Below are 288,358 nucleotides of genomic sequence, written 5' to 3'. Positions count from 1 at the left end.
CAATACCTCAGGAGATAAACACAGACAATGAACTGCCCTTCTTGCTGGTTTGTATATTTGACCAGGAGCAGAGAAAGAGGGACAGGTCCCAGATAAGTGGTACAAAAACAGGGTGGATTTCACAGCCTAGTCCGGCCCTCAAGCAGTATCAAGAAAAACTTTGTGTAGGGAGACAAAGTCTATGGGACAGGACTGCACTTGTGCTGAGCTGAGAGTAACCCTCAGACCTGATGGCCAGCAGATCAAGAACTCACGTGCCATTTTGTACAGGATGGCAAAGGCTTTGAGACTGCAGGGACAACAGTGAGCTGTGCATGTGCTGAGATGAGACTGAACTCATCAAGCTTAGTACATTGCACTGGTCCCACAGGGAAAGTAATACCAACTTTGGCATTGTATAGGTCAAAATAGGTCCGTATGGCCCTCAGACGTAACAGCCAACAAGTTCCAGCAAGATCAACACCACCAACAACCTAGCTATATATGCCTCCTGGCGTCTCTCTAATGCCATGAACTGCTCCAACTGGAAGTGGGAGAAAGATTGTACAGACAATGGTGTAGCCTCAGCACGGTGTCACAGGAGGTGGAGACTGGTGAGCCAGGAGCTGTGGTTACAGAAACCATGGTGGAAATCTAACATAAGAACTCAGTCCTGGTACTCACTGGAGAGAGTGGCACAAGTGACTGTAAACAAAGAACCATGTACCAAATGTAATAAGTAAAATTGAATTGTAGACCTTTTGGGTGACACAGCTTAGAAACCTGCCCTACAGAGCTGGCAGGAGGAAAGTGGGATCCCCTGCTGGACAACCACTCCCTCTGGAAACCGTGAGTTGGGATGGGGGAAGACCAGACCAGGCAGGGCTGCAACACCTGTGGGCCTCAGGGCTGCAACACCTGTGGGCCTCAGGGCTGCAACACCTGTGGGCCTCAGGTTAGCTAGATCAGCAAAGGGCCAGATTAGACTGACTGTTCCAACTGGTACAAGCAAAAATTAGAGTGGGTGAGGGTTGGCGGGGTTTTGCCACATCATCAGCTGGCAGAGGCTGGCACTGTGAGCTTAATCTGTCAAATTCAACTCCAGGACCACCTGGAGAGTGCATAATCTGGATGTTGGAGTGGCCTAGTAGGGAGATAGTGGGCACTTCCCTCTTGGGTTACCACTCCCATTGAAGAGCATAAAAACCACGACAGGGACAGGGGTGGCTAGACTGAAAGGCACCTGCCAGTATGTGTGTGGGTTGGATAGTAGGGTTGATTGGGTTGAACTAGGCTTCAATGCCCATTGACATGTCCGAGAGCTAAATGGGATGTGTGAGAGACTGAAAAAGTCTGCAGTACATACTGGCATGGATGGTAACCAGCGCAGCGGGCAGACCTGGTGGGGGTCACCCGGACTCGGCTGCAGCTCCCGCTGGTTTGCGTAAAGGCCAAGTGTGAAGTGGACAGGATCCGGCTGAACTACAACACCCATCTGTTCAAGTGGAAGACAGGGCTGGAATCAGAACTGACTCAGCAATTGAAATGACCAGCATGTGCATAAACTGTTCCGGGCGATGGACTGTGCCAGACTCTGTACTGGCAAGCACACAGAAGAATCAGGTCTGGGATCACCTCAGAAGAAATTTCTTTGGAGATCCCTCCAAGTGAACTGAACTGCTGATGTCAGAACCCCAACCATGAAGGGACTATGTCAGCCAGCGGATTTTCAATAGATTTCATTGCGATTGGAATGGCGAGATTGACAGCAATTCAGAACTGTTGAACTATCAAAACTGCTTAAGCAGGACCCTCTGTGCGTGCCTCACATGGGGGAACTGGGGTGGGAGGGAGGCTTGGTAGGGTTTTTCCCTTTATTTCTCACTGATCCCAGATACAAGGTGAAAAAAAATGATGATATTAGTGTGAAAACAATGGTATTACCCACTTTCCTGTAGCCCTTGACCTTTTGTACCCTAAGTAACTATGTAAGATTATCAGAAAAATAAAATAAAATGAAAAAAAAAAGAAACTTGCCCCAAGGAGAAGAATCTGATAACCAGAATAGCACTAACCAAGAACAAAAGAAGAGACAGAAGCACAATGAATATTACTGAAGATTTCCCCCTGCAAAGGAGCAAAAGCCTTTGCCAACCTCAGAGTTATCTGCGGAATACATCAAGAAAGTGGAGGGATACAGAATTCAAAACACTTGTTATAAAATTTCTTACCAACAATGAGAGGCAAATAATACAAGAGTTCAAGAGATTTAAGGCATATGTCTCACAGGAAATGCATCAAATGAAAGCCAATATATTAGAAATGAAGAATACAGTGGAACAAACTGAAACTACAGTGGAAAGTGTACATTATAGAATGAAGGAGGCAGAAGAAACAATCTCAAAATTAGAAGATATTTCCTGTCACCAAGGGGAAACATACAAAAAGCTGGAAGCAGAGCTGGGTCAAGCTAAAAAAAGTATTCAAGAATTGAAAGACTATTAAAAGTCCAAATATTAGAGTCATGGGTGTCTTAGTGGTGCAGCAAGAGAAGCTGGGTTTAAAAATGTGTTCAATTGTGTTCCCTTCGATAGCGCAGCTGGTAGAGCGGAGGGCTAAAAATGTGTTCAATGAAATAATAAAGGAAAATTTCCCCTAATCTAGAGAAAGAACTGGGAAACTACATCCAGGAGGGGCAGAGAACTCCCAACATGATTGACCAAAAGTGATCTTCAGCATGACACATGATAACCAAGTTCTCTTCAATAGAACATAAGGGAAAGATCCTTAAATGTGCACGTGAAAAATCAGTTGAGGGTTCATTCTTGTGTCCTGGAGTCTAACGTAGGTAAGGAGAGGATTAGATTTTTGTTTTTTATGGGCAGTACCAATAACAGTGAGTAAAGGGACATTGACCTCTCAGGTGATTCTAAACAATCAGTCTGTTATGGATGGCTGATGAATGAACTACATCACAGGATGTTGTTACCGAAGATACAAGTAAGTATGAAGTGACATAGAGTAAGATTCACATACAATATCCCTAAATATCATCATGCATGATGGACTTGGGAAAAAATTCACAAAAGGCACATATTGTGAACCTGGAGGGAAGAAGGGAGGGGAGAGGAGGGAAGCGGGAGGAAGGGGAAGCAAGAGCCCAGTGCCAACTACATTGTATCAAAAAACAGTTAACTTTTTTAAAAAAGGAAGAAAGCTCTGTAAAAAAAAAAAAAAATCAATTAACAACATTTCGTTACAAACCCAAGCAAACTCCCTTGGCTATAAGACTGGGGACAATGGAGAAAGAGACAGCCTTCTCTCCCTTACTCATAATTGGTGGAAAATTATTAGAAGCCAGATTTTCTAATTCCACATCAATTACTCTATCCGCCCCTCATACCTCAAATTTCAACCCCTGTCCCATGCCATATAAAGACTCCATGAATTGACCTCTATTTTCTTGGCTTGATGACATTTTTAAAAGATTTATTTATTTTTATAGGAAAATCAGATATACAGAGAGGAGGAGGGACATAGAGGAAGACCTTCTGTTAGCTGATTCATTCCCCAAGTGGCAGCAACTGCCAGAGCTTAGCTGATCCGAAGATAGGAGCTTCTTTCAGGTCTCCCATGCAGATGCAGAATCCCAAGGCTTTGGGCCATACTCTTCTGCTTTCCCAGGTCACAAGCAGGGAGCTGGATGGGAAGTGGAGCAGCTGGGAACAAACTGTCACCCATATGGGATCCCAGCACATGCAAGGCGAGGACTTTAGCCACTAGGCTACTGTGCTGGGCCCATCTTGTTGACATTTTATCTGCATAATTTCAAGTTATACTTTTTGGCTCACAAGCCTTGTTGCATTATCTTCTTACCACCTATACAAATTTCTTTTCAGTGCATATATCACAGTCTTGAACAAGGTCATTTTTTAACTGTGGCTTTGCTTATTTATTTATTTCTTTATTTTTATTTCTTCTGTCCCTGTCCAACCTCCCTCCCCCCCCCAACAAATTCTCCTATATTATTACTACAGCATAGCCCTTCATAAACAGTCACATGTTCATCATTGCGGGCATGGACAATGGCAAAGAGTCCGGGTTAGGATGGGTCTTCCTCTTTCTGTAGTCCTCTAGAACTTTCTACTTCTCACAAATTCCTACTCTATTTTGCTTCGTGTCATAACTGAGTGACAGTAGATTGTAAGCTTCCTGTAAACTGTCTTTTCACCCTAGCAGCAAGCTTTCCACAGTTTGAGTCTCAGGAATGCACTGTAATAGCAGTCAGGACAGTAGACTATGCCAGTACCGGAATACAAAATAAACCCTAACACTTCCAGTGGTTTTACTGAACACGAGTTGGTTAGAATGCCACAGTTACAGCCAGTGCTTCCATTACTTCTCAGGAACAAGGAATCTGGAGGTTCTAAACAGGCACTTGTGTAATCTCCATGGCGGGGCTGTCAGTTGGGGAATGGGACACTGGCTCTGGCGACTTCACCATTTCTCACAGTTCCTTGGTCAAAGCAAGTCATGTGGCCACGCTTACCTTTAGGGGAGAATGGAGAAAGCGTGGACCTGCAATGAAGGAAAAGGAAAATCAGACCATCATGTTAATGACACCACCACACACACCGCACGGAGCCTCAACCTGGACTTGACCCATTGCTATGACTGCTGCCCAGGAGGCTCTGTTTACTGTGTCCCTCCACCTGAATACTTTTCTCAGAAGGAAGTTTTACCGAGATGTTTTCACTTAGAGTCCCTCTAAAGCCTATTTTGAACCTAAGCTGTAATCACCATCACCACCAATCTGGACAAAACATCCCCCCAGGATGCTCCAGTAATCCGCTAAGCCCAGAGAGTAGAGCCACAGTGTTGGCTCTTTACCAGTCCAGGGATTGGCAAACTTTTGCCTGAAAAACAGATACACCTTGCACTGGTTTTGTAATGTTTTATTGGAGCACAGTCATGCCTGCTCATTTGCATAATGCTTATGACTACTCTGATCCTATAGCAGAAAGCAGTTTCAATTAATTCATTGATTTGAAATGTGAGGGAAACACAGATATACATAGGGCATGTTCAGAGGTGAAGTGGTTTGGGAGGGGTAAGGTGAGAGAGAGGAACATGTTTCTGTATTTCCAAGAAGAGAAAGATCACGCTTTCTCACCTTCAAAACTTTAAAATATATATCTGTCCTTTTAAGAAAAACGTGTGTCATCCTCTGAGCTTGACCACGAACCCCTTGAGAGCAAGAGTTACATCCTCAGTACTTTCTGGGTCCCAGCACGTAGCAACATAATTGGATCACACTGGCTAGCTAATAAATATCTTGTATAAATGAAAAGAAGGTTCATGAGTGTTTGCTGAATTTAAACCATCTTCAGGAAAAATGGACAGAGAAACACCAGCATCAGAACTTCAGACTTGAGTAAGGTAAGTCTTCTCAAAGTCTCCTCTCCCACAATGTGTTCTGTCACTTTTTAAAAATGAGTAAACATCAAGAACCGACATTAATCATCTGAGCATCAAGGAAACTGGAATTGGCCACAGCCCAGGTAGAACAAATGAAGCCAGTGTAACACTCACCCAGTATCTTAAAATTACAAAACTATGCAATGCACATCCATTAGCTCTGTGAAATATTTTATTCTCTTTGATAAACACATGGTAACTGGGATGAGGTGCAGCCCCTCACACAATATTGTGTAGCTTCCAGAAGGACCCAAGCTAGTCATTTCCACACAGAGTGCCAGGAAGAGAAAATAGTAGGCCTTCTCAGAGTAAACAGGAACAAATTTGCAATATCTGGTTCCTGGCGATTTTACAGCATAAGGGAAAAGAAGAATCTGAAAATACCCCAAACCTGGGAAGTACAGCAGGCTGGCTTGTTGATTACAGCGATCACGGGGAGTGTAGATCCACAATTTATTTGCAAACAGATTAATTAATGTTTCAGCAGCTGTTGGCAAGCAGTCTGTGATCTCACTGGGTACACATGACACTTCTCTTCTCCTGTTCCATAGGGGCGATCTTAGCAATGTGTAGATTAGAGTTTTTTCTGTACCTTCCCACTGTAAGTGGAGACCTGAAGCAGCCTGGACGGCTTAACAGGATTCCATAGACCTCGTGAATCTCCCATGCCACCCTTCCTGGGCCGCCTCTTAATTCTACTCCCAAAATGCCAGTTTGCAAACAGAGCTGCAAGATGAAAGCCTGGCATTCTTTAAAAATTGTTCTCTCCTTCTACTTTTTGGTCCCTCAGGGTTGGTATTCAGCAATGTATGCCACTGGGTGCAATAAAAGCCAAATGCTTGATATTTTTCAGTCACCTGACAGAATAAACAAAAGGAAGAACAAATGCCGAAGAGCCCCACAAGTTACACAGGATGGAAGCAAGGTGGCTCGCTCCTGACACAGCAGTGTAGCTCTTTGGATTATATTTTTCTTCTTAAAGGAAAAAGAAGCAGGCAAGACAAGGCCAAATCCCCAAAGCCTCACTAGGCTAAATTTCCTTACTCTCCTTTGAACAGACTACACAGATTTTGTTGACTAATTGAGATCAATCCCAGTTGTAAATCGCCTAACTATCCTACAGCTTTAATTAAGCTACCAGAGGGAGCTGTTTATCAATTAACACTTGTTACAAATTATTAGTAATTATATGGACTTTGTGTATATACCGCAGCCTGCAAGACCAAAACTGCATTTCCCAGTTGTTAGGGAAGCAAATTGAACAGTTAATGGGCTATTTGGATGAAGGCACAGTCATCATTGTAATTGCGAAATTCTTTCTTTGGCAGAAAGACTGAAGGTGAGTTCCAGCAATATCAGCAGTCGTTGAATAAATCCAGCTTCCTGTGTTTCTTTTGCCAGAGCTTTGCCAGACCATGTTGACTAGTGGACTTGTTGCTCTGGACTCAGGTCTGTATTTACTCCTGAGGAACGACCAGAATGAAGATGGGGATATTAGGTGAAACTTGATAATGTATTCAGGCACTAAAGCTACCTATTGCGGTATGCACTGCGTTCTGTGATAATTTTAATTGGCTTAATTGAGATGCATAAACCTGATTAATGTTTAATTCCTTTATATTAAAAAAAAGAGTCAAGTAGTTCGACATTTCTTCAATTATGTTAGATCTTTCTAGACTTCAAAGGAATGTTACATTAGACAGCTAGATACGGGGCGAACTGATTAAAGAATAAAGACTGCTCATTATAATCTAAGAGTACAAAATTGGTTTGTGTAGCCTTTGAAAGTCAAAATTATGAGCTAAAACTTGAGCTACAGTAATTAACCCAATTTATAGTCATTCCTGCTTATCTATTTGCTTATGATTAGTAATTTAAAATGATCCATGGGATTGATTTGCAGATCTAAAGCCTATTCAGGGACCCAAAATGTTTTGTCCATAATTCTTAAAAACATTGACAGAATGTATTTAGTAGCATTAGTAAACATCCATCAGGGAAAAAACATCAGTATAAAAAAAGGTTTTTTAGCCAGCCTCATTATTTTAGAGACATAAATTAGGAAAATATTTGTACTTGCAAGAAAATTTTAAAATTTAACTTGCATTTTATGTAGCACTCTGGGGAAAAGATTGAAATAAATGTTCGAGTGTAGATTTCTTTAAGTGTTCAACTCTTAGTTAGTCTGACCCAATCATTTTAAAGTGATTTTAGTGTAACATGCAGTGCCACTCTGCGGCGTCTACTCCTTCGGGTTCTGTGAAGCGATGCCTCTCTCACGGTTTCCAAATGTTCTAAAATGACTTTGTGGGACAGACTGGCAAAGAATGGGGCAAGAACCTGCAGGAACCAGGAGCTTTCGGAGTGTGTCTATCAGAAATACTCAGTAATTCACATTTTACCAAGTGTTAGAATTCACTAATGTAGGAATATGAAAACCCAAAGCCTTCCATTTGGTGAGACACAAAAAGCTGGGGCAGAGACAACAGCATCCAGGAAACAATTTCAGCAGGACTTCAGCAAGGAAAATTCAGAGGCTCCGAGAAAATGAGGCTCTCTGGGGCCTTTGTAACCCTCAGACCCCCTGTTCCTCACTGTGTGAGAGTGCCTGAACCTCAGCATTTCTCAGAACTGTTTTATGCAACACAAATTCAACTAAATGCTCCACAGAGGGGAATCCCATAGACAACCAAATTAAAAGAAACCTTACACCATTTCCCCATTTTGAAGAGTCTTTTTGTATTTTACAGTTTTTTGACTTTTTATAGAGTCTTAATAACCATTTGCATTATAAATGCCATCCATCTTCTATCACACAGCAATTTCGTTATTGTACAACAACTGGTACTAGCCAACATTACCAGACAACAGTGAAATGGTAGCAATTGAAAATAAATACTGGCATTTCATTTTCCCCCCAGTTATGTTCATCCTGTATATCCAAATAAACAGAATTCCCATCTCGAGTTAGAGAAACAAATTCACATATCCTGGCATGGCCATGGTCCCACCCTCATAACCTTCTCTAGGTAAGCACTGGGGAGCAATAAGGTAGACTTTCACTCTTCTGTAATTTCAGGTCATTTGCATTGATCTATATTTGATATTTCTACAGCACATGTGCTATCATTTGCAACTTTAAACTAGATGGAAAGTGATAAAGAATTTGCTTTTAAACTTGATGAACACAAATCCTAGAAATCTTGAAAGGTGCTAATCAAGCACAGAGTCATATTTCCTCTTTCATTGCCCTGTTGGATGAGTGACAAAAGCTAGAGCCTCATATGTGGGTATACAAAGCGTACACAGATGTGAATTTATGCACCTAATGAAGGAGCCTGGGAGCAGGAACACCTCAGTACTGATCAACACATCCAAATGCCATGCCTCAGCAAAAGGAACTGGGACTCATGATGGGTTCCAGGTAGGGTATATGCAAAATGAGCCAAAAACATCTTGCCAAACCAGAGTGGGGTGGGGGGTTGTTGTGGTTAAGATGCTGCCTGCCTCACCAGTGTCAAATATGTGAGCTCCACTTTGTATCCTGGCTGTCCCATTTTCAGTCCCACTCCCTGTCAGCGTGCCTGAGAAAGCAGTGGAACATAAAGCTTCTTCTTGGTCACCCATGTCTGTGCAGGGGTCCAAGGCCTTGGGCCATCCTCTGTTGCTTTCCTGGACCATTAGCAAGGAACAGTTTCAAAAAAGGAGCAGCCAAGACTCAAACTGGTACACATATGGGATGCTTCTATCACAGCCAGCAGTTTTATCTGCTATACCATGACACTGACACCTAAAATATGTTTTTAATATTTATTTATTTGATGCTGTAGTCGGATCTAAAGCAAGTCTGGGCTGGCAGCTCAGGAGCTTTTCTCTCTTGGCTGCAAGACTACAGCTGGGGAAACTCTGATCTGGTGGCCCAGGCACCAATGGTGCCAGGTGAAGCCCTCAGGCCACCTGGCAGTGTGCTCTGGGAACTTGGGGTGAGGGGGCTAAAGCCGCTCCTGGAATTAGGAGGGGCTGTTGCAAAATGGCAACTGGCCCAGGGCCACGAGGCGGGACTGGTCTCGTCAGCAGGTAAACAGGAAGTCACAGGGATAGGCTAATGCCCTCGCTGTGATTATGTCATTGCTACCGGCCTGTCACATAGCACCAAGTGGACGGAGAAAGATGGGACGAGGAGAAAGGTGGGAAGAAGGGTGGCGGAGAGAGGGCTGGAGAACCAGGGAGGAAAGCTAAGGCCAATAGGGAAAGGGGCAGTGGAGAGAAGGGTTTAAACGCAGCCACTTTTGGCAGTGAGGGGTCCAGTTGCAGTTCCGGCTTTTCCCAGACCCTCAGAGTATGCCTTGTCATTTTAGTGTTGCTGCTGGGAGGCGACATGTGGAGTTACAGGGAGTCTGAGGGATGGCACAGGTGGGGGCAAGCAGGTATTTGAGGGTTTCTGTCCAGGTGAGCAATGACTTCTGAGGGACTTTCATGGACAACTACCCCAGCCAAAAGATAACAGCAAGTATCTGGGCAAATGGAGACTCTAAGGTCGACTGTGTCAACTAATGGACATTGGAAAAGATTCCTCATCCGTAACTCGGCAAGATTGACAGCATTTCAGAACTATCACATCCACGTGGACAGAACCCTTGGAACGTAGGCCACATTGGGACCCTGGGTTGATATCGGATGACCATCCTCGGGTACTGGGATGGTTAGGAGGAGCGGTATGGCCTCTATCCTTATCTCTCCCCTTTCCCCCAAGATGAGAAGAAGAAATAGAAGCTTTGGAAACAATCCTACCCACTTCTCCCTAACTCTAGATCCTTCCCACCCTGATCAACTATGTATACACCATCTAAATCTTTAAATAAGACTTCATAAATAAATAAAATCAGAAGGTGGCTGGGAGACCTAGGCTAACCTGAATAAACCACCTTTATGCGTTAAAAAAAAAATCAAAACATGCAAAAAATACTTATTTGTTTGTTTGTTTTTTATTGGAAAGACAGATTTAGAGAAAGAATTGGAGACAGAAAGAAAGATCTTTTGTCCATTGTTTCACTCCTTCATGTGGCTGCAATGGCTGGAACTGAGACAATACGAACCGGCAACCATATGGGATCCTGGCTCATGCAAGGCAAAGACTTCAGCCGCTAGACTACCACACCGAACCATACATTCTGTTAAGATTTATTTAGTTTTATTGAAAAGGCAGATTTACACAAAGAAAGAGAGGCAGAAATAAAGATCTTCCATGAGGGCCCAGCACAGTAGCCTAGTAGCTAAAGTCTACACCTTGCATGTACCAGGATCCCATATGGGTGCCAGTTTTTTTTTTTTTTTACTAATTTTTTTCTTTATTATTGACAATCTTTACATAGTTTACTAGGGCACAAAAGTTCAAGGACTACAGGAAAGTGGGTAAGATTATTATTTCCGTGTTTTGTTCCTATATCTGGGGTAAAGAGGGAGGTAACGGGAGAAGCCCCACCCAGTCTCCCACCCACCCCAGGTCCCCGATGTAGGGCATGTTCTGAGGGTCTTGCTCAAGTGGTTTTGATAGTTCAACAGTTATGAATTACTGCCAATTTCGCCATTCCAAGCACGATGAGGTTGCTGGAAAATCCACTGATCTGAGTCTCCATTTGCCCTGTTTTTCACTGCCAACATATGAGGTGCCACTTTTAATCCCAGGGACCCTGCCTCCCATCCAGCTCCCTGCTTGTGGCCTGGGAAAGCAGTTGAGGACGGCCCAAAGCCTTGGAACCCTGCACCCATGTGGGAGACCCAGAAGGACTCCAGGCTCCTGGCTTCGGGACGGTGTAGCTCCAACCGTTGCAGCCACTTGGGGAGTGAATCAGTGAACTGAAGATCTTTCTCTCTGTCTCTCCTTCTCTGTCTAAAGCTGCTTTTCCAATGAAAATAAATCTTTAAAAAAAAAAAAAGTCAAGATAATGACAAAGAAAACACAGGACCTGTTCCATAATAAAAAGATCAAAAGGACAAAACAACTAAAAAATGTAATCCTGAATTCTATTTTGAACTATAATGCTTCAAATTATTATTATTATGCTGAAAGACATGGATAATGAACAAAATCTAAGTTAAGTTTGTATATTGGCTAATGGTTAATACTGTCTCCCTGTTAATTTCATGCTCTGAATAATTATGGTATGTTCATATAAGGAAGTGTCATTGTTTTTACAGTGAAACACATAGGAGTAAAGTTGGATGCCTATGACAGACTCTTAAACTATGCAAAAATTTGCACATATGTAATATATTATTGGGATCTTTAAAAAGTTCATTAAAAAGTACATGTGATGAAATTTTATGGGCCAGCATTGTGGAATAGCGCATTAAACTAGCACTTACAATGCCTGCGTGTGCCGGTGACAATCCTAGATGCACCACTTTCCTACTAATGCAACTTGGAAAGCAACAGAGAAAGCCCAAGTACTTAGCCCCGACAACCCAGGCAGCAGCCCAGACCCAACCCTGGCTGCTGTAGTCATTCACGGGGTGAAACTGCTGATGAAAGATCATTCTCTCTCTCATTCTCTGTCTTTTGAAAGAATGAATGAATAAACTCTTTTATCAAGAAAAAAAAATTTATGGATTTCAAACATGTTTGTCCCAAAATAAACTTATCTTTTAATTCCATTTTCCATAAACATTTAAATACCCTCCTATTGCTATATACTGTTTTGGATAATTTTTTGGTAAATTTGAGCATTTCTAAAATAAAGGGGAAATAAAGCCAGATCTGGTCCTGGGAAGGGTTTACCCCGGAGAAGCCTGAGCACAACATGCTTAGCCTTTTCTGTTAGTGTTTTCCACCTACATGAAGGTAGTCCCAACTGCTGTGTTCTGCTCTCTGCCCTCCACGCATGTCCCTGCAAAGTCCAGGTCCAGATGACTCCCCCATGGAACCTGAACCCTAATAATAATTGCATCCTTTTCAAAGGGTACTCACTCTCTGAGTATTCTGGTCTTTGAGACCGAAAACTACTCTCTCCCTCCCCAAAGCTCCACTCTAACAAAAAATGGATTGTGAAGGGGAAAGAAATTGCCACAAGAAAGCAAGATGGCAGATTTATGGAGTAACTAAGAAAATGGGAACCAGGGCTGGTGCTGTGGCAGCATCTGAAATGGCCTCCAGGTTGAGTCCTGGGTGTTCCCCTTCCAGTGCAGCTCCCACTGATGTGGCCTAGAAAAGCAGCAGAGGATGGCTTCAGTGCCTGGCCCTCTGCAACTGCATAGAACTCCTGGAGGAGGCTCCTGGGCTCTCACTGCTGGCTGCAGGTTTTAGCCTGGTCTAGCTAAAAAAATTACAATCAAGTTGGCAAAGCTTTGTGTTATAAAATGTCTAGAAGAAAACAGCTCCTAAAACATGATTTCTTGCTGTGTTTTGCCACTAAGCCCTTGACCAAATCCCCCATGCATAGTGGACTTCAATTTACCTGGCTGTTGAGTGGACAACTGTGTATTGTACAGAAGAGCCAGGAGAGGGGGATGTACTGCAGAAGCAATCCAGCAGTATATTGGGCCGAGAGGATGACCACATCGGTGGAGAAAACCTAAAGTTTGCCAGAATCCTCAGTTTCCCTAGCTGCAAGTTTTATTGGTGTGTCCAACAATAAGAAAGCTACATTTTGGTGATAGCAGCATTTAGCATGCTTCACACTTCGTCTCTAAAGAGAGCAGGCTCTTAAAGCCTCTTAGCAAATCACTAAATTATGGCTTTGACAGCAAGCATTTCATCAAGTGCTTTGCTAGACTTGTCTATACTTACCCAAACCATTAGTAAAAATATACAAAATCAGAAAGAAAATTGCTCTGCCAGCATTCCCAGCCTGAGTCCATGCACAAAAGCAAACACAACCCAGAAAACGTCTGCTAAACATAACGTTTTTCTAAGTCACCAGAAATACGGTTGGCAGTGGCTGGTGACGACTTATTTCATTACATTCTAATGATGTAAATGGCTCCCACAGGATGATTTAACTTGCTGCAGACAAACTGCTTATTGCTTTTTACTCATGTAGAGCACCAGTGATTGCAGAGATACATACTTAGGATTGTAAGCTAACCTACCACACCAGCAGCATTCTATAGAGGATAAAGGTGGTTTTACAGGAATGCACTTCATAACCCAAATTACTGCCATGTTGCTTTCTATCTGTGCAGTCTATTAGTCTGGGCTTATTGGGAACTTGAGAAACCAAAGGAATGTGCTGGCATCGTTCCAACACTTTCTCAGCTAGCACTGTGTAATCAATAGATCCTTTAGCTAGAACTGCCATGGCTAAGTTGTGGGAGCTAATGCCTGTCTACAGACCAAATGCAAGGGTTCTTCACAAAGTTCTTGGGAGGTGGAATTTAAAGATGAGTTTAATCTGAAACACACAGAAAAGCATTGTTTCTCATAACAGCTGCTTTTATTGGACTTTTTATGACCCATTATACAATCTCCAACTAGCAAGGGACTTGAAATTAGTGGTTTCTAAATATTAGCCAAGGAAACAGGTATTTCAAAATGTTCTGGGGTGATTATTAAATGCATGGAATTGGGCACTGATATTTGACTTAGTAGTTAAGACACATACCTACTTCTGCCAGAATTCAATACCCAGCCCTGGCTCCTGACTCCAGCTTCCTGCTATTACAGATCCTGGGGAAAAGCAAGTAATGACTTCATTGGATTCTTACCGGCTACCTGGGAGATCTGAACTGAGTTTCTGGCTCCCAGCTTTAGCTCCTAGGTTGTTGTCAGCCTATAGGGTGGGGCCAAGGGGTAGGAACTCTCTGTCTCAGTCTCTTAGCCTTCAAAATAAATTGATAAATAAGCATGGATGTGGTGGACCTGAGATCTGCTAACTACCTCTGGGAGTGGAACCAGGGGATCTGCACATTTGGCCAGATCCTATGGCAGTATAGTGTGCAACCAGGTGTGGCAGCTTCTTTACAGATCACCTAAGTGGAAACAGGCACTTGGGGCTGGCTGGTGAAACACAGAAACCAGGCAGCCTGCTCGGGACTGCTTACCACGGTGCCGTGCTCAAACACTGCTGGTCCCCTGACACTAATGGGCTCTTCTTTTGGTTGCATATGTGACAGTTTTATTTGACTTTTCTGAACCTCAGTATCCTCATAAAGTAGGGATACAATCACACTTGACTAGAATGTTACAAAAATTAATTAGATTAACAGAACAGATGTGGTGGTGTAACAGGCTAATTCTGCATCTATGTTCCTGACATCCCATATCGGTGCCAATTCTTGTCCCAGATGCTCCACTTCTGATCCAGCTCCCTGCTTACGGACTAGGAAGGCAGCAGAGGATGAATTAAACCCTTGAACTCCTGGACTCATGTGGGAAACTCAGAAGAAAATTCCAGTTGGCTTCAGATCTGCTCAGCTCCAGCTGTTATAGCAATTTGGGAAATGAACCAGTGAATGGAAGATTCTCTCTCTCTCTTTCTTTCTTCTTCTTCTCTGTATAAAATCTGCCTTTCAAAAAAATAAATAAATATTTTAAAACAGCATTTAATAATTTAATGTACAATAGTACATGACACATACTAAAAAGCCAATAACAATTCACTCCACATTTTTTTCTGGCTTCCTTCTGATCTCACTTCTCTTACTACTGGCCAGCCCTGCTTTGCTTTCCCCCTCTTCATTGCTTCCCCAAATTTCCACCTCCAAGTTCTGAGCTGGAGTTTCCTCAGAGGCTCCAATACTGTCCAGGCAGGCCTCCTGAAAACTACATGAATACTTTCCAATGTCTGCCAGAATGGGTCTTCCTCTAAGTGCCATAATGCACAAGGGAGCGTGGGAGACGAGGCATGCAAAACCAGTCTGCACTGGCTCCTGGCAGTAGCAACTGCTCAGGTCATACTCTTTACTTGTCCCTAGAAATGGGAATGCTGAGTCTGTCATGTTGCCCTCACAGCAGTGACAGCACAGAGGGATGATGATAATAATAATTACCACTGTAGATGATCAAAGCTGGACTGAACTCTGTATAAGGTATTCTTCTGAAATCACCCAAAAAGGATAGGCATTATGGTACAACAGGTTAAGCCATTGCTTTGGGTGTCCATATCCCATATTCAAGTATCCATATCCCACATCAGAATCCCATATTCTGTTCCAGCTTTTTGTTAATGCAGTCTGTAAGGCAATGGGTGGTGACTCAGGTGCTTGAGCCTCTGTAACATAGGTGGAAAAACCAAATGGAGTGCTGAGCTGCTTGTTTCAGCCATCTTGGCTCTGGCCATTGCAGGCATTTAGGGAGTCACACTGCATGGGAGAGCTCTCTCTCTCGCTCGCTCGCTCGCTCGCTCTCTCCTTTTCTGTATGTGTGTATGCCTCAGCCTTTCAATGAAAAATAAACATTTGAAAGCAGATTCTTTGGTTCCCATTTACCATTGAGAAAAATAAGGCCAATTAGGAGAAAAGTTGTGAAACATTAAAACTCATAAGAGGTAGCATCCAGGGTTTCAATCTGAGAATATGCAGCCTGGTTCTAGCACTATTGTTTTGTTAGCCATCATAGTAGAGAACTTGGAATCATATAGGATAATATAATCACAATCAGAAATTATCTTGCATCCCACATGGACACTTCGCAACCTCAAGTCAGTGTTAGTCCAAATCAGGTTTCTTTACCTTGACTGGATGTTCAGTCTAGAGGCTAGGACATTTGCATCTCACCCCAGAGTGCATGAGTTGGATTCCAGGACCTTGCTCCTGTTTGCAAACATCCCATTAACATGAACCAAAGGAGGCAGCAGGGATCTCTGCAACCACATGGCAGAACTGAATTGAGTTCCTGACTTCCAGCCTAAGTCCTAGCTCAAAGCCGGCCATTGCAGGCATGTTGTGAGTGGGTCATCAGAAGGGAGTTTTCTCTCTACTGCAACCCTTCCCTTTCTCCCTCTCTATTCCTCAGATAAATAAAAACTATAAAAATCTCTTTGCCTTTGAGAGACAAGATGTGAAATAAGTACCGAAATATGAGTCCCACTCTGCCACACACAAGTGAATGATTTTATAAATGTACAAAACGTTCTGAGCCCATTTTTTTCTGAGTTAACTAGAGAAAGTAAACCCTATTCCTCAATGTCGCATTTGAAAATTAAATCATATAGTACATAGAAAATACGTATAAAATAATGCACATGTATTAACCTCTACTCATTACACTCCACTAGTATTTATTTAATGCTAAAGATACATCCTAGCAACTGGAATATAACTAAGAGGTAGACACAGTCCCTGCATATCAACTTAGAGTTTAGTATCTAGAAAAAAAGAAAGCAAATATATGTATTTATATATATACACCCATGTTAGAATGCACACAATGCAATAAGCACACACAAAATGCCTATCCCCAAATGTGGAGGTCATAGAATACTCTCTGGAGAAGAGGAAAATTAAATAATGACCTGTAGTTATCACCAAGGAAGGAGAGTGGAGAAGCCAGGAAAGTAGAGGATATTCTTTTAGAGATGTCTACCAGATTTCTGGTTGAACAGCCACATCTTTCGCTTGTATAAGAAACATCAAAAGGCAGTCTATTCAGAAGAAATCATAATAAATTCTGTTCTGAATGTAATGTGCCTAAGATGGCTGTGGATAGCCAGGGAAGGCTGTCCAGTAGGCAGCTGGATAAAAGGCTCTGGGGCTCAGGAGCTTGGTTTTGCATAAAGCAATAGATTTGGAAGTCATTACCATGTAGATAATATTTGAGGGCATGAAAGAATTGCAGACAGTAAAAAGAGAGAGTCTACCACATGTGGAAAAGAGGAAGGCTACAAAAGGCTTTGGATTTCATTCTTTCCTGCTTTTAAATCGGCCTTATTCCTTCAAATATGTTACCATTTTCATTTGTTTCTTTAACCTCTATCTTTCCACTTCTTCTACTCCATGAGCATTTAAATATGCTGAATTTCTATCATCAAAAAGATAAACAGTTGTTTCCTACCCTGTAAAACTCTAATCCCTCTCCTTAGCTGAACTTCTTCAGATTGAAGCCTATTCAGTCTCCATTCCCTCACTTGACATTCACCTCTCATTCCACTCCAGTCTGGCTCCTATCCCTGTCTCTCCATTGAAGCACTTTTCTAAATCTCCTGAATAACCTGTTTGCGGACAAATCTAGATGACACATCATGGGTTTTATCTTACCTGACTTCCTGAGGTTTTGAAGATTGAAAATTACAATTCTCTCTGTTCGTCTCTTCCCTGCATTGCACTCCTCCTTTGGTCTGTAACTACATGCACTCCTTTTTCATGCCTTCCTGCCATGGCTGCTCCTTCTCTGAACCCTTGTAGTGTCTTTTTATCTGCCTTGCTCTCTTTAAAGTATTTTTTTCAAGATTCTTCCTTGCTCTTTTCTTCTACTACAAACATATTCTCTTTCTTTCTTTCAACCCAACATTTTAATCCATACCCAATTTATTAACTTAGGATAATCAGAAGTCCAATAATTCATTTTAACAGAAGAAAAGGAAAAACCTTGAATGTACACATTAGTAATTGTGGGGGCATCATTTTAGGAAGTTAAAGAAACACCAATTTGACAGTTTGTATTTTCCTGAGGGGTAGGAGAGCTCATTTGCCAAACATGTGCTAGAAAGTAACATGGTTCATCAGATTCAAGATGGTGCAAAAGGCTTAGGACACATTCAGACAGACCTCCGGAGAATCATTTACCAGGGTGAAGCCAAGAGGATGCATTCCAGGAAATAGAAGAGGACAGAATGACAGCAGAGGGGCACCTGGAGACTGATAGACACAGCAAAGCAGCAGAGACAACGGTGGGGTGCTGCAGTGACCACACCACAGCAACATTCAACCAGAAGCTAGACTCCACCAGCAACAAGATGGGAAGAGGTGTTCACTGGAAGCCCAGGAGGTGAATCTAGACAAACACCTGCTCATCCTCCTGGCTTGTTTGATTTGACCAGGACCAGAGACAGAGCAGCAGGTCCCAAACAGGCGGTGTGGGAACAGGGTGTATTTCACAGTCCACTCCACCCTCTAGAGCCAAGCAGGGCACCATTTTGTTTAGGGAGACAAAACCTATGGGACAGAACTGCATTTGCACGGAGCTGGGAATGAACTTATTTCTGGCTCAGTACATTTCAGTAATGTGGCATCCTACAGGTAGCACCCAAAATAGGCCCAGGTAGTCCTCAGACCTGATGGCCAGCAGATAAAGAACTCCACCAGTGGCACATCATGTGCCATTTTGTACAGTGTGGCAAAGAATTTGAGACTACAGGGACAACAGTGAGCTGTGCATGCACTGAGCTGGGAGCAAACTCATTCAGCTCAGTGCATCGCACTGGTCCAACGTAGAAAATAATACAAGAATTGGCATTGTATGGGTCAAAATAGGTCCATGTGGCCCTCAGACATAACAGCCAACAAGTTCCAGCAAGATCAACACCACCAACAACCTAGCTATATATGACTCCTGGTGTCTCTCTAATCCTGGGAATTGCTCCAACTGGAAGTGGCAGAAAGGTTGTACAGACAACAGTGCAGACTCAGCACTGTGTCACAGGAGGCGGAGTGTGTTGAGCCAGGAGCTGTGGCTACAGAGACCATCATGGAAAGCTAACATAAGAGCCCAGATCTGAAACTCGCCAGAGAGAGTGGCACAACTGACTGCAAACAATGAGCCATGTACCAACTGCAATAAATGAAATCAAATTGTAGACCTGTCAGTAACAGAGCTTAGAAACCTGCCCCAAGGATGGGCTTTTAATTGATCGGGATGATACTCTGATGGCTCTACCTTCAGACTAGAGGTGGTCTCCCCAACAAGCTGTTGAACTTGTCTGGACAAGAAGATGCTGGACCCTAAGCTTGGTATATGCTTGCAATGAAAGAATCTTGAACTGTGGTAATGCAGCAAAGTGGAGGAATCCACCATGTGGGGGGAGGGTTTGAAGTAGGGGTGGGGGGAATCCCAGTACCTATAAAACTGTGTCACATAATGCAATGTAATTAATTTTTTAAAAAGCACTGTGATATTCATCTTTATAGTGAAGAGTTTTACTTACTTAAGATTTTAGCTGGAGAAAAATGGTGGGCGTTTATATTCCTTTATGTCCACTAGATTCTGTAGTAGTGGTAACTGCTAGGATTGGAACAACATCATCAAGAACTGCGTCCTTTGGGAAACCCAGTAGGGTGACGAACTTGTCCCGGCTTATTGGACATTTTTCCAAGTTTCCACACTGAGATCACCATGTCCCCAAAAAAACACCAGTATGAATTCAATAAATAAAATGAATCCAGCATTTTAAAAAAGAAAGAAAGAAAGAAAGAAACCTGCCCCAAGGAGAAGAATCTGATAAGCAGAATAGCAACACCAAGAACAAAAGAAGAATCAGAAGCACAATGAATATTACTAAAGAGTCGCCTGCAAAGAAGCAATGCCTTTGCCAACCTCAGATTTAACTGAGGAAGATATCAGGAAAAATGGGGATACAGCATTCAAAACACTTGTTATAAAACTTCTTATCAATGATGAGAAGCATGTAAAGCAGGCATTCTAGGAATTTAAACACTATGTCTCACAGGAAATGAATCAAATGAAAGCTGATATCTCAGAAATAAAGAATACAGTGGGGACCCGGTGCGATGGCGCAGTGGTTAAAGGTCCTTGCCTTGCACACCCGGGATCCCATATGGGCGCCGGTTCTAATCCCTGCAGCTTCACTTCCCATCCAGTCCCCTGCCTGTGGCCCCAGGAAAGCAGTCGAGGACGGCCCAAAGCTTTGGGACCCTGCACCCGCGTGGGAGACCCAGAAGAGGCTCCTGGCTTCGGGTCTGCATAGCAGAGGCCATTGCGCTCACTTGGGGAGTGAATCATCAGAAGGAAGATCTTCCTCTCTGTCTCTCCTCTCCGCCTTTCCAATAAAAATAAAATAAATCTATAAAAAAAATTAAAAATAAAACCATATATTTGAATTTCATTAAAAAATAAAGAATACAGTGGAGCATATTTAAAGTGCAGTGGAGAGTCTTCAAATTCGAATGAAGGAGGCAGAAGAAAGAATCTCAGAATTGGAAGTATTTTCCTGTCACCAGGGGGAAACAATCAAAAAGCTGGAAGCAAAGTTGAATCAGACCAAAAAAAGTATTCAAGAATTAATGATACTATTAAAAGGCCAAATATAAGAGTTATGGGAATCCCAGAAGGTGCAGAAAGAGAAGCTGGGTTTGCAAATGTATTTAATGAAATAATGAGGGAAAATTTCCCTAATCTAGAGAAAAAATTGGGAAACAACATCCAGAAGGGGCACACAACTCCCAACATGACTGACCAAAAGGGATCATCAGCATGACATGTAATAAGCAAGCTCTCTTCAATTGAAAATAAGAAAAAAATCCTTAAATGTGCATGTAAAAAAAATCAATTGACATATAAAAGATTGCCAATTAAACTCACAGCTGACCTCTAATAGGAAACTACAAACCAGAAGAGAATGGAGTGACATATTCCAGATTCTAAAAGCAAAAAAATTGTTGGCCCAGGATAATATCCAACAAAGCTTTTCTTTGTCTTTAACAATCAAATAAACATAATATACGCAATATATGAAAAACCCAACGCCAGCATCATACTGAATGGAGAAAAACTGGATCCCATTCCACTGAGATCTGGAACAAGACAAGGATGTACGCTATCACCACTGCTGTTCAACATAGTCCTAAAGGTGCTCGCAGAGGCCATAAGACAAGAAAAAGAAATTAAAGGAATTCAAATTGGAAATGAAGAAGTCAAGCTTTCACTATTCACAGATGACATGATCCTTTACATAGAAGAACCAAGAGACTCAATACAGAGATTGCTAAAACTTATACAAGAGTTTGGTACAGTGGCAGGATACAAAATAAATGAACAAAAATCAACAGCCATAGTGTATGCAAACAACCCCAAGATGGAAAAAGATCTAATGAGCAAGTTACCATTCAAGATAACAGAATAAAGTATGAAGTATCTAGGAATAAATCTAACCAAAAATGTAGGAGACCTTTTTGAAGAAAACTACAAAATACTTAAAAAAAAAAATTGAACAAGAACCCAAAAGATGGAGCAACATCCCATGTTCCTGGATAGGCAAAATCAATATCATTAAAATGTCTATACTACCAAAAGCAATATACACATTCAACGCAACCCCAATCAAAATACCCAAAACATTCTTCATGAAACTGGAAACAATGATACAAAGGTTCATCTGGAAACACAAAAAAAAAACACAAATAGCTAGAACCATCCTGAAGAATAGGAAGTTAACAGGGGGAATCACAGTCCCGGACCTCTGGACATACTATAGGGCAGTGGTTATTAAAACAGCCTGGAACTGGCACAAAGATAGAGAGGAGGATCAATGGAGCAGAATAGAAACAACAGAAGGGAACCCACACAGATACAGCCAAATAATCTTTGACAAAAAGATGACAATCCAAGCAAATGGGAAAGTCTATTCAACAAATGCTGTTGGGACAACTGGTTGACAGCCTGCAGAAACAAGAAGACATATCCACATCTCTCACCATACACTAAGATCAAATCTGCATGGAAAAAAGACCTAAATCTACACCCAGAAACCTTCAAACTTTTAGAAGAAAATGTTGGAAACATCCTGCAAGACTTAGGTGTAGGACCTGAATTCCTAAAAAGAACACCAAAAGCACTAGCAATAAAGACCAAAATAAACAAATGGGACTTCACCAAACTAAGAAGCTTCTGTACAGCAAGGGAAACAATCAACAAAGTAAAAAAGCAACCCACAGGATGGCAGAAGATCTTTGCACACTACATAGGTGATAGGGGGCTAATCTCCAGGATATACAAAGATTTCCAGAACAACCAAAAACACCAAAATAAACAAACCACTGAAAAAGTGGGCATGGGAAATGGGCATACATTTCACAAAAGAACAAACCCAATGGCAAACAAACATATGAAAAAATGCTCAAGTTCCCTGGAAATAAGGGAAATCCACATTAAGACAACAATGAGGTACTACCTAACACCAGTAAGGATGGCACACATACAAAAAACCTCCAACAACACTTGCTGGCCAGGAATTGGGGAAAAGGGAACCCTACTCCACTGCTGGTGAGGCTGCAGGTTGGTACAGCCTCTATGGAAATCAGTATGGAGAACACTCAAACAGCTAAAAATCTGCATACCATATGACCCAGCAATAGCACTCCTAGGAATATATCCAAAACACCTGATACATGAGAAACCAGCATGCACCCCTATGTTCATAGCAGCACAATCAATAATTGCAAAAACTTGGAAGCAACCGAAATGCCCATCAACAGAAGACTGGATAAGAAAACTATGGTTCATTTACTTCATGGAATACTACTCAGCTATTAAAAAAAAAAAAAGTGAAATACAGTTTTTTGTGGCCAAATGGGCCCAACTGGAAACCATTATGCTAAGGGAAATTGCCAATCCCAAAAGGTTAATACCACATGTTTGCCTTAATTTATGATGAAATTATGTCAATCCAGAAAATAGTACCTGAATATTGTAATATTATTTCAACCTCAAACAGCCTGTATCCAATGCAATAAGATAATGTGATGTAATCTATAAATCAACAATCAATGTGAGTCAGACTGCTTATGATCTTCATCAAAGAATTGTAAAACCTAATATACTTTTAATACCCAATGCTATTTTGTAATGGAGTGGGAGAGCAGAGAAATCTTTTATCTCCCTAGAATGTGTGAGGAAGACGTGAAATACAAACTACCAGTATCATAATTGGTAACTCATAGACAACAGACTCGAATCAGCATTAGACAATAGGCATATGGAGGGAATCAGGAGCAATACTGAAAACCTCTTAACGGGAGGTCATGTGCGTGGAGCGGTGGAGCGGGGGGAGACCCCAGAGTGGGGCAGGTGGACAGGAGGAGGCTTGTATCCCAACCCTGGAGACTCCCAGACCCTCACCAAGGGCTATCAACGAGCACCAAGGACTACATCCCAACTGCCAAGGAGACCATTGGGAATTGGAGTGCCTTCAGAGGCCAAGAACTCTGAGGTCACCCACCCTCATTTGGATCTACCACATGGGATGGAGAAGGCCAAACCCTGCCTTGCAGGATCCAAGGTCATTAGAACGACAACCAGGAGCCCTGAGCGGTCAGCAGAAACAGAAGAACAGTAAACTTCCTTTGGGACTAGGGAGAGTAGCTTTCTCTGGTCTTTGCCTGGTTCTGGCTTTGGGTCCCCACCCTCTCTCGCAATCACCATCAGGATCTCTCCAGAAACCCCTCAAAACAAACAAACAAACAAACAAAAAGTATAGAACAGATAGAGAACAACAAGGAAAGCTTGAAATCAGACAGGAAACAGTCAGTGTGGAAGCACTTACACCTCACTGGGTGGGACACAAAGATTAGTTACTCCTCACTAGGGTATTGAAGATTTCTCTACACATCCCGCCTAAAACTGTTCACCTAAACTGTTGACGAATGTCTTGTTAGAGTTACAGAGTTAGACTACCTGAAAAACAGCCAGGTTCAGCAAAATCATGCTTCAACGCTATAAAATGCTAAGTACTAAAATTAAAATAGACACAAGACAGCTGAATAGTAATCTATAGCCATTTTAAGGTATATAAAACACAGTTGTATATAAACTAATAATTGAAATGTCAACGAAGAAGTCACAGGATGTGGTTCAGAACTTGCATTCTTTTTTCTCTCTCTCTCTTTTAACACATTGGTTACTCAATACCATGTCAATTAATTCCGTAACGTTATAAATTGTTAGTGATGTTATGTCTGGGATTTTAATTGATCGGGATGATACTCTGCCGACTCTACCTTCAGACCAGAGATGGTCTCCCCAAGAAACCGTTGAACTTATCTGGACAATAAGATGCTGGACTTTATGCTTGGTAAATGCTTGCAATGAAAGAATCTTAACTGAATTTGAACTGTAGCAATGCAACAGGGTGGAGGAATCCAGCATGGGGAGAGGGTTTGTGTTAGTGTTGGTGGGAATTCCAGTACCTATAAAACTGTGTCATATAATGCAATGTAATCAACAAAAAAATCAAATAAACTGATTCCACAGTAAAGTTTAAAGAATGCACCTGGAGACCAAGTAAGTCTGAGCAGCAGAGCAGATGTGGCTAGAGAACCCATACAGCTCCAGGCAGACAGCTGGAGAACCTAGCCCCTATCTACCACTGCCAGGTAAGGGATGGCTCCTAGGCTTGTGGGCAGCCAGAACACCAAGTGGTACTGGGTTTTGCCCACTGAACACCCAGCGGGGAGCTCTGGGGTCTTGGGGCTATCTCTTACTGCCTAGGGACATCCATGGATGGGATCACTGTACATGTAAGCAAGGAACGAATTCTGAGGGACATAAAGCCACTGTACCTGCAGGTAGGTGAGGGGACTGAGACCTGGTAACCACCAGGGGAGGAGAGGGCAGAGATCGGAAGATTTGTATAGGTCAGACTGATTCACCCACATGGGAGTCCTGAGATCGGCTGTTAGCACAGAGTATTGCTGACCGCCACACACGACCCCACACAAAAGCTGTGGCTGAGGGCCTGTCTAGCAAAATTAGAGCTCAGAACTTGGCTGAATGTCAGACCAGGGGTCAGGTCACATTAGGCAGGGCCATGACACTAACCAGCACATAAGAGAACCAGGTTCAGGGATAGATTCCATGGGGGATAAGTGAGCCCAACCCTGTGGAAATACAAGTCCCACTGGTTAGCTCAAGAGTTGGCATGGTGATGGAATGAGCTAGGTGTGAACATGGAACCTGCCAACACTCATGGGTACTGGGGCCGAGAATACGCTGGGATGGTCCAATCTGCAGCACCTGCACGTGCATCTTTACAGAGGGTGTAGGGCGGGTCGGCCTGCAACATTCTCCAGCTCATACAAAGGCCAAGATTAAGGGGCAGGATATGCCCGGCAAGGGCCTAGCACCTGCTGGTGCATGTGAGGTCTGGGTCTGGGAGTGGGCCAAGTGGGGGAACATGAGAAACTCCCCTACTGGGCCATAGCTCCCACTGGTGAGCACATGGTCCAGACCTAGGGGTCGTGCAAACTAGGCAAAGTAGCCCCACCAGTTGGCAAGTGTGTGGGTTCATTTTGGAAGTGGGTGGAGGGGCCCGGCCGCATGGCCTAACGGCTAAAGTCCTCGCCTTGAATGCGCCAGGATCCCATATGGGTGCTGGTTCTAATTCCGGCAGCTCCACTTCCCATCCAGCTCCCTGCTTGTGGCCCGGGAAAGCAGTTGTGGAAATGGGTAGACTGGGAAGAGCCAAGCAAACCTTAGCCCACTGGCCAGTGCAGAAAGCAGGCTGGAGTGTAGATCTTGCCGGGTTACGGTATCACACCTACTGGTTCACATAAGCCAGGAATGGGAGCAGATTAAGTAGGGCCAGGTTCCAGCACCCACCAGCAAGAATTGGGACTGGGAGCTGGCTAGGCCAGGCCAGGCTGCAGCATCCAAAAGCAAAGGCTAAGACAGATGTGGGGCTATTCCAGGCCAGGTCAAAATAACCACTGGCACACGCAAGATCTGTGGATGGGAGCAGGTCTATTTGGGGAGCAAATCATATCCTGCATGGGGTGTGATTCTCATTGGTCAGCGCGAAAGCCAGGGTGGAGGGCTGCAGTCTAGTCTGGATATGGCTGCAGGATCCCTCGGTATGGGCTGGATCTGCCCACTGGTGCTTGTGAGAGCCAGGGTGGGTGTAGGATGGGCTGGGCTGGGCTAGGCCTTCCCCCTGCTGAACCACTTGTGAGCTGTGTCTGGGTGGGACCAGACTTGGCTGGGTTGGACTGGATGAGGGCTGGTCAGGAAAGGCCTCTGTTCCTGTGAGATAGGAGGTGGACTAAGTAGGGCTGACCCATGGATGCACCAGTGTGCACGATCTGGCATTGGGAGAGATCCTGATGGAAAAACTTGAGTAACTCCTCTGTTGGGACACACTTCCTGCAGGTGAGTGCAAGAACCAAGACAGGGAGCAGCCCAGACCAAGTCAAAATATGATACCCATTGTCATACATTTGGCACAGGTTGGGGGCAGGCCAGGCTGGGTCAATTCATACCACCTGCTGGTGAATCCGAGTGCCAGAATGGAGTGTCAGGATGCAATACCAGTCAGTCCACATGAGGGCCAGGACTGGGGGCTGGCAGGGCTGGGCTAGGATGTACCCCCAACGAGTGTGAGCTAGAATTGGGGGTGGACCTGACCTGGCCAGGCTACAGCACACACTGGCAAATGCCAAGGTAAGGAAGGCTATGCCAGACTTGGCCACAGCACCCAAACAGCACATGTGATACCCAGAAAGTGGCGGGGATGGACCCAATTGGAGGTTTGGAAGCCCCACTACTGGACCACTACATCCACTGGTGAGCATTAGATCTAGGATAGGGGCAGAACAGGCTGGGCAGAGCCACAACATCTGATATCCTGCATGTGATCTGGATCAGGGAAAAACCAGGCTAGGCTGACTTACCTTCTTGTACATGCCTAAACCAGAGTGGATGTGCGTAAGCTGGCAGATGCTGGCACAGAGGGCCAAATTCGGTCAGGTGCAGGCACGGCACCAGCTGGCACCAGTGTGGATTGAATAGTGGAGCTGAATGGAATGAACTGGGTTTCAATGCCCATTGACATGTATAAGAGCCAAATGGGATATGGTACAGACAGAACCAGTCAGCTGTATATACTGACAAGTACAGGAGCCAGCGTAGGGGGCAGGCCTGGTGCTGGATATTGCGGGTCACTATAACTCAGTTGCAGCTCCCACTGGTTTGCATAAAGGCCGAGTATGTGGTGGGCAGGATTGGGCTGGACTCCAATACCCATTGATTTACATAAAACATGGGGCTGGACCCAAAACTGACCCAGCAATTGCAACTACCAGTGTGTGCATAGAGTGATTTGGGTGACTGACTGTGCCAGACCCTGTGTAGGCAAACACACACAAGAGTCAGATCTGGGGTAGCCTCAGATAAGGGTTTTTTTTTTTTTTTTTTTATGATTCCCTACCAACTGAACACTGAACTCCGAACCCCAACCATGAAAAGAATTATAGGTTCCATGATCTGACTGTGGAATGCATGTGTCAAAGCTGGGCTACCTCAGCGGCACAGATGGAGCAGTGGATAGCATATTCAAATGCACATGAAGGTGCATTCTGAAGATATTTCATGACGATTGGAGTAGTGGAATTGACAGCAGTTCAGGACTGTTGAACTCTCAAAATCTCTTGAGAACTTCATGGTGTTGTAAACTTCTGTTTTTCTTCCTGTTGCTGATTTTTTTTGTGTGTGTGTGGCTTTTCATTTAAGAGGATGTACAGTAGCTGTATAATGGAGGCTATCATGTCCAGATGTGAGGATAAAATGCTGTATGCATTTCTACTTCCAGATCAAAGATGGACTCCCAATGAAACTGTTAACTATATTTTGACAATTGGATGTTGGGCTCTCTGCCATTGTCCATGCCCGCAAGAATAGACATATAACTGTTTATGAAGAGCTATACTATAGTAATAATATAGGGGAACTCAATGGGTGAAGCAACTTGAGGAGAGTGTAAGGCAAATCCCAGGGTTTATGAAACTGTATCATAAAATGATTTAAAAAAAAGAAAGTAAGTAACATGTGTAACTCTCCAATAAATAAAACAAATCTTTTAAAACAGAAGAAAATGATAAGGTTCAAGAACATTAGGAAAGAGGAGAAGTTTCAAAACAGTCATAGAGGGTTGGAAAGAACATGCAACATGGTTGACAAAGTTGCAAAAAAATGTTAGGTCTTGCTTAAAGTGAGAGAACTGGTTTTTAAATGTGTCTAATCTGTCTGTGATTTTCTAAATACAAGTAAGGAGAGTCCCACAGGTGATATTACCTAAGGTGAAATTTTTCCCCAAGCCCATCAAGGAAAATAAAGGATTAAAGGGATTAAGACTAATGCAGAAGAATGGCCAAAACTGTTGGTTCATGCAGGTGCGTGGTAGACAAGAGAAAAAAAATTAAATAGGTGGTGTCAAAGAGCAAAAGTCTAGATAAGATCAGAAAAACAGCTTTGGTTGGCCATATCTGAACAAGAATACTGGGAAAAGTTGTGCATTTGGTCAGCAAGTGAAATTATGGATTTTATTGTATTCACTTGGTATAGTTTAGATGACCAAGGTTCAGACTCCAGTCAGGCTAATGGCTGAAGATGCATACAAGTGTTGGTCATTGCAAATAAAAGGTGAGTTTATGCCAGTGCAGGGTCCAGTTAAAGTCACATGTGTGAATTCATCATGCCCCAACTCAGAAGTAATATAACCTTCTTCTATATTACTTTCCCAAGAGCACTTCTATTGTTGTTATCTTCCTGTATTCCTACTAGCCTGGTCTCTGTTTATCTTGACTTAACTATAATCTCTTCAGGGAAAGATGTTAGACCCTCTTCTTCCCACCCCCCACAGCGCATGCAGGTCACTCAGCATGCAATGATGAATATGTGGATGAACCCCCAGTAATAAATGCTTAAATGTGACTTCATATCACAGGCTTCTTTCCCCAGTTCCTGGAATATTTCTCTGTTGTTATTGATCCATAAATAAAGGCAAATAAACATGTCATTTCTTGTCCATATCTAATTTTCTTTGCATGATAAGACATTTCCTTTTTAAAAAAGAGATTATTTCCTAAAGCTTTAGATATAAAACCAAGATCATTATTTTTCCCCTCAAATAATATTCCTTTATCACTTTTCCTCACATAAGAACCAGACCAAGTTTTGCCTGCTGTGGAAATTAAATCTTCAGATAGATCCTTCCTTGATATAGAATCATTATTTCATCCCATGAATGATTTATTAGTCGCCTTCCATGTGTCAGGCATCCCCGTAACAAGGCTCTGGGGATAGAATGATGAACAAGAAAATCGGCTCCCTCGGTTACAATTTGGGATAGGTAAGGAAGTAAGAAAATGACCCAGCAATAACTGTATCAGTCAAGATATGTTGCAGTAACCAACAGCCCCGAATCTCTGGCTAACAGGTGACGAAAGCCTATATCACACACACGCATAGTGACTCTCCACGGCAGCTGCTCCAGGTGCAATGGTTCATCACTTCACCTTTCCATCAACACAGCTGACAAGGAAAAGGGGATAGGGTGGAGCAGAAAAAGAACGTCCACCAGTTCCGCTCACAAATCATCAGCCAAAGTAAACTGTTTTACCACACCTAGATTCAAGGCAGTAAGAAGACTCAATCTTCTTGTATGCTCAGAAGTAAAGAAATACAAGCAAGAGGACAAAAGAAAACAGCCCAAGAACAATGCAGGAGAGATCCTGTGGTAGGGTGCTGCAGTAACAAGCAGACGGGGACAGAAATGTGGTGCTGTGGTTGACTGTGGCTGCTGGGGATGCTCATATCTCATCTCTGGTGCCTGTATTGGAGTCCCTGCTCTTCTTCCAACTGCAGCTTCTTGCTAAATGTGCACCTAGGGAGGCAGCAAGTGATGTCTCAGCTGGTTGAGCTCTCAGCTTCTCCATTCAGCCTGGCCCAGTCCCAGCTATGGCAAGCAGTTAGGGAATGAACCACCAAATGGAAGAAATCTCATACACATACATTCTCTATCAAAAAAGTTTTAAAAAACAGCTGGGAGAATTCTTGGTTCTTGGAGAGTTGAGGAAGGTTTCCTGGAGGACATATTTCATCTGACACTCAGAAGATGAACAGATCTCATAAACTGAGTAGTTGGCTGAAGGTGAGACTCCTAGAAGAATGAACAGTTTATATAAATGAAGCATGAGAAGTGTTTTAAAGAGAAATGGAGAGATCGCCCATCTGCTAGTTCACTCCCCAAGCCAGGCTGCAGCTTCCTCTGAGGCTCCTACATGGAGGCAGGAACCCAGGGATCCAGGCCATCTTCCACTGATTGTCCAGGTACATTTCCAGGGAGCTGAAGCAAAAGCATCCAGGACTTAAGCTAGTGCCCTTACAGGATGCCAGAGTAACAGTGGTGGTTTAGCTCACTATGCCACAACACCAGACTCCAGCATGGGAAATTTATCCCCTCACCTAATCCTGGTAGTACATGGCTGTAAACATTGAAGTAAATACCCCATAAATACATGCAATTATTATGTGTTGAACAAAAATAAAGCAAAAAATTTTTCTTTTTTTTTTAAAGATTTATTTATTTATTGGAAAGTCAGATATACAGAGAGGAGGAGAGACAGAGGAAGATCTTCCATCCGATGATTCACTCCCCAAGTGAGCGCAACGGCCGATACTATGCCGATCCAAAGCCAGGAGCCAGGAACTTCTTCCGAGTCTCCAACGTGGGTGCAGGGTCCCAAAGCTTTGGGCCGTCCTCGACTGCTTTCCCAGGCCACAAGCAGGGAGCTGGATGGGAAGTGGAGCTGCCGGAATTAGAACCGGCACCCATATGGGAGTTCAAGGCAAGGACTTTAGCTGCTAGGCCACGCCGCCGGGCCCAAAAACTTTTTTTCAATAAATGGCAAGGTAAAGCATCAAAGTTGGAGGTCACTATAAGCCCATCCACATACACAAACACATCATTATATGCATAGTTATGTATGTACATATACATGGTACTCAAAAAGTTCATGGAAGAAGCATATTATGAGTAAACTGTGGATGGATTTTTTTTTAAGTTTCTCACAAATAACTGTAACATTTTTATTCAGTTTTCCCAAAATGTTTTGAAGTACATTTGTATGTAATTATACATTAAAAATGAAAAGGTAGAGGATGGGTGTTTGTGACACTGTCATCTGATATCAGTGCGCCTGGGTTTGAGTCCTCGATCTGTTTCTGATTCTGGTTTCCTGCTAATGTCCATTGCAGAAGGCCACAGGGGAGAGCTCAAATACTCAGGTCCCCTTCACCCACTTGGGAGAGCTGGAGTGAGGGCCTGCCTGCTCTCATCAGTTGGTCCCAACCTTGACCATTGCCCACATTTGGAAAGTGAAAGTGGGTAAAAGTTTTATTTCTGTCTGTATTTTTGCCTCTGTGTGTGTATGTGTGTGTGTGTGTGTCTTTCTCTGTCTTCAAAATTAATAAAATACATTTCAACCCAATTATAAATTTTAAAATGATGTGGTGGTAGGTATTACTGCAAATTCATTTGTTTTATTTGAAAAGTAGAGACGGAGAAAAGCTTCCACTCCCCGATTCATTCCCCAAGTGCCTGCAATAGGTAAGCAGGGCCTGGCTGAAACCAGGAGCCAGGAACTCAATCTGAGTGTCCAACATAGATAGTGGGAACCCAAGAAATCAAGTCATCACCTGCTGTCTCATAGGGTGTGATTAGCAAGAAGCAAAGCTGGGACTGGAACCCAGGCACTCAGAGATGGGTGGAAGATCTCCCAAGCAGTGTCCTAACCACTATGCCAAATGCCCAGTCCAAACACCCTTCTTAAGCTACCTATTTCCAAACATGCATAGATGAGACAACCATAAATGATGGTATACAGTAATGTATCTACAAGGATATGCAACTAGTGCTGGTGGAAGCAGAGATTTAAAATTGTGACCATCTTAGCTGAACTTAAACTATATTTAACTAAATTACTACCAACAGAAGTGGAACTGCCAAGTTCACTTAGAATGAGGATGATACTATATTCAATTGAAATTTTCTTCATATAGGTACATCCATATTAAGTAAATCCAAACCATGAGCCGGGAGAAAGCCTAATGAACATGATCTGCAATGATGGTGACCCTCTGGCACATTCATCAAAGAGCCACAGCTAAAGGCTTCCAGTTTGATTTTCAAGTTCCTTTCTCATCCTTGCATGACCCTTCCAAATTTTCTTAGTTGGCTGGAAGCAACTCAACTCTCAGGATCGTCTATCTCTTTCACTCATCTTGAACACACTTGTTAGTGCAGATTAGAACTTGTTAAAGATTAATTCTTAAAGCATCCTCAAGCTTTCTTTTCCAACAAAGGAAGCATCAATTACAGGCTCACACATAAACTTTGCCCCTTTCTTGAATGCTTTCTGCCCTTTATAAATCTTAGATTTCTTCCCCTTGAGTATTCGTTCAAAGGAGAGATTTTATTGCCTCCAGGGGTTGTTAAACTGATTGCAATACTGCCTATTTAGAGCAGTTCAGTGGGAATTAAGTTGGTTCAATGCTGTCAGACCTAGAATATAGCTGTCAAATAGCATTACAAGTAAAACACCCTTGATAAGAAGTAATGACCAAATGTCAATCTGGTTTTCACTATCTTTACTACAGACTTCCCTTGCCACACAAAAAGGCAGTATTTTACACTTTACAGTAATGGAACATTGCTGATATTCCTGTTAAAATTCTATCAGTGTTTTCAATGACAAAAATATAGATCTAGATTCAATCTGGGCTGGAGATTGGTAGAAGCATTTCTTTCCTTTTAAGGAGGTATTTGTAAATATGTTTTAAAGCTAACATTTTATTAATGCAAGCAAGCACAGTGTTGTCTTAAATCCATTTTAACTTGTATCATTTATTCATTCATTCATTCATTCAAATGACATTTTCTGGACCTTGGATATTTTGGTATTTTGCTGGACATTGGAGTACCAACTTATAGTTCTTTGTGAGTTATTGAAGGAATTTAGTTTAATCCTACAGGTAACCAGAAGTAAATGAAATCTTTTGGCTGGATCAGATTAATCTTCGGAGGAATTAATTTTACAATAGGTAGTCTTCAGCTCTCTGCTACTCCCTCCCCTTTCTCTCTCTCTTTCTGTCTCTCTATTTCTCTTCTTCATAGCATAGATTAAAAGTCATACATATGTACATATATTTACACTACTCATATAAACTTGTGTAGTTTCTACTTTGTTCCTTGTTATATACCCAGAACCCAATACAGTGCCTGGTATAAAATCCATTTGGTAATTAGCTGAATGACTAAATCAATAAGCAAATACATATTGAAGAGGGTTTAGATTACATTTCAAAATATTAAAATGCAGTTACAGTTTATTTCTGCTGACCTAACATAAAGTAGTAATATTGCGGCAAAATAGGACTTGATTATATATTTAATGTGTGGAAAACCAAGTTGTTCAGAATAGTTCACAAGTTCCTAATCTAATCAAGTGATTGTTGATACCATCAAATAGAAAAGTTAGTATTTAAAGTTAAAGGCCAATCAGTTAATCACTGCTGAAATATGACTTACAACACTTAGGAATTAGAAAAGACACCCCAGATATAAATAAGATATAACCTGTAACACATTAAATGATAATTTACATTATTTTTTAAAATTGTATGTATTTATCTTATTGGTTTGAAAGCAAAGACAGAGGCAAACAGATCTCCCATCCACTGGTTCACTTCCAGTGACCTCCAACAGCCAGGGCTGGGCCGGGCTAATGCCAGAAGCCACAGACTCAATCCAGGTCTCTTTCATGACTGCAGTGACCCAACTACTTGGACCATCATCTGCTGTCTCCCGACATGTTGATTAGCAAGAAGTCAAATCAGGAATCAAGTAGACTCAAACACAGGCACTTCCAATATGGGGAGTGGACATCCCAAGCATGCATTAATTGATCAGTTTAATCAATTAATGTCTCAGTTCCACACTGATTACCAACAATTAACTTTCCCACTTTTCATTCTCCTTTCCATCATATCCATCAAGGGAAATTATTTTTTTTAGCTAAAAGACTAGAATATCAAAGTAAGAGAATCAAGATGGTGGAATAGGGCAAGAACACGTTTAAACAGACAAACATAAGCAAGTGTGAAGCAGAGAGGGTGCATTCCAGGAAATAGAAGAGGACAGAATGACAGCAGAGGGGCACCTGGAGACTGATGGACACAGGAAAGCAGTGGACACAATGCTGTGGTGTTGCAGTGACCAGATTCCCCAGCGGCATTCAGGGAGCAACGATCTGAGCTGTACTGGCAGCCAGAACTCCACCAGCAACAAGATGGGAAGAGGTGTTCACTGGAAGCCCAGGAGGTGAATCTAGACAAACACCTGCTCGTCCTCCTGGCTTGTTTGATTTGACCAGGACCAGAGACAGAGCAGCAGGTCCCAAACAGGCGGTGTGGGAACAGGGTAGATTTCAGAGTCCACTCCACCCTCTAGAGCCAAACAGGGCACCATTTTGTGTAGGGAGACAAAACCTATGGGACAGAACTGCATTTGCACTGAGCCGGGAATGAACTTATTTCTGGCTCAATACATTTCAGTAATGTGGCATTCTACAGGTAGCACCCAAAATAGGCCCAGGTAGTCCTCAGACCTGATGGCCAGCAGATAAAGAACTCCACCAGTGGCACATCGTGTGCCATTTTGTACAGGATGGCAAACGCTTTGAGTCTGTGGGGACAACAGTGAGCTGTGCATGCACTGAGCTGGGAGCAAACTCACATAGAAAATAATACAACTTTGGCATTGTATGGGTCAAAATAGGTCCATGTGGCCCTCAGACCTACCAGTCAATAGGTTCCAGCTAGATCAGCACCACCAACAACATAGCTATTTAGGACACCTAGTATCTCCCTATCTCTGGGAACTGCTCACACCAGAAGTGGAGAAAGGGTGTATAGACTATGCTTGGCCTGGGATAACAGGTGGGGAGTGGTGAGCCAAGAGCTGGGATTATGAAGACTGTGGTGGAAGTCTAACATAAGAGCCCAGATCTAAAACTCACTGGAGAGTGGCACAGTGACTGTCACTAAAGGAAGAATTTGGAAAAAACATCCAAGAGAGGCATAAAACCCCCAACTACGTTAATCAAAAGAGATCTTTACCATGACACATGATAATCAAACTCTCTTCAACTGAACACAAGAAAAATATCCTGAGGCCCTGCGGCATGGCCTAGCAGCTAAAGTCCTCACCTCGCACACACAGGGATCCTGTATGGCTGTCAGCTCTAATCCTGGCAGCCTTGCTTCCCATCCGGTACCCTGCTTATGGCCTGGGAAAGCAGTTGAGGACAGCCCAAAGCCTTGGGACCCTGCACCTGCATGGGACACCTGGAAGCAGGTCCTGGCTCCTAACTTGGGATCAGCTCAACTCCAGCTGTTGGGGCCGCTTGGGAAGTGAATCATCAGATGGAGGATCTTCCTCTCTGTCTCTTTTTCTATCTCTGTATGTCTGACTTACCAATAAAAATACATAAATCTTTAAAAAAAAAAAAAGCCCACGGAATATAATCTTTTATTCAATGGCTTTAACTTTGTGACCCAGAACTCCGTCATTTGTATCGTACCTCTTCTAATTTGTCTCCCACATAATGTTTTTCCTCAGGAGGAGAAAAATTAATCTCATTGTACTGTGATCATGCTTCTGGTCTTTCACCAAAAATTTCTTGGTTGATGCTTCACCAAACCTATTTATGAAAAAACTTTTGTTTTTTATAAAACATCAAAGCCATGCTTCATAAAGGAAGTTTTTTCTGCTACTGAAACCATTATGAACCACATAATGTACAAGAGGATCTAGAGGAATACAGAAAGGTGTTCTGAAAAAAGTGTAAGATCGACATCACTAGTGTCTACTTTTTAAAAAAGATTTATTGATTTATTTATTTTTATTACAAGGTCAGATATGCAGAGAAGAGGAGAAACAGAGAGGAAGATCCTCCATCCAATGATTCATTCCCCAAGTGAGCGCAACAGCCAGTGCTGTGCTGATCCAGAGCCAGGAGCCAGGAACTTCCTCCAGGTCTCCCACACAGGTACAGGGTCTCAGGGCTTTGGGCCATCCTCAACTGCTTTCCCAGGCCACAAGCAGGGAGCTAAGTGGGAAGTGGAGCTGCCGGGATTAGAATCGGTGCCCACCTGGGATCCTGGGGCATTCAAGGCGAGGACTTTAGCTGCCGAGCCCCATTAGCATCTACTTTTGCAAGGCATCTATTTTGAAGGGACTCGCACTCAAATGAAGGAAACATGCTCTAATGGGTGCCAGAACACTGATTCATCCCTTTAGAGTCTCCAATTGAATCATGAAAGCTTTCACCTTCCTTTTAAGTTTAAGCTTAATTTGGAGCACTTTTTTTCTTTTGAATTATTTATTATATTATTTTATGTAGGTGCTCTTCAAATATTAAAAACAAAAACAATAAGGGGCTAATGTGGTGGATTATCAAGCTAATCTTCAGCCTTCAGCGCTAACATCCCATATGTGTGCTGGTTCAAATCCGGGCTTCTCCACTTCCCCATCCAGCTCCATGCTTGTGGCCTGGGAGAACAGTGGAGTGTGGCTCTGGTAGGAAACCCGAAAGCAGCTCCAGGCTCCTGACTTTGGATCAGCTCAGCTCCTGGAGTGAACCGGCAGATGAAAGATCTCTCTCTGTCTTTCTCTGGTTTTGTAACTGTGACTTTCCGGTAAAATAAATAAGTTTTTGAAACAAAATAAAGATAAGGAATATCCTTATGTTTTTCTGAATTTTAAAAGTTCATTTTCATTAAGTTTTATGTTTGTTGGGGATTGTTGAAATATGGTCTTTATTGTGTTTTATCCTTTCTGTTGCTAATTTTCTGGATTTTGTAAAGGATATATATGTCAAACTATATCAAAACTTTCCACAGAGATTCAAATCATATTTTTTTCTCTTTAGTCTTTTAATATGATAATTAGTCTGATACACTTTTAGGCACTACATCTTTGCATTCTATAGATAATGTCTACTGAATTCTAATATTTCATTTTATAGTGTAAGATTTTTGTTAACTTGTATTTCATTTACCATTTCTTCATAGCTTTAAAATGTGCTCATAAATAAAATGGTTTTATAATTTCTATCATTTCCTATAATGTTTTATCTAATTTTAAAATAAATGCTAATCTTAACTTTAAAACAAATTGGATAGTTTGATCCCAGTACAGTAGCCTAGTGGCTAAAGTCCTCATCTTGCATGCACCCTGTCTCACTGGGCTCTGTTTTCCAACTTTCTGCATTAAACATAGATTTACTAATTACTTTATTCAATTTTACCAACGTGAAACAGTATGTTGTCTTTTTTTTGTTAATGAATTTCTATTTTTATTGACTTTTGAAAGGCCCAGAGACAGAGATCTTCTACTGGTTCACTCCCACCAACACCTGCAAGAGGAAGGACTGAATGACTCTGAAGCTAGGAGCGTAGAACTCAGTCTGGAGTCTTTACAGGGATAACGGGGCTGCCCATCTTGAGCGTCATCTGCGGCCTCGCAGGGTGCAGCGTTGTCAGGTGGCTGGAATCAAAGCAGACCCGGGCACCGGAGATGGGGCATCCCAGGCTGCGTCTTAACCACCTTGCCAAACACCTGCCCTAAGATGGAGTCTTTCTATTTCCTTTCACTCCTATGTATTGCCTAATTTTACTTGTAGTCACCCTTTTTTCTATTATATTTTTATGCAAGAAATGGTTTCTTATGTCGTCTTACTATTATCAGAGAATATCATCTCAATAGCATTATCTTAATTTGAGACTTTTTTGTGTTTAGAATATAGTAAAATTTTTTAGTATTTCATCTTCATTGGAAAATAGCTTATATTCTCTGTTGAGAGGAAGATTATATTGTTTATATATGTAAGTGAATATATCGCTTAGGTCTAATCATTGTATTATTTCTGCCAGATAGGAATTAGGGTATTTTGTTTTACTTTTTTCTGCTTAGCCAGTTTTCAACAGGAATATACATCAATATCTCCATTGATAATTTTTAATTTATCCATTTTCTCTTTTTTTCATCATTTGTCTTTTTATTCTTTCCTTGAGTTACTCTTCCTTTTACTAACATACAATATTTCTCTTTCACCAGAGTGAAAGTTGGGTGTACCCCTGTGGGTTTGTGAGTTTTCCTGGAGGTTCTATTTTCAAATGCAGGTGTAGTGTGCACTCTAGTGTGAAGTAAGACAAATGCCAATGAGACAATTAGCATGCCTCTGTCATCAGGCAAGAACAACCATGCAGGAACCATATACAATTATAACAGCAACACCACCATACTGCAGTAGGGATTAAGCATGGCTTATGACCAGTTTTGCAACAGCAGGAAGCGGTTGTCCTACCCAGTTTCCAAAGTTAGAGCTTTCCTCTTTGATTGGAGAATAAAATCCTTATTAAAATGGAAGTGATCACCAAGCCCTCACCAGCCCCAAAGGCCTGCAGTCATCCACCTGAGTCCTTCCTCTTAACTGAAAGGAAGAGAAAGCAGAAGAGTAGAGTGGCCCAAGATGAAAGTCTTCTAATCCTTCATTTAAAGCACACTTTTAGTTCATTTAAATAATATTTAGTCAAATCACTTCATTATAATTACAAATCAGTAGACCTAAAAACAGGCGTAAGGACCAGTGTCAGGACACGACCTCCAGGGGAGCTGATGTGCATAGAAGAACAGAAGGAGCCACCAGCAGGGGCACTCAGGGAGCCAGCATGGACACTGGCTGGAGTGATGAAGGGAGAATGAAACACGGGCATAGGTCCAGGTCTATAACTGTACTTCATAACTGTGCAAAATAATCCTTTAGTTCCCTTTTTCCATGAGCTTCCTGGAAGTTCCCTGCTGTGAGTGTCCATGACACTAACTTGTTCATGAGGAGCAATCATAACACATGGTTATTTGTGAATCCCACCACTCCTTCCAACTTCTCGCGGAGAGAAAAGTACCTCCACGGCCTTAGATAGAGTGCCAGGTGGGTTCACATTTCTGATCTTTCTGGGAGAAAGAAAAAGTTTCAGCCAACTTTGAGCCATAAAAGCTGTCTTCATTCAGAAAGTGCCAGGCCCACTTAGGAAACAACACTTCTTTTTTTAAGCTTTATTTATTTTTATTGGGAAGGCAGAGTTACAGAGAGAATGAGACAGAGAGAAAGATGTTCCATCTGCTGGTTCACTCCCCAAGTGACCACAACAGCTGGAGCTGGAGCTGAGACAAACCGAAGCCAAGAGCCAGGAGCTCCTTCCAGGTCTTTCATGCAGGACCAAGGTCCCAAGGCTTTGAGTCATCCTCCACTGATTTCACAGGTCATAAGCATGGAGCTGGATGAGAAGTGGAGCACCTGGGACACGAACCAACACCCATATGGGATCCCGACAAGTGCAAGACGAGGACTTTAGCCACTAGGCTACTGTCTCCAGCTCAGAAGCGACACTTGTTAATGCTGTACATGGGCAGCATTTAGTGGGAGGAGGAGCCCTCATCTTTTTGTCTTCCTCAGACCACCTCTCCTGTCTACAGTCTTTGTTCTCTGCCTGGTTCCTGGACCATATTCCCAACCCTGCCAGAGGCAAAGAAAGGGGGACAGAGGAAAAACAAAGGGAGGATGTATGTTATTTTCATTGATCTTCTTTGGGGCCACCTTGCTTGGGGTCCTGGTAGGCGTTTAAAGATGACTCCACCAATTTTCATTAAGTTTGTCAGAGCCCCATCCTCATCCCCAAATTGGGAGTGCATGGCTACTCTTCATGCAGCAAAGGAGGCAGATGGCAGCTCCTTGATCTGCACTCTCTCATCTCCTCTGCTGGCAGCAGCCTTGGGAATCAATGTAAATTACTGCTGGATGGCTCAAATTCCTATGAGCCCACATCTGCTCTAAGGCTCCCCTCTCCCTCGCCACCCTCCACCCTGCTCCCACCGCTAGAGTAGCTGCCCAGCCTTTTCTCTTTGCCATTCAAGATTCTGCAAGCAGCTGTGTCTCTGTCCTGCCACAAATGCAGATCTCCATGAGATCTTTCTGGAATCCCTCCTTGACCTCAACTGACAGTGGCAGGCCCTCTGTGCTCCTCCTGGTGGTGGGATAGGTCGGGGGAGCAAGAGGCACAATTCAACTTGGCCAAATAACAATGGCCTCATCAACCCCCACCCCACCCCCATCCACTGCCTTGCTCCTTTAATAGGGACCATGAAAGTGTGGATGGGAACTTTTTCAGAGGCAAAAAAAAAATCTCATGAAAATTTGCAACTTTGGATGTTTCCTCCCTTGGAAATCTTGTGCTTATTGCAAATTGGAACCTCAGTCAACATACTCAATTTGATCTTCTGTCATATTATCTTTTATAATAGTTCTTACTGTAATAGGAAGCAACTTAATATGAAGGTGTAAACGCTACAAGGCAAATCTAAATCAATGCTATAACCACTTAGCAGCAGAGCAAATTTTATTCAGGACTGGGAGTAGATGTCCGACATGTGCGGCTTCGTTGGTGTGATAACCGTTAAGCTGAGTCCTCAAGCACCCATTTGTTCATTCAACAAATACAAAACAGTGTTTTAAGCAGGTGCTGGAGCTGTATCAGTGAGAAATAAGGAAGAGCTCAGTTTTTGTGGAGTTTACATTCTAGTAGGATGGGAGACTATAGGACAAATATAATAATTATAGAATGTGTTAGAAAGGGATAGATGTCCTGGCAAAAGGTACGAGCAGCTGAGCACACGGGCTCCCTTCGAGGGGGGAGGCTCAGCAGGTTTCTGGGGCAACCCCATCCTGGAGGCCAGGGTTTTTTTTACCTGCAGGGGTACCTGTAGCCAGGCAGCCTGGGCACCAAAGCTGCGGGGTGAAGGCCCTCGGGCCACCCAGAGGCCCACCCTCACAGTTAGAGTGTCATGACTTAATTTCTGATGATGGAATCACACAGGTGGCAGTGGGAAAGGACCTTTGTTTTCTATGCCCAAGTTAGTAATCACAGCTGATGGACTTTCTTTGATAAGTCCACAACATGTATATTTATGTAGAGGATTCGCACCAAAGTGGTTTGGAGGGGAGAACAAAAATGAGAGAAGTTGGTCTATTAGAAGAATCTGTGGGGTCAATGTGGGCTCAAGCCTGTGGAACTGCAGTCTCTGCTGGCTCCTCCTTTAACTATGGATGGTGTCTGGTCTAGCTGGGGAGTTAGGGGGGCACCCCAAATGGATTGGTGTTCCCACTGGTGATTGGGTGCAGCAGGCGTGAGGATACATGGCTACCAACTGCACCAGCATGGATGCGCACTGGGGCAATGTAGCAACAGATTGGGCTTGACTCCAGCCCCCACTGGTACTCGTAAGAGCCATTTTGGGTGTAGAACTGGCCAGACCAGGTCTTGACTCCCACTGAACTATGGGAAAGCTGTGTCTGTGTACCAGGTAATGCTGGGCTACAACAACAAACAACAGGGACCAGAATGGGTGTGGCCAGTTGAGCAAGGCCACTGTTATCGCCAGGACAGGAGATGGACAAGGTCATCCTGGGACAACGACCCACTGGTGTGAGCAAGAATTGCCATTGGGAGGAGACTCGATGGAGGAGCTTGGGAAACTCCTTTGTTGGGAAATAGACCCTGCAGGAGAGCACAAGAAGCAAGGCAAGTAGCAGCCCAGACCATGCCAGGCTACAGTACCCGACAGAATACATGTGGGTCAGGTCTGGGGACGGACCAGTCTGGGCTAGCACATAACACGCATTGGCAGATCTGAGAACCAGCATCAGGGGCAGGAGGAGCCAGATTGGGCCGAAACACCAGCTAGTTCACGTTGGGACCAGGACAGCAATTAGGCTGGGCTGGAATAGGCTGCAGCACCGACCAGCAGGAGCTGGAATAGGGAGCAGACTAGACTAGGCCAGGTGGCACAGTAAGACTGCAAAAGCTCAGGTCAGGTGAGTCATGCCAGCCTGGGGCAAATGGGGGCCAGGTACATGAATCCCAGGGACAGGGGATCTGATATGGGTTGGATAGATTGGCTCAGGCCATGGGGTCCACATGTGTGGTGGGGAATGGGTTCCTGAGCCCCAGGACCAGGGGGAGCTGAGGGGTGTGGGTTACTTGGCCCAGATCCTAGGGCCCACCTTCTACGTAGATGTTGGTTCCACGAACTCTGGGTTGGGGAATCTGGCAGGGCCTGGGTCTCTTGGTCTGGGTCTCAGGGCTGACATAATAGCTGGGTATCTGGTTCATGAAGCAGAGAGGGCACATTCCAGGAAATAGAAGAGGACAGAACAATAGCAGCGGAGTACCAGGAGACTGACAGACACAGGAAAGCAACAGGCACAACAGTGTGGTGTTGCAGTGACTAATACTCCAGCAGCATTCAGCGAACAGCAATCTGAACTCCACGGGCAGCCAAAACTCCACCAGCAATCTAGTGGGAAGGGATTTTCACCGGGAGCTCAGGAGGTGAACCCAGAATGAAGAACTGCTCATCCTCCTGGTCCTTTTGGTTTGACCAGAAACAGAAACAGAGCAGCAGATCCCAGACAGACAGTGCAGGAACAGGGTGGATTTCACAGCCCAGTCTGCCCCCCTCAAGCTGTATCGGGCATCATTTTGTTTAAGAAGGCAAAGGCTAGAGGACGGTACTGAATGTGCACTGAGCTGGGAGTGATATCATCTCTGGCTCAGTGAACTGCAACAACGTGGCACCCTACAGGTTCCATCCAAGACAGGTCTGGGTAGTCCTCAGACCTGACGGCCAGCAGATAAAGAACTCCAACAGAGGTACATCACGTGCCATTTTGTACAGTGTGGCAAAGAATTTTAGACTACAGGGACAACAGTGAGCTACTCATGCACTGAGCTGGGAGCAAACTCATTCAGCTCAGTGCATCGCACTGGTCCAACGTAGAAAATAATACAAGAATTGGCATTGTATGGGTCAAAATAGGTCCATGTGGCCCTCAGACATAATATCCAACAAGTTCCAGCAAGATCAACACCACCAACAACCTAGCTATATATGCCTCCTGGTGTCTCTCTAATGCTGGGAACTGCTCCAACTGAAAGTGGCAGAAAGGTTGTATAGACAGCAGTGCAGACTCAGCATGCTATCGCAGGAGGTGGAGTGTGCTGAGCCAGGAGCTGTGGCTACGGAGACCATCATGGAAATCTAACATAAGAGCCCAGATCTGAAACTCATTAGAGGGAGTAGCACAACTGACTGCAAACAATGAACCATGTACCAACTGCAATAAATGAAATCAAATTGTAGACCTGTCAGTAACAGAGTTTAGAAACCTGCCCTAAGGAGAAGAATCTGATAAGCAGAATAGCAACACCAAGAGCAAAAGAAGAATCAGAAGCACAATGAATATTACTAAAGAGTCTCCTGCAAAGGATCAAAGCCTTTGCCAACCTCAGATTTAACTGAGGAAGACATCAGGAAAAATGGGGATACAGCATTCAAAACACTTGTTATAAAACTTCTTATCAATGATGAGAAGCATGTAAAGCAGGCATTCCAGGAATTTAAACACTATGTCTCACAGGAAATTAATCAAATGAAAGCTGGTATATCAGAAATAAAGAATACAGTGGAGCAAATTTAAAGTACAGTGGAGAATCTTCAAATTAAGAATAAAGGAGGCAGAAGAAAGAATCTCAGAATTGGAAGGTATTTCCTGTCACCAGGGGAAAACAATCGAAAAGCTGGAAACTGAGCTAGATCAGGCCAAAAAAAAAGTATTCAAGAATTGAAAGACATATTAAAAGGCCAAATATAAGAGTTATTAGAGTCCCAGAAGGTGCAGAAAGAGAAGCAGGGTTTGCGAAAGTATTTAATGAAATAACGAGGGAAAATTTCCCTAAACTAAAGAATTGGGAAACAACATCCAGGAGCGGCCCATAACTCCCAACTGGCTTGACCAAAAGTGATCTTCACCACGACACGTGATAATCAAGCTCTCTTCAATTGAACATAAATGTGTACGAGAAAAAAATCGATTGACATATAAAGGAATGCCAATTAAACTCTCAGCTGACCTCTAATAGGAAACTATAGGCCAGAAGAGAATGGAGTGACATATTCCAGATTCTAAAAGCAAAAAATTGTTGGCCCAGGATAACGTACCCAGCAAAACTTTCCTCTGTCTTTAAAAATGAGATAAATGAAGTAAAATTCTTCCACAGTAGAGAAAAGTTAAAAGAATATGCCTCTTCCATACCTGCCCTACAAATGATATTTAAGGATGTTTTCTTGACAGAGAAAAGGAATAGCACCTACCAAAACCAAAGGCAAATGTGAAGAATATCCCAGTAAAAAAACAGAAGACTAAATCAATCAACAACTCATTGCTAAAATGACAGAATCAAATTTCCACCTATTTTTATTAACCCTGAATATAAATGACTTAAATTCAACTATCAAATGTCATAGATTAGTAGACTGGATTAAAAACACAGCCCATTTAGTTTTTGCCTGCAGGAGACACATTTCAATAACAAAGATCAGTGAAAACTGAATCTCATGGATTTTGGTTTTTTTTGTGTCTTCCCTTCAAAACACTTTCTTCTGATTAAATTCTTCAATGACTCATGGATCGTACAGTAGCATCATTTTCTCCAAGGAGGTTCTTGATTTTTTTTTCATTTCTTCATGACACATTAATCATTCAATGGCATGTTATTTAACTTCATGGTGTTGTTCATTTCTATTTTTCTTCCTGTTGTTGATTTTCTTTTGTGGCTTTTCTTTTTTTTTTAATTTTTATAAAATTTTATTTTGACATTCTTTACATAGTTAATTAGGGTGAGAAGGTTCAAGGGCTACAAGAAAGTGGATAATACTAGTATTTATTCCATATTGTTACCTTAATGTTTAAAGGGGGGTATTAAGGGAGAAGGCCCACCCAATTTCCCACCCTCCCCAGGTCCCGGATGTAGGGCATGCTCTGAGGTTCTTGCTCAAGTGGTTTTGATATTGCAACAGTTATGAATTGCTGTCAATCTTGCCACTCCAAGCACTATGAGGGCTTTGAAAAATCCACTGATTGACATAGTCCATCATAGCTTAGATGGTTGGTTGACCTGTTCTGTCTTCTCTCTTTTCTTCATTAGGGTTCTGAGTCCAGCATTTAGATTAGGAAGATCTCCAAAGAAACTTCTTGTATGTGCTAACAAGTACAGGGCCTAGCACCATCCATCGCTCCAATCAGCTGGTGGTTGCAATTGCTGAGTTGGTTCTGTTTTCACTCCCAACTTCCACTAGAACCAATGGGTGTTGCAGTCCAGCCTGGTTCTGCCCAGCACATACTTGGCCCTCACATAAACCAGTGTGAGCTGCAGCCTAGTTGGAGCGACCCACAATAACCCCCACCAGGCCCACCCCCTACCCTGGTTTGCCAGTAAGTGTAGCAGTAATCCAGTCTGTCCCACACCCCATTCCACCCCAGCCGCTATCTTAGTTTTATGTCCTCCTGTGGAAGTGGTAACCCAAGAGGGATGAGCCCACTATTTCCCTCCCAGGCCTCTCCCAGTCCCAGATTCCAGCTGATGCTGTGTCTAAGCCCAAACAACCCTCGCCCACTTTAATTCTGTTTGCACCAGTAGGAATAATCAGCCCAGCCCGGCTTTTCCCTGATCTAGTCCACGTGAGGTGCACAGGTGTGGTAGCTCTGCCTAGTCTGGTCTGCCCCCATTCCAGCCTATGCTCTCCTGTGGAAGTAGCTGTCCTGCAAAGGAACCCTCCCTTATTTCCCTGCCAGCTCTGCCCACTTCCTTTCTTGTTCTCATGCGTGTTGGGCACTGCGGTCCCTTCCGGTACAGGCAACCTCACCTCAGCATTCCATATTGTGCACTAGTCTTTGTTGCGACCGACCCTGGGTCAACCCACACTGGTGCCTGGATTTGCCAGTGGATGACGTGGACAGATTCAGCCTGATCTTGCCCCCATGTCAATTGTATGCCAATTGTATGCCAGTGTGTAGCTTTCCATGGCCTGTTCTGGGCTGTTTCCTATCATGTTTCCTGCCCGTTTACCTGCCGGGTCTGTGTCCTGCCAGAGGAGTTGCCCAGGCTCCTCCATCAGAACCTCTCCCAATGCCAGGTTTCACGCTTACCAGTGGGTCCATGAGCCAACCCTACTCAGTCACCTCCTGTCATAGCAGGAACTGTGGCTTTTTCTGACTGGCCTTCCACCCAATCTGGTTCTTACTGTTGGATGTTCCAGCCCAGCCATGGTTTGTCCATACCCACATATGGCTCACACATGGCTCAGTAGGGGTTTGAGACCCTGCCTAGTCCATCCCACATCTACCCTGGTCCTCCAGAACACCAGGGGGAGTCAGGGTCCGGCCCGGTTCGGTGCATCCAATCCCAGTCCTCACTTGTGCCAAGGGAGACTACAACTGTTTCCAGATCAGAATGCAGCCCCCTTCCAGGCCACGTGCCTCTTTGTGGGAACCTCAGCCCAGCTAGGGTTGTCCCCTTTGCTCCCCAACCGGGTCTGTTCCCAGCCATAGATCACTTGCCTGCCAATGGATGCTCTGACTCAGCTTGACACAGCCCCTCCCCTGTCCTGAACGCTGCCTTAGACACTGTGGCTTAGCGTCCCAGGCTCCCACAGACCAGCAGGTACAAGAGCCTAGCTCAGCATGACCTGTGCTCCCTCCTGGTTTCTAGTTTTACTTGTGGGCTAAGGTTTGCTCAGTCATGCCTGATCTACTCTGTTCCATTACCGGTTGACACATTGGCCAGCTGTTGGAGCTACTTTTGCAGGACAAGCCCCAAGCCATAGCTTCTGCATGACTGGTATTTGGTGCTCAGCATTATTAGTGATTAAAAGTTTTGCTAAGGAAGAGTTACTGCCTGTTTCAGGTCCAAGAAGCACAATGGGTTCAACCTGGAGCTAATTAAGCAGCAACTCAAAGAACCAAATCCCCAGAGCTCCCCAGCCGGGCAGCCAGCAGGCGGAACCTGGCACCAAATGGCGCACTGGCCACCCAGGAACAGCTCAGCACATGGCGGCTGTGCACATGGCGGCTGTCCGGGATCCAGGCATGAGACGCCCCGTCCTGAGACCCACCCTTTTGTGGCTTTTCATTTAAGGACGGTAACTGTGTAATGGAGACTATCATATCCAGATGTGAGGATATAATGTAGTATGCAGCTCTACTTCCAGACAAAGATTGACTCCCAATATAAAACTGTTAGCTATATCTTGACAATAGGATGCTGGATTCTGCCATTGTTCATGCCCACAATGATGGACATACGATTGTGTATGAGAAACTATGGTAATGATATAGAGGAACTCAGTGAGCGGGGAGGGTTTTAGGGAGGGGATAAGGGAAATCCCATGATCTATGGAACTGTATCATAAAATGATAATAATAAAAAGTAAAATTTAAAGCACATATTTCAGTTGTGTGTGTGCCCGCAGGGGAAGCGGAAAGGGAGAGTCTGACTTCTTGCTATCAATCTACATCAGCGTCCAGAGGTGGGGTGATCATCTGATGTGGCCGTAGTGACTCCAGCGTGGGGAACAACATTCCGAGGATGTTACTTGAGTGGTCTTGATAGTTCTGAGATGTTGCCTCTATTGCACCACGGTTGAGAAACTCTTTGTAGGGTCTGTTGGCTTGGCAGGTCTGCTTCAGCGTATCCACAGACCCAGACTGTTGCTCTAAAGCCTGGCCAGGAGAGTTGTTCAACATGCCCCTTTTAAAAAAAAAAAACAGATTTATTTATTTTTATTGGAAAGGCAGATATGTTGAGAGGAGGTGAGACAGAGAGGAAGATCTTCCATCCGATGGTTCACTCCCCAAGTGGCCGCAACAGCGGTACTGATCCGATCCTAAGTCTGGAGCCAGAAGATCTTCCGGGTCTCCCACACGGGTTCAGGGTTCCAAGGCTTTGGGCCGTCTTCAGCTGCTTTCCCAGGCCACAAGCAGGTAGCTGGATGGGAAGTGGGGCTGCCGGGATTAGAACCTGCACCCACATGGGATCCTGGCACATGCAAAGCAAGGACCTTACCCACTATACTCTCACACCGGGCCCCAACATACCCTTTTGATGAGGTATTCAATGCCCTCTCTCGGCTTAGACAAGCTGGTTGTCTTCTTTGGTGTGCCTCTGGGCATGTTCTCAGTTGTGTCCTGACACATGCACTCAAAGGTTAAACTACAAATCCTTGTGATTTTTCCCTGAGGCCAAGGTTTGAGTCCAATGACCTAGTTGGGGAATCCCCCGAGAAGCCTCACCTGGGGAGTCCCCAGACTTCTGTGTGTACCAGCTAGTGTAGGGTCAGGTTCAGTCAGCTTCCTGCAATAACTGACGCACATACCAGTGGATGTAGCTGACTGGTTAAGTCCTGCCCTCCAGCCCCATCTCATATAAACTAGCCAGAATTGCAGCCTCGCCCACCTAGCTTACGCTCCAGCCTGGCTTTCACATACACACTCTAATCTGGACGATCTTGAACAACCCCTGCCTGGCCAACCTCCAGCCCCAGGTTTTTGCATGTACTGGCAGGTGCTTCAGTCTGGCTTGTCGCTAGACCCAGCCTACACACACGCTGATGGATGCCGCAGCCTTGTCCAGCTTAGCCCACTCTCAGCCCCAGCTATTACATTCAAAGTTCCCCTACCAGGCCTTCTCCCAGCCTTGGATCTGACACAGTCCATCCCTAGTCCCAACTCTTACTGGCAGGTACAAAATAAATTATTTTTAAGAAGTGTGTGCAGTGCCCCCCGCCCCCAGGCCTCACAGCAGTGGCTAACTGTATCCTGCCACTAACTTCTTTGAGGAACTCACAACTACACATTTTGTACTAATTCCCTTAAACAAGTAATAGAAAGGGGGGATGGCTTTCAGATTTTATTTAAAATCCATAGGACATTTCTCTGGAAAGTCTTTAGCTCCTGTTCAACTACAATCAGAAAAAATATATATATTGGGGCTTGCTTGGTGATGCAGTGCCTAAGTTGCTGCTTATGATGCTGGCATCCCATGTCAGCATACCAGTTCAAGTACAGACGCTTCTAGCCCAGCTCCCTGCTGATGTGCCTGCGAAGGCAGTAGAGGATGACCCAAGAACCTCCTAGCACCCGTGTGGGAGACTCAGAGCTTCTGGCCGCTGCCTTCGTCCTAGTGTAGACCTGGCTGTTGCTGCCATTTGTTCAATAAACTAATGGATGGAAGACGCTCTCTCTCTTTCTCTTCCCTTCTCTCCTTCCTCCTGTCCTTCCACCTCCCTCCCTCTCACTCTCTCTGCAACTCTGCCTTTTGAATATACATTTTTTTTTAAGAAAAATCATCCAACACTCTGATATAGTAGGCATAGAGATATGACAATGCACCATTGCACAAGGTAACTAGGGTTCTTGTCCATTTCATAACAGCAACGGGAGACACAAGGCCCTTCTTCCTGCAGTCTGTGCCACGGGACAGCAGTAGGGCCTGCTGCTCAGGACTAGTGGTGACACCTCCTGGCAGCAGATGGCACAGCAAAACACTATGGACAGAAATGATGCCTCAGGCCCAACACGGTAGCCTAGCGGTTAAAGTTCTCCTCTTGCATGCACCGGGATCCCATATGGGTGCCAGTTCCTGTCCCGGCAGCTCCGCTTCCCATCCAGCTCCCTGCCTGTGGCCTAAGAAAGCAGTTGAGGACGGCCCAAAGCCTTGGGGCCCTGCACCTACGTGGAAGACCTGGAAGAGCTTCTGGCTCCTGGCTTCGGATTGGCTCAATTCTGGCCATTGCAGCCCTTTGGGGAGTGAACCATCAGATGGAAGATCTTTCTCTGCATATCTGACCTCCCAATAAAAATAAATACATCTTTTTTTAAAAAGAAAAAGAAATGAAGCTTCAAACCATTTGCTTCACAGGCAGTTTAAACAAGAGTTGACGTGAGAGGGAAAACACCGAGTGGAAAGAGGTCCTACAAAAGTAAGTCGGGTCAGCCACCAAAGCAATTAAAGCTATTTATTGTCCGTGTTATTCCCTCGCCCTGCCTCAGCCTGGTTGAGGAAGTTCAGTCAACAGCAACAGGAAGGACTGGTCTGTTTACACCACGAGCAGGATTGCGCATGTCATAGCAAGTGTATGCTCAAAGTGCTACCGTGGGAGCAAGCCTTCAGCCTAGTGGCCAGGACACCTGCACCCAGACCGCAGTGTCTGAGCTTGACCCTGAGCTCCCAACCTCAGCTTTCTGCTGCAGCAGACCCTGACTCGGAGAACGGGCTCCACCAGCCATGTGGAAGCCTAGTTTGAGTTTTCAGCTCCCTGCTTGAGACCGTGGCCAATCCGGCTCTTGCGGAAGTTTGGAGACGGAGTCTGTCTCTTGGACTCACTCTGTGATATAGAAATACTTTCAAAAGCTGCATCTGTGATGGATACATCTTTCTTTAAAAACAATCCAGAATCTTTAGGATAGGGTTATCCCTCAGGCTAAAAAAAAAAAAAAAAAAAAAAAAAAAACAAGCAAACAAAAAGCCACATTGTAATTCTGACTAACTTTGCCTTGAAATCTCATCAGACCATCCACAATGAGGACATTGTCCTATACCAAGCGGTTGCTGCCTCAGCCTTCTCCACAGTGAAGTTTCTGGTCCACACGATGTGCTAAAGACAGAAATTTAGGAAAATCGTCATTTTCTCCCACTTGAAAAACGGAGGGGTGCGGGGAGGGGGGGAAGCATGCTTTCGTTAGCAAAAAGATTACGTAAGAAAACCTATCTGCAATGGCAGCGACTCTGTGAAAAGTGGGTCTCTGCTGCCCCCTGCCGTCCGATATAAAAACTGCTTCAGGCAGAATTGGAAATCACTGGTTCGTTGACTTTCCCTTTCTCTCTCCCTCCCCCGCTCCCTCTCACACACACACACACACACACACACCCTTCACACACAATATTACTATTCCCATTACCCTAGCTTAGGAGAGTCAAAGGCACATTTTGTGCTTAATCTAACCCTGCTTGTGTGGACACTTGATACTCTCCAAGGCCCCTGCCTGGCTTCCGCACACTAAAAGGCACCATGGATCCCTGTGCCCAGCTGTGCTCTTCCTAGCCTGTGCTCCAATTCCCGACCCTCATCGTAGAAGCCCAGAAGCTTCCCTCACAGACCAAGTGAAACAAGGACTGTGCCAGAGAGCTTCTGTCCTCCTGCTGCTCAAACCGCAGCCCATCTTGCGTTTCCCTCTCTTCGGCCTCTGGCATCAGATCTGTTACTGATACCGCCTGCCTTTATCAACATCTTGCCAACTCTTGGCACCTCCAACGGGCCCTCACGACCTCTGTCTGGAGTGTGCACTAGCTTCCTAAGTGAAATCTCCAGCAGCCAATACCGCTCAAATTGCTAGCAGGTTTCTCTTCTTGAAATAGAGCTCTGCCCCTGTCACTCCACTGCCTGCTCGCCTTGCCTCAGAATCAATCCAGACCCTTGAGTTTGGTGTCCATGGCTACCAAGGCTCAGCTACTGTATCCACACAACCTCCTGCAGCCACCCCCCCACCGCAGCCGGCCCCTGGAGGCTGCCCAAGGCTTTCTTCTGTGCTTTGTTATTGCTGTTGTCATCCCTTCTCTCCACCCTCCATCTCCAGTTCTGCATGTCCAAACCATACCCCTCTTGTCAGTCCTGGGTCAGTACTGCTTCTTCCACAAAGCTTTTAGTAATTCCTTCCGCTGGAATAAATCCTTCCTGAAGCCTAATTACATTTTTTCTGTTCCTTTCTTTAATTCAAATGAGCAAATATGTATTGAGATTCTGCTTTTTACTGGGATATGTTAGTTCTGGGCACATGGAGGCCAAGAAAACCTTGAACAATTCCTCCCGCTGTGTACCTGACGCTCAAGCATTTACCAGGTACCAATGTATTTCCTTTCTGTGTGAATCTTTTTTTTTTTCCTTCCAGGCTGCAAATTTCACAAATACAGTATGAAACTTTGCACTTACATATACTTCATTCATTTTTATGTCCCTCTATCCCTTTCGTGCATACATATAGCAGAGTGCATTGCATGCCCTGGACTGGGTATGTGTTTGTACAAATTAATAGGAGTATTAAATGTTTATAGATAGCTGAATGTAAGGCCTTACTCACTTCTCAAGCTCAGATAATTCGTCAATTCTATTTTGCAATTCCTGATCACCAAAGCAGGCATTTGGCACAGTGGATACAGTGCCACCCAGGAAACCTCAGCTGAGGTTCAACCTCATGCCTGTTGAAGGGCCTGCGCTCCAGTCCTTGCTCTGATCTTCATTCCAGCTGCTTGCTCATGCACCCCCGGGAGGCGGTTGATGATAATGCACCTGGAATTCTGTGGAGCTCCTGGTTCATGGGCTTCCGCCCGGCCCATCATTGGGTTTTTAACAAGTGAACCAAGAGAAGGAAGCTCCATCTCTGTGTCCATCTCTCTCCATCCTTCTTTAAATATTTCAATCCTTTTAACTTCAGCCGCATTCACAACAGAATTAAATGCACAAGCTTCGAGTCTGACAGCACTGACTGTACCTCCACCGTGACTGCCATCAGCTGTGAGGAGTGATGGGTTAGAGGCACAAGGGAGCCAGTGAGCTACTCCAGGCCTCTGCTCCTTACCTGACCTTGGGAGAGCATGAATAACACAATAAACGCAAGGCAATGAAGGCAACCCATGGTATATCAACGTTGGGCAAATAAAGACTTCTGCTGTTTTTATTTGTCATTTGTTTTCCTTTGAATCAATCTGTCAAGCAAAACAAGTTATTGTTTCAACTGGCATTCTGCTTCCTCAGCTTTTGTGCTGTTGGAAGAGTGACTCAGTCATCATTTCTTGCCCTCTTTTCTCTTCCTATCTTCCCAACAGGCAGCTGTAGAAAGCCACTTGCCAGTTTCTAGGAAATATTTGCTTTCTTAGGAACAGAAGCAGATGTGTCTGGAGGCTGCCTTCCGCCACTCCCTTGCCTTAACTGTAGCAGTATTACTTGGTGCTGCTGCAGTGTCTTAGAATGAGATGGGGAAGACCAAAGGGTTGACAGGCCAGCTCAGACAATACAGAGCACCTGCACAAATACAATCTTTCCATGCCCAACTGCTTGCTAAGTGAGAAAAATTAAACTTATTATTAGGCAACATAATTTGGTTTTAATTGTTTGCAGTGAAACAATCAAAATTCTTTCTCAACCTCCTAAACTATTTGGAAGAGAATATTATGAAAATATAAACTAATAGTAGCTTTGGAGGTCCACTATGGCACAGTGGATCAAGCAGTTGCGTGCAGTGCCAGCATCCCACATGGGTTCCAGTTCACATTCCAGCTACTCTTCTTCTGATCCAGCTCCCTGATAGTGCACCTGAGAAAGCAGGGAAAGATGGCCCAAGCACTCAGGCTTCTAAACCCACTTGAGACCCAGACAAAGCTGCTGGTTCCTGGCTTCTGACTGGCCCAGCTCTGACCATAGTGGCCATTTGGAGAGTGAACCAGCTAAAGGAAGGTCTCTCCCTCTTTGTAACTCTGCCTTTCAAGTAAATAACTAGATCTTTTTGAATAACAATTTAAAAATTTAAAAAGAATACTAATAAAAGCTCTGTTCTTAAAAAAAACTCACTGTATCAATATCAAATAGCAAAACACTGTATAGGTGAGATTTTACAAGTCTAAGTGGGACTCAAAAGTAAGAATTTTCCTGAAGCAAATTGAACCTAGAAGAATCCATTATGAAAACTTTCATTGGAGGAGGAGATGGGATGATCCCATATGCATCTAAATCTGTATTGAGGGGGAAATGATTATAAACCGCTGGCTAGGACGCCATACAGCACCTTGGCTCAATTCTCAGCCCCAGGCCCTGTTTCCATATTTCTGCCAATGTGCATCCTGAGACGCAGCAGTTGTTGGCTCAGATAAACGGATTTTTAAATCCCACATAGACTGAGTTCCTGATGGCCAGCCTCCGCCTAAGGCCATCCCAGGCCACAGAGGAGGAAACAAACAGATAAAAGTTTTCTCTCGGTGACTGTGTTCCTGCCTCCCATAGGGGAGACCTAGGTAGAGTATGGGCGGTGGCAAGCATTTGGGGAGTGAGTCAATGGATTGAACTTAGCTCTTTCCCTGTCACTCCTTCCTCCCTACACCCCCATGCGCACCCCAGTTAATCAATAAAAAACATGAAAAATTAAGAAAAATATTATTTTATTTATTTACTGATGCCAACTCTCTGGATACTGAGGGTGCAATGCTGACTTAAAGGGAAAAAAAATCCTGTTCCCATGTGGTTTACATTCTAGTGAAGGAAACAGATGATAAACAGTTCTGGATTGCAATGGGAAGTACCAGGATAATGGATGCCAAGGTTTGGGAGGAGAGTCTTCTAGGTAGAGAAAGAAGTTGTTAGAGACGATGTCACACAAGAGGAGACCTCAGCGAGATACCCAATTCCCAACCTCAAGAACTCCACATGACATCTGATCTAGCCTCAAGAGCACATGTTGGGGGACTGGGTAGCCCCCATTGCTGATCCTGTGTAAGAAAATACAACATACAGGGCTGCACATGGAAGATGAGACAGCAACCTTGCTGACTCAACAGAGTACCCAGAATGCCTCTCCAGAAGATAGAAGGAAGGGCAAGTTAGCCAACACTATAGACTGAATTGTCCACCAACCATCCAAGGCCACGGATATACTGAAACATATAAGACAGCCAGCAAGGATGGAAAATGGCATCTCACACATCGTGCAACAAAGGCAACACCATCTTAAAACACTTGACACCCTCAGGACATTCTTCCCCTCTCCCAGGTTCCTGAGGCAAAATCAGGGCACCATCTCTGCCACCTGGTGCTATTGTGATCTGGCAGCAAGGAACAGTATGACATCTCCCTCCCCACTCTTCCCCAGGGTCACAGGAGGGAGGGTGGGGTCTTTATCTTCACCTACCTCCCCCCTCAATCCCTTCCTATCCCATTCAGAGACCTACATGAATCTGCAGTCTCCTCACCTATATAACAAACTTTAGAAAATAAATACATTTAAAGTAAAAAATTTTAAACTAAAGGAAAGAAAGACAAGGAGGATCTAATGAACAGTGATTCATTCCCCACATTTCCACAACAGCTAGGGTTTTGCCCAACTGAGGCCAGAAACCAAGAGCAGCATCTCCCACATTGAATGGCAGGGACTCAAGTACCTGAGCCATCAACTGCGGCCTCCACACTATCAGAGAGCTGAATGGAAGCGCAAGCAGGATGCAAACCAGGCTCTCCAATACAGAACACAGGCATCCCAAGTGGGGACTTAACCTAAAGTGGCATAACCACCACACCAGTTGAGTTTTGAAGTGCAGGAAGACTCAACAAGACCATTTAAGACCTCTGAAGCTGATGGAAAACCCATGAGGCCTACAGGGCACATCTCTCTTTTAATGTGATGTTTATCTTGAGGCTGCTTTTCGGCCTTATGTAATTAGGTTTGTTTGGAAGCCAGTATTGTCAGACAGAGCTGGGTAAGAGGGTCATTACGGATCATAACTGCCTCTTAAATTGTATTTAAGATTCCTAAGGCCAAGGATTATGTCTACTTTGTTCATAACCTCATTCTTATCTCCCAGCATTAGTGTCTAGCATGTGATAAGCATTTAGTATGCATGCGGTGAATAAATAATGCTTCAAGAAAATCAAGCATTTCCCAGTATTGTTTTAGCAGGTTAAGCTACTGCTTGCCACACATTCTCATTCAAGTCCTAGCTTCTCTGTTTCTGGTCCATTTTCCTGTTAATGCAGCTGGTAAAGCAGTTACAGCCCAGTGCCTGGGCCACTGCCACCCAAGTGGGAGGCCTGGATGGAGCGCCAGGCCCCTCAGCTTGACCTGACCCCACTGTTATAACCATTTGGAGGGTATCAGTACATGGAAGATCTCTCTCTGCCTCTCCTTCTCTGTCATTCTACTTTATACATACATAATTTAAAAAAAACAAATATTATAGGCTTATAAAATTAAAGCAATAACATAATAGCTAAACACATTTCTTTAAGATTATACATATTATAATATATTTATATATATGCACACACACATAAGTCTCAAAGGAAATTGTAACTTTTTTAATCCAACAAATGCATTTCTTTAATTATTTCTTTACTTTGAAGATCTTTACATTGTTGATTAGAGTGCACAGGGTCAAAGGCCACAGGAAAGTGGGTGAGACCAGCTCCTGACCTGACGCTGAGCCAGCCCCAAGTGTTACAGATATTTGGAGAGTCAATTAGAGGACAGGAGATCTTTTCTCTCAAAATAGACACAAATTGCAAAAATAAATTAATAATTCCAAGACTAAGACTCTCTAGTATAACATGAGGGGGAAATTGGGGAGTATCCTGGAAACAAAGTGCAAGCACATTGTTTAGTCAATCCTTCTGCAATGCAATTAACAGAAGCACAGGAATAATTTAATTAGTTCTCTCAACTAAAAGTAAAGTATAAACGAAATAATCAGATTTTTGCGATGACTATGAGTAAAGCATTTCAGTTTTAAAATACAGATATTTATACTAATAATTCATATTCATAACCCTATATATCAAATTCTGCATTTTAGGAAAATATTGTATCTTTAAGAATTCCAGGACCAGGGCCCACTACGGTAGCCTAGTGGCTAAAGTCCTTGCCTTGCATGCACTGGAATCCCACATGGGCACCAATTCATATCCTGGCTGTTCCACTTTCCTTCCAGCTGAAAGCAGTGGAGGATGGCCCAATTCTTTGTGCCACTGTATATAACCACATGGGAAACCTGGAGGAAGCTGCTGGTTCCCGGCTTCAGATCCACTCAACTCCAGCTGTTGCAGCCATTTGGAGAGTGAGCCAGTGGATGGAAGATCTTTCTCTCTGTCTCTCCTTCTGTCTCTAAATCTGCCTTTCCAATAAAAATAAATAAACCCTTAAAAAAAAAAAAAAGAATTCCAGGGCCCAGCACAATAAACTAGTGGCTAAAACCCTCGCCTTGCATATACTGGTGTCCCACGTGGGTACCGACTGGTTCATGTTTTGGTTGTTCCACTTCCCATCCAGCTCCCTGCTGTGGCCTGGGAAACAGCAGAGGATGGCCCAAAGCCTTGGGACCCTGCACCGGCATGGGAGACCTAGACAGAGCTTAGCTCCGGTCATTGTGGCCTCTTGCAGAGTGAAGCAGTGGATGAAAGATCTTCCTCGCTGTGTCTGCTTTTCTCTGTACATCTGCCTTTCCAATAAAAATAAATATAAATCTTTAGAAAGAGGAATTACAAGTCAGAGATTGTCACACATAAGCAGAAATTGACAGAGATTTTTAAAAAATAGTTTCCAGTTTCTAGGATGTTTGGAAAGGCTTTAGCCCATTTCTTGAATTAAGAATTACGTTTACAGTCATATGTTCAGCATCCTCTAGCTTGATGTGTTTATTCCCTATAGGAGGTTTATAACTTGTAAAAGGAATTTTATGCAGAATACAAATGGGGAGTATGGCTTGACTGCCTCTTGAGGACACTGAGCTATGCAAGCAATATCACTTTCTCTGACGTAGTGGCTTTGGATTGGCCTATCAGTTCACCCTAGGGCTGTGTGGAATTGCAGATCAGGGACATCACTGCCATACCCCAGCTGCTGCAGAAAGCTACAGGCGGACAAGGAGATTTATGACTATTTTGGTTATACTGAACCAAGGACCCAAGAGCTGTACAACAGGGAGCCTCGTAGTTCTAAATTTTAGGCATTATGCAAAAAGAAAATGCAGAGTTGGGTGTCAAGGGAGTCCTGAGGAAGCAATAGGACATCTTTGTAAAATCTCTGAAGAATAAATTTAACAGTTATTAAAGAACACCACCCTGTTGTTGCAGACACTGAACTTTATGTCACCAGAAGGGAGATGGGGATTTTCAAGGAAACATCTGTCATTTAACAGTGATAGTGACCTCAGCACTGACAAGCAATTCAAATCTCAGCTGAGCTGAGTGGTTTAACTCTTCAGACTTAGCTGCCAGTAGAGCTCTACTATTAGCAGATTGCTAATGTTCATTGAAGACATTTTCATGCCAAAAGAAAAATAATTGTTGACAGTAACCATGCTTAATTCTACTAGATGAGACACTCATTTCCTTTAACTCTATCAAATCATCAGGTTATGGTTTTATTCATTTTGACCAAAGACTTGTGCAAATCTTGAAATTAAGTAACATTATTAGATCTTCAAAATAACATCTTATACATTTGGTACTCAAACAGAAAAGGGAACTCAAAGACTTCAAACACAAAATAACAAGCAAAGGGAAGCCCCCAGGACCCTGATTTACTCAGTTGTCCTTGTTTAAGTGTTATCAGGTATCACACTGTACTCCCACAGGCTTGTGTTATTAAAAGAAAAGCAGGCTATAAAAGATCAAAATTAGGTTAGAATAAATTAGAGAGGGAAAAGCCTAAGTTTATGTATTGACTTTATTTGTAGATTTAATAAATCAATGCTTCTTTTTCTTCTTCATCTAAAAACGAAAATGAATGAATACACTCTGGTTTTTAGGTGGTAGAAAAACTGAAGCTTAAATCAAGTTAAGGCCTCACACTGTGCTGTTTCCCTTCATTAATATTTGCAAGAATCTTACAAGGAAGGTAGTATTATTTCCCTAAGACGGACAAGACTAGAAAATGATGCAGAAGCATAGTGGTGGAGAACCACAGGAAAGGAAGATACGTTGAATCCCAAAGCAAGTATGCTGTGTTACACCAGGCTGCCACAAGAAATTACGTTTCTATTTGTGTCAGACACATGAATATTAAAATTCCTCACTTGAAAGAGAAATCATTAATACTGTGAGCTCATCATAAGCTCCCCTAAGCACCGTACCATAAATCCAATGGCATATTTGATAGCACCAGTTCAGTGTCCCACTGGAAATGCCCCAAAATTGATTTAGCATTTTCCTCACCTAAGATTGCCCTTCTTCCTATTTTCATCTACCTAATGAACAATATCAATACTTCACCTCAAAGGAAATAGGTCATACAAAAACATGCAAAAATTATAAATAATGCCATGACCTAGGCAACTGAGATTCCAGATTTTCGGTTTAATTTTTATTTACTTGTTGTAAAATAGAGAGAGAGCGAGAAAGGGATCTCCTATCATTTGATTCATTCCCCAGCTGCCTGCAACACCTGGGGCTCGGCAAGGCTAAAGGATCTCAAGCCAGGCTTCTCACATGAATGGCAGGGACCCAACCACTTGAGCCATCGCTTGCTGCCTCCACGAGTCTGCATTCCCAGGGAGCTGGAGTCAGGAGTAGAGCCAAGACTTGAATCCAGACACTCATATATGGGATGTGGGTCTCCTACACCAAGTATCTGCTCATTACACTGTTAATGATTTTATACTTCCCATATTTTCTATATCTTTTAATGTTTACATTGTAACATACAGTTAGATTCTTATTTTTATTTAAATTTATGTATTTTTAAATATTTGTTACATCAAGGAGGGGATTGCAGATCCATGCAGGTCTCTGGATGGGGTAGGAAGATTGGGGGGAAAGGTAGATGAGAATAAAGATCCAGTCCTCCCACCTGTGACTCTGCGGGGATGGGGAGGTGGGAGAGATGTTGTACAGCTTCTTACTGCCAGATCACAACAGCCCCAGGGACGGAGGAGTTCTCCCTGATTATTCCCAGAGACCTTGATGGAGCGAAGAGCATCCTATAAACGTGTTACTTGAATAGTGTTGGTTCCATTGTGCCTGGTATGAGATATCACTTCCCAAACTTGCTGGCTGTCTTACATTTCCATATGTCCACGGCCTTGGATGTTTAGTGGAGAATTGGCCTGTAGCATTATCTAACCAGCTCTTCCTTCCATCTTCCAGTGAGGCCCTCAAGGAGGTCTTCTGCTGAATCAGCAAGGCTGCTGTCCCATCTTTCATGTGCAGCCTGGTGTCTTGCCTTTCCTTACACGGAGTTAGCAATGGGAGCTGCCCAGTCCCCCAACATGTGCTCTTGAGGCTAGATCAGATGTCCATGTGGGTTTCTTTGAGGTTGGGGATTGGTTATCTTGGACTGATCGGCTTGACTCCTAAGGGCCCCTACAGAGTTGCTCCAACAGCCAGCATTGTGCGTTGTGGCTTTATGGGGTTAACTTCCAAGAATCTCAACCAGGCCAGTACCTACACCTTGCCTGTGTATATCAGAGGGTACTGTGGCCAGGTCCAGCCCTTCCCACCCCCAGACCCAATCCTTACTTGTACCAGCAGGTGCTGTAGCTAGTTGGGAGATCCCAAAGGACCACTTCTAAGTCAATCTCCAGAACTGGCCCTAAAGTGCTACAGACTAGACCAGCCCAGCTTGCCCCGAACCCCAGTTTGGGCATGCTGATAGATGTTGTGGCCTGGTCTGTGTGAAACCCAGAATCTCAACCAATCCAGTGCCCAGATCTGGACCATGCACATGCCAATGGGTGCTGCAGCCCAGTCCAGCTCAGCCAGCACCCAGCCCTTGCTCCTGCATGAACCACTGAGTGCTGTGACCTGGACCAGCCTATATCTGTAACTACCTCTTTCATGTATCACCGGTTGCTCTTGCTCAGTTGGAGAAACTTCTGAGGTCCCCTTCCAGGCCTGCTCCCAGACCTGGCACATGTTTGCTGATGGTTGCTGCATCCTCTCTTGGTCCAGCCTGGCCCAAGATCTGGCTTTTACTTGTACTGGCAGGTGAAGTGGCCTGATCAGAACGACTCTTGAGGACCCTTACTTGCCCTGCCCTGCCCTGACTCAGCTCTCACATTTGCTGGCGGGTGCTGCAACCAGGCTTGGCCCCTCCCACATCAAGTCTCCAATCTCACGTGAGTGGACAGGTGTAATGGCCTAACTTGGCCTAGTCTGTGCCCAGCCCAGTGCTCAAGCACTCCAACAGGAGCTGCGATCTGGCAAGGATGTCCCCAAAGATTCCCTAACAGGTCCACTCCCAGCTCTGGTTCTTGCACATGCTAGCAAATGCTGTAGCCCAAATGAGCTAGCCGACATCCAGCCCTTACACTTGCTGGTGGATGCTGTGACCTAATTGGAGTTACCTCAATGAACCCTGCCAAACCTGCACCTATAGCTTTAGTGAGCTCCAGCAAGTGCTGCCATCTAGCCTGCCCCGGTCCACCCCAAGTCCCAGCCCTTGTGCACGCTGGAGGGTGCTTTGGCCTGACCCAGAGAGGCTCTCCTGTTTCTCCCTTCTGCTTCACTCCATCTCAGTACCCTGATTACCTATGGGTGCGGTGGCTAGGTCTATGAGAATCCCCAAAAATCCTTTAATATATGTCAAGTAAGCCCTCAATGGAGTCCATTCTGACCTAGCCCTAGTCCCCTACTCTCTAGCAATGCACTCCCAACCTACACACTCCTGGCAGCAATGGCAGAAGAGCGGCCTCAGCTGTATGTGACCATGGTGACATGGTAGGCACTGTATCCCCTTTCCCCTCCCCCCACTCCCAGAACTTTAAAAAGAGATAGAAAAAAAGAGAATAGGCAACTGTGCTGGCACACTGGTATAGTTAATATAGACTTGGCGTTTACCAAGCCCATAATGTCTACCAGCCCTTGGCTGCTTTCCTCCCAACAGTGTAACACATGCATGAGAATAAAGTAACCTAAGCCATTGACTACAGCTGAAGCAGATCTTGATTTTAAAAGTAAAAAACAGGTTGGCATTGTGGCATAGTTGGTAAAACTGCCTGAGATACCAGCATCATATATGGGCACACACTCATGTTCTGGCTATTCCACTTCAGATCCAGTTCCCTGCCAATGAACTGACGAAAGCTGCAGAAGAAAGACAGCCTATGTGTTTACCCTTCTGCCACGCACACAAGAGACTTAGAAGGGGCTCCTGGGGCCCCAGCATGATAGTGTAGCAGTTAAAGTCCTCACCTTGAACGTGCTCCCATATGAGCGCCAGTTCTAATCCTGCCAGCCCTGTTTCCCATCCAGCTCCCTGCCTGTGGCCTGGGAAAGCAGTCAAGGACGGCCCAAAGCCTAGGGACCCTGCACCCGTGTGGGAGATCCGGAGCAGGTTCCTGACTCCAGATTGGCACAGCACCGGCCGTTGCAGCCACTTGAGAAGTCAACCATCGGACGGAAGATCTTCTCTGTCTCTCCTCCTCTCTACATATCTGCCTTTCCAATAAAAATAAATAATCTTTAAAAAAAATTTTTTTTTAAATAGGCTCCTGGTTTTGGCCTGACCCAACCCTGGATGTTGCAGTCATCTAGGGAGTGAACCAGCAGCTGGAACATCTGTCTCTTCCTGTCTCTCACTAACTCTTGCTTTCAAATAAATATTTGTATAAATAAGTATTTTTTAAGATCTATTATTTTTTTATTGGAAAGTCAGATTTACAGGGAGAAGGAGAGCAAAGATCTTCCATTCACTGGCTCACTCCCCAAGTGGCTACAATGCTGGGAGCTGAGCTAACCCAAAGCCAGGAGCCAGGAGCTTTTTCCAGGTCTCCCATGCTGGTGCAGGATTCCAAGGTCTCTGCTGCTTTCCCAGGTCACAAGCTGGAGCTGGAAGGAAAGTAGATTGATATGAGGTGGCGGTTCCTCATCCTTGGGTACTGGGACTTGTGGAAAGTCGTGAGTAGTTTCCCCAAGAACAATGAGAAGAAATAGCTAATTTAGAAGCAATGAATTCACTCAGTTTTCCCTAAACCTCGATCCTTCCCACCCTGATCAAACATGTAATTATTTGAAAATTAAAAAAAGAAAAAAACATTGCCTGCCAGTTGGGCACCAATACATGTCCCAGCTGCTCTACTTCCCATCCAGCTCCCTGCTTGTGGCCTGGGAAAGCAGTCAAGGACGGCTCAAAGCCTTGAGAAGCTGGACCCATGTGGGAAACCTGGAAGCAGTTCCTGGCTTCAGATCTGCTCAGCTCCAGCTGTTGGGGCAACTTGGAGAGTGAACCAGCAGAGAGAGAAGATCTCTGTATCTCCCCATCTCTGTAGCTCTGCCTTTCAAATAAAAATAAATAATTTTTTATATTTTTTATTTTGAATTTTGAATTATTAAGTGGTACAATTTTGTATAGACTGGGATTCCCTGCAAACTCCAACCACACCCCAACAAATTTTCCCCATTTTACTACACTAGTACAGTCCTTCATAAGGAATTATCATTCCGGGCCCAGTGTAATAGCATAATGATTAAGGTCCTCACCTTGAACGCTCTGGGATCCCATATGGGCACCGGTTCTAATCCCAGCAGCTCCACTTCCCATCCAGCTCCCTGCTTGTGGCCTGGGAAAGCAGTCGAGGATGGCCCAAAGCCTTGGGACCTTGCACCTGCATGGGAGACCCAGAAAGAAGTTCCAGGTTCCTCGCTTTGGATCGGCACAGCATCGGCCGTTGCAGTCACTTGGGGAGTGAATCATTGGACAGAAGATCTTCCTCTCTGTCTCCCCCCTCTGTATATCCGCCTTTCCAATAAACAAAATAAATCTTAAAAAAAAAAAGAATTATAATTCCATCAGTCTGTTATTTAAGTGTGCCTCGACATTGCTGGTAAAGACAATGTCAGACAGTCCAGCATTCCATTGTTTACACATGTCCAACATTTTCATTGGGAATCCATCTTTCGTCTGGAAGTAGGGATGCATGTTGCATATCTGGATATGGTAGACCCCAGTATCCCATCACTATACATTTCCATAATCGAGAAGCCATGAAACAAGGTCAACAACTGGTATGAGTTAGAACATAAACCACAACATCAACAACAAATTACAGCACCTTGAAAAAACGCACCACTGAGTAACCAAAACATGAGTGACAAAAAGGAAACACAAAACTCTCTAGGGAAAAATAATGCCACCATGTAATCCATGAGCCAGCAATGAATTCGACAAGAGAAAAGAAAGTATTTGAAATAAACAAAACTGAAATAAAAAACATCAAAACACATGGGATATAGCCAAAAAAAAAAAAAAAACAAAAACAGTATGGATCAAATTATTGAAGTTACATTTTCCATGCTGGTTTCCTTATGTAAGAGAGAACATATGGAATTTGTTCTTTTCTGATTCACTCATTTCACTAAGCATAATGGTCTCTATTTGGGACCACCTAGTTGTAAATAGTATAATTTCGTTCTTCTTAAAGCTGAATAATATTCCATGGAGCAGATTACCAGTTTCTTTAATCACTCTTCTTTGAATGCACAGCTGGATTGTTTCCATGTCTTTGCTATTATAGATTGTTCTGCTGCAAATATAGGATTACATATCTCCTTCTCATGTGCAGATTTCACTTCTACTGGGTATATTCCTAGGAGCGGGATAGCTGGGTAATATGGCAGGTTTGTTTGCACTTTTCCAAGCACTATCCATACTGATTTCCACAGTGGTTGTACTAGCCTACACTCCCACCAGCAGTGAAGGAGGATGTCTTTCTCCACACATCCATGCCAGCAGGTGTTGTTAGTTTTACTGGAGTTAGGTGGGACCTCAACATGGTTTTCATTTTTCTCTCTCTGATGACTAGGGATCCTGAGCATCTTTTCACATGTCTGCTAGCCATGTGAATCTGTTCTTTTGAAAAAAATATCTGTTCATTTGCTTTGCCCATTTTGCTACAGGGTTGTTGTTTGTTTTGGTGGGGGTTTTTTTTTTTTTGTCCTTGGGTTTCTGAAGCTCTTTGTAAATCCTGGATATTAGTCCCCTTTCGCTTGTGTAGTGTGCAAAAATTTTCTCCCATTCTGTTGGTTGCTTCTACACTGTGTTTAGTCCATGAGTGTAGTGGGAATTTATGTTTAGGATTTTCTTTCCTTGATCTTTACGTTTCTCCTTCTGTGATGCCTTTCGTCCCTTAACTGATTTAATATAAAGTTGTAGAATGAGGGTTGTAGCAGGAATGTTTTCTGATTGATATGTGCCATCTATGGAATTTCCTGGATCGCAGGGTCTGAATAGATAAGTCCTTCTTTAAGGTGAAATGAATGGCAGAATTATCCTTGGAAACACCCACTTGTCCATTGTAGAATCAAAATCAAAATGGAGCAAGCATGGCTCATTGCCAACCGCAATTTTCTAACTTCTGCTTTTGTAACTGCTGCTTTACTTGCTTGGCTAACAAACTGTACAAGCCTGTAGGCCTAATGGTCAATGCGACTTTTAGTGCCAATGGTCCCAATCCCCATAAATCAAGGCTACTGCCTGCAAGGATGGCGTCCCAGATGGGACCCAGTTTGTGTCACAGACGCTTTGCTTCCTATCCAGCCCTCATCTCTTTCATATCAAATAAAACAAATCTTAAAAAATTAAAGTTTGCTACCTTTCATATTGTTCCTTCCCTTAAATGCTTGTTGTTTCTTGATCGACTCTCAAATCAATCATCTAAGGCTTTTTAGTTTTATTTGAAAGTTAGATTCGGAGAAACAGATCTTCCATCTGCTGATTCACTCCTCAAATGGCTGCAACAGCAGGGACTGAGCTGAACCAAAGCCAGGAACCCAGAGTTTCCTCCGTGTCTCCAGGGCCCAGAGAATTGGGCCAGCCTCCACTGCTTTCCCAGGCAGGCCACTATCAGAGCTGGGTCAGAAATCAAGCCATCAGGACAGAAACCAGCACCTATGTGGGATGCTCGTGCTACTGCCAGAGGCTTAGCCTACCACACTATACTGTCAGCTCCTATTTAGTCACTTGGCGTGAAAAATTCCTAAGGATGGAGGACCAATCAGTAGGAAAAGTGGGAGACTGACAGCAGATTTCTTTGCCTGTCTTCTGTACTTGAGGAATCAAAATCACGTGTGGTATGCAAGTTACCCTTGGAACACTACCATACTTTGGCAACCCCTATATTTACACTCTGCACATATGCTCTTATCTTGACTTTGGCAAACAGCAAGCTGTGTTATGTGCTTTAGCTTTAAGAAATTCTGTGGGCGGCACTGGCAGCACTGGCCTGAGACAGCAAGAACACTGTCTGGCTTGGCAACCAGACAACCCCTCACAACTGCCTCAAAATTGGAGGCAGAGGTTGGCAGCAGGGTGGAGCTGGTAAAGCTGCCGCTTGCAGTGCTGGCACACATATGGGTGCTGGTTTGTGGTCTGCTCCACTGCTGATCCAGATCCTTACTAATGTGCCCAAGAGAACATCAGCAAGTCCCTGGGACCCTGGAACCATGTGGGAAACCCAGAAGCAGCTCTTGATTCCTGGCTTTGGCCTGGCCCAGCCCTGGCTGCTGCAGGAGGTGATCCTTTAATATCATCTCTGCATGGTTGTCAGCTCTTTGTCTCCCTTGCTTTCACCAAGATCTGATTCCTGATTTATAGTTCTATTACAGATTTTTCTTTCTTACCATAACTCCTTATTGTTTCTGTAATTTGGAACTTTAGAATGCAGTGACTGGGATCCAGTAGGCCATTCAGATATGGAACTTTCCTAAGCTGTGCCTTACATTCCTGTAACAAGAGGTGTTTATGGTCTCTCCCATACTCCATGTTGTTTCACACTTTCCTTGTTACCAGAGGGGCCATCTATCACCATCAACAGAACCTCCACCAGATCCTAATTTCTGTTAATTAAAAACACAAGAAAAACCCAAGAAGAATTTGAGCAAGCCTCAAATGGTGACAGGGTCTGCCGAATTTGCCATTGCTACAAATCTTCCTTCCAGGCCCGTAAGTTCCCCCAATTGAGTCTGCCAACTAATCCAGGTATGAGACAAATTGTTATTTTGTGATATTCTGTCCCAGGAACCGGGGCACTTTGCTAACACTATGACTCCATTTACTATACATCAACAGATGTCAAACTGTAATCAAAATCTGCTATACCTGGGGCCAGGGCCATAGGTTAGCCGCTGAAGTTCTCACCTTGAATGCAACAGGATCCCATATGGGCCCTGTTCATGTCCTGGATGCTCTAGCTCCCATCCAGCTCCCTGCTTAAGGCCTGGGAAAGCAGCAGAGGATGCCAAAGCCTTGCTTCTGGTCAGTTCAGCTCTGATCATTGCAGCCACGTGGGGAATGAGCCAGCAGATGGAAGAGCCTTCTCTGTCTCTATAAATCGGCCTCTCCAATAAAAATAAAATCAATTTTTAAAATGATCAACTGCTAATTATATACTCTATTTTGAATACGTAGTTTTATCAACCGTTAATATCAAACACAACTTTAAAAGCAGAGAATTTTTAAAAGTTTACTTGTCGAGTCTAGTCTAAAAAACACACACCTGGCCACGCAGAATGCCTGTACCACACAGCAACGTGTCTGAGTCGGACTCCCCAATCTGGTTCCTGACTCCATTCCCTGCTAATGCAGACCCGTGGGCAGCAGCGATGAGTATTCTACCCAGGTGGGCTGGGGTTATAGCTCCTGCCTTCAGCCCAGCACAGCACAGAATGTTTAGGCTTTTAGGTAGTGAATCAGTTGACAGGGTATCTTCCTCTCATCCGCAAACAAATGAAATTAGTTTTTTAAGGGCTACATTCTACATGACAAAAGAACTAACACAACTGCAAAAAACTCATTTGTATTCAAATGTATTTTCAGGAAGATTTCAAGATTTGACACAGGCACAGAGAAAAGGAACAAATGAAAACAAGTATAAACAAGGCCAGTTTACAGACTGACCTCCATTTGAAATGCTTAAAAAAAATATTTAGCCATAGTTTTAAAAAATATGATGATCAAGAAAATTTCTTCAAGTCTTCGATTATTAATACTTTTGAACTGAATTCATACATTAAGGCAAATCTTGATTTGTAAATAGTCATTTAATTGATGAACTGTTTCATTTAAATTGCTAATCCAGGGAGAAAGTTTTCATAAAAAACATTTTATTGCTACAAAGGGAAACATGGTCACAAAAAGCCTTTAAGCGTATCTTAACGCAAATTACTATTCAATGTCCAATGCAGTAAAAAAATACACAATCAGAGCACAAAATACTTGCCCAATTACTCTCTTCTAGGGTAAGTATTCAAAAAATTAATGCACACTTGAATATTCACTCAAGAGCAGCTTTTAAGTTCAAATGATTAGAACAGATACACTTACAATACATATCTATCATCCTTAACATCAATAAAGTAATAAAAATCAAGCTTAAAAATTATACAAACAATTTATCAGATCTGTTTGGTAACTATAAAAACTAAACTAAAATAGTCTTACCTTCATTTTATTAAACAAATGTCAAACATTTAGAAATTATATAAAACAAATTTTAATGTGTGGAATGCATGCAACATGAATATTAACTCATTTTAAAATATTAAATTCTTACCCTTTTCCATATTAGCACTGAGATTTAAAGCTTTTTTAAATCTAATGCTTTACATTTAATTTTCTTCAAGCTATTCAACAGTGAAGTCAATAGGCTCTTCCTTTGCTTCTTCCCCTCCCTCCACTTCTCCCCCTCCCTCCTCTTCCCACGCTGCCCCCACTGCTCCAACTTCCTCTCCTGTTTCAGCTTCTCCAACATCCTCTGCAGCTTCTGCTTCCTCCACATCCTCTGCTTCTTCCTCCTCTTCATCTTCCTCTTCTACAGGTTCATCAATCTTTTCTTCATCTTCATCATCTCCTTGCTGATCTTGAGAATGGTCTTGAATTTCAAAAGGATTCTCACCCTAAAAACATAAGAAGTAGCTTTTAAAATCGGAACACCTATTTTGCATCCATGGAATTTTAACTTGTTGTACCATGAAAATAATTATTTGAACAGACTCTTCCATTAAATATTTACTGAGTACCTACTTACCTACAATGTAAGTCATGATATTCTACAAACTGGAGGTCTTAAAGTCTATATTTCCTTAACTGAAGTTCTGAAATCATACGTTAAATGGAAATGAAAATCAAGTACCTTGTCTTACCTACCATGCCTTACTTCTAATTAAAAATAAGCAAACAAAAACAGACAAAGAATTAATTCAGTAAACATTAACAGTCACACATTTTAACATTCAAGTTCCACACCTAAAACAAATTTTACATACGTTTGACCATCAGAGAAGATTATAAATGCATTAAGAAATGAAGAGGCAGCAAGGCCTATTAAGAAAGAACTGCAACTGATTTTTATACCATAGGGTGAAGCAGACCGAACGTGTAGGATGAAGCAGAGTAGTAAAGAAAGAACTACTACTGAAGGACTATCCTAAAAGCCCGGAAGAGAAATGTGTTAAAGATGTGGTGCCAGCATTAACAGAGTACAAAAATTGAAATCAGGAAAGGGAATGTAGGTGAATATTAAATATATTTAGAATTAAAGACATCTAAAAGTTTACCAGGCAGCCATGATACAAAGAAAATCCCAAGACTTGTATGCATAAAGCACACAGGAAAAAAATACAAATGGGATAGTTCTGAAGCAGGACTAAAAATGCAAAAAACAGGGCTGAGGATAAAACTGAAAATGTCTACACTTGGGGGCAGAAAAAAAAAAGAGACACTTGGTGTAGGTGGAGAACCAGGAGAGTAAAATACCATCTATCAAAACTGCTTCAAAAAGAAGCTGAAAACAGTGTCATATGATGGAAACAGAGGATTGAAAAATATGTCATTATTAAAGCTGCATAAGGCTTCTTGGAGATTGTTCCACCTATCTGATTTGTTTATGTTTAAAATAATAATGCTCAATTCTTTAAAGACCCTCAGATGTGACAACTGGGTCACTGGCAATTTCAAATAGATGATATAATTGGAAGTCAGATGGCAGCTCTACCCAAGAACTATCCTTACAATTTCCCAAGAAACTCTCAAAATACACTTATGTACTGGTCCCACAATGATTCTAAGCAACATTTTATCTTTTGTCTCTTTATCTCTCCACTGAGAGCCAGAAACACAGCATGAAACAGAGAGCAAGAAATTGCTCTTGCCCAATTTCAACCATTACAGGGAAAAGGTCTTTACTTATAGCAAAGGTACTGAGTAAAATTATTCATGTGATGTATGTGAATATCATAAAGGTTTATTACTACTTATTATTACCATTCAAATATGGCAATACTAACTAAAAATCTTCTGTCCTTAAACCTTACCTTAACAAAACGTTCATAGCGTGCTTTCACTATCGGATTATTTAAAATGCTTGTAGCAGTTAAGACACTCTCTCTTTTTATTTGTTCCTTATAAGCCTATAAAAAAACAAAGCACAATGAGAATAAATTAAAGACATGTCATGATTTTCTAACAAACCAAGGTAAAGAGCGACATAGGTAGATACTGTGACATAATCTAAATCACCAATGGATTAAAACAAGGCACATTCAATAAACTGACCAGCTTTAATTAAAAATATTTAACCCACATACTAAACACTATATAGTATCCCTTTTCACTCTTCTACATTCTCCTCTTCCAATTACTGAAAAAAATTAAAGATTTTTTTTCTATTTGAAAGGCAGATTTACACACACAGAAAGGAAAAAAAAAGATGAGATCCAACATTCATTCCCCAAATAGCTGCAGCTGAACTGAGCTGATACAATCTGGAGCCAGGAGATTCTTTTGGGTCTCCCACATGGGTAGCAGGGGCCCGAGAACTTCAACACTTTCTGCTGCCTTCTCAGACAACTGGCAGAGAGCTAGTGGAGCAAACTGATAAGAACAAGCACTCAACTCACAGGGGATGCTGGAGTTGCAGGAGTGATAGTAGTTTACTGAGTGGGCCACCTGCATCAGTCTCCAATCACTGATTTTCATGTTACCAAAAATACTTTATGCCATAAGTTATTAGTCTTTCTCTAGATTGTTGTTACCACCAGACTCTATGATATAAATACAGCAATATGAAATGTCTGATTGCCAAAAGGTGTCAGACAGGAATTTTAAGACACAAGACTAAAAACAGTACTTAAAGGAGTCATAGGTTAAAATGAGGTTCACTCTATACAAAATATCTATTTCTGCACACTCAATCTGAGAATGTCAATTTGCTTCTCAAACAATTGAATTTTTCAATTCGCTTTTCAAGAGAACAAGTTTCTCGCAACACAAATTTGTATTGTTTAAAACAAATCTGACTACAGCCCGGCAGCCTAGTGGCTCAAGTCCCCGCCTTGCATGCCCAGGACCCCATACGGGCATCAGTTCATGTCCCAGCGGCCCCGCTTCCCATCCAGCCCTGTTTGTGGCCTGGGAACCCAGTCGAGGGCGGCCCAAAACAGTAGGGACCCCGCACCCACATGGCAGACCCCGTAAAGAGGTTTCTGACTCCTGGCTTAAGATCAGCTCAGCTCTGGCCACTGCGGTCACTTAGGGAGTAAACTAGTGAACACAAGATCTTCCTCTCTCTCACTCTTTCTCCCCCCTCTATATCTGACTTTCCAATAATAATAATTTTTTTAAATTGACTAAATAAAATTAGCTAACACAGAAGCAGAAATATATTAATGTAACAGTCCACTACTGCTACAGTGATTTAACAACCACACACAAAACTGGTATCCTATTTGAAAACCAGTGGCTGACTTCAAATCCAGCTACCTAACTAATGCACCTACGAAAGCAGAGGCAGACTGAAAGTTATGTGGGCTCAAGGAACCCCTATGGAAGATCCTGGTGGAGTTCCAGGGTTCCTGGCTTTCACCTGGTCACTGAGGCAATTTGGGGAGTGACAGTCAACAGAAGATCTCTCTGCCTTTTCATCTCTTAGTTGCTATTTCAAATAAATCAATCTTGGGGGTGGAGGTAGTAAAGTATCAGGAATATTCTATTCATCGACTATAACAGTATTAAAACTGATAATTCTAGTTTTCAAGTTTATTTAACCTATTCTGCAAAAAAAAAAAACCCAGTTATAATCAAATGTTTCCTTTTTAACACACACATACTCTAAAAATTATATTGTACCAACTTTAAAAAAAGCAAATGCAAATGTAAAAAGGGCATCATCTCATCCACTCCCCCCACCCTAATCAGTTGTCAACATGGGCATACATCCTTCACAACTACATAAACGTCATCAAAAATTAAATTATTAAAAAGAAGCAAGTAGTACAACAGTTGCCTTCATACCTTAAAAATTACATTAAGAATGACTGTCCATCTTTTTTATAGATATGCAAGCTTAGACAAAGCATCTTAGCTGCTAATCAATACATTTCACTACTAAACAGAAATTCAAAGTCTTGCTCCAGAACCCACAATCCTAGCTTTTGCTCCACATGGTCTGAATATACTTATAATGATTCAAATTTAGGTAAGATTGTTTACTGATAGGCATGAAACAATGGCCTTAGAACAAAAAGAACTGAAAGACAATTCAACAATTTACAACTTAAGACTAATCAATATTTACCTGTTTCCCCTTGATATGATCAGGAGATTTTAAATGCTGCTGGACTGAACTATGTAACGCAGGAATATAGACACTGCAAGCACTGCAATGAACAGTCTCCACTTTCATCATGTGATCATCTGCAGTGACACCTACAAAAAGAATCCAATTATTAGCAGCATGTGCTGGGGTAGGCATTGCGGTGCAATGACTTAAACTTCTGCCCGGGAAGACTACATCCCATATCAGACTGCTAGATCAAGTCCCAACACCATTCTAGGAGGCAGCACGAGTGTCAAGTGCTTGGGCCTCTGACACCCAAAGAATGGACAATTTTTCTCTTTAAAGTTGATGAAAATAAACATTTTGAAAAAAATCAATCATCCTTTAGACCCATATATTCTTATTCATGATAAGATTCAAGGTTTTACTAGTTTCCTTGATTATTCTACCCTTTTTCCCAATAAAGGGTCAGAGAATAGGTGTGAATTTTTCTACCATATCATAAATCTACACAGATATGTTTGAAAATATGTGTAGCTAATCAAATCATAAAGACACAGACATTTTGCCTGAGTGGCTGAGTTCTGACTCCATTCTCAATTCCCACTTCCTGCTAACATGCATAAAGGGAGGTTGCAATTGACAGCCCAAGTAGTTGGGTCCCTAACACCCACCTAGGAGTTTCTAGCCCCTGGCTTTAACCTGATCCAGGCCCAACCATTGCATGTACATACGTTGTGAATTGAATATAGAAGCATATGCCATGCATACACTCTGCCTCTCAAACAAGTATCCTTTAAAATTCTAATGTCTAATTGAAATGTCTTTCTTCATCATGTTATATAAATATGTTCTGTGGCCTATAACTCTATCCTTTCAAAAGTATAAGATAAAAGGAAAGCAAATACTGATTGTTTAGATAAAATAAGAAATTCTGTGATTATAAACATGTACTGTAAAGGAAAGGGGAAAAGGTATCATTCAGATTCATAAAGAATATTCGATTAGTCTGTAGCATCTTGAAAATGTACCACAAAATGATGGCATAATGAAGTTAAGCCACTCATTCTGCAGGAGTGCTGCTTTGAGTCCCCACTGCTCCACTTTCAATCCAACTCCCTGCAAATATGCTCAGGAAAGGAGTAGAAAACGGCCTTAGTTCCCGGGCCCCTCGACCCGATAGGGATCCAAATGGAATTTCAGGCTACTGGCTTTGACTTAGCCAAGCCTTGGCCACTGTAGTCACTTGAAGTGTAAGCCAAAATATGGAAGATCTCTCTTGCTCTATATTGCCCCCTAAGTAAACAAATTTATGGGAAAGGAAAACAAAATAAATCAAGTTCATTATAGGTAAAGATATAAAAATATGAAAAGGAATGAGAGAAAAACAGCACAGCTGGGTATTGCATAGTACTTTAAAAAAACGAAAGGAAGGAAGGAAGGGAGGGAGAGAGGGAAGGAGGAAGGAAGGAAGGAAAGAAGAAAGAAAAAAACAGTTTTCTGTTATGCCTGGGTATTTGAACCCTGACATGTAGTAAGCTCCTAGAGTAAAATCAGGGATAAGAATGGAAGTTAAAAAAAACAACTACCTGGGAAAATATTGCAACTGTCATGAAAATACACAAGGATCTGAAAAAATTAATGCTTAAGAAATAGACTACAAACAGATATAGAGATTTGGTAAATGGTTTTCTTTGTTTCATTACTTTCGCTTTGTCAAATAAAAGCAACTTCATAGCTCAAGAGAAAGACTGAAAACCAGAGTTCAGTATTTTTCACCCAGAGGAAAAGATGATTTTTTCTTTAAACTGAAGTGATGGAGATAAATGGCATGTAGATAAATTTGCAATATGAAAACAGGAAATGGTTCATTTCTAATAAATAATTTTGGGGCTACCGCAAGTGAAATTGTAACATACACCCACAAGGTTTGTCATTTAGATTAACACTTATTAGGAAATATAAACTGTCCAGGTAAATTTATAAAACTTGCTTAAACACTTACCTTCCATAATATCTTTTTCAATTATTCTGATTATTTCTGGTTGACTACTTGCCTGTTGCTTACGAATAGATGTTTTTTTGAATTTATTTACCATACATTCCTAAAAAACAAAACAGAATCCAGTTTCCAACATTCTTATCCTCTGTAAGGCAAAACATGGTCTTGAAGGATCTTAAACCTAGTTGAAGAGATTACTAGAAATTTATCAAAATTATTCCATTTCCAAATTGCATTTTAGGTATACAAAGAAAGACAGCAAAGAAAACTACATTGGGAGAGGCCACTGTCATAGCAATCAAAACACAGTTTAGGAACCCTGCATTTCATGTTAAGTATCTAAATTCAAGTCCCTGCTCTGCTTTCAACTCTTGCTTCCTAGGAACAGACACCTAAAAGGGGGCAGTAATGGATCAAGTAACTGGGTTAATCTATGTGGGAGACGTGGCTTCAGTTCCGGGCTTCAGCACAGACTAGCATAGCTGCTGCAGGAACTTCAGGAGTGAGCCAACAGGTATAAGACACTCATTCATATTCTGTCTGTCTGTCTCTCCATCCACATTTTTTTTTAAAGATTTCTTTTTTTAAATTTTTATTGCAATGTCAGATATACAGAGGAGGAGACAGAGGAAGATCTTCTGTCCAATGATTCACTTCCCAAGTGACTGCAATGGTAGAAGCCAGGAGCCAGGAACTTCCTCCAGGTCTCCCACGTGGGTGCAGGGTGACAAGGCTTTCCCAGGCCACAAGCCGGAAGCTGCATGGGAAGTGGAGCTGCTGCCCATATGGGATCCCAGTGCATTCAAGGTGAGGACTTTAGCCACTAGGCCACCGCACTGGGCCCTCCACTCACATTTATGAATAATTTACATGTCTCTCCCCACTCTCATTTCAATTTTATCATACAATTCCATAGGCTAACACGCACTTTTTAATTGCTTAAAAAAAAAAAAAAGAGCTAGGGCCCCGCACAGTAGCCAAGCAGCTTAAGTCCTCACCTTGAATGTGCCAGGATCCCATATGGGCACTGGTTCTAATCCCAGCAGCTCCACTTCACATCCAGCTCCGTTTTGAGGCCTGGGAAAGCAGTCAAGGACAGCCCAAAGCCTTGGGACCCTGCACCCGCGTGGGAGACCTGGAAGAGGCTCCTGGCTTCTGACCGGCTCAGCACCAACTGTTGGACCCCTTGAGGAATGAATCATCAGAAGGAGGAAATTCCTCCGTCTTCCCTCCTTTGTATATCTGACTTCCAACTTAAAAGGAAGGAAGAAAGAACTATAGGGACCAGCATTGTGGCACAAATGTTTGTGCATGCCACTATCTGAATGCCAGCATCCCATACAGCCTTTGGTACAACTCCCCAATGTTCTGATGTAGCTGCCTGCTAATGCACTTGGGGAGGCAGCAAGGATGACCTCAGTGCTGGCTCAAGTCCTGGTTCTTGGCTTCAGCCTGGCCCACTGCTGGCCACTGTGGCCATTTGATACGTGAACCTGCAGAAGAAGTGTTCTTGCGCTTGTGCTCTTTTCAACCCACCCACACCACTCTTTCAAATAAAACTAACTTTAACAAGAAAAAGCTAGATAAGTCAGAGGACAGCTCAGGGCAGCTGTGTTTTTAAGTCACAAATGATGATTAAAGCCTGTAAGAAACTACAGAAAATATATTTTAAGGGAATTTTATTTAGAAGGTTGAGATTTGAATAATCAGTTATTTCTAACTTGCCAGTAATTTCATCACTTCAGCCAAAATTCAATTATTTACAATTAGCAATCCATCAAGCTCAAGCCCCTGCTTTTGGCATTCCTACTACTTTCTCATTTTTCCAATATATATACTTCTATATTCCTGGCTTCTCCATTATACTGAATCATCTAAGTGTGAATACATTATGTTTCTAATTATTTGATTTGCTGATACTGTGTTTCCAGTACCTGACACAGCATCACTCAGATATCCAATAAACAATGTTAGGCTGATGATCACCTACTGATAATATGGATACTGAACACACACTGGACTTTGAGGATCTCCATTTAAACGACCTCATACTGTCACATTACTGTTCTGAGCCCTGACCTTTCATGGTAAACATGAGTTGGTGTGAGGTACCTACTACCATCCTACCAATACAGTAGATGTTCAATAGATGGTATTTGAATCTACAGCAATAAATGATGGTCAGAAGAATCTATGTGCTGGATATCTATTCCAGAACTGCCATGACAACTGCAAAATGACTAATAAAATAATAAATCCAAATTCGATTATACCAGGATTCACATCTAACTATGGGTTAATTTTGGGGGGGGGGGGGAGAGGGGACAGGGGTTAACTTTTCAGTAATTCTTTAAATAACTAAATTTCTAGAAACACAATGAGACAAGGGAAACTGAAGAAATTCACATCAGATAAAATGCACATCCTTTAGAAAATGCTACTCACATGCAAAAACTCCATAACTACTTTATCAAACTTGGTTTGCTTCTGAATATGATCTAATGTCTCCTGATGTGAAGAACTTTCCAGATGTAGTTCGATGTCTTTTTCTTCAAATGTCCGAAATTTACAAAATGAACATGTGAATGCCATTCTGAAATGAAAATGTTTTTTCTTTGAAAATTATCTTGATTTATAAAAATATACCACTGAAACTACTTTTTACCAACACAAGTGATTTCCTTTCCTCTATTTTTTGATTAACTTCCTTTGGCTGGAAAAGTCATTATTTCACCTTTGTATTTCTGGCCCAGCTTCGAGCTTCTTCTGGGTAAGAAAAATGGGATCAATGCATCTATAAAAACACACTTCTAAACCCAGACCATTAAAAGCAAACCTCGCGATGTTCTCAAATTCCAAAATTCTACAACTTATTTCATTGCTTCATCCTTAAGATTTTCAACCACTAGTGCACCATATATGTATAAAGTCAGGTGGCTCAACAGACAACCACAATTTATTCCTATGGAACTGCTGGGTGATCAAATCCTGCCTCCTGATGAACACTGTAGGTGACTAACAGCTCTAGCATGGAAAAATGCAAATGAGAGGATTACAAAAGCTCAGGGAAATGAAATGGAAGGCAAATTTATTGAGGGTATGTTGTAGCCTAAAAGGTTAAGGCACGTCAAGTACTGGCTACTCCACCTCCAACTGAGCTCCCTGCTAATGTATTGGAGAATGTCCCAAGTGCTTGGACCCATGTACCCAGTTGGGAGAGCTGGAGGAAATTCCTGGCTCCTAGTTTAAGCCTGGCCCAGTTTTGGACAACTCAGCCATTAGGGAGATGAACTAGGAAATGGAAGGGATCTCTCTCTTCCTCATGCTAACTCTTTGAAATAAATAAATCTTTTTAAAAAGGTAACTTTATTCTGGAACAAAAAAACGTTTACATCTATGTATATCGCAAGACCGAGTGAGAGTATCTTAAAGATTTCCTTATTTTTATGGAAAGGCAGATATAGAGAGAGGGAGAGACAGATTTTCTGTTCACTGGTTCACTCCCCAAGTGGCCGAATTGGCCAGAACTGAGTCCATCCAAAGTCAAGAACTTCTTCTGGGTCTCCCAAGTGGGTGCAGGGTGCCAAGACTTTAGCACATCCTCCACTGCTTTCCCAGGCCACAAGTAGGGAGCTGGATGGGAACTGGAGCAGCTGGGACACGAACTAGTGCCCATGCGAGACCTCAGTACATGCAAGGCAAGGATTTAGCCACCAGGCTACTGTGCTGGGCCTGAGAATATCTTAATTTAATTTGGAAGAAAACTCATACACTTTAAAAGCTCTTCATCAAACATCTGCAGTTGTAGCAATCAGGGGAGCTATCCAGAAGATGGGACAGCTGCCTCTATCTCTGGCAACTTTATTTCTGTCGATTCTTGCCTTTCAAATCAGTAAGACAGTTTCATCTACCTATATATTTTTATTCAAGCACTTAAATCTTTTCACACTGAACAAACAATTCTTAGAGAGTAAACATGTATTTGAATGGAAGAAAAAATAAGTTTTTATTAGTATTCTTTTCGCTACACAGCTTACATTTTACCTAACAGACTTCAACAAATTCATACAAAATGGAATCAAAAGATTAAACTGCGATGCAAAATTCTGAAATCATATAAAAAATGTTCAAAAGTTCCTAACATGCATTTTACCAAAAAATTTTCTCATGGATCTCAATATTTTTGTATTAGAGCTTATCTTTAATTTCATCTTCCATGACCTTTATGAAGCAACCTTAAAAGTACTTTTCAGGTTTGCCTGAATATTCCCTATTATTTCTGGGGCTGGCAGTGTAGCAAACACATTAAACCTCTGCCTGCAATTCTAGGCTCTCTTAGCAGTTCAAGTTCCAAATGCTCTATTTTGGTTCAAGATCCCTGCTACTGCACATAAGAAAACAGTGGAAGATGGCCCCATAACCATATGAGAATCCTAGAAGCTCCAGCCACCTGGCTGCAATTGGCCCAGTCCTTACCATTGAGGCCATGGTGAGAGTGATACATATTTCTTTTTAAGAACACCATATGGCCCGGCTGCTGGCCTACTGGCTAAAGTCCTCGCCTTCAATGTGCCAGGATCCCATATGGGCGCCGGTTCTAATCCCAGCCGCTCCACTTCCCATCCAGCTCCCTGCTTGTGGCCTGGGAAAGCAGTTGAGGATGGCCCAAAGCTTTGGGACCCTGCACTAGTGTGGGATACCCAGAAGAGGTTCCTGGTTCCCGGCTTCAGATTGGCGCAATACTGGCTGTTGCAGTCACTTGTGGAGTGAATCATCGGATGGAAGATCTTCCTCTGTCTCTCCTCCTCTCTGTATATCTGACTTTCCAATAAATAAATAAATCTTTAAAAAAAAAAAAAGAACACCATAGTCTGGATACTTTCTATTGTTACTACCATTCTGAATATATCTTTTTTCTTATGGTTTCTAAAGAGTAATTATATATAAACATCAAAAATGAAAAGTGCTCCCAACATTTTCTTTCAATTCTTTTTTCACTTGACCCTTACAAATCTTTTCAGTTTCCAACTAAAGAATTTGCTTGTTGGCAGGGAGTTATTTTTTAATAAGCCCAATATTCTGATTCCAGTTAGCACAAACCTGTATCCATCTCCATATTTCTCACTGTTTTTTTCTCTTCGGCGCCTTTGCTTCTCTCGTCGAGCCTCAATTCGTCGTTTTTCTTCTTCTTCGTTTTTAGGATCAGTTTTTGCTAGGATATCAGACAAAGGGGGCACAGCTAAAAACCAATTTTCCATTCTTGTCTTCAAAGCAACAAGTTCATGAAGTACAGGCATTAAAAAACTCCACTTAATGAGCATAGCTAAATTTTACTCATCAGAAAAACAAGTTAAAAAGAGTTTGAAACTATCCACTGTATTTCTGAACCATTACTGAAAAGACCTCATTTGAATATTGAGAATTTTGTTGTATTTCTTTTACTTGGTCATTGTTCTTTAAACCTACTCATTTTTCTCTTATCCTTATTCTAAACAGTAAGATCTACCATTGAAAATCATCCTGAATACATACACTTTAAGAAACATTCAAGTAACTTGACCTTGCAAGAAGGGCAAAGGCTTAGCCTAGCAGCTAAGACCCAAGTAAGAGTGTGCAATCATTAACATTATGCAGTTCCACAAATTTCAACACTCCAAATAAAGCCCCATGACCACTAAGCAAGTGGCCACACTCCTAAAACTCTCCAAAGTACTATTCCTATGGATTTGAAGATTCTAGCTATTTCATACAAACAGAATGATACAGTCTGCTGCCTTTTTTGGATAGCTTGTTTTTACAGTTCATTCATGTTGTACCATGTCATCAGCACTCCCTTTTCAGACCGAATGCAGTTCTCATCTCTTAACATTTTCTTTTTAACTGAAATCCGTAGAGATCTCCACATGCCAGTGCACATCCAAAATGTACAGCTGGCAGGGATGGCTCAGGCTCCAGTCTGAATTCCAGCTTGCTACAGGGAGGCAGCAGGCCATTGGCCAAGCAGTTGGATCCCTTGGAGAACTGAACTGAGTTCCTGGCTCCTAGTTTCAGGCTTCTCTAACCCTGGCTGTTGTGAGCATTTGGGGAGTAAACTAGAGAACAGGACATTCATTCTCTTTCTCCTCCATAGCTTCCAAATAAAGACAATGGACAAAACTAAAGGAATAGTGTAATTTGGTTCTGAACTTTTTCCAAGAAGCTTTGTTGATACAATTCACACACTACAAAATTTACCCAGTTAAAGTGTGCCATGTGGGGCTTACACTTGCAACTCTGATATCCTATGTAGGCATTGGTTCAAGTACTATACCTCCCACCCAGCTTCCTGCTAATGCACCTGAGAAAGCAGCAGAAAATGGCCCAAAGCTTTGGGCCCCTGCACCCACACAGGAGACCTGAAAGAAGTCCTAGCACCCAGCTCTGGACTGGCTCACCTCTGGCCATTTTGGCCATCTAGGGAGTGACCAACAGGTGGAAGATCTTTGTTTCTTCTTCTATCTGTAACTCTGCTTTCCAATAAAAATAAATCTAAAAATAAAAATAATCCAATGGTTTCATATGTATTTATTTATGTCCCTCACAATTTTAGAAATTTTCTTTTTACTAAATAAGTTTTTATTTATTTGACAGAGTTAGAGAGAGGCAAATGTTGTTTTATCTACCAGTTCACTTTCCAAATGGCAACGGGGTCAGGTCAACTTCATGAATCAAGACAGTCTTCTGGCTCTCCCACATGGGTGCAGGGGCCCAAGCACTTGGGTTGTCCTCTGCTGATTTCCCAGGTACATTATTAGCAGGGAGCTGGATGGAAAGTGAACAGCCAGGATTCAAACCCGCATCCATATAGGATGTACAGGTTACAGAAAGCAGTTTAACTAACTGTATCACAACTCTGGCCTTTAATTTTAGAAATTTTCATCACTTCAAGTAAAACTAGGTATTTTTTCTGTGATTTTTGTCAGGATCCCATAATATTTAGCCAAGAGCCCAAAGAATCATTAATCCATTTGCTGTCTCTGGATTTTCCTATTCTGTACTTCCACATGAATAGAATTACAAAAATATGATCTTTTAAAGATATATTCATTCTTCCATCTGCTGGTTCACCTTCCAAACGGCCACAATGGCCAGAGAAGAGTTGATGGAGGCCAAAAGCCAGGAGCTGCTTCCAGGTCTCCCACGCTTCGGGCCACACCCTCTGCTGCTTTCCCAGGCTATCAGCAAGGAGCTGGATGGGGAGTAGAACACCCAGGACATGAACCAGTGACCATGTGGGACGCTGGCACGTGCAGGCAGATTATCAATTGGTTCCAAATATATGAACTTTCGTAATTGCTTTAATTCAGTACAGTCTTCCAGATTCATTTTTGTTATCAGCATCTTACTACATTTTGTTAACCAAACAATATTCCATTGTATAGACATGCCATATTGTTTATCTATTCATCCCTTCATGGACATTTGAGTTGTTTCTACCCTTCAACTACCATAAATGATGTTAAACATCCACATATACATTTTAGTGTGAACCTGTGTTTCATTTTTCTTGGGTATAACAAATATTATAGGTCAAATGGCAATTCTAATAGCTTAAGGAGTTGCAAAGCTGTTTTCCAAAGTGGCTGTTCAACTTCATATTTCCCTAGCAGTGCACTAAGGTTATGTTTTCTCCCCTTGCTAGGGTTTCTTATTTCTAGACAATATGAAGACATACTTGATAACAGTTGATTTATATTTCTCAGCTGTACAAGTCTGAACATGATTTGGCCAACAAATTCATTTAGATGTTTAAACCTCAAACCCACACAAAGACCCTAATTAGTATTTAATGCAATTAAGATCTACAAGAGGGTGAGTATAGTGGAAGGTCTTTAGCTCAGCCCATTTGTGTCTTTGGAAGGTAGTTCCTTTAAGATTTTTGGTTATAAAATCCTAGATGGGTACAGCCACTGTCCCTGCTTCCTGGCTCATATGATCCATCCTTTCTTTGCACCTACATCACAACCACCATCCACTACCATCACATGGGTGAAGCCAATGGGCCACTAATCTAGAGACACTGAACAATCAAAACTGTGAGCTTCATAAATCTTTTCTGCTAGAAAATTGACTCATGTGTATCACTGCAGTAATGAAAAGCTACACATTGATAACTAACTACTGAGCACTAGATCATGTGTTCACTGGCCACTTTTATAACCCTTTGGGAGAAATAGCGATTCACATTATTTTTCCTAATTAGGTTATGTATTTCATTAGGTTGATTGAATGAGCTTTCAATACATTCTAGATACAAGTTACATCTGAGACGTGATTGGCAACTATTTTCTTTAGTGTGTATTCTTTTTCTTAATGGTATTCTTTGAAGCAGTGTTAATTTTGATTAAGTACTATTTATTTTTCCATTTTTTGCTCATGCTTTTCATGTCATGACTTGCTCCGTTGCTCCGTTTTCCTCAAAGAGCATCGTGTCTGCAGCTCATGCATTTTAGCCTTTGCATGTAGCTATCCAACTATCCCCACACTACCTGTTGAATATTCTTTATCCGTTGAAAAGTCTTTGACATCTTGTTAAAAATTGATCGTAGATGTCTGGGCTTATTTTTGGACCCTCGATTCTAGTCCACCAATTCATGCCTGTCCTTGTGTCAACAGTCTTCACTACTCTTGCTTTACAACAAATTCTGAAGCTTGAAGTACAACTCCATCTACTTTTGTCTTTTTAAAGATTATTTTGGCTATGCCAAGGATCTTATACTTCCCTAAGAATTTTGGAATCAGCAAGAAATTGGCAAGAATTGATAGGTATTACACTGAATCTGTAAACGAGCTTAGGAAACACCGTCATTTTTACAGCATCAATATGCTATTCTGTGAAGATTTGCTAATTTCTTTCCACATCTTATAATTTTCAAGTATAATTTTACCTTCTCTTGTTAAGTGCAAGCCCTTGTATTACCATCTTTCTGATGCCATCATAAATGAAACTTTTTATGCTCATTTTCAGATTCTAGATTTTTAGTACAAAATAAATTATTATCTCTAGATTTTGTCCAGAAAATTAAAAAGCAAATTAATTTCCTAGAACAGTTTCCCAAGTATCAGGAATCATGAAACTTCTCTTTGTCCCAATACAGATTTTATGACCAATCACATCTTCAACAATATGTATAATATCATCTAACAGCCAAAAAAGGGGATCTGAATCAAGATCATGAGTTAGGCCTTTTGAAAAATTAAGATGCTGTGGCACTACCACACAGCATTCAAGGAAAAAGAATGGAGCACCACATGTGAATTTAAAAGTACCTTTGAGTACTAATGAATGACGAATCACAGTGTCGGGGGTGGGGGGGTGGGCAGGGGACTGTTTGACATAGCAGCTAAAACACCAATTAACATGCCTGCATCCCATACTGAAGATTCTGGATTGAATGTGATGCTTACTTCCTGACTCTACCATCCTGCTAACGTGGACCTTAAAAGGCAGCAGTGATGGCCAAGAAACTGGGTTCCCAGATATTTAGCCTGGCCCAGTCAAACCATTGTGGTCACTTTAAAAGTTAGTCAAGCAAATGAAAGGCCACTTGTACTCATCTCAACAAACTGTTTTCTAAAATAATGAAGTCATCCAATATATATTATTAGTAATGACAGGCAGATTTTCTGAAGTTGTAATCATTATGCAATTTTTCTATGCATACATAAAATCTAAAAGCACTAAATTTAACAAAACAAAAATTCTACCCAGGAAACAGTAATTTCTTTCCTTTACTTACTAAGCGACTTACTGAGATTTGCCTTCTCCATCGGCTTTGCTAGCTTGGCTTTCTTGATAAAGGTTCCTCCGGGTTTATTAAATGGCTGTACTATTTTTCTCTTTATTCCTCTTGCAGCAGCAACTGTCATATTGGTGGGTTTGTTTTGATAGTCAACAACAATTCCGGGTCTAGGAATGTTTCCAAAATCACCCATATGCTGTAAATTTGTGAAATCAAGAAATATTAACATATTGTCCAAAGATGTGAATTCACACAAAATGTTCACGGTAACTAGTAATTAACTGTCACTTGAAAATTCTCTGGAATATAACTAAATTGTACATGTTCACTCTGAACACACAATGAAAAAATGTTGTGAATTATAACATGAACTCAAATCCAGTGAATTGATATTTTTATTGCCAGTGGAACAAATATGAATATTTCCTAATTTTTTTATTTTTACATTTCAAAAATACTTGAGATGATAAACAACATATGTGCCTGTCAGAATATTACCACTTGTACAACTCACTGACAACTCCTCTTCAGAGTTCCTAATTGAGGTTTTCCCATGAAAAGACCTTAAAAGAAATCTTTATTTTACTAAAAACTGGCTGAGAACTAATGTATACAAAGACCATATTTGTAGTTTGATATAAAAAAAAGATCCAGATATCATTTAGAATGTCTCCCTGTTGAAAAAGGGAATGAGAAGGCGAGATGGAACATTAGCATGAAATAGGAGAGTTAAAGCATAACCATGCATCAACTTCCAAGACACACTTCAGATCAAGAATTGCATCTGACGTTCCATTCACATTCTTACCTACAGAGAAATATTCTGACCCAGAAGCACAACAAGCCAAAGTTTAGAGGCGAAGAGTCATGCAACCGAACGACTCTTTGTGTCCCTTGCTTTCCTCTCAATAACAAAACCCACTACACCAAGAGGCTACATGTCCATAGAAATTTATCTTGCTAATCTTTTATAAGATTGAGGAATAATCTGAAGAGAAGGACCCAATGGGAATTGTACAAGTGAAGATTAAAAATGAAGGTCCTACAGGTTCATCTACTGCAGTATCAGAAGGAGAGAAAGAACATCCATTCAGAATAGAATGGTAGTATAGGAAACCATGTTTTACTGTCATGAAAACAAAAGTGATATTTGAAGTCTCATTAAGAAAAAGTCCTTTGCCTAAAAATAACACAGAGGATAATGTGTAGTGTATTCCAAATTTTCAAACTGGAGTGGATCATCAGTTTCCAAACCCAAAGCCTATTCCCCCAACTAGTTTCAATCAACCTACAATCATGAAGCCTGGTGGAAAAGCAACATTTCAGTTGCTTTCATTTGTACACTATGCTTAGGAATGCCTATCCAGCCTAGATTTCAATAAATTAGTGTTTCCAGGTAATTTTAAAAGTCATAGCAGAAAAATCCTCACTACTTATCCATTAAAGGTGCAATGCATTTCATACAAGAATAACTGTTAATGCAAAATTTCTATACAAGTATTGACAACTACACTGGTATAGCAAAGGTTAATGAGTCAAAAACATGTATTCTACCACATTGCTTAACAAAAGTATTTTCCTTGGCAGAGAATATTATGAGCAACTAATTTTAAAATCTTATAGCCATAATACAATAATTTTCAAGTGATCAAACTACATCATAACCCCACGATCTATATACAATTACCAGCTAAAATTTCCCATCAACCAAGCTATCTAGAAACCTAAAGCATAATCTTTACACTCTTTATCTGAAATGAAGCACCTGAGGACTCATATATATACTCATTTTGGCAACAATTTACAAACTACTAATTCCTAGGAAGGAACCATAAACTATCTCTCCAAAAAGGAAATCACTGCAAGAGTAAAGCTAGTGACGTATGGAAAAATGAAAGAACAATAGGACATACTTTAAAGAGAGTGAATTGGGAAAAATTATACTGACCAAAACCCATTCTACAATCTATTAAGCACATCAACTCCCTCGCCACAGAAACATAGCTAGGTTATCCTGTTCTAACACCAACTTGTGTTTAATGTGAAACAGGGAGCTATGAAGAAATTCTACATGCTGGCATTGGCAGCAAAGTATAAGCGTTTTATCATACATTGCACCTTTAACCTACTCAAAAACTCTAAAAGGGTTCAGTTACCTTGTACAATAATTCAAAACTGTCCCACTAGCAAAACTGCTAGTGTTTACAAGGAAAAATGCAACTCCTTTTAACCCCTTTTAGACCAAACCTAATATCCTCACCTTTTTTAAAAAAGGGAGCTTTGGCACAATTTTATCAACAATTATCTTAAACTGCCACTTACTAGGGTGCTGGAAAAACTTACAGTGAACCTAAAAATTATGTTTATGAGTCAGCTTTTGCTTAAAATACACTGGGATCAACAGTGTTTATGCTAGTTTAAAAAAAACATGGTCTTGAAAGGGTTTAAAAGAGTGACTAGTGAAAAGAATCTGAAAAGATTCTGTTGTACTTACTCCTCGGCCTCGGCCTCTGCCTGTTGATGGTCCTCCAAAAGCATCATAGTTTCTGCTTCCAAACGTACTTTCAGGATAAGCAGGCGTTCCTCTCCCCCGAGAGCCTACAGGTGCAGGCTTCATATGGGGTGAAGAAAAACTGCTGTAGGAAGAGTAATCCTCTCTTCCTCTGTCCTCCATAAACCCAGGCCTCAATTTTGAACGGGAGTAAGGTGCTTCCCAGCTAGACCCGCCCTGGTTTCTACCTCCGAAAGAGTCAAGGCTATTCCGGTAGGAGCTCTCAAATCGACCACCATAACTACCTCCGAAGCGGCTTTGTTCGGGTTCATTAAAACCATAGCCAGATCTGTACAGATCTCGCCCACCCAGAGAAGACCTGGAGTCGTAAGACTCATAAGGTCCAAACCTGGAAAAGTTGCACAGTGAGGGAAAAAACAAAAGTAAGCTTACTAATGTTAGACAATTCAAAAGACAAATTATAAGATGACATTTATCAACTAAAATTCATTTATATCATACTGGTTTATACAGTTCTAATTTTGTTCACACTTGATTAGGGCTGGGCACTTCAGCATGAGACCAGACAGAAAGCTATCTGAGTCAGTTTCTAAACAGAAATTGAGTTTTATAAGCCTCAGGTTAAAAATCTGCTTGTTAGCAGCTCTTATTTTATTAAGATTTGACTGTCATAATCTATGCCCAGCCCTAGTCTTGAAAAGGGTTCATTTGCTAAAGTTCACAAACTACTCAAACTCTTTGAATTAATTGCTAACAGTGAAAATAACAAAGCATTTACAGTATTTTGGCTTTCAGCTGGAACTCAAATTGAAGACTACACAGATGTAGGCTAATTTGTGATACAGAGATCCATTTGCACCTCAATAATCTATATCACAAAACTGCTTCATTGTGTCTGTCAGTCAAAATTTATGAAGTTATCTCTAATTACACCAAACTTCAGCCAGTGTCAATAATCAATCTTAACTTTTTACTTATAGACTAGCAAATCTAAGAGGATAAACACATCAAACAGAACATAAAAGATCACCAATGCATACCCTTTGCATATGAATTTTCAAGGCAGATGAAAACATATTTTGTAATATCTCTACTTTAGAAAAACCGTTTCCTGTCAGGAAACGATCATATAAACTACTCTACAGAAGGAGAACACAGTCTCCTCAAGAAGAAATAAATTATCTTACTTCTCACAAACCCAAAACAAGGATTGCAAAAGTCAATATCTTGTAACAATATTATATACAGCCCACAATTACAAATCATAACATCTACAGAAATAGTTTATGCATATCACATGTACAATGTTACAGAGCAGTAACTGATAAAATATTTACAAGTCACATTATTTCAATCATTTATAAAAAGAAGATATTTAGTTCTAAACCATAGCAACCATACTGACTACATGTTTCAAAATTTCTATCATAGAAGCAAAACTGATATAACTATTTTCCTTTATATTTCTCTACCAAGAATTTTAATGGCAGGCATACTTAAAAAAAAAAAAACGAAAGCATCATTCAAGCCATTATTAAGGAATCCAGATCCTTCAATTTTATGAAGAAGGATAAGTTTCAAATGTCTCCTATCTAGCACTACTTATGTTCAATAGGAATCTCTGTGCATCAAAAAGCAGGCCCCCTTTTCTGGACATACGGTCAATCCGAAAGCCTAAAATTAAGTAGGTTTAAGCTGACATAGTATCAAAAATGAACTATAAAAAGAATGGAGACTTAGTCAAAAGGGTTGTATCCATAACCTTGAATCAATGCTCCTTCCTTAGAGCACAGTATTTTGGGTTAAGAACCAATTGTCAATAAATAACCTTGGGCATGATTTAAAGAACGTTTTTATAGGCTCTTTCAACTTATTTAAAATTAAAAGACTCTCTTAAATGTTTCTTAGAAACACTGCTTGACTGGTTCATTTAAATCCACTCTAGTTGACTGCTTTCGTTGCCTTATGCAACACTCATATTAGGAAAAAAAATTTAAGTGACCTATACAAAGAATTATTTCCAATAAAATACTTTTAGGTAATTTGTTGTGGACAATTTTATCAAAAAGGAGTTAAATCAAAAGTAAAAAAAAAATGTTCACTGGTAAAATTTTAGTCTTACTGCAATGAAATGACAACAGCTACCATGAGCTTTCCTAAAATGTCTGCCAATGACCACAAGATAACATTTTTATACCCATTAATTAGCATCTTTAAAGGTTTACAGTAATTATTCAGCACTAAACAGTGAAGCTCAAGTATAACATATCCTAAATAATTCTTAAATATATCCAGAATCTTAGTTATTTAATTATTTGGCCAAGTGATGAAGCAATTTACCTGCTACCCCCACCACCACCACTGTGATTGTCCATGCCATATGACTGGTTTAGGTAGGAATCCATGGATCTTTGACCCCCGTAGGATCCATGGCCATACTCTCGATCCATCCCTACAAGAGTTTAAACAGAAAAAAATTAAATGAAGCTCACCTTCATTGGTACTCAAAAAAAGTTTTTAGATAAATATCCTTGTATGTCAGACCTCCATAAGATCCAGGGCCATAATCACGATCCATTCCTAAAAGACAATCAATAAGAACATCTCAGTAAAATGTCCTACTTATTCAGAAAATTTAACATAAGATTTTGCATATCAATTATGCTAATAAATCAAAATATTAAAGTTCAATCACATTAACCATGGGAAGAAAAATATAATAAACTTAAAAGTCAGATTTTCTTACAAAGTCTAATATTTCAAAAAGAACACATATTGTCAATTAAAAGCTTATATGTAGGAATTTCAGGATGGGAATGGGGGTGGGGGGAGGGAGGCTGAGCTATGTGATCAAGTAGTTAAACCACTTTATTCAGGGCCAATGGTGCTCCCTGCTGGTGCACCTGGGAAAGCAGCAGAGGACAAGCCCCTGTTACCCCTGGTTTCTGGCTTTGGACTGGTCCAGCCTTGGTCATTGTGACCATTTTGGGAGTAAAGGGCAGACTAAAGATATCTCTAATTCTGTACTTCATGTAAATAATTTAACCAATATTCATTTGATTAGAAAAATACTTCTTATATGGCTCTGGGTTAGGCACTACAGCATATTACACATAGAAAGAACTAAAAAATACGAAATTCCTGGGCCTAGCACAGTAGCCTAGTGGCTAAAATCCTCACCTTGCTCACACTGGGATCCCATATGGGCACTGGTTCTAATTCTGGCAGCCCCGCTTCCCATCCAGCTCCCTGCTTGTGGCCTGGGAAAGCAGTTGAGGACTGCCTAAAGCCTTGGGACCCTGCACTCACGTGGGAGACCCAGAAGACAGAAGCTCCTGGCTCCTGGCTTTGGATCGTCCCAGCTCCAGCCAAAGCAGTCACTTGGGGAGTGAATCACCGGACAGAAGATCTTTTCTGTCTCTCCAGTTCTGAGTGGGGCCTTAAAATTCCTCTAAATTCATAAAATGACATTCTAGCAAATTTTGCAATTTTTTTAAAATAAAAATGAATTTTTATTGGAAAGGCAGATTTACAGAGAGAAACAGATAACGAAGAGAAAGATCTTGTGTCCACTGGTTCATTCCCCAACTGCCACAATAGCCAGAGCTGAGCTAGAACCATCTGAGTCCCCCAAGCAGGTGCCAGGTCCCCAGGCTTTGGGCCGTCCTTGACTGCTTTCCCAGGTCACAAACAGGGAGCTGGATGGGAAGTGGAGCAGTCAGGACACAACTGATGTCCCTATGGGATCCTAGAGGATACAAGGCGAGCATTTAGCACTGAGTCATAGCCCAAGCCCCAAATTTTGCAATTTTCAACCTAAACTACAGATGGAAACAATATAATTCTTTTGGCAAATTTATAGTGTCATTATCCAAATCAAAAATATATTCTGGGTCCAGCGAGATGTCCTAGTAGTTAATCCTAGCTTTGAATGCGCCAGTTCTAAACCTGGCTGTTCCACTTCCCATCCAGCTCCCTGCTTGAGCATGGGAAAGCAGTTGAGAATAGCCCAAAGCCTTGGGACCCTGCATCCATGTGGGAGGCCCAGAGGAAGCTCCTGGCTCCTGATCACCTCAGCTCCAACTGAGGCGTGGTCACTGGGGGAGTAAAACAGTGGACAGATCTTCTCTGTACAGCTGCCTTTCCAATGAAAATAAATCTTTAAGAAATTCTTCAGCATTCTTTTTACTTAAAGATCTATTTTACTTGTATTTTTTAAGATTTTTATTGTAAAATCAGATATACAGAGAGGAAGATCTTCCATCTGCTGATTCACTCCCCACGTGGCCACAACAGCTGGAGCTAAAGCCAGGAGCCAGCAGCTTCTTCTGGGTCTCCCACATGGGTGAAGAGCCCCAAGGCTTTGAGTTAGGAAAGCAGGAAAGGCCATCTTTTCCTACTTTCCCAGGCCACAAGCAGGGAGCTGGATGTGAAGCAGGTCTACTGGGATCCCGGTGTGTGCAAGGTGAGGACTTTAGCCATTAGGCTACCACACCGAGCCCTTTATTTTTATTTGAGAGGCAAAGTTGCAAAAATAGAGAGGTCTTCCATCCATCTGATAGTTTACTCCCCAAATGACCACAATGACCAGAGCTGAGCTGAGCTGTCCTCACGAGCTTCTTTCAGGTTCCCTGCAAGGGTTTAGGTACATGAAGACTTGGGCCATCTTCTGCTGCTCTCCCAGTCCACAAAACAGTTAACTGGATCAGAAATAAACAGCCAGAGCCAGGACACAAACCAACACCTTTAGAACAATGGCACCACAGATAGAGGGCCACGGAACCCACACTAGCACTCTTTTAATGCACATCAACTGGAGCCAGCACTGTGCCCAGCAGGATCAGCAATGCTTCTAGGCATCCCATATACACACCAGTTGAGTTCCCCTGCTCTAATTCCAATCTGCTTCCTGTTACTGCATCTGGGAAAACAATGGAAGGCCCAAGTGCCACCCACTAGATGTTGCAGCCATCTGGGGAGTGAATCAGTAGATGGAAGACATGTGTGTTTGTATAATTCTCTGTAACTGCCTTTCAAATGATTAAAATACTTTTTAAAAATGCATTGACTACTTTCTGTAAGTTTAGCCTGCATCAAATCCAAAGTTTCTCTTTATCCTTATAAATGATACATAAAAATTAACTACATGATAATAGTTCCCATAAAATAAACATTTTCCTTAGTTTGCTTTAGTTTTTTTTAAAAGATTTACTTATTTATTGGAAAGTCAGATATACAGAGAGGAGAAGAGACAGAGAGGAAGATCTTCTGTCCACTGATTCACTCCCCAAGTGAGTGCAACGGCCGATGCTATGTCGATCCAAAGCCAGGATCCAGGAACTTCTTCCAGGTATCCCACGCGGGTGCAGGGTCCCAAAGCCTTGGACCATCCTCTACTGCTTTCCCAGGCCACAAGCAGGGAGCTGGATGGGAAGCAGAGCTGCCAGGACTAGAACTGGCACCCATATGGGATCCGGTGGAACTTTAGCCACTAGGCCATGCCGCTGGGCCCATGCTTTAGTTTTATCTTGTGAATATATTATACTGTGTAACAGCTGGGTTCTAACCTCTTTGACTTGTTAAGTGCTTTCCTCAGGTCATTATCCAATGAAAGGGACTTAGCTCTAATAACAATCAAGATAACACCCAAGAGTGTTCTCCATATCTCTTGTGATTTTATCTAACTCTATAGTCACAAGTTTAATGTCACGCTTATGTCAATAATCAGTTTTTCACGTAATTCTCCAACCAGTTCTTTATACACTAACATATTTGGAAACACTGAAGAAAATGACCTTAAATCAAGGTCAAAATGCGTTACAACAGAAGCTATATAAAAACAAGCCAATAACCACTTAAGCTACATTACTCAATACCAGAGCTTATTCAACAGAGAACTCAGTACTGTGTACGTCACTTATAGTCACCCAGAGCCTTTGTGAGAAATTTTAAAATTATAATCCAAATAAAATGAACAGAAAATTAAATTACTATGAAAATTTTCTGATTCCAAATTCAAATACTTCATTGGCTATAACACTAAACAATGAGAAGTAACATAAGAGCAAAAATCACGACCGAAATGAAGTAGAACTGCCTTCAGCCTGATGCACGTAAGGGAAAATCCAAATACACTAAATCAACAAATTTAACTGTAAAAAAAAAGGGGGGGGGGGGGGATACTCACCATTAAAACCCTGGTAAGTATTTCTGCAAGGATTGTGTATGTAATCTATGAAGAGACATTTAACAGAGAATTAATAAAATGCATCAAGCTTCCAAACTTATATAAGCATCTATTCATAACAATTTCTTAAATGCCATTAACTCAATTTCTCGCAAAATCGAGATACAAATACTCAACAGTACTCCACTTGGGAAAACATACGTCTCCTTTTTCTTGACTATGCTCGCCAAGTGCAGGTTCATCATCTAATTAAGGAAAAGGAAGGTTTAGCTAATAACACCTGATCCATAATTGCCAAAACAGGAGATCCAATACTGATTTAGTGAGGCACTAGGAGAAAGTTGAGACTCAAATAAGCCCAAAAAAAGCAAAAAACAGAAACATCTGAGAAGTGATTCTATGTAATACAACATTTTTTCAAAGTTAATACTTCTCTTGACCCTTAATTCACTATCTAAAATTTCAAGATCTAATCTAAAAGATGCATATATAATATGTAAGGGTATGAGTGTGGGTTAAATCCATCCACATATGGAAACCATATTATAGCCAATTTCCTTATTAAACCAATTTAACCAATGTTAACTCACCTAGTTAATTTTACAAATACTGAAAGAATGGAGTTTAATACAGTACTCGTTTGTGTACAACAGACTCGTGTTATACTATACACATTAAATGTTGTACAAATACAATGTTGGTCAAATTGCATTTCCCAAAAAAAAAAACATGCTAGCCGAGAACGGACAAAGAGGGAGCGATTTTATCACAAACATTGCTTAGACCTGTAGGAACATGAGGATAATAAAGAATTCTAAGTTCTATAACTTCTTTCAGATATAGAAATCATACTGTTTGTTGGGGGGGGGGGGGGAACAGCCCTTACCGTACCCAGCTCCACCTGCTGACCCCTGCTGGTACCTGAGTCTCGGTCGCCTGAAAACTTACTAAAAGGTTTTTGAATTTCCACCCTAAACTTTGACCATTTCAAGCATTTCATAGTTTAAAGGTATTTATACCATAATGAGTCAAAGCTCAATCAAAACAGACAAAAACATCAGGTACTCCTACCAGCTGAACTTCCTATGTCCGACTGAACAGCATCTATGGAAAGGTTTTTGGGGGTCCCCTTCGGCAGCTTTTACTCTTTGTACAACCAAAATTCAAAAGCTGATTCATCCATATGCCGAGATCACACCCAACTCAGTGTCAAACACGACTTGTTGGTGGCGTTTAGAGTCTTAACAAGTGCTTAGTGAACGGGTTTTATTTAGAAACGCCTGGCTCCGCGGGATTAAACCGCGTTTAATTAATCAAGCCCTTCCCCAAGCTTCCCGACTGCTGCTCCATTTTTTTCCCCCTTGACACCAATGTCTCTAAAAGTTGGGCAAGAGTTGAAGAAAGAAAAGATGAAGCCTCTGTGAATTCTTTCTTTTAACCCCGTGAAACACTCTGAGGCACTGGAGACGGGGATGCCTGGAAGGCACCGTTCCAACACGGTGTTATTTCATCAGTGAAAACAACAGGTCTGAAGGTGAAGGGCACGGCACGCGCGTCCACACACAAGGCCCCAAACACAAGCACTCTGCTGCTCGGAGAGCAACTCCAAGGAGGAATCCACGACGGGTCAGGCCCCTGTGCTACCAGGAAATACCTCGCCTTCCGCGCACGCCGATCGCCGATGGCTTCCCTTTAAACCCATCTTAGAGGCTGCCAAAATCACCGCGTTTAAAAAAAGAAGCTCCGAAAGCGCTCCCCGACAGGAAGAAGCCCGAGGCCGAGCTTTAACGCCCCGGACCGGCCCTCCCCGCCGCCCTCCCCGCAGGGCCGAGGCCCGACAAGCCGCCAGGCCCCGCTCGCCCGTTCGGCGGAACCGGCGAGTCGGAAGCGCTGGGCAATTTCCACGCAGGGGAGCCAGGCAGCGGACAGCCCGAGCACCGGGGCCCGTCCTTCCCCGCACCGAGCTCCCACGTCCCCGGCGGTAACGGGACCCGCGGGGCCCGCCAGGAGGCCGGCTCCGGGCGCCCGGCCCGCGGCGGGCGGCCTCCGGGCCCGCAGAACAAAGCCCACACGGCCATCTTGAGACGGTCCGCGGACCCCCGGCGGAGGCCTCCCGCCTCCCCTCCCCGCGCCGCGGAACCCCGAGAGAGGCCGCGCTTACCGTCGTTGAAGTCCATGGCGGAGGCTCGGGGCTGACGGCGTCGGAGGCTAAGCTTCGGCCGGCGGCGAGCGCCCACACCGCGCGCGGTTCCTCACGAGCTCCACCGAGAGCGGCGCTAAGGGCCCGGACCGCAGGCCACACAGAGGCTGGGGGCGGGGCCTGACGGGCGCCAAAGCGCGGCCCGCGATTGGCTGGAGCGTGCTGGGGGCGTGTCTTAGCGTGGGGGCGGGAAGCCGGCCGCCCGTCCCGCTCCGCCTCCCTGACCCTGGGGAGCAGCCGCCAGCACCCAAGGTAAAAAGGGCGCGCCGCGAGTGGCGACGCCTGAGGGAAAGTGAGCCGGCCATTCTAGAAGAGCGGCTGCGGCCCCGCCATGTTTGAACCTGGCAGGGTTATCTTCCTCCTGCTCCAATGAGTCGAATCACGTGCCTACCTTTTCCTTTTTATTGGCTGCGGATGACTGATCCAGAAAAAGCTTGAGCATGTGTGAAGACGCGGAAGGCTGGGACGTCATTAGAACACCGAGCAGCAAACGGATCGCTGGGTGAGAAACAGTTATGGGAGTAGCACAAGACTGGTTGTTATACGGTTCTGAATGTGAAGGCGTTAATGAAAAGCCACACAAGCTCACAGACACACACCACACACACTGGCTTTGCATTGTGTCCACTTTTGAGCCAGCGCTGAGGACAGTGCGCAATATTGTGAGAGAGGTTAGACCGGGTAGTAGGCAATTAGGGTATTCTGGGTCCCCAAGTCATTTTTTTATATAAAATGGAGTTTCCCCACCATGCCTTAGGTTCAGCAGAGCACTTTTCTTCCGAGACAAGGGTACTATTAGCATATCAATTCCCCACTTGAAGTACCAGCCATTAGCTCCAGCCATTGTGTGGGAGAAAGTAATACAGATTTATTTTTATTAGTTTTTTATTGGAAAGGCAGATATACAGAGAGGAGAGTCAGAGAGAAAGATCTTCCGTCTGATGATTCACTCCCCAAGTGAGCGCAACAGCCGATGCTATGCCGATCCGAAGCCAGGAGCCTCTTCCAGGTCTCCCACGCGGGTGCAGGGTCCCAAAGCCTTGGGCCGTCCTGGACTGCCTTCCCAGGCCACAGGCAGGGAGCTGGAAGGGAAGCAGGGCTTTCGGGATCAGAACCGGCGCCCATATGGGATCCCGGGCGTGCAAGGCGAGGACCTTAACCACTGTGCCACTGTGCCAGACCCGGAAGTAATACATTTATGCGCAAGCCTGGAATGGCCTATGTCTGGCACCTCTGGTCTTTTGTCCCCAAAACCAGATACCTGGGGATCAGGAAATGCCTTTCTTCTTGGAAAAATCCCCTTCAGAAAATAAAGCTTTAAAAAGATCCCAACGAGGTTCAGATGGCAACTCCTCTGGCAGGACGCAGACTTGGCAGGTAAGCACAAGAAACATGATAGGAAACAGCCCAGAACAGGCCATGGAAGGTCACCCACGGACATACATCTGGCAGGGGTTGGGGGAAGGCCAGGCTGAATCTGTCCACGTCATCCACTGGCAAATCCAAGCACCAGTGTGGGTCGAGCCAGGTTCGGTCGCAACAAAGACTAGTGCACAATACGGAATGCCGAGGTGAGGTTGCCTGTACCGGAAGGGACTGCAGCGCCCAACACGCATGAGAACAAGGAAGGGAAGTGGGCAGAGCCGGCAGGGGAATAAACAACTACTCCCACTGGAGAGCATGGGCTGGGATGGGGGCAGACCAGACTAAGCAGGGCTACCACACCTGTGCACCTCATGTGGCCTGGATATGGGAAAAGCCGGGCTGGGCTGATTATTCCTACTGGTGCAAACAAAATTAGAGTGGGTGAGGGTTGTTTGGGCTTAGACACAGCATCAGCTGGAATCTGGGACTGGGAGAGGCCTGGGAGGGAAATAGTGGGCTCATCCCTCTTGGGTTATCACTCCCACGGGAGGGCACGAAAACCAGGACAGGGACTGGGGTGGAATGGGGTGTGGGACAGACTGGACTACTGCCTCACATACTGGCAATCCAGGGTAGAGGGCGGGTTGGTGGGGTTTATTGTGGGTCGCTCCAACTAGGCTGCAGCTCACACTGGTTTATGCGAGGGCCAAGTATGTGCTGGGCAGCACCAGGCTGGACTGCAACACCCATTGGTTCTAGTGGAAGTCGGGAGTGAAAACAGAACCAACCCAGCAATTGCAACCACCAGCTGATCAGGGTGATGGACTGAGCTGGGCCCTGTACTTGCTAGCACATATAAGAAGTTTCTTTGGAGATCTTCCTAATCTAAATGCTGGACTCAGAACCCCAACCAAGAAAAGAGAGAAGACAGAACAGGTCAACCAACCATCTCAGCTATGATGGACTATGTCAATCAGTGGATTTTTCAAAGACCTCATAGTGCTTGGAGTGGCAAGATTGGCAGCGATTCATAACTGTTGCAATATCAAAACCACTAGAGCAAGAACCTCAGAGGATGCCCTACCTCCGGTACCTGGGGAGGATGGGGAACTGGGCGGGCCTTCTCCCTTAATACCCCCCTTTAAACATGAAGGAAGCAATATGGAAAAAATACTAGTCTTATCCACTAGCCCTTGAACCTTTTCACCCTAATTAACTATGTAAAGATTGTCAAAATAAAAAATTTTTAAAAAAAGAAGCTAAATAAATAAATAAAAAGATCCCAACACCCTCAAGTACGGGTTCTTTCTATCTCAGAGCCCCCTCTTGTCACTAGGACAGTAGTCTCCTTTCTCAACTTTTATAATAAATCTTGCTTTAAAACTAAAGTGTCCGCACGAAAATTCTTCTTTCCTGCGAGACAAGAATTGAGGTTCCTCTCGTATTCGGGGACAAAAACCCTGCAACAATATGAAAAGAAGAACCTTTTTGGTTATTCTGACCCTGCAGCGGCTGGAACTACGGGGTTAAGAACATTTTTTTCGTAAAGCAAATGGTGGCGACAATGAGCTGACAGGAAACAATGAATTAAGGGTATTTGCTGTTCTTCTGGATTCGACCAGCTGCCAAAACAAGCTTTAAGGAGGCAATACAATTGGGAAGAAAAGCTCCAGTTAACTTTAGCTGTGTGGGGGAGGGTAACCAGAAATCTGAGCTAGGCATCACTCCCTCCCTCAACATTTTCTTGTTTCCTTCTTTTTTTGTCTTTTTTCTCTTTCACCTGCTCCATATGCTTTCTCATCACTTAACCTGAACCTGTCCAAAGCAGAACTCAACAAATTCCTCTCCTCAATCCCACTGGGGCTCCTGAATTCCTTCCTGTCTGCAGGTGACAGTTTGAGCAACAACCTACTAATCCCACCCAGAGGCCTGCCAGTCATCCAGTCAAGACTCACCCCACCCTTCCACTCACTCCCAATCCATACTTGCATCAGTTTATTACCCCCTAATACGATCCTTAAACCTGCCCCTCATCGCCATCCCCACCGCCAATATTTTAGTGTACAAACTCATTAGCTCTTCGTATAAAGTTTTTAACACTGTAATTATTTCTCTTTTCCCCCCTTTCACCCTCCGATTTTTCAGCTGCACTGATGTAAATCTCAGCCCACACTGGTCACTGGGTATCTCTACGATTGATTAAATTCAGGCACATGCCCTTAACCTGGAGCACCTACAGCAGGAATGGCCAGACCTCCACTATTCTGCATTCCGTCTCCTCTCATCCAAACTCTCCCTGTTACTCACCAGTTTAAGGATACTGGTTGCCAAAATACACCCATGTCTGTTTAGGTTCCCGAAACTTGGTTTATACTTCCTTGTATTTAGTTCACCACCAGGTTGCCAATATTCATTCTCAAAACAGATCAGAATTGATTTTTTCCAAGAAACATTTCCAAATCCCAACCCACTCTTTAGGCCAGTAGATCTCGATCATGAACATGCAAGCGACTCACCTAGGACTTGTTAAGACAGATTCGCCTCCTGGCTGGTTGGGGTGGGGCAGGAGAGTGTGACTTTCTGACCAGTTTGGGGCAGACAGCCCGACCAGGCTTCAGGCTACGCTACCTTGCGTTAACCATTCTAGCCTGCTACCTCTCCACAGTAAAAGCTCCTTGTGATTGCAGTGAAGTCTTTGTCTTGTTACTGCCAATCCTTGAACTTGCCCTGAATGTTTGTAATGTATTTTTCTTGTTATCCTGTTTTTCCCTATTTAGCTTCTAGCAAAGAACTGATTCTGTAACCAGAGGTCTTAAGTTTTGACAAGACTGAAACTGCATTTGGGTCACTGTACTTGTATAACAAGAGTGTTTTCTCCAACCCATTTCTTCTCTAAAAATGAAAAGTTGGGGCCATCACCATGGCGTAGCAGTCTAAGCCTCCTGTAGCACCTGCATCCTATATGGGTGACGGTTCATGTCCTGCCTACTCCACTTCCAGTCCAGCTTGGGCCCATGCACCCATGTGGGAGATCTGGAAGAAGCTCCTGATCCAACTGTTGCAGCCATTTGGAAAGCGAAAGATTTTCTCTCTTTCCTCCACTCTCTGTAACTCTGTCTTTCAAATAAAAATAAAATAGGACCCAGCGTGATAGCCTAGTGGCTAAAGACCTCCCTTTGCACACACAGGGATCCCATATGCACACCTCTATGCTATTCCAGTTCCCTTCAAGCTCCCTGCTTGTGGGAAACAGAAGACAGCCCAAAGCCTTGGGACCCTACACCTGTATGGGAGACCTGGAAGAAGTTCCTGGCTCCTGGCTTTCAGGTTGGCTCAGCTCTGGCCATTGCAGTCACTTGGGGAGTGAATCAGCGGATAGAAGAGGAAGATCTTTCTTTGTATCTCCTTTTTTTTTTTTTAAAGATTTATTTTATTATTTTCATTGGAAAGGCGGATATACAGAGAGGAGAGACAGAGAGGAAGATCTTCTGTCCAATGATTCACTCCCCAAGTGAATGCAACGGTCGATGCTATGCCGGTCTGAAGCCACACAGGTCTCCCACATGGGTGCAGGGTACCAAAGCTTTGGGCCATCCTCGAATGCTTTCCCGGGCCACAGGCAGGGAGCTGGAAGGGAAGCGGGGCTGCCGGGATTAGAACCGGTGCCCATATGGGATCCCGGGCGTGCAAGGCGAGGACCTTTTAACCACTTGCGCCACCGCGCCGGGCCCGTCTTGCTTCATTGTTATCTGTCTCCCCACCTAGTCTGTCAGACCACCTGGTCTGTTCCTACTTTGCAGACTGAAATTAAATTTTTACCCTAAGGCGCAAATGCTTTGTATAAAGTCTTATGCATTTCATCTTCTATGTATTTTACAACAGGTGGCAAGTGAATCCATGCCAAACTGGCAAAGTCCACAGGAAAATTAAAACAAAACAAACAAAAAAGAGGGCTTTTTTTATGTGCAGAGGGGAGGAAGATATGGGGCTTGAGGTCAAGAGCAGATTGCAGGGGAAACCAGAGGTCCCCTAAGATCTGCTCCTGAAGCAGATGTCAGAGTGGCTGGACTCTGAGTGGACCACCAGGCGCCTTTGTCCCCCATGACTTCAATTCTGCCAACATACCTTCTCCTCCAACAGTACAGGGCATCTGCCATGCCCTGAGCTAGCTGTGTGTTTTCACATTTCCATGCCTCTGCTGCTGGTGCAATCTTTGTCTATGTGGCTCCCCCCCTTCCCCTCCCCCCGCCTCTATTCTTTTTCCATTCTTTAGTGTTGCTTGTTGCTAAACCTCCCCATAACATCCTGGAGACTCCTTCCCTCTCTGTAAGTTTCTCAGCAGTTATCGCATTTGGATTCTTGCTGTAATTAGTAGGTTCTATCCTGATCTAGCTCCTAGTTCATACTCAGGGTCTATGGGCCCGGCACAATAGTGTAGTGGTTAAAGTCCTCATCTTGCACGTGCCAGGATCCCATATGGTCGCGAGTTCTAATCCTGGTGGCCCTGTTTCCCATTCATACTCAGGGTGTGCAAACCCTTCTTTGTACCCCTTACATTGGCCTATATGTAGCACATTGTCACCACTGAAGAAAAAACTTAGGCTGTAATTGAGTGCATAGAGCTTCATCTGTGTAAAGCCATTCTAACCCTACAATTATTTTGGAGACTAAGTAAGCAATAATGGAGTTGCAAAGGAGAGTCTTGACTTCACATTGTTTTCCTAGTTTACCTCAGGATCATTTGCACTTCACATGTTCTTTGGCAAATCCATGTTCACTTAAGAAAAGGGAGTCGTGCTCTAAGAAGGATGGGGCATGTATTGGGCCTAGCAGTTAAGAAGCAGATTGGAGCACCTGCATCTCACACCAGACTAATAGAAGTGCTAGCTCACTTCATGTTCCAGCTTCCTGCTAATGTAGTCCTTGGTGATTACTCAAATGGTTGTGTCTCTGACACCTATTTAAGAGATCTGGATTGTACTTCCTTCTTCTATTTTTAAGATGTATTTACTTTTATTGGAAAGGCACATTTACAAGAGACAGAGAAAGATCTTCCATCTGCTGGTTCACTCCTCAAGTGGCTACGACAGCCAGAGTTGAGCCAATCCAAAGCCAGGAGCCAGGAGCTTCTTCTGGGTCTCCCCCTTGGGTGTAGAGGCCCAAGGCCTTGGAATATCCTCTACTGCTTTCTCAGGCCATAAACAGGGAGCTGGATGGGACGTAGAGTGCCCATACGGGATCCCAGCACTTGCAAGCTGAAGATTTAGCCATTGAGCCATCGCATCAGGCCCTGAATAGTGTTTCTAACAATCAGCTTTGATTTGGCCCATTACTGACCATTGTAGGTATCTGGAGAGAGAACAAGAGAGACCAGCAAATAGGAACCTACTTTTTCTCTCTGCCCCTCAAATTAATATCTCTATTCAAGTTTTTTTAATGTTCTTAATATTTAAAATTAGGAATTAATATTTAGCAAAATAGCTAAGCCTGAACAAACTTATTCATATTGAGGGCTCTGTAGTCTTATCAAAGATGAGCTGGTGGACCCAGTATGGCAGCCTAGTGGCTAAAATCCTCTCCTTGCATGCCTGGGATCTCATATGGGCACCAGTTCATATTTTGTCTGCACCACTTCCCTTCCCTTCCAGCTCCCTGCTTGTGACCTGGGAAAGCAGTAGAGACCTTGGGACCCTGTGGGAGATCTGGAGAAACTCATGGCTCCTGGCTTTGGATTGGTTTAGCTCCTGCTATTGATTTCTCTTGGAGAACAAACCAGCAGTTGGAAGATCTGTCCGCTTCTTCTCTCTGTAAATCTGACTTTCCAACAACAACAAACAAAAAATCTTAAAAAAAAAAAAAAAAAAAGATATGAGCTTGTTCCAAGGCTATCAGTCAAAAACAGCTAAAGACAGCTTGCAAGTGTTGAGTAGAACAAGTTCTAAACATACGGAAAGGAGCCGGTTTTGTAGGTTTAAGGGTTAAGCTAATGCTTATGATGCCACCATCCCATGTCAGAGCACAGAGCACTAGTTCAAGTCTTAGCTGCTCCACTTCCAAACCAGTATTCCTGATTATGCTCCAAGACAGTTTAAGTACTTGAGCCCCTACTACCCATGTGGGAGATTCAGGTGGAGTTCCTGTCACTGTCCCGCAGCGATGGACTTGGTGCACGGAGCCAATAACACGCGTGGACCCTGACTGATGGTCAAAGCTGAAGTTTATTAGCGGCATCAGACTTTATACACTGAGGGTCATATGCAATAAGAAAGGAAGTATTGAGCTCATCAACAAAACCCAGTAACAGTTTCTATGCTTTTGTTTGGAACTCTTTTTGTCTTGTATAATCCACCAAGAGTTCTCACACACATACAGTCCATTCCACTGTTCTTATACAAATGATATCAAATCAGGTATACAGAAAGTGGCCATTCAGTTGTTCTCATGCAAATATTATTCAATCAACTGTAATCCTGTGCTCGCTGACCTTCTAGGGTCACAATGTCCTCCTACAAATCCCCCTTCTGTGTTTTGTAAAATTAGGCCTGAAAGATGTAGCTAGAGGGAACATGCTCTTGGAAGAGCAGAAAAATCTGGAGAAACAATACAAACATGACTTCACCAGGGACCACATACCCTAACTGCCTATCATTCCATCTAACTCCTCAACATCCTTTTTTCCCCAGAGAATGACCCTTGGCTGCATATCAGGGATAGGGGCTGGTAATCACTCTGGCTACTTCCTGCTGAAAAAGGGGTGGAGAGAGGGGGCCACAGCAGCCAGGTATTCTCCAGGAGATGCATCTAGGGGTCCTTGGTAGAAGGTAGAAAAATAACAGCTATAATTTCTCCCGAGCTAACATGTTTTTGTGTTTAACCTAAATCAGAGTGGTACAGGAGCAGTGAAAGGATCAACATATAACAGCTGAGCACAATCAAAATTTCTATACAGTTACATCTTAAGATTAACAGTTTTAAATTGATAAAAGCTTTTCGGGGAGATTCTTAACCCACAATTTAAACTTTGCAGTTTGTAGTGATTAAGCATGGTTTTTACAGAACTTTACATTTAACAATTGAGGAATAGAAAAGTTTTAGGCAGGTGAGCAGGGAAATCCCCAACAACTTAGTGAGTGAGGAAGAATTTAACTCTACATCCTAACCTAGTAACGTCCAGAAAAAGCAAATAGAGAACCCAACCAGTAAGTACAGGCTGAGTGATTATAGGTTAATTGGCCTTTGTTCTGACTGTTCCAGATGTTCTATATCTGTATCTCTCTGTCTGAAAGCCAAATAGGAGGCCTGATCAGCTAGGTACAAGTGGAGTGATTATCAGTTAACTGACCTTTATTTGTCTCTATCTAAAATAATTTTGGGGCTCACAAGCAACCCTGATGGTCGGTGTAAGAGAGGGCTGGGAGCCAAGGCTGGAGCTAGGTAAGAACTAGGGAAAGCTCCTCCTCTGAGTCCAATTGTTTCTGAGTGCCACCCAGGGCTCCTGGCTGAAGGTTCGATATCATCAGACCCTATGAGCAGGGTACTGGGCTGCTTCAATTCTGTGTGGGAAATTCAAAGGAAAGGACTGACCTCAGAGTTTTCGGCCTCTGAGGGCACTCACCTTCCTTGTGATCTCCTTGGCAGTCAGGATACGGTTCTTGATGTAGGTATCCACTGCTTCTGCAGCGAAAGCACTTGGAAGGCCTCTGGGGGTCTGTGGGACTAGGATAGAGAGCTCCTCTTATCCTCCTGCTCTGCCCTGAGATCCCCTCCTGCTCTGTACACACAACCTCCTTTAAGAGGGTGTCAGGGTTGTCCTTGGATCCCACGACAAATTTCTATGGTTTTTCTAATGTCTAAGGCAGTTAAGAATTTGTTATCTATGAATAATAAGTTACACTTTAAGTCTTCCTCAAACATCCTAAGAAGGTGGAAAATTTCTCTGCACTCCTGACCTGTAGTGGAACAAGAGGAATATTAAATAAATTCAGTTTTTCAGTTCCGTTGGCGGTTCCATCTTCTCCAGGGGCAGTGTTGCATTAAAGGGAGTTGCTGCACTTCCAAGGTGAGCCATAGGGAAACCAGTTTTGAGGATCCATCAGGAAATTCTAGGGACAAGAGCATAACCTTTCCCATGGATCATTAATGTTTCAGAATTTCAATCATTCAGTTGTATTATCAAATATATCATGAGGTCAGGGACAGTTGTGCTTGATGCACCAATCTCTTAGAACCCCTCCTGTCACCGGTGTTGGGAGGTGTCTGGCCTCCTCCTCCAACGTTTCCTTGATGGTGATGGATCTTTCAGGATGAGGTCATGAAGCTGTCTTACTACAGGCGCTTCCTCCAGTGAATGGAGTCCAGGGCTTTACATTACGAGTAGGCATCCACACAGGCTGCAGCTCAGTTTCTGGGAAAACACAAGCAAATCCTCTTCCCACAGTTAGCAAGGGGTCAGGACCTCTCCACTGTGAGTGGCTAGGTCCCTCCATCGAACCAAAGACATCTGTGTTGGGCCTACAAATGGCCTCCAGTAATGCAGAGCTGGCGCTCACCAGAAGGTAAAATCTGAAGAAAATTTAAGGTGAATAAGACCAAATTAATGCACTCACAGGGGTAGCATATTCCCCACTCTGCTTTTAAAACATAACCTTTTTATGTTGGTGTTTCCTCTTAACTATGTCCCAATCTTGAGGATATTGGGAGAGGCCTTAGATCTGAGCTATCATGTTGTTTACCTTAGGAACAGTATAAAGTGAAAACTGCTAAATGTTAGATTTTTTTTAAATTTTTATTTATTAATAAAATTTATTTTGGCATTCTTTACATACTTAGTTAGAGTAAGAAGGTTCAAGGGCTACATGAAAGTGGATAATACTAGTATGTTTTCCATCTTGTTAGCTTCATGTTTAAAGGGGGGTATTAAGGGAGAAGGCCCACCCAATTTCCCACCCTCCCCAGGTACCGGGTGTAGGGCATGCTCTGAGGTTCTTGCTCTAGTGGTTTTGATATTGCAACAGTTATGAATCGCTGTCAATCTTGCCACTCCAAGCACTATGAGGTCTTTGAAAAATCCACTGATTGACATAGTCCATCATAGCTGAGATGGTTGGTTGACCTGTTCTGTCTTCTCTCTTTTCTTCGTTAGGGTTCTGAGTCCAGCATTTAGATTAGGAAGATCTCCAAAGAAACTTCTTGTATGTGCTAACAAGTACAGGGCCTGGCACTGTCCATTGCTCCAAACAGCTGGTGGTTGTAATTGCTGGGTTGGTTCTGTTTTCACTCCCGACTTCCACTAGAACCAATGGGTGTTGCAGTCCAGCCTGGTGCTGCCCAGCACATACTTGGCCCTCGCATAAACCAGTGTGAGCTGCAGCCTAGTTGGAGCGACCCACAATAACCCCCACCAGGACCGCCCCTACCCTGGTTTGCCAGTAAGTGTAGCAGTAATCCAGTCTGTCCCACACCCCATTCCACCCCAGTCCCTGTCCTGGTTTTCGTGCCCTCCCGTGGGAGTGATAACCCAAGAGGGATGAGCCCACTTTTACCCTCCCAGGCCTCTCCCAGTCCCAGATTCCAATTGATGCTGCCCAAACAACCCTCGCCCACTTTAATTCTGTTTGCACCAGTAGGAATAATCCTCCCAGCCCGGCTTTTCCCTGATCTAGTCCACATGAGGCGCACAGGTGTGGTAGCTCTGCCAAGTCTGGTCTGCCCCCATCCCAGCCTATGCTCTCCTGCGGAAGTAGCTGTCCTGCAAAGGAACCCTCCCTTATTCACCTGCTGGCTCTGTCTACTTCCTTCCTTGTTCTCATGCATGTTGGGCACTGCGGTCCCCTCCGGTACAGGCAACCTCACCTCAGCATTCCATATTGTGCACTAGTCTTTGTTGCGACCAAACCTGGGTCAACCCACACTGGTGCTTGGATTTGCCAGTGGATGACGTGGACAGATTCAGCCTGGTTTTGCCCCCACGTCTGCCAAGTGTATGCCAGTGTGTAGCTTTCCATGGCCTGTTCTGGGCTGTTTCCTATCATGTTTCCTGCCCGTTTACCTGCCGGGTCTGTGTCCTGCCAGAGGAGTTGCCCAGGCTTCTCCATCAGAACCTCTCCCAATGCCAGGTTTCACGCTTACCAGTGGGTCCATGAGCCAACCATACTCAGTCCACCTCCTGTCATAGCAGGAACTGTGGCTTTTCCTGACTGGCCTTCAACCCAATCTGGTTCTTGCTGTTGGATGTTCCAGCCCAGCCATGGTTTGTCCATATCTACGTATAGCTCACACATGGCTCAGTAGGGGTTTGAGACCTTGCCTAGTCTATCACACATCTGCCCTGGTCCTCCAGAACACCAGGGGGAGTCGGGGTCCGGCCCGGTTTGGTGCATCCAATCCCAGTCCACACTTGTGCCAAGGGAGACTGCAACTGTATCCAGATCAGAACGCAGCCCCCCTTCCAGGCCACGCGCCTCTTTGTGGGAACCTCAGCCCAGCTAGGGTTGTCCCCTTTGCTCCCCAAACGGGTCTGTTCCCAGCCTAAATGTTAGATTTACAAAACATTATCCCAAAGGCCTATTGCCTGCTATAAATGAGACAAGAATATAGGTTAACAATAAACTTAAATATAAATGTGTCAATGATGTAACATTTTGAAAACAGCCTATTAGTAATTTAAGTTACATAAATCAAAGAAATCTGTGTTAACTAGTAGTATTGTTGTTGGACAAAGTAAATCAGATTTAGTAACAGTTTAAAATCATGTAGATACTTTTACAATTCTGTCAGAATGCTCTGGGGAGTGGCTGCAGGTTGCCATAGTCCCAAGGCAACCTGCTCTTGTTGATAAACAACAACACATGATAACAATTTTAAGCAACTTTTACAAAAGACAAAATGTTAAGACACATATATATGTGTGTGCACACACGCAGACACACACATACACACACACACACACACACACACACACACACTTTTGGAGACTTAAAATATTATTCTCAACCAAGCTTAGTAGTAGTGTTCACCAGAAACCTGTAAGTGAAACGATATTAAATCAATAGTCTTGAACCAATAAACTCAGAGAAAAGCATTGATCACCACTATGAAATCCCTCCATAAATCTAAAAATGCAAATTTCAGTCTTCCCTGTAATATAGCCATCCTAAGGATACATAGTTAACAACCAGATACAACATTAGAGCTAAATCATTAAAAGCATGCAAACTCAAATTTAAACCTTCATAACTCCATGGACACATACAACATTTTGACACAATAAAATTTTACTCCATTTTGCATTTGGCAATAATCTTAGTATAATCCAATAGCCTGGTCAACTGTCTCCACAAAATGAGAGATAGATCCATTGGCATTCTTGAGGCCTCGTAAGAATACCAAGGGAAGCCCTAGGTTTTGAAAACTTCGAGTTCTTGGATGCTTTTTTAAAGACAGCTGAAACTATCTGAAACGAGATTTTTTGTTGAAGTTAGCATCACACATTACAGATTACAATTGGTTATTGATGTGAGATCATCATTCAGATATCTTTAAAACAAATACAAAACCTTGACCAATTAAAGACAGTGAGAGATTTGATAACTAGCCAAAAACACAAGAATCACATTAATACATGCAAACACTTTATAGACAATGAATATCACATTAATTTAACTTATACCTTGCAATAATCTAACAGTGTGTTAGAGTTCAATTCTATACCAAAATTAACATAAAATTTCTCATTAAAAAAAAAATGTCCCTGAAAAACCCCTCAAGATTTACAAAAGCCTAGTATCTTCTTTGAATTCCAAGTTCCCAAGAGTTGCAATGGATATGCAGATGAAATCAGTTAGCTAAACATTTATCACAACAAAAAACCTTGAAATTGGTCATTATTGTGAAATCTAGCTGTTAAACTGAAGGCCTTTATTCCAGCTTTATTGTATTCCAGTTTCCTCAGCATTATAAAATATTCCAAAAGACATGCAGTTACAACCTGGGTACATGAACACACAAAACAGCAAAGTTTCACCTTATAATGATATAATGCCATCACCCAAATACTCCTTAAGGCAAGAACATCGCTTTGTTAACTCAATATAAAAACTTGTACTTAAAAATTAGCATCCATGGGGCCCAGCGGTGTGGCCTAGCAGCTAAGGTCCTTGCCTTGAATGCCTTGGGATCCCATATGGGTGCCAGTTCTAATCCTAGCAGCTCCACTTCCCATCCAGCTCCCTGCTTGTGGCCTGGGAAAGCAGTGGAGGATGGCCCAAAGCCTTGGGACCCTGCACCCGTGTGGGAGACCCGTGTGGCTTCAGACCGGCATAGCATCGACCGTTGCATTCACTTGGGGAGTGAATCATTGGACAGAAGATCTTCCTCTGTCTCTCCTCCTCTTTGTATATCTGACTTTCCAATAAAAATAAATAAATCTTCAAAAAAATTAGCATGCATGATTAAACAATGCAATATAGGAAAAAGTGCTACATGAATAACATGCGCTCACCACAATTAATTGGAGTTTCAGCCTCCAGGATTTACTTGCAGGGTAAAGAGTACAGGTGGGGCATTGAGACAGTGGCAGTTTTAAGTCTGTAGCTTCTCCACAGACACAAATTGAATAGGATGTTCCTGTTTTGTAAACCTCTGAACATTTGGGACCTGGGGCTGGCCCCTCCAGGAGTCTTCTGGCCACAGGCATCTGCCATCAGGATCAAATTTAGATTTACATTCTTTTTTCCAGGGCCAACCTCTATGGCACTTAGGACATATTCCCGGGGACTGATTGTTAGAAGTATCAGCGTGATATCTTTGAGTTGTAGGAAGCATCTGGCAATTTTTTCTAAGGTGTCCTGGCTTGTGACAGTTAAAACATTTAGCATTCATTTGTTTTTGAATGGCAAAAGTTTCAAGTGCTGCTAGGCGGGCACGGTGTTTAAATGTCCCTATGTTGCGACAGGCTTTCAGGTAACCCAGAAGATCCTCTCTTTCTTTTATAGGACGAATAACAGCCTGGCAGTCCTCATTCACATTATCTAAGGCCAGTTGCTTTAATAACAATTTCCTAGTGCCTTCCCCCCTAACTTGGTTTTCTATGGAGTCTGTCAAATGTCTTACAAAATCAGCATAAGATTCTCTGGCTCCTTGAATGACTTTTGTATAACTGCCTGCAAATTCAGACCCGGCTTCAATTTCTCCCATGCCCACAATGCTACTAAAAAGGAAAATTTAGGATAGAGGGATTTAATTTGCTTTTTTGCCTTCTGTATTTTGCTTGCTCTTGCCTTCTGTACTTTGCTGGCTGAAGAGGACAATGAATAGCCGAACATACATCTCATGATTTAGTTTAGATAGAGCCTGGGAACCAGAGAGAGATAAGGGGCGCCTGGAGCTGCATCCGGATTAAGTCATGAGAAAGGTCTTGGGATAGGTATCTCATGACCCCAAGAGGAGGTACGATAAGGAATTGAGAGCGGCAGTAGAAAGTCCCCAATTGCTTGGTCCCCTTCCCTTCTGTGGGTTTAGCCTTTAAAAAGAATGCTGTACAAGGACTTGGGGCTGGTGTGCCTACCCTCCTGCGTGAGGAACTGGCCCTAGCCCCAGCACACTGGGGATTGAATAAAGCCACCTGCTTTTGCATCAAGTCTCGCCTTCGTCGGTCATTAGGGGGACTCACTTTCTCGAGGATATACGGTAAGTTCGTCCCATCTGGGGGTGCCTTACACTACGTCTCGTATATGAATGAGCGCAGCTTGACATAGCAGTATCTGTTGCTCTGTAGTAACCCACTGTCCATCTCTGACTAACATATCATAAGTCAATTGCCCCCCTCCAGGGAGTTGCTGACCTGATGCTCCTAAGGATCTCAATTTTTCCTTAGCCATATCACTTCTCCACATTTTCCATTGTGGGCCAAACCCTGCAGAAATTCTAGCCCCACTGGTTAGCTCAAGAGATGGGGTGGTGATGGACTAAGCCAAGTGTGACCAAGGAGCCTGCCATCAATCACAGGTAAAGGAACCCCCAATAGTCTGGACTGGTCAAGGCAGCAGCACCCAAATATGCATCCTGAACAGGGTGTGGGGTGGGTTGGGCTGCAACATTCACCAGCTCATACAAGGCCAAATGGAAGGCCACACTGCGCCAGAACCTGGCCTAAAACCCAACGGCATGTATGAGAACGGGTCTGGAAGTGGATTAAGTGGAGGAATTTGGGAAACTCCCTTGAACATGTGGTCCAGACCTGGGGGTCGGACAAGCTGGGAAAAGTAGCTCCAACAGTTGGCAAATGTGTCAATTGGTAATGGAACAGGGTGAACCTGGCAGGACTGAGCAAACCTTAGCCCACAAGTGAAACTAGAGATCAGGATACAGCACAGGTCATGCCAAGCTAGGTTCTTGGACCTACTGGTCTGCGTAATCCAGGAAAGCTAAGCCACAGTGTCTAAGGCAGAGGTCGGGACAGGTGAGGGGCTGTGCCAAGCTGAGTCAGAGCAACCACTGGCATGCACAAGATCTATGCTTAGGAACAGGCCCGGTTGGGGAGTAAGGAGACAATCCTAGCTGGGTTGAGGTTCCCGCCAAGGGGCATGTGGGCTGGAATGGGGGCTGTGTTCTGAACGGGAAATGGTTGTAGTCTCCCTTGGCACAAATTTGGACTGGGATTGGATGCACCGAGCCAGGCCAGACTCCAACACTGGTATCCTGGAGGACCAGGGCAGATGTGGGATGGACTAGGCAAGGTCTCAAACCCCTACTGAGCCATGTGTGAGCCATATGTGGGTATGGATGAGCCATGGCTGGGCCGAAACATCCAACAGCAAGGACCAGTTTGGGTTGAAGGCCAGTCAGGAAAAGCCACTGTTCCTGCTAGGACAGGAGGAGAACTGAGTAGGGCTGGCTCATGGACCCACTGGTATGCCCAAAATTTGGCATTGGGAGAGGTTCTGATGGAGGAGCCTGGGCAAATCCTCTGGCAGGATACAGACCCGGCAGGTAAGCGCAAAAAGCATGATAGGAAACAGCCCAGAAAAGGCCATGGAAAGTCACCCATGGACATACATCTGGCATGGATCAGGGGAAGACCAGGCTGAAACTGTCCACATCATCCACTGGTGAATCTGAGCACCAGAACAGAGTGTGGTTCAAGCCAGGTTCAGTCGCAACAAAAACTAGTGCACAATACGGAATGCCAAGTTGAGGTTGGCTGTGCCAGAAGGGACCACAGTGCCCAACCAACAAGTGTGAGAACAAGGAAGGGGGCAGAGCCGGCAGGGGAATAAGGGAGGGTTCCTTTGCTGGACAGCTACTCCCACTGGAGAGCATGAGCTGGGATGAGGGCAGACCAGACTAAGCAGGGCTACCACACCTGTATGCCTCATGTGGACTAGATCAGGGAAAAGCCAGGCTGGGCTGATTATTCCTACTGGTGCAAACAAAATTAGAGTGGGTGAGGGTTGTTTGGGCTTGGCCGCAGTATCAGTTGGCAGAGCTGGCACTGGTGGCTAGTTCTGTCAAGGCAAATCACAGAACTACCTGGAGAGTGCATAATCTGGGACTGGGAGAGGCCTGGGAGGGAAATAGTGGGCTCATCCCTCTTGGGGGATCACTCCCACGGGAGGGCACGAAAACCAGGACAGGGACTGGGGTGGAATGGGGTGTGGGACAGACTGGCCTACTGCCTCACATACTGGCAATCCAGGGTAGAGGGCGGGTTGGTGGGGTTTATTGTGGGTCGCTCCAACTAGGCTGCAGCTCACACTGGTTTATGCGAGGACCAAGTATGTGCTGGGCAGTACCAGGCTGGACTGCAACACCCATTGGTTCTAGTGGAAGTCGGGAGTGAAAACAGAACCAACACAGCAAATGCAACCACCAGCTGATTGGGGTGATGGACTGTGCTGGGCCCTGTACTTGCTAGCACATATAAGAATCTGTTTTGAGAACACCTCAGACAGTTTCTTTGGAGATTTTCCCAATCAAAATGCTGGACTCAGAACCGTAACCAAGAAAAGAGAGAAGACAGAACAGGTCAATCAAACATCTCAGCTATATGTTGGCAGCGAAATACAGGGCAAATGGAGACTCTATGATAGACTATTGTCAATCAGTGGATTCTTCAAAGGCCTCATAGTGCTTGGAGTGGCAAGATTGGCAGCAATTTATAACTGGTGAACTATCAAAACCACTTGAGCAAGAACCTTGGAGCATAACCTACATCTGGAACCTGGGGAGGGTAGGAAATTGGGTGGGCCTTCTTCCTTAATACCCACCCCCCTTTAAACATGAAGGAAACAATATGGAAATAATAGTCTTACTCACTGTCCTATAGTCCTTGAACCTTTTTACCCTAATTAACTATGTAAAGATTGTCATATAAATATATGTATATGTATATATATATAAAGAAATACTGTCACATTTTCTTTCTTAAAAATTTTAAAGAGACTTTTGTGTTTCCTTTTTCTCACTCATATGTTGGTTACTCAGTGGCACGTTCTTTCATGGTGCTGTAATTTGTTGTTGATGTTGTAGTAGTTGTTGTTGTTCTGGCTGTTCCAACTCATATCAGTTTTTGACCTTGTTTCATGGCTTCTCAATTACGGAAATGTATAGTGATGGGATACTGGGGTCTATCATATACAGATGTGGGGGAATAATGGAACATGCATCTCTGCTTTCATACAAAGGATGATTCCCAATGAAACTTTTGGACATGTGCAGACAATGGGATGCATGACTTTCTGACATTGTCTGTACCAACAATGCCAGAATACACTTAAATAAGAGACTGATAGAATTATAATTTCTTATGAAGGATTATACCATTGTAGTAAAATGGGGAAAATCTGTCAGGGGTAGGAGTTTGTAGGGGGGAATCCCAGTCTATACAAAATTGTACCATATAATTCAAAATTCAAAATAAAAATATATTTTAAAAATTAATAAATTTTGGGCCTGGTGTGGTGGCCTAGTGGCTAAGGTCCTCGCCTTGAACGTGCCGGGATCCCATGTGGGCACCAATTCTAATCCCAGCAGCCCCACTTCATCCAGCTCCCTGCCTGTGGCCTGGGAAAGCAGTTGAGGATGGGCCCGAGGCTTATGGACCCTGCACCCACATGGGAGACTTGGAGGAGCTCTTGGCTCCTGGCTTTGGATTGACATAGCACTGGCCATTGCAGTCGCTTGAGGAGTGAATCATTGAGTGGAGGATCTTTCTCTCTGTCTCTCCTCCTCTCTCTGTATGACTGACTGCAATGAAAATAAACATCTTTCAAAAAAATTAATAAATTTTTGTTTGAAAGTCAGATTTGCAGAGTGAAGGAGAAACAGAAAGAAAGATCTTTCATCCACTGGTTTACTCCCCAAGTAGCCACAATGGCTGGAGCCTAGGTGACCCAAAGCCAGGAGCCAGGGGCTTCTTCTGGCTCTCCCATGTGGGTGCAGGGTTCCAAGGCTTTGAGAAGTGGAATAGTCCAGGATACAAACTGGTGCCCATATGGGATTTCAGTGCATGCAAGGTAAGGACTTTAACCTATAGGTTACCTGGAGAGGCCCTGGACACCAGTTCTGATCCCACTTCCCTTCCAGCTCCCTACTTGTGACCTGGAAAAGCAGTAGAAAGTCCAAAGCCTTGGGATCCATGTGAGGGACCCAGTGAGGCTCCTGGCTCCTGGCTTTGGGGTGGCTTAGCTCCAGTCATTGAGGCCACTTGAGGAATAAACCAGCAGACAGATCTTTCTCTCTGCATCTCCTTCTCTCTGCAAACCTGACTGTCCAATAAAATAAATAAATAAATCTTTAAAAAAGCAAAAAGAACTGATCATGGATGCCTTATGCACCAAGTCTTCCTCAGATTAGAAAAACCAATTAGTGTGATAGAATTTTTTCATCACCTCACTGGCAATGACCATCAGGATTGCTCTGGAAACCCCTCAAAACTAACAAACTAACAAACAAACAAATAAACAAAAAGAACCTAGTATAGACAGAGAACAACAAGGAAAGCTTAGAAGCTTGAAACAGTAAGCAGGGATGCACTGATAACTCACTGGGTGGGACACAAAGATTAGTTACTCCTCACTAGGGTATTGAAGATTTTTCTATACACCCCACCTAAAACTGTTCACCTAAGCTGTTGACACATGTCTTGTTAGAGTTATAGAGTTAGACTACCTGAAAAACAGCCAGGTTCAGCAAAATCATGCTTCAACGCTCTGAACTGCTAAATACTAAAATTAAAATAGACATGAGACAGCTGAACAGTAATCTATAGCCATTTTAAGGTGTATAGAATCCGGTTGTATATAAACTAATAATTGAAATGTCAACGAAGAAGTCACAGGATGTGGTTCAGAACTTGCAATCTTTTTTTTTTTTCTCTCTCTCTTTTAACACATTGGTTACTCAATACCATGTCAATTAATTCCATAACATTATAAATTGTTAGTGATGTTATGTCTGGGATTTTAATTGATCTGGATGATACTCTGCCGGCTCTACCTTCAGACCAGAGATGGTCTCCCCAAGAAACCATTGAACTTATCTGGACAATAAGATGCTGGACTTTATGCTTGGTAGATGCTTGCAATGAAAGAATCTCAACTGAATTTGAACTGTGGTAATGCAACAAGGTGGAGGAATCACCATGAAGGGGGGAAGAGGGGGAATCCCAGTGCCTATAAAACTGTGTCACATAATGCAACGTAATCAATAAAAAAAAAAAAGAATTCTTTCATGAAGAGAACAAAATAAAGCTCCAAACAGAAAGATGCTTTCAAAATGCAAGAGCTATCTTCCTTCATGACATATTATGTAAGTACATTGATCCATAAAATAAAGTTTATTCCCTCACTGGGACTCAGAATTATTGCCATTCATTTTCTCTTGCTAATTTATTATAGTGCTTCATAGATTTTCACTCACCAAGTTAATTGAGAGCAAGGCAGCTATGACAGCTGTCAGCCCCACCGACTGCCAGAATCAATGTGATGTATCTATTCTGCTAGAAAGGCACAGCATTTCTTCCTGGCTCTGCCTCATGTGTCTTTCCCAAAGCTGTCTGATGCATTGGAGGGAATGATTTTTCTAGATAACAAAGTATACAAGTCTACAAGGAGTCAAATCCTTCTGTTGTGATATCCAACAGTGGTGGGGTGGCCACCCCTCCAGGCCGAGGTCTCCTGGCCCCTGTCCTTGGGTTCACCTGCGAGAATTGTTCCTCTTCAGTGGAAAAGATGGAGCAGTTGACATCAGGCCCTGTTGAACATGGAGGATGGCAGCCGATTGGGACCTGCAGGGGACATGTGGTACCACAGCAGAGGAAGGAGAACAGAACAAACTGGACAAGTACCCCTGCTAAACAATGAGTGTAACAACCCGGTCGAATGGAGATTGTAAGATCGATTATGCCAGGCAGTGGACACCGGACAGATTTCCTCATTCTTGGATCAGCAAGATCCACAGCATTGCAGATCTGTTGAAACCACCTGAGCAGAATCCTCAGAGTGTGCGCAGCATGGGGACCCTGGGCTAGTATCAGATGGCTGCTCCCCATCCCCAGATACTGGAATGGTTGGAAGGCTGGGTATGGCTTTTCACTTTATCCCTTCCCTGCCTAGAAGCTGGAAGAAGAAATAGAAATTTTCAAAACGGTGATCACACCCACTTTTCCCTAACCTTCTATCCTTCCCACCCAGATCAACTATGTAAACATTATCATTTTTTTAAAATTTAGAAATTATATGTATAGAAGAATACCAGTTTCTACAAAGAGAAATGCAGGTAAAGAGCATTCAAATACCTTCACATACCATTCTTCCTGGAAGCTCTTGTTCACCACATGCAGATTCCATAAATAGCCAGTAGAGGGCACCATAAACCAATGATAATCAAGCTATGGCCATGAACTTGGAGCACAAACTTTAATTTCTGTTAATCTGAAAGATTCTAAATGGGCATTAATATAGAAAATTCTCCCATGGTCCCCTGTAAGTATCTTTATTTCCATTTTTACATAATCATAATTCTTCCCGAGTGCCTTATTACATTAGATTTTTGTTTTGGTTAGGTTTGGGTTTTCTTTTGGGGGGGCGGGTTATTTTTGTTTTTGCAGACAGAGTTTTATTTGTGAAGTGAACAAGTGAACATGAAAAGAAATAGGAAGGGAAAGACACCTCCCAGAAGTCGGGAGATGGGGTATCTCCCAGGAAAGAGATGCCCAGAGCTAAGTTTTATCAATGACTTTTAAAGTATAAAACAATGAAAATGCTTCTTAGGATAATAAATTTAAAAAGCAAGATATACAATTTGGTAGAAAATCAGGCACCATTATGTCCATGCAATTTTAAAGGCAAAGCACAGAAATAAAGTGGAAATACAAATCCAGTGATTCTTTTTGTGATGGCATTTCTATAGACATGTTTATTCTGTATTTTCTGAATTTCTTGAGCACCTTGATAATGTTATATATCTTTGACATTATGCCTGTGATGCTTGTTGACAATTAGTGTTTGTGGAAAGTTCTCTTAGTTTGCACTCTCATGTTTATTGCAGCTCAAGCTATAACAACATAATTTAACTAAGACAAGAAGTCAACCCATATGTCCACCAACTGAGACTGGATAAAGAAAATGTGATATGTGCATGCTATGGAATGCTACTCAGTCATAAAGAAGAATGGAATGAGTGAAATGAAAACCATTATGTTTAGTGAATAAGCCAGTCTGGAAAAACCAAAAATGCTTTCTCCAGTATGTGGTGGGTAATATAGAATACAAAATAATTGGAATGGCAAGGACATTTTGAGATATGATAGTTTCTACTCCTCTGGAATATTGGTCTTCCTACTTTTTACTTGTTGAGTATCATTACTGGTGGGGAAGTAATCATGTGAGCATAAAGCGTGATGAAGGGTGGGGGAGGAGAGAAGCAGACTGGAGGTAGCAGGGGAGGGAGGGAATTGTGGTTTTCTTCTTGGAAATGCACTTGTGCGATGAACAAAATCTGATTCCTTTTTTCAAAAAGTTAATATTGATGACAAAGGGAGGGGAGTTGCAGACCCATGTGGGCCTCCACTTAGGACAGAGAGAGTCAGGTGGGGAGGGAAGGGAGGTAAATGTTTCAGTTTTTCCTCCTGTGTCCGTGGGCTGAGGGGAGAGGGAACAGTGTGCTTCTTGCTGTCACACAGCATTATTGACAGATGGTCATTTGGTGTCACTTTAGGAACCCTGATATGGGCACCTGTGAGTATTATTTGAATGGCCTTGATTGATCTGAGTTGCTGCCATTTTCATTACCCCAGAGGGGAGAAGTTCTTGAAGTCCTCTGTTGGCTTAGATATGCTGGTTGTCTTGTCTTCCACAGGTATCTGGGTATGCGCTCCATTCTTACACAGTTAGCAGCTGGTGTGGACCAATACTGCAGGATATATTCTGGGGCCTGGCGTGCTAGAGCAGTAGTTAAGGTCCTCGCCTTGCACGCACTGGGATCCCATATGGGCACCAATTCTAATCCCGGCAGCCCCACTTCCCATCCAGCTCCCTGCTTGTGGCCTGGAAAGGCAGTCAAGGATGACCCAAAGCCTTGGGACCCTGAACCTGCGTGGGAGACCCGGAAGAGCTCCTGGCTCCTGGCCTCAGATTGGCTCAGCTCCAATAAATCTTAAAAAAAAAAAAAAAGATATATTATGGGATTGGACCTCATGTTCTTATGATTTTCCCTGAGGTCAGGGATTGAGTGCAGTAGTCTAACTGGGGAGACCCCCATACAAGAAGCCTCACCTTAGAGGTCCTCAGACCTTGTTCTTGTGTGTGCCATATGCCAGATGGTACAGAGTCAGGCTTAGCCCATTCCTTTTAAAAATATATATTTGTTTTATTTTTATTGGAAAGTCATATATACAGAGAGGAGGAGAAACAGAGGAAGATCTTCCATCTGATGATTCACTCCCCAAGTGGCCGCAACAACTGGAGCTGAGCCAATCTGAAGTCAGGAACCCAGAGCCTTTTCCGGGTCTCCCACGTGGGTGCAGGGTCCCAAGGCTTTGAGCTGTCCTCGACTGCTTTCCCAAGCCACAGGCAGGGAGCTGGATGGGAAGCGGGACTAGCGGAATTAGAACTGGCACCCACATGGAATGCTGGTGCTTGCAAGGTGAGGACTTTAGCAGCTAGGCTACCGTGTTGGGCCCCAAAGTTTTTCTTTTTAAGCTTCCTTAAATCAGATATTTTATCTCACTTTCTCTGGCATAATGGTTAACACTGGGGACAGAAGTGGCCTCTTACCGCCGTTTAAGACAGTAGGCCTTGATCATGGCTCCGTTGTGGAGTTATGTGGGCACCATTAGTAAGTACCAACACTTGGGCCTCATTTCAGGGGTTTTGATTTGATGATGGACCTAAGATTGTCACCAATACTTAATTATTTTTAAAATTAATTAATTAATTGAAAGTCAGAGTTACCAAGCGAGAGAAACAGAGAACGATCTTCCATCTGCTGGATCACCACCCCTCCCTCAGCCCCCAAAACAGCTGCAACAGCCAGTGCTCAGCCAAGCTAAAGCCAAAAGCCAGGAGCGTCTTTTAGGTCCCCCATGTGGGTACAGGAGCTCAAACACTTCAGCCATCTTCTGCTTATTTCCCAGGCATATTTAGTAGGGAATTGGTTTATAAACAAAGCAATCAGGATTCAAATCGGGCCCATAAGGGATACAGACATTGCAAGTAGCAACTTATCCCACTAGGCCACAGCACCAGCACCTAATTATTTTCAAGACGCAAGATACGCAATTGGAATAAGTTCTCTTCTGCATCAGTAGCTTGTATGCTTTGAGAAAATATCAAAACTAGATAAAGAAAACTTTAGAAATTGAATAGCCACGCATTACCTGAACATCTTTGTGAGGGGAATGGTGTCACCACTACGCCCTGAGTCAGGGCTAGTGTAGACGCGGCTACATCTTATACTCTAAACCTGGCTTCCTTCCTGGACTCCAACTACCTTACTGCCCTTGGGAGATAATTAGCTAATGACAGTAAAGAGCTTTCAAACTTGTAACATACTGTACAAATGCTAAACACAGGAAGCAGGATTTCGCTGATTGCCAATACTTTCCAAGCAGAAACGATTAGATGCGCCTTTCAGCCAATTTCTTCTTTGCAACCGAAATCATCTGCACCTTTAAACCAGGGAAAGCAAAAGCAATTCATTCGGTGGGTGGGTTTTTGTTGTTGTTGTTTTGTTTGTTTGTTTGCTAATGCCTTTCTTACAAATCAAAGACCTGAGGCGATTCCCTCCTTTCACTATCTCAGAAGGGAGGCTCCGGCTTGAACAAAACAGTGTTTGTCATGTGATTAATGTAGAGGAAATTGAGGCAGTTGGCTAAAAGTGCTAAGGTCATGAGGTGGTCCAGTAGGAGTCCTCTTACCACTGCACCCATTGTCTTTTGTTTTAAAGCAAATACATATTGCACATAATAAATCGCAGAGTGAAAAGAACGTCCAACACAAAGCAAGAACCGTCCCTTACTGCGCTCAGTCATCTGTAGTCTGGCTGAAGACACTGCTGTTTCCTGTAGTGTAAAATCACCTGGTGTTTGCTCCAAGCCCTCCGTGTGCCGCTTCTTCCTTTACCAACTGGAGCCATCATCAGCTGATTTCACAAACTAAGCATATAAAGGGCATGTCAAAAAGTTTGTGGAAATGGAAATAAGAGTAGAAATAAAATGGAAATTTAAAAATTTAACTCGAAAAACGAAATTCAAGCACAGTTTTTACGATATGCATTTTTCCATAAACTAACTTTAAAAAAAAGACTTATTCTTATTGGAAAGTCAGATATACAGAGAGAAAGAAAGAGAGGAAGATCTTCTGTCCAATGATTCACACCCCAAGTGGCCTCAACAGCTGGAGCTGAGCCAATCTGAAGCCAGGATGCTGGAGCCTCTTCCGGGTCTCCAAAGTGGGTGCAGGATCCCAAGGCTTTGGGCCATCCTCGACTGCTTTCCCAGGCAACAAAACAGGGAGCTGGATGGGAAGCAGGGTTACCAGGATTAGAACTGGTACCCATATGGGATCCCAACATGTGAGGGGAGGATTTTAGCCACTAGCATACCACACCGTGCCCATAAGTTAACTTTTTAAAAAAAGAAATACTTATTTTTATTGTTAAGGCAGATATACAGAGAGAAGGAGATACAGAGAGTAAGATCTTCAGTCCACTAGTTCACTCCCCAAGTGGCCGCAACAGCTGGAGCTAAGCCAATCCGAAGCCAGGAAGTAAGAGCTTCTTCTGGGTCTCCACACAGGTGCAGGGTCCCTAGGCTTTGGGCCATCCTCTTCTGCTTTAGCAGGCCACAAGCAGAGAACTCGATGAGAAGTGATGCAGCCAAGGGGTTAGAACCGGTGCCTACATGGGATCCCGGGCATGCAAGGTGAGGACTTTAATCACTAGGCTGCTGTGCCAGGCCCCTATAAACTAACTTCTAAGATAAAGGTTTATTTTACTTATTTAAAAGGCAGAGTTGCAGAGAGATATATCTTTCAACAGCTGGTTCACTTTTCAAGTGGTCACAATGGCCAGAGCTGAACTAGTCAGAAGTCAGGAGCTGGAGGCTTCTTCCGGAGTCTCCCAATTGGGTGTAAGTGCCCAAGAACCTTAACCATCCTTCACTGCTTTCCCAGGTGCATTAGCAGGGAGCTGGATAGAAAGTGAAGCAGCCAGACTCGAACTGGCACCAATATGGGATGAGAGCATTGCAGGCAGCAGCTTTACTTACCATGCCGCAATGTTGTCCTTGTTGCCCTTTCCATTTTAATAAGCTACACTTTATTAAAAATTATTAGTTGAATTGTATGCTTCAATCATGAAAATTAGTCTCTATCTTTATGTTTACTTTAAAAGCAAAACCTGTGTACTTTCTTCTAAAGAGTGTAAGACAGAAGGAAGGGAGAGGACGACATAACTTTACATTAGAGAAATCTGGCAAGCATTAGCTGAATCAAACGAGCAAGGTCATTATCAACAAGAAGTTAAGTTGCTCCTACATACCCTTAAAAATAGCACTTCACCCTTGTGGCCCTCTACAAAACCAGCCTAATTATAAGGAAAATATCAGACAAATCCCAAGTGAGAGATGGTCCACCAAATGCATAACCAGTATTCCTCAAAATGTCAAAATCATCAAACTTAAGAAATGTCTGAGAAACTGTTACAACCAAAAGGAATATGGTAAGACATGATCCTTAAATGTGGTGTGGTGTCCTGAAACAGAAAGACATTATGTAACAATGAAAGAAATGTGGATCAGGTGTGCACTTTAAGTAATGGTAATGTTTTAAAATGTGTTCATTAGGTTTAATAATGGACCATTCTCACTTATTTTAGAGACAAATTTAGAGAGCGAGGGAGAGACGGGAAAGAGAAAGATCTTTCACCTCCAGGTCCACCCTTTAAATGCCTACAACAGTAGGGGCTGAGCCAGGCCAAAGTCAGGAACCAAGATTTTCATCTGCATCTCCCACATGGGTGACAGGGCCGCAAGCACTTGAACTGTCTTCTGCTACCTTTTTAGGTGCAATAGCAGAAAGCTATTGATAGAAAGTGGAACAGCCAGGATTTGAACTGGCACTCATATGGGATGCTCGCTTTGCAAGTAGTGGCTTAACCTCTTGAGCCACAGCACTGATCCCAAAAATGATTGTTTTAAGGGAAAGTTCCCTGTATCTTTATTAACAGGAAGTGTGTGTTTTGTATTCTCTAGAACCATCAGAATTGCCTGGCATGAGGTAAGTGATATGCAAATAGTCACAGAAGAGATATTTGGTGACATCAAGATTTATTCCCAACTTTCCAGATGTTATCAGAGGCCAAATGAAATCAAGTCCCTGGGCCCAGATCACTCAGCTTAAGTAGATGAAAGCATTTAGACTAGGATATAAGCAAGGCTAAACCCAGGAGTGATACACTCACCATCCTGAGAGTTGAATAGCTGTTTTCCTGTTGCACCTCTTCAGTTTCCTGCCCTATGACCACATCCTTCTCAGGAACTCTAAAAAGAGATAGAGAAGAATGGGGTGGGGTGAGGAAGAGAAGGATTCGAGCTGAGAAGGAGCTTGCCCTGCTTTTTCCAGCAATCAACTTGCTGGGACTGGGATCCAGCAAAGCGTCTAATTCTGAAACTCGGCCTTTACCCTTCACTCCTTCCTTTACCCTAGACTAAGCTAGGGGAGAGATAACGATGCCAAGCCTGACCCTACTTGTTTTTGACGAAACATGTGCCCTGGGCTTCAGAAGGTAGTGAATATTCCTTTTACATAATGCATGTTCTCCTTAAAGTTTGCTTTTGTATTAGATTCCCATGCTGATAGGAATGCCCAAGGGAAGATAATTATACAATGCTTACTTCAGTAGTTAATATGAGGCAAGCTGTGCTGTTGCCTGTACCCTTTAATTTCCTTGTTTTTGCTTTAGGAAACTGGAGAGGAGAGAGGACAAGGTTAATGGTACATTTGACTCTTTAATTCTCAAAGCACAACTAATGATGAAGAGAACCTACTCCATGTCCTACAAACTTGTTCCCCCAGGGCAACTGTTGGAGCAGCTTCTAGACGCAGTAACTGGAGTTTCATAATAAAGTCATGTGCAACCTTTAAAAACAATGGCACTGGCATGTTATAATCATCTCGTGATGAATTCCTGTTGAAAATGTGAGCGCCATATCTGATACTCCTCACTGCAAGCCTCCAGTGACTGAATTTACCTGAAAATGGCGACACCTGTGACTCGGCACAATTTCAGCTTTATGAGGACTAGCCTGCATCTCCTTAGCAACTTCTTTTCATCCTTCCAGATTATCTCATGAGCTGAACCTTGCCAGAGTTAAAAGCAATGCAGTTACATGCACTTTCATGAATTTTATGAAGTACTATCATTTTAGCAAGTGTAAGTTTAAAAATTAAGTCTCCTTATTGAGAAAATTCTAGAAATGTTCAGAAATCTCAAAATGGTTTGTTCTCAACATCTCAAAATCAGTGACTTCCTAAAAAAAGTATGAAACATCGAATAAAAGCTGTTTCAAAATTTAGCCAAACAGATATGAGATATAATATTTATTATTGATGTATTAACAGTATGAAGCATTGGTGTTTAAAAAATTCAATAATAATTTCAAAAATCAGAATAAAGATTGGACATTAAATAATCTTAGTTATATCACTAGATGAAAATTTTATCATGGATATATAACATCTCTCAATGTAACAAAGAAAACTCACAAAAATGAGTGAAGTGCTTACGTTTAAAACATAGAAGCACGTATAAGTGATACTTCAAAAAGTTTGTGGTCAAATGGAATTAAAAGAAATGTGTTGGGCCTGGCGCAGTGGCGCAAGTGGTTAAGGTCCTCGCCTTGCACGCCCAGGATCCCATATGGGCGCAGATTCTATCCCAGCAGCCCCGCTTCCCTTCCAGCTCCCTGCCTGTGGCCCGGGAAAGCAGTCAAGGACAGCCCGAAGCTTTGGGAACCTGCACCCGCGTGGGAGACCCGGAAGAGGCTCCTGGCTTCGGATAGGCATAGCATCGGCCGTTGCGCTCACTTGGGAAGTGAATCATCGGACGGAAGATCTTCCTCTCTGTCTCTCCTCTCTGTATATCTGCCTTTCCAATAAGAAAGATAATAAAAATAAATCTTAAAAAAAGAAATGTGTTTTGATGCACAAATTTTTAAAATCCATTGCTAGTTTTTTGTAGTAGTTATTGTTTTGTTTTTTGTTTGTTTTTAATATATAGATTTTGTATTAATTACGTTGCACTATGTGACACAGTTTCATAGGTTCTGGGAATCCCCCAACCCCTCCCCAGACCCTCCCCCCATGCTGGGTTCCTCCACCTTGTTGCTGTATTACCATTGCTAGTTTTTTTTACAGAATACATTATTGTCATGGACTTTTCAAAGATCCCTTGTTTACATCCAGGATTTGGATCCCAGCTTTTCCAAAAGCTTTAATAAGACTTTAATAAGTCTCACTCAATGACAGTTTATCTACAAAAGAGGATAAAAATTATGTCTGATAAGTCATTGTGCTCCTTGTGCTAATGTTGTGAGAATTAAAGGAAATAATCCATTTAGCGTGGTTACCTGACACACAGAATTACTCAACAAATGTTTTCATTATCTGTCTTTGGGCAACCTAATTTTCCTCTTCCCCTTCAATTATCATGAGTCTTACGTGTGTATGTAGGCATGAGCAGGCATGGGTGGGCATATTTGATTATGTTCTTTCTGAACTGTGGTTTCACTTTGGAAAACTTACATATATTATTCTTTTGGGGGGGAAATCTGTGTGATCTAAATAGTCATCAGAATAAGATATATTTTCTTTTTCCTCTTTTTTTAAAAAAGATTTTATTTTATTTTTATTGCGAAGTCAGATATACAGAGAGGAGATTGGCAGAGAGGAAGATCTTCCATCTGCTGATTCACTCCCCAAGTGATCGCAACAGCCAGAGCTGAGCTGATCCAATCCGAAGCCAGGAGCCAGGAGCTTCTTCCAGGTCTCCCATGCGGATGCAGAGTCCAAAGGCTTTGGGCCATCCTGCACTATTTTCTCAGGCTACAAGCAGGGAGCTGGATGGGAAGCAGCACCACTGAAATTAGAACCGGAGCCTATATGTGATCCTGGCATGTTCAGGTGAGGACTTTAGCCGCTTGGCCACTGTGCTGGGCCCTGGACTGATCACTATTAAATCTCCCTTTTTTCCTGATGCTACAGAAAATAATTCATGGGCTTCATCAACATTCTAGAAATTTGTTCTTGAAAAACATTAAGAAAATGAAAAAAGGAGCTGCGTTACGTCATAGCTGCATTAAGCTGGGAGCCACGAGCTCTTCCGGGTCTGCTGTGTGTGTGTAGAGGCCCAAGTACGTGGGCCATCCTTTGCTGCTTTTTCAGGCCACAAACAGGATCGTGGATCAGAAGTGAAGTAGTTGAGACTTGAACGGACATCCATATGGGATGCTGGTACCACAGGTAGAGGATTAACATGCTACACCATGGTGCTGGCCTCTAAAGTTAACTTTTATAAGGTTACACTATATTTTTGTTTTGTTTTTTTTAAAAGATTTATTTATTTATTTATTTATTACAAAGTCAGATATACAGAGAGGAGTAGAGACAGAGAGGAAGATCTTCCGTCTGATGATTCACTCCCCAAGTGAGCGCAATGGCCGATGCTATGCCGATCCGAAGCCAGAATCCAGGAACTTCTTCCAGGTCTCCCACATGGGTACAGGGTCCCAAAGCTTTGGGCCATCCTCGACTGCTTTCCTAGGCCACAAGCAGGGAGCTGGCTGGGAAGCAGAGCTGCTGGGATTAGAACCGGTGCCCATATGGCATCCCGGCTCATTCAAGGTGAGGACTTTAGCCACTAGGCCACACCGCCAGGCCCATACAGTGTATTTTTTTAAATAATCATGGAATTCCCAAGACGTTGTTTCAGGGAAAACTGATATATGAAAATCAGTCACTGAAGGCAGGATAGGCTATGAGACTGAACAAAGGGGCAGGCAGATAGAGGATTATACACAATGTTGATTATTGGGGACTTAAGGACAGAAGCACAACTCTAGGCAGCTACAGACAGGTCGATCCCCAATGCCCGGACAGTAAGGAGAAGTTAATATACTGAAGTAGACAAACTGTCCTGTGGCCAGCCTACAGCTACCTGGACATTCTCAAAAAGTAACAGGAACACTCCAGGCATACGTGCCCAGCGTAGATACTTGGCAGATTGCCTTAATAACTTTATATCATAGGTTTAGAATGAGTAACAGGGTTACCTACTGGGCAAAACGGCAGTGAGAACCAAGATGGCAATGGTCATATCAAATTGGATCCTTATCGATGTTATTGAAGAGTTGATTAAAATAACAGACTAAGGGACCCGACACAATGGCCTGGTGACTGGGGTCCTTGCCTTGCATGTGTCAGTTTCTCATGGGGACACTGGTTCTAGTCCCGCCTGCTTCCCTTTCAGCTCCCTTCCTGTGGCCTGGGAAGGCACAGGAGGACAATGCAAGGCCTTGGGCCCCTGCACTCACATGGAGACCCAGAGGGGGCTCCTGGCTTCTGTCTACGGATCAGCTCTGCTCTGATCATTGCAGTTGCTTCGGGAGTGAACTAGCGGATGGGGGATGTTTCTCTTTCTCTCCTTCTCTCTATCTGACTTTCCAATAAAAATAAATAAATCTTTAAAAAGATAGTTAACAGACTAGAAATTAACTAGGAAGTAACAGATGGTCAGCAAAATCAATTGTAATGGAGGGCCAGGCATGATGGCTCAATTGGTTAATCCTCCACCTCCAAGCGCTGGGATCCCATATGGGCATTGGTTCATGTTCTGGCTATTCCACTTGCCATCTAGCTCTATGCTTCTGGCCTAGGAAAGCAGCAGAAGATGGCTCAAAGCCTTAGGACTCTGTACCTGCATGTGAGACTTAGACGAATCTCCCTAGTGGATGGAATATCTTCTTGTTTCTCTTCCTCTCTGTGAATCTGCCTGTCCAATAGGAAAATATAAATTTTAAAAAATATATAATGAAGTTTATGCTATAAAACAGTATAACCATTAGATACAATGACATGTGTGTTTATGACATATGTACATGTATACAATATAGGATATGATTTTGCAAATAAGATCATTCTGCTGAGATACCTGCTTTCTCACTTAATATTTACAGTCATGGAAATTTCCAAGGGATCCAGATTAGTCTACCTGGAGTGATAGACCGGGAGGCTAATGAGTTGATAAGGTAGGGATTTTTCACATTCCCCTTTTTCAATGTTAAATTTTTATTGTAAGCTGGTTTTCATGCATAGTCCGCAAAAACCATAATAACACTTTTAAGTAGGAAAAATAAAAGGAAATTGGAGACGGCCTGGTCTCTTCCAGGCATCAGGATGAGCAAGTAGGGAAATACTGATTCCTGGTTTTTCCTGTTCATTGGATGATAGGAAGAAAAGGTTTATCACATAAAGAGATGCAAAATTTTCTGTTCAAGTCTTAGATCATCAACCAGCTGGAGCAGCATGTGACTGAACTATGGATGGGGAAACACGATGACCCAATTGGAAACATAGGATGTTTGCAGGCCTAATTGCTTTCCTTATCTCTCAAAATAGAATCAATCAATATGTTTAGGAACTACCATCCAACATGATGACACACTGTGAAGGCAAAACTGACTGAACAGTCTGAGCACAGCAGCACACACTTTGCTGCACACCCAGGGTTCCCCTTGCATGGCAGCGAATCCGAGAACAATCTCACCACCACAGCACTGTTCCCAGGAGACTTTCAAAACACTGTCATTTTCACGTGTCTTCTCAACTCTGCTGTTAAACCTTTTCCTGCTGCCTCCTGTAGTTCCTCAAGTCTAGACACTGGAACTACCATGACAATTCTCCCAATGTCCTAACTATCAGAGAGTGGAAAGCTCAGAAAGGAGAAAGTTAGGCCCTCAGGACATAGATGCAGCGGTTAGACCTGCCAGTGCCAATGAGGAAATCAGCCAAATACAGGAGATAATGATTCACGTGCTCCCTCATCTCCTATTGCACGGTGCTTGGCCTTCTTATTTATTCTCCTCAAAGAAATATGTATGAAGCTTTTGTCTATTTTTTTTGAAAAGATTTATTTATTTATTTATTTATTGGAAAGGCAGATTTACTGAGAAAAAGAGACAAATCTCCCAACTGCTGGCTCATTGCCCAAATGGCTGCAACGATCAGAGCGGAGCTGATCCAAAGCCGGGTGCTTCTTTCGGGTCTCCCATGCAGGTGCAGGACCCAAGGTTTTGGACCGTCCTCAGCTGCTTTCCCAGGTCACAGGCAGGTAGCTGGACAGGAAGTGGAGCAGCTGGCACACGAACCAGCGCCCATATGGGATGCTGGTGCTTGGAGGTTTAGGATTAGCCAATTGACCCCACAGAGTGGGCCCAGGTTTCCGTTCAAGACAGGAGGCCCTCTGCCTTGTGGAATAGGAGGAACCTGAGGAACTTAACAGTGAAGCCACCTTACTCTGTCAAGTGCCCCAGCCTCCTTTAGCTACCTCAGCAATGAGTCGGGGGCTCACAGGTACCTATATGGTTCTGCCCAAGGTCAGAGCCAATTCTCATGCAAAGGATTTGATATTTACCAGCAGCTACAGGATATTCAGTTGTGAGCCAACATTCCCTAGCAGTTTGATTCTGTAGGCTGAGCTAACCAACCCTTCTTGGGAATTCACACCCAGTATTTTATTACTTATGCCTATTTCCTATCACACACACATCTCTCTCTCTCTCTCTCTCTCTCTCTTTCTCTCTCTCTCTCTTTCTCTCTCTCTCTCTCTCTCTCTTTCACACACACACACACACACACACACACACACTCCATGCTCTGAGCTTTGTGAGATGCTGAGGACAGGGCTCCCAGCCAGCCACCTATGCATATGGGGCAACAGGATATTCTTACCCCTAGACACACTCCCCAGCTATTGCTGCTGCATTGTCATTGTCATCTTTCTAGATGTATGTTTAGCCCTTCTGAGAAGTCAAATGAGTCAAAATTACTTAAAAATTTTTTTCTAGGGCCCAGTGTGGTAGCCTAGTGGTGAAAGCCCTCATCTTGTATGCGCCAGGATCCCATGTGGGCATCAATTCTAATCCTGGCAGCTCTGCTTCCCATCCAGCTCCCTGCTTGTGGCCTGGGAAAGCAGCCTTGGATGGCCCAAAGCCTTGGGACCCAGCAACCTCGTGGGAGACCTGGGAAAAACTCCTGGCTCCTGGCCTCAGATTGGCGCAGCACCGGCCGCTGCAGTCACTTGGGGAGTGAATCATCAGACAGAAGATTTTCCTCTCTGTCTCTCCTCCTCTCTGTATATCTAACTTTCCAATAAAAATAAATAAATCTTTTAAAAATTTTAATTCTACTTAATAATATATTGATAATACAATACTTAAGAATTTACATAGCTTTTCCCTGGGGTATTTATCCTGTTCAAATTTGCACACAACCCAGTTTCCTTACAACCCCCTCCGTACAGATGAATAAATCAGTGCTGAATAATAGAGCAGTGGCATGTAAGCCAGTGGAACCCGTGTGTAACCCAGCCTAACACCTGGCCCAGTTATCCAACATCTGCTTTCAGTGTAAATTGCTCCATCCATAGCCCCTGGGAGCAGGGATGTTGCATTAGCCTAATGTGTGTGTGTGTACAAGTGTACAAGTGAGTGGGTCAGAGGTGGGTGCGTAGCATGGGGCAGGCTATTGATCATGTGGTTAATAGACCCTGAAGTTGCCTTGGGTAGAGAGCAGTACCCAAAGAGCAATGTAAATGAGCAAGCTCTGTCCAGCATTTGGATTGAGGATTTGGCTTGCTGATGAAGAATGAAGCAGCAGACGCAGCATAGGAAAAAAGCAGGGAAGTGGCAAGAGGAAGATGATTCTGCCATGAAGAAAACAAAGAGAAGAAGCTCTTTGTTTTCTGCCTTAACCTGGGAACTGCTTGCTGGCTACAGTCCCACACCACCACCTCTTCACTCCGCCTCCTTGCCCTCCTCAAACTCTGGGATGCACATGGACACATCCTCCCGGGTTAGCAACTGTCTAGCTAGGACCTTGAACTCCCTGGCTCTGGACCCTTTGTGAATCAGAACCCTCAAATCCAGACAGGTTGGCTGGATACTGAAGGCATGATGGCAGGAGGAGTGCCTGTCGGGATGTGGGAGGAGGGTTGGGGAATCGCCCCTTTCAGATTCCATGAGAAACCCCCTCTTGCCTAGGGACTCCAGGGCATTTCCGCTCCCAGAAACCAAGGTTGCCTCTTCACCCTCATTTCCGGAAGTGATGCTGGCTAGATTATCCCAAAGAAGTGGGTCCTGTTAGGTTCCCAGCAGGAAGAGATCCCTTGGATCTCTCTTAGCCATAGTGTCTGCTGCTTTTCTTTCCTCTCTGGCCACAAAGGGAGGCTCTAGCCCAGGAATCAGCTCAGCTCATTGTAGCCCCTTCAACTCAGCTGGTGAGGCAGATGACTCATGGGCCATGCCACTGAGTCCAGGTGGCTAAGGTGGCTCTTTGAAGAAAAGCTCTAGAAAGATAAGCATTTCCCAACTAGAAAATGTATTCCAGGATAAGATAAGACTGTAATTTTGAGTTTCAAACTTTGTGATTGTTTCCAAAAAAAAGAGTACAAACAAAATGGAAAAGGTTTTTTTTTTTTAAATTTTATTTTATTATTTTTTCCAATAGAAGACTTTTTAAAGATTTATTTATTTTTATTGCAAAGTCAGATATACAGAGAGGAGGAGAGACAGAGAAGAAGATCTTCTGTCCGATGATTCACTCCCCAAGTGATTGCAACAGCTGGAACTGAGCCAATCTGAAGCCAGGAGTTTTTTCCAGGTCTCCCACGTGGGTGAGGGTCCCAAGGCTTTGGGCAGTCCTCAACTACTTTCCCATGCCACAAATAGGGAACTGGATAGGAAGCAGAGCTGCTGGGATTAGAACTGGTACCCATATAGAATCCCTGCATGTTCAAGGTGAGAAATTTAGCCACTATGTTATCGTGCCAGGCCCCTCAATAGAAGATTTTTAAAATGGTGATTTATTTATCTTTATTGCAAAGTCAGATGTACAGAGAGGAGCCAAGACAGAGAGGAAGATCTTCTGTCCGATAATTCACTCCCTAAGTAACTACAACAGCCAGAGCTAAGCTGATACGAACTCGGGAGCCAAGAGCTTCTTCCGGGTCTCTCATGTGGGTGCAGAGTTCCAAGGCTTTGGGCCGTCTTCAACTGCTTTCCCAGGCCACAAGCAGGGAGCCGGATGGGAAGCAGAGCTACTGGAATTAGAACCGGAGCCCATATGTTCATGGTGAGGATTTTAGTCACTAGTCACCGTGTTGAGCTCCTCCATACTTTCTTTACCCTGATTTTTAATAGGTAACCTGCATTATGTTTGTTGTGTTCTGGCTTTGGGCAGCAATCACTTCCTGGAGTATTTTTTTTACAAGTTATACAATGTTTATTGAATAAGGTGATGAGAATTTTATTGTTGTAAGTGGCCGGGCAGTTTTTTATGTTAAATTGAAATATGTTTATATTACATTTCTTACCTATCATAAACTGGTTAATATTTTCTGCTTTACATGAAATGTAAAAACTCATTGAAATTTTTTGTTACTTTCCTTTTTATACTTTCTCTTTTGATGATCTTTACATAGCTGATTAGGGCTCAATGGGTGAAAGGCTACAGGAAAGTCAGTAAGACCATTGTTTCCACATTCTCTTTTTTCCTTTCTGTATCTGGGGGAAAGGGAGAGACAAAGGGAGAAGCCACACCCAGCCTCCCATCCATCCCAGGTCCCTGACATGGGGCATGCTCTGAGGGCACTGCTCAAGTGGTTTCAATAGTTCAACTGTTCTGAATTGCTGCCAGTCTCGCCATTCCAAGCATGATGAATTCTCTTCAGAATTCACTGGCTGACTTAGTCCATCTTAGCATCTCCACTTGCCTAGATTTTCAATGCCAGCAGTGATTCCGTGGGCTAGTTGATCAATTGGTTCTGTCCTCTGTGTGGCACCAGGTATCCTCTGCAGGCTCCAATGTACTACCACCATATTCTCCATGTGCACCTGGATATGCTGTCCACTGCTCTGTCTGAGCCACTGAGGAGGCTCAGCTTTGACACATGGACTCCATGATCAGATCATGGAACCTGCACTTCTCTTCATGGTTGGGGTTCTGAGTCCGGTAGTTTGACTGGGGGGATCTCCAAAGAAACTTCATCTGAAGTGATCCCAGACCAAATTCTTGGGTGTGCTTGCCAGCACAGGGTCCAGCACAGTCTGTTGCCCCATCAGCTTATGCAGATGGTGGTGGTTGTAATTGCTGGGTCAGTTCTGCCTACAGCCCCGTCTTGTACACAAACCAATGGGTGTTGGAGTCCATCCCAGTCCTGCCCACCACACACTTGACCTCGCAAACTAGTGGGACCTGAAGCCTAGTTGGGGTGACTCCCAATAACGCTCATCAGTCCCATCCCCCACCATGGTTCCCATGCTTGCCAGTATGGACAGCAGACTGATCCACCCTGTCCCACATCCCATTCAGCTCTCACACCTGTCAATGTGCATTGAAGCCTAGTTCAACCCAACCAGCCCTACTATCCAGCCAACACACCTGCCAACAGGTGCCACTCTCTGTCTAGCCATGCCTGCCCAAGCCCTGGTTCTCATGCTCACCAAACACAGTGGCAACCCAGGAGGGAAGTACCCACTATTTCGCTACTGGGCCCACTCTCACTCCCAGATCATGCACTCTCCATATGGTTCTGCAGTTTGGCTTGACAGAAGTATTAGCCCCAGGTGCCAGCATCTTCTAACTGATGCTACAGTAGAGCCCAACCAACCCACACCCACTCTGACTTACACTTGTACCAGTAAGAACAGTCAACCCAGCCTGGCTTTTCCCTGGTCCAGCTCACATGAGACCAACAGATATTGTAGTTCTGCCTGGTTTGGTCTGCCCCATCCCAATTAACGCTCTCCAGTGGGAGTGGAGATCCAGCAGGGGAGTCCTCCACATCCTCCTACTAGCTTTGCCCCCTGCACTCCAGCTCTTGTGTGTGTTGGTTGGGTGCCATGGCCTGCCTCACCTCAGCTTTTGCCAGTATGGATGCTGTAGGCTGGCCTGGCCCAGCCCACCCTCAACACCATCTCAGGTTGGTTAGGGTTACAGCCTAGTCCAGCCCAGAAGGCACACAGTCCATGTGTATTGGTATGTGTTGCGACTGAACCCAGCCCGACCAACACTCTGTTCTGGTGCTCTGATTCCCAGCTATAGATCTTGCATGTGGCAGTGGTTGCTCTGACCAAGTTTGGCCAAGCCCCTCACCTGTCATGAACTTTGCCTTTGGATGCTGCAGCCTGGCCTGACCCAGCTTACCCCACGTCTCACCACTTGCTGGAGGGTGGTGGAACCTGGCCCTGCTGCATCTGCTCCCATCCCAGTCTCATGCAATGTGGTAAGTGTGATAGCCTAGCTGAGTTTGACCTCTGCTCCAGCCTGATTTCTGCTCTTGCAGGTGAGGTAAGTTTCCTTCAGCCCTACCTAGCCGCCCCCGCCCCTCCCGCTCCAAAACCAACCCACACACTAACCAACAGTTGAAGTTACCCTGCTCAAAGTGCCCAACACTCAGGCTGAAACACATGCTCACCAGTAGGAGCTGTGACCCCAGTAGGGGAGTTTCCCAGGCTCCCCCACTCAGCCCACTCCCTGACCCAGATTTCACATGCTCCAGCAGAAGCTATGCCCTTGCTCGGCATAGCCTGCCACTCCATCTTGGCCTTTGTATGAGCTGGAGGATGTCACAGCCCAGCCCAACTCACACCTGTTTTAGGATACACGTGTAGGTGCTGCAGCCAGGACCTACCCAGCCTGTATACAGCCCCAGCAGCTGTGAGTGTCAGTGGGTTCCATGGTCACCCCTAGCTTAGCCCATTACCACCCCAACTCTTGAGCTAACTAGCGGGACTTGTATTTCCACAGGGTTGGCCATTATCCCCCACAGAATCTACCTCCAGGCCTGATTCTCTTGTGTGCTGGTTAGTGTCATACCCTGCCTAATATGACCTGTCCCCTAGGACATGGGCTGTAGCTTTGTTAGACAGGCCCCCAGCCATAGCTTTTGTGTGGGGTGGTGTGTGGCAGTCATTGATGTTCTGCACTAACAAACCATCTCAGAACTCCCATGTGGGCTGGTGAATCAGTCTGATCCAAACAGATCTTATGGACTCTCTCCTCTAAACCATCAGGTCTCAGTCCCCACGCTTGCCAGCCTGTTTAGTGACCTCACCACTGGGAGTCACACAGGATTCATTCCTCACCTACATGCACACTGCTTTTATCTCTAGGCAGTAACTACATACTCCAATACTCTAGAGCTCACCGCCAAGCAGCCAACTCATCCACTGGTTCCACTTGGCATGCTCACCATCCAAAGCCCAGGATTCGCTCACCACATGGCAGTGGTGGCCAAGGCCAGATTTCTAAGCATTGAGTCTGACCTGGTTTAGGATCCCTCAGCAGTCACCATGCTGTTAAGAGCTCCCTTCACCCAACCCCATGGCCAAATCGCCCCCCGCCCCCAGGCTCCTCCCGCTGCAAGGTGGTGGCGGCAGGGTGTAGCCAAATAATTAATTCAGTTCCCTAAATTGCCTCATGGCATACTTACCATGAGGGGAGAAATCTCCCAGGCCTGTGCATGCCCAGGACTTGCTCACCATGTGGCGATGGTGGCCTTTGCCAGAGTTCCAAGCATTGGGTCCAACCTGGCTCAGGTACCCTCAGCTTCCTGGAGTATATTTTAAAGCTGTTTTAATCAGAAGCCCCTAGTTTGAGAATCCCAGGTGTTCAAATCAGTATATTTTAAAAGGCAACAGACTCTGCAATCCTGAATGTAATTACACATACCAATATGATTCAGCTTGAATTTGTGGTCTGTCTACAGCTTTGCAACCAGGAGAATTCTCATGTAAAACAGATAAAGAAAAGCTCACAGTCTTTTATTATTTGGAAGTAGAATTGTCCATATCTTTGTTTTCTGCTGCTGAGAAAACAGGGCAATAAATGAATCACTTAGGAATGTGTGTGATTGTGAATTAAAGCAACAGGGAAAAGCAAAATAAATCACATAAGAGTAAGAGATTTAACAACCTCTCAGCATCTTTAAGTCAAGAAAAAATATTTTGGTTGTCTGACTTGTTTTGTATACAGCAACAATGAAAAATACTCTTGCTTTACCAATTCCTGGTGTCTCCCATTGACAGAACAACACAGAAGAGGAAGCCTTGTAAAGCACTTATTGGGCTTAGCCTTAAATAGGTCAGAGTGCAAGCTCTCTGGCTAGTGCCCCATGTTCTACCTAAGTAGCATGTTGATAAGCAAAGCAGAGATGCTTTCAGAGAAAATCTTCAGGCAGGACCTCCTCCCGTGTCATTGCTACTTGGTTTTTCAGTGATTCCAACACAAGGCCTATCTTATGTTGCTGAATTTGTATTCATTTGCTAAGTGCTCTTACATAATGATAAAACTATCTCTCATCAAATATGTCTCCTTTTTATAAGCCTTGTTGGATGCCTCCTTTTCCTATTAGACATGGAAGTTCTATGACAGTATATCAGCCATATCTTTGTTGTTCACCAATATTTCTGAATCATATAAGTGTAATGTCTGGCATGTAACAGGTGTTCAGCATCATTCAGTTATCTTTCTAATATATTGTGCTCCTTCATAAGTTATCCCATTTATAGTTATAATCCAATTATATTACTCTAATGATTTTTAAAAAGATTTTTTATTAATTTTCATTGGGAAGGTAGATATACAGAGAGGAAGAGACAGAGAGAAAGATCTTCTGTCTGTTGATTCATTCTCCAAGTGGCCACAGCTGCTGGAGCTGAGCTGATCTGAAGCCAGGAGTTTCTTTCAGGTCTTCCACACGGGTGCAGGGTCACAAGGGTTTTGGACCATCCTTCATTGCTTTCCCAGGTCATAAGCAGGGAGCTGATGGAAATGGAGCAGCCAGAATATGAACCGGCACTTTTTTTGGTTATATTTTTATCCTGAATTTTTGAATTTTGTGGTACAATTTTGTATACACTGGGATTTCCCCTCAAAGTCCCACCATCCCCCGACAAATTTTCCCCACATTGCTATAATAGTATAGTCCTTAATAAGGAGTAATAATGAGTCTCTTATTTAAGCGTGCCCCAACATTGTGAACCAGCACTTTCAAGGGGAGTTTTAGCCAACTGAACCACTGTGCTGGGTCCAAGTGGAGTTAGATTTTAAAACTGGTGATCATAAGCTTATTTTCTATACCTGCCTTGATCTGGTGGGACATTTGAAAGTCACACACAATGAAGTGTGTATGGATCACCTCACAACAGAATGTCTCTCCTATCTTTGGTTCCTACCTACCAAATGCTCTTCAGCTCCACTCACAAATTTCCAAAGGGCCCTGCTCCTCTAGATGCCATCATAGGGATGTGGCAATCCCAAGTTCTGATTGAACTATGAGGTCACCTACAGACTCTAGATAATGATATGGGCTCTGCAAGGAAACAAGAGAATTTAAAGAAGTGTGTAGTACAATGGCTGACACATAATAACCACTCATTATGTGCTAATAATTTCAGTTTTTTCCTCTTTCTTTAACACATCAAACTTAATCCATCTAAAAGTTTAGAATTTTCTACTTTTTTCTGCCTGGAATGTTGTTTCCCAGTCTGGTTTCCAATTCAAGCGTTAGTTCATAACCAATTATCTAAAGTGACAGGTGCCTGGTCCTTGTTACAGTCACATATTATTTATTTCACAGGGATTAGCATAATCTGAAATTAAGGTATTCATTTGTTTATTTACTGTTTGTCTCTTTCTTCCCACTATGAAGTAGGTTTGGAGAGAGACCTTGTTCTCTTAGGCATAGATCCTAAGTATTGACTGAATAAGGGATTTTATCATTGTTCAACCTAAAAGTGACTTAGTTTAAAAGGTCTTGGAGCTGCACGGTCATTTATGAAATTGTCTAGTCTAATCTCTGAAGTCTCTCTAATATGAGGTGAGGCAAGGCAAGGTGACACAAAGTGAGGCAAGGCAATGAGGAAGACAAGTGAAAACTTTGCCACACTAAATCAATTGCTAGTATCGGAGAATAACAGATGGCTTTGAAAACTAGTCACAAAGTCAACTCAGACATCCCAGAACATAAAGAAATGTTTCGTTCCTTACAGGAATCTGAGCATTCAAGTTTTATAGAAGAAAAGCAGGAATAGAACTAGAACCAAGGGCTAAGATGTTGGCACATAATATACAAACGTGCAAAAAAAGAATGTTAGAAGGTTTCCAGGAGGACATGCATTTAATGCAGCAGACAAGGTGATGCTTGGGATGCCAGCATTGCATATCACAGTACCTAGATTTGAGGCTTGAGCCCTCCCCCTCACTTCTGATTTCAGTATCTGCTGATGTGCACTCCTGGAGGCAGCCGGGGATGGCTCAAGCAGCTGGGGCCCTGTCACCCAAGTGGGAGGCGGCCTGAACTCCAGGCTCCCAGCTTTGGCCTAGCACAGCCCCAGGTAATGGAAGATCTCTCTCTGCCTTTCAAGTAAATAAGTAAAACTTTTTTTTTTTAACTGCATAGAGGCCAAGAATGCCTTTCTGGAGTATTTGTCAAATATAGAGCCTCGCTTGAAACCAGAAATTGTGGGGACCTTATTTGTCCACTGCTGAGTTTGATAAGACCCTGAAAAACTGAAATTTGTGAACAAATACATGATGGGCCCTCTTTCTGTACAAAGGATAGGCAATAGATGACTATTTACAGCTGATCTCATTTCTGGATTTATCCTGAGGATGTGGGGGGTGGGAACTGTCACCTCAGGGTAACTGAACCTCTGATCTTCAGGATCTCTGGGGAGTTCTGGCAGAGAATGGCCCAACCAAGCCGACTGCAGGATGTCTTAATTCTGCCCAATTCTTTGGGGTTTCCACATAAATATTCAGGCATAGTGGACATCACAGTGTGGAAAGAGATACTGGAAGACAAGAAGATGGGAGTCAGGTGAACACAGCTTTGAGTTCCATCCACAAGTGAAAGAAAGACCTTAGACAATTTACATAATCTGCTTCAGTTTCACACTGTTTTCTTTCATTTTTCCCACTTTTAAAGTAGATTTGTAATCCCTCTTTTACTTTACAGAGGAACTAAACAAGGTTATAATGTATATAAAATATGGTTAACCTACCTTTCCGGGGCTACTTGTCAAACATTTCTTTACCTTTAAGAGAGAGAGTGGCAGTTTCTTCGAAGTGGGGGAACATGATGAAGGAAAGCCTTCCATAGCTAAGTTCTTGGAGAAAAGAGAAAAGGAGAGACAAGAAGAGGATGCACAAGTGACTAATGCAGCAAGCAGTGACAGCTGCATTATCAAGTGGGCTGGGATTACCTTGGTTCATAATTAGTAATAAGAGAACTCAGCACAGCATATTGACTCTACTTGGGTTTTATATTCAGGAAACCTGGCTTCCTGCTGCCTACCAGGGCACTGTGGCAAATGTTTGACATAGCTGGGTCTTTACATGTAAGCAGGCTGAGCAGTTTTTCGGCTTCCAGTTGTAAAAATGACTTGATGAAGGGTGGATGGTGTCTTGCTCTCAGCCAGATTCCTCTACATAGGAACTGTTTTTAACCAGTTAAAACCGCCAACTAGATATCTAAAGAGACACACTGGACATCTCAGCCAAGCTAGACTACATCATACTGTGGTCACAAGAAACCCCAACATTTCAGTGACTTAAATATTTCCAAAAGATTTTCTCAACCCTGGAACAATAAAACCGACAACATCTCAGGGCTATCAAAGCCACTCAAGTAACATCCTCAGAATACTTCTCCACACTGGGGTCTCTAAGGTATCATCAACGGACCATCTCCCAGCTGCAGATGCTGATGTAGTTAAACAATAAGAATTGCCCCCTCCCTCCCTTCTCCCCTGCAGACAAAGGAATAAAAAAACAGAAACGGAAGCATGTGTCCCATCCACCTTCCTCCATACCTGACCCTCCACACCATAATCAGAAGCCCACATGAGTATACATCCCTTTCAACTATATAGACAATATTAAAAATAAGATGCAATTAAAAAATGCATTTCCTATTCATGACACTCATGGTTAGCTGGAAGTTCCCTTCCACACCATCGTCATCCTCACTCCGGGTTCTCAGATAACAAAGCAACCCCTTTCATGGGCATGGCTGGCTGCCATGCCAGGAGAAGGAGATGGTGAAGCACCTACTTTTCAGATCTTGCACTCGCATGTCATCAGCTGAAGCAAGTCACACGGCAACACCTTCAAGGAGTGGAGAAATGGCAACCCATCATCAGTCAGAGGCACAGAGAACAAACATGCTGTGAACAGCCTGAAGACTGCCCAAGTTAGGCAGCAAAGATTACAGATTTAATGACCTCTTTTCCCAGAGAAAGACTTGCCATGGATTAGCTTGTTGAAAGCTGGCGCATTACCAAGGATATGTTTTTCTTATCTCGATGAAAATCAATTATTAGCAAATAGTCTTGCTGTGTTGTTGTACTTGTTGTCATATTGCCTGTTACCATGCCTACTGAGAAGTTTAATTATGCTAAGGTAATTTCAGTAGCCTTCTCTCTTACAGGCGAGATTGTCTTTTCTTCACTTGTGGATCTCCCCTATCACCCAGCTTGGTCTTTGCTTCAGACGCTGCATCCTGGCCTGGTCTGGCCCACACCTAGTCCCAACTTTTACTAGTGGTTGCTACAGCCTGGCTCTGTCCAGGCTGCCCCATCCCTGGCTTTCACAGAAACCAGTAGGTATGATAGCCTAGCCTAGTTCTGCATGGCCTGCACTCATCCTGGCTCCTGCACATACCAGTGTGCTATGGTTTGGCCTAGTCTTGCCTAGTCTGCCTCACCAGAGTCAACCCCCACACCTATTGACAGGTGAAGCAACTTTGCCCCAGCCTGATCAACATCCAGGCTTGAAACATAGGCTCACCGGTGGGAGATACAACCCACCAGGGGAGTTCCCCAAGTTTCCCCACCAGGCCTAATCCCAGACCCAGACCCAGACTTCATGTGAGTTGGATGTTAGGCCCTTACCTGGCACAGTTTGCCCCCTCCCCCTTGTGTCAGCCTTTGTGTGTGCTGGTGAATGTTGTAGCCCAGCCTGCTCCACACTTAATTCTTGGGTACATCTGTGGGTGCTGTAGCCTGGACAACAGTAACATGTTCCTAACGCCAGTACCTTGAGTGTTGGTGAGTACTATGGTCATGACTAGCTTGGCCCATCACCATTCCCAGTCCTCAAGCAAACCAGTTGGTATGGCAGTCCCTCAGGGGTTTGCCCACAAATTCCCCACTTCTCCTAAACCTGGCTCTCTTGCATGCTGGCTAGCATCATGGCCCAGCCCATCACGGTCCATGCCCTGCCCTGACAATCACCGGTGGGTACTGTGTTAGAGCCCTGTCAGGTAGATCCCCAGCCCTAGCTTTCATGTGCGCCAGTAGACGGTGGTTGATACCAAAAAGCCTAGCTCAGGACTCCCACATGAGTGGGTCATTAGTGGGTATATTGGCTTGGCCCTGAAAGCTCCTTTGGTTTCCTTCCTCCAAATGACCCAATCTCAGCCCCCTCATTTACCTGCAGGTGCAGTAGCTGGTGTGTGGAAGTCCCCCGGAAGTCACTCCTCATTTGTCACATTCTCCCTCAGTAGTTCTCACTTTCAAACATTCCCGGATTGCCTTCCCATTCCCGCAAGCACACAGATGCCCAAGGCCAAACCTCCAACAGTGTGCTTTACCTCCTTGGGGCCTTGCGTGCCAGCCTAGGCGCAGGTCCCTAGCCCCCTTCTGCTGGCATGCTACTGTCTGCTTCCCACATATCTTTTAAAAAAGGCACTATGCTGGCCGACTAGTATTGGCATTAACCAGGCCCAGGATGCCTGCCAGCTGTTAGCTGCTTTTCTCCCAACAGCATAACATTTGCCTTGGTACAATGCAACCTAGGGAGCTACCTGCAGCTGGGGAGCCATATTTTTTTGTTCAAAGTTTAAATAGTTTATTTGAAAGGCAGAGAAAGGGACACCTTATTACTATTTTTATTTTTTAAGACCTTTTATTTGAAGGGAAGATTTACAGAGGAAAAAAGGGAAGATAGAGAAAGAGATCTTCCATCTATTGGCTTACTTCCCAAATGGCCATAATGGCTGGAATGGGCCGGTCCAATCTCAGGAGCGTGGAGCTTCTTCTGTTCTTCCACATGGGTACAGAAGCTCAGGAATCTGAGTTGTCTTTTGCTACTTTCCCTGGCACGTTAATAGGAAGCTAGATGATAAGTGGAGCAGCCAGGACTTAAAATGGCTCTCACATAGAATGCTAGCACCACAGGCAGAGGTTTAACCTACTATGACACAGTGCTGGCTTGAAACACATATCTTTTGTTTACTAGATCACTTTCCAAGTGTCTGCAACAGCCATGGCTGGGGCACACTTAAGCAATTAAAGCATTAAAGTTTCTCACTTAGATGCCAGGGACCCAAATACTTGGGCTGTCATCACTGCCTTCTGAAGCACATTAGTAGGTAGCAGCATTGGACACACATTAGCTTGGATTGAACTTGTATTCTGACATGAGACGTAAGTATTCTAAGTGGCAGCTAAATTCCCTGTGCCACAACTCCTCCCCAGCACACTGAGCATCCTCTCACGCGCTTGTTGGTCATATATATATTTATGGAAAAATATTCAGACTCTTTGCCTAATTTTTAACTATGTTAGAAGTATTTTAAATTAATGATTTATAAGAATTTTTCACATATTTTAGGCACAAGTCTTTGATTAGATATGATTTGAAGTTTTTTTTTGTCATTCTGTGCTTGTCTTTTTACTTCCTTGATGATGCCTTTTGAAGCACAAAGGTTTTAATTTTATGATAGCAACTTTGCTTTTTCTTTTGCACTTTTGCAGTTATATTCTGGTGCTGTCTTAAGAGTTATTTTTTCTTTGCTTCCTGTTCAGGGTTAGGAAAATAGTTCTAATTCTCCTTTCCTGCCCCAAGTTACTTAGGCTAGTAGGAGCCAGTGTTTTCTGAGCACTTACCATGTGCCAGTCTCTTGTTAAAAGTTCAGACAAGTTGGGGAACCAGCCCAGGGTCTCAGAACCAGTGGGGAGTGATTCAGCTAATCTGACTTGAGAGTCCACACTGTCAGTCACTTTATTGTCCTGCTGAAAGTGTGTGTTCTCCATCGGGACATTTGTTTTTGCCAGACTAAAATGGTGGATCTGTTGGTGTTGGACAAGCTATTCTGCCTGTGCTCTTTGTTCTCTTCCCTTCTCTGGGTTCAGTCCCCTGCCTCACCCTTTCTAGGACTGCCAGAATCTGCAGACTCTCCAACACACACACTGACTCGTCCAAAGAGGCAAAACAACACCCTCATTCATGACACAGAATCCTTCAGGCAGTCTCTCCCTGACCCTTGCCCCACCCTAACTGTGTGACTCTTCTCTGGTCAGGAGAGCCTTGGCTTGGACTTCCAGCCACAGCTCTGATGGGTGTAGTGAGTTCCACTCCGTGGCTTGCCTTGGAAGCCCCGCGAAAGCCCCCTGGGTTTCTAAAAAGCCAACGGTCGGTCAGTTCAGTCAAGCATCATCACTTGCAGCCGTGGAGGACAAAAGCAAGTCAGAGTGGCTTCTTGGTTCTTGCTTTTCTTTTGACAACATTGTTTTTCAAAACTTAACTTTATCACAATTCTATTTTGTTAACTTAGTCAGGTCAGAATTAGTCATCACATGCCCAGGAGCTTCCTCCCCCAGCACTGCCTCCCCTTCCTCCCAGTAACCCGTGGTGCATCACATCTATATGCGTAAACTTCACAAGTTCTCCCAACCCAAACTTCATCTCCCCTTGCCTCTGCTGGTGCCAATGCTGACACTCTCTAGTTCCGTTCCTCAGTCTTGTGTTCTTTCTAATTTCTTCATGCTTGTTTTCCCCAGCAGATGATGAGAGCCTTAAGGTCAGAGACCAAACAGAACTGATTTCCCCAGAACCTAGCAGAGACTCAGCCATCCACAGGCATTTCATTAGCACTTGTGGAAGAAATACTCGATGTCATAATTTTCCCACAGCTTTCTACCTGTGACAGGCCTTGAAATGGGACAATTTAATCTCAGCTAACTCACATGTGCCATGGGGAACCTGATGTATGGGTGACATTGCCAGTACTCAGAGTGGGATCAAGGTAAAGCAGGTGTCCTCTAGCCCAATATTACAGACTCACCTGGCAGCCTGTGTAAGGGTGAAAAGTTTGTTTTTCCATTACTACTCTTCGCAAGGTTCGATAACACAAAAGTTACAAAGAGAAAGCCCTAACAGATTATGTTTTAGAGTTTCATAAGCCATGGGAGCCTTTAGCAATGAAGATTCCAAGTTGCATTTTTGTCCATTCAGTGCAGAATGGACGCTGTGTAGAAATATAATTGGACAAAAAGAACATGGCTGATGGCAGTAAACTGAAGGGGGGCACCCCAAGACCTGCTCGTTGAGATTCTTCTTGGTGGGAGTCTTCCTTCATGTGGGTGCAGGGCAAGGCACCTGCCACGTGAGGGCCTTGAGTCGGGGGAGGGAGAGGAAGGGATAAGGTCAGAGTGACACTTGTACCTTTTATGGCTTGCTTTGGGGGAACAGAGTTCTCATTTTTCTGACTCACCTTGGGAAAGGGAATTCTAGTTTCCATGACCCCCTTTTGGGGAGAAAGGGATAAGAGACAGGAGGGTGGGAGAAGACCAGGAAGTCCTTGTTTCTGATATAGCCTCCAGTGTCCGTCACTGTATCAGCAAGTCGAAGCCTCATACTTCAGGGATTCATATTCTGGGCCCAAACACATGAGGAGTTCTCTTAGTTCTGGCCAGTGTACTTCTTAGGCTCACATCTACCAGCACCCACTATTAGTTCGGATGTTTGTTTCCCAAAAACAGAGAGGCACCCCACCACCCCAGTCTGGACACTGACATAGGAGTTATCAAACTTTTTTGCCTGAGAATTTTTATCTAAGTGTTACAAACCATGCAGAGAAGACTAACCTGTGCAGTCCTATCTGAGCAATCTGCTGCCCACTGGAAGAGGCATTGGGCAGAGGCAGACAGACAGGATATTCTCATAATGTAGGCTTTCAAGAACGGTCTTGATGGGGCCGGCACTGTGGGGAAGCAGGTGACTGCTGCCTCTGATGCCAGCACTCCATACGGGAGTCCTAGCTGCTCCACTTCCAATCCAGCTCTGTTCCCAGAGAACCAGATGGAATTCTCGGCCCCTGGCTCCTGTCTGGCTTTGCAGCCATTTGTGACCAGCAGATGGAAAATCTCTTTTTCAAGTGAATAAATTTTAAAGAGCTTGAGTGCGTGAATTCAGTTCCTTGAAAACAAAAAACAAACGAAAGAAAACAAAAAAAGTCTGAATGGCTGCTACTTTGCTCTCTGCTGTTCCCCTCTTAGGCACCGAACTCCTGAGAGCCCTTTCCAGTGTGCCCAGACTTTTGGCACCAAAGCCTGCTCCATTTTCCCCATGCCTCAGGAGAGGAAGGGCTTCCAGTTGCTGCTGTCTTTCCTCCAGTGCAGAGATGAGCACCTTGGGCTTCTCTCAGGGCTCCTGTGCCCAGCCTGCAGCTAACTTGGAAGCAGGAAGAATGTGGGCTGGGTCAGCCATGGGGTACAGTGCCTTTCGGGCAGGGAATGTTAATCGCCAGTGAAATTCCCTTCTGGTTTACTCCAAGACCACCTCTCCCCAAGGTCCTTAAGACTTTTCTTCCCAAGGTAGTGGGGGCCAGGAGCACAGGAGTCAAGTGTTTTTTCAGGCTATTAAGATGTTCACTTAATCCTGTTATTAAAATCCTGGCATGATTATGGTATAAAGGACTTCTATGTTTCCTTCCTCAAACTATTTCCTCATAAAAGTCCCTCAATCTTTCTACTCTAGAATCTGCGGGTACCCAGATCTCTCCCTCGACAGAGTGGGAGTGAGGAAGGACATTATTTATCCTTCCACAGCAGCAAATAGACATCGACATTTGCATACAGAATTAGTGAGAAAATTGTAGATGTGGGACTGTGATTGACAACATGTTTTTAAGAAACTCATGTCTTGGGCCCGGCGCCATAGCATAGTGGTTAAAGTCCTCGCCTTGCACGTGCCAGGATCCCATATGGTCGCCAGTTCTAATCCCGGCAGCCCTGCTTCCCATGCAGCTCCCTGCTTGTGGCCTGGGAAAGCAGTTGAGGACTGCCCAAAGCCTTGGGACCCTGTACCTGCATGGGAGACCTGGGGGAAGAGCTCCAGGCTCCTGGCTTCAGATTGGCGCAGCTCCAGCCGTTATGATCATTGGGGAGTGAACCATTCGATAGAAGATCTTCCTTTCTGTCTCTCCTCCTCTCTGTATATCTGCCTTTCCAATAAAAAAATAAAAAATCTTAAAAAAAAAAAAAAGAAAAGAAAAGAAACTGATGTCTTCAGGCCTGATGTGATAGCCTAGTGGCTAAAGTCCTCGTCTTGCACACACCGGGATCCCATATGGGCATCAGTTCTAATCCCAACAGCCCCACTTCCCATCCAGCTCCCTATTTGTGGCCTGGGAAAGCAGTTGAGGATGGCCCAAAACCTTGGGACCCTCACCCACGTGGGAGACCTGGAAGAGGTTCCTGGCTCCTGGCTCCTGGCTCTAGATCGGTGTAGCTCCAGCCATTGCAACCACCTGGGGAGTGAATCAATGGACAGAAGATCTTCCTCTCTGTCTCTTTTCCTCTGTATATCTGACTTTCCAAAAATAACTAACTAAATAAATAAATCTTTAAAAAAAATCTGTCTTAAATTTAAAAAGAAAGAGTCTTAAAGAAGATAAGCCTTAATGCCTAGGGTAAAGGCTTCTTCCAGTTCAGAACCTGTAAGATGAAAGGAACCAATCTTTCTGTCAGACTCTCAGAATTTGATGTAATTCCATTCATGTCTACTGAATGTTTGCTATGTGCAGTATGTGATGGTAAGAATGCAATCTTGTATCATTTAGGAGAAAAATTCCCATGGTTCCCATGAACTTGCTTTGAGAAATAATATGCGAGAACAAAGGTTGCCACAAAGACTATCTTTGTGTCATGCCAACTTAAAAGTAAAAAAAGAAAACTTTTTTTTTTTTTTCCCCAAAATGATTATCCTAAGACCCTGAGCCCTTCCAGGGAGTCTCATGAGAAAAATCACTGAAGTTCATAAGTTTATGGAAAAGCATTCCAAATTCTTTCTGTTGTTCATTTCAATAGTGAGTTCACTTAACCTTGACACCGACAAAGACACTTCATTAAGAGAAAACAACTTTGAAAGGGGAAAGAACCTGAGAAATAATTCAACCTTAACCATCCTTCTAAGTGAAATATGAACATGTAATCACTGCCAGAAAAATGTGTTGGAGGCACAACTGGAAATTAATGTAACTTTTTCTTAAATCCTTTCAAGTGACAGAAATCATTCATGGAAGTGAAAAAGGGAGGAATGTGTGAGGAAGAAGTGCTAGTTCACCAGCGGAGCTTCAGAAATACCCTAACTTTCCACTCCGTCCTGTTCTAGGAAACCATCTACTCCTCGTCCGTATCCTCCAGAGGAAAATTCCAGGCATAGGCAAGTGAATTTGTATTACAATAAAAAGCACAACTTTCCAGAATATTTCCATCACTTATCGAGAAAGCTGCTTTTTAAATAGATGATATTATTATCATATATTTTCTAAATTTTGATGCATCTGCTTTTCTGTGTTCACTTTAGTGGCAGATTGTAAATGAACTTTGCATCAGCATGCGCACAAACTGATGCTTTTTTCAAATTTTTATTGCAAAGTCAGATATACAGAGAGAAGGAGAGACAGAGAGAAAGATCTTCCATCCGCTGATTCACTCCCCAAGTGAGCACAATGGCCGGTACTGCACCGGAAGCCAGGAGCTCCCCCCGGGTCTCCCACGCAGGTGCAGGGTCCCAAGGCTTGGGGCTGTCCTCCACCACTTATCCAGGCCACAAGCAGGGAGCTGGATGGGAAGTGGGGATGTCGGGATTAGAACCGGCGACCATATGGGATCTCGGCACGTTCAAGATGAGGACCTTAGCCGCTAGGCCACGGCGCCAAACCCAAACAGATGCTTTTGAATCAGCTCATTTTACTGATTTTGCTTCTTCTAGTTATTGAAAACACACGTTGATGGCACTTCTTGTGTAATGTTCTTATTTACTTAGGTATCCTCTGTTGGTTCATCCCTACAAATGCCTGTAAAGGCCAGGTGCTGCGGTCGGACAGAAGCTGGAGCTGGGAACTTAACCCAGGTCTGGGACATGGGCAGCAGGGAATCTGAGCCATCAGCACCGCTCCAGGATATGTGTTAGCAGGAACCTGGGACTGGAAGCAGAGCCAGGACTCAACCTCAGGCTCTCTCATGTGTGATGTGAATCTTGTAAATGCTATCATAAGTGCTTGACCAAATACTGTCCTGACCTGCTACTCTTTGACCAAAACATGAATCGACATCGCTGCTTTCTTCTACACGCTCCTTTATCCAATGCATTCATTTATTAATCCTGTTGACGATGTAACCTACTCAAAACCAAAGCTTTGGTTTCTTTCCATCTCTTTTGTTACTATCTTAATCCAAGCCAGCAACATCTTGCACAAGAACTACAACTCTGGTTTCCTAAAATCAATTCTCCTTCCATTTTTGCTCCCCTGACATCCACTGAGTGATTGTCAAGATCTCAAGTTTAACTGGGCTACTCTGCAATCCATTGAAATCATCTCATGTCCACCTTCTCATTAAAAATGAAAGGAGGGCCCGGTGGCATGGCTTAGCGGCTAAAGTCCTCGCCTTGAATGCACCAGGATCCCATATGGGCAGCGGTTCTAATCTCGGCAGCTCCACTTCCCATCCAGCTCCCTGCTTGTGGCCTGGGAAAGCAGTCGAGGACAGCCCAAAGCTTTGGGACCCTGCACCCGTGTGGGAGACCCGGAAGAAGTTCCTGGTTCCCGGCTTCGGATTGGCTCAGCACCGGCCGTTGTGGTCAGTGAATCATCGGAATGAAGATCTTCCTCTCTGTCTCTGTATATCTGACTTTGTAATAAAAATAAATAAATAAATCTTTATTAAAAAAAGAAAGGAAATTTCATTCCAAGACCTATGAGCTCCACATGATTTTGAATATTCTTAGTGCTCATTCACTATTGTCAGTCTCCATTATACTGTCCTTCTGCAACCCACAAATTGAATATTTCATCATGCTGGCTTCAAAGTTATTCTCCCTTCAATTTAGAATATGGCCCATGGACTAAGCATCATAAGCATTACCTGTAACCTTAAAAAAACCATTTATTTAATTTTATTGGAAAGTCAGAATTACAGAGAAGAGGAGAGACAGAAAGGAAGATCTTCTGTCCCATGATTCACTCCCTGAGGAGCCGCAATGACTGGAGCTGAGCCAATCTGAAGCCAGGAGTCTGCAACTTCTTCTGGGTCTCCCACTGGGGTGCAGGGTCCATCCAGCTTCACTCTAACAAGCCTGAGAAGGCAGTGGAAAGTGGCCCAAGGAGCTGGGTTCCTGCCGCCCACAGGGGAGACCCACACCGAATTTCAGGCTTCTGACTTCAGCCTGACCCAGCCTTCCTCCAAGTCAAAAATCAAAGCACTGGGGTTGGTGATAGGGGCTTTGAAACTAAAGGCTCCATCGGGAATTTGGGTGTTCCAAGGAGTCTAATCACTGTGCCAAATGTCTGCCTCTTAAGCAACTTTTCTTACAGGGGTCAAATCTTGTCTCCACTTTCCAATCATCAAACCACAATTTGAATGCACTGAATTGAGTATGTGTTCCCCTCTGGTATCCTTTCCTTATGCTATTAAGACTAGCTCATTGACCAGGCCCTCAGATCAAGTGGCTGTGAGGGGATTGTTCTCTGCAATCCATGCTCAGGCCAAGGTTTTTCCAGCTCAAAGCACCCTGACAGCCTAAGTTAAGCACTGAGCTTTAAGGTCTAAGAGACGGCACAGAATAATTCAGGGTCCTGGTACGTCTACCTTCCGGGATTTGATCACTGCGGATCGTTACGATCTTCAGCGTTTGGCCTCCTCGGGGAGCTATCAGAGAACAGAATGCTTCCTCTTTTTTTTGTTTTTGTTTCCTGTGGCAGGAAGCCTGTTTGTTAACCAAACCTAGACAAAAACCCTGGCACAGTACGTCCAGTGGCATGCCATCTGGGAAGTGGCAGGACGGCTGGAAGAAAGTCTATGATAGAAAGTCAGAAACTCATTTCTTATCACCTGTGTGACGCTGGGCGAGCTGCGTCCCTGTCCAGGTCTCGGTTTCCCATCGATAAGGTGGGACAGTGATCCTCTCTGTCTAGTGGAGTTGTTATGAAAAGCAAAATGAGATTTTTATGGGAAAATGGTTTTCAACAGTAAAAGCATATCCAAACTTGTATTGTTAAGCAGTCTGAAAAAATAGTTTCAAATTAACACATTGTAATATTTTACATACATGTTTGTTTTCATGGTTCCCAGTTCATAACTCCCTCCCAAGGCAAGCCAGAGAAACTACAACTTCTCTTCACCAAGGGAGGTCACAGGACCCGTAATCTTGTCCCGTCTTTCTTAGAGCCGCACAAAAATTCTCTGACCCGCCACGTCTGTCATTCCAGAGGGGGATGATTCTATGTTCCAAGGAAAGGAATGCTGTGCAGAGAGGCCAAGAAGAATCTGAGCAGTCCTGTAGCACCAGATAAAACTCAGTGCCCACATTTCTAAACACTTTTCCATGCCACGAACCCAAGAGGACAGGGTTCAGAAAGCTTCGAGGCAACTCCACAGATGCAGGTGCCTGCAGGGTTGTGAGTCTGAACGGACCTGGAAGGTCGGCACTTCTTCCCCATCATTACCCTGAGCATTGCTGCCTCTGTATCCTTGGCAATGATCTTGATAATAAACCGGCAAGTGTAAGGAAATGTTTCTGGGGGCTCTGGGGGCTGCTCAAGGAAATTTTTTTTTAATTTATTTTTTTTTAAAGTTTATTTATTTTTTTATTGGAAAGGCACATATACAGAGAGGAGGAGAGACAGAGAGGAAGATCTTCCGTCCGATGATTCACTCCCCAAGTGAGTGCAACGGCTGGTGCTGAGCCGATCCGAAGCCAGGAACCAGGAGCTCTTCCAGGTCTCCCACATGGACGCAGGGTCCCAAGGCTTTGGGCCATCGTCGACTGCCTTCGCAGCCACAAGCAGGGAGCTGGCTGGGAAGCAGGGCCGCCGGGACCAGAACCGGCGTCCATATGGGATCCTGGCGCATTCAAGGCAAGGACTTTAACCACTACGCTATGGCGCCGGGCCCTGCTCAAGGAAACTAATCAAACCCAAAGACAGGGAACCCCAGTTTCAAGCTGATCAATCAAAAGCACAGAAAATATTCACTACTGCATTGAAAGGCAGGGCTGAGCAGATGTTTAGCATAGTGATGAAGATGTCCTCACTTCACATCAGAGCTCCTGGGTTTCAGGCTCAGCTCTGCTCCTGATTCCACCTTTCCAGAATGAGCACCCTGGAAGGCAGTGGGTGAGGATTCCACATGCGTGACTTGGATTTGAGTTCCTAGCTCCTGGATTTGACAGCATTTTTACCTCTCAAATAGATTTCTTGAGAAATTTAAAGCAGGGTGGTGGGCAGGGGCTGGGGAGATATTCTTTGGGGACTGAATCTTCAATGTGTGGGACTCGAGAGTCTCTCCAAGTAGAAGGTGTCAGAATTGAACTGAATGAGAGGACATCACAAACTGGGCTCAGGGGCTGCAGAACTGCTTGCTTGCTCAGTGGATGGGAAAAACAGCACACTTCTGCTATGAGAAACGACCTGTGGGGTGCATGTTTGGTGCAGCAACTGAGATGCTGCTGAGGACATTTCCATTTTATATTGGAGTGCTTGGGTTTGAGTCATGGCTCCACTTTCCGTTCCAGCTTCCTGCAGATATGTACTTTGGGAGTCAGCAAGTGATGGCTCAAACATTTGGAGTACTGCCACATAAAGGAGCCCTGTGTTGAGTTCTAGGCTTCTCTGGCTCTGCGGCATTTGGATGTAAGCCAGCAGATCTCTTTATCTTTCAAGTTAATAACATACATTTTAAAAATTAAAAAGGAGTGATCTGTGTTGTGAACACAGCCGAAGGAACTGAGTTGGAATTAGGGGATTATTTTCTGGTATATCTTCATATATATTCACTCACTTAACAGATGTGATTGAGTCCACGGAGGAGTATCAGAAGGATCTATTGGAATCACATTATTGTGAAGGGTGTTCCTCTTAAAAGATTCTTTCTTGCTTCCTGCATGCAAGAAAAACACTAAATACTCTATCCTGCAATTAGGAGTTCCTTAAGTGATTTCAGCTTGAAACAATCAATATGAAAATTTGGCATATTTTCTGTAAACTGCCTCAACAGGAACCAGCCTGGAATTCTCACTGGTTTTACCAAAATAGAGAAAACCTAAAAAAAAAAAAAAAACAACAACAACAAACAAAGAACCATATTATTAAGCTTCTACTATAGGTCTAGTTTTATTCTAGGCAAAGAAGATAAGTCAATGATTGAAAACAGGTAACAATTTCTATAAATGTAGACTTTATAATTTATTAGTTAAGGATAAAAACTGCTGGAACAAAGAGGGAGTAGCAAATTAATACTCTTTATTGATTTATTTTATCGATTTGAAAGGCAGACTGTTTTGCTCCCCAAATGTCCACAATAGCTGGGAGTAAGCCAGACCTAAGCCAGAAGCCAGGAATTTGTGTCCCCAAAGGGACATGATGCCACATGCCTGCCCCTGAGTTACAAGTTTCAATAGGTGTGTGCTTTCAGCAGCCTAAGACTTCAGCATTTCTGCTTTTGAAGTTTTTCATACCAGTGTGAGAACCTGGGGTCGGACTGCAGGAGAATGAGGTGCCCTGTGAGTCAGTCAGCCTAGCCAGCAGCAGGCCGTTGGTCCCAGCAAGGCCTGGGTGACCCCAGGCAACCCATTTGGCTCCAAGAATTGGTAAAAACAATAAATGTGTGTTTTTCATTTTATTTTTCAAATATTTATTTATTTTTGTTGGGAAAGTAGATTTACAGAGAGGAGAGACAGAAAGATCTTCCATCTGCTGATTTGCTTCCCAAATGGCTGTAACAGCTGGAGCTGAGCAGATCCAAAGTCAGGAGCCAGGAGCTTCTTTTAGCTCTTCCACATAGGTGCAGGGTTCCAAGGCTTTGAGCCATCCATCTACTGCTTTCCCAGGCCACAAGCAGGGAGCTGGATAGGAAATGGAAGAGCTGGGACACAAATTGGTTCTCAAATGGGATCCTGGTGCTTGCCAATTGAGCCATCACACTGGGTCCTTTCTTCTCGTTTCTTTTTCCTTCCCTTGTCTTTCTTTCTTTCTTTTTAAAGATTTATTTTATTTTATTCTTATTGGAAAGGCAGAAGTAGAGAGAGGAGAGACACATAAAAACCTTCCATCAGCTGATTCACTTCCCAAATGGCTGCAACAGCTGGAGCTGAGCCAATCCAAACTCAAGAGTTTCTTCCAGGTCTCCCAGTGGGGGTACAGGGTCCCAAGGCTTTTGGGCCATCCTCCACTGCTTTCCTAGCCACAGCAAGGAGCTAGATGAGATGTGGATCAGCCAGGGCACAAACTGGAGCCCATATGGGCTGTTGGCACTTGCAGGTAGAGGAAATTGGCAATTGGTCTGTTGCACTGGCCCTCAAGAGAGTGTTTTTCAAGACAAGGCTGAAGAAAAATTCAAGATGTGATAAACAATAGCTCAAAGAAGGAAGCTATTACAGAGAGAGGGTTTGTGTTTTACCCCAAAAATCACATGTTGGAGCCCTACCCCACAGTGGGGCTACAGTTAGAACTGAGGCCCTCCAGGATGTTGTAAGGTCACATGGTATCCTAAGGATGGGAGCTTGAAGGAATTAGTCCTGTCCAGATGTGCTGTGCTGTCTCCCACCTGAACATCCCTGGAACACACAAAGGAAAGGACACAGCAACGAGGTAGGTGACTGCAAGCCAGAAGACTCCCTCAGAACCAATCAGCCAGCACTTTGAGCTGGGACTTTTAACCCCAGAAACTGTGAGGCCATGCAATTCTGTCGAAGCCTCCCAGGCTGCAGTGTTTTGCCATGGCAGCCTGGGCTGACCAATTGAGAAGCCAGGCACATAACTCAGGGAGAGCAGTCTAGGTGAGTAGCTGGTGCAGAAGTCCTGAGGTACATGCAGGCTGGCGTGTTGAGATATTGGGGCCCAGTAAAGGGAAGCCAGAGAGATGAGGCTGTGTACAAAATTGGCAGGCCATTTCAAGATAGCCTGCAACTCTGTGTTAAGCCAAGACAAGTTTTGAGGAGTGGGACGATGTTGTTTTGAAAGGACATGCATTTCTGTCATATTTGACTTTTATGTAATGATGAACACATGTTACTTTAGTTTTGTAATCAGGAAATAAAACATCCAAGCACTTAGAAGTCTACAAAGGAATAAGCAAACAAGTACACATTGTATCCTTTAATTCCAACACGTGGATACAGAAGAAAGGGGTTTGGAGAAAGACAAATAAGAGGGTAGAGGAAGAGCTTGCAGCCAGTGTGAAGTGCACGTGCTTCTGGTCCAGCACTCTGCTCTGGGATTCTTCAAGAGTGTAGATCCTTGTATTCTTGGTACTTCACTCCCACTCTCAACTGCATCTCTGCAGAAAGGTGCCTGTCAGGAGATGGCTCAGAGGGAGGGAAGAACAGGAAGCAAGCACAGAAGCCCTGCCCGCTGAGAATCAAGGTCATGGCCACCTGATTTGCCCCAGCACTTAGCATATTGCCTGGTTTACATGGGGTAGGAATACTTCAAACGGTACTTCTTTAAGTACTGAGAGAACTGGTTGGTCAGTTTCCTTCAGTTTTTTTACTCAACCACTTTCAAGTTCCTGTCTCCCATTTCTTTGTTGAGACAGCTGTTCTCAACATAGTTGTATATAAGGCAACAAAAGTTTGATATATTCAAGCCCTTCTTAAGTTTGTTTCTAGTTTTAGAAAGTGTAACAAATTGAGCTGAAATATGCAAATAAGGTCATACCTGCAAATATATGTCATCAGGGCTTATATCCATGACTCGGGAGTGTTAGAGTTCAAGATGCAATGACAGGGGCTGGCACCATGGCTGCTTTGTTTCCAATCTAGTTCCCTGCTAACAAGCCTAGGAAAGCAGCAAAGGATGGCCTACTGCTGTGGCCTTTGCCACTCCCAGCGGGAGACCCAGATGGAATTCCAGGCTGCTGACTTTGGACCGGCCCATCCTGGCTGCTGCAGCTATTTGGCAACAGGGAGGAAGCTGCAAACCTGTGGTGGAAGATCTCCCTCTTTCTCTGTCTCTCCCTTTCTGTCGCTCTACTTTTTAACTAAAACTAACTAACTAACTAACTAACTAATCTTTAAGAAATTGCAACCCTTTAGTTGCCTTACGAATTACAATGTAAAAGCTCTATTCATTTTTCCTCCTTTCTGAGGGACAAAGGAATGGAGGACTAGTTAAACATAACGAATAACGGCCAGGATGGGTAACAAAGTGTGCTTTGCTGTAACTAATGGCTACATGTCCTAAACACTGTGTATAAGCTACTTTTGTTCTGGTTCCAAAGAAGCTAACCTTGATGAATAGAAGGGAAGATTATTTTTGTTCTGCTAAGAACCATCCCCTTAGTCCTATTCTGTAAATGTGGAATTTTATGCATCAGTTATGTTAAGATAGGACACGAACATATGCAATATTTGAAATGAATTCTTCAAAGGCAGCAAATGGCTAACTCTCTGTGGTCCTAAACATGACTTTGCATCTTCTTACACAGATTAAAAAGCTTGGGCTCTGTGAGTCCTAGCAATCAGTCTTAATACAACTTTCAAATTAACCAAAGAAAAATACAAAACATTGGTCAACCCAGCAACAAATCCCTTTCCCATGTACGACTAAAGCAGGGAATTTTCCTTATCGAAGACCTAGTAAATTAGCCTCAGACAGAGTTTCTAACAGCTATGTTTTTGGAAGTTTCTCCTTGGGTCTTCTGCCAGAGGAATCACTTAAACTGACCCAAGTTTAGAGAACTACTTAAAAACCATCGTAAGCAAGCAAAGAGGGTTCTTAATGTGACGAAGTCCGGTTACTATAATTTGCTACGTAAAAATAAACAAATTAATAGATGCAGTAATAACTGCTTGTTAGACATTAATTCACTAATGACTTATCTTTGTTTTAGAGGAGAGAAAGACACAATTAGCTCTTGGGCAGTGTAATTTCTTTAGCTGTAGTGTTATCTTACATTTGTATAGCCTCCTTTTCCAGGTTTATTTTTAACATTGCCCAAATCTTTTTGAAATATTGATGAACACCACTCCAGTGGGGTAAGTACTCAACATGCTCTGAATGATCCTAAGCACTCCACGTGTGCTAGCTCATGTCCTCTACACAGCTATGCAGCCAGCAGAGTCACACTGCCCTAACTCCACCGCACAGATGAGGAAGTGAAGGCACATTCCCAGCACTAACTTGCCTTTAAAGAGGCAGTCCCAGTGGCCTAACCCCTCACCCTCATCCTGGGCAGCTTCTCGGTTGCAGTGACAAAGAGCAGGCATTTGAAACTGCTGGCAACAGACTCTGTTGTTACAGAGGGAGTTAAGTCTCAGGCCAAGAAAGTGAATTTAACTCCAGGTCATTCGGAGAATTTTAGCAACTAAGAACTCTGTATGACTGGTTAACAGTGCTTCCCGTAATCTTCTGAAAAGCCATTGCAACAGGTCCTAACTCAACAGCAATCGAGCACATGTTATTTGGTTCAGGTTTAGCCCTGGCTAGAGGAAGAACTGAGGCCGTACTTAGAATGTGTCATTGGGCTAATTTTATTCTGTAAATAATAGAATAGCTGTTTATAATATTTTAAAACATTCCCAGCCCTTTCCTGGCTTCCTCTGAGTTCTTTCTTCGCCTCTGGCAGACTTTCTTGGTCAGTACTGACTCTAATTTTAGTCCTGGTGAATGAGAAACTTCTTCTGCTGGAAGGATTGCATGAGTTGGGTTATCCTGCAAAAGCTCTCCTCATACTTCTATAAGAGGTTGATGATCTAAGATACACAAATGGTTCTCAACTGTAACTGAGATTTGGGCTAAAATTCACAAGAAGGAGGAAGTAAGACTGAGAAAGTTAAACACACTAGAGGCTTTGAAATGCAAGACTGGACAGGGTAAGTATGCACCCGAGTGGTAAGGCTGTGAGTTCTTTTCACTTAATGCTTTCCCCATTCTAAGCAGCTTCTATGTGAAACTGGGTTCTTCCTCCCTACAGAGCACAGACACCTGAGTGTCGTCCTGGCCCAGATGTAAGGGAACAGTGACCATCAGCAGAAGGAGATCCAGAGAAAACAGAAGGTCAGGATGAAGTAAGCTGCTTGGGTCACAGGCTGAGAACCCATGATGGAAATGCCATGCTAGAAGAAAAGTCATATCTTCCCTGTGGGCCCCGCACAGATTCCAGGGTCTTCCTGCTTCTGGCTCTCTGGCTCTATTGAGTGTCACTTTCCAGCACAGGCGGAACAGCATCAGAAAGGCAGGACTGAACTTTTCTGATTTTTGAGTAAGTGACCATGAGCACAGATAGCCATTTGGAGAGCAAGTATCACTACACAGTCTGAGGTGGATTGCCCTTACATGACTGTCTGGAGACCAGCAGAGGAAACAAGTCATAACCCAAAGGACAGATGCCGGGACATACCAAAAACTTTTCGTTAACGCTAAAGAACGAAGGAAAATCCTAGCTCAAGGCATGTTTATGTAACCAGATGTCAACACAGATTTCAAAACATCTTGGTGACTTGCTGACAGAGCAGCCGTCATCTGCTGTGTTGTTCAGGGGAAGAGCACAAGCATTGTCTATAGGCACGGCTGAGTTGAGACCAGCATATGCTGCTATCCACACGGGACCCGAGACAAGTTACCCAGAGTCACACAGTTCGCTCATCTAAATGGGGATCCTGCCTAGCTGTTAGTGGCCTTGTGAGGCTTAAAAGACATGAGAGATCTATATTTCCTGATTTAGTAATGTTCCTGTCTCCAGTCAGCTTGGCAATCTTGAACAGACTAACTTCCCAGTTTCTTTATCTTCCCAGACTAACTTCCCAGTTTCTTTATTAAAACCAGGATAATTCACATCTCTCCAGTCTTTTGTGATGAGTGAATCAAGTGCCCATTGGGTACAGAATGGGCACTATCGTAATTGCTATTTTCATTATCCAGTTTACTGCCTAATGCCTCCTCTGCCTTTAAGAGCAGAAACCTGAAATTGCATATTCCCCTAAAGGAGAGTAGAGACTTAGAACTGCTAAGTGCAAGGTGTAGGCTTGAATGTGTCAGCTACTTCTCAGCCAAAGATGAAAATGCTGTCTTCAGCTGAACTTCCTGCCCACTTGGATGATGAATTAATACCCACTGTTACTATGTGCTGTTTATCTCCAGGGAGTGCTAGGCACTGTGCTGACACAATCTTTTCTACTTCCTGGGGAAGAGGCGATTCTGAGTGATTTAATCACCAAGCCAGAAGATGAACGGTTATCACCAGTGTGGTAACCAGATGTTTCCACTCCAACTACAGCCGATAGACTATGCAGGCCTAAGTGCTAGGAAATATTTGGGTTCCACCCTTGGAGATACATCTTGAAGTTTTCCATCCAGGCAGAATATCACTTAAATGTATATATTGAGCTATGTGCTGTGGGGCCACTGCTTACAGGGTTTCACTGGCAGATTCAGAATATGTACTTCTTCACGCTGTTTATGCAGTATACCTGTGTGAGTCGTTTGGATAGGTCTTCCTCTGACTCTAACAAAGCTTTATATTACATTACAGATTTGTTCATTTTTATTTGAAAGTCAGAGTTACAGAGAGAGGAAGAAACACAAAGAAAAAGATCTTCACTGATTTCTTTCCAAATGGTTTCTTTCCCAAATGACCACAATGGCCAGAGTTGAACTAGTCCAAAGCCAGGAGTCAGGAGTTTCTTCAAGGTCTCCCACATGGGTGTAGAGGCCCAAGGACTTAAATCATCCTCTGCTGCTTTCCCAGGCCATTCTCTTGGAACTGAAGCAGAAATGGGGCAACCAGAGCTTGAACTTGCTGCCTGTAAATACAGGATGCCAGCATCACAGGTGAAAGATTAGCCCGTCGAGGCACCATGCTGGCCCTTCAGCCAATTTTCATGCTGAACTATTTGGCAGATTCCCAGGAGGCTCTCAGAAAAGGATTGAAATGGTAGTCATATATAGTTGCTTGAGCTTTCAGCAGCTAAAACAACCGCAGCCCAAAGGTTAAACAATGGAGTGGAGCTACCTTGGCACATGCAGGGTGTTGATGGGTGAAGGAGTTAGCAACGTGTCTCTCGTCAGCAGTTAGTTGTAGGACCTTCAACACCTCACCTTTATCACCACCTTGTCAAAGAGTGAGCTCTGATAATGTGATATCATCTTTTCCTGTGATTGCTATGCTGACATGAATGGCATGACTATCAAATGTGAGTGTGGAAATTGGCATGAATCACAAGCACCAACAAAAATCCTAATTCCTCTCCAACAAGATCAGGGGGCTCATGGGAGAGTCAGAACCCAGTGGTGGTAGAAACAGCAGTCACTAGGACCAGTGAGCCAGGGATCCTGCCCTTTTGCCCTTAAAAAAGGAAGACACTTCACTGAGATGCATACATTAAATATATATGGCTTGTTATATACCAATCATATTTCAACAGTGATTTTAAAAGGGAAGACAAGCTTCCTGGTCTATAAAGCAAAGACCCTAAGACCTAGCCTATTTGTTCCATAATTGAGCTGGTATGGCCTCCTTCACAAAATGCTGTACCCATTGAAGGGATAGCATTATTAAGCAGGGGGAAGAGTGCCCTATGTGGCTGGTGAGCAGCCAAGTTCACCACTCCCCAGCCACTTACACATTGTTGGAAACCCTCTATAGCACGACAGTGGTCCACTGTGTTTTTTATTTCCATAATCTGTATTTATCTTTCTCTTGGGTTCAAAACTGCAGCTAGACAGGGGCCATGACTACTTCCCAAACCAATTCCCCAATTCCTTGTGCTAGCTAGGCCCAGGACAGGTACAGCTTCAGTGCAAGCAAATATGTTAATGAATGCTGAGAACTGGCACATGCCTACAAAGAATCTGTACCAAAAATTTACCACAGTCCTCTGCTTTCCTGAACTTGAGATTTTATATGCCAAGTCTCCTAATTCATGAAATGGTTAGGATGCTAGAGTTGGGCCAGTTTTCTTTTTACTGAGTTATTTAAAAGAATAAGAAAGAGAAAAGGAAAGAGGGAAAGAGAAAAAAAAAAGTCTTTTAATGCTGTTTCACTCTTTAGATGATTGCAACAACTAAGACGGGACCATGACAAAGCCAGAATTTCTCCCGGGTCTCCCATGTGGGTGACATGAGGCCCAAACACTTAGGCCATCTTCTGCGGCTTTTCCCAAGGACATTAGTTGGCAGCTGGATCAGAACTGGAGCAGCCAGAACACAAAGCAGCAGCTATAGGAATGCCAGTGTCACATGCAGTAGCTTAACCTGCTTTATCATCACAATGCTGGCCCCTAGGGGCGGTTCTTAATATGGTGACAGTAGCTGCAGTCTTCCTTGTTATTAATTTAATCAGACAGCACACAGACAGGAGATCTTCCATTTGCTGGTTCACTTCTCAAATGAATGAAACCGCTGGGGCTGGGCCAGGCTAAAGCCTGTGCAGAGAATCATCACCTACTGCTTCCCAAGGAATACACTGATAGGAAGATGGAATAGAGCAGATGTAAGCATCCCAAGGGGCATCTTTATTGCTTCACCAAATGCCACCCCTCCCTTCCACTGGTGACAATACTTCTCATGATTTTTACAGGTTTTACAGCAGGCAAAGACTCACCTCCCTTGGCTTTAGAAGTACCTCCAGAATAAAGAAAAGCAAGCAAATGAGACATGTCTCTTCAAAGGGACAGGAGGATGCTCATTTCTCCCTGAGTGTAGCTGTGAAGGGTCAGGACATCACTTGTCATCTAGAGTGCCAAGTCATTCTCCTTCGGAAGGAATGTTCTTGTCAAAGGCCTAGGAAACACCTGCCAACTCTACCTAAACAAGTGTCAAGGATTTTTTTTCCTCCCAGAGATTGATTCAGACATTTTGCAAATTAGATAAGAAAGAAAACCATAATCTGAAAAGTATATTCTGCCAGGATTTTCCTGGACATTGGCCCTCCCAGCTGTAGACAAACACAGGAAATACAGCTTGTCATGAAAATAAATAGGGAAAGTCAAGAATTTTCCAACTCATTCAATCATAAGGCTTATTTCTTCTCCTTACATTTCCTCTGTCACCACCACCACCTAAACACCATGAAAAGATCAAGAAATTAAATAATTCTTGCTTTTTTTCTTCTATTAAAAGTTTTTTTTTTTTAATAATTCTTGCTTTGATGCTGTGTTATCTTCCACACAGTGATATGGAAACATTATGTAATCATTAAGTTACTGAAGTCTCATGTTGGTTTAATTATACAATGTAAAAAAATTCTATTTATCAGTAACCCTAACTTAATGGTAGAAAAATGATCACAACTCCAGACTATGGGGAAAACTATGATTAAGGGATGTATTGTTTATTTTTCGAGCTTTTATTCTTTAAAATGGGACAAAAGATCCCTACAACCTATAGAATGGGATTCTCTGAAGCAGTTGTACGTGTCACAAGAAGTGCTTATTTGAGGTATTTTAAATGAAAACAGGAATTAATACTTCAACAAAAATAAATCTACAAGCTTGGATCTGACGTGATAGTGGTCTGAGTTAAAATTAATATTGTTCCAATAAAGCAGAGTAAATCAAGACACCTCAAAGAGGCGGCCTAGTAAGAAAATGTCAATTTAATCATTTACTTTAGCAGGCAAGCAATTTGTAAACATTCAGTAGCGGCAGCATCCAAGTTACAAACAATTTAAAAAGAACCAAGATTAGTGATTATAACTGTTTCTTCCCTTTCCCCAAGAGGAAAAAAAAAAAAAAGAGAGAGAGAGAGAGAGAAAGAGAAAGGGAAAAAAAAAAAGGTTTGAAAATGAATGACTTAAACACTACACACACTGAACAATCAAATGCGTCCCCTATCAATCAGCCTTCTATGCATCCTCTCGGTTTTATTTAAAAAGATGTACCTACTCCTAAAATGCATTATCTTGCAATAACTTGTACGTGAGCATCTGCAATCTAGGAAGTTGCTCCTGCGCATGGATGTACACGTATTATCTCAGTTTAGATCCCATTTGCAAAGGGAACATTTATGTCTTGATTCAATGCTTCTTTGACTTCGAGTGGCAGGGTGTCAAAAAGGTGATCTTCTACAACAAGCCCGCTTTTCTTGAGCATCCGACACTGGCCCAGCTGGGCTGGCAGGCGGTCTAAGCAGTTCCCCTTCAGCTCTAGCTGAGTGAGCTGGGAGAGCTGCCCAATTTTTTCTGGGAGGGAGGAGATGCAGTTCTGCCCCAGATTCAAAGTCCTCAACTTCACGCATTTAAACAACTGTTTGGGCAGGATGTCCACCTTGTTCCCTGTGACATGCAAATGCTGCAGGTTCTGAAGCAATCCTATTTCTATCGGAATTGTGGAAATGTTGTTGTAGCTAACATCTAAGCATCTTAGTTTCTGTAAACTGAATACTGCTGCTGGTAAGGACTCAAGCTTGTTGTTAGAGAAATAAAGCGACTCTAAGTTTTTGACGTGAGTAATGGAGGGAGGAATGGTAACGATTTTGTTATGCCATAATTTTAAACAAGTCAGTCGTTTTAAATGCTGGAAACTGATGATCTCCTCAATTGTGCGGATGTTATTGGATTTTAAATCCAGTTCCTGTAAGTTAGAGAGGCTGAAGATCGCATGTGGAATTCTCTCTAGTTCACAGTTCTGGAGTTCAAGCTCAGCAACATTCATCATTTTCTTAAGGCTATTCAGTACCAAGAGTTTAGTGCCGTCATTATGAATGACTAACTTCGTAAGATGTGGGGCCACATCTGTAATGTTGGAGGGAACTTTGGTCAAATTGCTCTTCACATGGAGAATCTTCAGGTGCCGCAGCTCTCGGAGAGATTCGAGTCCTATCATCTTATTGTTTTCGGAGTTCAAATTGCCTATCAAGTACAGCTCTCGCAGGTTCTTGAGTAGATACACCCAGGCTGGAATCTCAGCCACGTCAGTGAACTTCACGTGAAGGCACCGCAAGTGATCGCGGAGAAAGCTGAAAGCAGTCTGTTCTACCTTTGCAGGGCAGTGGCAGAGGTGCAGCTCTTGGAGATTAGTCATTTGAGAGATCTTAGCAGGAATTTTAGCTTCTGGAATCAGTTCAAGTTTTAGCACATCCAGGTCTGTGAGGTCGAAGACAGCATCAGGCACACCTGACAGCATGAACAGGTGTAACTCCTGCTTGTCCTGGGCATTACGTGAGACATGCTGCCTGAGTTTCTCAAATGTCCACTCATGGTTCAGACTGATTTCCCTAAGTTTGTTTTCACTGACTTCTGATAAGAACACACCAAAACGCTTGGAATACAGCTGGTCATACTGGTCTACCATGTGCAGAAGGAATGCAAAGTCATTTTTTACATCAGGAATGTCACTAAAACTGCTCTCCTCTCTGACTTTTTCAAAAGAATATTCTTTCAGGGGTATCCTGAATAACCAAAAGAGTGTGTAGAGGCAAATGAAACCATAAACACAAATTATGGATATGTAGCTGATGAGAAGCTTTTTCAACATATAAGCCATGTTGTGGGTGCACTCAAAGACCTCATAGCCAGTCAGATGCTCAACTTTTGGCTTGCAGACATGTTCAAAGCTGATCGCATTGACAAAGTTGGCAGTATAGCAGAGAATGAAAATGAACTTGGCTGTTTTGATAACTGTCTGGACCACATAGAGCTTGTAGATTAAGTCACTGTCTTCCACATGGGCACGGAACTTCCTCACTTTCTCAAACAGAGCTTTGGCCTGTTCACCATCTTTCTTATCCAGAATGGTCATGCTGGGAACTTCGATCACAGGCTTCTCAGCTGAAAATTTAAAGCCTGTTTTGTTGATCATCGGGGTGCTGGCACTGGGGCTGCCTTCATCGCTGCTGGTAGACACATGCTTTGGTAGAGTCTGGGCACCCGTTATCCTCTGCTTGTTTTCCTCTGAGTCTTCACATGCTGTCTCAGACAGCGCTTTTGTAGTCCAAGGAGATTCAAAGCACTTTCCTAATATCGAAACAAAATGTTCTACTTTGGAGCATGTTTTGGGATATTTGAACCAAAAGTTGCTACTGACCATGAGAATAATAGTATGTATAAGAGCAAGGTATGGAAAGTACTTAGAATACCAGGGAAGGGCTAGATGGTAACACATCTGATTAATAAATACATATTGCTGAAAATCCAAGTTGGTTTTTCGGCCTGTTGGATCTTTCTTCTCTTTCTTTGCTTCCTGGTTTGGAAATGTAGAGTCTGTGTGAGGATATGTGGCTTTGAGAGGTATGTCAGGTGTCACAGCAGATGTGCCAAAGGAAGCGTCATCTGTCGTCTGCCCATCTTGGTCTTGGTTAGTGGCTGCTTCTGTCTTCGGGATGTCAGTGGTGATATCAGTATTTCCTGGTGGTACGTGTGTCTTCGCATTTATAGGAGATGGCAATACCGGCAAACAGACCACCTGATCTTTGGTAAGTTGCATGGTTCCCGCAAAGATGGCTACCATCAACATGACAACTGCCAGGTAATCCATAAAGACGTCCCACCATGGTTTCAGGATTCGGTAAGTTGGCTGAATGTCATTAAGTGAAGCAACTTCCGCAAGGGTAAACATTCCTGGAAAACAAGAGAACAAGGGACATTAAACATAGTTCTCGCAAATAGTACTTTTCTTTTTAATAGGATTTTTCTTTATTCTCCAAAATAGTTGTATTGGGTTCTACAGAATCCAGGATGTTTGTGTTGGAGGCTTGAGGAAGAAGTGAGTTTTGGAACTCATTGTGCTAAGAACATTGGTTACTTATCTTTTATGGCTTCATAAAACAACTGATCTCTTTGGCTCCAGCCCAACCCATCTTCCGGCATGTTATGGTTCTTGTGTTAAGATTCCTTTCAGCAAGCCAGTCTCTCTGTATCCAGTCCTTCCTATACATCATTTCCTTTACCTAGACATCCCACTCCCCATCACAAAGCTGTCAGGTTTCTGTACTCTCTTCCAGGAAGCCTTCTTCTCTGAATCCTTCCACAGGGTTCTGTTCTTTGGCTCAGTAAGCACCCATATCAGGTTTTTTACCTGTTTTATCCCCTACTATATTTGTCAGTTCCATAACAGGGACCATATCCATCTTTCTTCATTGGCCCATTATCTCCAGTACCTGAAGCCCAGTAGATATTCAGTAGAAGAATATGTGCGATCTTGATTTTCATCTTCGGCGTCACATAACTTTTCCTATCTCCATAAGGTATGGAGGGAACAGCAGCAGTCCATGATGTTCAAATGCCATGACAATGCAACTTGTGCCCCAGCAAGAATACAAACTTTATGCCTCAACATAAATAGAAAGGAGACTCAGCAGAGGAATGATGGGATTCAAGTAACCAACGCTATCCTTCGGCTGTCAAATCTTGAGTGCTATGTAAGCACTGTGTACTTGGGACAGGCTTTCTGGTGGAAGAAGAAGTGAAAAGGCGGTGGCAGGGAACAAAAAGGAGTTTTACAGCTTCACACAGGGTCACCAGCTTAGTCCCCCTTTCTCTAAGTGAGTGCCACAAGTGACAAGGCTAAATAACAGGATAACAGGCAACAACTCCGGCCTTGTGAGCTTTTCCAGCAAGTCACTGGCTCTATCACTCCCAGCAAGGGGCTCAGTCACACTCCCAGAACATTAACCCTTTACTCTTTCTGCTAATGCAAACACTACCGATGCTAGCACTACTACCTTTTCCCAGTCCTAGTCTGGAGCATCTGGTAGGCAGAGGCATCTTACTCACTTTATCTTTCTTTTTCTTTGCTTTCTCTTTTGATGATCTTTACATAGCTGATTAGGGCTCAATGGGTGAAAGGCTACAGGAAAGTCAGTAAGACCATTGTTTCCACATTCTCTTTTTTCCTTTCTGTATCTGGGGGAAAGGGAGAGACAAAGGGAGAAGCCACACCCAGCCTCCCATCCATCCCAGGTCCCTGACATGGGGCATGCTCTGAGGGCACTGCTCAAGTGGTTTCAATAGTTCAACTGTTCTGAATTGCTGCCAGTCTCGCCATTCCAAGCATGATGAATTCTCTTCAGAATTCACTGGCTGACTTAGTCCATCTTAGCATCTCCACTTGCCTAGATTTTCAATGCCAGCAGCGATTCCGTGGGCTAGTTGATCAATTGGTTCTGTCCTCTGTGTGGCACCAGGTATCCTCTGCAGGCTCCAATGTACTACCACCATATTCTCCATGTGCACCTGGATATGCTGTCCACTGCTCTGTCTGAGCCACTGAGGAGGCTCAGCTTTGACACATGGACTCCATGATCAGATCATGGAACCTGCACTTCTCTTCATGGTTGGGTTCTGAGTCCGGTACTTCGACTGGGGGGATCTCCAAAGAAACTTCATCTGAAGTGATCCCAGACCAAATTCTTGGGTGTACTTGCCAGCACAGGGTCCAGCACAGTCTGTTGCCCCATCAGCTTATGCAGATGGTGGTGGTTGTAATTGCTGGGTCAGTTCTGCCTACAGCCCCGTCTTGTACACAAACCAATGGGTGTTGGAGCCCATCTCAATCCAGCCCACCACACACTTGACCTCACAAACTAGTGGGACCTGCAGCCTAGTTGGGGTAACTCCCAATAACCCTCATCAGTCCCACCCCCCACCCTGGTTCCCATGCTTGCCAGTATGGACAGCAGACTGATCCACCCTGTCCCACATCCCATTCAGCTCTCACACCTGTCAATGTGCATTGAAGCCTAGTTCAACCCAACCAGCCCTACTATCCAGCCAACACACCTGCCAACAGGTGCCACTCTCTGTCTAGCCATGCCTGCCCAAGCCCTGGTTCTCATGCTCACCAAACACAGTAAACCCAGGAGGGAAGTACCCACTATTTCGCTACTGGGCCCACTCTCACTCCCAGATCATGCACTCTCCATATAGTTCTGCAGTTTGGCTTGACAGAATTAGCCCTCCCATGCCAGCATCTTCTAACTGATGCTACAGTAGAGCCCAACCAACCCACACCCACTCTGACTTACACTTGTACCAGTAAGAACAGTCAACCCAGCCTGGCTTTTCCCTGGTCCAGCTCACATGAGACCAACAGATATTGTAGTTCTGCCTGGTTTGGTCTGCCCCATCCCAATTAACGCTCTCCAGTGGGAATGGAGATCCAGCAGGGGAGTCCTCCACATCCTCCTACTAGCTTTGCCCCCTGCACTCCAGCTCTTGTGTGTGTTGGTTGGGTGCCATGACCTGGTCTGGCATGGCCTGCCTCACCTCAGCTTTTGCCAGTGGGTGCTGTAGGCTGGCCTGGCCCAGCCCACCCTTAACACCATCTCAGGTTGGTTAGGGTTACAGCCTAGTCCAGCCCAGAAGGCACACAGTCCAAGCCCTCATGTGTATTAGTGTGTGTTGTGACTGAACCTGGTTCAACCCACACTTTCTTCTGGTTCTTGCATTTGCCAGTAGGTTATGTGAACTGGCCCTGCCTGGTTTGCCCCCAACCAGGCCCTAATGTATGCCACTGGATACTGTTCTTTGGCTTGGTCTGGTCTGCTTTCTATCATGGTTCTTGCTTTCACCTGAATGGATTTTGTCCTGACAGATGAGCTTACCAGACTCCTCCATCAGAACCTCTCCCCAGTTCCAGATCTCTCACACACACACGGATGGGTCCATGGGCCAGACCTACTCAGTCCAACTCCTGACCTAGCAGGAACAATGGCCTTTCTTGACCAGCTTTCAACCCATTCTGGTTATTACTGTTCGGTGTTACAGTCCAGTCTAGCCTGGTCCACACACAGACCCAGCTCACATCCGGCTCAGCATGGGCAAAAACCTAGATCAGCCTGTCCTACATCTACTCTGGTCCTCATGAGCACCAGTGAGTGCTAGGGTCAAGCCTAGTCTGGCACACTCAGCCCCTGTTTATACTTGTGCCAAGGTATGCTGCAGCGTTAACCAGACCAGAATGCAGCTCCCATTCCCTCACCGTCTTACCAATGAGAACCACAACCCAGCCAGGTATCTCCTTAGCTGCCCAACTAGGTGTGTTCCCAGCTATAGATCTTGCATGTGCCAGTGGTTGCTCTGACCCAGCTTACCCCAAGTCCCACCACTTGCTGGAGGGTAGTGGAACCTGGCCCTGCTGCATCTGCTCCCATCCCAGTCTCATGCAATGTGGTAAGTGCGATAGCCTAGCTGAGTTTGACCTTTGCTCCAGCCTGATTTCTGCTCTTGCAGGTGAGGTAAGTTTCCTTCAGCCCTACCTAGCCGCCCCCCTTCCAAAACCAACCCACACACTAACCAACAGTTGAAGTTACCCTGCTCAAAGTGCCCAACACTCGGGCTGAAACACATGCTCACCAGCAGGAGCTGTGACCCCAGTAGGGGAGTTTCCCAGGTTCCCCCACTCAGCCCACTCCCTGACCCAGATCTCACATGCTCCAGCAGAAGCTATGCCCTTGCTCGGCATAGCCTGCCACTCCATCTTGGCCTTTGTATGAGTTGGAGGATGTCACAGCCCGGCCCAACTCACACCTGTTTTAGGATACACGTGTAGTTGCTGCAGCCAGGACCTACCAGGCTGTATACAGCTCCAGCAGCTGTGAGTGTCAGTGGGTTCCATGGTCACCCCTAGCTTAGCCCATTACCACCCCAACTCTTGTGCTAACTAGCGGGACTTGTATTTCCACAGGGTTGGCCACTTATCCCCCACAGAATCTACCTCCAGGCCTGATTCTCTTGTGTGCTGGTTAGTTTCATACCCTGCCTAATATGACCTGTCCCCTATGACATTCAATTAGGTACTGGGATGTAGCTTTGTTAGGCCCCCAGCCATAGCTTTTGTGTGGGGTGGTGTGTGGCAGTCATTGATGTTCTGCACTAACAAACCATCTCAGAACTCCCAAGTGGGCTGGTGAATCAGTCTGATTTAAACAGATCTTATGGACTCTCTCCTCTAAACCATCAGGTCTCAGTCCCCACGCTTGCCAGCAAGTTTAGTGACCTCACCACTGGGAGTCACATAGGATTCATTCCTCACCTACATGCACACTGCTTTTATCTCTAGGCAGTAACTACATACTCCAATACTCTAGAGCTCACCGCCAAGCAGCCAAGTCATCCACTGGTTCCACTTGGCATGCTCACCATCCAAAGCCCAGGATTCGCTCACCACATGGCAGTGGTGGCCAAGGCCAGATTTCTAAGCATTGAGTCTGACCTGGTTTAGGATCCCTCAGCAGTCACCATGCTGTTAAGAGCTCCCTTCACCCAACCCCATGGCCAAACACCCCCAGGCTCCTCCCGCTGCAAGGTGGTGGCGGCAGGGTGTAGCCAAGTAATTAATTCAGTTCCCTAAATTGCCTCATGGCGTACTTACCATGAGGTGAGAAATCTCCCAGGCCTGTGCATGCCCAGGACTTGCTCACCATGTGGCGATGGTGACCATGGTTAGAGTCCAAGCATTGAGTCCAATCTGGCTCAGGTGTGTCCTGCAGCCGCCACACTGCTGAGGGCTCCTTTCACCAACATACACACAAAACACCCACTCCCTATGCTCCTCCTGCTACCCTTAGTCATCTTTCTATTCACCATATCCCATTTCCCCACAAGGATCATAGTATACACTGATAATAGTACTAAAGACACTATTAGTAGATATTGTTTCTCATCTTCTATTCATATGTCAGAAACAGTGCTAGAAGTTCTACACTTGATACAGTTTTCTGCTGTCCCACAAAATACATTTAAAACTATTTATTTTTATTACCATTTTTGAAAGATAGAGTTAGAGGGAGTGAAGAGAGATCTTCCATCTGTTGGTAAACTCTCTAGATGGCTGCAATGGCCACAGCTGGGCTGGTCCAAAGCTGGGAAGCAGGACGTTCTTCTAGGTCTCACATATACGAGCAAGGGTTCAAGCTATTTGGCCATGCTTTACTTCCTAAGTATATTAGAGCAGGCATCTTCATCAGAAGTGAAGCAGCTGGGACTTGAACCTATGTCCATATGAGATGCTGGTGCTGCAGGCGGAGGCTTATCCTGCCATGGCATGGTGCTGCCCTCAGAGTATATTTTTGAAAATAGATGTATGGAAGTCTAGTATTTTGGGTGTTGTGAATTAAGAAAATGGCTCCATTTCCAAACTGCTCTATAATGCTATAAAGCTCATCAGAATTCCTAAAAATTCCATCAGATACAACTGAAGGCTAAGAAAATGTGGGAACAACTGGGATGCAAACACTGCTGGTTTCAGTGTGAGTTAGTCTAGCCACATTGGGAAATGTCTTGTACTGTTTATGAAAATCATATATGTGTATATTCCGAGAGCCAGAAATTCCATTGTTTAGTATATCTGTATGAGAACATACATGTTTACCAAAAGACATGAAAATAGAAGCTCCTGCCTAAAGGCATATAAAGTTGGCTCTCCAGCTCCCCAGCGACAGGAGTGGTCTGATCTTCCTGGAGCACATGGACCAAATTTATTATAGATAAGTGTGTGCAGAGGTAGCAATACGTGATGTACAAAAGCTCTGGCTGAAAAAAGCCAACTATTGCAGGGGGAACACAATCAGAACACTGCCTGGATTCCTTTTGCCCTTCACTAGGCTTTTCTTAGTTGCCAAAATATTGCTATTTATCTCTAATAGATGAAAAATTTAAGTTTTAGAAGTAAAAAGTAGAATCTGAATTTAAAATCCATCTAAGGCCAAAGCATGCATTCTTTTTCCCAGATAACACTGCCTGCTTTTCATTTATCATATTTGCAATGATTTAGTTTGCAAACTACTGTCCCATATGATCTAAATGAATTTTCACTGTAGCCAAATGATTGCCCTGAAACAGGAGAAACCTGAATGACCTCTCTGAGCTAGATGAGTGAAAGAGCTAACAGAATCTTTCAACTCCAAATCATCCACATTTGCTAGCTATATTGATTAAGTTAGCTGTCGAAGGAGGGACTTTGTCACTATTGTCCTTGGCCTTGAGGAGCTAGCACAATGAAATTATACAATCACCACTACCTAAAGGCAATCTTGGGTGGCATTCGTTCCCTCAGGATGCAAGAAAACTACCTGCCATATATGAGGATGAATGCTGAGATAATGTAACTCATTCTTACCCTCATGAGTTCCCAGTCTAGTGGAGAATAAGTGGTCACTGTGTAATAACAATACAGTAAAAAAACTGCTCTTGGTTAATGAGAAGTACCCAAGAGGACCAGGAACTGAATACTCAGTTCTGTACAACACTTCACAAGAGAGGGTTTTTTTTTTATAATATTTTTTTAAAGATTTATTTTATTTTTTTTTTATTGGAAAGGCGGATATACAGAGAGGAGAGACAGAGAGGAAGATCTTCCGTCCAACAATTCACTCCCCAAGTGAGCACAATGGCTGATGCCATGCCGGTCCAAAGCTAGGAGCCTCTTCTGGGTCTCCTGCGTGGGTGCAGGGTCCCAAAGCTTTGGGTCATCCTTGGCTGCTTTCCCGGGCCACAGGCGGGGAGCTGAAAGGGAAGCGGGGCTGCCAGGACTAGAACCAGCGCCCATATGGGATCCCGGGCGTGCAAGGCGAGGACCTTAACCACTGCGCCATTGCGCCGGGCCCAAGGGAAGGGGTTTTAAAACTAAGACATGAAAGGGATGTAAGACAAGAGGGAGGTGGATTCAAGTTCCACTGAATAAATAACTGTGAAAGCAGACAGATGTGAGAGGAATTACCCATCAGAGGAGCTTGACATGATTCTAGCATTAGCTCCAGTGTTATTCCATTCTAGCCATAATAGATAAATACATCTCACAAATAAGTCAAGAGATGGACAGCAGGACATGGATGACAAATACAGTCTTAACAGAGTCTTCAGGCCAACCAGCAGAAAAACCATCACCTTCCTGCAATCTCTTATGTTGAACATAATTGATGAAATAATGGTTTGCCTTCCAGCAGCCTCCTGGCTGTGGGTGGGTCTCAGGACAGGGCGTCTCATGCCTGGATCCCAGACGACAGCCACCATGTGCATGTGGTGAGCTGTTCCCAGGTCTGCCTGGGCTCCAGGGGCTGCTCCCTTCGGGGTGAATACACTGAGGGAGGAGGTCTCCGTGACTGGGCAGGTCTGGGACCCACCCGCTGCCTTCATTGGGTGGTGAATGGGATTTGGGAGGGGCGCGATCTTGGGCCTGGGAATTTAAACTTCCAGCAGCCTCCTGGCTGTGGGTGGGTCTCAGGACGGGGCGTCTCATGCCTGGATCCTAGACGACAGCCACCATGTGCACGTGGTGAGCTGTTCCCGGGCAGCCAGTGCACCATTTGGTGCCAGGCTCGGCCTGCTGGCCGCCCAACCGGGGAGCTCTAGGGTTTTGGTTCTTTGAGTCGCTGCTTAATTATCTCCAGGTTGAACCCATTGTGCTTCTAGGACCTGAAACATTCGTAAAGATTCCCACTGGCAGTAACTCTTCCTTTGTAAAACTTGTAATCCCTGAACAATGCTGACCACCAAATACCAGTCCATGCAGAAGCTATGGCTTTGGGCTAGTCCTGTAGAATTATATCATGTTACCTGACATGATGATGGATCAGGGGAAGGGTCACATTAAGCAAGCCATTACATTAACCAGCACTCAACAATCATAACCGGGGGTAAATTTTGTGAGGGATGTGTGGGCCACATCCTGTGAAAATTCTAGCCCCACTGGTTATCTCAAGAGTTGGGGTGGTGATGGACTAAGCCAAGTGTGACCTAGGAGCCTGCCATCAATCACAGGTAAAGGAACCCCCCAAAATCTGGACTGGTCAGGGCAGCAGCACCCAAATGTGCATCCTGATTAGGGTCTGTGGTGGGCCGGGCTGCAACGTTCACCAGCTCATACAAGGCCAAATGGAAGGCCACACTGCGCTGAGCACTGGCCTAAAACCCAATGCCATGTATGAGAACTGGGTCCAGGAGCGGATTAAGTGGAATAACCTGGGAAACTCCCTTGGAGAGTCATAGCTCCCTCTGGTGAACATGTGGTCCAGACCTGGGGTTCGGACAAGCTGGGAAAAGTAGCTCCAACAGTTGGCTAATGTGTCAACTGGTAATGGAACAGGGTAGATCTGGCAGGACTGAGCAAACCTTAGCCCACAAGCAAAACTAGAAACCAGGAGGGAGCACAGGGCATGCCGAGCTAGGTTCTTGGACCTACTGCTCCACATGAGCCAGGGACGCTAAGCCACAGTGTCTAAGGCAGAGGTTAGGACAGGTGAGGAGCTGTGCCAAGCTGAGTCAGAGCAACCACTGGCATGCACGAGATCTATGGCTGGGAACAGGCCCGGTTGGGGAGCTAAGGGGACAACCCTAGCTGGGTTGAGGTTCCTGCCAAGGGGCATGGGGGCTGGAATGGGGGCTGTGTTCTGAATGGGAAATGGTTGTAGTCCCCCTTGGCACAAGTGTGGACTGGGATTGGATGCACCGAGCCAGGCCAGACTCCAACACTGGTGTCCTGGAGGACCAGGGCAGATGTGGGATGGACTAGGCAAGGTCTCAAACCCTACTGAGCCATGTGTGAGCCATTTGTGGGTATGGATGAACCATGGCTGGGCTGAAACATCCAACAGCAAGGACCAATTTGGGTTGAAGGCCAGTCAGGAAAAGCCACTGTTCCTGCTAGGACAGGAGGTGGACTGAGTAGGGCTGGCTCATGGACCTGCTGGCAAGCGTGAAACCTGGCATTGGGAGAGGTTCTGATGGAGGAGCCTGGGCAACTCCTCTGGCAGGACACAGACCCAGCAGGTAAGTACAAGAAACATGATAGGAAACAGCCCAGAACAGGCCATGGAAAGTTACCCACTGGCATACAATTGGCAGGGGTTGGAGGAAGACCAGGCTGAATCTGTCCACGTCATCCACGAGCAAATCCAAGCACCAGTGTGGTTCGAGCCAGGTTCAGTCGCAACAAAGACTAGTGCACAATACGGAAAGCCAAGGTGAGGTTGCCTGTCCTGGAAGGGACCACAGTGCCTAACCAGCGTGAGAATAAGGAAGTGGGCAGAGCCGGCAGGGGAATAAGGGAGGGTTCCTTTGCTGGACAGCTACTTCCCGCAGGAGAGTGTAGGCTGGGATGAGGGCAGACCAGACAAGGCAGGGCTACCACACCTGTGCGCCTCATGTGGACTAGATCAGGGAAAAGCCAGGCTGGGCTGATTATTCCTACTGGTGCAAACAAAATTAGAGTGGGAGAGGGTGGTTTGGGCTTAGACGCAGCATCAGCTGGAAGAAGCTGGCACTGGTGGCTAGTTCTGTCAAGGCAAATCACAGAACTACCTGGAGAGTGCATAATCTGGGACTGGGAGAGGCCTGGGAGGGAAATAGTGGGCTCATCCCTCTTGGGTTATCACTCCCACGGGAGGGCACGAAAACCAGGACAGGGACTGGGGTGGAATGGGGTGTGGGACAGACTGGCCTACTGCCTCACATACTGGCAATCCAGGGTAAGGGGTGGGCCTGGTGGGGGTTATTGCGGGTCGCTCCAACTAGGCTGCAGCTCCCTCTGGTTTATGCGAGGGCCAAGTATGTGCTGGGCAGTACCACGCTGGACTGCAACACCCATTGGTTCCAGTGGAAGTCGGGAGTGAAAACAGAACCAACCCAGCAAATGCAACCACCAGCTGATTGGGGTGATGGACTGTGCTGGGCCCTGTACTTGCTAGCACAAGAATCTGGTCTGAGAACACCTCGGACAAAGTTTCTTTGGCGATCTCCCCAATCAAAATGCTGGACTCAGAACCCCAACCAAGAAAAGAGAGAAGACAGAACAGGTCAACCAACCATCTCAGCTATGATGGACTATTTTCAATCAGTGGATTTTTCAAAGACCTCATAGTGCTTGGAGTGGCAAGACTGGCAGCAATTTATAACTGTTGAAATATCAAAACCACTTGAGCAAGAACCTCAGAGCATGCCCTACATCCGGGACCAGGGGAGTATGGGCTGTTGGGTGGGCCTTCTCCCTTAATACCCCCCTTTAAACATGAAGGAAAACAATATGGAATAAATACTAGTCTTATCCACTTTCCTGTAGCCCTTGAACCTTTTTACCCTAATTAACTATGTAAAGATTGTCAAAAATTAAAAAAAAATAAACAATCAAAAGAAATAATGGTGTGTTATCCTCTTTTACTCATCAAAACTGGAATAATGACACATACCCTTACTATCTCCCATGGACTGAGTTAACTACTAACTGAATTCGATGCAGTAGCACTTTGAAAACAAGTGATACAGAGCAGTTACGTGTATAAAACATCTTAAGTATGTATTCATAACAGACATTATGATTTTCTGGTGATTTTCTAATGTGGAGTTTTATCAATAAGAGAGCAGCTGCTTGCTTTCTGAACCTATCTTGAGCAAGTCCTGCATCAGGACTCACAATGACTATAAATGGTGATCAGGGGGTTTGTTTTCATTTTTTAATCTGAGGAAGGGAAGGCATGCTCAGTAAGCATTCATGCATGTATTCTTTGGATTTCTATGGCACATCCATTGTGAGGGCCATAATGAGTCATAAGAAAACGGATTTCACATTCCAAAACTCCTCTTAATTGATGGTACACATGAAAGTCAACTTAGCCTTCCTGTAAGCAAACATATCTCATGGAAGTCAAGGAAGCTTTTTGCACTGGAACTGAAAGGCGGAAGTTATGGGATTTTGGTTTTAAATCAGAAAATAGCAAGGATTGAATTTAAATTCTTTTATGATTACAAAGCTCTTTTCTTATCTGAAAGGAGAGCCAGTGGTAATTCAGTAACCAACAGAAAAGGTTCAACGAACTAGGTTCAAAATTTAGTCAACCAGAGGCAGTGGTTATGGCACAGCACATTAAGCCACTGCCTAGGACACCAACTTGGCCAACTACTCAAGTGGGAGTCCCTAGCTCCTGGCTTAGGTTGGCCTAGACTTGGCTGCTGTGGCCGTTTAGAAAGTGAACAGTCAATGGAGGATCTTTCTTTCTGTCACTCCAGTTTTCAACGAAATAAACAATTCTTCAAAACAATAAATTAAAAATTAACAGATCGATAGCTAATAAGTTTAGAAACGAGAAGTCAGGATGGCTGTAAAATATGTTAAAAAACAAACAGAACAGGCCCGGTGGCGTGGCCTAGCGGCTAAAGTCCTCACCTTGAATGCGCCGGGATCCCATATGGTCACTGGTTCTAATCCTGGCAGTTCCACTTCCCATCCAGCTCCCTGCTTGTGGCCTGGGAAAGCAGTCGAGGTTGGCCCAAAACCTTGGGACTCTGCACCCATGTGGGAGACCTAGAAGAGGCTCCTGGTTCCTGGCTTCGGATCTGCGCAGCACTGGCCGCTGCAGTCACTAGGGGAGTGAATCATACGACGGAAGATCTTCCTCTGTCTCTCCTCCTCTCTGTATATCTGACTTTGTAATAAAAATAAATAAATCTTTAAAAAAAGAAACCAGACAAACAGAACACCTAGATTTAACCTAACAGATGGGTGAATTGTACTAAACTGAATTTTCCCTCAATACAAAATATTCCCTCAATGTCAAAATAATGAAATTAGACCTCAATCTTTGTTTACTTTACTGCCTAAACTGGCTTTTAACAGAAACATAATGTTGAATCTCAATATGGTTGGGGCCTACTATAGATATTCATATTAAGTCATATTTTAAGTTTAAACATGCTTTGGAAAGCGAATCAGCCAATGGGAGAACTTTCTTTGTCTTCCCCCATCTCTCTATCTTTCATACAAATAAATATATCTTAGAAAAACAACAGAGCACAATCCTGACTGATATTCAGGTAATATGGACTATAACTTTGTTTAATTCACATTTATCAAATGTATGTAACTCAGTGTCTTCTGGAAAACCTTTGTTGTTGATATTACCAGAAATACAGCAGAATTCAAAACAAAACAGTATGATCACCTAAAGTAAAACTTTAATTTAGGTCCATTAATGCTAGGAGATCTTCAATAGCTCTGATAAAATAAGGAAACCAAATGGCTTTGAAATTGTAGAGATGAATTTAATAGCTAAAGATGCAAGTGGTTAATTTCTGACCCAGTAAATTACTAATTTTGCACTTTATTTCTTTAGTGTTCTCTAAAAATCACTGTGATTAGCGTTCTTAGTTAATTAGGAAAATGGGAAAAATACAGGACACTGGTGAACATCAGATTCCCAAATCCATTCCCCATGGAAACAGGCCAGAGAGCACATGAAAGTTGATAAAAGTCTGACAGACTACACCAACACTACAAACAGGAGTTCCCCAGCACCCAGTGCACATACAAGCACCCACGTTCGTGCACACAGACTAAACACACCACACCCAAATCAGATATCAAAAATCCACATGGTTAAAGAAAATAACAAATCTCTAAATGCGAAGTGTTAAAGAAATGACTCAATTTTTTAAAAAACAGAAATCTGTATTATCAACATAAGTGTTAGCAGTTATAAATAGACACTACAATTATATGGGATATACTACAATAGATATAAAACATTAATTTGTGCATATTACTTCCTTTTAAAAGATATAAGAAACTACTCTTTTAAAAAATAGGTCTTGGGCCCAGTGCGGTGGCACAAGTGGTTAAGGTCCTCGCCTTGCACGCCCGGGATCCCATGTGGGCGCCGGTTCTAATCCCGGCAGCCCCACTTCCCATCCAGCTCCCTGCCTGTGGCCCGGGAAGGCAGGCGAGGACGGCCCAAAGCTTTGGGACCCTGCACCCGTGTGGGAGACCTGGAAGAGGCTCCTGGCTTCGGATCGGCATAGCATCGACCGTTGTGGTCACTTGGGGAGTGAATCATCGGACGGAAGATCTTCCTCTCTGTCTCTCCTCTCTGTATATCCGCCTTTCCAATAAAAATTAAATAATAAAAATAAATCTTTAAAAAAATACAAAAAAAAATAGGTCTTTCTAACACTTTTTAGTGAGGTATCTAAATAATATTTGCAAAGTTTTAAAGGCAGAAAACACTAGGTTAATAGGCTTACTTCTAAAGACTTCTTATAACTAGATGATAAACCTAAAAGGACTACAAAAATTTAGAATTTGTAAAATGTAAACAGAACTTAAACCAGGGTATCTTTTAGTACCTCTTTTAGGCTTTATCTCAAGAGTACTGCTATTCTCACAGAGAATCTGCATTAAAGCTAATAAGGAATAGAACTTTAAATAAATGTTGACAGCTCTAAAGCCAAGTATCTTAGGAATTAACACAATGTATTAATATACTTCTGTGAATTATTTTGACTTTTTTTCTTCTGTCAGTTCTAAAAATCAAAGCCATCACTGGAGAGCTTGAGAGTAAAGTTTTATTCATGGAACATCACAAAAAGAGGTTCTACCTTTAATGCATTCCACAAGCACATTGTATATATAACCACAGAGTTCCTTGTTCAGCTTATCATTAGCATCTCCTTGGTCATGAACTCAAGCCAACAGCACCTCAGAGGTCCTACTTTTACCCTCTACTAGAAATGATCTTAGTGAACAGATATTCATAGGCTATTTGTTCCATGCCAAATACAAAAATTACGGATTGGAAAGGAGTGTAACTTTTAAAAATAAGTAAGAGCTGCCCTTACTGAGAAAGTAACCACAGAGGAAACATAAAAGGAGCAAAATGGTAACGATCAAAAGTCTGGCAGCTAAGAGACCCTAGTACCAGCAGCTTGTGGAAAGGTTCAGACACTTAGATCACTGGGTAAGACACTAGTTAGGACACCCACAGCTGAATGCTTCTGACCTTCTGTCCAGGCTCCTGACTCCAGCTTCCTATGAATACACACCCTGGGATACCTCGATGACTCAGTTGATGCCACTTAAATGGGAAACCAGATGAAGTTTCTGTCTCCTGGCTTTGGTCAACACAGTCATGCTCACTGAAAACTGTTGTAGAGTGACCCAGCAGAAGGAAGGTGTGAGTGAGTGAGTGAGTGTGTGTGTGTGTGTGTGTGTGTGTGTGTGTGTGTGTGGTCTAAAGATTTGTTTTTTTGGCATCCAAATAAATTTACCTCTTAGTCTCATTTCCCATAAGCTTTTTGAGATACCCCTTTAAAAAATCTTCTTCAAACATTTTAATGGAAAAATTTTGCTATTTTTCAGAGATAATTTAACAATCGTATACTTTTAGTTATGAATGTGTAATTAATCTTTGCCATACATTTGGGTGACTCTATAAACTTTTCAGTTTCACAAATATGAACAACATGAACTTAAATCTATTGCACATATTGAAGTACCCTCACAAAGCTCAAACTAAAGCATGTGGTTAAACCTTTCTAATTTCCTTAGGGCAGCTGTACCCGCATTTCTAAGTTCCCAGCTTCTCTTCATCTGTATGCGGTCATATTAAAGTCAAGTTTACTATTTTCCTTTTAAGTCTACACACTATTAATACTGTTTCTCTCGAGTATGCTGGTACACGGTTGAAGTTAGGCTGGTGACCCTGGCTTGGTAAAGATTCCCTGGAAGCACTGGGGTACTTTGCCCTGGTACTTATCTTATCACTCCTAGCACTTCTCCAAGTTAGCACAAGAGAGAGCTATCCAGATATTAATACACACTCTAGCCTTAGGTAGTTTATTTAGCTAAAAAAGTCTACTTGATAGCATTTTATATTCCAGCCATTAGGGACATAAATGAACAATAACAACAAAAATCAGACAATAATTGCTTGTTACATATGCAGAACTGTCAGTCCTTTATGCCTCCACAGTCCTTTGAACTACTCTCTTAAAGGGGAGATTCTTTTATCTACCTGTCACTAAGGTGTGGCATAAGACAGACATCTAATAAAGGTTTATTAAAGCATGAATCACAGACTTACAACAGCATTTGAGGACAATGTACAGAAGAGACAGAACTAAAAAAAAAATGCCATCAGTAAGAAAATGTGTACTAATTATACCAAAGTCCAAACAATCAGCTTTGACAGGCATTTCTCAGTGTCCAGATGGACAATACATCACGGTTCTTGTGGACATGTTATTCCCAAGCTCACTTCCTCAGAGAGACCATCTGCTGGCAGTTTGGCTCATCATTCAGCAGTCTATGGGAAAACAAAGCCACTTGTGGGACGGAGACCCGATATCTAATAGGGGGTTCTTGGCACATGACTCCATACATGAGAGTTCCAGAGAAGGAGGCTCTGTGAAATGACAGAGCTTTGAGTCTCAGTCCTCCCCCTTGGCCTCATGGGGTTATCTGCCCTTGCACACAGGCAACAGGGGCAAAGACAGTGACTGATGGTGCTCCCTGCGATGAGGGATGCTGAGTCTGTCTGTGTTGTCTGTCAGAGTGAGTAAACACTCAAAGCACGCTAGTGTGTTGAACGCGAAGCCAGCATCCTGTACAAACTGGCTCTCGATACAAGCTGTTATTCACTATATCAAATAGTGTCTCACATAAAGAACCCTATAAAAATTCAGCATGACCACATGGTGCTGGGCTTGTTTTCATGATAAACAGCTATAAAGACATGGAACCCAGGTGTCCTCCCTTTGGCCTCCGAGAAAGTCATGCAAATTTTATGTAGGCATTAGAAGCATCTTTCCTGGGCCTGGTGCAATGGCTCAGTAGCTAAATCCTTGCCTTGCACATGCTGGGATCCCATATGGGTGCTGGTTCATGTCCCAGTTGTTCCACTTCCCATCCAGCTCCCTGATTGTGGCCTGGGAAAGCAGTTTAGGATGGCCCAAAGTCTTGGGACCCTGCACCCATGTGGGAGACCTGGTAAAGGCTCCTGGCTCCTGGCTTTGGGCTGGCTCAGTTCTGGCTGCACTGACCACTTAAGGAATGAATCAGAGTATGGAAGATCTTTCTTTCTGTCTCACCTTCTCTCTGAAAATCTGCATAAATGAACCTCTTCTAAAAGCACCTTTCCTGAGTCAGTCTTCATTTAACTATTGACTCATTTATCCTAATATTAGCACTGTGCAGATTTGGGAAAAAAGCCTGGGAGGCAAATTCTGACATCTTTGTTCTTTTTTACCCAAAGTAGAGAAGAAGGCAGAGAAATATCCAGCTGATCAACAGCAAATACTTGCCAAGAAGAGGAATGGGCAAGAGTAGATATGGCGCCAGTGAAAGTCAGGGGCTGAGAAGGGAGTAAAATGAAGGAAGTTCTGAGCCTATTAAAACAAACAAGCAATATCAGAATTTTTTTTTTTTTAAAGATTTATTTTTATTATTTTTTTATTGGAAAGGCGGATATACAGAGAGGAGAGACAGAGAGGAAGATCTTCCATCCGATGATTCACTCCCCAAGTGAGCGCAACGGGCCGATACTATGCCGATCCGAAGCCAGGAGCCTCTTCCGGGTCTCCCACGTGGGTGCAGGTTCCCAAGGCTTTGGGCTGTCCTCGACTGCTTTCCCAGGCCACAGGCAGGGAGCTGGAAGGGAAGCGGGGCTGCCGGGATTAGAACCGGCGCCCATGTGGGATCCCGGGCGTGCAAGGCGAGGACCTTTAACCACTTGCGCCACCGCGCCGGGCCCGCAATATCAGAATTTAACAGTGAATTATATAGGGAAGGCAGAGGAGAAACAGATGTCAAGAACGACTCATAGGTGTCTCTTTTTTGTTGTTGTTGTTGTTTAACAAAGTCAGATTTACAGAGGAGAGACAGAGAGAAAGATCCTCCATCTGCTGGTTCACTCTCCAAGTTGCCACAACGGCCAGAGCTGAGCTGATCAGAAGCCACAAACTTCCTCCTCCAGGTCTCCTGTACAGGGTCTCAAGGTTTTGGGCCATCCTCTACTGTTTTCCCAGGCGAAAAGCAGGGTGCTAGATGGAAAATGGAGCAGCAGGAACACGAACTAGTGCCCACATGGGATCCCAGCACACGCAAGGCAAAGACTCTGCTACTAGGCTATTGCGCAGAGCTCTCACACGTCTTTCAATTTTCCATTTCATTGTTCTGTCCCTGCTAATTTAGTCTAGTTTAAATGATTTTATTGTAGCCAAATCTTTTTCCCCCCAAGTCCTTCAAATCCTTGTTAAAAGCAGGTAGGTTATTTGTAAGAAAATAGAATGAAGGGCAGGCATGGTGGGTGCAGCTTAGGACACACAATATCAATGGCAGCCAGAATGCTGCAACAGGTCCTGGACACTGTTGACCATCCAGCTTCCTGTAGTGTACTTAGGAAGGTGGTAGAAGATAGTCCAACTACTTGAGTCCTTGCCACTCACATGGACAATCCGGATGGAGCTGAGGCCTCTCGTTTCAGCCTGGCCCAGCCAAGGCTGTTGTAGGCTTTTGGGGAGCAAGCCAGTAGATGGGAGTTCTTTCTCTATGGCTCTGCCTTCCAAATAAATAAGTCTTTAAAAACAAACTAACAGACAAAAACCAGAAATATTGGAAAAGAAAGGTAAGTAGAGAAAAGAAAATCAAATGAAAAAATCAAATAAAAGAAGGCACAAATGTGGTGCTCTGAAAGAAGTTGCCCTTGGGATCCCCACATTCCATCGCCAAGCACCAGGGACTGAGTCCCCCCGGCTTCCACTTCTGATTAAGCTTCTTCCTAATATGCCTGAGAAACTGAATCCCTGCCACACACATGGGAGGACCAGCCTTTCTTTGGCTTCCCATAGTCTTGGTTTCTGTAGATATTTGGGGAGTGAACCAGTTGATGGAAGATATCCTTCTGTCTCTGTCACTCTGCCTTTCAAATAAAAAAATGAATAAGAAATAAACAGAAAACCTTACAGGCAGAAGTATGCCATGAGATCTGAAAGGTTAGAGAGGTGGAAAGATATCACATGTTATGTAAGTATACAGGTGATCACTTACTATCCTATTCATGCTAATAGAATCTGTTTTATGCAATAACTAGATACTAGAAAAAAAAATAATTCATTTTACCAAATAATTCCACTAATCCTTTTAGGGAGAAAGGGAAGGGCAACTTAATTTCATTCTTTATTAAGTTTTCCTTAGGTCAATATTAAAATGAGTTTACATTTTATAAGTAAACAATAGCCAGTCTCCTGGGTAACACTGAAGGTGAGGCAAGGATACAGGGTAATTATATGAGAAGAAACCAAATACTTTAAACCTGTACTCAACAAATAGTAAAATTTATTTACAAAAGCATAAAGTCTCTTTTAGTGAACTAATTGAACACAGACTTTCAGCTCTTTACATGTTAGTAATCCAAAGGATAGGATGGTAATTTAAGGAGTGGGTGAGACTAGCACAACGGCCCAATGGCTAAGTGTTTACCTTGTAAGCGCCGGGATTGATCCCAAATGTATGCTGGCTCATGTGCCAACTGTTCTACCTCCCACCCCGCTCCCTGCTCCCTGCTCCCCGCTTGTGGCCTGGGAAAGCAGTGGATAATTGCCCTAAAGCCTTGGGATCCTGAGCCCTCGTGGGAGGCCTAAAGAAGCTCCTGGATTGGCTCAGCCCCCACTGCCATTTAGGGAATAAACTAGCAGATGGAAGATTTTTCTCTGTTTCTCCTTCTTTCCATAAAACTGATCCGCCTTTCCAATAAAAATAAAGGGGGGCAGCTGAGTATATTGCAATGTCATACCCACATTCCACATCATATCAGAGTGTCTGGGTTCAAGTTACAGCACTGCTGCTGATTCCAGTTTCCTGTCATTGTGTACTCTGGGAAGCAGCAGGCAAAGCCTGAAGTATATGAAACCACTGACCTAGGAGACCTAGATGGAGCTCCCAGGTCCTGGCATTGGCCTGGCTTAGCCTTGGCTCTTGTGGGCGTGTGGGAAATGAGCCAGCAGATGGGAGAGCTCAACCTTCCCAAGAAAGTGAAGTAGATCAACAAAAATCACTTGAAAAAGAACATGGCACCAGTTCTAATCCCAGTGGCCCCACTTCCCATCCTGCTTTTAGCCTAGGAAGGCAGTCGAGGACAGCCCAAAGCCTCGGGATCCTGCACCCTCGTGGGGTACCTGGAGGAAGCTCCTGACTCCTGCCTTCAGATCAGCTTAACTCCCTCCAATTGCAGTCACTTGGGGAGTGAATCATTGGTCGGAAGACCTTCCTCTCTGTATATCTGACTTTCCGATAATAAAATAAAATAAACCTAAAAAAAAAAAAAAGAGAGAAAGATAATAGTAAATCAGGAAAAACAATAAGTAAGAAAAGGACTTCAGAGACTAGAAGTATAGGTCAGTGAAATACTGCAGAGAGTAAGGTCAGTCAAGGCTCCTGAATCATTCATGACTGTTGATAATCTCTACTCATAGTGAAATTCACCATTGCCATTAGAAGGCATCTTAGAGTTAACTAAAAATCTCCTTAAAGTGTTAGCCTTCTAAAAGGGATACAAACCACACCTACTCTAGTGTTAGTGATAAGCTGGCCAACTGGCTGGATGTTTTGTCCTATGTCCAAGGTTTTGATAAGATGAAAGGTTTTATTCATATTCATTTCATTTTATCTTGCTTCTCAATATCTTGCATCTGTTTGCAGCACTCTTGTGAAAGTACCAAATCATCTCTAGAAAGGCAGATCAGAGAAAATATTTAAGTATAAGCCCTTCTTTAATTAAGATGTACCAGAAATCAATGTCTTACCCACTTTGCCAAATTCTAGGAACCAGTTTGGTTTTAATAGAGCTGCCACAGTGCTGATGCTCTAATTTGTACCTCTTACTCTCATTAGGAAGTTTGTGCAGTTGTGATATCGCATCACAACTGAGCAGCTCAGAGTGATTAAAAGCTGCTAAATGGAGCCCAGCGGGGTAGCCTAGCGGCAAAAGTCCCTGCCTTGCACACCTGGCATCCCATATGAGCATGGGTCGGTGTTCCTGGCAGTGTTCCCACTTCCCATCCAGCTCCCTGCTTCTGGCCTGGGAAAGCAGTAGAGGACGGCCCAAAGTCTTGGGACCCTGCACTCATGTGGGAGACCTAGAAAAGGCTCCTGGCTTTGGATTGGCTCAGTTCGTTTCAGCCACTTGAGGAGTGAACCACAGATGGAAGATCTTCTTCTCTGTCTCTCCTCCTCTCTGTAAATCTGACTTTCCAATAAAAATAAAATAAATCTTAAATACAAAATATAAACAAACATCACTTTTAACCAAGCATATTGTTACTTACTCTTTTTTTTTTTGTTAATTTCTTTTAATAATCTTAGTTGATTAGGGTACAAAGGGTCAAGGGCTACAGGGTGAAAGTGGGTAATATCATTGTTTCCACACTAATGTAATCATTTTTCCCTATATCTGGGGTTAGGGGAGTAGCAAAGGGAAAGCCCCACCCAACTTCCTACCCATCCCCGATCCCCAATATGAGGCATGCTCCAAGGGTCCTGCTCAAACAGTTTTGATAGTTCATCAGTTCTGGATTGCTGCCAATCTCACTGTCCCAACCGCAATGAAACCTATTCAGAGTCCATTGGCTGACAGTCTCTTGATGGTTGGGGTTCCAAGATCAGCAGTTCAGTTGGAGAGATATCCAAAGGTTACTTACTCTTTGTTTTCAAATTTTTGTTTGTTTTTCATTTATTTAAAAGGCAGAGAGAAAAGATCTGTTGGTTCATAACTCAAAGGTATGCAATAGCTAGTGCTGGGCCAGGCTGAAGCTAGGAGTCTGGAATTCATTCGGGGTCTCCTTCCTCGGTGACAAGGACACAAGAATTTGGGCCATCACCTGGAAACTGGAATCCAAAGGAGACCTGGTACTCACACCCAGGCACTCTGACATGTGATGTAGCCGTCTTAAGTGGCAGTTTTAGCCACTACACCAAACACACACCCTAACTGCTACTCATTGTAGATAAGATGTTTCATTAAATATTTATTTATTTGGAACACATAGAGAGAGAGAGAATATCTTTGATCTGCTCGCACATACCATCCTGGTCTCCCATATGGGTATCAAGAGCCCCAAGCATCCATGCCATCCTCCACTACCTTCCCAGGTGTCTTAGTGGGCAGGTGGATTGGAGGCACAGCATCTGGAACTGGAATCTGTTCCAATACAGGATGTTGGCATCAAAAGCTGTGGCTTAGGCCACTGCATCACAGCAATAGCCTCACATGAGTTGCTTCCTTAAAGAGCATGCAGTCTGACTGTACAATTCCTTATCAGTGTTTTCCAGACTTATTCATGCCATGACCCAGAGGAACAGGGAACACTTTGGAAAACTGAGGAGCACAAACACAACCAGATCCAGGGTCTCAGGCACTGTGCCAATGAACCGACCTGCCAGCCATCATACGATACCCATTCCTCGCACATCCCTTGCAATTCAGTCTAAATATCAGAGCTTGGAACTAAAGTAAGGCCTAAATCTGACAAGTGATAGAATTTGTCCCTTAGCGATGTGATAACAGTTTCATTGATGAAATGTTATCTTTTTTTTAGCCTCATAAAAACAGTTTTTAGAGTTCACAAACCAAGAAACAAGTTGTGGCTTTGTGTAATTTATCACATGACAGGTTAGAGCCATAACAACATCTCATATCATGATGGATTAGTATCATTAGAGAGGCCGCACATGCTAATATTTATGAGACTGAGAGTGACTGTTCCATCAGTCATCGATTGGTTCTCATACTACACAGACACTGTACTAGGTCCTGGAGACTTGCAGGTGACAGTCACTTAGCCCGTCCATGAGACTTGGTGAAACCTTTGTCATCATGCAGCCATCAAGTTCATAACACTTTATATTTTCAACGCATGCTTGGCCTATGTGACGTGCTAGGTCTAGGTGAGAGGCATACACAAAGTAGAGAGACTGATACCATCGTTGCCTCCCTAAAGCTCAAAGATCTGTTCATGTTCACCTTAAGAGATGGGAAAGATCACTATGGCCACTCTGCCCAGAAAGCTCTGATACCCAACACCAGCTATATACAGTAAGAGAATGTAATTCACCACCTAAAGTGAAAAACTTCTGAGAGTGCCAGGTGTTAAGGTGGGAAGCCAGGATAAACAGGGAATCTCCCAGGAAATCTAGGTCACTTCAGGTATAGGCATGCGAACTAGAAATAGGTCTGACACATATAAGGCTGATGTACAAACACAAGTTCAGGTTTCTTTTTAGGCAAGTAATCTGTGGACACACCATATCTGAGATGTTCCACAGCTACAGTCTATTCAAAGTGTCTTGGCAGAGTCTTTATTACTTCATGAAGAGAGACTGTCTTTTGTCGTGATAGTATGTGGCATATTACACATATCTTCTAAAAGGAAATCTAGAACCTTAAAAAGAGATGAAACAGATATAAACAATATCAACAAGCCTTTTCTACATTTCCCTGCATCAGGATACACACAGCAAAGGATACACACAGCAAAGGATGGTGTCTCTATTGCCCAAAGTGGGAAACAGCTGTGGAAGCTTGCATTTCACCAAGTGTGTATACATATTCATTCTCTCGCTGTGTGCCTGGGCTCACTATTCAGAAGACAGACCCAAAGGATACACACATTGATAGCTGGTGCTCCTTCCCGCATCTGAGTGAAGAATGCAAGATGGCAGGACATAAATAATCTCTCCACTGAGAAAATACAACATGAATACTATGTTTCAGAAAGTGTTTGTAAGCTGGTGATAAGATGATGTCCAAAGCTGTACTAGATGTGAAAATCTGAGTGATGAGACAGAATGCATAGAGAGAAATCCTATGCTATCAGCAGTAACCTGTGTAACCTACTGGGCTCTGAATTTCACCACAAAAGCAGTGGCTGAGGATAACAGCTACATGTTGTTTATGTTCTAAAGGACAAAGCGTACTTGTCTGGGAGGCAGAAAAAATCCTATTACTTCTAGACGGCAGCTCCTGAAAGTCCCAGAATTGATCCAGATCTCCCAGATGGATTTTCTAATGAAAATGGCTGTTCTTGGAGAACAAGATCGCTTAGCATCATCCCGCAGAAAGTCATCTCCATTCCTACTTTGTGGTACCTGCCAGCTCGGGGAGGCCCTGATGCCCACCTGGAGATGTTATTTCCCAGTGTGACTGCAATCTTGTGTGATCATGTGAAGTAGCTGGGCCCATGGGACATGAGAAGTTCAACTTCCTAGTAACTTCCACAAAAAAGCAAGGTATTTGATTTGGCCTTCCTCTCCCCTTTTTCCTGTTGGTTAGAAATGGGAATAGCAGGCCCAAGCTTAGAAGCATGTACAGCGTGGCAGGGCTATCTTGCCAGCCCTTGGCTAACTCCCTTCTGCATTGCTCTGTGAGAATGAAAGCTTCCCTCCTTATTTAAACCATTCTATTCGGAAGACTCTAATTTAAAAACACTCAGATGACTAAAAAAAAATCTCTTGAAAGTAACTAGAAATAGAGTTGTTAGGCTATCACTGAGGCTTAGTGGGTGAAACCACCTCCTGAAGTGCTGGGTTCCCATATGGGGGTTGGTTTGAGTCCTGGATGCTCCGTTTCTTTCTTTCTTTTGTTTTTCTTCTTTTCTTTTCTTTTCCCTTCCTTTTTTCCTTCCTTCCTGCCTTTCCTGCCTTCCTTCCTTCCTTCTTTCCTCTCCTCTCTTCTCCTCTCCTGCCTTCTTTCCTTCATTTACTTCTTTTTAAAAAGAATTATTTATTTTTATTGGAAAGGCAGATATACAGAGAGGAGGAGAGATGCAGAGGAAGATTTTCCGTCCAATGATTCACTCCCCAAGTGACCACAATGGCCGGTGCTGTGCTGATGCAAAGCCAGGAGCCAGGAGCTCTTCCGGGTCTCCCACATGGGTGCAGAGTCCCAAGGTTTTGGGCCAACCTCGACTGCTTTCCCAGGCCACAAGCAGGGAGCTGGATGGGAAGCAGGGCTGCCAGGACTGGAACCTACGAACATATGGGATCCTGGTGCGTGCAAGACGAGGACTTTAACCACTATGGTATCACGCCGGGCCCAGGATGTTCCATTTCTGATCCAGTTCCCTGATCATGGCCTGGGAATTCAATGGAAGATAGTCTAAGTGCTTGGGTTCCAGCACCTATGTGGGAAACTTGGAGATGCTCCTGGCTCCTGGCTTTGGACTGGCCCAGTTCCAACAAGTGAACCAAGATCTTTGTCTCTCCTCTTTTCTCTGTAATTCTGCTTTTCAAATAAATAAGTCTTTGAAGAAAAAAAAAAAACAACAGAAAGACAGGTTTGAGTTGATTTATTTGCTCGTGATCTAGATCAACAATGAAATACAAATACCACAGAATTTACAGTGAAATATTGTATCATTTTTACATTAATCAACAATATCTGGGGCTGGTATGATGGCTCAAATTGGTAATCTTCCCTCCACAAGCGTTGGGATCCCATAGGGGCACCAGTTTGCATTCCAGCTGCTCTACTTCCCATTCAGCTCCTGCTTGTGGCCTGGGAAAGTACTGGAGGATGGTCCAAAGCCTTGGGACCCTGCACCCATATGGGAGACCTGGAAGGGGTTCTTGGCTCCTGGCGCTTCAGATCAGTTCAGCTCTGGCTGTTGTGGCCATTTGGGGAGTGAATCAGAGGATGGAATGTATCTCTCTTTGTTTCTCCTTCCCTCTATAAATCTGCCTTTCCAGTAAAAATAAAATCTTAAAAAAACACAAAGTACATAAAAATTATAAATACAGTAGAATGTGTTATCATAAATAATAACTTTGTAGACTGCAGAAACTATATTAATACAAAAATAAAATGACAAAATAATCAACAATGCTAATAGGCTGAGATCTGTTAGAGATAAATGTGATGGACAATTGAAATACAGGCTTTCTCCAGGGTATCACAATTATTCACTACTGACAACTGTCTCAAAGGAAAGGTGGGAGCCTGCAACTTCCTGGAGGCAGGTAAACACAGGAGCAACCTGAGATCTGGAGCAAGCGTGGAGATGGGTCTAACCAGGTTCAGAACAAGAGGGCCCTTTGTGGTTTTTCAACAGAAAAATGGATGCAGGGCTTTGGAAAATTAAAAGATGGGAGGTATTTCTAGCTGGTGGGCTCAGGAAGAGGTCAACCCTGCCAGATACTAATCAATCAGTAAGGAACTCCTGAAGGGTTTTAACAAGGGGAGGGCAATGAAATCGGGGTCCTGTTTTAGAAATAATGCTACCCCAGGTGTGGGAGTGGAACTGGAGAGAAGAAAGACTTCAGGCAGGGAAGGGAATGAGAAAGTTTCTCTGGAAGGAGGATTTGCAGATCAATTTACTTTTCAGTTTGCATGGCTTGGATTGGTACAACAAATGTAGGCAGAGACCTAGTAGTCATTTGATATGGTTCTCCAGCAAGGCTTTGGGATGGAACTGGATTCATGACTAATCCGGATACAGAAGCCAAGATAGCCCAAAGAAACACTTTGGGAGGAAAAGGTCCAAGGCAGAATCCTGGGGATCACTAAAATCAAGGGAACAGGAAGAAGAAAAAGATTCAGTAATGAAGTAGGAGGAGAATGGGCCTGGGAAGGAGAATGAGAATACTGGTAGGGGAACCAAGTAAGCAAACACTTGTTTGAGGAATTTCTACACAGTAATCGCATATCATAAGCTAGTCGTGGACATTCAGGAGTACAAGAGACTGCTGGATGTGGAATCAAAGAGTCACTTAAGGCTCTGGTTTGAGTGAGGGAGGACTAAGTAGGAGAATGAGTATCTGCTTCTTAGTACTTGACTTGGGAGGAGCCAGCACTGTTTTCCAGAGGATTAAGCAGCCACTTTAAAGCCCCAATTTGAGTCCCAGCTGCTTCAGTTTCCAATCTAGCTTTCTGCTAAAGCGCCTGAGAAAGCAGAGAAGACAGCCCCTGTACTTGGGCTCCTGGCTTCAGCCTGGCACAACGGCAACCCAAGCCACTGTGGCCATCTGAGGGTGAACCAGCAGATGGAAGATCTTTCTCGGTCTTTTTCACTCTGCCTTTTAAATAAGCAAATAAGTAAGCAAAATAAACACATCTTTTAAATAACAAGCAATTCAAACTTAGGTTGGGAGAAAGCCAAAGCCAGGAAGCCAGAAAGCAAGAAGAGAATGCAGGTTTAATAGAAAGTGTATTTTTTTAATTTCTTTATTAATTTGGGAGAGTTATGGAGAGAGAGACAGAGCTTGAGACAAACAGCAAGAGCGAGAGAAAGAGGTCTTCCATTTGCTGGCTCATTCCCCAGATGGCCACAGTGACCAGGCTGGGCCAGACAAAAGCCTGGAGCTTCTACTAGGTCTCCTACATAGGTGGCTAGAGATTGCAAGTGACACAGCTGAGTAAAACTGGCCACATACATATATTTTCTTGGCGGATGGAAAAGGAGTAAGAAGGTAGAAGTTGAAAACAGTAGAGTAGGGGGTCAGGAGGTGGTTCAAGTCCAAACCTGCAGTACTAGTGTCCCATGTGGGCACTGGTTTGAGTTTTGGCTGCTCCAGTTATGTTCCAGTTCCCTGCTAATGCTCTTGGGAAAGCAGTAGAAAATCGCCCAAGAGCTTGGGCCCCTGCCACCCATTTGGGAGCCACAGATGGAGTTCTAGGCTCCTAGCTTCACCCTGGCACTGCCCAGGTTGTTGCAAATTTGGAGAGAAAACCACTGGATGCAAGATCTCTGTCTCTTCCTCTCTGTAAACCCTGTCTTTCAAATAAGTAAACAAATAAATAAATCTACTATCCCTTAAAAAGAAGAACAAAAATAGAGTGAAAAAGTACATATGCTTTTCTGATTTTGACCATGAAATCAAATCCCATACAGGTGGTAAGTTAATTTCTACCAGGAGCTATACCTCAAGTATACAGCATGCTTTTATGACCTCATAAATGCATAAAGACTATAGAGTTCAGAATTTTATGAAAATTCTTACCAAGATTGGGATATATATAAATATTGTTTGTTTTTCCCTTTAGCAAACTGGTAAACATTACCTTTGCTAACTATCAACTTACTTGTCCAGTTGTAAAACTTTAAAAGGTCCTTTTCAAAAAAACACCAAAACCAGAGGGTGGGGGAAAGAGATGCTTAACAAAGTAATTCCATAGCTGTACAACTTAAAGCTTCCCCCACCCCTAATCCAGGCCCCCATGGACATAAGAGAATAGCTCTGTGTGTGTTCGAGTAATCCAAATAATGTCTGAGTTTCTCAGCACTGAAACTCCCTGAGAAGGTCAAGCATTTAAACAACTCAAAGCAGATCACTCTGAGAGGAAGAAGGTGGGAAAGGAAATATTTATTATTCCTAAGGAGGGTGTCAGTGACCTAACACAGCTTAATTTCCCTGGCTGCAGTGTGGAGGAAAAAAGATGAGGTAAGGAAGGAGACTGTGGACACTGCTGGTGTCTCTACATGGCCCTCTTAGGCTGTTTGATTTAACATCAAGACTACTGCAAATACACAGGGCAAGACAGGAAGAACAGTCTCCCCACTGAGTAACCAAGCACTCATGCACCTGAGCTCTTTAAAGGATCACATCCAGGCTGAGCAGTGGTATTACTGTTCCAGCTTTACTGGGAAGAAACGAGTTCAGAAAGTTTGAGCAGTTTGAGGTCCTACAACTAACATATGCTGGATGCAGATTCATATCCAGATGCAACCAACCTCACCAAGACATTATCTGTGCCCTTCAGTTTATTCTCTAAGATAGAGATCAATTCAGATTAAATGTTTCCAAAAATCCATAAATCATTAGAAGGCACTCTTAATGAAGGGAGAGCAAATGTTCGTGTTCCAAAGGCTGCCTCAGGACACAAGGAGCAAGATCTAAAATTAAAGTACACACTTGTTGCCATTTCCCAATGGAAACTCACATTTACATCATCGTCTGTGCTCCACCTAATCCTATCCTTTCAAACTGCCGGGAGATAAAGAAATGCCATCAGATCAGCCGCCAGTTAAGAGACTGTTGCAATAGGAAGACAGAACAACAAAAATCAGAACTGGAGAGCTGCACAGAATCAAAAGTAGCCCCTACGACTGTCATCATCTCAACTGTCACTTATCAGTCCTAAAAGCATGAGCTCTTGTTCAACATGAGTTTATAAAGATCTCTTTTTTCACTTACTCTGAATTCGTGCAATACAAAGTATCACAGTAATTTTTAAACAGTAAAGAGGATCAGGCGTTTGGTGAAGCTGTTAAGATCCTGGAGAGCTTAGACTGGAGGTTTGGTTTGGCTTCTGACCCAGCACCCTGCTGCCAGGCACCCAGGGGGGCAGAGGATGGTGGCCTGGGAACTTGAGTCCTAGCCACCTACCTGGGATATACCCAGCCCGAATTTGCATCGCTGGGCTTCAGGCTGACTCAGCCCAGGCTGCTGCAGGCATTTGGACAGTGAACTAACAGATACAAGACATTTGCCTCTGACTCACTATCTCCACCTTTCAGATAAATTTAAGAAAAAAAAAATTAAATAGCCTAGATCAGCCAGTTCTTAATTACAAGGTTAAGTACTGATTATCTACTGTCAATAGAGTAGGAACCTGAGCTATGATTTTACAAATATTGAAGGACGGGCTGAGGGACTCAAAGGTAAGAATCTCAACTTCGTTAAACGATTTAGCACGCTTAATGTATTTTGTATTTCTACTTTGCCAAACTTGCCTTGGTGCTCTGAAAGAATACACAATTGAAACTTCATATATATTCTCTGCCTTTTAAACCAGAGGGAAAACTTTTCCAGAAAATATGTCTACTCATTCCTTTTAGTCAGGGAGTCATTAGTTACACAACCAAACCTGCCAAGTTGGATCTTCATCATCTATACTGAATGGCTACCTTCCATAAACAACAACAGGTGAGGGGCAGTGTGTTTTCTGAATGACTCAGGTCTTCATTCACTAGTGACACAACTGCAAGCAGAAGAAAAACCAGACTTGAATTGTGCCAGCATAGCCTGAGGGATGGGCACACCTTGGTTATAAATTATGTGGGACTCTAAATCAGCTAGTGCCATCAATCTCACACACAGCTTCCTGCCCAGTAAAGTCTGCCTTAATTTGTTTTCACGCTGCTGTTGCTGAAAAACAGAAAGACAGAGAGAGCAAGAGTGGGAACACAAATCTTTCATCCCAGACAGCATTATGGGAATTTCAGACACACACAGCCCTCCCCCTACATGGAGTTTAAAACTCAAGTGAGTACATCTAGTTTTCAAGGAAACACTAACAAGGAACAGGTTGAGGGTATTTTCCACTGGTTTAAAAATAAAGCATTCTACTCTTTAAAAAAATAAATTCCCAAATTATAGAAACAGGAAGCAGCAGCTGGATTTATCATTCTTCATTTCCTCTGAGAGTCACAGTAAGGAACTCTCCATTGAGACAAAAGCCATACAGAGGTTAGCCCCTCCTGCCTGGATGCAGTCTGCATGCTAATGCTCACTGCCACAACAGACAATGGAGGGCAATTCAGAATCCAGCTGCTCACTGTACCTTACAAAGACTTCACCGTTTAAAGATTTATTTTTATTTATTTAAAAGGCTCTGTGTGTGTGTGTGTGTGTGTGTGTGTGTGTGTGTGTGTGGTGTGTATATGAAAGAGGGAGAGAGAATGAGATTCTATCTCTTCACTCCCCAAATGGTTGCACTTGCCATGGCTGGGTCAGCTGAAGCCAGAAGCCAGTGGCTTCTTCTAGGTCTCCTATGTGCATGCTGGGGTCTGAACAATTAGGCCCCCTTCTGCTGCTTTCCTAGGCATGTTAGCGGGGAGCTGGAGTAAAAGTGGAGCAGCTGGGACCCAAATCAGCACTGTTATGAGATGCCAGTGTTGCAGTTGACAGCTTTTCCCTTTGTGCCACAATACCAGCCCCAAGTCCTACATTCTATTTTATTTTAAAGATTTATTTTTATTGGAAAGTCAGATTTACAGAGAGGAGAGACAGAGAGAAAGCTCTTCTGTGCTGGTTTACTCCCCAAGTGGCCACAATGGCTGGAACTGAGCCAATCCAAAGCCAGGAGCCTGAGGTTTTTGCTAGGTCTCCCACGCAGGTGCACGGTAGTAAGGCTTTAGGGCATCCTCTACTGCTTTCCCAGGCCACAAGCAGGAAGCTGGATAGGAAGCAGGGCTGCCACGATACAAACTGGTGCCCATATGGGATCCCGGGAACATGCAAGGTGAGGACTTCAGCCACTAAACTACCTCGCCAGGCCCAAGCCCTACATTTTAATCGAATGAGAAAATTCTGACTATCCTTCAAGCACATGTAGATAACTGGTCCTAGAAGAGTCACAGTCTGATCTTTCAATGAAGGCTTTTTTGGCTCTTTCCAGAGGTTTCTGGAACCCAAGGACAAAAACACACCCTGAGGGACCTTGCAGCTGTGTCCCGTGGCCCTGAAAGAAGAGCTGGATGGGTTCCAAACACCTCTCAGGCCCTTGTGGCCAGAGCTGAAGTATTCACTCCCTCTCAGCCTTAGTGCTCTCAGCTGTGAAATGGCAACAAGAACACCTCTGTGAAAGAGAAAAACTCAAAGAGATATGAATATCAAGTAAGTCCAAAATAAACAACACATTCAAGTAATGTGTATGTATACGGGGCTAATAGCTCCAAAGCTTTCACAAACATTATCATTCTGTTTGGTCTTCAAAATGACACACTAGAACAGATGGTGATGGTGGCATCGTCATCATCATCATCACTCTAAGTGTTCTTTAAATGAGCTTCCCCAGAACAGCACAGCAGGAAAGGTGTGCCTTAACTTGAAGCAAGTGTTCAAATCATTTGAAAACATGCTGCCAAAAGACTGGGAATGATGAAAGCCACCGGTGTGGCAGGCTGGTTACTCTGGGCAAGTCCCTTTACCTCTTCAGGCAACATGATTCATCTACTTGTCATCAGTCTGGTGGCAGGCAAAAATAATTAGACCTGGTTCCAGCTCCTGAAGAACTCACTTGTTGGTGAGAAGGAGGAGGGTGGAAAGAAATGGCATATAAATAACAGACTCATTACACAACAGCATTTACTTAAAATATAGAACAGGAACAAAATGCTGTGGGATCAAGGAGGAAATGACTAACTTTGTCCAGGGACTCATGGAAGAATTCCTTTAATTTGTAAACTGGGAAAAGGATGAAATGAGCCTACAACTTAATCAACAGCCCTTTCGGGGCTACGACTCCTGAGAAAACTAGGCTGAGAGAGATCTCAGCCATCTCAACTCACACTACAATTGCTCTTAACTCATCTGCTCTTCACCAACACATCGTTTACAATAATAGCCGAAATGCTTGAAAATAGTGCTCCAGAAAATTCTGAAATGTCAGTTTTCAGAATATCGCTCAAATACAAATCATATTTTAAGCCTGTGTCCTGTGGCACAGTCCTGTGTGTAGAACTTAAAAACTACATCCTTTAGCCAAACTGTAAGGGTTCCACTTTTGGCTTGGCCAAGGACCAGCTGTGAGGCTTGGCAGTTGATGTGCCATCTCCGTGCTTCAGTTTCCTTGCTTACGGTGGTGGGTAGTGGCAGCAGCAGTAACGGTAATGTCTCTCGATCCGTAGGGTTGCCGTGAAGACGCAATAGGTGATATATAAGAACGAGAATAGTTCTTGGCAAAAAATAAATGCCACCTGAGTTGGCTGCTGTCATGATACGCATTTCTGGCTCATTAATCTAAAAATATTCTCTTCAGGTTAAAAAATCTCAGGTTTGGTCTTTACCCGTAATTTTCTTCTTTCAGAGGTGACAGAAACTTCAGTTAGTCAAAATATGTAAGTTGTCTGCTTTAGAAATACACTTAAGGGGAATCAGGCAATTGGGTCAGCCGTTGCGGCATTACTTGGGATGACCACAGCCTCTATCAGAGTGCTTGTGTTCAAGTCTAAATGCCCAGTTGCAGCTCTCTGCTAATGCACATGGTGGGAAGCAGCAGGTGCTGGCTCAAGGAGACTCCGACTGAGTTCTCAGTTCCTGAGTTTCGCCTGGCCCAGCCCTAGCTGCTATGGGGGCTTGGGGAGTGAGCCAGCAACTAAGGGGTCTGTGCCTCTGCCAATGAAAAACCAAAAATAAATAAATAAATGAAAATTCTAAGAAAGAAATACACGTATGCAAGACACTGGGGAACAGAACACACTAAAAATGAGGTAAAGAATTTATTTCAGTGGCGGATATGAAGCTAACACCCCAATTCAAGTTTAAAGTTATAGAGTCTTCTATTACGGTATTTTAAAAAGTTTGCAGAAAACAGGTACATTTATTTTGTTGCAAAAAATGTTGAAATCCATATATATTTGTATTTTTGAAAATGATACAGCTTATTTTTACTACCTCAACATTCCCATTGATATTTTGGAAATTACAGAAATGCAAAAAGTAGGGGGAAGGGATGCCAGTCTCATAAAATCTTTTCTCCTGTAGTTTCAGTTTTAGCTTTAAAACATAGTTTACATTTTAAAAATTGTAAGAATTCAGTATAAATTTAAAAATGCACATTTTGCTCCCCCCCAAAATCCCAAGCACTTAGATAACTGTTATTTTCATTTTTCCTTATTGCTCTCACACATAATTTGGGGAAATATTTCGGACATTCATGGTATTTTACTGTCATTATGCAGTAGTAGTAACTGTTAGGTGAAATCCAGGTAAGATTAAACTTCTGTAAATCAAGCTGGGTGTTTTAATTGGTAACATTAGCAACACCTGCATTTAATATTTAATATATTAAACACAATTTATCCATTAGCTCTAAACAATATCAATACTTAGTGACTCCTGGGGTCTTTGTCTTAGTCAGGCTTCAAAATGAATCACCAAAATCTGCCACTGCAAAGATATTTACCAGAATCCCAACAGAAAAAAAAAGGGGGGTGGGGGGAAGAGAGAAGAAAAAGAGAGAAAGAGAGAGAATATCTTTATCATACTCTTATTATGTGCTGACAGCTTTTCCCATTTTTACGATCCATCCCCAATGCTTTCTTTAGAAATCATCCACAGGATATGACACAGAAGAATGAAAGCTTGAACTTACTACGAGCCGAGTATTTGCTGGGCACTTTGGTAGAGGGTTGTACAAGATCCTTAAATAAATTATTTGCTGAATATTTCAGGGAAAACAATTGAGTTTATAGCTGTTAGATAACACAGTCACAAAGTAACAGGGCTAAAATACAGATAGGAAATAAACAGACCAGGAAGTAAAGTTAAATACGTGTTCACAGACACACATATGATGGAGAAAAATTTTAGAAGAATAATACCAAAATTGGCACTGACTTTAAACCAGTCCCAATACACCTCAAATAAATCCATTTAAGGCATCAGGAAAGCTATGACTGGCCTGGAACAAGCTTTACAAAGTGAAAATGAAGGAGTAAGAAACAAACATTAAATCTGAGAAATTATTTTCCTTCTAAATAACAATCTGTCCCCCCCACCAACATATACACAATTATTTTCAAGCATCTTCAGTTATTTTGCAAATTGTCTTGATAATAATTTTAGGGAAATATACTGAAGGCATTGAAATACTTCTTTATCAAGGAATAAGATGAGTGAGTCTTTAATTTTATGAATTAAATATCTGTATTTATACATTTACATATATTTATATAATCTACAATCATATAATTTTATGAGAATAAATCTATAAGTGTTTAATACACAGCAAAAATTATAGAAACAGGGCCCAGCATGGTGGTCTAGTGGCTAAATACTCACCTTGAACACCCAGGGGATACCATGTGGGCACTAATTCTAATCCTGGCAGCCCTGCTTCCCATCCATCTCCCTGCTTGTGGCCCAAAGCCATGGGCCCCTGCACCCATGTGGCGGACCCTGCACTCATGTGGGAGACCCTGCACCGGTGGGAGACTTGGAAGAAGCTCCAGGCTCCTGGCTTCAGATCTGTTCAGCTTTGGCCATTGTGGTCACTTTGGGAATGAGTCCTCAGACAAAAGATCTTCCTCTCTTTATATATATATCTGACTTCGCAATAAAAATAAAATAAATCTTTAAAAATTTTCTGGGAACAAATTCATCAAACTTTCAGGAGTTTCAGTATGGGCAAAAGCCCACATTAATTCTACCTGAAAAAATTTTTACAACCAGACTACTTAAAAACAGTACAGTAATCCTTCATAGAAAAGGCTCATCGGGTTCAGTATTCACATAATGGAATGCTATTTACTGTTTCTAGTGGGTATCAGGTTTTATGTTCAGAAAAGAACTGAGTAAGACTCCTCCATTCTTGCTTTTACTTGTCTAATTATGCTGAGGGATGTTCTGGCACATCTGGCGCAATGGTTCATAATTATCAGATTACCTGGGGGCCATGAAGTTTCCAGTGAACAGATTTCCAGCCTTTCTTGTCTTTGGCTGTTTTGTTTTGTTTTAATAAAATTCTAAAAAGATGTAGCAAGTCCATGTACCAGCAGAGCTGTTAATTTTTAAAAATTTGTTTATTTTTATTTGTAAGTCAGAGTTACAGAGAGAGAGAGAAAAGGCAGAGGCTCACTCCACAAATAGCCACAATGGCCAGAGCAGGGCTAGTCCAAAGCCAGGAGCCCAAACGGGGGAAGGGCCCAAGGATTTCCCACTGCTTTCCGAAGCCACAAGCAGGGAGCTGGATCAGAAACGGAGCAGCCAGAACAGGAACCGGTTACTCATATGAGATGCCAGCAGTACAGCCAAAGGCCTGACCTCCAACACTGCTGTGCAGGTACCTACTTTAGATTTTTATAAAAGAGAATTTAACCGTTAATCCTTCTAAGATAGCCTAGTTTATATAAAATTAATTAATCTGAGGTACAACGAGAGAGAAAGAGACAAAAACAAGTGAGAGTGAAGGAATGAGTGAGGAGAGTATTAAGTTCCCACCCACAGGTTCACTTCTTGAATGCTTACTATAGCCAGGGCTGCACTGAGCCAAATGGAGGCCAGCAGCCCAATAACCTGAGCCACTGCTGCTGCCTCACAGGGTGTGTGTCAGCAGGAAGCTGGAGTCAGGGATGAAGTGAGGCCACTTGACATGGCATGTGGTGGTCTTGACAACTTAAATGCTGGCTCCTCTAAGATAGCTTTATCATAAATTGACTCTATATAACATCAGTTCATGCTGTAAGAAACCTACAGGTAATCCCTTCCCCCAGGCCTCAAATGATTATTTCTACAGGAAAAACACATGTGCACTTCAACTTCTTACGGGGTAGAGTTCTGGCACAACTCCAGTTCTGACACTGACGATTGGCTATATGCCAAAGGTAACAGTTAACATCTCTATATGCCAGATTCTTTCAGGGTCTCCTGCCTTACCGCAAATTCCAACATTCACTCTTAGAATCCAAGATCATGTATGTCTCTCAAGTTTTCTTCCTACCTCCACTCCAAGATAATGTTATCAGTGCCTCACTGAGTTTGTACGCTACTATATTCATTGTTCATTAGGACAATCATTAGCACAGGATAACTTATTAACCCAGTGGGCTCTATGTTATTCTAAAGGAGAGGCTGTGTCTTATTAATTTCCTCTGCATACATATTTTTATCTAAGTTTCCAACTGCCTGGTACACAAAATACAGTAACACATGTTTGTGCAGAAAAAATTTCAAATCACACTATCAAGTGCCTATTTGGTGTCCATAAAATCACCAGCGTTCCTATCCATCAAATATTTGCAAATAAGAAACAGGGTAATAGGGGCAGGTGTCATGCCATAGTGGGCTAAGCTTTGCCTGCAGCACAGGCATCCCATAGGGGCGTGGTTTGAGTCTCTGCTGCTCCACGTTCAATCCAGCTCCCTGCTTATGGCCTTTGCAAAAGCAGCAAAGAATGGCCCAAGTGGTTGTCCTCCTGTACTAATGTGGGAGACCCAGAAGAAGCTTCTGGCTTCTGGCTCCTGATTTGCTCAGTTTTAGCCATTGTGGCTATTTGGGGAGTGAAACAGTGGATGACAGATTTTCTCTCTGTAACTATGCTTTTGAAATAAAAATAAATCCTGCCAAAAAAAAAAAAAAAGAGGAAGGAAGAAAAAAAAGGGCAATCGTGGATAACAACTAAAGATACAAGTGTAGTATTTTTTACATGGCAAATTTAAAGAATGTGCTCATGTGTTGAAGATCTCAGATCCTTCGATGCCGTAACATTTTATTATTCACCTTGTGGAACCTTACTGTTTTCCCTTCCTCCTCTCTCTAGTATAGGTATGAATTTTGTCCTTATTTTGTTGGGCTTATTTTGATGGTTCAACATTTCAGAAGAAAAAGTGACCTCAAACAATTGGCGACAGCTTGAGAGCTGGAAACACCTCAAACACCTGAAGGAAGAACCAAGGTTTAGGGAAAGTTAACAAACAAATTTTAACAAGGTGGCGTAGTGAGGTTATATGAGGCCAGGGCAGGGCAAAGAAAAAAAGATATATGTTCTTTGGCCTGAAAGTGTTTAGCTTTGCAGTTCCAAGACAAAATTTCATGTAGTACTTGTCTGTTCTTTGGTATTTGTTTTTCTTGTTCATGCACATCCTTAGTGGTTGGAAACAAAAGGCAGTGAAGGCTGCTGGCACTGAGGCAGAGGGCAAGCTGGATGCCGAGCACCTGGCACACCCTGGGAAGCTTCAGGAGTGTGACAAATCACAAGGGTCTCCCTGCATGAATAACCACTTCACACGGGCTTACTTGGAGGAGCTTAGATTACCCACTTTTTTTTTTCATATTTCTTACAAAATAACACCCACATTAAATTAAGACAAGCTGGGCTGTGACAAAATTTGGCTTCCTGGGCTCCATCCAGAGCTGTTCCATCTCTAAATGAACCCCTAAACACCTGCAGAGAAGAGCCACTGGAAGGCTGGAATGCAAGCAGCAGGGACGGGGAGCCATTCGGGCTCTGCTGCGGTGACTCAGCAGTGCAGGCTGTGACTGACCCTTCATTTGGGCAGTCATTCCAGTGCCTACCCAGCGCCTTCTACACATGCACTCGCACGGCCTGGCCTCGCTCCAGAGCCCACGTGACGATAGTGTGGCACAGCACACAAGCAGGGTTTTAAGAAGAAGGAAGTTCCCAGCTCTGGGTGACAACCAGCTTCCCAAAAGTGTGGTTGAAAGGAACAAGCAGAAATCCAACCAAACCTGGTCTCTAACTGTCTTACATTCTGCTAACTTGTATTTTTTTTTAAACAAAGGGAACATTAATTAGGAAAGTAAAAATAAATAATAATAAGGCTACTTAGGGGTGGAACTGTAAGGGGTTCCTTCAATCAAGTACTACAGATCAATTGCTAAGGCTAGGAGATTAGTAACGGTGACAATAACAGATCATCCCCTTCGGAGAGGCTGGTGGCTCTCACTTCTGTGCCTCAGCAGCTGCAATGCACTTGCTTCTGCTCGAGCTGACTGTTGCCATGCAATGCACTCTGCTTATCTCTAGGGTAAAAGTCATCCTTGGGCAACTTTGTGTGCACCACCAGATGTCCTGGCAGGCAGTACTATCTGGTCCTTTATAGAGAGCAATGCATCCTTTATTAGTCAAATAAGGATTAATGGTTCATAGTATTAGCAAGAAGCTTCTGGCGAGGAAGACAGACAATCAGGGCACTAGGGAGGAACATGACTAGCGAAGAAGGATGCTCCCACTGTATATGCGAAGCCTCAGCAAGAGGCACAGAGAAGGGCAAACTCAGTTCACCACAGATGAAGAGCTGCCCCACCCCTGCCCACTGAATGTGCCTGATGAACAGGGGCCAGCTGTCAGCTCCCTTGAACGACCCTGTAGGTGTTGAGACATGAGGGCACTTAGCTTCATGTGTTCTAATACCTGACAAGAATTCCCTACAGAATTCATCTTGCTTCTCTGAACCCATCCATGCAACTCTTCCTTCTCCTCGGGACTTGCCTCCCCAGAGAGGATGATGTCCTGCTGGTTGCCAGCTTCTACTACGTTGCTTGGCAAGCCAAAGGGGTAGTTAAATATGGCTAGTTCAAGGATTAAATCTTAGGAGATCCACTTTGCTTCAGACCCAAAACCACCCCTCCAAGAAGCATTTATGTGTCATAAGGATGGGTGTTGCTACTCAGCAACAGGCTGTTTTACCTAACTGGTTTTGAATTTGGACATGGGAGCGAGTCACTGAACGCCCTCAAACTTGAAGAATGCACAGGGCTCTTTGTCTGATATATCTTATAGCTTTCAATGCCTGCTGAAGGTAGTCCAAACCATGCCGCCCAATTTCTGAGGGAATTCTTAGGAGACGGCAATTATTCTGGAATATATTAAAAAGAAAAAGAGTCCTAATAAAATATTGATCACTCAGCACACACAAATTGGCTTTTGACAGCTGCATGGCATTAACCCCCTGGAAAGTTTCTCCCAAAAGACCAAGACACAGGTGCATGCTTAAACCTGAGAAAATAAACTAAAACCAGATAGATGGAGGCTCTCTAAAAATTACTAGCTTGGGAGAGTGGGGGAGGAGAAGAATGAGATCTTTTCTGTGTCAGGTAATCCTTGTGAATTAGCTGATACTATTCGAGCAATAAACAATTCAAGTAAATCATGTTTCTTTAAATGGCTCAAGTTAAGTGCACATGTCCGCCCATTGTTGCTTCTTCGGAAATATATCCTATGAAATAAGCAGTGGACACTCAGAGGCTTGGACTATTTTTATTAATGTAATTGTAAAAAAAAATGTGCTTTTTTCCCCCTAAATTTTATTTGAGAGACAAAGAGGCAAAGACAGAGGTGTCATCTATGGTTCATTCTTTCCAATGACCACAAAGCCATGGGAGCTGAAGCTGAGAGCTTGCACTATCACTGTTGCCTCTTGGATCTGCCTTAGCAGGGAGTTGGGATCAGGAGCCGTTCTGGACTCAGACTCAGGCACTGCAGTGTGTACACAGACCTGTCAGTGGATTCTGCAATGACAGCTATTCTTCAGGACAACAGCAATGCCAATGAGAACCACTGGATGAAGTGACATGTCGATACCAGGTGCCAGCATTCTTAAGAGAATTTTAAAAGCACACTGCAGTTTGGGGAGACACGAATGCAGAGTTGACTACACAATTTCTGAGTTCCACTTGAGACAATACGCCCCATTCACGGGAAACAGCAGATGGAGATGTTCTTAGATCACTTTCTCTGAATCAGAATGATTATGGACAGTTCCAAACAGCCCAGAAAGTAAGTGAGGCAAAGCAGCAGGAGAAATAACCTTTAACTTTCTGAAGCAGACCCTCTTTATTTGAAACAAACTTACTCACTGGAATCCTGCAGACACACATCTCAACCAGTATCTCTGTGCTTGTGGCCCAAAGGAGAGAAAACACCCCACAGCATTCTTTCTGCTTCTCTGGCCTTTCTCTTTGCAGCATCCCCCAAGTGGAAATGTGAACTGCGCACCTCCCGAGCAAGGCATGCACATCGCACAGCTCTTACTTTGGTTAAATACTCGGTACAGAAAGCAAGGAAGAGAATTGAAAAGCTGCCTTTACAGAAAAAGACCTTATCTAATTGATTCAAGGGGAAGCAATCCTCTCTCACTAAGGGAGAGTTACTGCCGCACAGCAGAAACTCCAAATCAAGTTCTCTGTTGACTTGGAGCACTGCTTTCCCCAGGCCGGCACACTTGGCCCCACTGCACCAGCTATGAACACACATAAACACACAGGGCCGTCCTGAGAGCAGGGACTCAGCAACCATACTTCCAGAATAACAATCCAGACTCTGCCATTTATGTGTTGTGTGATCTCAGATGGGTGACTCAGTATCTCTGTTCCTTTCTATCTCTTCCAGTAAGAGGAAAACACCACCACTCACCTCAAGTGTAGGAAGAGTATTTAGTGAGTCTGCACATGCAGGCAGTTAGTGTATAGTGTCTGGCATATAACACTCACTACCCTTAACTTTGACAACAATAATTTGAGTTTCAGTGGACTGTGAAAACAAGGAACTGGGTTCCTCAGGGCCTACGCAAAAGCCCAGCATAGCCCTAGGCAACCACACGCAGTCTTCTGTGGGTACAGTGACTCTACTTGGTCCTGCTCCCAATGGTGACAGCAGCTTATCAAGGAGACAGGTTCCTGGGAACACAGCCAGGGCAGGAGAGATATGGAGAGAGTAGGGTTATTCTCTGAGTCCGGAACAAACCGGTTCTGGGCAGCCCCGAGAATGGGGAGCCTTCAGCAGTTCACTGTCATGGGATTTAGAGCTTAGAAAGAATCAGACTGCATAGATATGTGTACATTTTGTTAACATGGCAACACTTGCCAGCACCTTCCCTTTCAGGGTCCCCCTGCAGGGGCACCCTCCGGAGGCTGCTGTGTCTGCATTGCTAAGTTTGCCTACACATAGGGACAACAGTGATAGGGTATGCGTGTCGCCACTGCATTATAAAGTCAGAAGGCAGATGAATATGTCCCCCACGCTCAATGCCTTTCTCCTTGGCCTACCTCTGCCTATTTGTTCACCTGGTAAGGGCACAAGAAAGTAGAAAACCTGAGTGAGCCCCACTGCAGAGACGTGCTGCTGTGCTCAGAGAAGCCCACCCATCACACATCCCACCCTCTGTGAGGCTTTGGTGAAAAGTCTGAGTCCAAACAACTGAAAACATTACAAAATTCCTCTTAATAGAAATAAATAAAAATTAAAACAATAATAATAGTAAGGACATCCAGCACAGGTTTATTTTTGTTTTTTTGGTTTTTTTTTTTTTTTTGGGTGATGACTGCTTTGAGATATTTTTTAAGCAGAATGTATCAAATTCTTAAAAACATTTTCTAGTGGTGTTTCTGCTTCCCAGATGCTCCAAACAGGTCTGACCTGCCTATCTGGTAATCTAACTCTACAGGCGCACAAAACATCTACCTCAAGAATGGAGCTGGTGAGGAGCAGGGCAGGTGGAAGTCAAGGATGAAGGAGACACTTGGGAGGGAAAGGGTTGGGCAAAGAAGAGGACAGGTGGGGCTCGGGCGATGACACAGCTAGAGGGAAGTTAGTGCCTTGGGTTACTGCCAGCTTACATCGAGAGTGCACTGCAGAAATGTTCTAAAACAAATCCTCTCCTGCATAGGACAGAAACTAGAACCCGTTGGTGATGCTTATCCAAGGCCCAGCTGCTAGTTAAAGGCTGAGCTGGAACTGAAATCTGGATCCTGCTGAGTGCTTTCCGTGATTAGCAAGGTCTCCAACCCTATTTTCACAGGGCACAGAGAATCAGCTCACACAGCTCAGAACAAACCCACAGACTCCCATGCCCCACTGCTGGGTGTTGATAATCAGGAGCAGAGGCAGACATGGTACACCTCTCCTTACCAAACCATTTTTAAATTTTAACTTTTATTCATTGTTTGAATGGCAGCATGAGAGAGAGAAAGAGAGTGCCAGTATGCTCACAGCTGGGCTTGGACTGAAGCTAGGAGCTAGCAACACAACTCAGCTCTCCTACTTGGGTGGCAGGACCCAATCACCGGAATCGTGACCACTGCCTCCCAGGATGTGCGTTACTAAGAAGCTGGAGTCCAAAGTGGGATCAGAGCTTGAGCCCTCTGATGCATGTTTCACATTTCACAAGCAGCACCTCAAATGTGGTGAATGCCTACCCCATCACACTGTTTTCGCCAAGCCATTTGGTCTTTGGTCTTATTATCCACTGGGTTAGAAATGTAGGCAACACAGTGTACTTCTTGGTCTAGAAGAAGGCTGGCTGGTTATCAGGTCACTGGAGAGCACAGCTGACACTCCAGAGCATGAAAAATTGTAACACTTGAATTATACATCTTGGGATATAGTGAGTAGGGTCACCACCTACAATGTCGGCATCCCATATGGGCACTGGTTCAAGTCTTGCCTGTTCCACCTCTGATCCAGCTTCCTGCTGAAGGCTTGGGACAAGCTGGACAAGATGGCTCAAGGGCGTGGGCCCCTGGCAACCACATGGAAGACCTGGATGGAGTTCCTGGCTTTGGCCTGGCCCGGCTATGGCCAAGGTAGCCACCTCCAGGTGAACAAGCAGATGGAAAAATCTCTCTTTACTGTTCCCTCTCTGTAACTCTTTCAAATAAATAAATAAATCTTAAGAAAAAAATTATATATCTCTTACAAAGCCCACACCTTGCACCTCATGGGCCATCACAGAAGAGCTGAAATGGCCCCTGAATACCTCCCTTGTGATCCTGGACCGCTAAGATAGTGTAACTGTGAAGGGAACACCGAGGATAAGATGCACAAAGCCACCTAGGCTACTGCACGAAGGACGGTCTTGAGGAGATGCTGCCGCTATGGTTTTGCTGGGTAGAAAACTGGGATGGTGACGAAGATTACATGGGGCTCAAAAGAAGCTCTCTACTCCACGCTCTCTGTGGTTTCATGGCGCCTCCCGATTTAATGACAATTCAGGCCTCTCATGCTATACATGCATCCTTTACAAAATCCACCTCTTTCCTGAGATACTTTCCCTAAGTTCTACCCCTCCAGGTATCAAAACCACTGGTCCTCACACAAACCAAGTGTGCTTACCGATGTTCTCAAATCATTCAGCCTCATTCCTATGCCTTAACAGGCAAACTACAACAGAAAGGGATGACAATTGTGTTAACCTGCAGCTCTCATTGTCTTTCCCCTTCAAGTCATCGCCAAAGCCCTGATAAACAGGCACTTCTCCCAAAGGAAAGCAAGAATTAAACAAAATTAGTTTAAAAATTAAGCATTTTTCGGTGTTAAAAAATGTAAAAATTGTCTGCATTAACATCATAAGGTCATTCCAAGTTCTCAACTTTGCCCACTCTGTTTCTTGTGCCTGGATTGACAGTCTGCTTTGTTTCACTTTGTTCATTTCTCCTATTTCTCTGCCATCAGTGCCTGTGGGAAACATTCCTAGAATTCCCTGGACCAACAAGCCGGTCTTCTAATTCTTTCTTGATGCTCTTTAAGTCTCTTGTGCCTTTCTGTGCCTCCACAGGCTGATACTTAGGTTTTGGGTCTGTCTCCATCATTTTCCAGGACATGAGTCATAACTTATTCATGTTCATTTCCCCAGGGACTAGGATAGCACCTGGCACATAAAAGAAGTGCAAAAAATAAGTATCTGTAGGTATTTAGAAAAGTTCATGGAAGAGGGAATTAAAGATATGTTTTTTTTGGCAAAAAAAAAAATACTGAAATCCACACACATGTACTTGCAAAGCATAATCACAATATATTCTTTAGCTGGATTCTTAGAGTTGTTTGTCAGGAAGGAATTTGTGATCTCATTTTACAAAGACACTGAGCCCCAGAGAGGTTTGCTAGGATCTAAGGCCTTCAGTTCTGACACACGCTGGCTTCCAGGTGAGATTTCCACCGGACTTCATTCTATTCAGCTAACTCTACAAGTGCCACACCAGACAAAAGGGAAAGCATTGATCCTGTGATGTGGTCTTCTATGTCACTACCTAACAAGAACCCATATACAAAATTCTATGGGTAAAAAAAAAAATACTAAATAAACACCAATCATATGTGGAGATGGAGTTTACATTAATGTTTTCTCAAGGAGCTTTCTGTCCTAAAGCTCGGCAGAAATGTCTGCCAGACATGAATGAGATACAAGCAAAGTCAATCAGGTTATAAGGTCACAAAACAAACCGTCTCTGGTTAGCTGCCAACACTGCCTCTGCCGTCTTGAAAGAGCTGGACATGGGACAGCTGCTGTCACTGCCAAACCAGAAGTAACTTGGATGTCAAGATTCTCCATCTGGGCTCAGAGAAACAATGTCAGACAGGAACTGGGAGCAGCTAGCAGGGTGAGGTCAGTTTGGGTCTTTGAGTTTGACATGAGAATATTTGAGTTTCTCTTCAGCCAAAAAAGTGATTCTTTAGGGCCCAGCACAATCGCCTGGTGGCTAAATCTTCAACTCGCCTGCACTGGGGTCCCATACGGATATTGGTTCATGTCCCGGCTGCTCTACTTCTCATCCAGCTCCCTGCTTGTGACTGGGAACTAGAGAATGGTCCAAGGCCTTGGGACCATGCACCCATGTGGGAGACCTAGAGGAAGCTCCTGGCTCCTGGCTTCAGATCGGCTCAACTCCAGGCGTCACGGCCACTTGGGGAGTAAACCAGTGGGTGGAAGATTTTTCTGTAGCTCTGATTTTCCAGTAAAAATATAATAAATCTTAAAAAAAAAAAGTGGTTTTCAGCCCAGTTGTACCCTACAACAGTGTAACGTAGCCTCTGAAAAGTAAAGGGGCTGACTTAGCTGTCACAGGGCATACACTCAGACTGCTGCAAAGCTGCATCTTCAGAACCAAAGGACTGGGTATTTTCCCAGTGCAGCAGGATATCTGGTTGGCCCAAAATTAAGATGACAAGCACAACTGAATGTATCTGGGAATATCCTCCTCTCCATATCCATCAAAGTTTAAACCACTTAAGAAAACAGCCACTCAGCCTTCTGCAGGTATTAAAAGCACTTTGAGTTGCTCAAACATCAACTTTCTTGGAGATGAAAGCAGAACAGTCCTCTTTTATATCTGGGAGAGTTTCCAGCCTCTTTGACGGAAACATTTCTACTGATAAGAAATTTGCTTCGACAAAAGGCACTTTGGAGTTGTACGCTTAGAACAGGTGAACAGTTTGGTATGTAAAGCTGGTCTTGTTTATTTTTAGTAGCTTGGCTGGATTTTTAGATGAAAGTGCTTTGGGGTTACTGTGTGAAAGTAACCTCTCTATTTCATACACCTACTGTCCCAGTTGTGCTGCGGGAGTAGCTTGGATCCAAGCCCAATCCCTCTTTCACTTGACTTGGCATTCAGGCATATCTGAGTCTGAATCCATTTACTATGTGGTCCCCAGCAAGGGCGGGTTGTCTGAGCTTCAAGTTCCTAGTCCACAGGAAGTGAGAGTGTTTCCTTTGCAGAGCTGTGCCAATCAGAAAGTACTTCATGTCTGCAGCATTGCAAAATGGTTAGTGAAGATGTCGTCTACCCTTTCAAAAGAGTACTCTCTTGTGGACTCTGTGCCACTGTCCATACCTACAATGTCAGGATACACTTAAATAGCAGAATGATGGACTTATGACTGTTTTTGAAGGACTATACTATTGGAATAGTATAGGGGAAATCAGTGGAGGGAGGGGTTTGGGATGGGGGCGGAAATCCCAGAATCTATGGATCTGGGTCATAAACTAAACAAGCAAACAAACAAACAAACAAACAAAAAGAGTACAAGCCTTCCTCTACAGCTCTCCTGTTTTAGGCTAAGCACCCATGATGTTCAACAATCCACTGAGAGAGGCAGCAGTTGTGCTATCTTCACCATCCTAGCTCTCTTCCAATCAACTGCTTGTCGATTTGACTAGTATTTATGTAACCTCACTTCCACTCCATCAGTGAACTCTGGTACAACGATGGCAGCTTATTACTGACACGTTACTGCCTCAGTGAAGTTTTACAAAGTTTCAGAAGCTCAAGATTTTTCCTATGAACTCGATGCTGTACCCAAAGGTTCAATGGCTTTTAGTCAGCTACACTTTTTTTTTCTCTGCTGTGTCACCAGTGGTGGCCTTCACTCACCACACAGTGATCACACTGACGTTCTCTGCGTCGTGTACATGCAGTGCTGTCCTCGTCCCACTCTGGCCTCCACTGATTCTGCCTGTGATTCTGGCTTGGCAACAGAACACTGTCAAAATAAAATGATGCCTGGCTAAGGTAGACAGGTGCAAATCACAGCACATGCTCTCAGAGAAAACTGTGACTTGGAGCAAATGGCTTAAATGACTATCAAGCAGCATCCTCTTCTGGCAAAGACATGGTACATTTCTCAAGGGCTGACAATGAAAAAGAAATGTTGAATAAAGTGTTTAGCCCAATGTCTAGTACGCATAGTATCTAATAAGCAGTAACAATAATCATTACCATCAGAATTTCACATGGGTCTGTAAGCCATCCCCCTTTGTAATAAACATTAAGATAAAAAAAAAAAAACACTGCCATCACTAGTGCTGCATGGCATCTTTCCATTCTTTGATTGAAATCTGTACTGAATGTTAATCTACCTGGAAAGGGCAATGACACTGCTTAGTTCTTACCATCTCTGTCAACCATGAATTTTTAAAGGCACTTCCCCTATCTGCTATCTAGGATCCACTCACTCCTCTTCCCTCCACTACCCCTACAAGCCACAGGGCATATATTTCTCAGCTCCTATTAGCAACTGCCAATGTACAAAGTGTGCTGGCAATCAGTTATCTACATTCAAGATCATCTTGGGTCAGGCACATAAACATTTATACAGGGCTCGGCGGTGTGGCCTAGCGGCTAAAGTCCTCACCTTGAACGTGCCGGGATCCCATATGGGCGCCAGTTCTAGTCCCGGCAGCTCCACTTCCCAGCCAGCTCCCTGCTTGTGGCCCGGGAAAGCAGTCGAGGACGTCCCAATGCTTTGGGACCCTGCACCCGTGTGGGAGACCCAGAAGAAGTTCCTGGATCCTGGCTTCAGATCGGCATAGCATCAGCCGTTGCGCTCACTTGGGGAGTAAATCATCGGACGGAAGATCTTCCTCTCTGTCTCTCCTCTCTGTATATCTGACTTTGGAATAAAAATAAACAAATCTTAAAAAAAAATTTAGACAAACATATTAAATGCTATCCAGCAGACTTCCTACTATACAATATACACTATACGACTATACATAGTAGGCTTTTCTTTCTTTAGGTAGTAACAAAATATCTCACACGTTTCTGGTATATTCAGTTTCATTTTTAGAAACAAAAATTTGATTCTCAAAAGTGTTCCCCATAGTATCATGTGTGTTTACCCAGCACATCTATCCGACCTCAGACAAGCAAGTTTGGGAATCAAAGATCACGGTTCATTGCAGCCATTAAAACATCAGCCTTTTTGTTCACTAAGTGACAGATGGGTGGGTTGGGACTGGCGGGTCTTACATGCATATATTTGGATCCTGGAGCTAACAAGGAAAGAATAAGAGCATGACGCAGAAAATATAATTTTTTCTCTTTTAACTATATGATCTCTTATGAACTCACCAGAACTTTTCATCATACCACAGTACCAAGACCTTTCCTTACCTAGAAGATATAGAGCACTTACATGCCAAGGAAAAGAGCCAACTATGACTGGTTTTCTCATATGGCCTTTATGAACTATATTATTCACATTCAAATAGTAATGATACATGTTATTTTTCTAAAATTCGACTTAATTATTTTGTGCCAATAATGTATGTAGATTTTATGTACATGGTTTTTCAATTTACTTTAATCAGTTCATGATATCAGACTTGTTGCTGTACCCCCAAACCCAACTGAACATGATTCTGTCTGATTTACTGACAGACCTAAGCTCAGCTTACTTCTCTCAATTGCTCTTTACCAGCACGTTTAAGATAAAGGACCCCTTGAGTTTTGCGTGTTCTGAAAGTGAAGAAACACCTCTGTTATTAGTCAATCATCTTCCAAATACTTTTTCATTCTCCTATGCTATTGATGGCAAGAATGCTATGAAACTGATTTACTCAGACACAAGAGGAAAGTGAGAGATGTCAAGGAATTATTCAATCAAAGCAGCTTAGAAAACATTCCCCAGAAAAGATGATCCCTAGGGATGAATGATCTGCCAACGAAGATGTTATGAAAAATAAGTGAAGAGCAGGTACAAGAAGATTTAACGATATTGGGTATTATTGTTGTAATAAATGTATTATTATTAATAAGAATGAATGCTCCTTGACAAGTATTGGAGAAAAATTCCAATTAATCTGGGTAAAAAGAACGGTAGAAACACAAAGACCACAAATTAGGCAAACATCACAGTAAAAACTGTTATTGGTAAGATACTAATGGATGCTAAAATCAATATGCAAAAGTAAGAAAAACAGCTGCCACCATGGCACAGTAGCTAAACATCCACCTGTGGCACTGGCATCCCATATGGGTTTAGGCTCATGTCGTAGCTTCTCCACTTCCAATCAAGCTCTGTGCCTGTGGCCCAGGAATGTGGCAGAGAATGATCTAAGACCTTGGGACCCTGCACCTGCATGGGAGACCCAAGAGGCTTGTGTTTCCTAGCATTAAGGAGTGAACTAGTGGGTAAAATATTTCTCTTTTCTTTTTAAAAAATATAAATCTTTGCAAAAAACTATGATAAGGAACAATATGTGCATACTGTCAAAGCATCTCTCCACAAGATATGTATGACAATGAAGAAAATAGTGACTCCATAGTAATGGGCACACACCATTCTGACCAAGAGATTACAGTGAATACAAAGAGGGACAAGCCCTGCCACCCTCAAGCACATCTAGGCATGAGGAAATGCGGAGACAAAACACTCCCATCAGAAAATTTCAGAAAAGCCATATCGAAGAGAAATGCACCAATTAGCTGATCAGTATGCTTCCAAACAATCATGTCATGAAAGAAAAAAAAAAAAAAAACCCTTGAGGAACACTTGCAGATTGGAAGAGACTGAAATGGATTCCATACCAGAAAGGGGCATTTTAATAGAGAACCCAGCAAAACTGGAATAAAGTCTCTAGATGATTAACAGTATCAAATGAATGTTAATTTTATGGTTTCTATAACTGTCTTGCAATATATAGGACTTTTACATGAGGGGAAGCTGGGTAAAGGGTATTTAGGAACAATTTTCTTTAGTCTAAAAGTTGCTTTAAAACAAAATATTTTTTAAAAAAGGATGTACTTGAGCCAGGAGACACAAGGAATGGGCTCTTCCTTTTCCATTGCCTCTTCGATGGTGATGGAGCTTTCAGGATGAGGTTGTGAGGCTGTCTTACCAGATGGGGTCCAAGGCTTGATGCAGAAATATTAGGACAACTGCGTTTTATGTATCCTTGAACTCCACATCTCCAGCATACAGGGAACTCAGTTGACCCTGTGGGGTTTTAAGTGCAGCTCACATTTGAAACCTGGGCTAATTTTTCAGTCTAAGAAGAGTGAGTTAGAGCTTTATTTTATACCAAATTATTTTCTATATCTTAAAATCTACAAAAAGGTCAAGTTTGTTTGTTTTTAACCTTTGTTTACCTTCTGAATGGTTGCCATGTATATATAGATGAAGTCTGCTAAACATTTATCAAAACAAATGACATTCCAAGATGGAATTTGCAAGTCCCAATAACAAGTTTTAGCAAGTAGTGCTTTTTTTTTTTCCTCATTTTATAAAAATATTTCAAAAGTGGATGGTCAGGCAACAGGAAATTTAGGGTCAGACTATGGAGAGCTGGATGAATCAAAAGTGGCCAGTTGTTTGCAACAGAAGACCAAGCTAACACAATCAGCATCCCAAGAATTCCTACAGAGCAAAGCATTCAGTCAAGTGTCCAATGAATGGGGTCTTATCTTCCTCCCATTCAAATAAGAAATGGGCATCTTGACTCTGTGCTTCAGATTTTAAGTTGCCCCAGAGGGTATTACGCATAGTATGAGTGGCGGGGGGGTTCCATCTGGGGTGGCACAGGAGGGCTCAAAACCAATGGAAGTGGCGGCAACCCACAGTTGGCCATGAGCTCTCCCCTTGAGTTCCCCTATACTGGATCTGGAGCAAAGTTAAGAATGGGAAACTTCCAGCAGCCTGCTGGCTGCTGATGGGTCTTGGGACGGGGAGTTATTGGTAAGTTATGGCACAGTTATTGGTATGTTATGGGTCTTGGGCCATGCTCGGATCCCAAACTCCAGCCACGCGTGCACGTGGTGAGCTGTCCCCAGGTGGCCAGTGCGCCACTTGGCGCCAGTCTCTGCCTGCTGGCCACCTAAGGCGAGCTCTGGGGTTTTGGTTCTTTGTATCGCTGCTTAAGTAGCTCAACACTGAACCCACTGTGCTTCTGGGATGTGAATGAATCCTTTAGATTCCCAACAACAGAGTAGCTTTTCCTTAGAAGAACTTGTAATCACTGAACAATGCTGACCACTGAACACGAGTCCATGCATAAGACTCAGGGCTTGTCTAGCAGGAGCATATCCTATTACCTGACATAGTCTGGACTGGTCAAGGCAGCACCATCCGAATGTGCATCCTGAACAGGGTGTGGGGTGGGTTGGGCTGCAACATTCACCAGCTCATACAAGGCCAAAGGGAAGGCCAGACTATGCTGGAACCTGGCCTAAAACCCAATGGCATGTATGAGAACTGGGTCTTGGAGCGGATCAAGTGGAAGAACTTGGGAAACCCCCCTGGCGAGTCATAGCTCCCACTGGTGAAAATGTGGTCCAGAGCTGGGGGTTGGACAAGCTGGGCAAAGTAGCTCCAATGGCTGGCCAATGTATGAACTGGAAATGGAACAGGGTGGACCTGGCAGGACTGAGCAAACCTTAGCCCATAAGTAAAATTAGAAACCAGGATGGAGCACAGGGCATGCAGAGTTAGGCTCTTGTACCTACTGGTCTGCCTGAGCCAGGGACGCTAAGCCACAGTGTCTAAGCCAGGGGTCGGCACAGGTGAGGAGCTATGCCAAGCTGAATCAGAGTAACCACTGGCATGCATGTGATCTATGGCTGGGAACAGGCCCAGTTGGGGAGCTAAGGGGACAACCCTAGCTGGGTTGAGGTTCCCACCAAGGAGCATGTGGGCTGGAATGGGGGCTGCGTTCTGAACAGGAAACGGTTGTAGTCTCCCTTGGCACAAGTGTGGACTGGGATTGGATGCTCCAAACCGGGCCAGACTCCAACACCCTCTGGTGTCCTGGAGGACCAGGGCAGATGTGGGATGAATTAGGCTGGGTTTCAACCCCTACTGAGCCATGTGTGAGCTGTATGTGGGTATGGACAAGCTGTGGCTGGGCTGAAACATCCAACAACAAGAACCAGCTTGGATTGAAGGCTAGTCAGAAAAAGTCACTGTTCCTGCTAGGACAGGAGGTGGACTGAGTAGGGTTGGCTCATGGACCCACTGGTATGCACAAAATCTGGCATTGGGAGAGGTTCTGATGGAGGAGCCTGGGTAACTCCTCTGGCAGGACACAGACCTGGCAGGTAAGCACAAGAAACATGATAGGAAACAGCCCAGAACAGGCCATGGAAAGTTTCCCGTTGGCATACATTTGGCATGGATTGGGGGCAGACCAGGCTGAATCTCTCCACGTCATCCACTGGCGAATCCGAGCACCAGAACAGAGTGTAGGTCGAGCCAGGTATGGTTGCGACAAAATCAGTGCACAATATGGAATGCCAAGGTGAGACTGCTTGTACCAGATGTGACTGCAGCACCCAACAGCACATGTGAGAACAAGGAAGGGAGGGGGCGGAGCCGGCAGGGGGAATATGGGGGTGTTCCCATGCTGGACAGCTACTCCCACTAGAGTGTGAGCTGGGATGGAGGCAGACCAGACAAGGCAGGGCTACAATACCTGTGGGTCTCATGTAGACTAGATCAGGGAAAAGGCAGGCTGGGCTGACTGTTCCTACTGGTGCAAACAAAAATTAGAGTTGGTGAGAGTTGTTTGGGCTTAGACGCAGCATCAGCTGGCAGAGGCTGGCACTGGGGGCTAATTTTGTCAAGTTAAACCACAGAACCACCTGGAGAGTGCATAATCGGGGAGTGGGAATGGCCTGGGATGGAAATAGTGGGCTTCTCTCTCTTGGGTTACCACTTCTATGGAGGGCATGAAAACTAGGACAGGGGCTGGGGTGGCTAGAGAGAGACACCTAAAAACATCCATGAGGGATGGATAGTTGAGCTGGTTAGATAGAAACTAGGCTTCAATACCCACTGACATGTACAAGAGCAAAATGGGATGTGGGACAGACTGGACTAGTCTGCTGCACACACTGGCGAACCAGAGTAGGGGTTAGGCCTGGTTGTTGTGGGTCGCTCCAACTAGGTTGCAGCTCCCACTGGTTTATGTGAGGGCCAAGTGTGTGCTGGGCAGAACCAGGCTGGACTGCAACACCCACTGGTTCACATGAAAGACAGGGCTGGAAACAGAAACAACCCAGCAATTGCAACCTTCAGCTGATTGGGACAATGGACTGTGCCGAGGCCCTGTACTTAATAAGTACACACAAGAATCTGATCTGGGAACACCTCAGACAAAGTTTCTTTGGGGATCTCCTGAATCAAACTGTTGGATTCAGAACCCTAACCAAGAAAAGTCAGAGGACAGAACAAGTCAATCAACCACCTCAGCCATATGTTGGCAGTGAAAAACTGGGCAAACGGAGACTCTAAGTTGGACTATGAGTGGATTCTTCAATGACCTCATCATGCTTGGAGTGGTGAAACTGGCAGCAATTCATAACTGTTGAATTATCAAAACCCTGGGAGCATGCCCCACATCTGGACCTGGGGTGGCTGGGAGACTGGGCGGAGCTTTTCCCTCAAAATCCCCCTTTACCTCAGATATATGAAGGAAACAATGTGGAACTAATAGTGTTACACACTTTCCTGTAACCCTTGAACCTTTTTACCCTAATTATCTATGTAAAGATTATCACAAATATGATTTTAAAAATGGAAAAACAAATAAACAACAACAACAAAAACAAGAATGATCTGAGGGCAGCTGCATCCCCTGCTGGGCTGCACTGCTAGATGGCCACACCTCACTTCCCTTCTCTTCCAAACATGATTCACTGCACTTTCTTCTGTACCCAAATGGGCTTCAACTCTGCTTTTTGGATCTTGGGTCGCTTGAGTTTATTTGACCCATTATCACCGTGAAACACAATCAAGAAAACAAGAGCACCTGTGTGCCAAGACCTCCACAAAAAAACAAATGTCCTTCAACACAGAAACCAAACCTAAGTGTGAAAATCTCAGAGCACAAACGCCCACCACTAAGTGAAAGTCAGAACTCACTGATTAAAGCGAAAGTCACCGAGCACAAACTGGCAGGGGTGGGGGTGCACAGACCAGGGCGAGAGCCATGAACCAGGCGGAAATCTGGGCCCACAGACCAGGGCCGAGGCCTTGCCCAAATTTTAACTGATGTCTTGAAGTCCTCAAGCCCTGAAGACCTGAGGTCGTGAGGTCCTTGACGTTTTGAAGTCCTGAGGTCGCACTCTCCAAGTCTTGAACTGCTTAAGTGTTGAACTCTTCAGGTCCCTGCTCTGAAGTCCTGACATCCCTGTTCAAGTGCCAGTTCTTGGGGTTTGACCTGCCAGCATGGCCCCGCGGTCACCAAGGGTGAGGCAATGGTGCTCTTTGGCCACAAGAAACACTGGAGACAAGCTGGTGAGGAATGTCCCTTTATTCAGCCCAAGTTCCAGGTTTATAAAGGTCTAAGGAAAGGGAGGGCAAGAGGGTATTTTCAGGTAGTCCCTTCCATCAGTGATGACACTGTGATTGGATGAAAGCCACGCCCAAGCCTGTAGACCTTCCAATCACATCAGAGGTCATGTTCTATATACAGGGTTGGAAAGTACACCTCAGACCAGGGCAGACAAGTTCTAGGTCATGCTCACCAGGTAGCAGGCAGAGACCTGGGGATGGTTTCTCACAAAAGTTCTCATCTTAGGTGTGCTGGGATCCCATATGGGTGCCAGTTCATATCCCAGCTGCTCCTCTTCCCTTCCAGCTTCCTGCTTGTAAGCTGGGAAAGCAGTGGAGGACAGCTCAAAGCCTTGGCACCCTGTACCTACGTGGAAGACCTAGAGGAAGTTCCTGCTTCCTGGCTTTGGAATGGCTCAGCTTTGGCCATTGCAGTCACTTGGGGAGTAAACCAGTGGATGGAAGATCTCTGTCTTTCCTTCTCTCTGTAAATCTGACATTCCAATAAAAATAAATATTAAAAAGCCTTAAACAATTAAATACATGGTTACTCAAAGCAGTGTACTTGCTGCAGAGTAGCTAACGGTTCCTCTTGGGTGCCAGGACCACAGCCTGAACCCCACGTTACAGTCACTGCATCCCCCTTGGCTCCTCCTGCTTCTGACTGCTTCTTGGACATTCCTTTTTCTGGATGACTTTTTGAGTTTTAAATGCTACATCTTCCTCAGGATTACATAGAATTTTGAGTTCTTAGAGTCCAGAGACCAAGTAACATTCCTCTCATACCTGCAAAGGGGAAGGACCAGCATGACTCAGCCCTATGGAGACCAGAGGAAGAGGCCCACGTGCGATTGGTCAGGTTTCTGCACCTGGCCTTGCTGTACGCTGGGGGGAAGGCACCGTGCTCAGCCCATGCTGCAGCATGGCTAATGATGACCTAACCTCTTTGACGATGGGGACACTTGTGTAAATCATTTGAGATTTTCCTGCATGGATTCATATATTCTTCCTCATTTACTTATTCATCAGTTAAGTGTTGTCAGTATAAATTGAAGAGCATTTGTTTCATAATTTCAGCTCCTTTTGTTTTTCCGCTGGCACTTGGGAGTTATGTCAGTTACTCACTTGGTCCCTTTGACAAATCTTCATCACTTCAGCACAAGATGTTCCCAGTTTGATTTGTACCAGTACACTTTGAAAGGTTTGTGAAGAAATGGCATTAAAAGATGGTGCACATCTTCCATGAACTTTTTGAGGAGCACTTGTCAGTACCCTGCCCTAGCCCTGGCGTCAGCTATTCTGGCTGAGACTCCTGGTTCCTATTGGTCAGAGAATAGGAGAAGAGTCCAAGCTGTCAGTGCTGGGGGTGTTGTGTTTTGGAGGCATGGCTGCTTTTAGGCCCACTCAGCTGATGGAACAAAGAAACGTATGTATGTATGTATAACAATTCACGTGTATGTATAAAACGCACAGGCACAGATATTTTTGGATGTGGCCATCGGTATTTCCAAGCCCAGTACAATTTCACACTGATACCTCAAAGGGAACGCTACCACCACACTGGCCATTCCTCTTCCTCAACTAAAACCCTCTCTAGAAAGTTGTGAAACCACCACCATCCACTATCTAGTATACACAGAGTGGTTTTAGAATCATCAACCCACTTCCTCATGGGAATTAGAGTCTGGCATTTATAAGCTATTCTTAGAACTTTAGTTGTTCCTACCATTAAGAAAACCCTCTCCCCATTACTTGTTCAGTTTGTCATTATTCAAGAAACTAAATAAATGAGCTTTACTAACATTACAAAGGACATAAGAACATGACAACTGTAAATGAGGCCTAAGTGTTCATCTATGCCAACCTATGAGAAAGTCTTGAAAGACACACCACAGGGCTTTCCGAGCTGTCCCATATTTTACAGTTAATGAAATTGCTGCAGGGAATTTTGACTGCACAAAGTTTAAAAGGAAAAACAAGTGGAAAGAAAGAGAACTGGCAATAAAAATGTCTTAATGGGCTGAATGATGATCTAATACAGGAAAGGGTAGATTACCAGGGATCAAAGTTAAACTACTGGATTTTAAAAAAGAGAGTACATAACAGCTCATTTAAATTCTTATTTATGTATTTAGCAAGGCAGAGATAGTGAGCGAGCAAAGAGCTACTGTCCACTGTTCACTGCTCTATGGCTTACAGCAGCCAAGGCTGAGCTAAGGCAGCTGGGAACACAACAAGAACTCCCGCGTGGGCAGCAGGAACTCGGCTACTGGAACCATCACTGTTGTCTCCCAGAGTCTGCACCAGCAGGACACTGGAGTCAGAAGCAAAAATGGAATGCAGGACCTCTCTGTGAAACAAACACTGTAATTGCTTTACTTACTCATTCTCCCACTTTTTTTTCCTGATTATTTTTAAAGATTTATTTTTATTATTTTTTCATTGGAAAGGCGGATATACAGAGAGGAGAGACAGAGAGGAAGATCTTCCGTCCGATGATTCACTCCCCAAGTGAGCGCAACGGGCCGATACTATGCCGATCCGAAGCCAGGAGCCTCTTCCGGGTCTCCCACACGGGTGCAGGTTCCCAAAGCTTTGGGCCGTCCTCGACTGCTTTCCCAGGCCACAAGCAGGGAGCTGGAAGGGAAGCGGGGCTGCCGGGATTAGAACCGGCGCCCATATGGGATCCCGGGGGTGCAAGGCGAGGACCTTTAACCACTTGCGCCACCGCGCCGGGCTCTTCCTGATTATTTTTATTACATAGTCAGATACACAGAGAGGAAAGACCTTCTGTCCAATGATTCACTTCCCAACTGACTGCAACGGCCGGTGCTACGCTGATCCAAAACCAGGAGCCAGGAACTTCCTCCAGGTCTCCCTGATGGGTGCAGCGTCCCAAGGCTTTGGGCTGTCCTCAACTGCTTTCCCAGGCCACAAGCAGGGAGCTGGATGGGAAGTGGAGCTGCTGGGATTAGAACCGGTGCCCATATGGGATCCCAGCACATGCAAGGCAAGGACTAACAACTACGCTATCGTGTCAAGCCCATTCTCCCACATTTTATACCACATGTCTTTTTAAGCATTCTTTCTTCTCTTAAAAACAAATAGCAAATCGCCAAATTAGAACAGACCTCTCATCCTTTAGAATAACTTTAGAAAAAGCATTCACACAAAAGGCAGCTTACATAAAAAAAAGAAAAGGGAAAGAGTGAGAAAGAGAGATAATTCATCTGTTAGTTCTTTCCCCAACTGTCCACAACAGCCAGGGCTCCCCAAGCAAAGTGAGACACTAGGAATTTCATATGAATCTCACTTCTGCTTCTTTCCCATGTACATCTGCGGGGAGCTGGACTGGAAGTAGAGCAACCACTACTTGAATGGCACTCTGACATGGTACATAGGCATTGCTAGCAGCAACTGAACTCATGGGCCACAAAAATGGCCCTAGGATAACTTTTCAAAACTCATCCTTTTTAGAGCCTAGCATGGTAGCCTAGTGGCTAAAGTCCTTGCCTTGCATGTTGGGATCCCAAATGGGTGCTGGTTCGTATCCTGGTTGCTCCATTTTATTTCCAGCTCCCTGCATGTGGGCTGGGAAGGCAGTAAAGGACAGCCCAAGGCCTTGGGATGCTGCACCCACCTGGAAGACCCAGAAGAAGCTCCTGGCTCCTGGCTTCAGATCAGCTCGGCTCTGGCCATTGTGGGTACTTGAGGAGTGAGCCAGCAGATGGAAGATCTTTGTCTCTCTTTGAAATAAATCTTACAAAAATTCTTTTTGGGGTCTGACACAGTGGCCTAGTGGCTAAAGTCCTCTCCTTGAACACCCAGGATCCCATGTAGTCGCTGGTTCTAATCCCTGCGGTCACGCTTCCCATCCAGCTCCCTGCCTGTGTCCTGGGAAAGCAGTCGAGGACGGCCCAAAGCTTTGGGACCCTGGACCCGCGTGGGAGACCTGGAAAGGCTCCTGGCTCCTGGCTTCAGATCAGCACAGCCCTGGCTGTCGCGGTCACTTGGGGAGTGAATTACTGGACAGAAAATCTTTCTCTCTGTCTCTCCTCTTCTCTGTATATCTGACTTTGCAATAATAAAAAAAAAAATCTTAAAAAAAAAACCTTCTTGATTATAGTATTAGTAACACTCAAAAAAAAAAAAATCTGCAGAATCTAGACATAAAAGGAACAAAACATTTCAGGTAAGTTTCCCAACACTTTTAACATCTATGGTGTTACTCTCTACCCTTTACTGTGAATTCATGGTTTTCATTTTCCATTGAAATTAACATGCTACATATGCATATTTGTATTTGAACTAGTTAATATCACAAACATATTTCTCCTTTACTAAATAGGCTGCCTGATTTTCGACTTACGGGCTGTAAATATGCAGTACGTTTAAGGATAAAAATCAAGGAAAGTGTTTTCCTGTTTACCTCCTTCCTTTTAATCACTTTTTAGTAAAGTGCCCTCAGGTCTTTGTAAAAAGGTGTCCTTGTCTCTCTAAGTAAATGTTCACAGAAAAAGAGAAACAGCCTCTTGCTTGCTTCTATGAGCTAATGAACAGTTACATTATTGGAGAAGGAGAAATTTTGCCGAGTGAGCTAGATTTAAACATCTAAGCAAAAACTTGAAGTACAAAGAAAATAATGAATATGACTTCTATCTTTTTGGCAGTTACAAATCACAACCCTGTCCTGGTATTTTGCAAAGTGCACCTTCTTGTCTTAAGGAAATCCCACCTACTGCTTAGAGAGGAAATGAATTGACAAAGACAGGAACCTAATAACTTCTATGGGTGAGCCACTACATTTAAGAAATTGGGAGAAAGAATCCGGAGGATTAATACAATTCATCATAGACGAGATGTGACATGGAACAGCCATTATTATTCCTCTCCTTTCCACCAACTCTCAACTTTACAGAGAAAAAGGACAGAAGGGAAAGTGCAAGGCAATGTACACCACCAAATCACAGGGCTTCCACATCACGAAAATCAAGCAAAAAACTATTTGTATGCCCAAGAAAACATCTGGTTACACCTGAAAAATACAGCTGTGAAGAAAATCAGGGGAAAATGAAATGACTTTGCCAGTTCTCGCCCTGCTGCCTGTGGTTTGCAGTTTGATGAGACGAGGTTCCTGTGACATATGGACAGACAGACAGTGAGGCACACATCAGTTCTTCACTCTGCCCAGCTCATGCCCATGTGTTTATTCTGCCTGAGTAAACAGAGTTATGGGGAAATGGCAGACACCAGTAACAGCAAAATAAGGAGTCTCTGATGGGTCTAGAAAAATGGTAGTACATGTGAATAAGAAATATATTATTGTTTTCTTGCCCTTTCAAAAAAAACAGCCTAACTCAAAATTGTCTTCCTAAAACCCTCCCTGGTATCATTCTCCCTAGGACGTATCAATGTCATTGTGAAGTGACTATATTCCAACACTGGCTAAAAATTAATTAGCAAGAAAGACAAAAAAAGGCAACAGAAGGCTATGTGTCAAGATCTGAATTCTCTCATTGTTCTTTAAGGCAGGATGTGTTTGGGGGCCCTAGGCTTCTTTCACCACAAAGAATTACATGCATACAAACACACTCACTTTAAAAGAGAAACCCTACTCCAGCCAGCATTGTAGGCCAGAGAACAGAGCAAGCAAAGGCAGTCGAGTGTATGTGTAAGGCGAAGATGCCTGGTGTGACTGCAGCCAAGAATCTGTACTGAAGAGTTGCAGAAAATAAAGTCGGAGGGTAAGAGATTTCAGTTTTATTTAGCAGGCAACAGACACAGTGCAGATTCAGTGGAAGAGTTTCACAAAGCACAGGCACACCAAGATACCAGAGGAAACTTCACAAAGTTTGAGAAAAATACAATTAAAAGATAAGTTCATTTTGTGTGGAATACTTTTGAAATCCACACACAATTTTCCTAGAACTTTTTAAAGACCCTTTGCATGGGAGCAATGGGGAAAGACAGGAGAATTAGAGAAACTAGTGACTGTCTGGGAGGCCACTGTCATAGCTCAGCCTGAGGCAAGGTCAAGTGTGGGTTCAGTGAGGCAGAGAGAATACATAAGCGCCATCAGTGAGAGCTCCAATGGACAGGTGTTGACACAAGGTGAGAAAGGGCCCCAGACACTGAGACCTTACACCTCGCACTTCTCTGACTCAAGCCATGCCAGAGAAATTTTATCCATCTCTCTCCTTCCATTGTCCCGTGAAGTCTAAGAATTATCCTTCTAGCCCACAATGAGTAAGCTGGGATTAAACAGACCTCACGCAGCTCAGCAAAGGAATTAGGATTCATACCCGTGTGTGTCAGCTCAGGTTCCTCCTCAGCATCAAGGACTGAGAAAACAGAAGCAGCACATTCTCCCTGGGCACCTATACCTGTGCTTGCTTTCATTGGGTAGACTCTCACATCACACATACTGTCTGATATTTGGATGTGAATACATATGGCACCGAAGAGTTCTGAAGTGCCGAGCAGATGTTAGGCATTATTTTTATTATTACGTGGGCGTCTTCCTTCGGTGACTAATGTCAGGAAATAGAAAGGGTTCCATTACACATATAATCTACCTTGTCCACAGCCCACCCCAATGGTGAGCCTATTAAAGCTTCTGATGAGCTCATCTGACACTAAGACACAGAGAACAAGCAAAGAATCTGTGCTTACGCGTTTGAGATTCTGGCAGGAAAGCCCATCTGTGTGCCGAGGTACAGGCTGCAGCATAACCAGATGCTACTCCAACATCCTGCCCTACTTTCCTCAGCAATGAGAGGGAAGAAGGAATGACATGAAACACTCTCCAAACTAAGTTGGCGTGTTCTCTTATAAAACTCTACCTGCAAAGCACTGGCAAGAATGAGTAAGCCAGAAACAGCTCTGCTAGGACTGGATGCCCTCCCTGGGTCGTGTGTGGGCAGCTGGCAACTGGCTGGGTTTTTGGAGTACACCCAGCTCTTTTGAGGTGCCCGCCCCTTCACCGACAGTTCCAGACTGCTCATGCTGAGCAGGATCTGTAGGGCTCTTTTTTTACATACAAGACCCCAAAAGATGAACACTTCTAGTTCCACACTGCCTGCCCCACTCTCCATATTGGATTGCACCACTTGCACAGTACAGCAGGTGTTGTGCAACATACAAAGGACTTCTCACCATCCCCTTCTGCTTTTCCTTTCCTGTGCCCCTTCCAGCAGAAATGCCATGGTTAGTCATTTTCAAAGTGATGGGCTGAACCCACGGCCCATGTCAGCATCTCTTGAACGATGGCTCTGAAGCAAGGATTTTGCTGAGGGTGTTCTGTGCCTCTCTCTTTATAGAAAATTAAACTTGTGCCACCAGAGAACACAATTGCTCCCCTCCCTTAGCCTCCAACCATGTTTGGGTCCTCACCTACTCCCATTCTGCAAAAAGAAAACTCTATTTTGGTCCCGCCACCTCTCCAAATTTGCCCACTACATTGTTACCACAAACAAGTTTTCAAAGCATCCTCTGAAACATGGCCTTTAAAAATTTGACTACTGGGGATCAATATTGTGGCACAGTAGGTAAAGCTACTATCTGAAATCCTGGTATCCCATATGAATGCTTGTTCAAGTCCCAACTGCTTCAATTCCAACCCAGCTCCCTGCTGGTGTACCTGGAAAAGCAGCAGAGGATGACCCACATACTTGGGCCCCTGCCCTCATGTGGGAGACCCAAATGGAACTTCTAGTTCCTGGCTTTCGCCTGACCCAGCTCTGACCCTTGTAACCATTCGCGGAATGAACCAGTGGGCAGTGGGTCTATGTCTCTCCTTCTAGCTTTAATTCTGACTTGATTGTGCCATTCTCAGCACCTGGCACACCACTTCTTCCCCTGTCCTGTGGAAATGCTGCCTGTTGCCCAGACCTGGCTCAAATATCACTCTTTCTTCAGAAACCACTCTATTACAATAACATGTTGATTTCTGTCTTGCAATACACAACTCTCAGGCACAGTAGCCTAGTGGCCTTGCACATATTGGGACCCCATATGGGTGCTGGTTCATATCCAGCTACTGCACTTCCCATCCAGCTCCCTGCTTGCGGCCTGGGAAAGCAGTCAAGGAAGGCCCAAAGCCTTGGGACCCAGTGCCCAGGCGGGAGACCCGGAAGAAGCTCCTGGCTCCCAGACTCAGATCAACTTTGTTCTGGCTGCTGCAGCCACTTAGGGAGTGAACCAGTGGATGGAAGATCTTTTTCTCTGTCTCTCCTTCTCTCTGTAAATCTGACTATCCAATGAAACAAACAAACGAACAAACAAACACAGCTCTCTTTTAATTTAACCAACATTTATTAACTATCTGGGTACCCACTCTCTGCTGGTGTCTGAAATACTGTCCAGCAGCGAAAAATTTGAGCAGCAGCATGTGTTTTGGAGGTCTAGTGGTTTTTCCTGTCCTTCAGGTAAGCTCTGTGAGGGCAGGAATGAGCCCCTTTTCAGGATCTCTCTCAAAAGCTTCTGGATTCTCAGGTTGCTTAGTTCCAAGTTGACAGATGCCTACCCTTAAGCAGACTCACATTAACTGTTTTGTTAATTAATAGTTTTATATGTTTTGCTTTGAAATGCCCAACAGCTACTCCAGTGTACAGCACAAACGCATTACACAGTAAATCTGAGCAATGGGGAAGAAAGGAAGGAAGAAGTAAGCCTGGAATCAGGGCTATGTCTGCCTTGCTCACCCAGCATACACTCACAGAGAACCTGGTCCAAGTGGGAGTGAGGCCTTATCTATACTGACCCTGGCCTGCGCCTCAGAACTCCCAAACTCTCCCATTCCACTTCCCCATCAACAAGCTAGGGGGCTTGGATAAACTGCTTTCAGCTGGACACTCGTTAGCAGCTTCCAAGAAGGCTTAAAGCGGGGCCAACTCCATATCACAGTTCTTGGACAGGGGTACCCCTAGGATGGCCTTGCAATTCTGGACCAAGGGTCATCAGGGCAATGACCACCACAGTCAACTATCAATTTAGAGATGACAAGCAGAAACTAAAAATAAAGTTCAGAGAAACTGCAAGGTTAATGGAATAGAAACCACAGAGAATTCCTGGCTGAGAGCAAGGCTGTTGGGGATAGAAGGCATATTCACTTGTGCAACTTCAGTCTACTGCACTCTAGAGCACTGCCAGATGTTACCTGGTACGAAGGAAGGCGTCAACACTTCACTGATGCACTCATTGAGCACTCGATTTCAGTCCTTTGTAGGTGGTAAAGGCACTGACACATGATAGTAGGGCTTGACTCAATGGCTTAGTTGGTTAATTGTTGCCTTGCAAGTGCTGGGATCCCAAATGGCTGCTGGTTCACGTTTCCAGTGGCTCCAGTTCCTATCCAGCCCCCAGCCTGTGAACTGGGAAAGCAGCAAAGAATGGTCCAAAAACCTTGGAATCCTGCATCCGCATGGGAGACTCTTTGTTCCTGGCTTCAGATCAGTTTAGCATCGGCCATTGTGACCATTTTGGGAGTGAACCAGATGATGCAAGATCTTTCTGTTTCTCTTTCTCTCTGTAAATCTGCCTTTCCAATAAAAATAAATGAATCCTTTAAAAATGAAGTGTGATAGTAACCCTCACTAATCTTGACACTATGATCCATATCCAAATACTACACCCCTTTCAATATCTGCACAAAAAAGTTTCCCACTCCTGAATGAGCAACAAAGATTCATCACTCGTGGGCCATATGGTTTATTTTCATCTCATATTTGATTAGAAAATCAAGGCCCAGACATCAGCGGACTTTTCCATAGTTACACAGATAGCTTTTAGTTAGCTTCAAACACTCCAGTTTTCTACATCAGTGAGCTTAATACACCATGTAAACTGGCACCTTTTTTCTCGCAGTTTTTTTCTTTCATGATCTTTTTGGCTCTGTTTAGGAGAAATGGAGTCACTATCTTCTGATCATAAATGTCCTATAAATATTTGAGTCAACTGAACCAAGTCTGGATACAAGTTAGCCCTTAAGGAGCTGAATGTTTAATACTTAAGATGATCCCATTTGTGATTTTGGGTTTCCATAGTGATAAATAACATTTACTGCTCCATGTGGCCTGGCTTACATCTATGAGCAAGCATTTCCTGATGAGTGGCAATTCCCTCAAAATATAATTTCCCAAATATCATAGACAGCTGATGAGGGAAAAAAAAAACCACTGCCAGCAGAAAACATAACTGACTAGCCCATTCAGCATTGAGGGGCACTGGTGAATTAGCTATCCTATAACTGATACATTTGTTTTGGGAACATAAGGAATAACATTTGGACTTAACAACAATTATGATCATAAAATCTATATTTTGTACATTTTGGGAGCCACACCATAAATTTGATTCAGTCATGTAAATTACAATAGCATTTAATTCTATAGGGTAAAAAATTCCTTTTCATATTTTGATTTTTCAATTTCAAGGTTTAAAAAAAGATTTCCTATGTTATATGACAGTAACACCCATCATTCCATTATTTCCAGAGTATACTTGGAAGGTATTAGTACAGCCGGACATGAAGATGTAACCACATCCAAAGAAGGAACAACTGAAAGGGAACAATGAGCTTCCCTCTCCTTGAACTTGACTGCCTCCAGCCACTTTCGTATTTGGTACTATATTGTTTTTGTAAGAACTGGACATATCAAAATATCCAAGATACAGTGAAATATGGAAAAATCCTGGAGAATCTAAGCAGTTTTATTTGTGATTTATACACTCAAACATTTGGAGGAACTGGAGAATGGGCATTTGGCACAGTGGTTAGATGTCCCATTGGATATCCCCATGACCTATGAGAACACCTTAGCTCCAGTTCTACTTCCAGTTATTTTTATCTTTATTGGAAAGGCAGATTTACAGACAAAGGTGAAACAGAAAGAAAGCGAGCGAGAGAGAGATTCTTCACCTGCTGTTTTACTCCCCAAAGAGCCACAATGACTGGAGCTGAGGTAATCTGAAGCCAGGAGCCAGGAGCCTCCTCTGTATCTCCCACATGGGTATAGGATCCCAAGGTTTTTGGACAACTCTCTGTTGCTTTCCCAGGCCACAAGCAGGCAGCTGGATGGGAAGTGGAGCAGCTGGGAAATGAATCAGCACCTATATGGAATGATGGTACTGCAGGATTAACTTGAGCCACCCTGAAAGTTCTTATCACCCCTGCTTCTCCCCAGTTCCAGCTTTGTTTCAAATTACAGCTCCTTACTAATACACACCTTGGGAGGTAGCAGGTGATACTTCAAGCACCCTGGTTCTTATTGGCCATTTGAAAGAGTTAGACTGAAGTGCAACTCCCAGCTTTGGCTGGACCTAGCCATGGCTGCTATGGGCATTTAAGAGGAAAACTAGTGTTTGAAGATCTCGCCACCTTTCACGAAGATAAAAAATAAAGAAAATTTTTATGTATTTTTTTTCCTGGCATCTTTTTCTCAGAAGATTCTAACAGAGGAATGGATTTTGATATCTTTCGTATCTTGCTACTCTGTGTTGACAATTTTGAGTGGCCGCAGAGTTACAAAGAAAGACACCTAGACCATCACTGTGACATGGCACATAAATCTTCTGCAAGCAGTGCTGCCATCTCGTGTGAGTGCTGGTTAGAAGCCTCATCTGTACCACTTTCAATCCACTTTCCCTGCCTTTGAGTCAGGGGAAGTAGTGAAAGATGGCCCAAAACCACCTGAGCAAGAACCTCAGAGCATACCGTACATCCAGGACCTGGGGAGGGTGGGCCGTTGGGTGGGCCTTCTCCCTTAATACCCCCCTTTAAATATGAAGGAAACAATATGGAAAAAATAATAGTCTTACCCACTTTCCTGTGGCCCTTGAACCTTTTTATCCTAATTAACTATGTAAAGATTGTCAATTAAAAAAAAAAAAAAGATGGCCCAAGTACTTGGGTCCAGATATATATGTGGGAGACCCAGATGAAGCTCCTTGGCTCATGATTTCAGCCCAGCCCAACTCCGGTTATTGCTGCCATTTAGGTAATGAACCAGTGGATGGAAAACCTCTCCCTGTCTTTCCCTTCCTTTCTTTGTAAGTCTGCCTTTCAAATAAATAAAATAAATCTTAAAAAGAGATCCTACATTTTTCCAAGAGGACAGGTTGAATCAGTATCTCGATGTTCCCTGGATCTCTATGATTTCTGCCTGCAAAATGACAGAAGCCTACACACACTGTTTCTGAGAACATTTAAACAAGATTTCCTTTGGTGAGAACAAGACAACTGTTCACAGTCTGGACAGGAGAAGCACATTTTTTTACATGTTGTAATAGAGTTTTAAATCAATTTTATTCATCTATGTAAAAAAAAAAATTTCCATCTAAAATTCCCAAGAGTCTATCTCACTTTCAACTCCACACCACTCTTTTGAATTTGTAGGTTAAAGCAAACTAGTATTAGACCTCTTGAAAATATTAGTTCTTGAAACTTTTTTGGTACTCACTGTCTACCTGACACAGTGTAAGAGGCATACTGGCACAGGCTCTCTGATTATGCAAGTTCATCTCAGGCATTTGGAGGGAGATAGAACAGTGCATTAGTAATGGGTGTGGCAGTGCTGCCCATTAAGGGACTACGTGCAACGCCTGCCTCTGAGTGGCGGTTTTGGTCCCAGATCCCCACTTCTGATCTAGACTCCTATAATGCACACTCTTGAACAGTGCAAATGATGATCCAATATTTGGGTCCCTGCTACCCACACGGCAGAGACGGATGGAGTTCTTGGTTCCTGGCTGTTGTAGGCATTTGAGAAGTTGTGGTGTGACCAAGCAGACTGAAGATACATATTCATATTCTCTTTCTCTCCCTTCCTCCCTAGTAGATGAAAATAAATTTTAAAAAAAGAAGAGGGTTTGGCACAATGGCTCAATTTGCTAAATCCTCCCGTTGCAAGTGGAGGGATCCCATATGGATGCCAGTTCATGTGCTGGCTGCTTCACTTCCTATCCAGCTCTCTGCTTGCAGCCTGGGATAGCAGCAGAGGATGGCCCAAAACCTTGGGACCCTGTACCTACATGTGAGACCAAGAAGAGGCTCCTGCTCCTGATTTCTGATCAGCTGAGTTGCAGCCATTGCTGCCATTTGGAGAGTGAACCAGTAGATGGAAGATCCCTTTGTTTCTCCTCTCTATAAATCTGCCTTTCCAATAAAAATAAATAAATCTTTAAGAAGAAAAGTAAAATAAGAAAAACACATTAGTGTTGATTTCAGGGAAATGCATTTGCATTAAGTCAGCAGACAGAACCTGGAGCAACTTCAAATAGCTAAAATACAGAGCTAATCATGAATTATATACATTTCTGACCACTTGGTTATCCTTAAGGAAATTTTCTAGGAGATGCAGGGCAAAGACTTGAAAGCTGGGTAGATCAGAGCAGACCATGAACGTGTGTGGTTCAGAATAGGAGTGGGTTGGGTTGGTTCATGTTTCGTCTCCTTTGTGACACAAGTCAGAACAGAAGCCCCACTCACCACTGCAGGACCTTGTGAGGAGTGAAGAAATCATCAAAAGTTGCTTTGCTGCCTCTTTTCCCCATCCTCCCCCCCCCAGGCACTTTCAGGACATATGAATCAGCGGTGAGCGGTGTGATCTGCAATGGATATGCGATGTCTCTGAAAATAGTGAGCAAAACTATCTGAGGGTTCCAATGCCAGGATATACGGCCGTCTATCATGCGCTCAGGAAAACTCCAGATGATGAGCACTTACTGAAAAAGCATCATGTGCTCAGCACCAGCCTAACTGCTGTCAGTGGATAATTTAAACTATAGTACTTGTCACGCGAGAATCTGATTTATGTTACAGACAGAACATGCCCCCAGGGAAGTGATATTCCAATTGACTAAAAATATACTTGAAATTCTGCAAGAGACTGTCAGGTGCCGACAAAGAGATCAGCACAGACACTGAGCAACCAAGGCCTACAGAAATCTACTCTCTTCCTTTCAAATTAAAAGGAGAAAAACATAAAAACAACTCAACAAGCATTTGGCCCAGTGGTTAACATGCCATGCGATGCCCACATCTCAAATCAGAATATCTGAGTTCAGGTCCTGGTTCTGTTCTTAATCCACCTTCCTACCGAGGCACACTCCAGAAGGCAGCAGGTAGAAGATTAAACACTTGGGTCTTTGCCATCGCCATGGGAAACGTGCACTGAATTTTAGGATCTAGACTTTGGCATGGCCCAGCCCCAGCTGTTGTGGATATTTGGAAAGTGACCAGTGAATCTCTGCCATTTTTTCTGTCATTCAAATAAGAAGAAAAATTTTAAAAAAAGAAAACAATGGTCCTGCAGTCGATTTTGTAGCATAGCAAGTTAAGCCAGCACCCGTGATGCCGACATCCCATATAAGCACTGGTTCTTAGTCCCAGCTGCTCCACTTGCAATCTAGCTTCCCACTAATGCACCTGGGAAAGCAGTGGAAGGTGGCCCAATCCTTGGGCCCCTGCACCCGTGAGACTATATGAAGCTCTTGACTCCGGCCTGGCTCAGCTCCAGTGTTGCAACCATTTGGGAAGTAAAATATCGGATGAAAAATCTCTTTCTGTCTTTCCCTCTGTAACTCTGATGTTCAAACAAATAAATAAATAAATCTTAAGAGGAGGAAGATCCCAACACCAACTGAAGTTAAAAGCTATCAGTGCCTAAAGGCAAAATTAAAGGAATAGGAAGTAGCATTTGAAAGCACAAAACTAAAATAAATAAATAAATACATAAATAAAATGTAGAAGAGGACAAAAGCATAAACAACACTTCATATTTCAATGAACTTTCACTACGGAAAAGAATAGCTGAAAATACTGAAACAAACTTATCAACTGCCTGTGTTAAACTACAGGCAACCAGGTACAATGGGCAAGGAATTATTTCCAATCGTATTTCTCTAAGAAATTTATCAGCAAATAATTAACTATTGAGATGACAGCCAGGATACCTTATTAATAGTCCCGTAAGTAGCAGAAGAATGATTCAATGGAAGCGATGGGGTTAGGGGAACTCTACTGTTAACGGAAGCTGAGAATAATTTTATCTTATGAAAGTTAAAATAAACAGGAATAGTCTGATAATCATAAACTTAGCTTTCCATCCAAATATACATTTGAGTAAACATACACATTTAGGAATGGTAAGAGAGATTCTTTTGAATATCTGAAACCCCAAAGACTTCCATGCAGGTAAATAGAAAAGAACTTCTGTGTGTTTTCAATTAATCATTAATGAGTGCCCAAATACTATTTCAACCTTGGGTAATCATCTACTCACTTTCTTTAACAAAGCGCAAAATATAAACTTTCTACAATATATTCCATGAGACTGCATCACTTAACTCTAGATAGACGTGAGATAACGTGACTGTGTAAACATAACACAGCTGGGAGAAGACCAAAGATGGTCATCAGACTAAACTCAGGATCTGTACCTCTCAGCAATGGCAACGAACTTCCCTTCACTAGCATTGCACTGTAAACAACTTACATAACTTTGCAACCTTGAGGCATGGATGAAACAGAGGAAGTCACCATCATCTATCACTTCAGTACAACAGCACCAAGTACCTCATTCCAGAATCAGATTCTTAAAGCAGAATTATCTCAAGTCAGATTAAATGGCCAGAGTGAAAGAATTGAGTATACTACAGAAACTATCCAAAACTAAATCTTCAACAACAAAATCTCAGAATACCACCAATTCACTGAAAAATTACCAAATTAAACAAATATTCACAAAGCTGAATTGGGAGGGGTACCTAGCTCCAGGCTGTCACTGGATCCCACAGTTTCTGATTTGCTTAAAGTCCAGCCTGGAGGAATCCCATGGTCCTATGGACAACGTCAGGACTGAAGGCTGGGGAAGAATCTGTAACACCAGGCTGAACTCCCTTGGTGAATGGAGAAGAGATTATCAAATGTCTGTCACCTCTGGGTTTTCTTTCTGAAAGCATCAGTTAAGAGAAAATTTTGCAAAAAAAATAAATAAAATAAATAAAATAGGAAAACTAATCAAAAGTACTTCAAATTTAAGCCCCTTTCTCTGGCCTTGGAAAACTACCTGAGGCCAAAAGACACTTTAGTGGTCATCAATTTTCTAGAAAAACTCAAAGGCAGGCAAATGCAATTTAACTTCTATCATTTTCTAATTCAATTGACAAAAGCATCTAAGATCATGAGAACCACATGGGTTCTCAGACTGTCACAGCACAACTTTGACTCTCATTTGACCATTGATCTTCACACTCCTCAACCATCTCTCCCTCAACTCCACATCAGCCACAGCACCTTTTCCCATACTGTCTCCCCTACTGGAATTCTCAACGTCACCTTCAAGACCCTCACTTGGAGAGCAAGTAGACACCAGGTCCTAAAGGTCTCACCTCAGAAATTGTTCCCACTTGTCTTCTCCCCATTGTTTAAATCTAGGCTCTAATCCAAACTGAACTTCCTGACAGCCACCCCACCCACTGTCCCCCATGACATGAATCTTACTCCATCTGAAAATAAAACTAATCTTTAATTTTCCCCAGGTTAAAATCCTCTGCCGATTCCAGAAGCAAGTCTAGCCATGCCATATGCACACAAGACTGCTTCTACTGTTTCAGGTACAGGCAGGGGCCACACTTAGCTTCACCTGTAGTCCAAGGCAGCAATCACAAAATCTCAGTCAAAATAATGCAGTGTAAGTATGCAAATGAAAACTTGCTCTACATTTTCTTAGTTTCTGTTGTAAAGAAAGGGAAGGAAGACTATTTTGTACCTAATAAATGAAGTATTTGAATACACTGACCAGTTGTCCAGACTCTTCATGTATTGCCTCTATATAGATGGTGTGATACTAAATATTTAACCATGCAAAGCTGCCATCTCTTTTTTGGTACTAAGGGAGTAAGAGTACGACCAACCTCACTGAGTTGCTGCCAGTTAAATGACATAAAGAACACGGCTTACCACAGTGCCTGGCATATAGTTAAAACTGAGCAACTGGTCCTCTGTAACTGTAATAATTGACTTAGAGGTGCACAGCAGAGGTGATCCAGAATATAAACTTGCTAGTCTGTTCACCTAGCCAAGACTCCAGTTTTGGGCACTTGACTAGCACCCATAAATTCCTAGCAGAACATGGCTACTGGGCATCCAAGGAAAAGCACAGCTTTTTTTGGGGGGCGGGGCAGGAGGGGGCTTGTCCTCAACTCTAGGGAATGAAGACTGGCTCAGAGGGATTACACACTATACAGTTGAGATAGCTCCAAATATTTCCTTAGACTAACAAAATATTGAAGGCGATGGATCCCAAATACTGGAAAATGACAAAGCTCTTCACAGGCCCTCAAGAGCAAGTCAGCACAGAACCCGTCCTTTGACAAAAAGAACAAACACAGACTTCACCCAGTGGAAAGCTGCCATGACTTTGGCCCCCAGGCTAGGGTTGTTGATCCCAGTCCTTTTAAACAGGTGGGTCTTAGACATGTTAACTACTGCCCAGACGATGTCTCAGACATGCTGCGTGTTGTTTTTGGGTCCAACAAGACAGGTATGAAACCATCTTCACGACTTTTTGAATGAGGTCAATGAGCTCCAGGGCCAAGCCAAAGAGGACTGGAAATTCTGGTCCAGCTGTGGGCCATGGGAATCCTGCTTGCGGTTTCTCCTTGACCCTCCAGCTCCCATGATCTTAGATGTGTATCTTTAATGCACACATTTGTTTTGTCTAGGTTACCCAGCTCACGGTGGTTATTAGGCATGGCTTCCAGCCTATTCTGTTGAAAGACATGACCAGCCCAGCAGACCATGCAAGACAAAACACCTCCACACAACATAAGACAGACAGCGAGAGAAGAGAAGAATAATCACCACCAGCTCCAGGCCCATGTGCCATAAAATGGACCTTCATCCATTCCATCTCCTATATAATTATGGGTTACTTCTCTGAAGTGGGAATTATTAGGTAGCTAAATAGACATTAACCTCAGTGTGTAAGCAATGGGGGACTGAGGAAAATAGGGAATTTTATGTGGTTGAAGGAGAAAAGAAGTATAGAAGCAAGCCTTGGAAGTAGCCCAGGGAAATCCTCCAAGCAGCAACATTCCATAAAGTGGGGAAGACAGTAGAAGAGAAACAGTGAGCCATGCCCAATTTCTATAAAAACTCCAATCTGAAAGTTTGAATGCAAAGCAGGTTCTCGGTTCTTTACTGAGATGCTACCTGGCCTGGCCAAGTCAACTTGACTAGTATGCTTACCGCTAAGAAGGGGGGGAGGGGGATGGAGGGAGTGACGAAGGAGCAAAGGAAGAAAGAAAAAGAAGGAAGGAATGATTGAGATAATCTGCAACCTTTAAGAATCAATGAAGAGCCCAGCACGATGGCTCAACCAACTAAATCCTCGCCTTGCAAGCACTGAGATTCCATATGGTTCCTGTCCCAGCTGCTCCACCCTACATCCAGCTCCCTGCTGATGGCTAGCAAAGCAGTAGAGGAAGGCCCAAAGGACCCTGCACCCATGTGGGAGACTTGGAAGAAGCTCCTCGCTCCTGGCTCTTGATCAGCTCAGCTCCGGCCACTGCAGCTATTATGGAAGTGAAGCAGCAGATGTAAGAACTTTCCGTCTCTCCTCTCTGTGGATCTGCCTTTCCAATAAAAATGAGTTAAGTCCTAAAAAAGTCACTGAGGGCATGTGGGGAGTGAAACAGTTGATTCAACCTCTGCCTCTCCTTATTGCCTTTAAAATTAAATAAAAATAAATAGAAAAATAAAAAAATACCCAAATACGATTTCTTCTTAAATCATAAGCCATGCAATTTGATATTCCAAGAAAAATAATTTTAATTTAGTGTTTCCATATGAAAAGATTCAAACACCCACAATCATGAGGAAAATACAAATCAAAAACCAAACTGAGGGCCCAGTGCAATAGCCTAGTGGTTAAATCCTTGACTATATCCATTGAGATCCATAGGGGCACTGGTTCATGTCCTGACTGCTCCACTTCCCATCTAGCTCCCTGGTTGCAACCTGGGAAAGCAGTCGAGGATGGTCCAAAGCCTTGGTACCCTGCACCTACATGGGAGACCCAGAAGAAGCTCCTGGCTTTGGATGAGATCAGATTGGCTCCAACTGTTGTAACCACTCAGGGACTGAACCAGCAGATGCAAGATGTTTCCCTCTGTCACTCCTTCTCTCTGTAAATCTGTCTTCCTAATTAAACACACACACACACACACACACACACACACACACACACACACACACACTGAAAACCACTTCATACCTACTAATACAGCTATAATAAAAAACATGTATTGGCCAAAATATGTTAAAATGTAGATTTCATGTGTTGATGCTAGGAATGCAAAATGATGCAGCAAATTTGGAAGTTTTGCTATTCCTCTAAATATTAAATAATGATTATATAATATATCAGCTCTACTAATATACAGCAAAGAAAAATGATAATGTTTGCAGTTCTAGTAAGAGAACTGCTAATCATTCAAACCATGACACCTGTCAGTTTCAGTCTGCGGTCTGAGAGTCCCCGAGACGAGGTCTCAGGTGTGCAGTGTGCTTCTGAGCAACACATCGATGCAAGCAAGTCAGGAGGCAGAAGATGCATGTGCATCAGGCACATGGGGGAGCCCTTTAAAACGCTCACAGAAAAATGGAAGTAAAGCAGAATGTGAATTTCCCATGTGCTTTTGGAAGCCCCTTCATATCTGGACTTAAGACAACAACACTGCTCCTAGAAAAGCAACACAGATGCTTTAGTTTCTGGTAAAGAAAAAAAATCATATTTTTAGTTTCAATTTTGATGGTTTTAAAGTATTTTATATGTTGTGATTTTTCCAAATGTTTTATTAACTGCATAAGAGCTAGCAAGAGTATACATCTCATTTTATGTTAGTATATATGTAGTATGATTATATTTAAATCAACAAAAGCTGCTTGCAAAAAAAAACTCTTAAAAGAAAGAAGCCAATTCATTGGGATGAACAGAATTGTAAGCAGTAATGCAGAATGATTTGGATCATGCTCATTTGTTCAAAAGAAAACTTGAGATCCTACTATGTGGTGGCACTTAGAATACGGTGGGAAACAAAGCACAAGACGGGACTTGAACAAGTTCATGGAAAAATACAATTACAAGAGCTGATTTGAATGCAAAAAAGTTGAAATTCACACATCATTCTTTCATTATAAACATTTTTCATGAACATTTTGAAGATTTCTTCATGTACACTGATTAAAAAAGAAACTTTGCAACCAAATAAAATTACGAATAAAAATTCCATCTTCCATGATCTTTTGAAATATCTTTGTACTTATGCCTTCACAGTGCCTGGAATCTACTAAAATGCAAGAGAATTTTCTAAGATCCACACTGAAGCTGCACAAGGTACTATGGAAACAGCAAGGAGCTAACTGGATTAGGGGTTAAGGAGGGCTTCCTGAAGATGACACTGGAGTTAAGACAACGGAAGACACAGGCGTCGGCCAGATACAAATGAATAGCACAGGGGAAAGCCTGTCACAGCAGACACACCCAGTGTCACAGCTTGTGGTCAGGAAAGCTCAGCAGATCACAGGAGCAGAGCAAAGCAGAAGCTCTGTAGGGCAGAAGGGAGCCCGCTGGAGGAGGTGGGGGAGAGGAGGCTAAGCTGTAGCTCCAGCCTACAGTAGAGGCAGAGCCCTCCTCCTGCAAACTCTTGTCTCCTTGGTAAGGACTTTGAGGACAATGAGAAGTCACTGGAAGGTTTCAGCAGATCACTGGTACACTGGGTTTTGTCTTACATATAAATGCATTGGGGCGCATCAATGGGACGGGCACAGAAGAGTTCAACGGCACGGAGGCCTTGTAGAGGCTGCAGCAGGCAAACACAACAGTGGCCACCCTGGAGCTGCACACTGTGGCGTGTTGCAGCAGCCTACTGGAGACAGACAAGAAACACTACACACAATTTTAAGGATTAAAGTTTAATATAGGATTGGAAAGATCTGGCAGGTCAGACAGAGGGGAGGGAAATGAGAAAGATGCATTACGGAAAGCGCTCAAGTGCAAACTGGGGGACAGTGAGACCTTTCATAAGATGGAAGAATGACCAATTCTGGTAGATGGAGGCCCACCGGCATTCAAAGGCAGCTTTGTGCAAGTTGTTGGAAGAAGTATTATTGTTTTTCTTGCAATTTCATATCTCTGTATCTATCATGAATGGTCGTTTTAAAAGTTTCCTTTTTTATTTTTTTTTTTAAAGAAACAAAAACACTAGTACTTGCATAATCACTCACACCCAGAGGCGGCAATATTCAAAACAAGTCTGTGTTCTTTTTTCAAAGTCTTGGTTCAAAGACATAAAACAGAGACCAGACAAATCTTTTGATCCTCATTATTGACATGGTACTTCGTTAGGAACTCAAGTAAGCCTTAAGACCTTTCTTTAATGGGACAATGGCAAGTATTTAGGCTTAAGAGTCTCTGGTTCTTCATTTTCGTACTATAGGAAGGCTCAGATATCAAAAGAACTAGGAACTCAAGTTCAAGCGACCAGAGCACCTGGTAGAATGTGTCCCAGCATCAGCTTCTCCATGCACATTCACACTTTTCTAAGAACAAACAACTCTGGGGAAGTTTTCCCATGACCCACACCCCCACCCCATGAACATTTTTTAATATTTCAAAAATGCTTAGAAACCGGAACAAAGCAATTTAAAAGTCTCAAGAGGTCACGGCGACTGGAATTAGTTTAAGAATGCATTATACATGAAAGACACCAAAGCTTGCTTTATAAACAGGCCGTCTTCTTCACACCAAAGCCCAAGAAAACAAAGGAAGAACTAAAGTAACACAGGCCACAGAAAATATCACATGAAAGGAAACTCATGTCTGGCCTAGTCTGCACCAGAAAAATCTCAAGTAAACAGGCTTGGTTTTCACGGGCTCCCAGAAAGCAACAAGCAGAAAAAGCAGCAAGTCATTTTTAGCATCGTGAAAGTGAGAGACAGTAGATCTTTAGTAATATTGCAGATTTGATTGAGACGATCAAGGCAGAGGGTCCCAGACCACCATGCCCTCATTCTATCTCCACAATGCTGACACTGTACCTCCTGTCTCTCCCTCCACTCTCCAGCCAGGGGCTACTAACAAGACTATTTACACAGGTGATTATTTAAGAAACACTTGGGCCGCATGTGCTAGGTGAAGTTCTAACCGTCACACAAATGAGAACCATGTAATCCTCAGGGCAACTGTACGAGGCAGGCACTGTTATCATGATTCCTGTTTTACACACGGGGAACCCAAGCGTGGCAGCACTATCAAACTCGCCCAGAGTCAAACAGCTGCTCAGTGACAGCACAGAGATTTAACTCCTCTCAGCCATCTGACTGGGAAGTTTCAAAGGTTATTTTAATTTTCTCCTTTGTTGCCGACAGCAACAAGTAGTTCTTTTAAAAGAGCATTTACTACTACCTCTACAACTATAAAGTAGTAAAAGATCATTTTCATTTTCACACAGCAAATCAAAAAATAAACAGGAACATGGCTTCAAGTATGTCAACCATGAAATAAAAGGAAATAACACGTGTGTGCTGGAGGCCAAGCGACTGGAGCAGATGATCTTCCGTGGCTCACTGGCTACAGCAACATCTGCAGCCTCACGGCCTGCTGCCCCAACACTGACAGCAAGGGCAGCAGAGAACACAGACTCAGCAATTACTACACAGGTTCTAGCCGAGCATCCCGGGGGCCTGGCTCCAGGTTACGAGCCGTATACCCCAACACGAGCATCTTCTTTGCAAGCCTCAGTTTTCTCATTTGACAAACATCAAGTTACACTTGTCTCCTGTAGATCACTCTTTTTTGTTTTTTAAAGATCTATTTTTATTGGAAAGTCAGATATATAGAGAAGGGAAGAACAGAGAGGAAGATCTTCCGTTCAATGATTCACTTCCCAAGTGGCCGCAGCAGCTGGAGCTGTGCCAATCCAAAGCCAAGAGCCCAGAGTGTCTTCCCGGTCTCCCACATGGGTGCAGGGTCCCAAGGCTTTGGGCCATCCTAGACTGCTTTCCCAGACCACAAGCAGGGAGCTGGATGGGAAGCAGGGCTGCCAGGATTGGAACTGGCACCCATATGGGATGCCAGGTGCGCAAGGTGAGGCCTTTAGCCTCTAGGCTACTGCCCTGGGCCCCTTGGAGATAACTTTTTAGAACATAAAAGTGCTTGGCACAGAGGTCCAAAAATTACTAAAATTGCAAAAATTGCTAAACTATCCAAATATTGGCCCATTTAGATTATCCTTAAGCTATAACAACAACAAAAATATCAAACAATCAATTTGAGTGAGAATGGAAAAAGCTTTTTGTGAAAGCCTTGGTAAGCAATAATACCTCTAACGGGACAGAGACTATCTCAGCATCAACGACATGTCCTGTCCAGATGTGAGTTTTACTGTGATACTGGAATATAACAAAAGCACAACAGTCTATGCTCCCATTTTGCTGATTGCCTTGTCACCAACAGTGGAGTTTCGAAGGACCAGACATTGCCCCCCTCTGATCCTCTGCTTCATTACTTACACAAGAGAATCACTACTGAGCAGAGGGTCCTTCTGGCTCTACATTCTACTTATCCACAGCACAGCAGAGTTCTTTGAGTCGTGAAGTATACACTACAAGATTCTATGACATTTTTAACACCATTCTGCTAAATAAGTGAAACTATCAATAGCTCATAATTTTTAGTGCTGCCTTCTCAGCACCTACAGCTATGCCCTAGAGTGATGTTAAATGCCCCTTCCACGTAAAGAAAGCAGAGGGCCTGGCACAAGGGGTCAGTGGCTACATCCTTGCCTTACAACCACTGGCATTCTATATGGGCAGTGGTTCATCTCCTGGCTGCTCCACTTCCCATCCAACTCCTTGTGTGTGACCTGGGAAAAGCAGCAGAGGATGCCCCAAAGCCTTGGGACCCTGCATCCGCACGGAAGACCCAGAAGAAGCTCCTGGCTCCCAGACTCAGATCAGCTTAGTTCTGGCTGCTGCAGCCACTTGGGGAGTGAACCAGCAGATGGAAGATCTTTTTCTCTGTCTCCCCTTCTCTCTGTAAATCTGCATTTCCAATAAAAAATAAAATAAATCTTTAAAAAATTAAGGAAGGAAAGGGAAGGAGAGGAGAGGATAGGAGGAAAGGAGAGGATAGGAAGGGAGGAGAGGGGAGAGCAAGAGAGGAGAGGAAATAGAAGCCTGCAGCCCCTTCTGGACTTGACGTTTTTCTCTTGCAAACACAACACTGACAACCTGGAACCCAGCCCCCAAAAGAAACATAAAACGGAGGGGAAAATCATGCTACTACCATAGACTTCTACATCCATAAGTCTTTTAGATGCAAAGATTTTCTACACCAAATATAATCACTGTCTAATGCGTTCATGATTCCTATGATGGAGGACAAGTCTCACAGGGCAAGTGGACAGTAAAGTTGCAGCAGGAGGCTAGCTCAGCTTCAACAGGGTCTTCAGGGCTGATCCGCATGTGAGCCCAGGGGACACAGAAGAGCAGTACCTGTCCAAGGCCCTGCCAGGTGGGGATGCTGATGCAGAGGCTAGTAAGGCTCAGGATGACCCTAGACACAGGTGGGAAAGAGGGCAATAAGAGATGAGGAACCGTAAAAGGCTCTGAGGGAATGAATGGGAAGACAGGGAAAGGTAGAGGGACACACAGTGAAAAGGGACACCAAGTCAGCAGGAATGAGGATCCCACCTTTTCTACACAAGCCATGTTACACAATAATCCCTCATTTTTAACAAGGAGGCGATTGAGATTGGAGAATCGAGCTTACTTTCCTAGGGGCAGAGACAATATTGGAGCAGTGGCCTTCTCTCCAGCACACTCTGACCTAAGAAGGCACCCGGCCTCCCACCCTGGTGTAGGATATCACGGCTCTCGTGCCCGGTCGCTGTCCTCAGTGCAAGGGCCAGGCAGGACTCTGCATGGCTTTGATCATTTACTCTGTCTCTGGCACACTTGCACCTGTCCTCAAAAACCTTCACGACTGCAGCATACAAGGCTGCTGAACAGTGATGACTTCACAAGGGAGAGCAATCTTCATTGCAAAGGAACTGAAGGAAAATCTCAAAAATGAAATCCTGTTAGGCATTATTTAATAAATTAGACTTGTAAGAGTGAAGGGCCCTGGGACGAGTAACTTGCTAAGGAGAAGAATGAGGTGGCCTGCCGTGGTAAGTCACATCATGGAGGAAAAGATAGCTCTACTTCTCCTAGGGGAAGAATCCCAGAGCTGTCTTACTTTAGTATAAAATATTTTAAGTATCACTAATTTTGACAGAGATGAGAAAGTATAGGGGTTTTGAATTTTTTCCAAAGAAGCCAAAATGGCACATTCCCTTTGTCTTAAACATAAGTCTAACTGAATTAGCAATTTAAGATTTCTTCTCCACACTGATGGAAATTCCTAGAAGCAAGCCGCTTATCTACCAAGTGATCATCAACTCCAACTACTGGATTTTAGGTACTATCCACCAGAGCTGGAATAACACTTGGCAAAGAGTATTTTGGAATTGTAAAATATTGTTTACTAGCCTGTTATTGTTCCCTAAAATATACTAATTACACATTTAGGTGAAACACTAAAAAAGGCATGGAAATTAACTTTTTCAAATTTATAGAATATTCCACAAATATATTATATATAAACAATGATCAAGTGCATTTACTCAACAATTATAATATTTTGCTGCTCAACATTTTCACAGGGTACTATAGAAATAAATATTGTAAATTTAAAATTTTCACTTTGTTGTCAACAATACGCTGCTGTGACATCTAGAGCTCAAGCCGAGCACCTGCGACAGAACTGGCCCCAGCTCTCAGTTCTTTCCACAGGCACACAATCGGGAAACAGAGGAACCGTGATGAAATAAATGGATAAAAAGACAGGTGGAAATTAGTACCTACCAATCTCTTCCTAAGAATAGTTATTAAAGCATTAGCATGTGTACTCACAAAAGCAAATTTGACCTATTATACTAGCTGTTTCTTTGGGGTAAAAACTCTGATTCCAGATAATTCTCTTTCCTTGTATATAAAATAATGGGAGGATTATTTTTTCCACTATTCAAAACCCTTAACCCCAAACCATTTCCTACTCAAGTAATTTTCATAGCTGTACCTGGGGAGCAAGAAAGAAGACACAGTGTTGCACCGCAGCTCTGACAAATTAGAAATAGAAAAAGGACCAAGGCAGCAGGTCATCGGCACAAGGGCAACACAGACAAAATGCTCAGGCAATCAGCTTGGACATTAACCACCCCTAGAATTTGTATTATTGTTTCCACAAAAATGTCTCCTCTAGGCCTCTTATTTGGAAATGAGTTTTTACAAAAAGAGTAAGAAAATTGGCTAACCTATTCCTCACAACTACCAAACAGACAACTAATATGATTCATACCTCAAAAATTCACTACTTCAAATTTAACATATATCTCAGAAACTTAATTTCTGATCAGTCTACATCTTGTAAAATTTCTACCATCAAAATACTATAAAGAAAATGTGTTAAATTTTGCTCATAATTTACTTACATAGCAACTGTTTACATTTTTTATTCTCTTCAAAATTTGTATCTTTAACATAGATACAATATCATTTTTTAAATACTTGATGCTTTCTAATTGCTTTTGTTCACATAAAAATGTTTAATCCAACTAGTTCTAAATAGAGCATTACTACTACTTCATTTCTTAAATGGAATCTCCTTACGCTAATAAAATACTTTTAAATGGAAAGCTTTAGTTCTTCAACTGTACATATGAAAAAAAAAGGCATTTATTTTTTCTAAATGCATTCTTTCAGAACACTCCTAAAACTTTACTTGTCAGTTGCTTACTTGAAGTCAGCAGAAAGACACAAAAGGTAATAGTTTTGGCTTTCAGACTCATAAACTGGTAGATATAACATTTAATGACTTTCTTGAAAATTTCAGAAGTTAATCAGTAAGATAGAGAGAAAGAGACTCTCTGATCCACTAATGCATTCCCCAAAAGGCCGCAATGGCCAGGGCTGTACCAGGCTGAAACCTGGAGCCAGGAGCTCCTTCCAGGTCTCCCGTGTAATTCCCTATTTCCAAGGGGCGTGTGTTGTGACACAGCATGTTAAGGCACCCCTTACTCAAGCGCCAGTTCAGTTTCTGACTACTCCACTTCTGATTCAGCTCTGTGTACTCCTGGATGTGGTAGAAGAGCGATCATATACTTTGGTCCCTGACTGTCAACCCATGTGGAAACCTACAGGGGTTCCTGGCTTCTGACATCAACATTACCCAGCTCTGCTGCAGAGTGAATTCACAGATGAAAGAATCTCCCCATCTTTTTATCAAAATGCATATATTTTTGGATTCTTGCATTATGGTACAGCATTTTAATAGCACCATAAGTGACTCCAGCATCCCATTTGGTAGGTAGTTCAGGTTCCAACCACTTCACTTCTGATCTAGCTCCCTACTAATACATGTGGGAAAGCAGAGAAAAGAAAGCCTACATTACTTGGGTCCCTGCAACCCATGTGGGAGATCCTGATGGAGATCCAGGCTCCTTGCTTTGGCGGGCCCAAATCTGGCCTTTGTAGCCATTTGAGGAATAAACCAGATGGATCTATTTCTCTGGGTGTGTCCCTCATCTCTCTGTAACTCTGCCTTTCAAATAATAAATATTGTTAAATAAATGTGAATGCTCTATACACCTAACTTAAAAATATAGATTGTTAGGGCTGGCACGATGGTTTAATAGCTAATCCTCCACTTCCAAGGCCAACATCCCACATGGGCACCAGTCCACGTCCTGGTTGCTCCACTTCCCATGCAGCTCCCTGCTTGTGGTCTGGGAAAGCAGTGGAGGATGGCCCAAGTCTTTGGAACCTTTCCACTCATATGGGAGATCTGGAAAAAGCCCTGTCTACTGGCTTCAGGTCAGCTCAATTTTGGCCACTGTGACCAACTGGGGATCGAACGAATGCATGGAAAATCTTTCCCTCTACCTCTCCACTCTGTAAATCTTCCTTTTCAATGAAAATAAGTAATTCTTAAAAAACAAACAAACAAACAAACAAAAAGATTGTCAGACTGAATAAAAAAATACCCAAATATATACTCACAGTGTCTACAAAAGACTCATTATAAAAATTGACCTAGGGGATGGGCATGGCACCATGGCACAAGTGGCTAAAGTCCTCGTCTTGAATGCACCAGGATCCCATATGGGTGCTGGGTCTAATCCCAGCAGCTCCACTTCCCATCCAGCTCGCTCCTTGTGGCCTAGGAAAGCAGTCGAGGACGGCCCAAAGCTTTGGGACCCTGCACCTGTGTGGGAGACCTGGATGAGTCCCTGGCTCCTGCCTTCAGATCAGCACAATACTGGCCATTGCATTCACTTGGGGAGTGAATCATTGGATGGAAGATCTTCCTCTCTGTCTCTCCTCTCTGTATATCTGACTTTGCAATAAAAATAAATAAATCTTTTTAAAAGTGACTTAGGGGAATTGGAGCTGAAACACAGTATGCTAAACCTCCACCTGTGGTATAGGCATCCCACACAGATGCCAGTTCAAGTCCCACTGCTCTATTTCCAATCCAGCTCCACGCTAATGTCCTGGGAAAACAGTGTAGGATGGCCCAAGTGCTTAGGCCCCCATACTCATGTAACTTCACGCTCCTGTTTTTTGATCACTTCAACAACAGTTGGCAGTTACTTGGGCAATGAACTGGTAGATTAAAGATCTCTCTTTGTCTCTCCTTCTCTCTGTAAATATGCTTTTCAAAGAAAAAAAATAAATATTTTTTTAAAATTACTTAGGTTAAAAACAAAGGCACTGATAAAGAAACTGAGATCATAAGCTGCATATTTTTAAAAATATATTATTATTTGTCCTAAAAATAGAGTGACAGAGAAGGAGAAACAGACAACTTCCATCACCACCACCCCACAAACGGCCACTACATCTATGCTGCTCCAGGTCTAAGTCAGGAGCTCACAAGCCCACCCTGGTCTCTTGCATGGATGGCAAGAGTCCAAACACTGGGGCCATCGTTTCCTGCCTTCCCAGGCAGATGGTTCAGAAGTTGAGTACCGGGACTTGAGCTGGCACCGAGACAGGGTGCTGCTATCACAAGTGGTACCTGCTGAGCCACAACCCTAGCCCTAGAGACTGTTATTGAGATTTGGTTTTCCATCATTGTTTAATTAAAAAAAAAAACAAAAAAAATATAATGTTCTGAATGTATGCATAATTTTGATATTAATACTGTTCCAATAAACTAAGACACTTTTATTCTAAATCATGAAGGATACAGAATCACATATTATTAACACAAATTAAGGGCAGATGAACACATTTCTATTTGTTCTTCATCTTGCTTATTAACCACAAAGAAATATCTACTGGTAATGACAGAAATGGTATCCTCCTTAAAAAACCAACTGTGGTACCTTGATTCTGGAAAGAAAAATACTCATACATGGGCTTTTTCTAACCTAAGAAAAAATATATATGTACATATGATATAAACCAACTTCTTTTTGCCAGTACAATCCCGTGTTCAACATGACAAGCTGAACTTCTCCTACTAGCACAGCTATGCAATAATTTACTGATCCAACAAGCTCAATTTCAAAGTTACATATTGTATGGTCTTGCTTTTTCTCTATTCTTCCTAAATTTAACGCCCAAGAAGCATATTTTTATTGTTGCACGTCTAATACATCCAACTGATAAAACACACCTTGGAAATGGACTTTCCTGGATATCCTGGTCAACATTTAGGTTAAGACAATTTCAAGTTTGCCAAAGGTGAGGTCTTGAATTGCACTCATGCATGCTGGTATCACCTATGCCAAACTTAACAGCAACTAGCATTGGACTTGATTTGTTGGCAATAGAAAGACAACTGAAAATTTCCCGTCGGGAATGATGCTGGAATCTATGATCTAGACTGTTTTGAGTCAGTAGTCTACTCAGTTTATTTTGAGAAAGCTACTCCTTCCTGTTGTTGCTCAGGAAATGAAAGAATACATTTATAGATGTTTAACTGCAAGTTTAAATGATTTTAACTTTTTCAGTCTGTTTCACTTTGAAGAATACTTAATTATATGCAGAAACTAAGCCTTTCATAAAGAGAGCTGTGAGATGGAAAGGATTTTATCAGAGGCAAGCTGACAGGGTGAAGTTTTTAGAAAGACCTCAACAAACCTCTTTCTTCCAGGAAAGTACCCAAGAATTAAGTTACATGATTGTTCAATGAGGGAGTGGGAAAAGAACAGGTTTCTCTCAATCTGTAAGAGCATAGAGAAAAGATTAGGGGCTTAATTTTTAAGAGCATCGTATCACCTCTTTAGGCTCGTTAAATTATTACAGTAATCTCTGGAGCCACTTACCTGTCCTAGATTCACCCTTTAATGCTAGCCACACATTTAGCGCTTTCAGATGGTTTTAAAAGGAGGCAGAGACAGGTACATGGCTCTGAAGGGTGATACTTGCAGGACCAGAACATTATTGCTGGACCAGAACATTATTGACTCAGAAGAGTGATAACAAGACTCAAGCTCTTGCTAATTTCTCTGTGGGCGCTCTGGTACAGTGACAGGGATGCAAAGGAGAAAGGCCTCTTAAGGAGGATGCTGTAAATACTCATCTGCTCCAACTGCTGAGGTCTCTTCCACAGCGCCACTGGAAGTAAGCAGTCCAGAGAAAAGAAAATGAGGACAGAGAGAGAAGCGGCACACAAACAAATGCAAAGATCACCAGCTCCCCTCAAAGAATCAAATCACTCATGACCAGTGGTTTCTTAGGGAACTGGGGTACACAGCAAGTCTACCCTATCTACCACATAAACAACTGCACAGCAGCTTCATGCTCCTGACCTTCTGCTTCGGGAGCACTGCTTCTTGTTCACTGTAGTGCAGCCACTAGAGGCGGCACTTCCACAGTTATCTGACCACTGTACTGGTCTCAGGTGGTCAACCCACCAAAGGCAGCGGCACAATTACTGCTATCAGAAGGCTGAACAAGTGACAAATGGTGAGGAATTCAGCTACCCTTATTACCACTCCTATGCATATCCAGTGATGCACATCTTGCACCAGCCCTGAGGCACTCAGGGGATGCGAGAGGACATGAGTGTGAAGGGTCACTGAGGTCCTAAGATTACCCCCTGTTACAGGAAAAACCAGCTGAAGAACCAGACACCTTACTTCAACTTACTGCTCCTGCCATCCTTCCTCTCCCTTTCCCTCCGGATCACCACACTTCTATCAGCTACTCTCCAAATCCAATGGTGCTGTGTGCTGTATGTTAAAAGTCCATTTATGCCAATTAAGTTATCTGCCAACCATGAAATAAATCCCACTGGGAAAGTCTAAATGTGTCCTCCTCAAGCACATGCGATGCAATTATTACCCATCTGAAGTCAAGGGCTCCTCTTTCAGAGGTTTCTGACATAACTGCCTCCTCCTGGCCCTCACTCATGGCAGAGCCCACCTTCTCATTCTCACACATGAGAATCTGTGTGGAATCTGTGATGGAATCTCCCTTCCATCTGCAGTCAACTATGTCACACAAAACTCCTCTTCCTCTCCTGTCCCAATTCCCTGCTACGACAATCCCTTTGAGCATGACCGAGCTCTGGGACACACCCTCCTCATCTTTTCTGGGGCCTGACTCCATTACTTAGTTATTCTCTCTTCTACTTTTAGTCACTTCCTCTTCCCTATTCTCAGCCAAACTATAAACTCCACTCACCATCACACACACACACCCCTCCAGAAACATGTGCCCAAATATATTCTCTCTGACCTTACTTCTCAACTCCTACTCTCCACTAATCCATAGCCTTCCAGCTTTAGACTTTAGAACTCTGCTACTTACCAACTGAATACCTAATTGCCTCATCAGATCTCCTGTGACCTTGGCCCGCTATCCAACCTTCCTGTGGCCTGCAGACTTTCCCTGGAAACTGACCTACCGACTTGGCAAGTTACTTATCTGAGCTTCAGACTCCTTGTCTATTTAAAAGACAATGATAATATTTCAGGAAAGATTGTTAACTATGAAAACTAAACCTAAAAAGTACCTTGTGATCAATATTGTGTTTGATCCCTATAGGATCTCAACTACATTCATGGAGACATTCTGTTCAGTCACTCCGTAATTCATCTCCACATCGCTATGTCTCTCCTGGGGCCCAGACTTCTCAAGATCAGAATGCCACCCAGACAACCCAAGTCCACTTCATATGGGACTCAATATGTTTCCAAATATGTTCCTCTTATATTTTCCATTCTAATGACAATCTTCAGAAAATCTTTCCAATCAGAAAAATCAAGCCAACTTCCTTCTTCATCCCCTCCCACTTTCCATCTAATCAGTAACCACTTCTCCTAAATGGTTCCCCAATGAATATTCTCCTTTTCTTTCTTACCATATTCCCTTAGGTAAGGGCCTCATTACCTCTGCCTGGCAGAGGATCATAAAAGCCCCTTGACTTCTCCCAGTCTCCTTTACACCCATATTTTTAAAAAGATTTATTTGTTTATTTATTTGAAAGGTTAAGATAAGAGAGACTCTCCCCAATTCACCACAGTAGCCAGAACTGGGCCAGCCTAAGCAAGGATCCAGGAACTTTATTCAGATCTCCCATCTGGGTGGCACACACCAAGTCCTGGAGCCATACTCTACTGCTTTACAAGGCACATTAGCAAGGAGACAGATGAAAAACAGAGCAGCCAGAACTCCAGCTCACACTCTGCCACGGGATGCTGATGTCATAAGCAATGGGTACTGTGTGCCACAACACCAATCCCTTCCTCGTGCTTAATGCTGTGACTTGAGCATTAGTTTTACCTTGTCTTGTCTTTTGAGATCAGGCACCATGGCCTACTCACAATTTTCCCTCAGAGTATATCACAATGTTGAGTACACAGGAGGAGGAGGAGGCAGTCACGGAACCAAGATTTAATCACTTGGAGCCTAGCAAGTGTCCACTGACAAAGCAGCTTGGCTGCCAATTAGAACAATCAATTATGGGAGGAGGCTGAGAGAACAGGTGGCTCTGACAGCTGGTAAAGGGGGCAGGAAGGAACCTGAACCGTAAACTCCCTCAGTGCAAGTGTAAGTTCAGCCAGGTTACTAGCTGAGGCTGTCGTGATCAAACAAGCATGAACATCTAACAAATCCTCCTTTAAATACATCAGGAGAATAGTTCTGACAATCCATAGGAATCCGTCTTATATCTCTATGCAGGTTCTTGGCTCCAGAAAGCGCTATCATTCTATTAGACTTTGTGGAAGCAGAGTGAATCTCAGCAGCTAACAAAAAGACTGCAACTATACCCACAGCACCTTCAGAAATTTAGACAAAAGAAGAAAAACAATACAGCCCATCATGGCCCAGGGCAACATGTTTGGCACAGGCTAAGTTGCTCATTCTAGATCAATTTTTTAAGACTATAATGTGTCCCCCATAATGATTTCAAATTTGTTTATAATAATGAGCCACGTCATGTACAACATGGCTCCATCTCATTTTAACAACTAAGAAAAAAAGAGCACATTGGGCTCTGCCTTGGCATGTCAATGTTTCTCTGAGTAAAGTGACTGGCTATCCTGAGAGACACAAACTGAGGCAGGAGGGCAAATGAGACTCAGTGAGGTGAGAACAGGCTAGAGCAGAGTGAACTTGGAGAAAATCAAGTTAAAATGGAGAAGGCTTCCCCCATAATAAAGGGACATCTACAATTACCAGGCTTTCAAGAATAGTCACCTACATATTACCACATCACACCTCATAAAATATTGATCCAAAAGCCATACCAGGAATGCACCACTCTGCTCCATAAGCACACAGAGCAAGCACCAGAGAAGAAAGTCTTTGAAGTGAGACACCACTGACCTACAAAGCGACCAAGTGTGAAAGGAAACCACACTGCCAAAGGAAAGAAAAACAGAAAATGTAACATTATGAATATTTAAACTAATAATTAAGGAATGTTCGCAGAGAAGCAGAAATACATCAGTAGGTGCAAACAGCTAACATATACAAATAAGGCCAAGAAATCTGCCTAAAAATAACCTTAAGCATCTTTGAACTTTTAAATTCATATTAACATAATAATCATATAAATAAGGCCAAGTCATGTACATTAAAAAGAAGTCATGTTAATAACATGAGGTTATATGAATGTGCATGTGACAATTAAAATAACACATCAAAGGCCTGGAAGACACAAATAAGCCAACTGAACAAAACACAGACCATAGATGTCCTCTCTAGATGTGCTCCTATGCCCTAGAGGAGCATCAGAAATGTGTGGAGAAAGCATGCATCATTTGATAAGTAGCATTGAGAAACTGGGTCACACTATAATCAGTTTTTGTTATTGACTCACTTAATGGGAATCTATTTTTTTCTTCAAAAGATTCATTCATTTATTTGAAAGCACAGTTGAGCTTGGCACAATGGCTCAATTGGCTAATCCTGTCCCTTTTATCACCAGGTTCCCATTTGGGTGCTGGTTCATGTCCCATCCAGCTTCCTATTTGTGGCACAAAACAGTGAGAATGGCCCAAAGCCTTGGGCCCATGCGACCCAGAAGAAGCTCCTGGCTCTTGGTTCCTAGCTTTGGATCAACTCAGCTCTGTCCACTAGAGTCACTTGGGAGGTGAACCAGCAGATGGAAAATTTCTGTCTCTCCTCTGTGCAATCTGCCTTTCTGATAAAAATAAATAACTAAGAGAGAGAGAAAAACAAAGGAAGGGGGAAAAAAAAGAAAAAAGGAAGGCAGGAAGGAAGGAAGGAAGGAAGGAAGGAAGGAAAAAGAAAGAATGAACGAACACAGGCAGACCTGGGCCAGTCCAAAACTAAGAGCCAGAAGCTGTTTCTGGGTCTCCCACATGGGTGCAAGGGTCCAAACACCTGATCCATCTTCTATTGCTTCCCCAGGTACATTTGCAGGGAGCTGATTGAAGTGGAGCAGACTAGACTTGAACCAGTGCCCATGTAGTATGTTAGTATTGCAGGCAGGGGCTTAGCCTGCTACATCATAATGCTGGCCCCAAAAGATCGATCTTAGAATGACAGGTTTACTCTCGAAATGCTGAGGTAGGGCCCAGCGGCGTGGCCTAGCAGCTAAAGTCCTCGCCTTGAACACCCCGGGATGCCATATGGGCGCCGGTTCTAATCCCGACGGCTCCACTTCCCTTCCAGCTCCCTGTTTGTGGCCTGGGAAAGCAGTTGAGGCCGGCCCAAAGCTTTGGGACCCTGCACCTGTGTGGGATACCCGGAAGAAGTCCCTGGCTCCTGGCTTCAGATCGGCATAGCATCGGCCGTTACGGTCACTTGGGGAGTGAATCATTGGACGGAAGATTTTCCTTTCTGTCTCTCCTCCTCTCTGTATATCTGACTTTCTAATAAATAAAAAAATCTTTTAAAAAAATTTAAAAAAAATAAATGCTGAGGTAGCTAGGCCTGCAACAAGCTAATGCTAGGAGCCTGGAACTCAAACCGGGAATCCCACATGGGTGATAGTGTACCATGTGGTGACTTCATGCACATTAGTAGAAACTTGGATCAGAAGCAGAGGCAGAATTCAAACCCAGGCACACTGACATGGGATGCAGGCATCGCAAGCAGAACTTAACTGCCGTGCCCAGTGTCTGCCCAAAACCTGCTTTTAAAAAGTAAATTTTTCTCCACAATTTCTTTTTTTATATTTATATTATTTTCCATGATACAGTTTTATAGGTACAGAGATTCCCCCATTCATTTCACCTTTGATCCTCCCCATCCTTCCCGCACCTGTCAAAAATAAAATTTTGATTCACACCTTACATCTCAAATTCCAAACAGTTAGAAACTCAAATGGTAAGAGTAAGCCTAGAAGGCTAATAATAGAAAGTAAAGCGAGATGACACACTAAGCCTAGAATAGGGAAGGATTTTTTTAAATGACTCAAAGTGCACAAGTCACCATAGTATTAAAAACGGATGGGTCCAACCACAATAAAACAAAGTGTTTTCTACAGATTTATTTCTCCATTTGAAGGATAGAGAAACAAAAACAATCGAGAGGAAGAAAGAGCAAGCGAGCATGCAAGCAAGAGAGAGAATCTTCTGTTCATTGGTTCATTCCCTAAATGGTAACCAACAGCATGACTGGGCCAGACCAAAACAAGCAGCCAACAGCTCCTTTATGATCTCCCATATGGGTGACAGAAGCCCAAGTACTTGAGCCATCTTCCACTGGATTGGAATTGGAGCAGCCTGGCCTCAAAACTGGTGTTCCAATATGGGATGCTGGTATTACAAGTCACAGTTTCAGCCTAGGTGCCACAATACGTGCCCCAAATTAAATATTTGTGTTGATATCATCACTAAAAGGAACCACAGACACTTATCAGAGAGGTCACAAACTAGGCAAAGAGACCGCATTACAATGAAAGATTAGCTTCCAGAACATACAAGGGATTCCTTAAAAATGCTTTCATGGGCCCGGCGGTGTGGCCTAGTGGCTAAAGTCCTCGCCTTCAACGCCCTGGGATCCCATATGGGCGCCGGTTCTAATCCCAGCAGCTCCACTTCCCATCCAGCTCCCTGCTTGTGGCTTAGGAAGGCAGTCAAGGACAGCCCAAAGCTTTGGTACCCTGCACCTGTGTGAGATACCCGGAAGAAGTTTCTGGATCCTGGCTTCAGATCGGCATAGCATCGGCCGTTACGGTCATTTGGGGAGTGAATCATCAGACAGAAGATCTTCCTCTCTGTCTCTCCTCCTCTCTGTATATCTGACTTTGTAATAAAAGTAAATAAATCTTTAAAAAAAAAAATGCTTTCATGGAACTTTTCATAAGAAAAGCCAAGAAACCCAACAGAAAAAAAAAATCGATTAAAGGTATGAACATATAACGCACAGAAAAAAGAAATTACATAAATTAAGTGATGTTCAAACACCTACTAACTAGGAAAAAGGCAATATAAAGTAAAAGGGCCAGAATTTTGACATAGCCGGTTAAGCTGCTGCTGGCAGCATCCCATATGGGAGCACCAGTTCAAGTCCAGCTGCTCTGCTGTGATCCAGCTTCCCGCTAACGTGCCTGGGAGAAAAGCGGAAGATGATCCAAGCGCTTGAACATCTGCCACCCTCGTTGGAACCCAGACGGAGTTCCTGCTTCTTGTCTTTGGCCTGGTCCATCCCAGGCTTCTGCAGTCATCTAGGGGAATGAACTAGCAGATGGAATATTTTTCTCCCCCTCTCTGTTGTTCTGCCTTTTAAGTAAACAATTTTTAAAAGAGGTACAATTAACATCACATTTATTAACAAAAAAGAAATCATTATACAGTACTGTGGGGGTAAACCAGACAAGAACCTGCATGATCCTTATTAAAACCGCTAACAGGCACCCTGTGATCAAACCATGTGGACTGGAAGGCACACAAGGTCATGAAACTCACAGAGGCCTAATTCCTCACACCTAGGCCCCGCAGGAAAACAAAAAGAATACATGCCACAGGAAAGCCCAAGCAAGATATTTATAAAAATACTGATTCATGGCCCTGTTCCTAATGGTTACATGTTCCCTACAATTTTGACCCAACCTTGGTTGAAAGGCTAGGTAAACTTGTACATACCATAATCACTTCTTTTTTTTTCTTTTAATTTTACCTTTGTCTTATGATACTGTTCCAAAGACTCTGGGATTACCCATCCCAACACCAAGTTCCCTCCCAACACCACTGATCTGCCCTCTAGTTTTACAATGGGTGTCCTTCATGAACAGTCGTAAGTCCATCATACCATTCTCCCGACAATCCATCATGTATTTCCCGACAACACAGGACAATGTCAGAGAGCCCATCATCTTACTGTTAGGATAGTCTCAGTTCTTTCACTGGGAGTCCATCTTTGGTCTGTATGCATAGAGACATACAGCACTTTGTCTCCTTATCTGAACATATCTGTCCCCGCTACACTTCCATTATTAGCCCCTTAATTAAATACAGAGCCAGTATGAAGTTCCAGTTTTTATTATAATGCCTTCAGCGCCACAAGGGTCACACACTAGCATCTATTTCTACAAGAAGGTTTTTGATTCCCATTTTCATCACTCTTGAGAAGCACTGATATTTTTGCAGCATGTTAACTTCATGTTGAAGGAAATTTATTATTTTTCACCCTGTTGTGGATGATGTTCACTGGCTCTGTATTGAAGGGGATACATAATCACTTCTTTTCATCAGTTACGTAAAGGACAGAGAAAGAAATAAAGAGACGCAGTGAGGAAAACGTTTCAGTGTTTGGAATTACACAGATCCTGCCTCAGGTCTAGCCTTCAGGTTGCTCAGGTGACTTGAGTTAGTTACATTCTCTGCTTCAGTTTCTGCACATAGAGCAGGGACAGGATCCAGTATGTGCACTAACAGAGGGTTACAGATAATCCACGCAAATAAAGCGCTGGCAAATATGAAGCATTCAACAAATAGAAGTGATTTTTTTCAGCAGATCAAAGAACTTCATGCCCTAACCCTAATAGATTCCAGTACCCTGCTCAACCATCTTAAGCAAAACACCACAGTAACAACAGGCACGGAAACCAGAGACTGATTCAACATGCACTGATGTGTCAGTTTTTCCCTCTGCAGGACAGGGATAAATAATACCTCCCCTGCCTTACAGTTAGTGCAGGCTGGAAAGGTTAAGGCTGGGAAGCCTCCTGGCTACCAGGAAATGACTACAAGTCTACTACTGGTGGTTGTGTCTATAACAGCGATGATTCTGCAACTGATGTCAGAGTCCTGGCTCTACAAACACAAGGAAGGGACACTGACAGAAATACTGATGGGAAAACACTCTTAGCAGAAGTCCAGTTATCTATGACTGAGTCACTGCAAAGATCTCAAAAGCCAACCATGAAAAGCAATTAACCCGGAAACAAGATCAGATCCAAAGCCAGGACTTCGTACATCACCCACTTAGTGAAGAATGAAGAGGAAAAGTTCCACTTGGGAATCCACGTAACATGGATGACCAATGCGCCACACACGTTCACCCCCGTTCCAGCATTTTTCAGCCCACAGCTGTTTTACTTTGGTCCCAGATTCCCAACTGCAGACTTGTGGAACATCAGCAGAGGTCTTCACACTGAATCCCTATCTCACACAGATGTGCACCACTATTTTATAAATTCAGGAAGATACTGTGTTCATTATTTACCATATTCATTCATATTGGTGGCATTCAAAAACTTTGTCATGAAATATGACTAGTCATCAAAGAAGAAAAACAGAACAAGTCAACAACTTCGAAATCCTAATATAACAGCTTTCTGATTTTTTAAAAGGTTGAAATACACATTATGGTTTATTATTTCTGACCAAGAAGGTAATTTTTATTTTGCAATTCACAGGAAGGAGAAAAGAGGAGGGCTTTTAGAAAATAAAAACCTTAACTTGCATTTATCTCAATTCCTAGCCCATTCCTGCCCATTAACTTTTCCTTGGCATTTAACATCAAAGCTAGTTACCCTTTCAGTCCTAGCTGTTCACTCGGATGACACACAGCTAGCTCACAAGCCAGAAATGTCAGTGCACTGTAAGTCAGGGAAATAAACACACATCACCTCGTTCCTCCTTTACAAAAGAAAGAGCACTCATTCTCTTCCTGTCCTTTTCTCCTCCATAATGTTCTGACAGTTTTATAGAGGGGAAGTTATAAAGCAACACAAATACTCTAATTATATTGACGAGAAAACAGCTACTGTATCTAGCATTTTCCAGTGAAAATGCAGTGTCAATTTTAATCTGTATACTTCCAGATGCAACATTAAAACCTCAGTTAGAGAGCCTCAACTTTGACTCCCTTTGCTAGCCTATAAACCCCTAAGTCTCAGAGAAAATAAACTTACTTCCATCTACAGAGTATCAAGAAATATTTACATATAATTTAAAATTGGGTGGGTTTACTCACATTTTTCTATAAAGTGAATGTCTCCATGTGTAGCCCTGAACTGGGATAAGAAAATCAGGAGTGTATGCGGTAGGTGTGAGAATGGGGTATGGGATAAGTCATATGCATCACATATAAATTAATTCATTTGGGAGGCATCAAGCTCTTTTAGGGGTAAGCCAGACATATTAATCTGATCATTAGAAAATACTATGAGGACTCTGGAAACAAAACACAAAGATGCAATCACAGTTAATCCAGACAATGACACACAAGTAGACATTTCAAATACCTGAAAAGTAACCAAAACAAATAAACCAAAAACCCTGAGCTACAGAGTGTAAAGGACTGGGAAAAGGCTCTGGCAATCTGATGGAGCTCATCTCAATGGTCAGCTCTCTTCTAAATAGCAAAGGACACCCTGAAGCATCAGCAAGGCCCTCTCTTCGACCCTCTCTTTCTCAGGAGGCAACTTTTAGATTATACAAGAGCCAAGGACTTGGGCCCGGCGCGGTGGCACAAGTGGTTAAGGTCTTTGCTTTGCACGCCCAGGATCCCATATGGGCGCTGGTTCTATCCCAGCAGCCCCGCTTCCCTTCCAGCTCCCTGCCTGTGGCCCAGGAAAGCAGTCGAGGACGGCCCAAGGCTTTGGGACCCTGCGTCCTGTGTGAGATACCCGGAAGAGGCTCCTGGCTTTGGATCGGCATAGCATTGGCCGTTGCGCTCACTTGGAGAGTGAATCATCGGACGGAAGATCTTCCTCTCTGTCTCCCCTCTCTGTATATCCGCCTTTCCAATAAAAAAATAATAAAAATAAACCTTAAAAAAAAAAAAAGAGCCAAGGACTGCTCAAGTCCTAGCACCTTCTTTAGTGCTTGTAACATTGTGCCCAGCTTATTTAGGAAGTCATTTAGATGCTGATAAATGCTGAGTGAACATTTGCTAATCACTGACCACTCACATCTTAAACATCTCCAGTTTCCTCTCTCCATAAATTTAAGCAAATGAATCCTAGTTCATTACCCTGCTGAAAGACTCACCCAACTATAGAGAAGACAGAGCATAATTGGTCCTCCAGATGTTATTCTACAACAGATGTTATCCCCAAGCAAAGGATGGATTTAGAGTGTCACAAAAGCTACCTACCATACTGCAGAACTGAGTGATGGGTGCAGCCTAAATTTAGGTGCAGTGACCTAGTGGCTAAAGCCCTTGTCTTGAACGCGCCGGGATCCCATATGGTTACAGGTTTTAATCCTGGCAGCCCCGCTTCCCATCCAGCTCCCTGCTTGTGACCTAAGAAAGCAGTCGAGGATGGCCCAAAGCCTTGGGACCATGCACATGCGTGGGAGACCCGGAGGAAGTTCCTGGCTCCTGGCTTCAAATTGGCGCAGCACCGGCTAATGAAGTCACTTAGGAAGAGAATCATCAGACAGAAGATCTTCCTCTCTGCCTCTCCTCCTCTCTGCATATCTGCATTTCCAATAAAAATAAATAAATCTTTTTTTAAAATTCTATAGAAAATTTTAAAATTCTCTAAATTTATTTATATATTTTGATAGTTTGCATTCATTTTGCCGCTTGTGATGTGACTGGTAAGAAGAGGCATAAACACAGGCATCTCACAACTACACTCACATTTAAGAAATCCATGTCTAGCTATCTAGTAAGGATAAAATTAATTACTTCTTATAGCTCATCTTGGCTTCTTACAGCTAATTCAATTAGGCCAATTATCGATGTTATCAGAAAAGCAGCTACATTTTAAAAGAGATTAAAGTTCTGAAGGACTATTAGAATAATGAGATCTTAGAATTCAAATTACCTCCATGCTGCTGAAATGGGAAAGAACAAGAAGGGGAGGGAGTGGTGGAGATCTATCAGCTTGGGGCCAACAGTGTTGTGGTAGAGCAGGTAATGCTGCAGCCCATGATGCCAGCATCCCATATGGTGCTGGTTTAAGTCCAGGCTGTTCCACTTGCATTCTGGAAAAAGCAATATTAGATGGTCCAAGTGCTTAGGACCTTATGCCCACATGAGAGATCCAAATGGAGCTCCTGAATTTGGCCTGGCCCATCCCCAGCAGTTCTGACTATCCAGCGAGTGAACCAGCATATCAAAGATCTTTCTCTTTCTATGTATAACTTTCAAATAAATACATTAAACACACACAACAAATTCATTTACATTTAAAACAGTAGGACCTGGCAGAAACCTAGAGACTGAAGTCCTTGCCTTGCACACTCCAGGATCCCATATGATCATGGGCTATAATCCCGGAGGCCCCACTTCCCACCCAGCTCTCTGCTTGTGCCATGGGAAAGCAGCTGAGGACAATCCTAAGCCTTGTTACCCTACTCCCACGTGGGAGACCCTGAAGAAGCTGCTGGCTCCTGGCTTCAGATTGGTTCAGTTCTGGTCACTGCAGCCACTTGGGGAGTGAATCAGCAGAAGGAAGATCTTTCTCTCTGTATATCTGACTTTCCAATAAAAATAAATCTTTAAAAAAATTTTAAACATAAATTTAAAACAATAGATATGTTATACATTGTCAGCCCTAGAATGGTACTTTCCAAACCATACCAAAGCCAAGTATCCCTATGGTTGACAGGGACCCAAATACTTAGGCCATTAATGCTACTTCCCAGGTACACATTAATAGGAAGCTGAGTAGGAACTGGAGCCAGAAATCTAGCTCAGGTACTGCAAGATGGGGTGCAGCTAGCCCAAGCAGCCTTAGCTGTGCCACACTCAGGAACTCCACAAGGAACTCACTCCCAAGGAAGCCCAACAGAGCACATCCGTGTGCTAGAGAGACCCTTCTTAGCGGTCTCAGATTCCTCCCCTCTGGCTATGTGCTCACATATCTTCCTCTGAATCAGAGTAGGAAGACGTCACTGGCTTCAATATTGTCCAAACAGGCAATCTGAGACCAGGCAATCACCCTATCAAATGCACTCTCGCCAGCATTCCTACTTCCCTTCGTGCCCCTCTCCAAGACCTGAGTCTCACCAGGTGGATAAATATAGGCAGGGAAACAAGGCCAGGCTTTCACTGGGGAAGGAGGCAATTTGACTTCTCTGCAGAGAAAGGCACGGCCAGGGTAAGGCAGAAGGAGTCTGTCGCAGGAAGCCAACACTCTCCCAAGCATTTAGTGTCTTCTACAAACATCTCAGCTGGAACCAGACAAGCATGTGACATGAGCATCTACCTCATGAATCTGGGAAAAGTCATTCTTCACTTCTCTTTGATGGCACATGCAAATGCAAACATAAAGATGCTTGGCTCGAAGTTTTAAAGAATCTTCTGTCTCCCAGTGATGCTCACCAGCCTGATTAAACACCTCGCTCACTCTGGCTCCGGACCTTTGCCAGGCGGTGTGTGCATCATTGGTACCTACCTTTAGTCTCTGTAGCCTGGCTGTCCCCAAATACACAGCAAGTGTCTGGGCTCCGCTGTGTGCACAGCTGGAGAAAAGGCAGGTCTGCACCTGGATGCCACGATCTTGCCCTCCACCTCACTCTTCACCCACAGCCCATCTTTCTTCTCCTCTCCTTCCTCCTGCCGCATCCCCACCCTGATCTGCTGGCCACCAGCCTGGTCTGCACTACCTTCAGCCACACCCAATTGCCTCAAGCCTCCTAGAGTAATTATGTAGATGACCCTAGGTCAAGCAGCAGCAGCAGCAACAGGAGAATGAGAGGGCAGCTGAGGAATTAGAGAAGCCCGGGACTAGCGGCTCTAAGCAGCCCGGGGCAGCCTAGTTTTAGAACGCACCTACTCAGGGTAAAGCCAGAGCAGGTCTCAGGCTTAGCCCAGCCCCGGTCCACAGCAGACCTGGAGTAAAGCAGTGGGGGTGGAGGCATGCAAGAAGACCCAAGCAAAACACCTCCCGCACCCCCCGCCCGCGATCCCCGATCCGGGCCCGCACACCTGGACCAGGCGGCCACCCTGCGTCCTCAGGGCGCTCTCTGGGAACTGGGCTTCAGGCGGGCTCCGCAGGCTGGAACCGCGGCGATGGGAGCCTTCACTCCTCCATCCCGGGACCGGCAGCGGCACGTTACACACAGCCGGGCACTTCCTGTTTGAAAACATAAGGGAGAGAAAGAGCTAGAGCAACCCGAGGGTTGGCGGCACAAAGAGGGAGAGACGCCTGCGGCAGGCGGGGGAGTCTGAGGGGCTAGGCTTGCTTTAACCACGCTGGGATGGCAGCGACCCTGCCACACCGGCTCCCGGGCCGGCCTCCCCCTGCCGCCCGGGCCTCCCCTGCCGGCGGCCTCCCGCCCGCCCGCCAGCCGCCCGTCGCCCGCCAGCCGCCCTTCCGTTTCCAGCAGCTGCCTGGGTTTTCGCTGCCCACATGTACCTAAGTCAGTGGGCTCCGCGGCGGCTGCGGGCAAGAGGACGCCCTGAGAATCGGCCTCCTTTCTCCACTTTCGGTCACCTCCCGACCCAACCCTGTCCCACGAAGAAAAGAACCACCTCGGGGGAAGGTGTACAAGCTTGGGCGAGCCACTCCAGGGGAGTGGAGGCTGGAGTTATGCAAATTTCCAAAGTTTAAGAGCCACATCCCAGTATAGCCAATGCAGTTCAGAACACACCAGGAACGTGCTTCAAGATGGGAAATGACTTGTCTCGTCACCAGCTGCCAAAAGAGAGCGTGTGTGCAGCTGCCACCACGTACAGCACACCAAACCCCAGACCACACGGTGCCCCGTAGGGCTCTATGGAGACCTGCCGCACGCCCGTGGTCCACCAACTTTCACAAAGTCAGTTCCACAAGGAGCCAAATCCCACAGTGTCTTTCCCAAAAAGCATTCCCTAACCATGAAAAACACTCCCAACCTGTGAGTCACAGATAAGTTTCAAAGGCTTGGGCTTGTTTTCATTGTGAAAAACTCAGCCATCAGTGAATGTTGAACCTGTGTTAAAAACAACAGCCAACAGAAGGTTTACCAAATACACCACCTGCAGTGCGCCCATTTGTAACCTGCTTGCCCCTGCACGCAAGCATCAAGTCCAAGGACCTTAGAGCATTGTCTCTGATAAATGGCTCCTTTATGATCAAGCTGTTGGCACAAATAAAAGTTATTCATGGTTCCAAATTCAAATCCAGCACAGAATATAAAGGATGATTCTTCTTCCCAAGAAGGCAAATTCTGGCAGAAGTCAAAAGAAACTATGCATGTTAAGCTTCCACCCAGTGCTGAAGATCCCATTTTACTTTACTCTTCGACTTAACATTTCTCCAAAGGCGTTCCAGTGTTGTAGTCCCAAACTCTCCAATTAGAAAACAGGGTCAGAGAAGCTGAGGAACTGACCAGATGTCTGGGCTAGACAGTAGTCAAATGGAACATCTTTGCCCAGTATAAAATCTGAGCCATTTCCTCTATGCTCTGAGTTTGTGAATTCTTAAAACAAGGAGAAGTCATGCCAGCAACCATCTCTGAATGATGCTGCAACTCGCAGGCCATCGCTAGCTAAAAAGCTAGCTGGCTTCTTTACCCGGCAGAATGTGCCTTGCTTACGCCAACAGAGGACACAGTGCTCTTCCATTACCCATTACTAGCTCTGTCAGCCTTTTTACAATTCTTGGTGGCAAAAGTTCAAATGGTCCTAGGATGGCCACTCATGCCAAGGTACAAAGTCCGTGCAGATCAGAACCTAATCTGCTGACTAATACTTGCTTCTTGAATTCTTTTTTTCTCTGATTCTTTTTTAAGAAGAAAGCTATTGCTACCAACAAAAACAAACCATTCTGAGTAAAGATGTTGGCAATGTCCCATTTTCTCTTGCCTTCTACTTTAGCTCTCAGTTCACTTTCCTGTCATCCTTCTAAATGGAGGTCAAGAAACAGAGCTAAAAGGTAGTAAAGAGTGCCTGTAGCGGTACAAGTAGTTAAACCCCCACCTGGGATGCCAGCAAACTGTGAATGCACTTAGGAAAGCTACAGAAGACAGCCTGATTGCTTGCATCCCTGTTACCCATGTGGGAGACCTGCATGGAGTTCCTACCTCCTGACTTTGGCCTGGCCAAACCCTGGCCATTGTGGCCATTTGGGTAGTGAACCAGCGGGTAAAAGATTTATGCTTTTTGAAAAGTAAATAATTTTTAAGAAAAAAAAAATCAGGTGGTTAAAAGCCTTGGTGTCAATCATGCCTACAGACACTTGCAAGGAGAGTGAAGGAGTAAAATACAGTTCACCCACCCTTCCCTCCTATACCCTGGAGTTGCCAGCGATGAACTACAGATGAGCTGTTAGGGCTTCAGCTGTGGCAAGGGCTGCCAGAATCAGTGAGATGCATTCCTATTCTTTTAGCACTCACAGCCTAGTGAGAGCCTCTTACTACAAACTTCCTGAGAAGTCAGTTTCCTTTTAGTGCCCTGCTCTGTCCACTGCCCACTTCATCCCTGCTCACTATAAACCTATCAATTCATCATCTCCTTTCACAAACTAAATCCTTCTTCATAAACAATTGCCATTTGTCTTCCACTAACTACTCAGTGTGGGGGCGGAGTAGGAGCAGCAGGTGTGAAAAACCACATTTAAGTCAAAACATCTCTTATTTTAAAAACACTGTAAATAATTATCATGTTTTCAAGGACACAATTCTATTTTGAAATATGTTTTAGTGAGGTCTGTGTTGTGATGTAAAGGGTAATGCCACAACTTTAACAGCATCCCATACGGACACCTGTTCCTCTGCTGACTGCTTCACTTCCAATCCAACTCCCTGAGAATGCACCTGGGACAGGTGGTCCAAGTACCTGGCACCCTGCCACCATGAGACTCCAAAGAAGCTCCTAGCTCCTGGCTTTGATCAAGACCAGTCCCAGCCACTGCAGTCATCTGGGGGGTAAACCAGCAGATGGAAGATCTCTGTTTCTCCCTTTCTCTCTGTAATCTCTTCAAAATAAATAAATCATTAAAAAAAAAAAAAAAAAACCTCTTGCTATTGCTGCCTTCATTTCTGTTATCTATAACTGCAAGAACGCCAAAAAAGAAAACATCTGAATAGAAACTACAGGTGAGAAAAGGCAAAGGCAAGATGTTTAACCTGTAGGACCTTAGTTTCTGTCTTCAGGAACTTACAGGCCTACACCTCACTACAGTCCCTATATTGTATCAGCATTGTATTGTTTTAGTCGTGAACAAAATACAGACGTACACCTAATGGAGTCTCAGTACTGCATTCACTTGATCTGTGTTCATCCTTGCTTACATCTGTAGCTTTCCACCTAGACGGGAGCCAGATATGAACATGGCAACTGCATTTCCTGGTGAATATCTGTGACATAAATCATCCTTCACATCAAGTCTTCATGGACATGCACTCCGTAGATGGGCCCCAAAGTCCACAGCTGGCAGAACACAACACAGCTCCTGGCAGGTCTCCCAGAGCCTGGGCACCTACACTGCACCCCTGACTCCCACACGGGACAGCTTTTTCCTGTTCCTTCTGCATTTCATGGAGACAAGTTTCTTCCTTGCTGCCGGATACGGGGGAAAAATGTCAAAATCAAAGGCTCTGAGAAAGAAGCATGTTTCTACAGAGCCCACACAAGACAAAATGGACTTTGAAAGCACTGGGGAGGCTCCCTTGGAAAGTTTCTGTTTTCCAGGAACCATAGTCCAGTCCACAGGTGGAGGCGGTGATGCTGTAAAAGCCCATGAGAAGCTCCAAAGTTCCACAACTCTGCTCTTCCCAGGACTCCTGGGTATGGAAGAGGAAATGACAAACTCATCTTCACACACACACACACACACACACAAGAGGATGCTGCTTGTCTTCCTGTTAAAAGTGACTTAATGCTGGCAGTTAAAAATGTTAGCATGGAGTTCTCTGTGTGAGATTAGGTTTCTTGGTAACTACTACAGATGATTTTTGCAAACAAGAACATGAAAGACAGCAGTATTTCTGACTGCCCCCAGGATGGCCTTTCCATACCAGCTACTCTCTCAGCTCAAGGTTCTTGGGTCAGTCTTTACCCCGAGGGGTGCAGGACTTTCAGGGAAGGAGGTCTCTGGCACTCAGACTCAGCTCCTGGCCTCTGCAAAGCCTGGGCCAGGGCTCTCCAGGAAGCCGTGCACACAGCCAACTGGCTGGCTGGACTGGCATTACCCAACTTCAGGGAGCCATTTCCCATGGTTACTTGCAGCAAGGAGCTGCATCACACTTTGGTTTTTTTTTTTTTTTTTTAATCTGCTTGCAAGATGGTGTAGGTTCCCTTTTGGGCACTGAGTTCCCTGGTTTTGAGCACACTGAGAAGAAAAACACTACTTAAAGCACCTTAGAGTAAGATTTGCAAGACCCAGCCCCAAGGGCCACAGGACCAGGGTGGTGAGCCTGAGCTGGCATCTCTCTCAGCACAGTGACCCAGTTTCCTCAGCTTCCACACATACACCTTCTTTACCCAAGTGAGCCTGCACACAGAATCACCAATACTCACCAGGACAAGGCCTCATGTGCCCTTGCTCATCCAGCTCCTGGACCTGCCTTAGCTGGGAGCAGGCATTATGACTATGTTCCAGAAGAAATGGGGCTCATAGATGCTAAGTGACATTCTGAAAACTGTAACTGATACAGCTAAAATTCACCCTGGTCTGCAGTTCTTTTCATTCATTTACTGTTCTACGCTACAGAGTTCTCACATAGAAAAATCTCTCTTACAACATAACTTACAATATTTTCTTTCAACCACACAGTGCTACCACATCACCTTGCCAAATATGAGTAAACTGGAATGGATGAACATGAAGTTTTGCAACAGATCAAAACTTCATTTTAAGCCATAGCGATGTAAATAGCTATAAATTAGATTGTTTAATCCTGGACTGCAGCCGTTATCTTACAAAATATTAAATAAGACATATCCTCTGTGTGAGATACAGAGAGGAGGAGAGACAGAGAGGAAGATCTTCCATCCAATGATTCACTCCCCAAGTGACCACAACGGCCAGTGCTGCGCCAATTCGAACCCAGGAGCCAGGAACTTCTTCCGGGTATCCCACTCAGATTATTCACAAACTGGCAGTCATGATATGTATTGTGTACACTAAATGCTGTCCTGTGAGATCACTTGCTTTGTCAGTTATTTTTTTTTTATTGTATATTAGTTAATTAGGGTAAAAAGGTTCAAGGGCTACAGGAACGTGGGTAAAACTATTATTTTTTCCATATTGTTTCCTTCATGTTTAAAGGAGGGTATTAAGGGAGAAGGCCCACCCAATTTCCCACCCTCCCCAGGTCCCGGATGTGGGGCATGCTCTGAGGTTCTTGCTCAGGTGGTTTTGATATTTCAACAGTTATAAATCGCTGCCAATCCTACCACTCCAAGCACTATGATGTCGCCGAAGAATCCACTGATTGACCTAATCCATCATAGAGTCTCTGTTTGCCCCGTATTTCGCTGCCAAGATATAGCCAGTTATGTTTTGCGTGTTCATTTTCTGTGGTGGGTATCTCAGCTTTCTTACTGAAGGATGGTTTTAATTTTCCATGGATACCTTGAAAAGATTTGTCCTACCAAGTCAAATAAGTAAGCTAGTAAGTAAGCATTTTTCTTAAAAAAAAAAAAAAACTTTAAAAAATATGTCAACATCTGAAAGAACATGCATCTGGAAGCAGACAAACGCAGGAGTTGGAAGGGAGTAAGTTACACATCACTATCTTGAACCCATCAATTCTCAAGCATCATTGTACTGTAGTGCAAAAGAAAAACTAGGTGAGTAGCCCTAGGTTGAAAAACTGAACACTTTGATTTTCATCTCTCTTCTCCTGCCTGTAGTAAAACAATTACATCAAATAGCATGAAAGAGTAATAAAGTGCCAGGAAGATCCAGAAACTTGAATGTAAATGTTCAAAAGTTTAAACATCAGTTTAAAAAAATATGTCTTTATTTGAAAGGTGGAGTAACAGATTGAGTGAGAGCAAGAGAGAGAGAACGTGGGAGGAACAGAGATCTCCCATTCCTTGCTTCAAACTCCGTATGTCAGTTGAACAGCCACGTCTGGGCCAGAGAGAAGACAGAAGCGAGGAACTCACCTGCGTCTCCCACAGGGGTGGCAGAAACCCAAGCATCTGAGCCATTATCTGCTCCCTTCCCAGACACATAAGTAGGATGTTCGATTGGAAATAGTGCAGCTGGGACTCGAACCTCCACTGTAATATGTGACGCCAGAGACAAAAGCAGCAGCTTAACTCATGGTGCCAAAATATAGCCCCAGTTACCAATTTTTTTCACTAATCCTAGTATGATAAATGCTAACAAGTTTTTATGCATTAGTTCAAATACTCTGGCAAATATTTCAAGCAGATATATGGATCAGGAAACAGACATAGCGATGTTAAGTAATTCAGCCGGATTTAGGTAACCTGGCTGATCACTTTGCTTATTTTAACCAATACTTCTATCACTCATTGGACACAAATGAATTGGGTTTGCTTTCTCCAGAATCAAAGTTCATGGGTATGGGACCGGTGCGACAGTCCAGTGGCTAAATCCTTGCCTTGCATGCACCAGGATGGATGGAAAGTGTCCCAGCTGCTCCAGTTTCTGTCCAGTTCCCCGATTGAGGCCTGGGAAAGCAGCAGAGGATGGCCCAAGGCCTTGGGACGCTGCACCTGTGTGGGAGACCCAGAAGAACCTACAGCCATTGAGGGTACTTGGAGAGTGAATTATCAAACAGAAGGTCTTTCTCTCTTTATCTCCTTCTCTCTGTAAATCTGCCTTTCCAAGAAAAATAAATCAATCTCTGCAAAAAGAGAGAAAAAGGGAAGGAGGGGCGGAGAGAGAAAGAAAGAAAGAGAGAAAGAACAAGTTAGTTCATGGTATAGAGTAATAGGTATGGTAGGGAAAAGGTAGATAAAAAGCTCAGAGATTTTCTTGCAGCAAGAACATAACCAGTGGCTTTGTGCACACCAGGTTAATCCCTTACAGAGTAAAGGGCCATGCAGCCTAGTATGCGTTACTGGATCAAAGAATATTAAAAGGGATACAGTATTTGTAGAACGGAAAAGGCAAAGAAAGAAGGGCTGTGTCCTCTCTTCGCCACAATCCTGAGTTTGAAGGCCCCACCTTAGCCTGGACACACCCTAGTGAAATGAGCAACAGACGCCAAGACACTGAACCCCATGCATTTGGATCTTAGTGCAGCTGATACTGTGTCAGGTAAACTCAGGGTCCCTAAGTCAATTGCAACTCAGGGAGCCACAAGGAACACACTGGAATAGGCATGCTGAAAGGAAAAATATGATACCTCTCTCAAAGTGATAAAGAAAAGACCCCAAGAAACAGTCTTTCATTAATATTCACATTATTCACACTGTTAGAATTATTCACAGTTCTAATCCAATTTGCACATAACATTAATTTGGGAGGCATCACGGGGGCAAATGAGGGTGAGCCAACGGATTTGGTTAAATTAACAGAGAAGTGAGGAAAAACAAGAAGTTCTGTTTCCATGTTGTGTTCCTTTTAATTTCCAGGGTGGGGCTGAGGGTGTGGAATGAATAGTAACGGCTTAGACCTGAAAAGCCAAGGCTGAACTAAATGGGCAAGAACAAGCTCCAAGCTGTAGGGCCTCAGGTCTAAAAGAACAGAGTCTGATCCTGTTATTTCATATACCAGCAAAATTCCCTGGGAAACAATATTCCCTTCAAGAAGACAACTTCACTAGCAAAATCCAAAGGGGCTGTGGTGTGTGGTGTAGCATATAAAGCTGCTGCCTACAAGGCTGGCATCCCAAATGAGTTCAAAACCTGCTGTTCCACCTCCAGCTCAGCTTCCTGTTAATGCACCTGGAAAAGCAATGCAGTTCTTGGGCCCCTGCACTCAAAGAACCCCTTGGCTTCACCCAAGCCCAGCCTTGGTCGTTGCAGCCATTTGGGAGGTGATCCAGGGGATGAAACAGCAATCTTTTTTCTTCCCTAAAATTTATTTATTTTTAGTGAAAAGTCAGATTTTACAGCGAGAAGGAGACAGAGAAAGATCTTCTGTCCGCTGGTTCACTCCCCAAGTGGCCACAACAGCCAGAGCTGAGCTGATCTGGAGCCTGGAGCCTGGAGCCAGTAGCTTCTTCTGGGTCTCCCACACAGGTGCAGGGTCCCAAGGTCTTGGGCCATCCTCTACTGCTTTCCCAGGCTCTAGGCAGGGAACTGGACAGAAAATAGGGCAGCAGGCACCATGTGGGATCCGGGTGCAGGAAAAGTGAGGACTTTAGCCACTAGGCTACCATGCCAGGCCCTCAATCTCTCTCTCCCTCTCTCTCTCTGTGTAACTCTGCCTTCAAATAAATAAACAAACCTTAATATTGTTTTTTTTTTTTAAAAGTTGAATCTGGAGCTCGATGAGGAAGTCAGTCGGGGATGTATAAGCTGGCTCCACTACAAATGTGGCCACCCAGACAGAAGGTCATGAGAATGGTTGCCTGTCGGTTGCAGCAAAGAACAGTGGAGAAAGCGGGAAAGGCTAGAAGTACAACTTAGACTAATATTTTTTTAAGCATAAATTACAATTTCTGATTTCTTTGATGTTGAGAAATTACTTTTCCCCTGGTAGAACTGTCTGTCTTCCCAGTAAAAATCTCACTTTAAAAATTTACAGTTGAGGGACTGGCACTGTGACATAGCAAGGTAAGCTTCCTCCTGCAGTACCAACATCCCACATGAGCATCAGTTCAAGTCCCAGCTACTCCACGTCCCACCTAGCTCCCTGCTTGTGGCCCAAGTCTTTGGGTTCCTGTACCCACATGGGAAACTAATAAAAAAGCTCCTGGCTTCTGGCTTCTGATCAGCTCAGCTATGGCCATCGCGGCCATTTGGGGAGTGAACCAGCAGATGAAAGATCTCTCCCTCTTTCTATAACTCTTTCAGATAAATAAATCTTAAAATAAGAAAAAAATTAAGACAAAACATTGTAACTGATTGGGTTCTGAAGAAATGGGAGGCGGAGGGTGTCTGATGTTTGAAAAACAGTGGTTTATATTCTGGCTGAGTCCAGGAAATATAGTTTCCTGAAACTCCTAACAGACTGAAGAAACAAAGTTATTAGCTCTGTAGCCAATGTGCCAGGAAAGTTTCTTTCCCAGATACAGCCTCTGAGTTTACCCTTACAGGATGGTTTATAGGAGGAAAGCATACGTTTCTAGAGGGCAAGGGTACACTTTCCTACCACTCCCAACTGCAATGTGTACACCATTTTCATAAGTAAAGCTCTCAATAAATGGGATACACTAGGGAAGAAAATCTTTGGATGTCTGTAGAAGTAACGACAACAACAACAACAGTAACAGCAACAGCTAACACTTAGGGTTAACTGTGTCAGGAACAGCCTAAATTGTACTCACTACTAACCTTTCCCTGGAAGCAGTCTAGAAGACTACACAGGGCCTGCAATGTCTTGCTAAAGAATTCAATCTCTTGCTAGTGACCAAAGATTGTTCCATTGAAGGAAAATGCTAATGTATCTTCATTTTGTAGAAATTAAAGTGACTTTCCGTGGCCAATAAGTGACAGAACAGGATTAAGCTGAAGCAAACTCGAGAGCTCACGCACTGAGACAATGTCAACGGAGATGGCCAACAGCGATATTGTATACATTCCATTTCCTTTTAAATAAACAAAAGAAAGAGAAATTTAGTACAAAGCCATAAAGGTCAGAGTCACATCACATTCTTGCTACAAACAGGAAAATGTATGAAAAACTACAGATAAATGATAAAATTACGGAGTTATTGACCAATATTTCTAGAAAGTCTGAGGGGCATTTGGCTCAGTAGTCAGCTTCTGCTTGGGATAGCTACATCTCCCATACTAGAATGTGTGGTTCAAGTTCTACTTCACTCCCAATCCAGCTCCCTGCTCATGTACCTAGGAGGCAGCAAGTTATGGCTCAAGTAACTTGGTTGGTCTATGCCATCCATATGACAAACTTCAGCGGAGTTTCTGGCTTCAGTCTGGCCCACATTTACCTGTTATGGAAGTGAACCAGCGTATAGAAAATGGATATTTATCTGTCACTCTGCCTTTCAAATAAACAGAAACAAGTAAATATTTTAAAACTAAAGCAAATCATAGATCCTCAAAAGTCAGTTTACTTCCTGCCTATGACTTTAAAATCTTTAAAATCATCCACACAAGATACTTTCAGAATTACTTGTAAGACTCTCAAAAATAATGCTCAGGGGCCAATATTATAGTGGGTTAAACCATTGCTTGGAACGCCAGTATCCCATATCAGAGTGCTGGCTCAAGCCCCAGCTGCTCTGCTTCCGATTCAAGTTCTTGCTGATACACTGGGGAAAGCAGTGGATCATATTCCAAGTGCTTGGGTCCCTGCCACTCATGGGAGAGATCTATACGGCATGCATGTCTCAGCCTGGCCTAGCCTTGGTTGCTACAGTAATCTGGGGAATAAATCAGTGGATGGAAGTACTTTTTGTCTCCATCTCTCCCTTTTTGTGTGTTCCTCTGTCCTTCAAATAAACAAAGTTTTAAAACAATGTGGAGCCAGTGTTGTGGCAACAACATGTTAAGCCACTATTTGCAAGTCTCTGATGCTCTACTTTTAATTTAACTGCCTGCTAATGTGTCCTGGAAAGCAGTAGAAGATGGCCCAAATATGTGGGTCCCAGTACCCTACATGAGATTTCTGGTATGGAGCTCCAGGTTCCTGGTTTAGTCTGGCCCAGTCCTGGCTGTTGCAGCCATTTGGGCAGTGAACCAGCAGAAGGATTTCTCTCTCTAGCTCTGCCTTAATTAAATCAATAAACCATTTTTAATAAAAAGGTTTATTTATGTTCATCTACTTGAAAGCCAGAGCAACAGAAAACAGAGTTAAAGCCTGACCATACATACATACATGATCTTCAATTTGCTGCTCCACTCCCTAAATATCTACACTTAGGGTTGGACCAGTCCAAAGCCAGGAGCCTGCAACTCAATGCAGCTCTCTCACATGGGTGGCAAGGGTCCATATACTTCAGCCATAACCTTAGTAGATTAGCCAAGATGCCAATATGGCATTCCAATATGAACACGAGTATGCCAAGCAGCAAGTAGCTTAGTTCGCTGCGCGATGACCACCCCTTACCTGCACATCTTTCAAGTACAATTTCCTAGGTCTCAGTTCAGATCTGCAGCATCACTGGGGTGTGCTCCTGAAAATAAGGACTTCTCATGTGACTCAGGCCCCAGAATCACTGGAGTCAGAGATAAGAGCAAATTATTTCCCCCGGTCTCAAGAACATTCAGTGAAACAGTCTTTGTTCAAAGGCAACAGAACAAAGTCTAAATTCCTTGGCAAGACACTTCAGGTCCTCTGGAACCTCCATTCCTGCATCTCTTGCTCTGTCACAGCACCATTTCCCAACATGTTACATCTGTTTGCAACTCCTCATCCTATTGCTGCAGTGTTCCCTCAGTTCTCCCTGCAATTCTCTACCTGTCACCATCTTTCTCATCCCTCAAGGGTTTGTTCACAGTACTTCCTTGTGAAAACCCATCTGATTTTCCCAATCAAAATCAGACTCTTCCTTCTCTGAGCAAATACCTAAAGAATTTAGCTCATTCAAGAATTGAAGGGCCTGGCGCGGTGGCACAAGTGGTTAAGGTCCTTGCCTTGCACGCCCGGGATCCCATATGGGCACCGGTTCTATCCCGGCAGCCCCGCTTCCTTTCCAGCTCCCTGCCTGTGGCCTGGGAAAGCAGTCGAGGACGGCGCAAGGCTTTGGGAACCTGCACCCGCGTGTGGGAGACCCGGAAGAGTCTCCTGGCTTCGGATCAGCATAGTATCGGCCATTGCGCTCACTTGGGGAGTGAATCATCAGACGGAAGATCTTCCTCTCTGTCTCTCCTCTCTGTATATCCGCCTTTCCAATAAAAAAAAAAAAAAAGAATTGTAGCATAAACTGCATACCACGCTGAATTATACTCAACTGTTCACACATTACTATCTTCTTGGATGCAAGGATATATCTCAGATCTTTCATGTTATATATGAGAGACAGTCCTAGGTTCAAAGCCTAATTCTCCCATTTACTTACTAAGTTATCAGGATGGACAGGTTACAAAAACACACAGAACCTCAATTTTGTAGTCATTGAAATGGATCACCAATGACACTGAACCTCATGACTGATAGAGGGTGAAACCCGACAAGTGGCCCATTATGGATCAACTAAAACACACCAACATGTAGCTGCTGCTGCTACTTTTTATTGTTAACATTGCTTGCCACCCTGCTAGAGCGCCTTGCAGACAGGATAAATGCTCCAAAAGTACTTGCTTGTCCTCAAGCACAAGCAGCATTTACTCTGAAGGTTATCAACAGTGACTTCCAAAAAAACCCTTTTTTCTTTATCCACTTTGGTTCTGTTTTAAGCAGCATTTAATAATATTTCTATTGAGAAGTCGTTTCTTCCTTTCCTTTCTTTTCTTCAAAATTCAATGTGCAAAATCCTAATGAACAAGCCCTGTCCACGTCCCTCCTACTCCAGCACAGCTTCTTTCTTGCTTTGAACTACAGTAACTGCCTGCAGCCACAGTGGCTCTGCCCAGAGAATCGTCCACTTCACCCTCATAACAAACAGCACTTTGTAGGCAAATTGGAGGCAAGCCCAAAGTAGGAGGGGAAAAAACCAAGGGAAAGGAATTTGGGCCAGAAGCTGAGTCGACACACCCACATGATGGCCCTTACTATACTACAGGTAAGCAGAGAACAGCAAAGGAAAGCAGTTCAAATCAACACAAGCTTTCCCCAACCACCCACCTTGCCACCCACTCATGAAAATCACCTTCCAAGACTCACAAAGAGAAATGAGTCCACACGCTGCTTAACACATGAGCCCATTGTTAATAGAATATCCTTATAATAGTTGCTTCTTTGTCAATGCATATTTTTTGTTTGTTTTCCAGAGCTCATCAAGTAAACTTACTCAAGGCTTCTTTGTATGCTTCCTTTTTAAAATTGTTTTTTAAGATTACTTCTTTATTTGAAAGGCAGAATATCAGAGAAAGAAATGGAGACAGAGATTTTCCATCAGCTGGTTTACTCCCTAAATCGGCTGAAACAGAACAGGCCAGGCTGCAGCCAGGACCCAGGAACTCCATCTGGGTCTGCACATGGGAGCAGGGGCCAACTCCTTAGGCCATCATCAACTGCCTTCCCATACATCTCAGCAGAGAACCGAATCAGAAGTGGAACAGCTGAGATTCGAACAGGCACTCCAGTATGAAATGCCACAAGCACTTATGTTCTCCTTCACTTGACAGGCAGAGAGACAGAGTGGGGAGAGATGACATTCCCATCTGCCAGTTCACTCCCCAAACGCCTGAAAATGTCAGGACTAGGTCAGGGAGAAGCTAGGAACCTGGAAAACTCCAAGTCTTTCATGTGGGTGGCAAGGTCACCACCATATGAGCCATCACCTGCTGCTTACCGGCGTGTGCATTAGCAGCAAGCCGGAACTGGAACCAAAGCGTAAGCTGCATACAGGCACACCAATCTAGGATGCTAGTGTCCCAGTGAGCTAACCGCTGTTCGTGAATGACCCCCGTCTCTGTAATAGTTTCTTATCCTCAACAAACCAATTATATTGCCATAGTATCAGCTCTCCCATTTGCAAGATATGGAACCCCCAAGTCTTGAGCAATATAAGTGTGCAAGTATATGCAAAAGGGTGTCAGAAACAGAACTCAAGTCCTCTTAGCTCCTCTAATTTAAGAAATACAGACAGAGGCTCACCCAATCCAGCCACTGTAAGGTAAAACAAGCCTGGTTTTGTGTTCTTCAAAGCAGTTCTGGTGCCAAGGATGAGGGTTGTCACAGCAACAAGGTTCCCACTACAGCCACTGCAATGATTGGGCCAACATTTAAGTATGGTCTTCCATTAAGATCCTATAGTCAAGGTTCTGTGCCTACAGGAAACTGCCTCAATTTTACCTGCTGATTTGGTTTGGGGAAGAAGCTTATCTTTCCTTTTTCAATCAAATCCCAATATGGACTTTAAGACTGAGGGGATAATGGAAAGCAAAGGAAATTTCTGAGGCAAACTGGTACTCATCGTCATTGTGAGTCAGTCCAAGGGGCAAGAATGCAGTCCTCAAAAGCACAGGTGCTGAAGCAGTGGCTGCTTGGGTTCAAATCATAGCCCTGCCTGCCATGGGTCATTAAACTGCCACGCAGCCCACTGGAACTAGGAGGGGCAACCGGACAGCAGTGCCTTTGCTGCTTTTGCTACAGAAGGGAACTGTTGTAGTATATCAGTTAATCCATGCCAAGTGCTCCAAACAGTGCCTGGCACAGAGCGGGTATCCCACAAGCATTGCCTATTATTATTTCCAGCTTCACTGGGACTAGGTTTTTTAAAACACATACTTTAAAAGGTTCTAGAAGACTTCTTGTCAAACATACTAATCCATACTGTTCAAAATCAGCACAAAAACTATTTGCAAGTTTTCACTCCCAGATAGGATCTTTCAGGATTTCCATCTGGACTAAAGTCCCTAGCCTGTACAGACCCTAGCACTGGAATTTGAAGAATTTTTCTTCTTCCCCATAACAGTGCAACGAAATGTGTGCCCTTTCTCTCAATACCGCAAAAGAATCCCTAAATTGGGGTGGGGTGAGGGGCACCTTTTTAAAGAATTTATTCCAAAAACAGTGCTAGAAATGTAAAGTTTTCCCAAAAGGGACAGACTTAGATCACATAGAGATAACAACCCAAAGGGGAGAAATAAAATCTGCTGAGGCATCCAAAGTCCCCCTCCCAAAAAATGCTGAAATTCTAGGAAAATGCACTATAAAAAATGCCTCTTAAGAAAAAGAAAATCCCCTCTCAGAGTGCAATTCTATATACACAGCTAGTAACAGAGCTGCTAAAATATGACCACTGTCTTCTCTTTCAAAGGTAGCATGGTACAACAGATTCTACTTCAGCGATATTAGAATATCTCCCTAAAAGAGCTGCTAGAACCACGTCCAATGGCAGGGTTACATGACGAGCCCGCACAGAGACCCCCCAACTGGGGACACGTCATGTTCTTCCTAACCCAAATCCTTTCCTTTTCATGTCCATTCCTCTGTGTAGAAGCCCTACAAACTAAGAGATATACACTTGGCAAATGCTCGCCGCCCTTCCAACCTAGAGTCCGCTTGATTTCTAGCATTGCTAGGAACACAAGTTTTCCTTTATTGGGTGAAAAGAACCCTTTTGCTTTTTCTCCTTCCCATTTACCCTCAAACAAGGTTAAGATATGAGAAAAATCTCCCCCTATTTTCTGGGGTAGCCGGTCTCTTCATTCAAATTTATGCCTCATTCTCATTTGCTAGTCCATTCATCACACACACACACACACACTCACAATTCAGTTTTCCCCTGAACCTGCTAATCCTTAGGAAGGACAACCCTTTCAAATGACTCTATTCCAGATGTAATACCCCAAACTGAAAGGTAAAATTCATTCATTTTACAAGTATGAAGTTTATAAGCTTCAATGCCCATTGACATGTGTGAGAGCTGAATGGGATGTGGGACAGACTGGACTGGTCTGCTGCACATACTGGAAAGCACAGGAACCAGGGTGGGGGGCGGGCCTGGTGGGGGTTATTGTGGGTCGCTCCAACTAGGTTGCAGCTCCCACTGGATTACGTGAGGGCCAAGTGTGTGTATTGGGCAGAATCAGGCTGGACTGTAACACCCACTGGTTCACATGAAAGACAGGGCTGGAAACAGAATCAATCCAGCAATTGCAACTACCAGCTGAACAGGGCAATGGACTGTGCCGGGGCCCTGTACTTAATAAGTACACACAAGAATCTGATCTGGGAACACCTCAGACAAAGTTTCTTTGGGGATCTCTTAAATCGAACTGCTGGACTCAGAACCCTAACCAAGAAAAGACAGTGGACAGAACAAGTCAATCAACCACCTCAGCTATATGTTGGCAGTGAAAAACTGGGCAAATAGAGACTCTAAGATAGACTATGTCAATCAGTGGATTCTTCAATGACCTCATCGTGCTCGGAATGGTAAGACTGGCAGCAATTAGTAATTGTTGAACTATCAAAACCACTTGAGCAAGACCCTCGGAGCATGTCCCAGACCAGGGACCTGGGATGTGTGGGAGACTGGGTGGGGCATCTCCCTTTATCTCTCCCTTTACCCCAGGTACAAGAAAAAAAATGTGAAAAATAATGTGGAAATAATAGTCTTACCGACTTTCCTGTAGCCCTTGAACCTTTTTACCCTAATTATCTATGTAAAGATTGTAAAAAAAAAGTGTGAAGTTCAGAGGTTGTTTTGTCCTACTCGGCCCATGTTCTATGAGGGGACACAACAGGATAGATGAGATTTCTACTTATTTTCACCTAACTTGATTTTTCAAGTGTATTTTGCTTTTATTCCAAATCCCATGCTCCCATTTATCTGGCCACCAAAGGGTCCGCCATCTTGGAGAGCCTAAATGCACAGGCTGCTGGTTTCCAGCCCACAAAGCTATTTGTTTGCTCTATAGGAAGTTATTTAAAATGTTGAACTAGCCAATCTTTTAAAATAATATTTTACATAATAATCCAGATTCCTGGCTTACAGAGACAAATCAGAAGCTTTGGCAAAATGAGCCCACATGCCCACGTGGCAACAATCTGGGCTGACCAGGCTCACTTTGGACAAGACCTGCATTTGCTAGGTCAGCTCAGAACCACCTGACTTCCTCCTGCCTGCCCTAGCCCGAGGATGCACACTGGCTGCCAGAAATCATCTGGGCAGTGGTGGGAGGCTGGGCAGGCAGCTTGGTGTTTAGCAGAGGCTCCCAGGCCAGAGCTTGGATCCAATTTTTTCTCTTTGGTGAACACAGAAATTCTAGTTTCTGCTTGGTATAGAATTTTCCAAGTACAAATAATTATAAAAACAAACAAACAAAACCCACTTAGTATTAGCTGAAAGAGAAAACTGTCTTGTAATGCATACTACTATAAAAGAACTATGTTACAAATAAAGCACATCTCTCTTTCTCTCTGTCCCCTTCCTTGCCTTCCTCTCCTATGTGTGTGTGTAGGAAGGGAGTCTATTTTTGCAGTATGTGTAACACGGAAGTCCACTTTCCAATTTGACTTCATGACTCTATTGGCTAAACATCAGCATGAAAAAACAAAACAGTTAAAGTGGAAACATCAACAGAATGAATTCACTCCACTGGAATAATTATAACTGAGTACAGTAAACATCTAAATAAAAGACTGCATATGATAGAGATACATACTGGAAGTTCTTGAATTTCCTTTTTATCATGAGTATATGGATGACTATTTATTCTTCAGCATTTATTTAGCTGAGACATAACACCATAGCAAATATCAGCCATATCTTTACATACTATATTGATGCACAATATTTATGATAGATCACATCTAATGAGGAAGAGGGTGTTCAATGCACATTCTTTCGAGCAGCTAGCTACCATCAATATTGTTACTAATAGAGAATAGGGATGGAAAAAATGACAAAACAAGCTAAGTGATTTAAAATTACTCCCTAATTCGAGAGTAAATGTTCACCCAAGCAGTTTTACCAACAGGGGAATATTTTCTAAAATTACCATGATTGCCAAGGTTCTATGCTGCAAACGAAAGTGCAAGCTAGGTTAGTTTTAAGATACCTTTACATCTCAATTTAAATCTCCTTCCCCTTTAAAGCAATACTAACAGACATTACAAAACAAATACAAGGACATTTAAATTAAGAAATGAGAGGACTACGGTAGGTAACAAAATGGACTTTGAAGTAAAACTTGGTTTGAAATTACACCTCCACCACTTCCGTACCCTGTTTTGCAAATTATACAGTCTCTCCAGCCTCATGACCTCACGTGGAAGGCCACCAAGCCCGACATTCTTCACTCAGGATTGCTCTGAGCTTAACTGAGAGCATACGTAAGTTCCACAGCATGGGTTTGGCTATCAGTGAGTGCCTAATAAACAGCAGTTGTTATCAAGAACTTTGCTTCTTCCATTAACTGCCCAACAACTCCTTGACCAGGTGAATTTTTTTATGACATCACAATAATTAGCTATTATTCGAGAATGAGCCAAATGTAAAGCGCATTCAAGGAGTGCTCCACAGCACAGGAGCTGTTTCCTCAAGAACTCTAATTCCCCAGCATTTCCTAGAATTGAGTTGGAACAATTAGTGCAGAGAATCCTGACAAGCACAGCACACCAGTCTGATGGTGCCTGTCCTGTCGCCACAGCAAGAGGTGGAAAGGCAGCTTCCTGGCAGCCAACAGCCTTCCCTAGCAGGGTACCTTGCACGTAGACCTCACTGCAGGGCTAGCTGTCGAAGCTTTGCCAACCAGAATTTATGCATTGCTGGGGAAATGACACCCTTTCTGGCAATATTCCTGACTATTATCAGCCATCAGAGGAGGACATTTAAAAAGGTTTTAAGAAAAGAAGTGCTCCTAATGGAATCTAATACCATATTTGTTCGCCTTCCTCAACAACAGATGTCCAGATACCTTGAAAACCTCAGAGTCCCGTCATTTCCCAGACTGCTGGTTGATTCCATGTACCAATAAAATGTCAAAAGAAAAGCTCACATAAATTGCCAGGCAAAAAATGCCTGATTAAGAGATGGTATTAAAAAAACAAACCACCGTCATTTTTCACGAAAGAAAAAAAACTGCCTCAAAGGAGGAAAGACAACCCAAGGTTAAAAAAAAATCCTTGAAGTTGAATCAATTCCATGCTCAAACCGAAACTGAAAAGCTTGTTATTTTGTCTTTACTCATATTTTTCCAGCAGCCAGTGCAAGTCATAATGGTCCACTCTAAAGCGACTGCTCAAGACCAGCCTGTGAGCTGGCCCCTCAAAGTCCTCCAGGCCAGGATGTGTTCTCACTCATGAGGGCTCCATGTGGTCTTGGCCATTTTCTTTAAAAAAAAAATTATTTATTTATTTATTTATTTATTTATATGAAAGATAGAGTGACAGAGAGATCTTGTACCAGCTGATTGGCTTCCCAAATGACCTCAACACTTTGAGGTTACACCAGGACAAAGCCAGGAGCCTACACTCCATCCTGGTCTCCTGTGTGGGTGACAGAGGCCCATGTACTTCATCTTCTTCAGGATCGGAAGTTGAGCAGCCAGGCTCAAACTGGCATTCACAAGGATGTTGGCCTCACAGGTGGCTGCTTAACCACCATGTCACAACATCAGCCAGTTGGTCTTTCTTTGCCACTAGCAAAGAGCTGGATCAGAAGTAGCACAGCTGGGACATGAACTGGCACTCCATGCTGGATACCAGCGTTGCAGGCAGCGGTTTAATCTACTATACCACTACACCAGCCCCATAGTTATCACTTTCTAAGAAAACATATATACCCTTAAAGCTCCTCGTTTATCTTAGCTGATAATGGGTTTCTCAGAAAAAAAAAAAAAAAAAGCTTCAAAAAATTTTCTGAAGGAGCTTTTAACCAGTGAACAGCCTTGGTGTACAAACATGCTAGAGATGATCTTTCAGGCTTTCACAGCAGACATAATCATGTGGTTTCACTGGAGTTGAGGGAACACTTGCCAAAAACAAACTTCACCTCAGAGGTTGTGATCCAGCAGGCCTGGGATGCACAGGCACTGGGGCACACAGGGTTAAGCTGCTGTTTGGGTATCTACCTTTTCATTTGTTCCTGTAGGTAACACATGCCAGGTCCCAGAAAACAAGACATCTCTCACTGCTCTACACTGACAGAGCACTGAAGCGTGGAGACAGGGAGCAGGCCACTCACACGTCACAAGAGTTTCCCTGTGCCCCCATGCTAGTTTCCTGGGTTTCTACAACATCACTCAGTGGTCTCTTTCCTGGCACTAGAAGCCCAAATACTTTTATCAGAGAAACTGATGATCCAACACACTGTCCTCAGAAAGTCTATGTTCTGGCAGAAACAGCCAAGCTCCCCAGGTACCATTACCCCAATCATTCCAGCTTTAGTGTATTTCTGAAAGATCAGGTTCTTCTGACTTTGAACAAAACACAGTGGAAACTCAATTAAGACTATGTCTTTTTGGTTTTGCTTCCCCCCAACCCCCCAAAAATAATATTTCTGAAGAAATATGGCATTTTCTGTCCTTTTTTACCTGCCATTACACACCAGAACAAGAGCCTAAAAATATTTTTCAGTGCCCCTCCCCAGGTTTTCACAATAAAATACTTCTTATGGTAATTTCATAATTCCCCCTAACCCCTGACCTTGTATTTGCCCACAAAGAAACTCATTAGGAAAGGTTCTGATGTCAACTACATCCTAGAGTGGTTTCCCTGGTGCAAATCCCCACCGGCTGCAGATTGCACAATTCAGGAAAGCTTGTTTTCATCTACAAACCTAGAAATTCCACAGGGTGCTCCTTCTTTCGGTTCAATTATGTGAATGAGACCCCAGGGGCCCCAGTGCTTACACACCTCCAAGTAGAGAAGCGATCTTCATTCTTTACAGCAGACACACTCCAATGTCCTCGGTCACTGTAAGCAGGGGTTAATAACATCACCTCCCTGGGCCTGGATAATCTCATCTACAAAAGTCAAGCATCTACCTCCAGAAGCAACAGCCTAGCTTCCACTCAAAATGATCCACCTGCCCTCTGAATTCCAAAGTGGCTTCAATTTTGACACAGCTTTTGACAATATCAAAGGGTAGTATCTAAGATTTTTCAAATATGTTCACCCTCAAAAGCTGCATATATTCACAAAACATCCCTTCTTCTTCTAAGCAGATTCCCCATGTGGGCCAGCACAGAAATGAGACCACACCGATGGCACTGTCCAGATGGCCGCCAGCAAGAGCCCAGGCATAAGGGACATTCACAATGAAGAAATTGCACCTGTTTATTGGTTTGCTTAAATCTAGTTTGTTTGACAGATCGAGAACATCTGGAGAAGCTGGCACTGAGTTGCCTAGGGTTTCTAACATGACTGCTGCAGAAACCCATCTAGCAATGGTAATTTCCTAAGTGAAGACAAGCAAAAGCCAAATGAAATCTGAAATGACACCAATGACAAGTGAGAGCCCAGCTCTGGGGAAAAGCTGGGCTTCTGAGCCTCAATTCTTTCTCCTCCCTTCAGTGTAAAGCTTTAAGTGTTTGAGATACAATAGCAAAAAGCAAAAAAAGAAAACAAAACGTAACTTGAGCAAGAATCAAGTTCAAACATGGAATCGCCAGTTACCTGGTGTGTTTTTTCACAAGGAAATAGCAAATCTGACCTGGAGAGCTTTGGATTTGTGTAAAACAATAAAAACTCCATCCCAGATGTTTAAACAGAAATTTGAAGATCCTAGATCATGGAGTTCAGATTTGAGAAGCTTGCAACAGACTAAAATAATTTCAAAAGGGCAGCTCAGGTAAGATTATTTCAAGAGCTGGAATCAATTTGGTAGGCCATGAACACTCAAGGAGTCCCCACACTATGTACTAACCCGTCCTATGCCTCAGCATCCTGCCTCTCCACCAGGACCAGCACTGCCCCAAACTGAAGTTTTCCCATCAAACTAATGAAGTGACTATCACATCAAGTCCTTAGCAGAGTCAACCTTTACTTCCCTCCCATTTGATCAGAAGGCAGAATCAAAATGTAAAACATCTCCAAAGGCTAAAAGCCTAAACCCAAATAAACAGAATACCTTGAAAAGGAACAACAAAGTTCTTAAAGTTCTCCCAGTGGCTACAAGATACAGCAGCTCATATCGAGAACATCTGCAAGTTCTGATTATCTATGACCTATATACCTGAGCCAGTCCCAGCACTGCTCAAAAAAAAAAAAAAACACAAAACACAGCACTGGTGATTTCAGCAGCAGAAAGCGGACATTTCCGCCTAGGTCTCAGGAAACCACTGTCCTCCTGCCATCAGTGTTGGCTAGGTCACCTCTCGGCGACCAGATCCCATCCTAGATCCTCCTCAGTCGGGGCTGACATCTATCCACACGCCACTTCCTCCGCAGGACTGTGAAAAGCACTGAGGCTACTTCACATCAGACCATCTCAGGGAGGAACGGGAACAGGATAGTGCCTTTGGGCGCCCAAGGGCTCTCCCCTGCAAGTAGCTCGGCAGCTCCTGAGGCACAGAAACAACACGACAAGTTTCAAGGAGGCTGTCCTCTGCTCAAATAAGAACAATGCAAACAGTCCAGAGGGTCAGCCTAAGCAGCGTTCACTGTTCCCAAGGGCAGCAGAACTTACTACAGTGAGGAAGTTAGAGCAGGACCTCCCTCTCCAGAATGCCAAGTCTGCCTTGCTGACTTCCCACTTCACCCCCTTCTCAGACAGCCCTACTAGACCCTCTGTCCCTATCTCCCTGACGCTCCTTTCTTCTGGTTAGGACTTGCCCAGAATACAATCACTTTGGGCCTGAGTACAGAAGTGGCCCGATGACATCTGTCATCTCAGCATTACTCTCCCACCTCCGTCAAGGCCTATTCTGAACCGTCAAGCATTATAGTTCACGTCCACTTTCTCAGAGTTTCAGAATCTCAGCACCACCAACACTTTGACAGGCTCATTTTCCATCGGAGTGTGCACCGAAGAAGTATCAGCAGCATCCACAGCCGCCAGCTGCTTCTGTGGCACCAGCTCCCGACATTTCCAGACATTACCAAAATTCCCTTATAAGAACCCTTGAAGCAAATGACTAACGCCACTCACTTGTGGTCAATTTTTTCACTAATTAGGTTCCCCCCACATTCCTTCATTAGTCACGTTTTCTCTCAGCCAAACTTACTTGCTATCTTTTTTTAAGATTTATTTATTTTCTTATCTAAAAGGCGAAATAACAGAGAGTCGGAGAGAGAAAAACAAGAGATCTTTCACCTGCTGGTTCACTTTGAAAATGGCCACAACACCCAGAGCTGAGCAGGGTGACCTCTTGCCAGACTCCCAACATGAATGGCAGAGGCCCAAACCATCCTCTGCTATCTTCCCACGCAGGGAGCAGAAGCTGAGGGGAATCTATGGCAAGAGCAGCAACAGGAGGCCCTCCTGATTAGTCTTTGACCTATGACACACTCACAGCTTCCTCTCATACAGCTCCTTCCCTTCCCTTCACACCAAGCACATCCCTGACCTTTGTCAAAAGACTGTTGAGACTCGTGCCCAACCCCTTTAAAATGCACAACTCCTCCTGGCCCCAGATAACCCTGAACTCTTGAACAATGGCACCTGGTGATGTCCTCAGGTGCACCTGTGTCTTCTGCCCTGCGTGTGGATCACAGGAACCCTCTGCTTCCTCCCGTGCCCCCACAGCGCCTATCCAGGTCTCTGCTTACCCCTGGTATTCCAGCAAACACTAATCGGTGCCTCTTCAAACATCAGACACCAGATCCAACTGCTAATAAGCAAAATCTGAAAAACTGCCGTTTCAAGAACACCCAAAAGGAATTCAGAAAGTTCATGGGAAATGCAATTAAAACACAGCACATGTCTTCCATGAACATTTGGAAGCCCCACACTCCCAGTACAAAGTGTTGGCAATATTTTGACCTTTCTTATTTTATAGCCAATGTCAGTTTACTGACAGTCATGAGAATGGAATCAAGTTAATTTCTTAAACATACCTACCAAACAATTTAAGTCTGTGTACACAACAAACACATCAGAGTTTTCTAAAATTACTTTTAGAAAATGTTCTGCACAGTATATAAATGAAGAAGGAAAGGTTAAGTTTTGATCAAGTTGTTAAGCACTGGAAAACAGCAGGGTGAAAAAGATCCATATGGTTCAATACTTGAGCTGTTGCATCACACACCACACGACATGCCACGGCAGCAACTAGGCAAAGGGGAAACGGGTCGTCTCAGGACAATTTCCTCCAAGATCTTCCAAGTTTTAACTTGAAATCCAAAAGCACACACACACACACACACACACACACAGTCTCAATCAAAACAAGACCGACCTAAGATAAAATGCTCAAACATGTAACTAACTCGTGCCAGTTCCACACCTGGGAATGTCTTTTCCAGTTCTCTCGATTGCCTAATCATTTCATGGGGACCCCCCTCAATAACAGAGGCCCTCTCACTCAAAATTCTGGTGCCCTTCAAGGAAGCACCTGATTTTAATCTCATGTTCCTTCCTGTCTCGGGCTTGGATCCTTACATGGGTGCAGTCACTCAGCATCAAGGCAGGAACACGAGCTCCAGTCCAGCCCTGCTCAGAGCTGCTGTGGGCCAGTACTTCCAGACTATAAGAATGAATGCTGTCTGAATACCTCACGCGAGGGAAAGGGCACAGGATTCTTCCTACAGATTTGTAAGAAGCAGAGGTCCTAGCAGTGCTGGCGAAGTCCAGTTCACTGTCTTTTTTCTGGCACCTGAACAGCCCTGGGTTGCTGATAAGTAAACAGCTTTCACCATTACTGCAGCTGGGAATTCCCTGCCCGTCCATACCCTTCCAACACACAACACATGTTAGGTGCTCAAAAGAGGCTGCCTGAACGGAATTTTATCAAGGAAGCTGCCAAGGAAAAGTTTCCAGAAGTCAGCTCTTTACTCCCACATCTCTTCCAAACTGTGTCCTCACAGCTTTCTCGCCCAACAGAAAGAAATATTTTCCCAAGTCAAAGAAGGAATACTGCGAAGCAACCTGCACCCAAGAGGCTCAAAGCCAAGCCCTGGGGCCCCTGATTCGGCTAGTATCACCCTCCAGAGACCTCCTTCCTTCTCAGTTTCACTTCTCTCCGGAAACCCCAACTCCCCACTTTCTGCTACACAGCCTCAACTGCGTGGGTCCCCAGGAACCCTGCACCCCACATCTCCGTCTCCAGCAAGGACCTACCTCTCCTCCCCTCGACCTGTGGCAGTTCTTCACTATGGTTGGCTTTTGAAACAATCGGGGAATAAAAACCCCATTTATTTATATGCAAGGGAAGCTCCCCCTAAAGAGGAAGGCTACTACGATCAACCCTCCAGGAACCAGAGGTAACATCCTCTGGGTAAGCACCTCCAGTTCTCCCCGCTCCTCCCTCCCATGCCCTGGACAGGATGCCAGCAGAAGTCCCGCTCCCAAGAGCCCACGCTTCCAAACAGGCTAGAAGCGGATTATACCGGTACCCGACCCGGAGATGGCTCGCAGCGGGCTGGGTGCACCTGCGCGCCCCCAGTTCCCTCCTCTCGGCGCGGGAGGTGGAGCTTGCGTCCTTCCCTCGCCGCCCGCTGGGCTCCCCGGTGCAGCCCACCCGGCGCGGGATGGAGGCGGAAGGGAGGCGTTTCTGGAGAAGTTAAGGGCTCACCTCTCCGGCACTGGGCCAGCAAGGCCAGACACCACACCCCCACCTCCGGGAGGCATCCGCCGGGCCGCACGGGCTTTCCCCGCCCCTCCGACTGGGCGGAAGGAGGCGAGAGCAGGCGGCGCGCTCGAGGCTGGCAGCCCTCACTCGCCTCTCGCGGGCCCGCAGCTAGCGGCCCAGGCGCTCGCCACTCGGATGCTGGAAAGCAGAACAGCTTCCCCGGCTGGGGCGCTCAGAGACCTGAGCCGGGGGGCGCGCACACCACCACGACCCCACGAACCCACTCCCGGCTCCTCAGGCGAGCGCCGGTCGCACACGGCGCCCGGGCCGCGGCGCCGCGCACAACTGGGCGGGACGCTACAGCCGGGACGCGCTTCGACTCCGGCACGGCTCCACCCGTGCGTCGCCCTCCCTCGCAGCCCCTGGCCCCTGCCCAGAGACGTGCGCACCAACCTGGGCGGGCAGCCCGGGCAGCTCTGCCGCCGAGCAGGGGCTTATGCTGAGGAGGGAGGTGGCGGCATCACCTGCGGCGGGCGGCGGCTGCACCGGGACGCGCCGGGGCGGCGGAGGCGCGCGGCGCCCTGGACCCTGCGCTCGCTGGCCCGGCCGCGGCTGCCACCTGGAAGCGCGGCGGAGGAGCCGGGGCACCACGGGCGGCGGCAGCGGCGGCGACGGGAGCAGCAGCACATGACTCTGTAACGAGGGGAATTAGACAAAGCGTAACATGGACTCCGGGCCCCTGCAAGCGCTGCAGCTCTGGGACCAACCGCAGCCGGCGAGCGCCGCGACTGGCCCGGCCGCAGCCAATGGGGCGGGCCCGGGCCTCCATGTGATTGCGAGCGCTTTTTCCCCCCTCGGCCCTGTGGCGCCCGCCGGGGGTCGTGCCGCTTCTGCAGCCCGGCTGCTGGGCCGACCCGAGGAGACCTGTCCGGCGGAGGGAGGCGGGCCCGGGATGAGGGACGTAAGGGGCTGGCGGCCTGAGACTGCGGGACTCCGAGCAGGTGCAGGGGGCGGGGAAGAATGGCAGCCATAGGTCGCCGTCGCCCCAGTACTCACCTATCAAACGCCCACCTGGGCAGCGCCAGGCAGACGCTGCTGCGGGTCAGAGCCCTCGCATCAGTCTTTTCTGCAGGCTTGCACTCTGCTATTAAGAACAGGGGTTGGGGGTGTGGGTGGGCGGAGTCAGTAAAAAGTCTCCGAAGCGCCTTCCAACTCTGGAGGAAGTCACTGAGATCTGCGGCACGAGGAGTTTGTCAGCATCGCATGTTTATGTTCTGTCTCTGCTATTTAGGCTGTGTTGGAGAATCAGTTCTTGTTTTCATCCAAGTCTGCTTTCTCCTTGCTCCTCGTCCCTTAAAATGTAAAACATTTTACATTTTAAATGCTGAGAAGTGCTGTCCAACCCGATCGTACACCCCCCTCCCTTCCTTTTGGTTCTCTGCCATCTTTCTTGTGGCTGAGAAAAGGCAGGGGCCGAGGAGACAGGCAGGGTATTTGGAGTCGTTTAATTCTAATGAAACAGCTCGTTCAGCCACTTGTGGCATTATCTCCTTTATCCAAATCCATGTCTT

At 43.7% G+C, this 288,358-nt stretch overlaps 3 protein-coding genes and 1 non-coding gene across 8 annotated transcripts; all 4 read right to left on the bottom strand.

Annotated features, from left to right (window-relative positions):
- Nucleotides 1–67,671: 67,671 nt before the first annotated feature.
- Nucleotides 67,672–89,057, bottom strand: LOC121168319 (DBIRD complex subunit ZNF326-like). Of its 2 annotated transcripts, XM_040998290.1 has the most exons (8): nt 86,712–89,057; nt 84,215–84,413; nt 79,536–79,647; nt 76,881–77,028; nt 74,439–74,538; nt 72,452–72,582; nt 70,191–70,286; nt 67,672–68,774 (listed from the first exon to the last, which is right to left on the bottom strand). In XM_040998290.1, the coding sequence occupies exons 1-8, from the start codon at nt 86,889–86,891 to the stop codon at nt 68,502–68,504; spliced, it is 1,239 nt and encodes a 412-aa protein (XP_040854224.1). In that variant the 5' UTR covers nt 86,892–89,057; the 3' UTR covers nt 67,672–68,501. The 2 variants fall into 2 exon arrangements, with proteins under 2 accessions (XP_040854224.1, XP_040854226.1); XM_040998292.1 differs by lacking the exon at nt 86,712–89,057 and having other exon boundaries at nt 84,227–86,697.
- An 8-nt stretch (nt 89,058–89,065) lies between these two features.
- On the bottom strand, nt 89,066–95,191 carry LOC121168320 (DBIRD complex subunit ZNF326-like). Its single transcript, XM_040998293.1, has 4 exons — nt 95,078–95,191; nt 92,917–92,961; nt 89,274–89,309; nt 89,066–89,181 (listed from the first exon to the last, which is right to left on the bottom strand). The coding sequence occupies exons 1-4, from the start codon at nt 95,091–95,093 to the stop codon at nt 89,066–89,068; spliced, it is 213 nt and encodes a 70-aa protein (XP_040854227.1). The 5' UTR covers nt 95,094–95,191.
- Nucleotides 95,192–151,381: 56,190 nt separating this feature from the next.
- Nucleotides 151,382–151,450, bottom strand: LOC121168908. The gene has a single exon (XR_005885774.1). It is a non-coding gene; the product is annotated as a small nucleolar RNA SNORD62 (small nucleolar RNA).
- A 9,670-nt stretch (nt 151,451–161,120) lies between these two features.
- LRRC8D (leucine rich repeat containing 8 VRAC subunit D) lies at nt 161,121–288,137 on the bottom strand. 4 transcript variants are annotated; one of them, XM_040998318.1, is made up of 3 exons: nt 287,844–288,137; nt 261,450–261,597; nt 161,121–164,099 (listed from the first exon to the last, which is right to left on the bottom strand). In XM_040998318.1, the coding sequence occupies exon 3, from the start codon at nt 164,095–164,097 to the stop codon at nt 161,521–161,523; it is 2,577 nt and encodes an 858-aa protein (XP_040854252.1). In that variant the 5' UTR covers nt 164,098–164,099; nt 261,450–261,597; nt 287,844–288,137; the 3' UTR covers nt 161,121–161,520. The 4 variants fall into 4 exon arrangements, with proteins under 4 accessions (XP_040854252.1, XP_040854254.1, XP_040854253.1 ...); XM_040998320.1 differs by lacking the exon at nt 287,844–288,137 and adding an exon at nt 287,241–287,340; XM_040998319.1 differs by lacking the exon at nt 287,844–288,137 and adding an exon at nt 286,791–286,869.
- Between the last annotated feature and the right edge of the window lie 221 nt (nt 288,138–288,358).

Source organism: Ochotona curzoniae, unplaced genomic scaffold, assembly GCF_017591425.1.
Source record: "Ochotona curzoniae isolate NIBS_2020 unplaced genomic scaffold, NIBS_Ocur_1.0 scaffold_1037, whole genome shotgun sequence".
NCBI classification, from domain to species: Eukaryota; Metazoa; Chordata; class Mammalia; order Lagomorpha; family Ochotonidae; genus Ochotona; species Ochotona curzoniae.
The sequence above is the reverse complement of the archived record's forward strand: the minus strand, read 5'-3'. Positions and strand labels throughout refer to the sequence as shown.

Excerpts from the sequence above, each read along its gene's own strand:
- LOC121168319 (XM_040998290.1), bottom strand. The coding sequence starts at position 86,891 with ATGGAGGACAGAGGAAGAGAGGATTACTCTTCCTACAGCAGTTTTTCT. Across the intron at positions 74,539-76,880 it reads TAGTTATGGAGTTTTTGCAT|GAATGTATGGTAAATAAATT; the intron begins GTGAGTAGCATT and ends TTTGTTTTTTAG. Across the intron at positions 68,775-70,190 it reads GCTATGAACGTTTTGTTAAG|GGTGAGAATCCTTTTGAAAT; the intron begins GTAAGGTTTAAG and ends TTATGTTTTTAG.
- LOC121168320 (XM_040998293.1), bottom strand. Across the intron at positions 89,310-92,916 it reads TACTTACCAGGGTTTTAATG|GAATGGATCGTGATTATGGC; the intron begins GTGAGTATCCCC and ends ATTGTCTTTTAG. Across the intron at positions 89,182-89,273 it reads TGGCCCTGGATCTTATGGAG|GGATGGATCGAGAGTATGGC; the intron begins GTCTGACATACA and ends AAACTCTTGTAG.
- LRRC8D (XM_040998318.1), bottom strand. The coding sequence starts at position 164,097 with ATGTTTACCCTTGCGGAAGTTGCTTCACTTAATGACATTCAGCCAACT.